The 287,658-nt window shown below is 49.3% G+C and overlaps 3 protein-coding genes across 6 annotated transcripts; 1 reads left to right on the top strand and 2 right to left on the bottom strand.

The window, feature by feature from the left end:
• Positions 1–70,053: 70,053 nt before the first annotated feature.
• On the bottom strand, positions 70,054–197,665 carry CFDP1 (craniofacial development protein 1). Of its 3 annotated transcripts, none has more exons than XM_073307049.2 (7): positions 196,068–197,665; positions 189,026–189,134; positions 187,756–187,996; positions 183,930–184,048; positions 149,406–149,516; positions 85,332–85,490; positions 70,054–70,932 (listed from the first exon to the last, which is right to left on the bottom strand). In XM_073307049.2, the coding sequence occupies exons 1-7, from the start codon at positions 196,120–196,122 to the stop codon at positions 70,842–70,844; spliced, it is 885 nt and encodes a 294-aa protein (XP_073163150.1). In that variant the 5' UTR covers positions 196,123–197,665; the 3' UTR covers positions 70,054–70,841. The 3 variants fall into 3 exon arrangements, with proteins under 3 accessions (XP_073163150.1, XP_073163149.1, XP_073163151.1); XM_073307048.2 differs by lacking the exon at positions 196,068–197,665 and adding an exon at positions 195,856–196,045; XM_073307050.2 differs by lacking the exons at positions 85,332–85,490; positions 196,068–197,665 and adding an exon at positions 195,856–196,048.
• On the top strand, positions 196,654–211,928 carry TMEM170A (transmembrane protein 170A). 2 transcript variants are annotated; one of them, XM_073307051.2, is made up of 3 exons: positions 196,654–197,709; positions 205,240–205,410; positions 207,382–211,928. In XM_073307051.2, the coding sequence occupies exons 1-3, from the start codon at positions 197,595–197,597 to the stop codon at positions 207,510–207,512; spliced, it is 417 nt and encodes a 138-aa protein (XP_073163152.1). In that variant the 5' UTR covers positions 196,654–197,594; the 3' UTR covers positions 207,513–211,928. The 2 variants fall into 2 exon arrangements, with proteins under 2 accessions (XP_073163152.1, XP_073163153.1); XM_073307052.2 differs by having other exon boundaries at positions 196,660–197,709; positions 205,240–205,341.
• Positions 211,929–259,143: 47,215 nt separating this feature from the next.
• Positions 259,144–273,199, bottom strand: LOC140896492 (C-signal). The gene is made up of 6 exons (XM_073308418.1): positions 273,053–273,199; positions 270,052–270,103; positions 267,852–268,039; positions 266,117–266,278; positions 260,523–260,645; positions 259,144–259,257 (listed from the first exon to the last, which is right to left on the bottom strand). The coding sequence occupies exons 1-6, from the start codon at positions 273,197–273,199 to the stop codon at positions 259,144–259,146; spliced, it is 786 nt and encodes a 261-aa protein (XP_073164519.1).
• Positions 273,200–287,658: the final 14,459 nt, after the last annotated feature.

The following is a 287,658-nucleotide window of genomic DNA, read 5'->3' as shown; positions in this document are numbered from 1 at the left end:
TGCAGGAGTGGGCAGTACCTGATGCTGAAAAGAGAAGGCGACTAGTAGAGTGCCTCAGGGGGCCAGCCCTAGATGTGATTCGCACCCTGAAGCTCAGTAACCCTGGGGTCAAGGTAAAGGACTGCCTAGAGGCCCTTGATCATGCCTTCGGGAGAACCGAGGGCTCAGAGGATGTTTATTGCAAGTTCCTCAATGCCAGGCAACAAAAGGGAGAGAAAGTTTCTGCCTACATACAGAGGTTGGAGAAATTATTACAGAGAGCCATCATGAGGGGAGCAGTAGCGGTTGAGCAAATGGACCGGTCTAGATTGGCTCAGATTGTGAGGGGAATTCAATATCAGAACCCAATCCTTCTCCACCTTCGATTAAGGGAGCGCCAAGACAATCCACCGGGTTACTCTCGACTGATAAAAGAGGTCCGAGAGGAGGAAGAGAGGCAGGCAGCTGGTGAGGTTTGGGAGGTTCAGCCACCCCAGGCAACTGCCACAACATCCATACGAGCGCCCAAGGCGCTGATGGTGAATCCTCAAGAGGAACTTACCCAACGAGTGCAGGTCCTGACACAGAAAGTGGCTGAACTAGAGAATACTATCGATTCAGCAAAGACTTCAGCGTACAAGGAACCCCCTGTTACCACGGTCCAGAAGACTACATTTAGAACCTCTGCCCCACCCCGGCAACACGGGAAAGGGCAATCCTTCTTCTGCTACCGGTGTGGCCAGGATGGGCACATTGCTGCCAGGTGTCAGAATGCAGAGAATCCCCCGCTAGTATACCAAAAGCTGAGGACCACCTGGGGAAAGTCGGGAAACGGCCCCAGGGCCTGGGAAGGGAGCCGCCTAGGCCTGCAGGGTTTGGAGGCTCCCCTGCGAAGAACCATGCCACCCGAATCCCACCAGGATTGATAGGACCTCGAGCTGAGGTCACTGTAAAGGTTGAAGGGACAGAATGTAGAGCAGTGCTTGACACGGGATCCCAAGTGACTATCATATTCCAGTCTTTCTACCAGCAGATGCTTATGCATCTGCCTATACAGCCCTTGACAGGGCTTGGCCTGTGTGGTCTCAGCATGGATGAATACCCGTATCAGGGGTATGTCATTGTACACCTGGAATTCCCAGAAGAGATCGCTGGGGTAAGACAGGAGGTGGACACTGCAGCTTTAATATGCCCTGACCCTAAAGGTGTCTCTGATGTGTCCGTGCTGATAGGGACCAACTCCAGCCTCTTTAAGGTACTTGCAGATTACTGCAGACAGCGAGCAGGGGACCAATACCTGAATACCTTGGTGATACACACACATTGTGCTGCAGCCTACAGAAAAATTGAGGACGCAAAAAGAGTGATGCCTGATTTGCCGGTGGGAGCACTGAGGTACGCAGGCCCGGTCCCCTTAGTGGTGCCTGCAATGACAGAAAAGGAGGTGATTGTCATGAATACCTGCCTGAAAGGCAATAAGAGAACATTAGCAGTGGTAGAGCAGCCAACTGAGGGAGAGCTCCCTGAAGGAGTGCTGGTTCTTAGTGGAGTCATAACCCTACCTGCTGAAGCCCAGGAAGAGGTGACTATACTGATTGCTAATGGAACAAGTCGTGATATTTTTGTGAGGCGAGGACAAAAGATAGCAGACCTCTTTGAACCCGAGTCAATTGTAACCCCCCAGTGTGAAACGCAAGTTCCGACGATAGACCCAGCAAAGTTTGACTTTGGAGATTCACCAGTGTCCGAGGAGTGGAAAGATCGCCTGAGGAAGAAACTTTGTGAAAGATCCAAGGTGTTCTCACTGCATGAGTGGGATGTGGGATGTGCAAAAGGAGTAGAACACAATATCAGACTACATGACTCTCGACCTTTTAGGGAGAGATCTAGGAAGATTGCTCTCTCTGAGATGGAAGATGTGCGACATCATCTTCAGGAGCTGGCTGCGAATGGCATCATTACAGAGTCCCGCAGCCCATACGCCTCACCCATTGTGGTAGTCCGTAAAAAGAATGGGAAAATCCAGATGTGTATTGACTACCGCACCCTAAACAGCCGTACTGTGGTCGACCAGTACACTATGCCTCGAGTGCAAGATGCCTTAGACTGTCTGCTGGGAAGCCAGTGGTTCTCTGTGTTGGATCTTCGAAGTGGGTACTACCAGATCCCTCTGGGAGAAGAAGATAAGGAGAAGACCGCCTTCATCTGCCCATTAGGGTTTTATCAGTTCGAACGCATGCCCCAAGGGATTTCTGGAGCACCTGCCACCTTTCAACGTCTCATGGAGAGAGTTGTGGGAGACATGAATTTACTGCAAGTGTTAGTTTATTTGGATGACCTGATTGTGTTTGGAAGAACCTTAGAGGAGCATGAAGAAAGACTTCTTAAAGTGCTTGATAGGTTGGAGGATTATGGTCTGAAGCTTTCAATTGACAAATGCCAGTTCTGCAGAACCTCAGTGAAGTATGTGGGTCACATCGTATCCCAAGAGGGTGTGAGTACTGATCCTGATAAAATAGAAGCACTCACTACATGGCCACGTCCAAGTAACTATAGAGAACTCAAGACCTTTCTTGGATTTAGTGGCTACTACCGCAGGTTTGTGAAAAACTATGCTACGATTGTAAAGCCTCTGAATGATCTTACCAGGGGACATCAGTCCAGCAAGAACAAATCTAAGACCAGGAATAAGGGGAGGTTCCCAAAGCCTCCTGTGCAGAGAAACTATGGCCCCTTTGCACCATTTGGGCCACGGTGGGATGAGAGATGTGAAAGGGCTTTTCGAGAAATCATTACTTGCCTAACTCATGCTCCAGTCCTAGTTTTTGCTGACCCGAGCAAACCATTTATCCTGCATACTGATGCCAGTTTGGAGGGTCTGGGAGCAGTCCTGTACCAGGAAGTGGAAGGCAAATGTAAACCTGTAGCCTTTGCCAGCCGAGGATTGTCTGATAGTGAAACTCGTTATCCCACCCACAAGCTGGAATTCTTGGCCTTGAAATGGGCCATCACTGAGAAATTTCGAGACTACTTGTATGGTGCTCAGTTCCAGGTGTGGACAGACAACAATCCACTGACTTATGTGTTAACAAGTGCTAAGCTGGATGCTACAGGGCAGAGATGGGTGGCCGCCTTGGCTAGCTATGAGTTTAGCATTCAGTACCGATCAGGGAGAAGCAATGTAGATGCAGATGCATTGTCCAGGCGTCCGCAGGCTCTAGAAGTTGCTGTGATACCCACAGATGGAGTGAGAGCTATTTGCAGTGTGAGTCGTCGAGAGCCAGAGGCCTGTGAGAGCCTTCAGGGATGTATTGCAGAAGCTTTGGGCCTGCCCCCTGAATGCATGCCTTCTGCCTCAGTGAACTATATTGCATTGGACCAATCTCCTTTGCCCATGCTCAATGCGGCTGACTGGCAAGAAGCCCAGCGGCAAGATATTGACATTCGTGATACACTACTTGCCAAAAGGGAGGGGCGAAGCCCAGCTGCGGTTGTCCCACCTAACCCGGAGGGTAAACTACTATTGAGAGAATGGACCAAATTAAAACTGATTCAGGGAGTGCTACACCGAATGACCACCGACCCTTTACAAAAATAACGAGCCCAACTAGTACTGCCAAAAGAGTACAGAGCCCTGGCCATGAGGGCCCTGCATGATGACTTTGGGCATTTAGGGATGGAGAGGACCCTGGAACTTATTCGTAGTAGGTTCTATTGGCCCCGAATGGCTGAAGATGTTCGCAGGAAATGTGAGACTTGTGCTCGATGTGTTCAAAGGAAAACTCTGCCCACGAGGGCTGCATATCTCAAGAACATCACCAGCAACAAACCTTTGGAGTTGGTATGCATTGATCTCTTGTCTGTAGAGGTAGACAAGAGGAATGTTGGGAACATTCTAGTAGTGACTGACCATTTTACACGGTATGCACAGGCATATCCCACACGTGATCAGAGGGCCACCACCGTCGCTCGAGTATTGTGGGACAAATATTTCTCAGTCTATGGATTCCCGGCTCGGATACACTCTGATCAGGGGCGGGATTTTGAGAGTCACCTTCTGAAGGAGGTGCTGAAGATAGCAGGAATTAAAAAGTCTAGGACAACGCCTTATCACCCCCAAGGTGATCCCCAGCCAGAGAGGTTCAACCGAACCCTATTAGATATGTTGGGAACTTTGCGACCAGAGCAGAAGGCAACCTGGAGCCAGCATGTCGCATTTCTGGTGCATGCCTACAATGCCACAAAGAACGATGCTACGGGAGTCACCCCATATCTTTTGATGTTTGGGCGAGAACCAAGATTACCCATAGACTTGTGCTTTGGTGTATCAGAGGATGGAGATAGCTATGAAACTCATCAGCAATACGTATCCCGACTAAGAGAAAGGCTGCAGGATGATTATCACTTGGCTACCGCTGCGGCTCGGAAGAACGCAGACCGCAACAAACATCGATATGATGCTAGAGTGCGATCGCAGGAGCTCCAGCCGGGGGACAGAGTCCTGCTGCGAAATTTGGGTATCGCTGGCAAACACAAGATAGCTGACAGATGGAAGGCAATACCTTACCTGGTGATGGAAAAGCTGGGAGATCTGCCGGTCTACAAGATCAAACCTGAAGACAGTCCAGGGCAAATAAAGACGGTGCATAGAAACCTTTTGCTCCCTGTGGGGGAATTGGTAAGCACCCCTTATGAGATGGGCCATGACAGGGCAGCCGGGCAGAACAGAAGTGCTAGACCCAAAGCTGCCATCCAACACAGACAGTGAGCCTCCTGCAGCTAACTTACCCCTATTCTGCACATCTGAGAGTGAGTCTGAGGAGGAAGACACAACCCTGGTGTATCCTGGGATGGAGACAAGATTTCAGTCTCGACCAGCTGAACCAAATGAGAGTTCTCCCTTTTCCACCCTAAAACCCATAGCGGAATTATTTAGGCCCCTTTCTGACACCCCTGTGCCGCTGATGAGACCCCCGTGTGATGACACACACAGGTTATTGGCCAGTGGAGACACTCAGGTAGAGGATGTCCTGGGCACCTTGGACCCTCCCGCGTTAGAACTAGGAGTGCAGGGGCCTACGCCAGTAGCCAAGAGACCCTCAAAGGAAGCCTCTCCATCCATCAATCAAGAGGACGTTCCCCTTACCTCGGCAACAGAGATTCTCAATAGACGAGACAGGGTGATAAGACCAGTAAAACGGTTAACTTATGATGCACCTGGGGTGACTAGTGAGGAGCCAATACATTTAGCACACAGGATTGTGGAAGCCAAAGTGGGCTTTCTGAGGCCTTTTGGAGGAAATCAATGAGTTGGTATAAAGGGAGTATGATTTGTCGGGACGCCAAATTCTCGGCTGGGGGGAGGATGTAAGCAGAGACAGGGTGGGCTCCACCCTGACATCTGGTGGTGAGGTATGGCAAGTTGTGGAAAAGAACTTCAGGGGCCGATCTCATTTGCATAGGCACACCCACCCCGCCTAGAATGAGGCCATAACTGCCCAAATCGTCACTTTGGCTGCTGTGGGATCCCCAGTGTCTCTGTTATTGGGGCGGGAAGAATAAATTGTTAGTACCCTGATTATGGGAACTGTACTTGGAACTGTACTTGGCCTTTTTGTTATGATGGAGGACTCACCATCAACTGAGTAGCACTCACTAGGCAAGGGACATGGGTTCCAAAACTCTGTGAATTGAGAGAGATTTGAGACAGGTATTAGTGCCTGGTGGTGTAGGCCCCTTTGTGAGGGTCTGAAGCACCAATTGCACCTCTGTCTCTCTCCACTGTGGAATGTCTGAGCTAATTTTGGGTCTATTAAGAGTTTTGTTACAGGTACTGTGCTGAATTCACTTCAGCCTTATAGTGCACCAGCACTAAGGCTACCACTACTATGAGCTGAAATCACTGAGCACTGTGTCAAGTAGTGGGGAGCCGGAAGATCTAGTGTGCAGTGGAGCCGGTCGTGAGACAGCGGTGTGTTCGTGAGACGGCGAGCTGAGCGGAGCCGGTCGTGAGACAGCGGTGTGTTCGTGAGACGGCGAGCTGAGCGGAGCCGGTCGTGAGACAGCGGTGTGTTCGTGAGACGGCGAGCTGAGCGGAGCCGGTCGTGAGACAGCGGTGTGTTCGTGAGACGGCGAGCTGAGTGGAGCCGGTCGTGAGACAGCGGTGTGTTCGTGAGACGGCGAGCTGAGTGGAGCCGGTCGTGAGACAGCGGTGTGTTCGTGAGACGGCGAGCTGTCCGGAGCCGGTCGTGAGACAGCGGTGTGTTCGTGAGACGGCGAGCTGTCCGGAGCCGGTCGTGAGACAGCGGTGTGTTCGTGAGACGGCGAGCTGAGCGGAGCCGGTCGTGAGACAGCGGTGTGTTCGTGAGACGGCGAGCTGAGCGGAGCCGGTCGTGAGACAGCGGTGTGTTCGTGAGACAGCGAGCTGAGCGGAGCCGGTCGTGAGACGGTGAGCTGTGCAGAGCGGAGCCGGTCGTGGTGGAGCGGAGCAGAGCCCTGTGGGGCAGTCAGCTTCAGGACACGTAAGGTGCCCCTTACCTCTTTCCCCCACACCCAGGCACATTTTAGCCAGATTGGGGAGTAACACTCTGCAGGTGAACTTTTGAACTCCGGGGCTGGACTTTTTTTGGACTTTGGGTGATTTGTGGATTGCTGGACTCAAGAGACGTTTGGGTTCTGGGACTCAAGAGCCTGAGGGAAAGGATGTGGCCCAATTTTTCTGGGGTGGGTCAGTGTTCATGGTTTGGTTCATGAACACTAGTTGTGGTGTTTCCCCAATTTAATGCTGATGTTGTTTGCCTCATGTTATTAAAGATTCTCTACTACACCAAGACTCTGTGCTTGCGAGAGGGGAAGTATTGCCTCCTTGAGGCGCCCAGGGGGTGTGTAAGATTTTCCCAGGTCACTGGGTGGGGGCTCGAGCCAGTTTTGCATTTGCTTTAATGAGAGGGAACCCCTGTGTACTGAACCCGGCCCTTGCGGCTATCAACTTGGCCTGGCAGAAGGGTTACATTACAATGCACAAGTGGGTCCATACTGGGTCCCCACTCCCACCCAGCCAGCGCTATAGGAAGAGCAGAGGGATCATATCCCCTGAAACCTGCGTGTGACACCCCCCAAGGTTGACATGCACAATAGAGTCTGACTGAGCCATTCCCTCCCTTTGAAGTCACTCTAATCCCCTCCCTCCTTCTATAAGACCTGTATTGACACACTCCCTGAGCAAGCACTCCTGGCCCAAGCCCCTGATAGTTTATGTCCATTTCAAGTGAGTTGTTTATCTAGGGACTTCTTTCAGCTGAACAAACAAGCCATTGACAGCTGTCAGTTTACTCTGCCTTCTGCATTGCCTAGGATTCCATTTAACACCTTCCTTGGTGTTCCCCGATTTACATGTGGGCATAGCCTAATTTCATGGGGGCATAGCCTAATTCAATTGTGTAATGGAGGTACAGCCCTCGGGTTTGCAGAACAGGAAAGACACACAGCAGGAATCATAAAACACAGCTACCGTAGCTGGAAGGGCAGTGCACATTCATGCTCAATTAGATCCATGCAATGCATTGATCTGAGGCTGCAGCCAGTGTAGTTGGAGCTGAAGGCATGTAGTTCAGGGGCTAAGAGACAAGTGAAAAAAAAACCTTGGCAAGTCAGTCCAACTCTGTGCTCAGATTCCCCTCTCACTCCTTGCCTAGTTAGATTGTGAGCTCTCCAGGGCAGGGATTGTCTCTCACTATGTATATGTCCAGGGCTAGCGCCCTGGCGCCCTGATCTCAGTCAGGGCCTTAGGTGAGAATGGAATAAACAATAAATTATACAAACTTGTTTGTACAATGTTGTGGGTCGAAATCTATTCAAGTAGGTTAGAGCCACTCAGGACATTGAAAGTGATGGCTCCCAGGAAGGTCACCAACTCAGCCATGCTGCACGTACACACCTTAGGCCATGAAGCAGAAATGCCTAGTTCTTCAGCCATGGATCTCAAAGAGCTGAGCAAAGGAGGTTAGTGGGGGAAACTGAGGCACATGTGGTGATTTGCCCAAGGTCAGCCAGCAGGTCAGGAATTGAACCCAGCTTTCCTGAATTACCAGCTTTGCCCCATCCATTAGGCCATGCTGCCTCAGCTAGAACATCCTCTTGTGCAACATACTTCCTGGGTGCAAGGGCCAGGCACAGTTCCCACAGGAATCAGAGAAGAGTGCACTGGCCCAGGGGGCACAGGAAGCTGAAGGCAATCTGGTCTGCCAGATCACACATCCCCTGGTTGGGGACAAATTACAATTGTGCCTAGCTCAGCGAAAATGCCGATTGTTTACCAGGGAAGAGGCCAGTTGGGGGAGCAGGTTGGGTGGGGTGGAGCTGTGCTGGGCAGGGGCTGCTGGCTGGTCCAGGCCATGCGCTCTTGCTTTGGTAACTTTTAGTCCTCTGCCTGGTTCACTAGGAATTTCTCATTGGCTGCATTCTCGTACATATTTTACAGCTAATGGGCCAGATACCCTGCTGGGCCAGATACCCCACTGGGGTAAATTGCTGTAGCTTCACTGTCCCCAGGTGAGCTAAGCTGGACGATTAGCTGCCCTTCCATGCCTGGAGTGTCCATACCAGGATGTCGGGAGATCCAGTGTGGTGACAATCGGCAGCACAGACTGAGCACGAGGGTGTGGGAGACAGCCAGAGACCCACAGGGCGGTCCGTGTCCAGCAGGCCCAGGAAAGGATCCGCTTGTCCTGTCTGTTTCCTTCCCCCCGGGGACACTGCGCTGTGTCTCCATACACACTGCAGGGCAATGCTGGGTAACAGGGCGCCCATAACTGTGTCTGCTCGCCGATCCTCAAATGCAACTGGTGCAGAATTGCTCCTCAAGACAAAGTGAACCATGTAGCAAGATGGATGGAAAGAAGGCGGGGGGTGGGGGGGTGGAATCTGTAGCTCCACAAACACATTGGAGAGAAAACAGGGCTCTTGTGAGCAAAGCACAGGGAGAGAAGGGCAATGAGATAGACGTGTTCTGCTTAGCTGACTGCTTCAATATCCCTCACGTTGCAAACAGGTTGCTTCGTGCAGGCAGGATTTCTGCTCTCTCTGGACAACGGGCTCCTGGAGAGGACACAGTCCTCATCTGCGGGAGGTGGCTGCAGAAGCAGATGCTGCAAAAGCCCATATGATGCAACCCCTGGCCCACTGAGCTTGTTAATCCGAGGCACCCAGGCATTGTCCAGTTGAGAGTCACACTGGCAGCTGGAACCCATGGACTGTAACCTTCCTTGTGTTATTTGGAGCCACTCTCCTTGACACAGCCATGCGGCTTGCAAGAACTACACATGCTCCCCCAGTGTGGCCTGTGGGGGAGCACTGCATCTTGGGACTTGTAGTCCCCTTGGGCCACATCTTTAGAGTAAAGAGATTTGGTTGCTGCAGGCCACTTTCAGCCTGCGTGCTCAAAGCACAGTCAGCCCTTTATAAGCTCATAGCCCAGCACAGCGCTCTGGCAGCTGCTGGCTGGGTTCCCATGAAGATCTCTCACCCTCAGAGTACATTACGTAGCCACAAGCCATTGCAGAGAAATCACAAGCCATGGCATGACGCCCCATGGGGAGATTCCATCAGGCTGTCATCACTCCAGCTCCCTCGTGATGATCAAACTCCAGGGTCATTGCAGGTGTTTGACATGTTCCTCACTCCACATTTGCTTCTTACTCCAAAGGCCCTTGTTTCCCTGCCTAAATTCTCAGCGGCTCCCCCCTACCCAGCTCAACCCTGCTCCCCTAAAGAGGAACGGTCCTTCTGTGCAGATCAGGTGTCCCGGTACTCTGAGTTAGAACCAGACAAGGACGTATCTACCGCCCCAAGGACGCTTCCGAAGAAGGAAAGCGTCACAGCCTAGTGGGACGGGGTCCTTTGCCCAGTTCTGGCACCAACTCACTGAGTGACCTTGGGCAAATTGCTTCCCCACCCTATGCCTCAGTTTCCTTCTCTGTAAAGTGAGGAGAATTCTTACCCAGCTTCGCAAAGTGCACTGAGCCCTCGGGATGAGAGGAGCCGTAGCTGGTCTCATGCACACCCTTAACAGTTCATAGAGATGCCACTAACGCCACATCATAAGGGTGGCAGGGGTGGGGGGAGAAGGTGGGAAATTTGAGGCTAAACCAAATCTGCCCAAATGACGGCCTTTTTGCTGCTTCGACTAGAGCCCTGAACTCACATTTGATGCACAGACTGAGGCTGTTCTTACAGCAGAGCAGCGCGGCCCATGGAACTCCAGGTCCCAGCAGCCAGTGCTCCCCAGTGACCTGGGTGGCCGTGGACTTGGGGCTGTGACTCTCCTGCTGGCTACTGTGGAGGAGAGCGATCCAGAGGCTGCAATCGCTACGAAGCCGTGCTGGCGGGGAGCTGCCCTCCCTGTACTGCACGGGTAAGTGGCTCCCATGCCAAGCTCAGTGAGGTGGCTTTCGCCATGTGGCTCTGAATGAGGGGTGCAGAGAGTGGGAGTGAAAGGGAAGAGCTCCCGCCCTGAGAAGAGGCTCTGCGCCCGGATCCCCCAGTGACGACCCTATGCTTGTGCCTGCCCCGATACCTCGCTGATTGCACCCGAGAGAACGGAGCAGGGCTCCATGGCTGGGGCGGCATCTCGCCAGCTAACGACCTGGCACACTCCACCACAGCTCCTCCTGGGGGATCCCCAGCTGCCCCAGCCTCGAAGCAAGCACAGCACACTCCTTGCTCGGGCCTGGCCTATGAGGAGAGCAGGGCTGATCCTATGGCCCCATCATCCAGCTTTTCCCAGCCCTGCCTGCTAAGCCAGCCCCTCCATAGCTCGCTGATCATTCTTGTCGCTCTTCTCTGGGCTGCCGGGCAACGCGGTGCGGAGAAACGGACGCAATCTCCAGAGAGCCCTGGGGGCAGGGGCTCCAGAATCAGACGTCTTTCCATATGTAGGGCAAACTTGCAGCATCAGCCTTTTTCGCAGCAGCAGCATCATGTCTAATTTACTCTCCACTCTCCCCCCAAACGTCTCTTTCAGCATCAGTGTGCTGCAGATCGCTCCCCGCCAGCTGCTTTTCCCCGCCAGAAGCTGAATTGTAGTTTATCTTTTCCTGCCCTCCTTTGTAATCTCCCTTCGTGTTACTTTCCTGGCCTCAATACTGAGCTCCTCCCAGCTAAGAGGAAGAAATCAACACACACAGCCCAAGAGTCTCCAACGGGAGAGGGTGGGGAAGGGGCAGAGGAAAGGCTGTAGGAGGGAAAACACCTATGATTTCCTAGGCGCCTTGTCAGTATCTGCGCTGCTAATTTTTCCTGTGGGGGGAGGGAGAGATCACACCCAAAAGCAAAATTTACAGCTAATTGAGAGGGCCAGACAAACTAATGAGCCCGTGTGAAACGAAGGCGGGTTTCTCTTGCCAAGTGTTTGTCATCCCGGGTAAATAAATCCCAGGAAAGCCTGTATTTCTCACTCAGGCATGGAATATTTACACCAATAACCGGCTTCGTGCTGCTTGCTTCCTGTGATGTATCTGTAAGACCCAATCTATAAACGTGAGCATGTTCGTTTTCCCAGGTGCCAATAAATCGTGGCAGCATCTTGCTCGGGGGCTCACGGGCTGCATTAATCACAGCTATTGATAGAGCCGGGGCCGGCTGTACCAGGGACGCGCTCAGGGCACACATGCTGGAGAAGCAGCTGCACAACAAATACGCCTCTGTGAGGCTGGCTCCCAAGGGTAGCACGGTCCAGTGGTTACAGCAGGACGCCAGGGTTCTGGGCCTGGCTTTGCTGCAGGACCTTGGGCAAGTAATTTGACCTGTTTTCCCCTCACAGCCGCTCTTCTGAGCGTTGTGGGGCAGAGATGGCCTCTTGCTGTGCATCAGAACAGCACCTAGCACGGCAGGGCCCAGAGCCCAATTGACTTAGACAGACTGAGGTTCGTGTGCTTAGCAGCTGACGCCGTCTCTCTCCCGTGGCTGGGCCGGCCTGGTTTTGGCCCAACTGTAGCAGACGGGGCTGTGAAATGTGAATACATGCAGGGAGCAGATGTGCTCGGCAGGAAGGGCCATTTCATGTTGTTTTCTAGAGCAGACTCACCCAGTGGTTCTCTATAGCCAGGTTCCCATCACGCAACGTACCTCAGCCCGCTCTCTCCAAGCTCTGGAGTATGTCAGTCCTTCCAGCCCCTGGACGCGAGGCCCTGCCTGCAGCCTAGGTTTGCCACCTTGAGCGGTGCTCCGGGTCTCTATGGGATGACTCGCCATAAGTCAAGGAGATTAGGGCAGGGGCAGGGGCAGGGCTCTCATCGACCTTTTGATTTATGTCTGACAGCTGTGACATTTCCTGTTTTCCCCTCACCCACTCTGCGTCCATCCAAAGGAGATCAAAGCAGGGGGCACAGACCTGGCGCTGCTGCCCGCTTTCAGCCTGACTCACCGGCCAGGTGTGTCAGGGGGGCAGGAAACAGGCTGGCTGCCAAGGGCATGCCGAAGGCGCCGACAAAGCATTCGCATTCACCCCGTCCCTCTCTTGCATCACAGCCACCGTCCTTTCTGCTGCCACAGCTTCACAGTCCCTGCTGTTAACACAAGCAGTGGCTTGTCTGCCACCCCGTGCTGTCCATCCCCAGAAATGGTCGTGGCTGCCACCCCAGAGAAACCCCTTTACTGCCACCCTGCACCCTCCCCAGCTCAGTGACACAGCAACAGATCCCACCCACCCCCAGCTTCGGAGAGCAGTGGGAGGACTAGGCTAACTGGCAGGGATAGGCTGCCTCTCAGGACCCCTCAACTCCAAAGCCAGTGATCAAACGGTCCCCGCCCCATCCTGCCCCTCCCTCTGGGTCTGTATCCAAGGGGAAAGCGTGTCTACACAGACCGGTGCCTGCAATCGGGGAGGCGTGTCCTCTCAGAAACCAGCCAGTGGCCTCGGGCATGGCCTGAAGCAAAGAGGCACTTCACCAGTCCCAGAGACAAATTGTACCCAGCTGACCGGTGGGGTCTCTCTGAGCTGGGCCACAGCAGCCCCAAGGTGGAAGGGAGCGGGGCACCGCTGCCAGCCACAGGCTGTGTGTGCTCTCGCCTGTCTCCTCTGTCCGCCAGCCCAGGGCCAAAGCTTCGTGAGGTGTGAGTATTTCAGCTCCACTAAAGCAGTGACTGATGGATGGCTCTGTACATTAGCTGCCAAGGCTCCCCCGGCTCTGGGGGGCTTTCCAAAGCGGGGTTTGCAGCACAGGGTTTAAGAAGTGCTAGAAATCCGCTGGCGATTCCAGCCCATAGATCCTAAGGCCAGATGGGACTGTCGTAATCATCTAGTCTAACCCTCTGCACGGCTGTGGCCAGAGAATGGTGTATCTTGTTGTCAGGCTACAGCCGCTCTTCCTGCAAGACACCTGGCATTGACCGAAAGCCTCCAAGAGCTGGCAAAGCCAGTATGGTCCCCAGGCTCCATGGGACTGCTTAGAGGGAAGGGGAATACTGGATTGCGTGTAATCCCTGGGAAGTGGCTACCAGGATGAGCCTACAGGCCAAAGCCCAGGCGGATTTGTCCCCAGTAGATCCCCACGGTGTCAGAGGCCCAACATCTCTACTCAATAAACCGCCCAGAGTTGCTAAATGGGCAGTTGCTCAGATCTGCGATAATGTCCCACTCACTGAAGGTAGGGTGGCTGGGTGCCCGTCTGATCTACTGACCAAACACTCAATGACCCGCTCCTGCGCGTCGGGGAGGCGCTGGGTCATCACTCATGCCCCCATTCAGCTGGGATCGCCTCCTACCTGTGTCAGGCTGCTGCAGTTCCCAGCCCTGGCTCCATGGGCGAGTCCCTCCTGACCTGGGCGAGGGGGTGGGAGGGGAAAAGCAGCGAGTATTGTGGGGAGTGGACGGGGTGGGGCCTCAGGGGAAGAGGTGGGCCTCGGGGGAAAGGGCTGGGCAGGGGAGGTTTTCGGCACTCCTGCTGGAGTGTCCAGATTTTAAATGGTACCAAGCTGGCAACCCCCCTGTAGGAGGTGCTCTCAGGAGTTCATCGAATGCTCATTCTGCTCCCAAGCAGGGCTGTTTATTGGCCAGGGCCAGTCAGTGCAGGGCCAGGCTTTCAGGAGAGCTCGTGGCCAGACTTCATCAGCCCCCACCCATCAGGGCCAGCTCGGCTCCGAGGCAGAGTCTCTCCCCACCCGGAGCCCCTTTGAAAAGTCAGCCACTTGTTCTGAATAGGAGCCAAGCCCCCCTCGCTGAGATGCAACCAGTGGTGGCTCGGGGGTGGGGTGCAATGGGAACCCCCCCGGGCGCAGTGGGGGAGATTCAGGCTATGCCTCACAGTGGCAAGCAGGGTCTTTCCAACATCCTCAAGCACAGGCCAGGCCAGCTGGGGTTTCCGAGCCACGTGCCTGTTCCCTGGTACCAGACAGCTGGAGCACCCCTTTGTGGCAATGTCTGCGCCGGGGCAAATGCTCACCTGCCGCATCACCTCTCACCCCCCTCTGCACCGGGGTCCCCGCTCCTCTTTCTGCTCAGCCACAGAGGCTGGCAGCACGGTAATGTGGGCCAAGGGGCTGGACTTCAGAGGCTGCTGGCTCTCAAAGGGCTCCCTGTATCTTGGACGAGGCTCGGTCACCGTTGGAATTCGAGGGGACCTTTGAAGGTGCCGTCTTGTTGGCTGAGGCCATTCATCCTCCCACAGCAGCTTTTGTTACAGCAGCGACCCCGCCCCAGTTTGGGCCCTGAGCGTGTTGACAGACGGAGCACAAATGCGGGTCTATGTCTCGACTCACATCCGCGACTCCCAGGGCTTCCTTTAATGGCTGTGCCTCAGCCATCACACGCAGAGGATGGTGGCATTGAGAACAGAGAGAACGCTTCCCCCTGTGAACCGCCGGCTGACCGAAGACTGGGGCAGCTGATAAGTAGGGCCCTACCAAAGTCACAGCTGTGAAAAATGCATCATGGACTGTGAAATCTGATCTCTCCAGGTGACAGCTGGGCTTTTGTGTGCTTTTACCATGTACTACATAGATTTCATGGGGGAGACCAGCATTTCTCAAACTGGGGGTCCTGACCCAAAAGGGAGTTGCAGGGGAGTTGCAAGGTTATTTTAGGGGGGTGGTGGTATTGCCACCCTTACTTTTGCGCTGCCTTCGTATCTGGGCGGCTGGAGAGCAGCAGCTGTTGGCCAGGCACCCAGCTCTGAAGGCAGTGGCCTGCCAGCAGCAGCGCAGAAGTAAGGGTGGCAATGTCATACCCTGCCACCCTTCTGCGCTGCTGCGAGTGGCGGCTCTGCCTTCATATCTGGCAGCAGCAGCAGTGCAGAAGTCAGGGTGGACATACTGCGATCCCCCTACAATAACCTTGTGACTCCACCCCGCAACTTGTTTTTGGGTCAGGACCCCTACAGTTGCAACACCATGAAATTTCAGATTTAAATATCCGAAATCATGAAATTTACGATTTTTAAAACCCTAGGACCGTGAAATTGACCAAAATGGACCCTGAATTTTGTAGGACCCTACTTATAAGCATCAATTTCAACTGCTCAGCTGAGCTTGAGAGTTAAAGTCAATAAAACACCACGGCTTTCACAGCGTCCTCTGGGCGCCGCCAGCTGGTGACTGGGCTCTCGGTCTGAGTCGGAGCCAGCCATTGATGTCAACGGGCACACTAGAAACTTCTCAGTTTGATTAGAGATGGACAGACAAGCAGACCCCCCTGGCAGGAATCCCTAACCCCACTAGAAACTATTGGCAACATTCAATGCAAATCAAAGTGCGGCCAGGGCCCCCCATTTCTGTGGATTTCATTCCTAGAGCGTCGAGCACAGCCAGCTCTTAGGGTCGGGGACACAGGCTGGAATTGCAGAAAAGCTCCGTTTGGGAGGATTAAAATGCACACTTAATGTACAGCGTGACTGAGAATCATGCTGCTGGCTTCTCAAGGCTTCTCAAGGCACAGGCTCTCCCAGCCTCCCAGCCATGCATGAGTTTATCTTTGAAAACTCGTGGTGAACGGGGGAAGTCCCGGATGACTGGAAAAAGGCTAATGTAGTGCCAATCTTTAAAAAAGGGAAGAAGGAGGATCCTGGGAACTACAGGCCAGTCAGCCTCACCTCAGTCCCCGGAAAAATCATGGAGCAGGTCCTTAAAGAATCAATCCTGAAGCACTTACATGAGAGGAAAGTGATCAGGAACAGTCAGCATGGATTCACCAAGGGAAGGTCATGCCTGACTAATCTAATCGCCTTCTATGATGAGATTACTGGTTCTGTGGATGAAGGGAAAGCAGTGGATGTATTGTATCTTGACTTTAGCAAAGCTTTTGACACGGTCTCCCACAGTATTCTTGTCTGCAAGTTAAAGAAGTATGGGCTGGATGAATGCACTATAAGGTGGATAGAAAGCTGGCTAGATTGTCGGGCTCAACGGGTAGTGATCAATGGCTCCATGTCTAGTTGGCAGCCGGTGTCAAGTGGAGTGCCCCAGGGGTTGGTCCTGGGGCCGGTTTTGTTCAATATCTTCATAAATGATCTGGAGGATGGTGTGGATTGCACTCTCAGCAAATTTGCGGATGATACTAAACTGGGAGGAGTGGTAGACATGCTGGAGGGCAGGGATAGGATACAGAGGGACCTAGACAAATTGGAGGATTGGGCCAAAAGAAATCTGATGAGGTTCAATAAGGATAAGTGCAGGGTCCTGCACTTAGGACGGAAGAACCCAATGCACAGCTACAGACTAGGGACCGAATGGCTAGGCAGCAGTTCTGCGGAAAAGGACCTAGGGGTGACAGTGGACAAGAAGCTGGATATGAGTCAGCAGTGTGCCCTTGTTGCCAAGAAGGCCAATGGCATTTTGGGATGTATAAGTAGGGGCATAGCGAGCAGATCGAGGGACGTGATCGTTCCCCTCTATTCGACATTGGTGAGGCCTCATCTGGAGTACTGTGTCCAGTTTTGGGCCCCACACTACAAGAAGGATGTGGATAAATTGGAGAGAGTCCAGCGAAGGGCAACAAAAATGATTAGGGGTCTAGAACACATGACTTATGAGGAGAGGCTGAGGGAACTGGGATTGTTTAGTCTGCGGAAGAGAAGAATGAGGGGGGATTTGATAGCTGCTTTCAACTACCTGAGAGGTGGTTCCAGAGAGGATGGTTCTAGACTATTCTCAGTGGTGGAAGAGGACAGGACAAGGAGTAATGGTCTCAAGTTGCAGTGGGGGAGGTTTAGATTGGATATTAGGAAAAACTTTTTCACTAGGAGGGTGGTGAAACACTGGAATGCGTTGCCTAGGGAGGTGGTGGAATCTCCTTCCTTAGAAGTTTTTAAGGTCAGGCTTGACAAAGCCCCGGCTGGGATGATTTAATTGGGTATGGGTCCTGCTTTTGAGCAGGGGGTTGGACTAGATGACCTCCTGAGGTCCCTTCCAACCCTGATATTCTATGATTCTATGATTCTATGCAAGGCAAGGGCCATAGCTTTCAGGTGTGCTTAAAATGTAGTTCACCGACATGTCTATTCTTTGAGCAGCAGGAGCGTATGTCCCAGCCCCACCGATACTGGCATCCTAAAGTGGCCCATACTCTCAAGTGCCTAAAACCAACCTCAGCCAGGAGCTGTAGCAATGAGACCCAGCACACGTACAACCTATGTAATAACACTGCATTGCACAGGAGAAACTGACAAGGAGTCAGCAGTGTGATGCAGTTGAGAAAAAGGCAAATATCGTTCTGGGGACTATTAACAAGAGTGTTGTATGTGAGACATGAGAGGTCACTGTCCTGCTCTACCTGACACTGGGGAGGCCCCAGCTGGAGTCCTGTGTCCAGTTCTGGGCACTGCACTTCCGGAACAATGTGGGCAAATTGGAGAGTCCAGAAGAGAGCAACAAAAATGAGACAAGGTTTAGAAAACCTGTCCTGTGAGGAAAGGTTAAAAACTTGGGCATGTTTAGTCTGGAGAAAAGAAGACAGAAGGGCAACCTGATAACAGTCTTCAAACTTGTTAAGGGCTGTTACAGAGAATGATGATCAGTGGTTCTTCCTGGCCACTGAAGGCAGGACAAGAGGTAATGGGCTTAAGCTGCAAGGGAGATGTAGGTCAGATACTACGAGAAGTTTTCTAACTCTCAGGATAGCTAAGCTCTGGACCAGGCTCCCAAGGGATGTTGTGGAATCCCCATTGCTGGAGGTTTAAGGACAGATTGGACAAGCCCCTGTCAGGGCTGGTCTAGGTTTCTTGGTCCTAGGTCAGTGTAGGAGACTGGACTAGATGATCTAGTGAAGTCCCTTCCAGCCCCACATTTCTATGATTCTCTGATGATCTGTGGCCCTGATCTGTGGCCCTTCGTCTAAGGCTTTTAGAGTGCTAACACCCATCTCTGCACAAACCAGAGAGCGACCTGTCAAAGGACAGACAGCAGGTTCGTGGCAGAGTGGTGAGCAGCAGTCAGGTCATAGAATCATAGAATATCAGGGTTGGAAGGGACCTCAGGAGGTCATCTAGTCCAACCCCCTGCTCAAAGCAGGACCAATCCCCAACTAAATCATCCCAGCCAGGGCTTTGTCAAGCCGGGCCTTAAAAACCTCTAAGGAAGGAGATTCCACCACCTCCCTAGGTAACGCATTCCAGTGTTTCACCACCCTCCTAGTGAAAACGTTTTTCCTAATATCCAACCTAGACCTCCCCCACTGCAACTTGAGACCATTACTCCTCGTTCTGTCATCTGCCACCACTGAGAACAGACGAGCTCCATCCGTTTTGGACCCCCCTTCAGGTAATTGAAGGCTGCTATCAAATCACCCCTCTTCTCTTCTGAAGACTAAATAACCCCAGTTCCCTCAGCCTCTCCTCACAAGTCATGAGCCCCAGCCCCCTAATAATTTTCGTTGCGCTCCGCTGGACTCTCTCCAATTTGTCCACATCCCTTTTGTAGTGGGGGGACCAAAACTGGACACAGTACTCCAGTCTGTGGCCTCACCTGTGTCGAAAAGAGGGGAATAATCACTTCTCTCGATCTGCTGGCAATGCTCCTACAAATGCAGCCCAATATGCCGTTGGCCTTCTTGGCAGCAAGGGCACACTGCTGACTCCTATCCAGCTTCTCGTCCACTGTCACCCCCAGGTCCTTTGCTGCAGAACTGCTGCTTAGCCAGTCGGTCCCTAGTTTGTAGCGGTGCATGGGATTCTTCTGTCCTAAGTGCAGGACTCTGCACTTGTCCTTGTTGAACTTCATCAGATTTCTTTTGGCCCAATCCTCCAATTTGTCTAGGGCCCTCTGTATCCTATCCCTACCCTCCAGCGTATCTACCACTCCTCCCAGTTTAGTATCATCCGCAAATTTGCTGAGAGTGCAATCCACACGATCCTCCAGATCATTTATGAAGATATTGAACAAAACCGGCCCCAGGACCGACCCCTGGAGCACTCCGCTTGATACCAGCTGCCAACTAGACATCAAGCCATTGATCACCTTTGATCACCATTGATCACCGTTCTACCCACCTTATAGTCCATTCATCTAATCCATACTTTTTTAACTTGCTGGCAAGAATACTGTGGGAGACCGTATCAAAAGCTTTGCTAAAGCCAAGATAGATCATATCCACCGCTTTCCCCATATCCACAGAGCCAGTTATCTCATCACAGAAAACAATCAGGTTGGTCAGGCATGACTTGCCCTTGGTGAACCATGTTGACTGTTCCTGATCACCTTCCTCTCCTCCAAGTGCTTCAAAATGGATTCCTTGAGGACCTGCTCCATGATTTTGCAGGGGACTGAAGTGAGGCTGATTGGTCTCCCACTGCACAGCTCTAGCCAGTAGGGTCCAGACTGCAAGGGCTCACCCCGCCCCACCCCCCAACTGGAGCCAGCTTTTGCACAGGCTCAGCTGCTATTTAAGCCCTTAAGTAAGGGGCAGCTTTGCAAAAGGACTCAGTGCTGACATGCTGAGCTCTTTTGGAACCCTGGCTGTGAACCACTCTGCCATGTGCCCAGACAGGAGGTGGCTCAAACCAAGCACCTACCTTGCCCAGTGCTGGCAGGAGCAGGAAGTCACTGCCGGCTGCCCATAACCCTTCCTGCACAGTGCTGGAGCCGGCAGGAGTCCAGAGACTCTTCTCTTTCTTGATCTGTCCAGGGGTGTGCAGTGGAATGTTGTCAACTCTACCCTGATTGCCCTTTTTCAGGCCCTCCAGTCAACCTCCCTCCAGGAGATGGAGCCCCATAAGCAGCAGCTAAATATAATAGAGAGATATGGAGGGTGTATTTGTTTTCCCCCCGCTGTGCTAATTCTGCATTGTAAGAGTGAGCCCAAATAACAAATCAATTAAAGAGAAATCAACTAATCAGCGCTATAAACTTGGGGGGGGTGGTGGTGGTTAGCATCAAATTACGTGAATGATATTGCACTGCCCAGAAGTGGAAGGATGCCGTGGACTGGGAGATCTTGGTTTGATTTGCTCTTCTACAGACTGGGGACAAGCCATTTAACCTCTGTATACCTCAATCTCCCCGCTGCACAATGAGGGTAAGAACATTGTCTGTCCTGTCTACTGAGAGGGAGCTTTTTAAGGCAGGGACCACTAGACGTACGTATAGCACCTGGCACAGTGGGGCCCTGACTATGGTAGGGGCTCTAGCCACAGCTACCCGAGCCACCACCACCACCACCGCTAGAACAGCCTCCGTTTATATTGTATCAAATCTTTGGCCACACAGGACTTCATGCTTGTCCCTGTTTTGCATCTTGTAGTCACTTGGAACTTCCTAGCTCCAGCAACACAGACCATTACCGCTCGAGCTAACAGAGAATCTCCACGAGGTATTAGCAATATAAGGCCTATGACACACAGTGGAGTAGTTCGGCGTCTATCCAGTAGAGGGCTTTGTGGCACATACACGGCCAGCATATTGTGCTGCAGAGTATGACGGCACTCCAACAGGAGCACGGCTAATGGAGCATGCAGGGGTTGGGCTCCATGACTCTCCTTAATGTCATCCAACAGCTCAGAGTTGTAACCCGTCAGCAGCACTCAGCTAGCCAGTGGCCTTGTGCTGCTGGGCTGGCTGTAGCAGCCCTCTTTGTCCTGTGTAATTGCTTAAAGATGGTACAGGGCAGTATCCAGACAGCACCTGGGTACAACACAGCCACCGACAAATCCACCACGTAGAAAGCAATCTCCCGACGCCCAGAGCAGAAATAGGATTACATGGGATTGAGTCCCCTGGCAATGAACGGACAAAATAAATCCTATAAGGCAGTATGGGATTTATTAGGCTGGAAATAATAAGGGTATTTCTCTTGACTGGTAGCATCACAGGACCCAACAGGGACACCACAAGGTTTTACCCTGGTAGGTTTCCATGGCACTGGATGCTCTTTCATCACATAAGACTAACTGAGGCAGAATTGGGGGAAGGAACCTAGAAGCTTTTGCATGAGATTAAAAGCAGGCCTGGCCCTTTAAGGTTTACTAGGATTCAGTCTGACTAAGTGGTGCATTGCTCACAAACTCCCCTGAGGGCAGGGGCTGGTGGGGTTTTCAAATGTCAGTGTATAGGATTTGGCCTGGTTTTCCCCCCTCCCTCCATGTGTTTGCAGCCTTCATAGGAGACCCTGAAGCGAGCTCATTCTGCCCTTTCCTGTAGATTCCCAGCTCTCATGGCACTTTCCTAGAGGGAGAGTCGTGGATTGGAAGCCCCCAGTCCTGTCTCACTCCCCTGCCGCAGTGAAAACGGAGCTCTCAGGTCCAAGGCCAGGCATATGCTGTGGGTGAGCATTACAGCTGTGTACTTGGAGCCTAATGAAGGCTTGAAAAATCCATCTGCCAGCTCATCACTGGTGAGTGGGAAGCTTCTCCTGGTGAGGGGAGGGGTTGTCAGGGACCAGGATATGGGCAGTCCTGCCGAGTGGTCATAGCCAGAAGCAGAAGTCAGGAATCAGAGCCAAGGGTCAGAGCCAGGTTATCTGGAGAGAGGCAAGGCCGGGGCAAGATTGGAGCCAGGACAGGAGCAAGGCTGGGAACAAGCAGGCTTGGGAGCTAATGCAGCCACAGGCAGATGCTTTGAGCAGCCACTGAACTGCTGTGGGGTGTAAGAACAAGTCCACTAGCTTCCTCAGCCAATCAGGCAGGGCGTTCCGCCAGTTGGGCTGGCTGTGCTCATTAGGCTGCCCGCAGACCTAAGGGCCTTATTCCTGACACGGGTCTGAGCCAGCACTGTCCTACGCCGGTTGAAATACCATCATGGCTGTTATTATTCCAGGGCACCCCAAAGCAATTGCATCTTTTACCATTGCTCATTATTTATCCATCCTCTCAAGAACCCTGGCATGAGCAGATGAAGGAGGCAGCAAATACCCGGATGGATTTTATTCCTTCATGCCCTGCTCTTGCATTTCTTTATTATTGTGAAAATTCTAGATTGTTCGGCAGCTCTGCCAGGCATTCGGTAGGTTAAAAAGATCGTCGCCATTACACGAGTGTGTTGAATTTGGCCCTTTGCGAGCCTTGTTTTCTGTCACTTCTGGGCTCTTCTTTCTTCACAGCCTCTCCGTGTGCACAAAGACAGGTTCTGTGCGGCTCCATACGTGATCCCCAAACCCAGTGCTGTATCAAGGGCATGGACCCTGCTTGTCCCCCGTGACTGTGTAATCCAGGAAGTAAGGGCCTGGCTTTGGAAACAGGCTCTAATCCCAGCCAAGGACTGGTGCGGAGATCTCCAGGAAGACTCTGAGCCTCAGGGAAATCCATTAAAAGAGCGGGTAAAACTTTCCCTAGAACCCAGAATTCACCCCTGCTCTGTAATGTGCAAAGAGCTTTGAGGTTCATAGATGGAGGGTGTGAGGTACCAGTGGTATTAACTGACAGGTCACATGTGACACTGATCCACTAGCCCAATGCGTCCGTGGTGAAACCTCAGCCCTCCAGGCAGATGAGCCAAGTTCTGCTCTCTGTCTGTAGCTAACAGAGGAGACTTTCCCCATTGGGTTTGCTTCCTCATCCGGCTGCTGTTTGTGCTCACACAGCTTTCCTGCTAACTCCAATCAGTCTGCCAGGAAACAGACTCTGTTTCTGACTCGGGCAGTCCCGGGAGAGGAGAGCGAGAGAGGAAACACATGGGCCGCAGAGATCACCGGCAGCACTGGATTTGGAAAATGAACCTGTCTCCCCCGTCCCTCCCTGCACAGGCTGTTTTGCCAGGTGGCATCTGGGGCTCTTGAGTCATTTCCAACGAAGCACCAAAACACGAGCTGCAGGAAACACTCCTCTGTTGTCCGAGGCAGGGGATGGCCAGGGGTTTGCTGATTGCAGAGCTGGCCTCGGGCCCTGGTGCAGCCTGGGGCTCCGGCCCCCCAATGGAGCGCTCAGAGACTATGGTGACGGCAGCCCAGGCCAGCAGGGGCAGGGTCACACAGGTGGGGGCGGGCCCACACCGTTCCCGGGGGGCCAGAGTGCCTGGTGTCCGGGGTGCAGCAGTCGCCACCCTAACTGGGGGAGCTGGTGGCATAGGCGCTGACTTATTTTTTTCCTGGTGGCTGCTCCACCCCAGCTCTGCCCGAGGCCCCGCTCCTGTCCCCGAGTCCCTGCCCTTGCTCCGCCCCTTCCCAGCCCTGCTCTACCCCCTCCCCAAAGGCTCCCCACTGGCTGCTCTCCGCCCTCCAGCGAGCGCCTGCTGCCGGCCCCAAACAGCTGATCAGCAGCCCCGCCAAACAGCTATGGCTGGTGGGTGCTAAGCATTGTGTGGGCGCCTGAGCCCCGGAGCATCCACAGAGTCGGCGCCTATGGCTGGTGGGGAGCTGAAGGCCAGGACTGAGGGGCATTGGCAGAGCTGTGCAGGGAGCCCAGGAGTGAGACAGCACGGGCACAGCGGGTATGTCTAACGTGCCTCCCGATTGCAGTGCAGACATATTACACATTCAGTAGCTTTCCTCCAGTCAGCATTATCTAACATTACACATAGCCAGTTATCCATGTACCAAATTTTCATACTTCGTTTTTCATTCAGTGTTATTATAAACAGTTAACATTCCATCAACATTCAACTAACACATAGTCCTTAGTGTCTATCATTCAGCCATTTTCCTCCTATTTTCGTATACATGTATCCATGGCTCATCCTAGATTAATCCTCAATATATCCTTGATATTTATTTGAATAGGAAAGTTAGAAGGGTTACCATGCCCTTCATGGCAGCATGTTTTTATCTTTTTCAGACATGGGTTTTCAGGGGACTTTTTCTCCAAGCTTAGTGTCCACACCATCAGGCTAGTAAACTGTTAATCAGTATCACTGTCAGTAATTGGGCTAGTTGCATTCTGGTGCTTTATTCTGGTGCTTCATTATCAGGGCCTAAGTAGTTAATTGGTCCCCAACACCACTTTAGAAAATGTTGCTCTAAACATCTGGCCTAAGACCGCAGCTAGAGATAGTGCCCATGCCAGACATTCCAGGGGCCCAGTCCTGTGCTAATACCGCGTAGTGCTTGGGGCATGAAAACTCCACGCAGGTCCTACCCGGAGGACGAACCCTCCTAGCCAGAAGGTGACATGAGAATGAGGAGGCCCCCAGCACTGAAGTCCAGAGACAGCACCCGAGTGGGAGGCCACCTGCCTCCCATGCCCCCACGAGCATCACATGATGTGAAGGGGACCCAGCTTGGAGGCTCCATCTTTGGGCTCTGGTGGGCAGTGTCAGGCACCTGATCAGCTCGAAGGTCACTACTAGCTGGCAGAAGGGAAAAGGAGCCCTGTGTCAGTTCTTCCAGATCTGGAGACTTTTGTGCGCTGTGAAGAGAGTCTAGCTAACTTTCCCACTACTTTTTTGGGGTGTCCCCCCTCAGATCACTCCACGGCTGCTGCTCACAGCTTTCCCAAGCAGCAGGAGAATGACATTAACACCATTCTTGACAGGGCATTGCTCACAGTGGTCTGAGTAACAGCCGTGAAACTGACCAGAGTCTTGTTAATGTCTCTCCAGGGCTGCTTGGCAAAGCACTGGGACCCAGCAGAGGCATGGAGCTGTCTCTCCACAGACTCAGGCAGATGGCACTGGATTGGTTCACAGCCAGAAGAGCTAGAGGAAGCAAACCCTATGGGGAAAGTCTCCTCTGTTAGCTACAGACAGAGAGCAGAACTTGGCTCATCTGCCTGGAGGGCTGAGGTTTCATCACGGACGCATTGGGCTAGTGGATCAGTGTCACATGTGACCTGTCAGTTAATACCACTGGTACCTCACACCCTCCATCTATAAACCTCAAAGCTCTTTGCACATTACAGAGCAGGGGTGAATTCTGGGTTCTAGGGAAAGTTTTACCCGCTCTTTTAATGGATTTCCCTGAGGCTCAGAGTCTTCCTGGAGATCTCCGCACCAGTCCTTGGCTGGGATTAGAGCCTGTTTCCAAAGCCAGGCCCTTACTTCCTGGATTACACAGTCACGGGGGACAAGCAGGGTCCATGCCCTTGATACAGCACTGGGTTTGGGGATCACGTATGGAGCCGCACAGAACCTGTCTTTGTGCACACGGAGAGGCTGTGAAGAAAGAAGAGCCCAGAAGTGACAGAAAACAAGGCTCGCAAAGGGCCAAATTCAACACACTCGTGTAATGGCGACGATCTTTTTAACCTACCGAATGCCTGGCAGAGCTGCCGAACAATCTAGAATTTTCACAATAATAAAGAAATGCGAGAGCAGGGCATGAAGGAATAAAATCCATCCGGGTATTTGCTGCCTCCTTCATCTGCTCATGCCAGGGTTCTTGAGAGGATGGATATATAATGAGCAATGGTAAAAGATGCAATTGCTTTGGGGTGCCCTGGAATAATAACAGCCATGATGGTATTTCAACAGGCGTAGGACAGTGCTGGCCAGGCCAGGAACTTGCCCTGGAACAATCAGCTCCTAAGGCAGCATCCCATTTTCTACTTAGTCACAAACTGCCTGGGGGACCTTGGACCCAGATCCCCAAATGTACTTTGGCATCTAACTCCTGCGGATTTCAACAGGAATTAGGCACCTTGCTACCTCTGAGGATCTAGGCCTGGGGTGCCCTGTGACTCAGATCCCCATCTGTACAATGGGCGCGCCCCCCTGCCCCCGGCACTCACATACCACCACAACAGCGGCACCATAGATGGGGGAGAGCGCCAGAGCTGGGTTGACACCAGGCTAAGCCTCACTTGCTCTTGCTTTGTGGGGGTGTTTGGAGTTTTAAGAGTCACCCCTAAAGCAATGGATCCTGGGCAGCAAATTTGTCAGGGGCTCCAGGCTGGCCCTGATCCTGCCTGCATGCAGTTCTTCGCAGGACTGGGTCCTTGGCCTTTTCCTTGTCTATGAACCACATTTCACCCTCGTCCTTCAGACTGTTTGGGTGCAGTGTCATTCAGTGGTTAGAGCTGGAGGGGTCTGACTCGCAGCATAGCCAGCAAGCCACGGCCACTTCTCTAATACCAGTCTGAATCTTACTGACACCAATGCAATTCCATTCACTGCAGAGGAGTTAATCCTGAGATACGTCAGTGTGAGACGAGAATCAGTTTTCCCATCTGAGCGGGATGACATTTCCCCACCTGCTGGCTGGGGGGGCTGTGTGGACTGAGCCCTTTGTCAATGGAGCGTGCTAGGCAACTCAGCGCTGTTATTATTTCACACCTAGCTATTTCTCGGGGGGCCTGTTTCTGAAGCACCGCATGACCGACTCTGGTGGACACGGAGGGAGCGATGCTGGATTTGACTTGCACAAGATCAGCCAAAGGAGCAAGCATGGCACAGGCAAGGCCTAGCCCACCAGCATAAGGGTAAGTGCTGAGCCCTGCCAGGGGCAGACGATGAGTCTCAATCCGCAGGCCCAGGATTTACAGACTCCCCGGGCCACTGGAGTGTGGAAAGCCTGGGGCAGGAGCCTCAAGGTGCTGCCAAGCTCCTTTGGGTGGCTCAGGGAGGGTTAGTGGGCTCAGAGGAAATGGGGCCCAGGGGAGCGGGAGGGGGAGTTGATAAAATGGAGGGAGGAAAGAAATCCTCAGTGCTCCATCGGCGGTGGGAGAATCCTCCCAGCAAAGCAACACAGAATCCACTGGCTCGTACCCCTCTCATTTCTTTCATTCCCACCCACAGAAACCTGCTTCCCCATCACAGTCGTGACAAGAACAGCCCAGGGCGTTCACTGGCTCTGTGGAGTCAGCCCCAGAGTGCCGAGGGCATGGATGGGATGCCCTGGAATGGGGGAACGCTCCTGTAACGCCCGGTACTGACAGAGCCACACCAGGGTCTCAGCACCCAGGGCTGGCCCTAGATGGGATGGCGCCCCAGGCGAAGAGCATCTTTGGTGCCCCGCTCCATTGGTGTATCTTTTGAATACCTTGTTTTTTCACTGGAGCCCCTTTCATGACTTTGAGGCATGATTTCTCCCTGTCCTGTAAGACAATAAATGTGCATGATAGGCTTGGTATATCTGTGTTTATTCATGCCATGAACGATCAGTGTCGGCAGAGTTGAGGATCGCCGGGCATAAAGCAGGATGTGATGTATCAATCTGTGGCGTGCAGTTTTTCTCACTGCTGTTTCGGTCATCGTGCGAGGCTGATTCTCCTGTATCGCGTCTCTCTTTTCCACATGAGCCACAGCCTTCTTTCTCATCCCTCTCCTTCCCACCGCCAGGAAAACTGGATGATTCTCCATCACTTTCCTCACATTTCCATTCCATCAGGGAAACCTGCTAATTCTTTAGTAACAGGGCTTCCAGTGTTTACCCTTTGCTCCTCAATTTCATCTGCACTGGAACCATCGCTACTGCCTAAAGCCCGGGCTATGTAGTTCTGTTTCAGAGATTTCCCCATCAAATCTTCCCCTTGCTGCAAGCTAGATTGCAGTTGAGCTTTTTATACTGAGCTCCTCAAGGCTTCTTCAGGAGCCTTGTTTATTTTCTATGGGGGGAAAATGGACATTATTAGGGAGAGCAAAAGTCTGTGTTCCACAGTCTTAGAAAGTCATCAGATATTACGTGTGAAGCATGGCCAAAGAAGTAACAGAACTTTCTTTTATATTGTTGTGTAGACAGGGGTTCAATAGATATCTCTGGCGTCTCATTAAATATGTCCTTTGTTAGTCGCTGCTTACACTCTTCAAGTCTTAAAACACAAGTACGCTTACACAATACAAAAAAGGTTCACAATATTGCAGCTGGGCTCTCACTTCATTCTTATATCTCACTGACTGCCTGGTGACACCCAGCCCCTTATATAGGCCTGAGGGCCTGGCAGACAACATTCTAGGAGGTTTGAGGAAAACGTAGTTCTCACAAAGTCTGGAAGATCACGAGATTCTACAAAGGCCCAGAACATTCTAGGAGGTTAGCGGAAAATGAGTCCCCACATGGAATACTAGAAACATGTTTCTTCAGACATTCGATTTTCCCCTGTGTTGCTAACAACAAAAACAGCCCCCCGAGCCCAGCGGCCCCCACCCAAGCTCAGCACCTCAGGCAATTGCCTGGATCACCTGCCCCTAAATCCATACCTTTCAGTACCCCAGTGAGGAGGGGATCGTCCCCCATTGACAGCTGGGAAGCCCAGGCATGGAGCAGGGAGGTGGCTTGCCAGAGGTCAGACAGTCAGGCTATGGCAGAGCTGTGTCTCCTGACTCCCAGTCCTGACCCTACCACCAGCCCATGCTCTCTTCCCATTCATAGATCTACTATCTACCCCATCTACCTCTCTCTCCGTCTGGTCAGCCTTACGGACAATCACTGCTCTTTTTGCAGCAAACAACATGAAGGCAAGGGACAGGTGGGGCATAAATGTGTGGATGGAAAAGTAAGATGGCCACATAACAGCCCATGCATTATGCTTTTCCAGTATGATGGGTAAACATCCTCCCCCTACAAAGCCAAAAAATGGGGGAATGTAGAGGAAGAGAGACTGAGACACAAGCCCTTGTATCAGAGGCTTGGTATGAGGCAGGACCTGCTCACAGAATCTGGCAAGAACAGGGCTGATATTGCAGAAATATACATTTCTAAGAAGTTCTAGGCACAGAGTACTTACGCAAACACATCCTGATATCAAGTGGTACCAGAACATTCTGATATCAAGGATGGTACAAAAACATTTCCCGAGGATAACAGGAACACACTGACCCCTCCTAAAAGATAAGGTCAGGACGACAGTACATAATAGAGATGTTTTGATCAAACCAACATGTACAAGGTGGTGGGTAATAACAAGCCATGTCAGGGAACAGTAACTAACTATGTCAGAGTTAGTTATAAAATGGAGTCTCAGAGGGAGTATCTGTCCAGCCAAGGGGGAATGGAAAGTCCCGACATTCACTGAGCTGCGTCCATTGTTATGGGCATACATGTCTTAGTATCCTTGTAGAGTCTGCCAGGTGCTATTACTGTGCTTCATAGACAATAAACCTAGCCTGGTGCCTTCGTACCTTAACAGATCTTGCGGTCATTGGGCGGCTTGCTCGAGGTCTGCTGTGCCAGCTATCTGTGCAGAGCTGGGGCAGCACACAGGGAGAACACACACATGCAGACGAACATCTAATCACACAGCCTAATGCCCTGTTTGCAACCAGTGGTGGATTAGTCACTGGGCTGATGGGGCCCTGGACAACTGGGGGGCCCGGGAAAAAATCCATATCTGGGCAGCAGAAGCCTGGAGCCCCGGCCGCCAAGCAGGTGGAGGAAGCCCATGCAACTCCTGACCCCCCATCCCCAGCAGAGCTGCAGGACAGGGGAAGCCCCCACACTCCTCCATCCCTGGCAGAAGCCATGCGGTAGCAGGGGAAGCCCCCGTGCCCGACCCCACACTACAGCAGAAGTGACGGGCGGGCGAGGTGGGAAAAGAGCCAGCACCCCAACCCCGGTCCCTCGCAGAAGCACAGGGTGTGGCAGGGGAAGGCCAAGCATCCGGACCCACGCTGGGGCCCTGGGACTGGAGGAGTTCTCACTCGCTGCTGTGGCCCCAGGGTTGTGGTAGGGGGACTAAGCTTCTCCGGTCTTGGGGCAACAGCCAGGACTCGGGGGGCAGAACAGAGCAAAGGGGTTGTGGGGCCAGAGTAGGGGGGGCAGAATGGGGCAGGACCGTGGATAGAAAAGGGTCAGGGCCACAAGAAAAGGGGCAGAATGGGGTAGGCCCATGGGGGGGTCTCAGGCGGAAGGGACGGAACAGGGGTGAGACTGTGGCTGGAAGAGCTGGGGATGGGGTGGGACCACAGGCAGAAGGGGTGGAACAGGAGTGGGATCGCAGGCGGAAAGGCAGAACTGGGGTGAGACTGCAGGTGGAAGGGGCGGAAAGGGGGTGGGACGGCAGAAGGAAGGAGCGGAATGGGAGTGGGATCACAGGCGGAAGGGGTGGAACAGGAGTGGGATCGCAGGCGGAAAGGCAGAACTGGGGTGAGACCGCAGGTGGAAGGGGCGGAAAGGGGGTGGGACGGCAGAAGGAAGGAGCGGAATGGGAGTGGGATCACAGGCGGAAGGGGTGGGGAGGGGGTGGGACCGCAGGCAGAAGGGGCGGAACGAGGGTGGGACTGCAGGTGGAAGGGATGGAATGGGGGTGGGACCTCAGGCAGAAAGCGTGGGGAGGGGGTGGGATCGCAGGCGGAAGGGGTGGAACGGGGATGGGACTGCAGGCGGAAGGGGGGTGGGACCGCAGACAGAAAGCGTGGGGTGGGGCACCTCACTTGCTCTGGCCCAAGGCCCCAGGAAATCCGCCTCTGTTTGAATCACTGGTGTACGTCCCTGCTTAGCTGTCTACGCAGGCCCTGGGAGCTTGCTTTGAGGGATAACTCACTTGCCTATGGGCAGTTGACACTGTGCCCTGTGACAGGCATCACCTTGAGTCCCAGCTGCTCTGGGGTAGCCTGATTCCTGGGCAGTGCCTTGCAAGCCTCCCCAAACCCTGTGGTGCAATGCAGCAAGTCATGTCACCCCACTTGTTACAACCTGCTGCGGCTCATCAGGAATACATTGCTGGGGCAGCCCTCCATTAACCTCTCTCCACACTGACAACTGGCCATTTATTCCCACTCTTTGCTACCTATCGCTAAACCTATTTTAAATGCATGACAGGGCATTACCTCTTAGTCTATACCAGGTTCTCTTGTCAGGAACATTATCAAAAAGCTGTGAACAGTCTCCATAAATTAATGGAACCCAGCAGTTCCCCTGCAGTTGCATGGGTTAACTCGTTCTTGGAACGTTCCTGGCTTACGGCTCATCTTCACTAAAGTGATGCTGTTTGTCACTGTCTCATCACACTCAGCTAGGCGAGGAGGCTAGCTGCCTTCAATTATTTTCTGCAGTACTTTTCCATGCTACTGAAGTCAGCTGGATAACCCTTGGGATAACCTCTAGCAACTGTTTTACAGGTAGGGTGATATTGGCCCCTGTCCAGTCCTAAGCTGTGTGAAGTGGTTATTTATTAGCATTACTGTGACTTGCCCTGCACCACTTGTCCAATCACTGATACAGCTGGTAACAGAACCCAGACACCTCCTCCTCTAACCACTAGTTCATACTCCCTCCACTCATTAACTTGACTTATGCAAAATTATCCATAAGCACAGCCATTCTGGGTCAGACCAATGGTCCTGTCTTCTAACAGTGGCTAATGGCAGGTGCTTCAGAGGGAATGAACAGAACAAGGCAACTTATCGAGTGATCCATCTTCTGTCGTCCAGTTCCAGCATCTGGCAGTCAGAGGTTTAGGGACACCCAGATCATGGGGTTGTGTCCCAGAGCATCTCAGCTAATAGCCATTGCTGGACCTATCCTCCATGAATGTCTCATTCTGCTTTGAACCCAGTTATACTTTTGGCCTTCACAGCATCCCCTGGCAATGAGTTCCACAGGTTGACTGTGCACTGTGTGAAGAAATACTTCCTTTTGTTTGTTTTAAACCCGCTGCCTGTTAATTTCATTGGGTGACCCCTGCTTCTTGTGTTATGAGAAGGGGAGAGTAACATTTCCTTATTCACGTTCTCCACATCAGTTATGGTTTTATAGACCTCTAGCACAGCCCCCTACTTAGGCGTCTCTTTTCCAAGTCTCCGTCTTTTTCCTCTCTCCTCATATGGAAGCAGAAGAAGAGAAGGGGACTAGCAGTCAGGACTCCTGGATTCTAGGCCTTGCTGTGGTAGTTGGAGAAGAGGGATGGCACTCTGGACTCCTGGGTTCTATGTGTGGCTGTATTTGCCATGTGACCTTGGTGGAGTTGTTCCCCCCCGCCGCCAGGTATAATGCTTCCTGCACCTGGGAGGGGGCTTGGAGGCTTAACTAGCACCTGCAAAGAGCTTCAGGTCCTGGCACAGGCACAGTATGGATGTTAGCGGTGCTGTAGGCAGGAGGATGAAATAAGAGACCCCTCATGGCTTATCACAGGGAAAGGAGGAAGCTTGGCCTCTGAGCCCAACAGCTGGAAGTCTGGGCCACGACTCTCTCCATGACTTCACTCCCTGGTGCTGCCAGTTGCAGTGCATAACACAAAGAGAGGATGCCACCCCAGCCTTCTCCTTGTGCCCAGCAGCCAGCACTTCTCATGGGACATGTCCTTGCCACACAGGGAGGGAAGCTCCGATATATCTGCCACTCACTAGGGGCAGAGAGAGGGGGCCCTCCACTGAATTGTGTGCCCTGAATTCCTGGCCAAAGTTGGAAGATCGGAAGCTCACATACAAATGACAACGGTTGAGGACATTAACGCCATGTCAAGGAAAATATTATCCAACATAAGTGGCTGAAAGAGATAAGATCCTCGGATTGATATCAAAGCACAGTGGATGTTATTTTCCAGGATCATGAGATTGCGAACAGGACACACCGCAGGAATGAAAATCAATAGTGGTGGGACCATAGCCACTCTGTAGGTTGTGTCAGGCCCAGGATCTAACATCTGCCTGCACGTCAGAATGTGACATTGTAAGGCTACTGATACTCTTCGGATTTGACACATTGGCCCGAGCCCTTACAAAGGGCCCCATAAGCGTCCTGGCCTGGTATGATTACCACGGTGACAGAGCTTTGTGGCTCTATTTCAAAGAATACAAGGGAAGGGGCTGGCTAATCTCTTGCTGTGGCATTGTCCTTCATACCAATGTGCGACGGAATCCATTGAAAGGTCAGTGTATTGCCTCCTTCTCCGATCCTCCAAGCCAGCTTCTGAACTGCATTGGTGATGGTGTTCTGGTTTCTTTGAAAGGGACTGAGGATCAGCACCTGTGAGTCAGCAAACACCACTCCTGCCTCTCTTCCTGCTGTTTACTTCTTACAGTGTGTTGACATAGTTTTCATTCAGCGATATGATTCGAGCTGATCTACCCTGAACAAATGCTTTTCCTGTACTCTGTTAGGCCACTGGATGAAGCCCCCACAACCACCATTCCAGAAGAATTTGTCTGAGGAACCATCAGTGTACACATCAATCTGTTTGTCTTGTGACTGATACTGTTGGATGGTCTTTTCTGAAATTTTCCTTAGAGTAGTCAAGTTTTGTGCTCCTTCAAGCAAGGTTCCTAAAGGGAGAGGTGTTTACTAAAGTAAATAGGTTCATATGGAGGAACTACTGGACATATAAGCTTCTTCATCTACTTTACCCTCCTAACATCAAGGAATCATAGAATATTAGGGTTGGAAGAGACCTCAAAACCAGAGGCCACTAAAATCATGAGTTGCTTTGGAAAGTCTTGCCCTAAAGTCATGCAATCTTTCATGGCAAGGATCAGACTCCTACAGGAAACAAGATCATGCCAGTCACAAGAGGACACAAAAACAAATGGTCAGTGGGATGCTCTTCCCCCTTTTACAACTGGGATCCTGTACCTGGAAGCATCAACGCCGCTCAACCACCATAAAGCTTGTAGATTTCTGTTGCAGGGCTTGACTGAACCAGCCGTAACAAAACAAAGCCTGATTTCATCTCCTCAGCAGTAATCAATGCAGCAGGCACATCCGCCTACCGCCCTCCTCCAGCATAGCCAGCAGCACCTGGAGCGCTTCATTCACATGCAGAGATGATTCTATAGAAATAGGCTGTCGGTGACATTAACAATCTGATAGCAAACCCCAGTCAGGGCAGAGACAGCATCTCTAATGACCATGCTAGCTCTGCTAAAGCAATCCCACTCGACACTGCAATTAATTCCAAAGGTCAGGAAGGAGGAAATGAATAGCACAGAGCTATTAGTCCAATTGCACCTGCCCTGACAGTGGCTAGTTTCCACCAGGCCCTCTCATTTCATCCTGGACTCATCTTGAAAAACTCCATCTACTAAGTGGCTCTGCACCAATTTTCCACTGTATCCAATCCCATTATTACTCCTGAACTCTGAACCGATTCCCTAAAACAGCATTGGCTCATTCAGCAGTTTGCACCAGAGGAGAGAAGATGGATTGCCAACATGACTGAATATTATTCGACACTGGTGAGGCCTCATCTGGAGTACTGTAGCCAGTTTTGGGTCCCACACTACAAGAAGGATGTGGAAAAATTGGAAAGAGTCCAGCGGAGGTCAACAAAAATGATGAGGGGACTGGAACACATGACTTATGAGGAGAGGCTGAGGAAACTGGGGATGTTTAGTCTGCAGAAGAGAAGAATGAGGGGGGATTTGATAGCTGCTTTCAACTACCTGAAAGGGGGTTCCAAAGAGGATGGCTCTAGACTGTTCTCAGTGGTAGCAGATGACAGAACAAGGAGTAATGGTCTCAAGTTGCAGTGGGGGAGGTTTAGGTTAGATATTAGGAAAAACTTTTTCACTAGGAGGGTGGTGAAACACTGGAATGTGTTACCTAGGGAGGTGGTGGAATCTCCTTCCTTAGAAGTTTTTAAGGTCAGGCTTGACAAAGCCCTGGCTGGGATGATTTAGTTGGGGATTGGTCCTGCTTTGAGCAGGGGGTTGGACTAGATGACCTCCCGAGGTCCCTTCCAACCCTGATATTCTATGATTCTGTGATCCTATAGAACCAAAACAGTGCAATGGTCCTGATTCTTTTCTCCCTCAGAGTGGTGTAAGGCTGGAGAAATTCCACAGCCAGTGAATTTACAGCAGGTGAAAGTGTAACAGGAGGAGAAACTCCACCAAGGTAAACCAGCATAAATAAGAAGAGACCCAATCCCAGTGTTAGGGCTAAGCACCACACGTACACTGCACCACTTAAAATCAGTTCCTGAACCCAGTTAGTTAAAATCAGTGCAGCCCTCTGTGCGTGGATGCTCTGAAACTGGGGTAAAAGTGGCCAGTACTAACTTAGTTTAATTCATTTGGCTACTGAATGTTACCATTGATATCGGCCCCTCTCAGACTGAATTCAGAGTGTTTACACATAGGGGTTGCCCTGATCTCACTAAATGAGTTTAGTTAAAATGGTGCCATGTGTGGGTGTAGACTGGGCCTTCAAATGCAGAAATCTCTGACTATGGTTTCAGCACCACCCCCACCCGAACCCTGGATACAGCTCCTCATTAGACGTCACATAAACAGGAAGGCTCTGATTGTCAAAGGTATTTTGGTGCCCTAAATCAATTAGAGTTTTCTTTTTTGGCATCTAGCAGGGTCCAATGCTTGGCAAATAGTATCTGTGTAAGTAAGTATGTGAGATCGCCTGACCAATGGGTGTCCTGCAGGGCTTGGGCACACAGAGGTTGCAAGTTCTATCTCCAGGCCAGTGGAGTTTTCACAGCCAGGAGCTCAGATTGGAAGCACTTTGCTCCACAGCTGTTCCAAGCTGTTCCAAGCACTGACGGTTTGTGCCACTGGGAACCCCACGGTGCTGGACTCAACTGCCCGTCAGTGCTTATGCAAGAGGAGAGCACTGGAGCACCGGTCTCACGGTACAGCCGCGCTTCAGTTTCAGGGCCTAAAGAGATGGCACGCTCCAGACATGTCACCCGGGGAGGATAGCAGAGCAGACAACCACGCTGAGTTGTGCCCTTCAGAGCTGTTACAACCAGCGCCAATGAGCCTCCCAAGCTGGGGTAGTGGCTTTGCCACTCGGAAATGCAGCTGGGCCCTTCTGTACACAGGCACGGTGCTTAGGGTACCTGGAGCACTGCACTGATTGGCTAACACCTCTGGGACGCTGGAAGTGCTTGAACTGGCTAAGGCCACAGACCTATTTTCCATGATAACCAAGGGAGTGATACAGCGAAGGGCCCACTCCAAAACCTGGCTGGCCTGTCAGCACCACTTGGAATGGCAGGGAGGCATTTTGTGCACAGTGACAGGATTTGGAAACACAGCCAGCCTCATCAATATTCACGTGCTCCCGAGTAACTCTGTAGCGCCCCTCTGAGGACTTGTTCACAGGCCTCTGACCATCTGTCTGGGGCCTGTGGGGAGATCTCACCGGTGTTCCCGGCATTGAGTGGTTTTTGCTTTCAATGGGCTTCAAAACTGTTCACCTGGCAACCCTCAGCGTGAACCTAGTGTAGTGGGGCAGTCACTCCGCTCCGGCTCAGAAAGGGTTAAAAGCCAGCCCTTGGGGACGGCTGGGGCTGAGAGCCAATAAGAAAAGGCTGGGAGGCAGCCAATCAGGGCCAGGCTGGGCCCTATTAAAGGGCTGTGAGCTGGAAGCTGGGTCAGTCTCTCTCTAGCTTTGGAGAGAGATGGGCCTGGCTGCCTGATGGAGCAAAAAAAAAAAAAAAAAAAAAAAAAAAAAAAGGGGGGGGGGGGGGCGGCTGCAGGAAAAGGCAGCAGGTCCAAACCCCCCTCTTACCAATGATGAGTGGCCATTACACTGTAGTCTGCCTCAGTGAACAGGGGCTAGATCAGAGGTGGGTAAACTACAGCCTGTGGGCCACATCTGGCTCGTGGGACTGTCTTGCCTGGCCCCTGAGCTCCTGGCTGGGGAGGCTAGCCCCTGGCCCCTCCCCTGCTGTCCCCCCTTCCGTGCAGCTTGCGCCTGCCTACCTCCCAGGCTTTCCAATAAGTCTGTCCTGATGCTCGGAGCAGCATGGTAAGGGGGTGGGAGTGGGGGGGGTTACTTAAGGGGTGGGAGGTCCTGGGTGGTAGTCAAGGGGAGGTCAGGAGGCAGGGAGGGTTGAATAGGGGTGGGGTCCTGGGGAGGTGTTTAGGGGTGGGGGATCCTGGTGGGGGTGGTCAGGGGACAAGGAGTGGGGGGGTTGGATGGGTTGGGGATTCTGAGGGGGGCAGTCGGGGGCAGGAAGTGAGAGGGGGTGGATGAGACCTCCCTACCTGGCCCTCCCAATGCAATCCCAATGTGGCCCTTGGGAGATGATGACTGGCGGGAGCCACTGAGGTAAGGTGGGCTTAGAGGGTTGGGGGTTCCCCTGGGAGGTGAGACCCAGAGAGTGGGGGTCCTGTTGGGACCAGAACCCTAGGGTAAGGGGCACCAGGGTCTGGGAGGGACATGGGGGCCTGAGGCAGGTGAGCGGCCAGCAGAGGGTGCTCCAAGCTGGAAGTGAGCTAATTCCCAGGGCAACCAGCAGGAGGCGCTGCACCAGTGAGTCTCACTTCACTACATCTAGCATGAGATCTCCGAGCATGAAATCCAGCTGCCTTCAGCTTTCTGGTGCACCCTGTGCTGGGGACGGGAGGGGACAAAAGCCAGGGAGAACTTCTGAAAAGTGTCCAAGCCAAGCATGCTCGTAAGGAGCGGACATGGTGGCAGAGGAGAGAAGCAGCTGTGGCCGCCACCTAACCAGGAGAAATTGCAGAATAAAAGGAGGAGTTTTGGAGGGGCTAAAACTTGGAGGTGTCAATATCAGGCTTACACACTGTCTCACAGCCTTCAGTATGGCACTATGCCGTGGTTAATAGACTCATGCCAAGCCAGATACACTCAGCCAGTACTGTCTGCATCCAGCCCTGCAATGCTGGCTGAGCTAGAGGAGATCCTGGACAACGACAGTCCACCTTGAGTTAAAGGCAGACAGGGATGGAGAATCTCCCACAAGTTTTGCTAAGTGTTAATTACTCTCACTGTTACAAAAGTGCACCTTATTTTGAGGCTGAATTGGTCTAGCTCCACCTTCCAGGGCACCAGAATGGGGGTGGGACCCGGAGGTCATTGCTCACCCTTATGGCTGGTTAAAAAGTGATGGGGCCATGGGGGGAGGGGTGGAGAGGAGTGAGCAGGGGGTGAGGGTCTGGGGAGGGGAAGAGGCAGTGGGAGAGGTAAGGCCTTGGGGAGAAGGGGAGGTATAAGAGGCGGGGCCATGGTTCTGGCATGTGTGGCCCCCCCGCTTTTAGGGCACGTCCACTGCTCCAGCACTGGACACCCATACACAGCTTTAAAAACCACATCCAAGTCTGCCAAGTTATGGGTGAGCTGCCGTCAGCGAGGTACACACAGCTACCAGCCTAGCAGCATTTGCGGCATCAGTCTGCAGGTCCCTCCAGCTTTACAATCTCTTCTTCCACAACTGGGAGTGCTCCTGAGATCAGTCAAGTAAGTTATGCTGCCCCCCTTCGCTCATTTCAAAGGGAAACTGCTCACCTTTGTCCAGGAGCAGGCTTCCCCGGAAACTGGCATTTGATTCAGTTCTGAAGCTCTCGGCACTGCAAACCTGGAGCCAGCAGCTTATTTGGGGTCATGGAAACTAAAATGAATGAGCAAACAAAAAAGAAACCTTTAGTGGGTAAGGAAATAACCCAGCCAGTGTTGTTTTGGGAGCAGTGAGCTTTGGGCATAGAGCAGCGTTTTGGAAACCACTCTGGTTTCCCCACACATGTTAAAGCTATTTCAAAAGATTTTCTGTGTGATCCAAAAACGAAACAGCCACACAGGTGAGCCCCCAGGAGCGCTGCTTTAGGGCGAAGGGAACAAAGCAAGGGCTGGACTGGGAAACAAAAGGATCTGATTTCAACATTTAACCCAACACAAGTACACCTTGGGCACAGGCCCTGACTTTCTGCACCACCCCTGCTCTGTCCCAAGGCTCAGCCCCCACTCTTCCCTATCTGAGGCCCCGCCCCTTCCCACCCCTGCTCCACCCCTCCCCGAGGCTACACTCATGCTCTGCCTCTTCCTACGCTGGCTTCACCCTCACCCTGACCACACCCTACCCTTGCTCCACCTCTCCCCGCCCACTGCCGAACAGCCGATTGGCAGGTGACTGGTGGGTGCTGAGCAGCCACTGTTTTTCTCTGGTGTGTGTGCCCACCCTGGAGCACCCACGGAATCGGCGTCTGTGCACCTGGGTTATTTGTCGACAACAGAGTTTGCAGCGAAGGAAAATGAAACCGATTTGGTGGAAATCATAATCCTCATCCACTAACATCAATGGGACGTACGCAGGGGAGTAAAGCAGGCAAGAGTAGGTATCTCCTTTCAGCTCGGTCACACTAATATTTTGCTATTCCCTACTCCAAAATTTTTTTAAACGATCAAGCTACAGATTTGTACCAACTGGAAACCAGGCGTTGCCAACATAAGCTCCAATTCGAAGAGCTTTTAGCGTACTGATCCGGTGCTGCTCTGATGGCCTTGAAGCTTCCTGCAGGTGTCACAACAGCTCCTTTGGTATGCTGCCAACCCAAGTAGCTCAGAGCACCCTCTGTCCATTACAGGAGCAGCCTGGGTCAGGCAGGCTCATGGACCAAGTAGCTGCTACGTACTGTGCAGTAACCTGCATGGAACTTGGAGGGAGGAGCCCAGGTTGCAGGAGGGAAGCATTTGGAGGAAAATCCCAGTAGCCAGTCCACGTGCACATGGCTTAGGGTTGCCAGCTGTCTAGGTTTTCCCAGGATCGTCTCTGTTTTGAGGAAGCTGATCTGGGAAATGTGTCATGGTGCTCAGGGAACAGTGGCAACTGTTCTACAGCCTCAGAATCATCCTGGGTTTCGCACATTGCAGATCACAACAGCTGTAAGCGCACAGCACTGCCTGAACCCCTATTTGTAACCTGAACTTGGGCTTCCCTCACTCCTGTGGCTGCCTGAACATGACACGTGCTAGGGAGAAACGAGCACAAAGGAGAAACATGCAAGACAGCTCCTTGTAACCATGCAACAGAGACTTCAGGCCTGAGTCTCGATGCACTGATCCAGATCCACACTTCCCCAGGTTAGGGGAGTCTGGATCCAGGGTGTGACGGTCCTCCCATAAGACTTTATAGAAATATGCTTATGAATGTAAATATGACCTAACTGGAATATGTTTTATGCTAGATATGCCATGTAACCTATCTGTGCAAAGGTTATGTTCTTCTGCATACATTCATACAAATAGGGTGAATACATCATTCTTGTATCTGAAACTTGAAATATAACTGAGGGCCTATTGTAATTATGCAAAGTGGGGTGGTTTGGAATCTTGATGCCTCCCATTAACCAGGAGAATTGACTGTAGATGGCTCTGTTTACTTGCAAGCCTTCCTGTGAGTCAGGCCAGGAAGAATGAAGGCTTGGGGCAGGGGTGGGCAAACTTTTTGGCCCAAGGGCCACATCGGGGTTGCGAAACTGTATGGAGGGCGAGGTAGGGAGGCTGTGCCTCCGCAAACAGCCTGGCCCCCGTCCCCTCCCACTTCCCCCCCCCCCCCCCGCTCCTTGTCCCCTGACCGCCCCCTCCTGGGACTCTCCACCCCTAACCGCCCCCCCGGGACCCCACCCCCTATCCAACCCCCCCCGCTCCCTGTCTCCTAACCCCCCCCCAACCTCCGCCCCATCCAACTGCCCCCGGACTACCCCTCGGGACCTCCTGCCCCTTAACCAACCTCCCCACCCCCTTACCATGCCTTTCAGAGTGGCAGAACAGGCTTATTAGAAAGCCTGGGAGGTGGGCGGGTGCAAGCCGTGCTGCTCATGCAGCTGCGGGGAAGGGGGAAGAGCGGGGGTGGGGCCTGGGGGCTAGCCTCCCTGGCCAGGAACTCAGGGGCCGGGCAGGATGGTCCCACGGGCCGGATGTGGCCCATGGGCCATAGTTTGCCCACCTCTGGCTTGGGGTCTCACAGGACATGTGACCATGTCACCTGGTACTGGAATCCATCTTAAACCTGGGGCTTTTCCATTTAGAAGGAGGGGTGGGGACCCAAAGAGACAAAAGGTTCCCGCCTTGTGCCAAAGCTATATAAGGGGGTGGAACAAAACAAAGGGGGCTGCAGTCATGATAAATCCCCTAGCTACCGCCTGAGCTGGAACAAGGACTGTACCAGGGGAAAGGATGGGGCCCAGACTAGAAGGAGGCTAGTCTGTCAAAGACGCTTATTGGAACATCTCTGAGGATGAGATTTACCTGCATTTAGTTTCCTACTGTATTAGGCCTAGACGTGCATATTTTGTTTGGTAATTTACTTTGTTCTGTCTGTTATTACTTGGAACCACTTAAATCCTACTTTTTGTATTTAATAAAATCACTTTTTACTTATTAATTAACCCAGAGCAAGTATTAATTCCTGGGGGAGTAAACAGCTGTGCATATCTCTCTATCAGTGTTATAGAGGGTGAACAATTTGAGTTTACCCTGTATAAGCTTCATACAGAGTAAAATGGATTTATTTGGGGTTTGGACCCCATTGGGGTATCTGAGTGCTGGAGACAGGAGCATTTCTTAAGCTGTTTTCAGTTAAGCCTGCAGCTTGTGTGGGACATGGTTCAGACTTCGATCTGTGTTTGCAGCAGGCAAGTGTGTCTAGCTCAAACAAGGCAAGGGACTGAAGTCCCAAGCTCACAGGGAAAACGGGCTCAGAGATAGTCTAGGCACATCAGGTGGCAGCCCAAAGGAGCTTCTGTGATCCAAACTTTCACATAGGGATTTAGTTCAGCTCATCATAGATGGGAGCCAAGTCACAAAGGGCTTGATCCTGCAGCGGGGCCGAGTGCCACCCAAGAGGTGTCTCCCACTGAAGTGAATGGGATCTGAAATGCCCAGCACCTTGCAGGATTGGGCCAAAAGTTTGGATCTGGATTCACATTCAGTCCAGGGTTTTGGTCTGGGCAGCAGCATCCAGGTAAGCTGTCCCAGTGCCATACCCCGTGCTGCGAGGGCGATCTCCATAGCAAAGGAGGACAGAGGCAGCAACAGAAGGGCTCGGAACCAGCAGCGGCATCTTTTAATCCTGTTTTCTGGTGACATAATTGCTCCTTTCACATTGAGTCTATGTGGGGCGACATGGAAAAATTTGAGATAGTTACTGAAACTCCCAGGTGCGGCTGATGAGAATGAATCAAGGGAACTGCTTCTAGCTTATGCTCTGCTAGGGAGTTAAGTGACACCCATCCAGTAATTTATCACACAGTCTGTACTGAGCAACATTCCACTTGAAATCTCTTCTCTCAGACTCTTGCCTCCTTCTGTTTGGCGGGTGCCAATTGGCAGCAGCAGCCCATTTCTCGCAGGGGAGCTGGAATAAGCAGGCTGGTTTTGATGAAACAAGAACAATCCGTTATCAATGCACTTAGCCAGGGTCTGAAGGCGAGGAAAGTGCTTTGAACACCACTGGTGTTTACAAAGGGCAATAAAAGGCGTTGTGCCAGATTTCTAAAGGCATATAAGCATTGCTGTATTCTGTGTTGCAATGCTGAACTAATTTAAGAGACTAAATCTAATTTTCAAACATTATTTAGGTTCCGAGGAGCAGGGCCGTCCTTACCCATACGCAAAGCATGCAGCTGCAGAGGGCACCAGAAAATTTGGGGCTACGTGCTGCTCCAGCTCCGGCTCCGGCTCTTGCCCAGGGCCCCTGCCCTTGCTCTGCCCCAGCCCTGCCCCTTCCCTGCCCCGCCCCGCCCCCCCCCCCCCACGCCCCTGAGGAGTGCAGCAGGGCCGGGCCTGCACTCACCCGTAGCGGGAGTGCAGTAATCCAGCCCCAGCCATGCCACTGGTGAGTGTTGGGGGGTGCTTCCCCCAGCCCCCCAAGCCAGTCCCTCCTCCCCCGCGGAGGCCTGCCCCCCCACAGAGGCCTGTGACCAGCCCCCCACTTCTCCCATGCAGAGGCCTGGGGCCCCACATGCACCCCCTGGGGGGGGGCTGCATAGGGCCCCAGAACAGCTAGGGATGGCCCTGCCTAGGAGCCAAAATCCCACCGATACAAGCTGCTAAATGCCTAAATCCCTTCAGAGGCTTCTAAATCAGTTAGGTGTTGCAATGCCAAAATACCTTCAAAAATCTGGGCCATTGTCAATTTTCCAGGCACATTGGTGAACTCTAGGCCTTCATGGCAGCCACTTTGCTATACACGGCTCAGAGCGACAGGAGCCTCAGGCCGAGAGATGAGCAGCGATATGCCTCTGTTGTATTAACTGAGATAGAATATATGGGTCCCAAAAGACACGGTTGTCAACGTGACCTTGAAACTGTCTGACATTAAACAATTCCAGGGTTTGGCATCTGAGACCTCAGCTGACAGAGTACCATGGCCAACACACTATTAAAAATCCTTTGTAACCTTTCATTAAAAATACAGAAAAGAAGGAAAACCAGTGAAAGCCTTTGCAACGTAAAGTATTAAGTGAGGCTTTCATTTAAACACCATCCCTTGTTCCCTTTTTCTGAGGAGTGATTTTGAACAGACAAGTCCCTGGGTTTGACAGTCTCTTAGATGATATCGAAGATGGTAATAACAGTCATTTTGGAGGGAAACGAGAACTTAGCTGAGATAGGTCAGAGCTGTTCTTAAAGTCCAATCCTGTTTCCTAGCAGACAAAACAAGCCAAACAGGCGCAAAGGGAGAGGAAAGAACAACAAAGAGAGAAAAATGCAGCTTCTGTCTCTGGTGTCAACTCATTTGCAGCCTGGCTGCTGGAGCAACGCAGGCCCAGCCCATGAGCTGATCAGCCATGCCAAGACCTGGCAAATGTGTACCAGAGCCTTCTGGGCACAGGCATACAGCAGTGTTGCCTGGCTAAGCCAGACTCTGGTTAGACAGAAAGACAAAGGAGAGGGGTAGGAAAGGAAAGAAATAAGGTGGGGAAGGAAAAGGAGACATGGAGCAGGGGAGACACAGCTTTAGATTTAGCCAAAGATGGTGGGGATGATGACAGCTAGGTCCCCTGTCTCTGGCCTGGTCAGGACATCTCTCAGGATTAGGATGAAGAAGGCACAGCTGTGTCACGTTGGACCCTGGGATCCCAAGGGGGTGGTAGGACTCGCTCCTTCCCCACCATTCAGTCAGCCAGTGTCACAGTAGCCAGCTTCCCTCCTGCCCCCCCACCCCAAAGTCTTTTCTGAGGCTCTCAAAAGGGGAGCAATGGGTGGATTAGCCCATCTTTTCCCTTGTTTCATCAACAAATTAGACCTAATTTCCGACACGCCAGTTTTGGTCCATTGATTTCTGGTCCCACACTTCTCTTGCTTACCAGACGTGATCTGAACCCAGTCCTTGAATTATCTGAGGAGGCCTTTTCGTTTGAACTGAGTCCGGCTCCCTTTTGCACCCTTGTCCAACCTACACTGACTATTCTAGGCTATTGTGCCACGTCATAAGCTTTCATGTTTCACAGCTTAAATCATCTGTATGATGATGTATAAGTAGGGGCATAGCGAGCAGATCGAGGGATGTGATTGTTCCCCTCTATTCGACATTGGTGAGGCCTCATCTGGAGTACTGTGTCCAGTTTTGGGCCCCACACTACAAGAAGGATGTGGAAAAATTGGAGAGAGTCCAGCGAAGGGCAACAAAAATGATTCGGGGTCTAGAACACATGACTTATGAGGAGAGGCTGAGGGAGCTGGGATTGTTTAGCCTGCAGAAGAGAAGAATGAGGGGGGATTTGATAGCTGCTTTCAACTACCTGAAAGGGGGTTCCAAAGAGGATGGCTCTAGACTGTTCTCAATGGTAGCAGATGACAGAACGAGGAGTAATGGTCTCAAGTTGCAGTGGGGGAGGTTTAGATTGGATATTAGGAAAAACTTTTTCACTATGAGGGTGGTGAAACACTGGAATGAGTTACCTAGGGAGGTGGTAGAATCTCCTTCCTTAGAGGTTTTTTAAGGTCAGGCTTGACAAAGCCCTGGCTGGGATGATTTAACTGGGAATTGGTCCTGCTTCGAGCAGGGGGTTGGACTAGATGACCTTCTGGAGTCCCTTCCAACCCTGATATTCTATGATTCTATGATTCTATGATCTGTGTCACACTCCTCTGAAATGAGAGTTGCTATGCATTTCCCAGGAAGTGCAGGATCACCAATAAGACAAGAAAGGAATTTCCAAGGATAAGAGAATTATAGAATCATAGAATATCGGGGTTGGAAGAGACCTCAGGAGGTCATCTAGTCCAACCCGCTGCTCAAAGCAGGTCCAACACCAACTAAATCATCCCAGCCAGGGCTTTGTCAAGAGAGATCAGGAGGAAGCTGTTTGCTCCATGCCTTTGCTGAGGATGTTACGTTCATTTTCTCCAGGCAGGTGCAGAACTTTGGGTCAATGTTCACAAGCGGGACAGAGGCTGATTGGGGTCAGTATCCCTTGGCTTAGCTGACCTGCCTAAAAACCAAGCTGCTGTCCTCAGGGCAGGACTTCACACCACAAGGATCAGAACAAAAATGGCAACTCCAGGGGAGCCAACAAACCATCCTTGTGCCTGGGGGTAACTCGTTCAGGCAGGATGCGGCCAGGAGTGTGGACTTGTCACTCTGCTGCGGCATTGGCTCAGCTGGAGAGTGTCTAGGTGAGATTAATATGAACAAGAAGGTCACTGCACACAAATCAATCCTACAAGAAATGGAAGCTTGACAAAGCCCGGGCTGCGATGATTTAGTTGGGGATTGATCCTGCTTTGAGCAGGGAGTTGGACTAGATGACCTCCTGAGGTCCCTTCCAACCCTGATATTCTATGAGTCTATGAGGCGAGAGGTTAAAGGTCTGGAAAATGCAACCTTGGGCACTGAATATGTAACAACAGTGCTGCTCAGAGAGAACAAAGTGCTACAGAGCAGGGCAGAGGGAAGGGGAGGAAGGCGGGGGGGCCTGAATCCAGCCTCCTCCAAGGGTCAGAACCTGGCAGTGCCAGGCTACTTTTCCATCTGGCTGACAGGATTCATGGCATTGACTTTGCACAAGGCTTTCCCTTGTTCGGTAGATCCCTGCGCTGCGCGGGATGGGCCTAGATGCACTCCACCAGAACAGAGTACCTAGTATGGCACCAAGCTGAGCCCCTCAGGAGCTGGCACCGGCATCACTTTGGAAACCCGACTGTGTTACTTGGGCGCCAGGCTGTGTGTGGCTTACACCTGTGGGAACCACTTCGGCTCTTGCCACTTTTATTCCAAAATCGGAGGGTTTAAGGCTTTTTACACTTTGACATGTGAGGTTGGCACTTTGTAGTTATAAACCGTTAACTTTAACTTTTTGGATCTCAACGGCTGCTACTGTTAAATACTTATTGGCTGACACCCCCCGCCCCCATAATCTCCTGGAAGAGTGAAAATTTAAGTAGATAAAAATGGAAACAAAAATGCTCAAAACCCAGAATTTTGTACACCTGTGACAATTTAGTTTGATAAAAAAGGGCTTAATATAAACATTGATATTTTCAGTAAAAACTATCAAAAGAAGTGAATTCTGCAGAGCCAGTGTTTGGTCCCCACAGGCCTGGCCCCTGGGTGACTGTTCCCTGTGCTCTCCCTCCCCAACTCAAGATTCCCCTGCCATGTGGCCATGGGGGGAAACTACAGAGTGGAACCAGCCAGAGTCTCTGGCCAGGAGAGGCAGAATCAGCCAGAGCAGGGACTGCTGCACATTCAGGAGCTGTCTACTGTTTTGATTGGATTTTCTTTGCCCTGTGCTGATTGGCTGTTTGCGCCAACCCTGCTCTTTGCTCCCGCTTCCTCCCAGCTCTGTCTACACTGGAGCTGGCTCAACCTAGTGCACTACACCTAGCAGTGTCGCTGCGGCAACGCAAGCAGGGGCTAGCTGCCAGACCGTGTACCTCAGACCTCAGGCAGGATTGTACTCAGAGCAACTAGACCCTCCCACTGTGGCTACACTCAATCAGAGCTGGCACAGGTAAGAATAGAACATAAGAACGGCCACACTGGGTCAGACCAAAGGTCCATCCAGCCCAGTATCCTGTCTACTGACTGTGGCCAATGCCAGGTGCCCCAGAGGGAGTGAACCTAACAGGTAATGATCTAGTGATCTCTCTCCTGCCATCCATCTCCACCGTCTGACAAACACAGGCTACGGACACCATTCCTTGCCCATCCTGGCTAATAGCCATTAATGAACTTAACCTCCATGAATTTATCCAGCTCTCTTTTAAACCCTGTTATAGTCCTAGCCTTCACAACCTCCTCAGGCAAGGAGTTCCACAGGTTGACTGTGCGCTGTGTGAAGAAGAACTTCCTTTTATTTGTTTTAAACCTGCTGCTAATTTCATCTGGTGGCCCCTAGTTCTTATATTATGGGAACAAGTAAATAACTTTCCCTTATTCACTTTCTCCACACCACTCATGATTTTATAGACCTCTATCATAGCCCCCCCAGGCTCCTCTTTTCCAAGCTGAAAAGTCCTAGCCTCTTTAATCTCTCCTCATATGGGACCCATTCCAAACCCCTAATCATTTTAGTTGCCCTTTTCTGAACCTTTGCTGATGCCAGTCTATCTTTTTTGAGATGAGGAGACCACATCTGTACACAGTATTCAAGGTGGGCATACCATGGATTTATATAAGGGCAATAAGATATTCTCCGTCTTATTCTCTATCCCTTTTTTAATGATTCCTAACATCCTGCTAGCTTTTTTGACTGCCGCTGCACACTGCGTGGACGTCTTCAGAGAACTAGCCACAATGACTCCAAGATCTCTTTCCTGATTAGTTGCAGCTAAATTAGCCCCCATCAGATTGCATGTATAGTTGGGGTTATTTTTTCCAATGTGCATTACTTTACATTTATCCACATTAAATTTCATTTGCCATTTTGTTGCCCAATCACTTAGTTTTGTGAGATCTTTTTGAAGTTCTTCACAGTCTGCTTTGATCTTAACTATCTTGAGCAGTTTAGTATCATCTGCAGACTTTGCCACCTCCCTGTTTACCCCTTTCTCCAGATCATTTATGAATAAGTTGAATAGAATTGCTCCTAGGACTGACCCTTGGGGAACACCACTCGTTACCCCTCTCCATTCTGAAAATTTACCCTGTCTTTTAACCACTTCTCAATCCATGAAAGGATCTTCCCTCCAGCTGGGAACTGCAGCTTCAGTGTAGATGCAGCCAGTCTCTTCAGCTTTGCTCCACCCCATATCCCTTTTCTCCCCTGCCCTGTCCCTTCCTCCTTCCCATTTCACTGATCCCCTCCTAGCTAACCCCCTTCCCCACCCAGAAAAACCGTGGCACTAACGCAATATTTGTTGCCCTCTCATTGTTCGCTCTGCTGGTGTGTTCTACCCTTCCCCCACCCTACGTCTGTCTCCCCAATATTTGGACGCCTGATAGGATTGGTTACTTTTTATTACTGTAACATGGGTCTCTGAGCATGAATCCAGGGATAATGAGGGTGGCAGGGCCAGATCTGCAGCTGGCTGAAATCAGCAGAGCCCCATGGATGTCACTTCACTCAATTGACTTCCTTGGAGCGACAGCAGCTGAAGAGCCAGCCTGTAGGTTTCTTGAGCTGAGGATCAGTGCATCTGCAAGAAGCTGAACCCCCCTTTTCTTTGAAAAGGCGTAGCGCTTTGTTACACCCTGCCAGCTGAGACCAGCCGGTGTGTCATAAACAGCTGAAAATAAAAAGCAGGGTCTGGGAATGCCCTGAGAGAAGAAGCTCCCGCAGAAGACGGAGCATCAGAAAACGCTCCGTTTGATTAACTAAAGGGCTGGCGTGCGTGGGGAGCTTTTACAGGCCTGCAGCTGCATGTTGCAGTGGTGATCAAAGCTGCTCCAGGCTGTAAGACAATTTGCCAAAGTGCAGTCAGGAAGGTGTGCAAGCACACAAATACACACACGCACAAACATACACTCATGCACAAACCAGAAAATGCTTAAGGCTGGAAAAGAAGGAAGAGATGGACGCTTCCTGGCTGCCAATTCAAATCAATGCCAAGTACCCGGGGCCTGCAGATCAGTCCAACCTCTGCAGGTGTCTATAGCAAGAGAGAGCTGGAGAAGGATGTAATAAGGGCAAGGAGATTACTTCAGTGACCTTCAGGGCTGCCTCACTAACACGGCAACCTCTGCTGAGCAGGCGAGCCTGGGGATTCTCTGGAAAGGGAAGCCACCTGGAAAGGTGCCCTGCAAAGGAGGGGAGCCATTGCACTGCTGCCCATCTTTGGAGCTGTTTGATGCACGGTACAGAGAGTCTCTCTTGCTTAGTGCAGGCACAACCATCCCAGGCATGTGCGTGCCTAAGGGAAAGGGCAACTCTGCACTGCAACGGCCCCCTCTTATCCTGCGCGCCTGCTCCCTGTTAGTAGCAGAGTTGGAGCTGATTAGTTTGCTGATGGAGATACATCCTCCTGCTTGGTTTCAGAGTAGCAGCCGTGTTAGTCTGTATTCGCAAAAAGAACAGGAGTACTTGTGGCACCTTAGAGACTAACCAATTTATTCGAGCGTTAAGCTTTCGTGAGCTACAGCTCGCTTCATCGGATGCATACTGTGGAAAGTGTAGAAGATCTATTTATATACACACAAAGCATGAAAAAATACCTCCCCCCACCCCACTCTCCTGCTGGTAATAGCTTATCTAAAGCGATCACTCTCCTTACAATGTGTATGATAATCAAGTTGGGCCATTTCCAGCACAAATCCAGGGTTTAACAAGAACGTCTGGGGGGGGGGGGGTAGGAAAAAACAAGGGGAAATAGGCTACCTTGCATAATGGCTTAGCCACTCCCAGTCTCTATTCAAGCCTAAGTTAATTGTATCCAGTTTGCAAATGAATTCCAATTCAGCAGTTTCTCACTGGAGTCTGGATTTGAAGTTTTTTTGTTGTAAAATAGCGACTTTCATGTCTGTAATCGCGTGACCAGAGAGATTGAAGTGTTCTCCGGCTGGTTTATGAATGTTATAATTCTTGACATCTGAATTGTTCCATTTATTCTTTTACGTAGAGACTGTCCAGTTTGACTAATGTACATGGCAGAGGGGCATTGCTGGCACATGATGGCATATATCACATTGGTGGATGTGCAGGTGAACGAGCCTCTGATAGTGTGGCTGATGTTATTAGGCCCCGTGATGGTGTCCCCTGAATAGATATGTGGGCACAGTTGGCAACGGGCTTTGTTGCAAGGATAAGTTCCTGGGTTAGTGGTTCTGTTGTGTGGTATGTGGTTGCTGGTGAGTATTCGCTTCAGGTTGGGGGGCTGTCTGTAGGCAAGGACTGGCCTGTCTCCCAAGATTTGTGAGAGTGTTGGGTCATCCTTCAGGATAGGTTGTAGATCCTTAATAATGCGTTGGAGGGGTTTTAGTTGGGGGCTGAAGGTGACGGCTAGTGGCATTCTGTTATTTTCTTTGTTAGGCCTGTCCTGTAGTAGGTGACTTCTGGGAACTCTTCTGGCTCTATCAATCTGTTTCTTCACTTCCGCAGGTGGATATTGTAGTTGTAAGAATGCTTGATAGAGATCTTGTAGGTGTTTGTCTCTGTCTGAGGGGTTGGAGCAAATGCGGTTGTATCGCAGAGCTTGGCTGTAGATGATGGATTGTGTGATGTGGTCAGGGTGAAAGCTGGAGGCATGTAGGTAGGAATAGCGGTCAGTAGGTTTCCGGTATAGGGTGGTGTTTATGTGACCATTGTTTATTAGCACTGTAGTGTCCAGGAAGTGGATCTCTTGTGTGGACTGGACCAGGCTGAGGTTGATGGTGGGATGGAAATTGTTGAAATCATGGTGGAATTTCTCAAGGGCTTCTTTTCCATGGGTCCAGATGATGAAGATGTCATTCCACACAAAGATGGACTACAAGCCATCAAGAACACTATCCCCGATAATGTCACGGCTAACCTGGTGGCTGAACTTTGTGACTTTGTCCTTACCCATAACTATTTTACATTTGGGGACAATGTATACCTTCAGATCAGTGGCACTGCTATGGGTACCCGCATGGCCCCACAGTATGCCAACATTTTTATGGCTGACTTAGAACAACGCTTCCTCAGCTCTCGTCCCCTAACGCCCCTACTCTACTTGCGCTATATTGATGACATCTTCATGTAGCTGTAGCTCACGAAAGCTCATGCTCAAATAAATTGGTTAGTCTCTAAGGTGCCACAAGTCCTCCTTTTCTTTTTGCGAATACAGACTAACACGGCTGTTACTCTGAAAGCTGTCATTAGTTCTGTTGCTATTTTAGGGAGACGAGTGTGATCTAGTGGTTAGAGCAGTGGGTTGGGGCCAGGAGTCCTGGGTTCCAGTCCTGCTCCTGTGAGGGGAGTGTTGCCTAGTGGTTGTTTCATTCACAACGTGCAAAGTCGGTTGCAGTTTAAGTCAAATTGATGAAGCCCTGTGCACTGCTCTGTCCACACGGCTGAGTTGCTTCTAGCCCAATTCCCTGCGTTCTCTGTTCCACTGGTGTCCCCTTCATAACTGTGTCTCCAGGGAGCGTTGGCCTCTGACTCCAGCTCCACTGTTCAGGATGCAGTTTTTAAAGCTGGGGACCAGAAGCAGGACTCCAGGAAAGGACTATGGTCAAGTGGTTAAAGTATAGGGTTGGGAGCCAGTGTTTTTGGCTACAGGCCGGTCAGCCTCACCTCACCTCACCTCAGTCCCCGGAAAAATCATGGAGCATGTCCTCAATTCTGAAGCACTTAGATGAGAGGAAAATGATCAGGAACAGTCAGCATGGATTCACCAAGGGAAAGTCATGCCTGACTAATCTAATTGCCTTCTATGATGAGATAACTGGTTCTGTGGATGAAAGCAGTGGACGTGTTATTCGTCGACTTTAGCAAAGCTTTTGATACAGTCTCCCACAGTATTCTTGTCAGCAAGTTAAAGAAGTATGGGCTGGATGGATGCACTACAAGGTGGGTAGAAAGTTGGCTAGATTGTCGGGCTCAACGGGTAGTGATCACTATAAGAAGGATGTGGACAAATTGGAGAGGGTCCAGTGAAGGGCAACAAAAATGATTAGGGGACTGGAACACATGAGTTATGAGGAGAGTCTGAGGGAACTGGGATTGTTTAGTCTACAGAAAAGAAGAATGAGGGGGGATTTGATAGCTGCTTTCAACTACCTGAAAGGTGGATCCAAAGAGGATGGATCTAGACTATTCTCAGTGGTAGAAGAGGACAGGACAAGGAGTAATGGTCTCAAGTTGCAGTGGGGGAGATTTAGGTTGGATATTAGGAAAAACTTTTTCACTAGGAGGGTGGTGAAACAGTGGAATGCGTTACCTAGGGAGGTGGTGGAATCTCCTTCCTTTGAAGTTTTTAAGGTCAGGCTTGACAAAGCCCTGGCTGGGATGATTTAGTTGGGATTGGTCCTGCTCTGGGCAAGGGGTTGGACTAGATGGCCTCCAGAGGTCCCTTCCAACTCTGTTATTCTATGATTCTATGAAACCGTTCTAAGTACATGCCCGTGCTCACGGCTCTGTTAAGGACCTGCCAACTGATATCCCGAGTGGGCCCCAGGACCAGGGTGGCATATATGTTTCCTTGGTGTGGTCTGGAAATGAACTGGCTGCAAATCATGCGGCCAGCTCATGGTGAAGGGGTGGCGGGGGGTGGGGGGCAGTCAGGTCCACGGGGCAGGGGCTCAATGAAAAGGTCTGGAGGCCCTGGGGTGGAGGGTGGGCGGGGGGTGCCCTCTTGCAGGACCTGGTTGAGGTAAGCCCGAGCAGTGGGCGGTAAAGTGGCCCTCGCCTCCTGAAGTACGCGCCATGGAGTACGTGGCCTAGAGAGCCCCACGCACCGAGCGAGTGTCAGGGGATCCAGCCAGTCTCCCCAGTCGTAGTCCAGGAGGTCTCCGACTCTGGTGACTTCTGCCAGGACCAACCTCTGGTGCACCAAGCAGGACTCTACCACCTGCACACGGAGCTGGGGTTGTGTAGCAGGGGCTCTGTGAGGAGATCTGCCCCCTCAGTGGCTGCCATGGACCTGGTCACTGAGAACAGTTTCCAGGTCCGGAGGAGGTCCTGGTTGAAGACCGGCAGCCCAGAGAGGTCTCACGGAAGACCTCTCTGATAGAGATAAAGGAGCTGCCAGTCATACTGGAGCCCTTTGAAGTGGCGCAGGAAGGCGTGCACCAGTACGCTCCATGCCGGACTACCTGCACCATAAAGGAGCCTCTGCAGGCCCTGCCCTCCCTCCTCCAGGGGCAGGTGGAAATCCCCTGCAGAGACCCAGTACAGTCCTGGCCAGAAGAACTCCAGAATTGATGTCCGGAGGTTGGCCAGGAAGCCCGGGGCCAGGACCAGGGTGTTGAGCCCGTACCAGAGCATGTACAGGACTAGCCAACTGAGCACCAGTGCCCTCCCTCAGAGGGAGAGGAACCACAATAATCCTGTCCATCTCCAGAGCCGCTCTGTCACCCTGCCCTGTAAACCATAGAATATAAGGGTTGGAAGGGACCTTAGGAGGTCATCTAGTCCAACCCCCTGCTCAAAGCAGGACCAATTCCCAATTTTTGCCCCAGATCCCTAAATGGCCCCCTCAAGGATTGAACTCACAACCCTGGGTTTAGCAGGCCAATGCTCAAACAACTGAGCTATCCCTCCCCCCACCACTGAGCTATCCCTCCCCCCGTGCCAGTTCTCTGGCAGAGATGGATGTGTGGCAGAAAGGTAGATGCCAAGATAGAGCAGCAGACCCGCGCTCCACTGGATGGTCTGAACCGTGGGTGGGAGGGCGCTTGCCTGCCACCCATCCCAACCACCAGGCCAGAGCTCTTGACCCAGGTGTCCTAGGCAGAGGAGGCTGCTAAGTAGATGGCCTGGCATGCCTCCACCCTCACCAACTTGCCCGGGTCCTGGGCCACGAGGAGCACGTCGTCAGCATATGCCGACAGGACCAGCTGCAGCTCCGGCTCTCGCAGCACCAACTCCGTCAACCTCTGACTGAGGAGACAGAGGAAGGGCTCGATCACCAGAGCATACAGCTGGCCTGAGAGGGGGCATCCCTGCCGTACTCCCCGGCCAAAGCTGACCAGTTCGGTCAGGGTCCAGTTGAGCCTGACCAGACACTCTGCAGAGATGTACAGCACCTGGAGAAAGCCCACAAACTGGGGTCAGAAGCCTAATGCTCGCAGAGTGCCCAGGAAATACCCGTGGTCCATCCTGTCAAATGCCTTCTCCTGATCCAGAGACAGGAGGGCGAATGACAGACCATCCCTACACCCACGCTCCAGGAGATCCTGGACCAGATACAGGTTATCAAAGATGATACGGCCGGGATGGTATAGGTCTGGTCTGGGTGGACCACGTCCGCCAGCACGGACCCCAGCTGCAGCAAGATGGCCTTCGCTATGACTTTGTAGTCCGTGCTGAGGAGAGAGACGGGACACCAATTCCGTAAGTCGTGGAGGTCCCCCTTCTTCGGCAATAAGGCAAGAACGCTCACCTGCATGAGAGAGAGAGGACCCCGCTTTGAAAGGACTTGGCCCAGACGGTGACTAGGTCCGGGCTGAGGATGTCCCAGAATACGGGATATCCACGGTCAGCCCGTCCATGCCCGGAGATTTATTGGTGGGCATGCGGCAGAGGGCTTCCAAGAACTCGGCCAGAGTGAGAGGCAGCTCTAGCCGGTCTTGGTTGCCCGTGCTGACCGTCAGGAGTCTGTCCCAGAGCACTCTGCAAGCGTTAGGCCTTTTCTCCCCGGATCCGACCGATCCTGTGTAGAAGGCCCTGGTCCTCTCGCACATCTCCACCGGATCCGTGAGGGGGGTACAGTCCTCTGCCAGGAAGCAGGTGATGTGCTTTTTGGCCCCCCTCCTTTTCTCCAGGGCATAGAAGAAGCGGGAACCACGATCCATCTCCCAAAGGAGGCGGATGTGAGATCGAATGAAGGCTTCCTGGGCCTGATAGTCCTCGAGGGCTCCTCCCACTTCTCCTGGCATGCTCCTCAGAGGAATGGATCCTCAGGGCTGCTGGCCAGATACCTCTCCAGCTCTAAAACCTCCCATTCCAACTGCCCTATTGCCACATCCCTCTGTCGGCTGGCACCCCGGGTGTAGTCACGGCAGAAGAGCCGGGCGCGCACAATCCCCAGGTCCCACCACTGCCGCGCCAAGGGAAAGGCATGCCGCTGCCCTCGCCAGGCCAGCCAGAACTCCCTGAAGGATGCCACGAAGCCCACATCCTCCAACAAGCTGTTATTAAAGTGCCAATAGGCCGGCACCAGCCTCTCTGCGCAGAGGCCGTCATGGTCACTAAATGGTGATCCGAAAACAGGGCTGGCCAGATGCTGGAGGAGTGGGCCTGTGAAAGATGGAAGCATGACAGGTAGATGCGGTCCAACTGGGATGGCGCGACAGATGGGCCTCCACCTGGACAAAGGTGAACGTTGAGACATCATCTGAGTGGTGATCGCACCAGACGTCCACCAGGGAGTGGTGTTCAACTATCTCCCGGAGGACATCCGCGGCAGCCAGGCACTGCTCGGTCCCTGAGCGGTCCTGCTTCTCAAGGGTGGCGTTAAAGTCCCCACCCAGGACCAGGCATTCGTGAGGATCCAAAGTGCTGAGGAAGGCGGACGCCTGCTGATAGAAATGGAGCCGATCCTGGCCCAATGTCGGGGCATAGACATTAACGAGGTTGACCACGAGCCCCTCCATATGGACCCAGAGGTGCAGCGGGTGACCCGGCACAGCCTCGGTGCCACCAGAACCTCGGGCCATAGGTTGGAGGAGAACAGGGTCGCCACTCCCAGCTGTACAAAGTATGAGATGGTGAAAGTAGTCCCTGTCCCCCCACTCCAGACGCCAGCTATCTTCGGCATCCTGATCCGTATGGGTCTCCTGCAGGAAAACTACACAGTACCCTCCTTCCCAAAGGAAGGAGAGCACCTGGCAACTGCGGAGACCTATCCTACAGCCCAGGGTGTTTAATGTTGCAAAGATGATGGATGCCATGAGGAGGGCTCGGGGGGATCCTCGCTGGCAGGGACGCTCACGGCACCCATTGGGCTGCACAGCAAACCCTGACCTACCCCGAAAGTAAGCAAGAAGTCACGGAAGCCGCGGGCCTGATGGTAAGCTGCAGTGCCCTGCTTCCCGGTCCTTTTACCCTCCCCCATGAGGGCCTTCATGGCCCGGAAGATTTGACGAAAATCCCCCCATCGCTGGAGAGTGAGCTGCACCTTATTGCGGGAGCCACGGACGTCTTTGAGAAACTCTCACAGCTCTTCCCGCAGCGTAGGCGGGGGCAGGGACATTGGCCCCCGGCTGTCCTCCGGTGGGGCCCCTGGCACAGCCCCGTGGCCCACTGAGACGGGCAGGCAAGGGGCGGACCCCCGAAGTGGCGCCCAAAGGGCGGGCGCCACATGGCCCGCCTCAGACCCCAGCTCAGTAGGGGGCGGCAGAGGGAAGATAGCAGCCCCTAGTGGTTCGGGACAGGGAAACATGAAGGCTGCTCCCTGGGGGTCATCTGCTGGAAAGGGGAAGGAAACAACCCCAGGGGTGGCAATAGCATCACGGGAGTTGGAGGGGATAGGGATGGGGCCGGCATCAGGGACAGGGCTGGGGTCAGGAGTAGGGGCAGGGAGAGGGGCAGAGGTGAGATCCTGGGCCCCAGTAGCTGCACCGCTGTGGGGTGGCACCTCTCAGTCGGGCTCAGGGGTCTGGGGAGTGGGAAGGGGGCCCTCAGTGATGCTGGGCTCAGGCTCCATGGCAGGTGTGGCAGCCACGGCATCAGGAGGTGGGTAATCTTCAGTGGGGCCCTTGTCTGGGAAGGAGGTCGGTTGCCCTGCACCAACGAGGGATGCCCCTCAATAGGCTCGGCGGGCCACCAGCGGGGTGCCACCTGTGGCTGGGATGGTGGAAGAGTCCAGGGGACCTTCGGAGGCAGGAGCAGAAGCAGCGGTTACGGGGAGGGAGCACAGGGAAAGGGGGACCGGGGTGAGGTCACTCATATCCAGGCCCACTGGCAGAGGGTTGTCCTCCCCCTGGGTGACTGGGGTCAGACCCAGGGCCTCGATCTCCTCACAGATGGAGGGGAGATCACCTCCCACCACCCCAGGGCCCTCCCCGCCAGCGCCCGAAGCTGTCTCCTCGGGGCTCGCTGGGGCCTTAGGTATCAAAGGGGCAGGGGGGACTCCATCGGGGCCTCCGTGAGAAGGGACTCCAGTGGAGGGCCAGTGCTCCCCTCCGGTGCTGCCACATCTTCCCCAGCTGGCACCGGTGGATGGAAAACACACCTGTGGGCAAGGCAGAAGGCTCAGTGTCGGTGCCCCCTTCCTGGTTTTCCGGGGGGCCTCCGCATCGGATGGGAGGAGCGGAGCTCGAACCTTCCGCTTGTCCCGCTTCCCCTGCACTAGGGCCCAGGCCTCCATGGCATCATCTGGGGGCTGGCTAACAGGGGTCGGGTCGGGGGTGGGGCGATGGCTCAGGGACTCGGGGGGGATAACAGTGGGACAGCACGAGGGAGGGAAGATTCCTCCTAGGGCGGGCCCTCTCCCATGCCCGGCGGTGTCCCTGCCCCACCCTCCTCCACAGGCCCCGCCAGATTGCAATCAGTGGGGGCAGGGCTCTCCCGCTCATCTGGGCGTAGTGGGGGAGCTGCCCCTTGGGCCCGAGCGGGAGCAGTGGTGGACTGGGAAGGAGGAGGGGTGGCTCTGGCACCGGGCAGCCAGGGGCACCAGCGATGAGGGGGCCAGTGCCCTGCCGGGCCTCGGGGGTCCCTGACGTTCCTCCTTGCCGAGCCAAGGGGCAGTCCCTCCGGACATGCCCCATCGCCCGGCAGAGGTAGCACTGGGCCCCCCCATGGAGTAATGCACCCGGTAATGGCCCCCCGGTAGGGGACCAGGAAGGACCCCTCGAGCGCCTCTCTGCCATGCGCCACCGGCGGCAGTTGAAGCTGCACCTGCCGGCAGAACGAGAGGTCGTGATGGAGGGCGGGGTCCTTGCAGCCCAAAGGGAGAGGGCAGATAATGGAGATGGTTTCCCCAGAGTAGAGAGGGTGGGTAGCAGGGCGGCATTGGGGACGGTCAGAGGTCAGGACCACTCAGACGCCCAGGTCCTCCAGCAGCTCCAGGGGGATGAACACCCTGCCACCACCAGGCCCTTCTCCACCACCTCCTGGGCGGCAGCCTCGGATGCGAAGAAGAAGACGACCTTCCCGTACATTTTGGAGGCTGCCACAATGGCCGTGGGCCCCACCACCCTCGCCAACGCCCGCACGTAGGTCTCCATGTGGGGCGAGGCGGGCACCAGATGCCGTGATTCCTGGTCAAGGTCGGGAAGGGGCCCCGGCCGCTATAGCTGGTCGCGGAGGCGGTGGGTGGGAGAGATGACGGAGCGGCAGGCGGGGGGGCTGCTGCCACCTGGGTGTACCCCCTGGGGGCCGTGGGAGGGGCACCTGTAGAGCTGGTGGAGGGAGCAATAGGGAGGGACGCTGCGGCCAGTGGTGGGGCCGCGGCAGCCCCTGCCATGGAGGGCCTAGTCTTCTTGGTGGGGCTCTTACCCTTTTTTTTTACCCTGGCCCTTCCCGCCAGCTGGGGTCTCCCAGAGTCAGAGGGGGGAGGGACGTGGAGCAGCAGAGGTCACTCCAGAGGGGACGATAGCAGGTGGGTCAGCAGCGGAGGTTGAGGTAGAGGCTAGGGAGGGTGTTGGGGGGGGCAGGCGGGGGAGGGGCGGCGGGGTCTGCCCAAGAGGTCCCACTCACCCTGTCTTCTGCCATAATGAGCGGGGAGGAAGGGGAAGGAGGGGAAAACGCCAGAGAGAGGAGGGGAAAGGGGAGGCAGGTCGACCACTCCTCCCCACCAGGCTGCAGGCAGGGGAGGAGGGCGCCACAAGGGAGGGCTGGTTGGGGGGGGCTATCAAGGACTTGCAGGGGGTTCAGTCAGCGACTCAGGATGGGATTCCGGCTCCTCTAGCTGCACTAGGGGAGGGAAGGTTATAATAACATGAGGGGGGGTGCAGGGATACCGGGATCAGCTAAAACAGGAGGGGGGGCACAAGTACATGGGAGGGGGCATGGGCGTATGAGGGGAGGGGCTAATCAGGGCCAGGGGGCTGCAGGGGGAGTGGAACAACCAGGCTGGGAGCGGGGCAGAGGAACCAAGGGGCTAGCTTCAGGGCTGGGGCTGGACAAACAAAAGCTGCAGTGGGAGAAGGGTGGCGCAGGCAAACAAACTGGGGCTAGAGAGAGATTGGGGCAGAAAAGGGGGGGAATTAAGGGCCACAAGGGGAGAGGGGGAGACTGCTGCAATGATGGGGGGGCAGTCCAATGGGGGCACATGCGCCCATGTGCACTTGCAGAGGAAGTCAATGTTTGGGCTGGCTGCTGCAGGCCCCAAGGGTGGAAACAGGCAAGGCAAGCCAGGCAAGCAGCTGAGTCTCAGGGGCAGGAGCTTGAGGCAGATAGTAAGCAGCCTGTGGAGGGGGCAACAGTGGTGGTGGGGGTTGGGGGGACACAGATAGACCAGGGGGCAGGCTCCACGCCACACTCACTATGTCCCCACAAACAGTCCAAATCCCCACCACAAGAGCACAGTTCGAAAGCAACTCAGTCCTTGATGGCCCCCTCCACAGTGTCTGCAGAGTCTCTGTGCACTTCCCCAACAGCAGAAGGTCCTCTTCCTCTTCTCCCTCCTCGAGGCTCCAGCAGCTCCTGGAGGTGATCAGGCAGGAAGGACCCCCCACAGGCCGGAGTGGTGTCCACAGCAGTAGTAACAGATGGGGCTGGAGCAGGGGTCCCTCACTCCCCTCCTCTAGGGCACACGCCAGCAGCCCCCCAAGAGGCTGCAGCAAGAACAACAGCAACCAAGGGTTGGGGGCTGGGGTGGGGTGTCCAGTAGTCAGCCAGCAGTCAGGCAGTAGAGGGGGGCGGTCTGGCCCAACTAGGGGGGAGTAGCAGGAGCAGCCCCTTCCTCTGCACCAGAGTGGAAGGCAGGGAGATCAACCGCAGAAGGAGCAGGTCCCTGGATAGCCAAACAAAGGCTATTCCAGGCCAATCAAACCACCTGACACGATTTAACCAGTTAAGGTCGTTAGGCTAATGCTGGCACCTGACCTCAATTAACTGGCAAAGGGTCAGTTAAGGCCATTAGGCTAATAGAGACAGCTGGAACCAATTAAGGTCCTACTCATACTGCTTAAAAGCTCTCCTTTCCAGCCTTCTCTTGAGAGAAGCCTTGATGAAGGGAGCTGGAGGAGAGGGAGCATTGCTGAATCCTGAGGGACGGGTGACGCTGGGAAAAGGGGACCACAGGGAAGTAGCCCAGGGATCTAAGCAGCGTCAGTGGTGAAGGGAAAAGCTGCCAACAGGGTCCCTGGGCTGGAGCCCAGAGTAGAGGGCGGGCCTGGGTCCCCTCTCCCCCATGTTCCACAGACGGGGCAGGCTCTAGGCACCAGCAAAACAAGCAGGCGCTTGGGGTGGTACGTTCTAGGGGTGGCTCTCCGGCGCTGGCCAGGTCACCCCTAGGAATGTGCCCCTGCAGCCTCCCCACCGCCTGCTGCCGCTGGCTCCCCCCTCCCCTGGCTTGCTGTTTGGTGTGCAGCGAGCTTGGGAGGGAGGGGGAGAAGCGGAGGGGCGGCGTGTTCAGGGGAGCGGGCGGAGCAGAGGTGAGCTAGGGCAGGGGGTTGTGGGGGGAGCCACAGGAAGCAATGGGGGGGAATGCGGCATGCCCAGGGGAGGAGGTGGGGCCAGCGATTTGGGGAAGGGGTTGGGAAGGGGCAGAGTTGGGGCAGAGCCGGCGGGAAGCACGAGAAAAAAGCTGGGGCGGCCAAAAATTTTTTTTGCTTGTGGTGGCAAAAACCCTAGAGTCGGCCCTGTCTAGAGAGATCCCCTTGAGAGGGGAAGCAGACTTTGGTCCAGGCAGGAGGCTACTGAGCTCTAAGGAGCAACAGAGACTGTGGGTATTACACCTTCCAGACTGGCCTGTGACGAATAAGCTTAATAAGCTGTGATCTTTGCTGCCATATTGGGAAATGGAGGTCATATTGGGGGTCTTGGTGAGCTTCTGAGGCCACTGAATCCACCTGGAAGCGCGGGACCCACCAATACAGGCTTGGAGCTTTGTCACAATATAAAAAGATGGGGTCTAAATTAACTATTACCACTCAAGAAAGAGATCTTGGAGTCACTGTGAATAGTTCTCTGAAAATATCCACTCCCTGTGCAGCGGCAGTCAAAAAAGCAAACCGAATCCTGGGAATAATTAAGAAAGGGAGAGATAATAGGACAGAAAATATCATGTTGCCTCTATAAATCCATGATACGCCCACATCTTGAATACTGCGTGCAGATGTGGTCGCCCCACCTCAAAAAAGATATACTGGAAAAGGTTCAGAAAAGGGCAACAAAAATTATTAGGGGTATAGAACGGCTTCCGTATGAGGAGAGATTAATAAAACTGGGACTTTTCAGCTTGGAAAAGAGATAGCTAAGGAGAGACTGCTACAGACTAGGGACCGAAGGGTTAGGCAGCCGTTCTGCAGAAAAGGACCTAGGGGTGACAGTGGATGAGAAGCTGGATATGAGTCAGGCTCCTTGCTGGCTTAGCTGAAAAAGCACCTGGACCCTCTCATCCTGCGCCCTCTTCAGGGGTACACTGGCTTTGTGGGGGACAACAAACTGAGCCCCCTGCTGCCTCACCAGTGGGTGCTCTCCCTTCCCCAGACACTTGTGCACATGGGCACTGAGAGGGCTCCTAGGTGTTTCCTGCTGGCCTTACAGAGTCCTTGAGGTCTAGAGGCTATCAAGGCTTCCCCCACATGGTCCTGCCAGGGTGGGGGAGGGGAATCAGCTCCTCTGGGCTGCCATGGTCCGTGGAGATGGGGACAGTTGGGCCCTGGCCTGAGACCAGTCGCTCTAAGCAGGCGTGGCCAACCTGAGCCTGAGAAGGAGCTAAAATTTACCAATGTACATTGTCAGAAGAGCCACAGTAATACGTCAGCAGCTCCCCTCCCCACCCTGCTCCCAGTGCCTCCTGCCCACTGGCAGCCCTGCCAATCAGCGCCTCCCCGCACCTCCCGATCAGCTGTTTCGTGGTGTGCAGGAGGTTCAGAGGGGGAGGAGCGAGGGCATAGCAGGCTCAGTGGAGGGTGCGGGAAGGAGTGGAGTGGGGGCAGGATCTGTGGCAGAGCCAGGGGTTGAGCAGTGAGCACCCCCCGGCACATTGGAAAGTTGGCGCCCATAGATCCAGCCTCGGAATCGGTGCTTATACAAGGAGCCGCATATTAACTTCTCAAGAGCCACATGTGGCTCTGGCCACCCCTAACCTAGGCTGTGGGCTCTTTGGTGGCAGCATGGCCTGAGATCAATCAACAGGACAAGGGAGGCAGTGAGGTCTGACCTGCCAGGGCAATTTCTGCAGCGTCTCCAGAGCAGTTTACAAAGCAGAAGGCCAGGAGCTTGTGCATGCCTGGGAGACAAGAGAACTGGGTGGACTGAATGAGGCAGGGCTCCGAAGAGGAGTGTGCCCAAGCTCCAGCAGGGCTGGCCTAGAAGTGGCTAACATGGGTGTCTTTTCAGCAATGAGCAGCGCCTTTATCCCTTTTGACAGGGTTACTGGCCGAGTGCACTGGGGGAAGCAGGAGATGTGTTGTATCTTCACGTTAGTACGGCTTTTGGCAAGTCCCACATGACATTCTCACAAGGAAACACGGTCCAGAGGAAATGACTATAACTGTACTATACACAACTGATTGAAAGACTGTACTCAGAGTAGTTATCAATGGTTCGCTGTCAAATGGGGAGAGAATATCTGGTGAGGTCCTGCAGCGGTCTGTCCTGGGTCTGGTACTAGTCAACATGTTCATTAATAACTTAGATAACGGAGTGGAGAGAGTGCTTATCAAATTTGCGGATGACACCACACTGGGAGGGGTCACCAGCACTTTGGACGATGGGATTAGAATTCAAAATTGCCTTGACAAATTGAAGAATTGGTCTGAAATCACCAAGATGAAATTCAATAGAGGCAAGTTCAAAGTACTGCACTTAAAGGGAAAAATCTAATGCACAAGTACACCATAGGGAATAACTGGGGAGGCAGCAGAACTGCTGCAAAAGCTCGGGGGGGCGGGGGGGTCTAGTGGTTCACAAATGAAATATGAGATGTGAGGCATCCGCGAAAAAGGCTCCTATCCTTCTAGGGTGTATAAACAAGTGTGTTGTATGTAAGGCACAGGAGGGGAGTGTCCCACTCAGCACTGGGGAGGCTTCAGAAGAGCACTATGTCCATTTCTGAGTGTCAGGAGTTAGGGAAGATGTGGACAAATTGGAAAGAGTCCAGAAGAAAACAAAAATGATCAAAGATGTAGAGACCCTAATCTGTGAGGAAAGGTTAAAACTTGGGCATGTCTACTCTGGAGAAAAGGGGACTGAGGGGGTGAGTCTTCAAATAAGGATCATTCTAAAAAGGATGGGGATCAATTGCTCTGTGTCCACTGCAGGCAGGACAAGCTGTAATGGGCTTAATCTACAGCAAGAGCGATTCAGGTTAGGTGTTAGGAAAACCCTTTCGAACTCTCAGGGCAGTTATGCTCTGGACCAGCCTTCCCAGGGAGCTTGTAGAATCCCCATTGCTGGAGGTTTTTAAGAACAGGTGGGAAAACATCAGGGCTGGTTTAGGTTGTACTTGGCCCTGCTTCAGCTCAGGGTCTGGACTTGATGACCTCTTGAGGTCCCTTCTAGCCCTACGTTTCTGTGTTTACCTCTGCTGCCCTGCTCTTCCAAAGCCAGAGAGCCCAAGTGAGAGCCTAGGAAGTGCTGCAAAGCCATTTCCCTACAGCTCTGAGCCACTATCTGGCCTGAACGAGATGCTTTTCCTCCCTGTACTCCCTGAAGTGGCACTATGACGCTCTGTACCTCAGGAGAACACCCTGCACCCCCATGTTCATTCTTATGTGTGGGATCCAATGCAAAGTTTGTCATGTCGGGTGTCTTCGGAAGGCTCACGATGCACTGAGCATTGTTGTTATAGTAATGTTATAGGTTGTAATTTCATGTATATAGTTGAGGCTGAAAATGTGTCCTCATGGCTTAAAACAAACCCAGACAAAAACTCTCCAAGAGCAGAGGGGAAGTTCACACCTCATCAGGGCATGTATGGGACAAACCCAGCCCAGCCTCACAGGAACAAAGGATACTGGCCTAGGCAGCAACAAAGGATCAGTTGGACTCTCGAGTGAGTCATCCCCCTTCCCCCCTTCCCTTGATCAGTTTGGGACTACGATGAGATAATGCTCACCTGACCCTGAAGGGGTGGGGGGGGGAGGCAAAGCCAAGTGGGAAGAAAGAACATGATAAAAGGAAGAGACATTTGCCATGCTTTTCCTCTCTTTTCCACCTCCATCTACAGACACCACCACCAAGTGACAAGCACTGATCAAAGGGGAGAGCCTGGCTGAAGGGCAACCAGCCAGCCTGTGGTGAGAAGCATCTAAGTTCATAAGGGCAATGAAAGTGTTAAGATCAACTTAGAATGCGTTTTGGTTTTATTTCATTTGACCAAATCTGACTTCTTGTGCTTTGACTTATAAACACTTAAAATCTCTTTGTAGTTAATAAATCTGTCTGTTCTACCTGAAGCAGTTCGTTTGGTTTGAAGCGTGTCAGAGACTCCCCTTGAGATAACAAGCCTGGTACATATCAATTTCTTTCTTAAATTGATGAACTCATATAAGCTTGCAGCGTCCAGCAGGCATAACTGGACATTGCAAGACGCAGGTTCCTAGGATTGTGTCTGGCAGCAGCTGGCCCTCTATTCGACATTGGTGAGGCCTCATCTGGAGTACTGCGTCCAGTTTTGGGCCCCACACTACAAGAAGGATGTGGAAAAATTGGAGAGAGTCCAGCGAAGGGCAACAAAAATGATTAGGGGTCTGGAACACATGACTTATGAGGAGAGGCTGAGGGAACTGGGATTGTTTAGTCTGCAGAAGAGAAGAAGGAGGGGGGATTTGATAGCTGCTTTCAACTACCTGAGAGGTGGTTCCAAAGAGGATGGTTCTAGACTATTCATCTCAGTAGTAGAAGATGACAGGACAAGGAGTAATGGTCTCAAGTTGCAGTGGGGGAGATTTAGGTTGGATATTAGGAAAAACTTTTTTACTAGGAGGGTGGTGAAACAGTGGAATGCGTTACCTAGGGAGGTGGTGGAATCTCCTTCCTTAGAAGTTTTTAAGGTCAGGCTTGACAAAGCCCTGGCTGGGATGATTTAATTGGGGATTGGACCTGCTTTGAGCAGGGGGTCGGACTAGATGACCTCCTGAGGTCCCTTCCAACCCTGATATTCTATGATTCTATGATTCTAAACCACCTGCGACAGCGAAGATGCAAATGGATGACCACTCTCTTGCCGGCTGCCAGAGAAGCTGCCGGTGCCTGAGACACTGAAGATGCAGCCAATGTGATATGACGTGAAAAAAGCTAATGCGGTCTTGGGATGCATCAGGCGAGGTATTTCGAGTAGAGATAAGGAGGTGTTAGTACCCTTATACAAGGCACTGGTGAAACCTCATCTGGAATATTGTGTGCAGGTCTGGTCTCCCATGTTTAAGAAAGATGAATTCAAACTGGAACAGGTACAGAGAAGAGCTACTAGGATGATTCGAGGAATAGAAAACCTGTCTTATGAAAAAAGAAAAGGAGTAGTTGTGGCACCTTAGAGACTAACCAATTTATTTGAGCATGAGCTTTCGTGAGCTACAGCTCACTTCATCGGATGCTGTAGCTCACGAAAGCTTATGCTCAAATAAATTGGTTAGTCTCTAAGGTGCCACAAGTCCTCCTTTTCTTTTTGTGAATACAGACTAACACGGCTGTTACTCTGAAACTTTGTCTTATGAAAGGAGACTCAAAGAGCTAAGCTTGTTTAGCCTAACCAAAAGAAGGTTGAGGGGAGATATGATTGCTCTCTCTAAATATATCACAGGGATAAATACCATGGAGGGAGAATTATTTAAGCTCAGTACCAATGTGGACACAAGGACAAATGGATATAAACTGGCCATTGGGACGTTTAGACTTGAAATTAGATGAAGGTTTCTAACCATCAGAGGAGTGAAGTTCTGGAACAAACTACCAAGGGAAGCAGTGGGGGAAAAAGACCTATGTGGCTTCAAGACTAAGCTTGATAAGTTTATGGAAGGGATGATATGATGGGATCAATTAATTACCAAAATTAGATTATCTTCAACTATTAGCGGTAGATATGCCCAATGGCCTGTGATGGGACGTTAGATGGGGTGGGAGCTGAGCTACTACAGAGAATTCTTTCCTGGGTGGTGGCTGGTGAATCTTGCCCATATGCTCAGAGTTCAGCTGATATCCATATTTGGGGTCGGGAAGGAATTTTCCTCCAGGGCAGATTGGAAGAGGCCCTGGGGGTTTTTCACCTTCCTCTGCAGCATGGGGCATGTGTCACTTGCTGGAGGATTCTCTGCACCTCAAAATCTTTAAACCACGATTTGAGGACTTCAGTAGCTCAGACATAGGTTAGAGGTTTGTTACAGGAGTGGGTGGGTGAAATTTCTGTGGCCTGCATTGTGCAGGAGGTCAGACTAGACTATCCTAATGGTCCCTTCTGACCTTAAAGTCTGTGATTCTATGTGACAACCTTATTAGGATTTGACGAAGGCAGATCACAAATGTGTTCTGAATCTGCTGGGAACTAGACCCTGAAAGATGAGATAGTTGAAATGAGCAGCTCTGGGCTTGGCTGTTCAGGGCTGCAAGGCCAGACTTAGGACTGTTTTTGACTCTCTCTCTCCATCCCTCCTTTTAGGGACAGTGAGGACTAGTGGTGCAAGCACAGGCTGGGAGGAGCCCAGTACTCCTTTGTTCTAACCTCACCTCTGGCACTTAGTTGGTGTGTGGCCTTGCACAAATCATGTAACTACTTTGTGACTCAGTTTCCCCAAATTGGCCTAATACTACTTAGCGAGCTGCCTCACATGGGGTTATTAGACAGCAAATGCTCATCAGTGCTTTGAAAACAGACCGTGTTAAAGGAGTGCTAAGCATTAGTCATAGGGACGCATCAGAGCCAGATTGCTGAGGCATAATTTTGCACATGACCCACTTATGCATATGCAACCGCCAACTCTGGCCAAAGCCAGGCAACCTTCTTTGCTGCTGGCAGCATCCCAGATCCTTCAGCAGGGCCCATCAGCCTGAAAGGGCTGCTCTCCTTCAGTTCAAGTAGCTGTTACCTGTTTGGCTAGGAGACAGTCTCTGTCCACATCTCAGCAGAGACCGATTTCCCTCTTTTCAGGTGAAAACTAAGATCCCGAGGGCTGTTCTCATGCTCCCAGCACAGGAGCCAGCCCTGTACTGTAGTCCCAGTATACACATGCCCCCTTCCCCCCAGAGATATGGAATATGGCCAGAATTTCAGCAGTGAGTATATACCACTCCCAGGGACAGGTTTTCACACCCACACCCAATGTCCTTGTGATAAATTGCAGCACCATAGGATTATACCACTCCCAGGGGCACGTTTTCGTGCATGCACGCACATGCACACACACTAAATTGCAGCACCATAGAATAAATGGTCAAGTCTCTTTGGCCCTCTCTGCTCACTGATTCCCCACGCATGGTCTGGGGGTATGTCTACCCTAGAAACGCTACAGTGGCACAGCTGCAGCTTATATGCTCCCTACAGCAATGGAAGAGGCTCCTCCCTCACTCTAGTCCATCCACCTCTCCGAGTGGTGGGAGCTAGGCTGATGGATGGAATGCTTCCGTCGACCCAGCACTGTCTACACTAGGGCTCAAGTCAGCTTAACTACGTCTCTCAGGGGTGTAAAATTTTTACATCCCTACATGACGCAGCTGGGTCAATGTACGTTTTAAGTGTCGATCAGCCCTTAGCCTAATGTCCCACACCTCGGAGCAGCTTCAAACTGCTGCTTTGGAAATAAAATAGCCTGCCACAAACATTCCCTCCTCCTCTTTCCCGCAGAATTCCCCACCCCTCAAAGGACAGTGGCTGCAGAAGAGCTGACATTCAATCTGGGGACGGTGATAGCTTTGCCAGACCTCAAAATGTCATGGCATTCGAGTCTCTGAATTCTCCCCTCTGCGGGACCAGAACCAGGAGTTCTCCAGGACTGGAAAAGCAGGGAGCCTTCAGATTTGGCAACAGGCCCAGTACAAACTGAGGGCCAGAGATAGGAGGTCATGGAATTTGCAGGAGAGAGGGGGTTCCGTTTAGAAGGTTTTATGGTTCCCTCTGTGTGTCATAAAGGTTTCTGGCCTTACAGACGGCAGGCCAGAAAAAATAATCCCAAGAACAAGTCTGACAACTCTACGCAGCATTGCCATCCATGCAGTTTTTCGGTATCTGCTGGCAGGTGGGATATCGGGGGCAGGGCTGTGTGACGTGGTATCAAGGTGTTACTGGCTCTCTTTTGGGATGGCTTGCCCTGCCTATGGCCCCCTGATCACCACACACCATCCCAACCTGCATTCCTGGAGGCAGGATCTGGGAAAGCACTGGCCAAGCCTTGCTCCCCCTGACTCTGGGGGAGGGGAGTTAGGCCAACACAGAGTGCTTTTGAAAACTCCTCCCTCCGTATGCACGGCCTCTGCAAGGACCACAGGACACAATGCATTTGTTACACTCCTTTGATGGCTTCTCCTGAGCTGTGCTCCTTGATCCAGCTCTGATCTCCTTCAAAGAGCTACTGGTTTGACTTCCAACAAAGGGAGTGGAGCAGGATAATTGGTCAGAAATATTTGCTGCTTTTCCAATTTTCCCCTCCCAAACAAATCAGGACTGAAGCAAATCCCACTCTGCAGCATTGATCTCAGCGGTGATCAGCTCTACAAATGAGTGAATGCTTTCTACCACTGGAGAGGAGCTCAGACTCTCTGCCCCTTTCAAATGGTCAAATGCTTTTGCCTCCACCACCGGCAAACCAGGGCATTGGCCCCTCGCAGCACCAGCTCTTATAGCCCGAGCTATGATTTAGAGATCATTTGTAGAACTTTATTCATTACTTTGTTCTTCCTCTCTCAACACCGGTGCAGTTAAACTTGGGGAACCAAGAAGCTTGAGTTACAGGGGTGTGAAAATAGCACCCCAAACTCTCCAGCCCATTTACAGAAAAATTATATGGCGTAAGCAACATCCGTGATGGTGCAGGATGCTATAGAGTCTTTATCGGCACAAACCCAGGGTGGCTGCATTACTGAGGGGCATAAAGTCAGGAGTGAGCTATGGGAGCCATTCATAACGACTGCGGATCAAATGATTATGCCATAAGACAACATAGTCTGTATAGGACTTGTATGAAACAGGAAAGAGAGCCTAGAAATCTAGCAGAGGTACTTCGCTGGGCCCCCTTATGCAGCAGCTGAGCACCTCACACCTCCCTGTGAGGTAGGGCAGTGCTGTCATTGCTATTCTTCAGATGGGAAACCGGGGCACAGAGAGACTAAGGGTATGTCTACACAGGGCTCTGTCATGGGTTTAAGCACAAGCCACACCTTCCATCCACACACAAATCTGTCTGACTGGGGTCAGCAAGCAGCAGGACCAGCACTAGGGGGCTGGGTCTGCACCCACACCCTGCTGTGACTCAGGTCCAAGCCCTGTCATTTTGAAGTGTGGACACAGCTCAAGCCACACATCTGAGTCACAAGGTCTGCGCAGTACAGACACGTTAGCACAGCTGAGAGACCCAGGGCCAGCAACTGTAAACCCAGGTTTACAGTGCAGTGTGGATGCACATGCTCAGACTTGGAAACACTGAGTCCAGAAGTCCTGGGTTTACAATGCAGTGTAGCTGAACCCTCAGTGACTTACTCTAGGGCACACAGGAAGGCTGTAGCAGAGCAGAGAACTGAACCCAGGTCCCCTGAACCCTAGATTAGCACTGTAACCGCTGAGCTGTCCTTCCCCTCAATATTAGAGTCCCATGTGTGCAGACAGCATGCCACTAATCTTATGGCTGAGGCACTGCAGTGGGACCCAGCAGACCTGGGTTCACCCCAGACTCCTTGTTGCACCTTTCACCAGCTCCCCACCTCTGAAATGGTGTCTGTCTCATCTGCTTCGATTGTAAGCTGCTTGGGGCAAGGACTGTGTCTCCCTAAGCGTATGGAGTGCCCAGCATGGGACAGAAATGATGAGACACATGCCAAACACACGACAGCGCAGGGATTGAATCCTTTATTAGTATGACCGACTGGACGCGAGCCTTCCCCCACCTGCTGCTGCTCTCACCTTCCTGGGGAGACTGAATGGAAACCAGACAGAGGGAGGTTTTCTTGTATAAAAAAAAATAAAATCACAAGAACACCCAGACCGGTCAGAGTCGTGTGGAGGAAGGCCCAGCACGGAGGGACTGGGACCTAGCTGGGTCCACAGGAAGAGTGGAGCGAAGGGCTACAACCCGAATTCCACAGCCCAGAGCACCCTCGAAGAGAGGCTTTGACAGCAAAACTGCTGGGGCATCAGCAGGAGTCCAGTTTGTGCTCCGCGCGTGGGGTGAACCTTGATCCCCTCGTCCACTTTCCCAGGCTGCTGGGCGCTGGTGCCCCGAGACAACCCACAGGCAGGGCAAGGCCTTGTCTTTAGGCAGGAAGCGGCCAGCTCCAGCAGCCCATGCGTGCTCCGTCTGATTGCTCCCACTGTCAGCAGCGTAAGGGGCTGGGAGATGGACACTGCCCATGGCTTTCGTGGGGACTGGCGCTCAGAGAGTTCCCATTAGGATCATGCCAGTAGAGATATGCTACTGCCATCGGCTAGGCAATACACCCCCAAAGTGCCCCCACCTGCTGACAAACCCCCTCCCTGCCTTTACAGTAAAAGGAAAAACCCCACAGGATATACAGGTTGAGTCTTGGAAAGAAAAACTGTTTCTGCATTTTGTTTTCAGCAGCTGCCAGCTGCCGGCCGGTTCTTGGATACAGAGGGAGGAGCAAGACGCCCAGTCTCATGGCTTTGTCTTGCTCAGTCTGATGTCACGCTCGATTTCAAACTGCCTGTGATCCACACGTTCCAGAAACGCTTTCCTGTCGATGTACCTGCAGGAGAGAGGGAGGCCAAGAGAAGCAGGGTCAGCACAGACTTGCCCTGGAGGGACGCCAGGCTTGGAGCCTGCAATGTGGAATGCTGCCTTGACTGAAAGGTTCTGGGAGCATTCCAGAGCAACTCTCACATGTCCCCAAGTGGCCAAAGCGAACAGCTGGGGGCGAGCAGTATACGCTACATGACAAACCCTCCTGTCTATGTCTTTACCCAGCCTCCATTACTGAGCACCTCGCAATCTCTCCCGGACTTCCCTCACCCCCCTGCCCCTCCCGGAATGCAGGGCAGGGCTGTTCTCCCCATTGTACAGAGGGAGAACTCAAGCACAGCCAGACGAAGTGACTTGCCTAAGGTTGCCCAGGCAATCTGCAGCTGAGCAGGTAACAGACCCCACACCCCACTCCCCCTCCAGATTATTTCCCCATCTCCCGAAGCTCTCACAGAAGTGCCTGAGAACACTGCTGGGCAGAGAGACAATGTCTGCAAAGCACTTTGCCGTTTGTTAATGAGCTGCGGCTGTATTATAATACACTCTGCCACAAACGGTACTACAGCGAGCCTGGGGGCTGCGCTACTCATTAGCCTATCGCTGGAGCGAAGCGGGAGCTGTAATTGACTCATCACGCTCATTTGCCTTTTGTTCCACTGTGGAACGCGCTCAGCACGAGGCCACTGCACTCAGCATGGGGATGCCACGACAAGCCCAAGCCCCAGGGCCACAGAGGAGTGGGTTTGCTTGGGTCCTCTCACATTGCCCCCCTGGATAGGCCTGGCCCACATAGCGGGCAGAGTGCTCACCACCTGCAGAAAGCCAAGCTCCAAAGCCACGGCGAAGGTTGCAGCCGAGCCAGCCACAGGGCAGTGCGGGAATAAATATCCCAAGGCTCTGCCCGGTTTAGAAGCTATTGGCTGGCTGAGCTGGCTCTGTCAGTCTTCTTCCCAGGGCAGCTGGCCAGCAAGCAGAGCGGCACAGCTGGCATCCTGGGTGGCAGTGAAGGCAGGGACTGAAGGGCTACAGAGGCTGAGCCCTAGGATGGTCCCGCCAGGACAGGAGGTAGCTCGTTGGCAGAGGGCTGGGAAGCTCACTCTGCTGCTGCCCTGGCTGTGCGTACTTTCACGCTGCAGGGATACTTGGCTGGCAGCCCCCTTTCGCAAGCACTCAAGTTGCGATAACAGATTTCTCTTCCCTCTTGCAGTGACTGGGCAGCATCAGACCTTCCCACTCAGAAGGTTCGGTGAGCAGCTTCCTCCAAGCGCAGTGCTATCTGGCCTGCCAGCAAGCCTGCACATTCAGGGACGTGTCTTTGCCCCTTCCAGCCCTGCCCCAAAGACAGAAGTGCTGTGCTGCATCTGGGGCTATCCTACATGGGTCTTCACCCTGATGACAGACACAGGTCAGCTCTGGGTAAATGTTGCCGAGGGGTAGTGGCCCAGCATGCTAGTCCTGGTCTCTCCCCTGGGGGGACCTGCCTGCAGAACCCGCTTCACTTCACAAATCCCAGTAGTTGGGTTGCCTCTCCCAAGTTCCTGTTTCTCACCAGTCACAAGCTGCCACTCAGCTAGATCCTCCTCACAGTGTCTGCTTAGCCAAGGCCTGTCCCAGCAGAGGCAGGGGCTGCGAGTCAGAGGTGAGATGCGTGGCATAGCTCACTGGGTGGGGGTGGCCACCCATGCTAGGTGCTGCAGACTATGAACGGGGGTGCACTGCAATGGAGTGTGGGAAATCTTGAAAAGAGCCCCCGGGCACTGTCCCCACCCTATGCCAATGGCACTAGCCCTTTGCTTCCGAGAGAACAAACTTCCAATCACAGCAAACAATTCTGCGGGCCGAAGCTGGGAGGGCTCAGAGCAAAGGGAACCCAGGGACACCCAAGAGTGAGCCATTCTGCCATGACAGAGCTTAACTGCTCCTGGGCTGGGCTCTCCCCTGCTAAAGAGCGAGGTCAGAGGGCCTTGTGGATCAAGTGCCTGCGAATGCCTGCGAATGCTCCAGTAGGCAGGAAGAATGGCGCAGCAGCAGCACCAGTGAGAACTTCTGCTGAGTCAGGCTGGCCCTGGGGCAAGGGGCAGGAATGGTACCAGCCAAGGGGTTAGCCAGACGACATGGCCCAGAGCTGAGCAAGTCACGGGGAGCAGGCCCAGTGCAATTCTAGGAGCTTGTTGGACTCTCCCCTGACTGCTGCCCATGGCTCTGGCAGGCACCCTCTCACCTGAGAGCTGAACAGCAGTCACCGAGTGGACCAGCCATGGCTTGTGAAGGAGGTCCACGGGGCCCAAGAGTTATCTGGCTGCGAACAGAAACTAGAGGCACTTCTAGACCAAACACCCACACTGGCGCCCACACCCCAACACAGGAAAGCCTGGGGGTCAGCGTGGCATACTGGCATCTGTACTGAGACACCTGGATGAGGGGCCACATTTACAGAGGCAGCTCAGTGGGCTTCACCTCCCCTAAACTACCTCTGGAAAATCAGCTCTATCCAGGTGCCTAACTTGAGGGCCCCGTGCCTGGAAATTCTGGTGGCCGTGAGGTCTTCTGGCTTAGACATGAACAAACTACCCCTCCCAACCTCACTGTGAGGTGGGGTTTGGGTTACCCCTTGCTGCCATGCGGTAATGGATATAGAGCAAGGTCCCGCAAGAGTGGGGATTCACACTCAGAGCATCCTGGTTCCTGGTCATGTACCCAGCCAGCTCCACTTCCTGTGATGTGCAACCCCCCCTTAGGGGGAACGTGCCAGTCCACAACAAAGCATTTGGTCTGCCTGCCTTGGCAGCTCAACAAGAGGCATCGGCTGGGCTTGTTCAAATCTGCGTTCTCCACCAGGCTTCTCGCTCTTATCTGCATCTCCTTCCCCTCCTCTAACGTACGTGGGAAATGACCAGGCACGAGGCTGGGACTCGACAGATCTGAGCCTCTGCCACAGGCTCCTGGCATGGCCTTTGGTGAGTGCCAGGCTAGCCAGGGTGGTGGCTGAGACAGGCCCTGGGACAGGTCCAGGAGGGGGCAGTCTGACAGAACAACAGGCAGCTGGAAATTCTCCCGTCACGGCAGTTCTGTCGAGCAGACTGGAGTGGCTGCTTTTATTAGGAGTGTAGAGACCTGCCTTAGGGTCACCTGCTTAGGTGGTGGACTGGCTGGACCCTGGTTGACTGGCATGGCCTATCTCACCCCAGGGAGCTACTGAGGCCCAGGCTCCTAACTCCTGTGACTCGGTTCCCCATCGGCACAACGGGGCAAACCCTGTTGCCTTTCTCCCTGGCTTTCTCGGCTGGCCTGGTTAGTTGTAAGCCTAGCTGTGGATCCAGCCTGGCATATCTGAACACCTCCCAGCCAGTAACGGATGAGAGGCAGGGCAGCACTAGCCCCATTCACAGCTAGGGAGGCCCAGGTGGCCTTGCCCCAGGTTACAGAGAGGCAGTAGCTGAACTGGGCACTGAACCCAGGTCTCCCGCTCCAGTGCTCTACCTCAACAACTCGTTTGTTCCAGAACCTTACGCGGACACTAGACCAAGGGGGTCCCCATCTCGTCAGGGGCCTTGCTGTAATAAAATAAAGCATAACAAAATGCAGAGCACAAAGGATGCTGGAAGCTTTTCCCCTCCCCAGACTGATGAAACTGCTCACCTGCAGCATGGGAGGTTTGCTGGAGATTATCTTCTAGCTTATTCACTCTGCCCTGGGGCTGTGGGGAGAAGCTCAGGAGAGCTCCAGAGAACATGGCTGCAGAGGCACTGAGGCCGCATGAGCCTGGGGTTTTGTAGAAAGCTTCGGGCAACAGGAAAGTGACAGCGGCAGTTTGCGCATGTCACTAGGAGCCCTTGGAAGTCCGGCCTTCACATCTAGGAGCATTTCATTGTGTTTTTAATAGAATCATAGAATATCAGGGTTGGAAGGGACCTCAGGAGGTCATCTAGTCCAACCCCCTGCTCAAAAGCAGGACCCATCCCCAGTTAAATCATCCCAGCCAGGGCTTTGTCAAGCCTGACCTTAAAAACTTCTAAGGAAGGAGATTCCACCACCTCCCTAGGCAACGCATTCCAGTGTTTCACCACCCTCCTAGTGAAAAAGTTTTTCCTAATCTCCAACCTAAACCTCCCCCACTGCAACTTGAGACCATTACTCCTTGTCCTGTCCTCTTCCACCACTGAGAATAGTCTAGAACCATCCTCTCTGGAACCACCTCTCAGGTAGTTGAAAGCAGCTATCAAATTCCCCCTCATTCTTCTCTTCCGCAGACTAAACAATCCCAGTTCCCTCAGCCTCTCCTCATAAGTCATGTGTTCTAGACCCCTAATCAGTTTTGTTGCCCTTCGCTGGACTCTTTCCAATTTATCCACATCCTTCTTGTAGTGTGGGGCCCAAAACTGGACACAGTACTCCAGATGAGGCCTCACCAATGTCCAATAGAGGGGGACGATCACGTCCCTCAATCTGCTCGCTATGCCCCTACTTATACATCCCAAAATGCCATTGGCCTTCTTGGCAACAAGGGCACACTGCTGACTCATATCCAGCTTCTCGTCCACTGTCACCCCTAGGTCCTTTTCCGCAGAACTGCTGCCGAGCCATTCGGTCCCTAGTCTGTAGCGGTGCATTGGGTTCTTCCGTCCTAAGTGCAGGACTCTGCACTTGTCCTTGAACCTCATCAGATTTCTTTTGGCCCAATCCTCCAATTTGTCTAGGGCCTTCTGTATCCTATCCCTACCCTCCAGTGTATCTACCTCTCCTCCCAGTTTAGTGTCATCTGCAAACTTGCTGAGGGTGCAATCCACACCATCCTCCAGATCATTTATGAAGATATTGAACAAAACTGGCCCCAGGACCGACCCCTGGGGCACTCCACTTGACACCAGCTGCCAACTAGACATGGTACCAATACTGGGGTACCAATGAAAAACAGCTCCAAGGGAAATGTGGGAATGCCTATTTGTTACATTTCACAAACACCGGCCTGGCTGCGGGCCAGGACAGTGCTGGCACCAGCCTCAGAGATCCTTGAGGATTCACCCCTCTTGGGACGGGGAGCTTTTGGGTTGTTCAGCATCCAGCCCTCTACTCAGCGGAGATGTGTGAATGGCAGCAGCCCCATCCTGCCCATGAGCGATGATGCCAGGCTGCTCCTGGCAAGGGGCTAGATTTAGGGGTGATGAATGGTGGTGTAAATGATATCCAATGGCAGTGGGTCACAACAAGGGCACAGGAAATGAAGTAATACAATCTGCACTGACAGAGGAAGCATGGGCTTTGGTTAAGGCACTGCACTAAAGAGATGCGAGTTCAACCTTTGCTTTCTCTGTGTCTCAGTTTCCCATCTCCACACTGGGAATAACAGCACCTCCCTTCCTCGCAGAGTTGTGAGGAGGAGAAATCCGTTGGTGCTTGTGGGGCTGACAGCACTGACCTCCTTTGCAAAGCACTTTGAGATCCGCTGGTGAACAGTGCTCGATAAAAGCTAGTGGTTATTAATTATTCCTGGGAGGAGCTTGGATACTGCGATGTCGAGGGGCACAGGAAAGAATCCGGCATTTCGAGAGAGAGTAAAACCAGGGTCACTTAGAGTGGGGAGGAGACAGAGTTAGGGGTGTGGCTTCATCTGACCCCTGCTGCTTTTCTGATTGGGTTTGATCACAGTGCTCCTGAGACTCTCATCTCTCTGGTAACCTTCAGGCAGCCGTGGGAATGGTTCAGGTATGTCTACATAGCTGATGGCAGGTGCTAATCAGAGCATGGCGTTGATTTCGCACGCACTTACCCATCAGCCTGCTTACAGTCCAGGCATGTAGGGATTAAAGAACCAGCACCAGGAACAGAATGATGCCATCCCTCCTGAATGTAGAACAGCTCCGGTCTTCTGTCGTTATCAGATCCCAAATGTAGCTTGTGGAAGTAACTTCTTACAAGAACCACAATGAAGGCATGTCATTTTGTGCCACAAAAGCTATGTCTACAGAGCAGCAGGGAGGGGTAATTCCCAGCGTGGGTAGATAGATGTGCTAGCTCTCCCCGGGCTAGCCCCTAAAAACAGCAGTGTGGCCACAGGGCTAGCTGCTTCAGTACAACCCCATTCAAGATCCTAGGCACATACTCGGGCAGCTAGCTAAATCCAAAGCAGCCTGTGAGGAGTCACAAAGGGAGTTCGCTAAACTGAGTGATGAGCAATAAAATGGCAGATGAAATTCAATGTTGATAAAGGCAAAGTAATGCACACTGGAAAACATAATCCCAACTATACATATAAAATGATGGAGTCTAAATTAGCTGTTATCACTCAAGAAAGAGATCTTGGCGTCATTGTGGATAGTTCTCTGAAAACATCCACTCAGTGTGTAGTGGCAGTCAAAAAAGCGAACAGAATGTTAGGAGCTGTTAGAAAAGGGATAGATAAGACAGAAAATATCACATTGCCTCTATATAATCCATGGTATGCCCACATCTTGAATACTGTGTGTGGTTCTAGTCACCCTATCTCAAAAAAGATATATCGGAATTGGAAAAGATTCAGAGAAGGGCAACAGAAATGATTAGGGGTATGGAACAGCTTCCATATGAGGAGAGATTAATAAGACTGGGACTTTTCAGCTTGGAAAAGAGACGACTAAGGGGGGATATGATTGAGGTCTATAAAATCATGACTGGTGTAGAGAAAGTGAACAAGGAAGTGTTATTTATTCTTTCACACAACATAAGAACTAAGGGCCACCAAATGAAATTAATAGGCAGCAAGTTTAAAACAATGAAAGGAAGTATTTCTTCACACAACGCACAGTCACCCTGTGGAACTCTTTGCCAGAGGATGCTGTGAAGGCCAAGACTATAACAGGGTTCAACAAAGAACTAGATAAGTTCATGGAGGATAGATCCATCAATGCTATTAGCCAGGATGGGCAGGCATGGCGTCCCTAGCCTCTGTTTGCTAGAAGCTGGGAATGGGCGACAGGGAATGGATCACTTGATGATTTCCTGTTCTGTTCACTCCCTCTGGGGCACCTGGCACTGGCCACTGGCGGCAGACAGGGCACTGGGCTGGATGGACCCTTGGTCTGACCCCGTCTGGCCACTCTGATGTTAGTTGAAGCCCCTGCTTGTGTCGCTGCAGCCACACTGCTGTTTTTAGGCGCTTGCTGGAGCAGTGCCAGTCTACCCAGGGCGGAATGACACCTTCCAGCTGCCATGTGGACATGCGCAAAAGCGAGGCCCTAAGAGGGGGCCTCTATCCTGGGAAGGGACTGGTGAAATTACCCCACAGATCTGTCCCTGCCTCACAAGAGCCAAGGTAAGGCTACATCTCCAGTGCAACCCCCCCGTGGCAGCAAGTCTCAGAGCTTGGGTCAACTGACTCTGGTATGTCAGGCTCATGCTACTGGGTTAAAACAGCAGTGTAGATGTTCCCGCACAGACTAGGGCCTGGGTTCTGAAACCTGGCGAGGGGAGGTGGGCATCAGAGCCCGAGCAGAAATGGCTACACAGTGATTTTTAGCCCACCAGCTCGAGACTATCAGTTGGGGTGGGGTGGAGGTTTGCAGTGTAGATGTTCCCGGAGCTGGAATCATAGAAGATTAGGGTTGGAAGAGACCTCAGGAGGTCATCTAGTCCAACCCCCTCCTCAAGGTCAGCTCCCAGACTACTGCACTGGGCAGCACAGCATGGGGAGGAGGTGACCAGTACTCTGTGCAGAAAGAAATGGTTTTGGACTATTTAGAAAAGCTGGACGAGCACAAGCCCATGGGGCCGGATGCACTGCATCTGAGAGTGCTAAAGGAGTTGCTGGATGTGATTGCAGAGCCATTGTCCATTATCTTGGAAAACTCATGGCGATCGGGGGAAGTCCTGGATGACTGGAAAAAGGCTAATGTAGTGCCCATCTTTCAAAAAGGGAAGAAGGAGCATCCTGGGAACTACAGGCCAGTCAGCCTCACCTCAGTCCCTGGAAAAATCATGGAGCGGGCTTTCAAGGAATCAATTCTGAAGCACTTAGAGAAGAGGAAAGTGATCAGGAACAGTCAGCATGGATTCACCAAGGGCAAGTCATGCCTGACTAATATAATTGCCTTCTATGATGAGATAACTGCCTCTGTGGATGAGGGGAAAGCGGTGGACGTGTTGTTCCTTGACTTTAGCAAAGCTTTTGACACTGTCTCCCACAGTATTCTTGCCAGCAAGTTCAAGAAGTATGGGCTGGATGAATGGACGATAAGGTGGATAGAAAGTTGGCTAGATTGTCGGGCTCAACGGGTAGTGATCAATGGCTCCATGTCTAGTTGGCAGCCGGTATTAAGTGAAGTGCCCCAAGGGTCGGTCCTGGGGCCGGTTTTGTTCAATATCTTCATAAATGATCTGGAGGATGGTGTGGATTGCATCCTCAGCAAGTTTGCAGATGCAACTAAACTGGGAGAAGAGGTAGATACGCTGGAGGGTAGGGATAGGATACAGAGGGACCTAGACAAATTGAAGGATTGGGCCAAAAGAAATCTGATGAGGTTCAACAAGGACAAGTGCAGAGTCCTGCACTTAGGACGGAAGAACCCAATGCACCGCTACAGACTAGGGACTGAATGGCTAGGCAGCAGTTCGGCAGAAAAGGACCTAGGGGTTACAGTGGACGAGAAGCTGGATATGAATCAACAGTGTGCCTTTGTTGCCAAGGCCAATGGCATTTTGGGATATATAAGTAGGGGCACAGCGAGCAGATCGAGGGATGTGATCGTCCCCCTCTATTCGACATTGGTGAGGCCTCATCTGGAGTACTGTGTCCAGTTTTGGGCCCCACACTACAAGAAGGATGTGGAAAAATTGGAAAGAGTCCAGCGAAGGGCAACAAAAATGATTAGGGGACTGGAACACATGACTTATGAGGAGAGGCTGAGGGAACTGAGATTGTTTAGTCTACGGAAGAGAAGAATGAGGGGGGATTTGATAGCTGCTTTCAACTACCTGAAAGGGGGTTCCAAAGAGGATGGCTCTAGACTGTTCTCAGTGGAAGCAGATGACAGAACAAGGAGTAATGGTCTCAAGTTGCAGTGGGGGAGGTTTAGGTTGGATATTAGGAAAACATTTTTCACTAGGAGGGTGGTGAAACACAGGAATACGTTACCTAGGGAGGTGGTGGAATCTCCTTCCTTAGATATTTTTAAGGTCAGGCTTGACAAAGCCCTGGCTGGGATGATTTAGTTGGGGATTGGTCCTGCTTTGAGCAGGGGGTTGGACTAGATGACCTCCTGAGGTCCCTTCCAACTCTGATATTCTATGATTCTGTGAAAGTAGGACCAACCCCAACTAAATCATCCCAGCCAGGGCTTTGACAAGCTGGGCCTTAAAAACCTACCCGTTGAGCCTGACAATCTAGCCAGCTTTCTATTCACCTTATAGTCCATTCATCCAGCCCATACTTCCTTAACTTGCTGGCAAGAATACTGTGGGAGACCATATCAAAAGCTTTGCTAAAGTCAAGATCGATCACATCCACCACTTTCCCCATATCCACAGAGCCAGTTATCTCATCAGAGAAGGCAATCAGGTTGGTCAGGCATGACTTGCCCTTGGTGAATCCATGCTGACTGTTCCTGATCACACTCCTCTCCTCCAAGTGCTTCAAAATGGTTTCCTTGAGGACCTGGTCCATGATTTTTGCAGGGACTTAGGTGAGGCTGACTGGTCTGTAGTTCCCTGGGTTCTCCTTCCCTTTTTTAAAGATGGGCACTATATTTGCCTTTTTCCAATCGTCCAGGACCTCCCCCGATCACCACATGTTTTCAAAGATAATGGCCAATGGCTCTGCAATCACATCAGCCAATTTCCCCTCAGCACCCTCGGATGCATTAGATCTGGAACCATGACTTGTGCACGTCCAGCTTTTCTAAATAGTCCTTAACCTGTTCTTTCACCACTGAGGGCTGTTCACCTCCTTCCCATACTGTGTTGCCCAGGACAGCAGTGTGGGAGCTGACCTTGTCTGTGAAGACTGAGGAAAAAAAAGAATTGAATACTTCAGCTTTTTCCACATCATCTGTCACTAGGTTGCTTCCCCCATTCAGTGAGGGTCCCACACTTTCCCTGACCTTATTCTTGTTGCTAACATACCTGTAGAAACCCTTCTTGTTACCCTTCACATCCCTTGCTAGCTGCAACTCCAGTTGTGTTTTGGCCTTCCTGATTACACCCCTGCATGCTCGAGCAATATTTTGATACTCCTCCCTAGTCATCTGTCCAAGTTTCCACATCTTGTAAGCTTCCTTTTTGTGTTAAAGCTCACTGAAGATTTCACTGTGAAGCCAAGCTGGTCACTGCCATATTTGCTATTCTTTCTGCACACCGGAATGGTTTGTTCCTGCGCCCTCAATAAGGCTTCTTTAAAAACCAGCCAGCTCTCCTGGACTCCTTTCCCCCTCATATTGGCCTATTCCTTCTTGTGCAGCAGCAGGATTGATTAGGACAGTCTAAACAATTTCACCCGTGCACACCTAATGAAAGCTAGGGGGCTGTGCACGGGTCACTCAGTGCAGCAGCAGGTCCGAGAACCCTTTGGGCAGAGTTAGCCCACCCTGACTCCGATTCCGGGCTGAGTTTGCACGGCTGGCAACAAGGACAAAAAAAAAAAAGAAAAAAAAAGCCAACGTGTTGCCTGTAAACGGAGCATGTCTGATCTGGAGTCCCTGAGAGATGAACATGGAACCCCACAAACCCATTTGTCCACAGCCGCTTTTCAGAGTATATGCATGCAAAACAAGAAACTACTGGAACGAACAGCTCCCAGCCTGCCACAGTGCAAGTTGGACAAAGACCTCAGAACAGGAATTCAATGAGAAATAGCACTGGAAACTCACAACGACATGGAATTACTCATGCTAGGGAAGGGTTGTTTTTTTAAAAAATAACCTACATTGCCCAATTCATTATTTGCTATAAATAACCTGCAATAATGGAAGTGGGGTAACCATGAGCTATCTCAGATAAAGGCACATTTGCTGTAAAAGAAGTCTGCTAATGAGGAGAGCTGATAGTTCCCTTTGGGAAGATTTTATTGGCACTCTGGGTCCCCTGCCAGGCACTTGCAATCACACAGTGTGACAGCCCCAGGTTTGCCTGGGACACGGAGAGGAGGAGAGATCTAGTGCAGATCCCCTGCTGAGGTTGCCCTACATAACGTGGCACAGTTAAGAAGCTGTGCCACATGTTCAAGTTTATAAAATATGGCAGAGTGACAGATTTACAGCAAAAAGGATGTCTCCTCCCCTGCTCCGTCTCAATGTCTCCTTTTCAAAAGCAGGACGGGCCCTGAGGATCTGACAGAATCTGGGTTGCACACAAACCCACCTTCCATGGCTGATGAAAAATAAACCCGCGGATTGAAAATTGATGACGAGGGGAGGAAAGAGACAATGGCAGGTTAGACGTAGCCGGAGGGTACCACTTGTCCCCTTTAGCTTTGGGATTACAGCAGGCCAGGCTGCGGAGGGCAGAATGAACTGTGTTATGAAAGGAAGGAAACTGCAATTCCATCACTCAGCCAGAACAAGAGTGCTGATGGAGCAACTTCTAACAACTTGAGAAAGCAAGCAAAGGCCCAAGGAGCTGCCCTGAGATGTGAACGGTGACTTTGGCAAGTTTTTTTTTTTTTTAAAGGAAGAATTTCTTCCCCCGGCCATAAGACATACGATTACTATTTCTATAGCGTCTCGGGTTTGCCTGGTGCTTAACAATCTGGGCCTTGACTTGCCATGGGTGACTGAATGCTTTCCTAATCAGGTGGAACCCATCTTCAGTTACACAGCGAGATCTGCAGAGCCTGCCCGTGTGACAAATAGCAGCAGAAATATTAGTAAAAGACATGTGAAGCATGGTTCATCAGCGCCAGGCAGGCACCAGGTACAGACACCATTCCTCATCCTAATAGTTCTTGTCCGGATTTTTATAATGAGCTGTGTCAATTACTATCCACTGAATTGTGGACAAAGGTCACTTGACAAATATCTGAGGGGAGGGAGAGGATAGTAAAAGAAAAAGTGGCTCATAGAAAGTGGCCGGATCGCAAAAGCAGCCAATGACAGTGGTGTTTGTGTGATCTTGTGATGCCAGGCTGACAGCTGCAGTTTCACCCCCTTCTCACCCCCATCATTTACTAGTAGCTTTGGCTCACTTATGTGCTTGGAATCCCTGCCTTTCTGCCTTGGAGGTGGATGTGATTAAAGGTGAGCTGGGTCATCTGGTGACCCCCTGATGTTACGCATTTGACTAGTATTGATTTTTTTAAAAGAAGAGTCTCGTGTTTTCATGGCACCATGTTTCTCTTCTGTGTAATGACAAAGCCACCGGCTGATAGCTCAGTGGACCTGAGATCTGCTTGAGCAGTTAATAAGCAAGGCTAGTCAAGCTTGCAGATACTCTTAAAGATACTACTCTGATTCGCTCATCGTTCCTATGCACTGATCTCTTCTCCAGTCTTTAAAGACTACTGCAGCCATGCCACTGGAGAGGTTTGCCAGCGGTGAGTGAAGTCCATGGATATTCGTTGCCCCTGTACATGGGCCAGAACAAGAAATCAGAACTTTCCAAGGAAGCGGGACATTTTCAGTTTGTAACTTCAATGCAGATGTAATCAGGACCAAGCAATTAAAGAGGCTGAAGGATCTTCATGATTTCCGGTAAGATTCTGTGTCCCCATGCTGCTAAACTAGTGTGTTTAACGCAATGGCTCTGAAGCAGCAGGCGCCCTGTTCAGCCCAGGTGTAAGCAGGTGCAGGGTCACTGCAGTCAATGGAGCTGAGCTGCACCCCACACACCAAGGATGCATTTCGACGTAAGAAGAGTGTCTAAGGGCTGGTAGAAGGTTCCAGAGCCTTTCATTTGATGCCATTGGTTTGAATACAGCCCAGATCAATAGCAGCCTAAAGCCCTGATGGCTGCCCAGTTGTCCGTGTGAAATGAATTCTCAGGTGGGTTGTTAGTCCAGCTCCTGGTAAAAAAGTGTCCACCGCTTGGACACCACCATTTTAAGCAGCTGGCGCCACCAGAGGCAGCTACAGAGAACTCAAAGGCTGACGGGCAATGGAGATTCAACTCCCCTCTGAATCCTTCTGAAGGCAAGACCCTGCAAAGCCAAGGAAGGGACGTTGGTGGGACACTGTATGTAGGAAGCTGGCACTGCTCGTCATCTACCCATTCTGGGGAGCAGAGCCCATCAGAGAGCAGAGGGCTCTGGCACAGCCTTGCTTGCAGACATCTGTCACTCCTGGTGATGCTGACATATGCCATCTGAACTGTAAGCCTTCCTCAGAGGGGCTTTTCCCCAGAGGAGAAGTCCAGCTCTGTGCACTAATGGAGTTCGATGTGTTGAGATGTTTTGTCAGGTCTTGCACAAAAGCCCCTTCCCCATCCTGCTCTCACATCACCAGAGCCTGATAAATGAGCATCTTAATCTGGAGGGCCAGATCCACAGCTGGTGTAACTCAATGCAGCTCCTTTGACTTGCTCTGGCTTGATGGAGTGCCACCGACCCACCCACCCCCACCCTGCTCTATTGGCACCCACCTGTCTATGCTGGAGAGGCCAACAGGGCAGATCTAATAGGATGAGTGGTATGTTAGAGGCCAGGCAGCAAAGAGAAAAGACAAGGGTAATAAAATATCCATTTGAAACAGAAAATCAGATTTGTGGAGCCCTGAGACTGCAAGGTCTCCTGCAGGCAAAGCATAAGAACAGCTTAGCATAGGTTACATTTTATGAGCAGTCCACTAAGCTGGGGAGATTTTCCCATAGTCTAGAGAAGCACTTGTGGTAGGGAAGCCACGTCTGATCTTATTTCCCTTCCCCATGGCGTGCATTATGAACTGTTTTATCTACAACACCGCTACTTACTTTTATGACATTAACTGCACTGGACTGAGCACTGCTAGACACACACAATCAATACCCAACGCTCTCATAAACAGCAATGTGCTCTGACAGCTGTTCTGTATTTGTATGCGTCTGTACTGAAGAGGAGGAAAGCCTGAGGAGCCTGTATGGTGCCCCTGGGTGACGTTAAAAAGGGAAAAAAATGTGCTTATGAAAGTGGGATATCTTAGGGCAAGCTGTACAGGGGGCCACCATCTTTTGTCAGTAGATTGCTGGACTGGCTACTCAAAGAACCTGGTCAAGCTGCATTTGCCACCCTATCAGGAGCAGTCCATAAGGGTGGGCCTGAAAATCCTACTGATGTCTTAGGGGACTGTGGGAGTGCTCAGGACAGCCAGACATTCTTCAACAGTCTATCCCCAGGACCCTTAGAGAGAGATCAATTGCTGGGCTCGCAACAGCCGCCTAGTGCTTTGGGGTTTGGTCACTTCTCTGCAGGAAGTTATGGGTTTCCTGGGTGCTTGGCAGACCCTGACTGCTACTAAATAAAGCCAGTCTTACCCTTCTTTCCCTCGGTTGTGGATGGCCAGATCCTCCCCGATCCCCTCCTCCTCCTTGAAGTTCTCCCAGTCCAGTTTGGATTTCTCTAGCGTGCTCATCTTTTGCTTTTTGGAGCCAATCTTTCCCAGGAGGCTGCTTATGCCACTTGGCCTCTTCACCCTGATAGAGACGACGAAGCAGACACTCATTATTTACTGGGAGAAGACATCATTACCACCTCAAATGAAAACAGAGATGAGAAATGCTGTGTGTGAACCAGGTGGTCATGGCTAAGGAGAACGGTTTCTTTTGCTCAGATCAACCCCTGCGCCAGAGACACTCCAGCCAACAAGCCACATTTCCTTGGAGCCTCTCATCCCATGCATGGGCAGAAGCTCTTTGAGGTGAAAAGATTCTGTGTTTGCCTTGCAAGCTCACAATGCGCTGCGAACAGCGGGGCGGGAAGAGGGAAAGGGGCATGGCTCCATACCCTGCTTTAAGGGTCTAACGGTATCAGCCACTGCTTCAGGAGACCAATACACAACCTGGGGCAGACACAGAGCTTAAGGGTCCCCTTCTAATACATGAATAAACGAAACAGCAGGGTCTTCTGGTTTGTGAGGAGACGGGGAGAGAGAAAAGCATGGAGACTGGGATGCCCTTTGAGGCTTCCACAGCAGCGGCACTCACAGTGGCATGAATCATATCAGCCATAGCCACCTCTGCAGTGAAGTGAGGAGGCTGCTTGCCATATAAGTATAAGAAACGGGAAGCATGATATAACTAGGAAGGAGCAGCTGGCCAGTTCCCTGTAAACCAGTGATCTCCTCCTGCATGCCTCCTTGTGGCCTCGTAGCAGCCCTGCAAGTGGTCCCTCACCTCAGTTTCCTTTTGAGACCCCAATAAGTCCATGGAAGCAGATCTAGGCCATCAACAATACATAGTGCAGACAGTCCCAAAGTATAATCCATATCACCCCTGTGCAAGCAGTCCTTGCTCTCACCATACCCCAGGGTTTTCCATCACAGCTAGGCTCCCTATGCATCCTATTCCACCCCAGCCCTTCCTTCTAGGGTGCAACCGCACTTTCCCCTGCAGGAACTCCTGCAGCCTCTCCGCTGGGAGAGCATCTTTACCAGGGAACAGAGTAACAGCCGTGTTAGTCTGTATTCGCAAAAAGAAAAGGAGTACTTTTGGCACCTTAGAGACTAACCAATTTATTTGAGCATAAGCTTTCGTGAGCTACAGCTCACTTCATCGGATGCTGATGTAGCTCACGAAAGCTTATGCTCAAATAAATTGGTTAGTCTCTAAGATGCCACAAGTATTCCTTTTCTTTTTACCAGGGAAGCATCCCTCTGCCCCCAACCCTCTCACGGTTACTCTGGGCCAGCTCTCCAACAAGGAGACATCAGCCGGTGAGCTCCTCTGCTGCTCCCCCTTCCTTCAGCCCTCTCTGGGTCCCTCCAGCTCAGAGCCAGCCAGCATCTACCTCTGCTGCTGCTCCAGTCCTGGCTCTCTGGCTTGAGGACATCAGCCAGCAAGCCATCTTGTCTCTCTGGTAGCTCTCATCCCCTGCCTGCCCTTTTTATAACCCCCCAGGTGCTGCCTTGCCCTCTTAATTGGCCCAACTTTTCTGTTGAATCCACTTTAGGAGAGATCTTTGTGCTGCTGCATCCTCAGCAATTTGGAAAAGCCCATCAAGCCCTAGCAAGTCTTTAAAAGCACGGCATTGCCCTGGCAAAGAGAGCCAATGGGGAATTACACTCTGCGTCAGAACACAGAGCAATCCTTCCTGCTCATCTGAGACATGATTGGCCAAGGCAGGTTGGTTCACTGGACGGCTGTGGAAGGGGGAGATTTCGAGGACTTGGGTGAAGGCAGGTGAATCTATGTTATGAAGCATGGAGCCGCAGTGGTTTTGTTAAAGTCCCGTTATAATTATAGACCTGTTTTCCATGTGTTTTTCACCAGCTCCCTCCCAGCACAAGACCTTTCCAGCCACACACGAAGTGTTTTGGGGGGCTACCCCTTCTCCTTCCCAAGTGCAGAGGGAGCACAAGATAAAACAAAGGACTTGGGAAGCAGCACAGGTGTGTACAACTTCACCCTAGACCAATGCAGCTCTAGCCTACAGCCTCCTTCATAACTCTGAAAGTCCCTCCACCATGGGCCATCTCCCAGCTCACCAGGACTTTCCTACAAGCACCTAATGGAGCACACCAGCATGGGATGTTGTTGAGCCACATTCAGTTCAGGCCCTAGGGTGGGGCTTTGATACCAAGGTGATGGGCACCTTACATCCCCCACAAAGCACTCCCAGACTCCTCTCCACCTCCTGCAGCAGAGAGAATACTGTATCCCTCCCTAGCACCTTCAGTCAAAGATGTCCAGGCGTGACTAGACAGTCGCGGTGTACGTCTCCCAGACCCACTGTGATGGAGGGTTTTCTCCTGTTTTCACACAGGGCAGAACTGACACCCAGAGAGATTCACTGATTTTCTCAAGGTCACCAAGGGAACCTGTGCCAGAGCCAGGCACAGAACCTCCCCCTGGCCCTGTGCTGTTCTGTACCCACAAGAGCCTCTGGAAGTTAGTTTACCTGGAGATTTACTGGTAAAAACGCTGGTTTGGAACTGCACTCTAAACCTTTGGGGAAGGTATGGGCCAAGTCCCCATTTTTAAAGAGAAAACACTTCAATCAAGTAATTCTGGGGGTCAGTTTTGTAATGGTCTAGGTAGCGAGAGAGCTGAAACAAGCAGGAGCACAGCGCTGCCCAGGTACAAGAGAGGACATCCCACCCTCAGTTCCCGGTTTGCTGCACAATTCAAGCCCTCCGAGAAGACCCATTTACCTCGCTGTTGCATGGGATGGTAGACACAAGACTCTTGGGGAAACGCAAGGGCTCAAGGGCTTTGCAGAGTCCCAACCACAAGAAAACTCAACCCCAAACTGCCAGATTAACCCCTTTCCTGCTGGCTGCTTGTGGAGAGGAAGGAAGCTTTGGGGGCATCCCATATTGATGGTCTATACAGGGACATTGGCGATCAAAAGCGAAGGGGAGCAACGGGATGGCACTTTGCTCAACATCACAGCTACATCAGGCGGCACCGCAGAGGCTGTGTGTATTATCAGACCTTAGACCTGCTGCTACGCTCCTCTCTAGCCCTCCGCTGAATTAGTGTCTGCAATGTTATTCCCTCGCAGTGCAGTCGAGGAAGCTGCACTCCTGGCCTCCACCCACCACAGCGCTTGCCAATGGCACCGACCAGTTTAATGAAGTGCAGTCACTTGCCTTTCCTCCCACCCAGCTTTGACAGAGCAGGCTTGTCCCAGTAATTGCTACAGAGCGCAGTCACCTCTGCAGAAGTCTGGGCAAAGAGGGGCTCTGTCCCCTGGCTCTCCCACAGGTGCAGATATGCCAGGCGATGGCAGAGCCAGGCTGCCTGGGATTAGCGGAACAAGCAGGAAATCCCTAAATGTGGGGGGAAAAGGTGGGTGAGGCGAGGAACAGCATCATTTTGCAAGGAGAAGGGCGCAGAGGGGTTAAGAAATAGAAATATTTGTGCCTAGCAGGGGCTGCTGTGAAGCTGAATAGTTTCCTTAACTGCAGGAAATGGTTCTCATTAGACCCCAACCACAGCTGGGCAAGCTATGCAGCCAGTAAATACTTTCTCTGTCCTAGATGGAAGATGCTTACCCAATGCATTGCAGACCAGCAAGCCCACCCCCTACTGTCCCAGGACAATGCGCCTGCATGTGAGAGGCAGTCTTAACACCACCACAAAGAGAGAAGTTGTGTAGAAATCCTCAGTTCTGGCTCGCAGCCTAGAAGCCAGCACCGGTTCTTGGTCGGCGACGTCTCTGAATCTGCCTCTTACAAACGGAGCGCTGGGGCCTCGGTCACCCTAGGGACAGAGCATGAGTGGGGCATTACTCACCACAGGGCAGCCGCTCCCCGCACAGCAATGTGGGACGGCTGGGTTACCCTCTCAGAGAAAAGCCCTGTTTTCCCAGTCCTGGGCTAGGAACTTTCTGAAATGAACCAGGCTGGGATCGCTCCAGCTTGGACAGTGACTAATCACAAAGGCAATGGCAGGCTGAGCTCAGCTGGACGCAAAGGGCTCTGCGATTCATTCACAGTGCAGGTTGCGAGTAACAATGCCACTCATGATGCAACATCCCAGTGCTACCCGCAGCGATGGCTGACACAGATCATTGGCACGGAGGACACACTGATTGCTGATTGGGTTTAATAAAATAAACTCCCCATTTCATCTCCCACTCCCCTTGGCTTCCCCGCTCAGGCTCACCTGCCGCCTGGTCCTCTCCTCTCCTGGATTCTTGCCTGATGGTGGGTCCAGTGCTATCAGCAGCTCCAGGCTTCTCTTTCATGGCCACTCCGGCTGGTGGCTGGCCGTTCTACTCCCACAGGTGGCTCAAGGTACCAATATCTGAGAGCAGCTTCCATAGCCTTTTCTCCTCGTCTGTGTGGCAGAGGATCCTTGTGCGGGGAGGGCCTGGATTTTGGTAGGTGGGCGTCTCAGTGGGCTTCCAGGTGAGGTGGGTGATACTACTGAGGACTGGCTCTTTGCTTGGTGAAGGGGTGAAAGAGAAGGATGGGGAGGCCATCAGCTGGTTTTTGTATTGATTGTAGTTTTAATTCTCTTCCCAGGCACTGACAGCCTCAGTTTAGGTGGATTTTTATGTATTTAAGTCTAATTAAATAAATTTTCTAGTTCAGATTAGCAGTGCCCCAGCCTCACCACCTGGGGGCTGAGCCGTGGCCTGTGTGAAAGAGCGAAGTCTCCATGCCGGTCTAGCTTTGCTAAATTCTCCTTGAGCAGAGGGCAGGGTGGAAGGGCCACACGAGGGCTCTTTCCTCTTACCCAGAATGGAGGCCCAGGGAGCCCCTGGATGGAACAGTGTGGAGCTGTGTGCACTGCCACTGCCCAGCCTGTGCCCTCTGGCTGGGCAGACAAAGGTACTCGGTCTCCAGACCTGCCATCCAGCACCTTTGCCCAGCCCTGAATTCCCCCAAGAGCTGCAGCCACTGAAATGGATTGTTTGATCATATGCTTGGGAAGCGGTGGGGTCGGGATCGTTTTATCCTGTCACGCCTTTCTGGAAAGGACCGGCTCTAGAGTCCCATTCACGCTGCTGGGGGCATGGGAGGGGGAGGGCAGCGGCTCCAGGCCAACGTTCAAGAGTTTCCCTTAAATTTATTAAATGTCTAAGTCCCATCACCAAGAGTTGGCGACTGCTTCCCACGCGCCACTGCCCGACTTATACTAACGTACCAGCTTTGTCTGTAGGAACGTCACAGGACCCTCTGCCAGCTTTCCCTAAAGAGGGTGAGAGACATGTTATTACAACAGACATGGGGGCTCTCTCGCAGCTCAGCTGGCCTGGCCTGTGTTTTTCGAGCTGAAGCCCATCTTCCAGTGGGGGGGTTGGGATTTCCAGGGAGTGTGTCCATTTCTTGCAGCTCAGGGATTTGGTTACACCATCAGACTTCAAGAGGAAACGTGTGCTCACCATCAGATGATGGGAGTAGATACAAATGGCTCCTACCAAGCAGGTCAGTGAGTTGAGAAGCTCTCAGGAAAGCAGGACAGGGATTTTGAGGCCCTGAAACACGAGTCACATTGGCTTTCTAAAAACAACCTAGAGCGAGAGTTAGGAGCGTCTTTGTGCTCCCTGGAAGCTGAAAGAAAGGGAGTATGAATGGACACACTCATTGTCCTTGGTGTAAGCACAAAACATGCTGGGAATCTTGCGACAGCTTGTCAGGGCATCACCTGCCAAAGCAATTTCTTCAGGTGTGCTGAGCACAGCCCCAGTGAACAATGCAGTGGGGAGGCGGCAGCAGTTACTTCCTGCCTGGGAGGGTTGTGTGTGAGGGGAAATGACACTTCATACAGTAGCTATATTTCTTCAGTCAAGAGGCAGCCAGGCAGCTCTGTAGAGGAGGCAGAGGAAGCACTGGAAAGGGAGCTGTCACCTTTAAAGGGAAAACCAAGTTGTCTTGGATTTGCTTCTCCTCTGCTCCCAAGCCTCCAGGGTAGTGGGCTGAGTCTGTCTGCTCTCACAGCACCAAATCATCATCCTCAGAGCATCAATTCGGCTTTCTGATAGGCAGCACAGGTGCAAGGGAACAGTTATCCAGCAGCCTGGTTCTCACCTCCTTTGCCTGCATGGCTCTCCACAGAAACCCCTCCAGATTCACCACTCCGCTTACGAAACAAAAAATCTATGTACCCTGGAGAGCCACCTCTCCTACCTCCCAGAGCCACACTGCCACCCCCTCCCACTAGAACCAGACACTTTCCTTTCCTCCCTCCCGATTAAAGCCCTCCCAGAGCCAATCACTTCGGCACCCACCAGAGTGCTCCCTATAGCCATACAGCCAGCCACTACAACACCTGCCACCCCCGCAATTCAATAAGTGCCTCCAGGAGCTCCCTGCACCCTCCCTGTGCCAGGCACCTTCCCTTGGCAGTGCACAGGGCACACTTCGGCTCAGCTCCCCCACTGGTACAAAGAGACGTAGCTTCATTAAAGCCAACTGGTGGCAATGAAGATAGGCTGATTTTCACCAGCTGAGGATCTGGCCTCTCACATTCTGCACTTAGGATGGAAGAATCCCATGCACCGCTACAGGCTGGGGACCGACTGGCTAAGCAGCAGTTCTGCAGAAAAGGACCTAGGGGTGACAGTGGATGAGAAGCTGGATATGAGTCAGCAGTGTGCCCTTATTGCCAAGAAGGCCAATGGCATATTGGGCTGTATTAGTAGGAGCATTGCCAGCAGACTGAGGGAAGTGATTATTCCCCTCTATTCGGCACTGGTGAGGCCACATCTGGAGTACTGAGTCCAGTTTTGGGGTCCCCCACTACAGAAAGGATATGGACAAATTGGAGAGAGTCCAACAGAGGGCAACGAAAATGATCAGGGGGCTGGGACACATGACTTATGAGGAGAGGCTGAGGGAACTGGGTTTGTTTAGTATGCGGAAGAGAAGAGTGAGGGGAGATTTGATAGCTGCCTTCAACTATCTGAAGGGGGGTTCCAAAGAGGATGGAGCTCGGCTCTTCTCAGTGGTGGCAGATGACAGAACAAGGAGCAATGATCTCAAGTTGCAGTGGGGGAGGTCTAGGTTGGATATTAGGAAACACTATTTCACTAGAAGGGTGGTGAAGCACTGGAATGCGTTACCTAGGGAGGTGGTGGAATCTCCATCCTTAGATGTTTTTAAGGCCCAGCTTGACAAAGCCCTGGCTGGGATGATTTAGTTGGGGTGGGTCCTGCTTTGAGCAGGGAGTTGGACTAGATGACCTCCTGAGGTCTCTTCCAACCCTAATCTTCTATGATCAAATCCTGCCCCGCACAATGCTGGCACAAGTGACAGCAAATGTTCCTTTGCTCTTCCCAGACCAGTTCAAGCTCCGATGTGCCCCATAGCAGCAAGGGTGCAGCAGAAAGGTGCCAGGCCACCGTGGCAAAGCACTGGCTTCTACCGCTCTGTGAGCTGCCTTGTAGCAGTCTCCCCCACCAACAGGTGCAAAGAGTCCTTCTCTGCCGGGATGGCAAATCGCCACGCGCTGCCTTGGTGATGTATCAAGCCCATCAGGTGCAGCTCTAGATTGTGTTCCCAGACCAAAGTGATAAGCGCGTTGTACATGTGCTAACCCAGAGGCTCATAGAGACAGACGAAACTGGCTGGCATTTCTTTTCCCTGCTTGGCATTGTTTCCCAAACTGGCAATGGCTGGGGGCGGGAGGAGGGGTTAGCACGTTCTCCGACCAGCAGGTGTTTAAAAAGCCCCAAACCCAACCAACGTGCTCTTATGCTGTGGGTGGAGATGGAACACTTCAGAGGGAAATTGAGATAAAAGGGAGAGGGTGGATGCAGTTACATAGTTGGAAGGTTTTAAACAGGTTTATTTTGGAACCCAGACTGTAGGATGAAGGGGACGCCGGCCAAGCATGGCAGCAAGGAAAGGGTCGGTCAGGGCAGCGTAGTGAGAGGAAAACCCTGCCAGGTCAGATATCTGTGCCTTTCCACACACTCTGCTTGCCCAGGTGGGAGCAGCTGTCGAGTGTTTATACCCTGACAGCGCCGCCAGATCAAGTCAAGGAACATGCTCAGAACCCAGTGGGTGCAATTCTGTGCCTGTAATCCCACCAACAGAGTAACTTTACTTCTACTTTGCATAATGACAGGTTTCAGAGTAACAGCCGTGTTAGTCTGTATTCGCAAAAAGAAAAGGAGGACTTGTGGCACCTTAGAGACTAACCAATTTATTTGAGCATGAGCTTTCGTGAGCTACAGATCCGATGAAGTGAGCTGTAGCTCACGAAAGCTCATGCTCAAATAAATTGGTTAGTCTCTAAGGTGCCACAAGTACTCCTTTTCTTTTTACTTCTACTGAAAGTCCAGTGGGGTGTCTGGTAACTGATGTGGTTAGCATTTCCCATTGACAAGCCTGCCTTGCCAGCAGGACAGTGCCCTCCAAAGCAGCATGGTGGAGCACTGGCTCTAGAGGGAAGACTGCCACCTAGTGACTCATCAGCTCCTCCTGCAGTCCCAGTGCACTCCTCGGAGGTCTTTCACGCAAGAGCTGACCTGACCTGCTTAGCTTAGGGGATAATCCGGGATCACAGCACAAGGCGGGATAGCTGCGGGCCAAAATGAATGTTTAAGTCAGAGAGCTATTGGGGCAAGAGAGGCCATAACCTCCCCGAAGTGTGGGGAAGTCCCCCGCACCAATTAAGGAAAAGGGGAGACATCTGATTTGCCTTGCCGCCCAGGTGTGTCGTGTCTGCACACCCACACATTTGCATTCAGCTCCATTACTTTAATAGCCCCCCTGTCTATTAGCAGCCTTCTACTTTTATGGCATCAGCCATGAAGGGCTCATCTACCACCCCTCCCGCAAGCCAATCACCGACGGCACCTTTTGATCCCACAGAAAAGTGCTTCGGGTGATGCACAATCACCTGAACAATTCAACAGCAGCGGCAAAGGCTAAGCAGCACTTGAAAAACAGTCACATATTTGGGCGCAGGTGTTTTTAGAAACACCTGTAACATAATTTGCTTGCCTGATTACTGAGATCCCAGACAGTCAACTGGTCATTTGAGTGTGCCGTTATCTCAAGGGGGGGGGCATCACTCTAAACACCTGGGCTCAGAGCCTCAGTTGACTTCAGAGGATCAGCACTGACTTACTGAAGATCTGGCCTTTGCACACTAAGAATTCAAGAGAAAAAGGAATTTACATTGCTTCTGTCACAGTTCAAGGCAACCTCTATTGCTCCCCTCATGGTACAGCATGGTCCCGGCTTCTCAGCTGTCACCTCTCTAGGGCAGAGACCCACGTCTCTCTCCCTCCTGAATGGGGTTTTTCCAGGCTGCGCAGTTCCCTGCCTACACTGTGAGCTCCGCAGCAAGCTAGACAACCTTCTGCTGTCTGTGCTTTTTTTTCTCCTCAGAGGCTACAAACAGGACAATTGCCCAGAGTTACAAGTTACCACACAGCTCTTTCTAAAGCAAGCACATTTATTTGTCAGCACTGCATAGAAAACACATTTAAAACAGTAAAAGAACCTACACACATGCTAATAAACTCACTAGAGATCATCCCAACTCCAACAAAGGCAGATGAACAGTCCTTCCAACCCCACCATGGGATTTTTCTGTGATTGCAAGTTCATAACAGCTTTTAGAACAAACACACCCATTCATAGATTAGCCTTTCCTTCATACAGTGGGGTGCAATCAGCGAGACAATGTTTCTTTCCTCAGGCATAGCTTCAAAAGTTTGAGTCCAGGTGAGAATTTGCATTTGCCTCCCCCCAGGTATTTTCTAGGAAACCCACTTACCATGGTTTGTCTTGAAAGTTCCTTCTCATCTGGCACATTGTTTAAAAGCATGTTTTGAAGCTCACAATACTTCCTAAGGTTTCCAGTGCCCACATCTCTCCCCTAGAGGAGTTATACACAATCCCACAATAACACATGAACTTTGCATTTAGAATACAATGGACTCCAAAGCTATTTAAACTTAATTCATTTGCATCTCCCAAAGACACTGCAGGAAATTGCTGGATGTGTCTTAGCTGAGAGACACTTACTTCTGACTACTGCAACCACAGCCATGCTACTCCCCATGCAAGTCCTGGCTCCATCAAAATAAGTAGCAAACCTCCCACTGAATTTAGCCCAATGGGAGCCTTGCTATTTACTTCAACAGGAGAAGAAATTGCCTCCTTTCCCCCTGATCTACTAATGATACCAGCCTCGGTGAGTTCTGTGTGAGGCATTGGAGCCTATCTCCACGCTGCGCCCCCACACATGCTCACCCCATCAGAACCACCTGCCACTACCACGACACACTCAAGATGGGAGCTGGCCAAGACAACTTCCTCGTAGGTCATTTATTTGATAGGTCTGTGTGGTTTGTTTTTAAGATGGAGATATTGAAAAGTACAGGGCAGTTCTGACTTTTGATGGGACTTGGGCACTGAACTGCCCTGTGCTCTTGAAAACGTCCTCTTACATCTACTGTGCTATGCACACACTGATAATTAACTGTACAGTCTTGTTACTGTTCTCTCTTCCTCCCTGCCCCACTCCCATCCCCCATTTTATCTCTCTTCCATCATGTAATTTACTAGACTGAAAACCCTTTGAGCCAGGGACTTATTTTAAGCATCTTCATGCTGCCAGGCTCACTTTTCGGCACTCAATGAATAAAAAAGGTTACATTTCATTTTTTTTAAGACTATAATAGGCAACGTGCTAGGTGCTGTGCAGGCATATGGGAAAACATGGCTGCTGTGCTCCAAAGAGGTTGCAACTGAAAAGGACAAAAAAGAGCAGGACATGGATGCAGTGTCCAAGCCTAGCGATCGGAGCAAAGTGGGTAAAAATTGAAGATTTTTTTAAAGTATTTTTTTAATTTGAATTGGATTTTTTTATTTTGTTATTTCAATTAGAATCAGTTTTTCTTTTTTAAAATAAACCTGTTTAAAATGAAATCTGAATTTAATAAAAAAACGTTAAGACCTAAACTTATTATAATTCGGTTGTATATCTGAAACAGTGTTTTGATCAGAGATGTTTATGTATTCAAAACATTTAAGGTTGTTATATTTCATAAAAACAAATTGTATATGCTGTTTTGTGTATTTCTTTAAATTCCAGTTACCATCCTTATGCAGCTTGACACAAACCATGAGCAAAAAGTTAATTATCTAGTAAATAAGCAATATCTCATTCACCATTTTCTAACGTGCTAAAAATGCACAATTAACAAGAATCTGAAAATATTAAGTTATATCATGTGACGAAGCGGAAATGTTCTTAATGTTTTCTCCGAATACTGTGTGGGTGCCTCAGTTTCCCCTATGCCTTTCTTAAGTATGTAGGTGGTGGGATAAGGGTGTGTGATTGTTGCAGAGCAGTAGGCAGACGTGATGCTGTCTGTACAGAGAATGGCTGACACCTTGTCTCCTGGCAACCGATGGCCTGGGCCCCTCCCCTGCAAAGGTGCCAACTGAAGGCATTGGAGAACAAAGAGATCAGGTGGCCTCCTGGCCCGGGAAAGAAACAAAGGCCAGAGGAGGGGCTGGAGGGTGCTTCAGTTTAGAGCTGGCTGGGGAAATGGAGGGAGGCCCAGAACCGGGGTCTGGGCTCCCTACCCCCCTAGATGAACCTGACTGAGGGGTCCTGTTCCCTGTACCTACAAGCTCTGTTTTAGACCATGTTCTTGTTATCTAATAAACCGTCTGTTTTACTGGCTGGCTGAGAGTCACGTCTGACTGCAGAGTTGAGGTGCAGGGCCCTCTGGCTTCCCCAGGAGCCCTGCCTGTGAGGACTCGCTGTAGGAAGCGCACAGTGTGAGAAGAGGATGCTGAATACTCCGAGGTTCAGACCCAGGAAGGTCGAAGCTGTGTAAACTTCTTGCCCTGGAGACAGTATGCTCAGAGAGAGGGGGCATGCTCCCCCAGAGTCCTGACTGGCTTCGTATGGAGTAGTTCCAAAGCATCGCCCGGTGACTCCGTGACATATCATTACCTAAATAAGTCGACATAGTTATAGTGAACTCGCCGAGGAAGCAAACAGATGTACCAAATATAGCGTAAAAGCTCTACTTACTTGTAAATCAACATGTTTTAATGAGAGTGCACACCTTTCTTTAGAAAAAAACTGACGCACAAACGGAAAAGTTGATTTAAAAAATTGATGATTTAAATTGCCTTGATTTAAATCAATCCACCCTGGCATAGGGACTGAATGGCACATACCGTGGAAATGCCAGGAGGGATTCTGGGTATGAGATATGTACAATTCTATTTTATATGTGTATGTCTTTGTACAGAGCTTTGCATAATGGGGTCCAACCTGGTCGAGGCCATGAGGGGCTACTGCAATATGCTGAACAGTGGTGACAGACTCAGGCATACAAACCCATCTCCCCAGACGTGTCACTTATCGAATGAATGCTCCTCTCCAAATGAATAATGATGGTAACAAACATGAATGTGCAATGCTGAAACCCTAGTGGATTACCAGACTCAGAGAAAGGAACGTTTGCATAACCATCAAAACCACACAGACTTTTCCCCTTGGGTTAAATCTCACCAGGGCTCTTAAAAGAAGTACAAAAGTAGCAGTCTAACCAGTGATTAGTACAGAGGACTGGGAATCAATATCTCCCCACCCCTCCTTCCCACACCCTGGAACCTGTCACCTCTGCGAGGAAGAGAGTTTAGATCGTTCACCATCATTACAATAATAAAAGGGGCTGCCAGAAGGTGGCTGTGACGGGCGTACTGCTACACCTGGAGAGCCCAGTGGCCAGGCTTCGGACATGATGACATGTGGGCTTCATCAGCACAGAGACCCAAGGAAGGACATGACAAGCCAAGCGCAAGGCTATCATTGACATGGTGAGGACTGCTCGAGGCAGTGGCAGAGCTTGCTAGTGGCACAGTCAGAGCTGGATGTATTTTTGTCTAAGTCAAGTTAGCAGGGAATAAAGATTTGTTACAGGAAGACAAAATGTCATTCCAACTTCCTGGTGGTAGCGATTGACAGAAGGTCAGATTGCCACGCTAAGATTCAGACTTGTATTTTATTGCTATATTTATATATTAATCCAGTGCAGGGGATTTACATGGTACTTTTCAAGATATACAATGCACCCTAGCTATTCCATAGTGCTTTTCTCCTGTGATCTCAAAACACTTCACCAAGGGGGATAAACAGCATGATCCCCATTGACATGATGGGGAAACTGAGGCAGAGGGGTTTTTCATTAGTAGATCTCAAAGTGCTTTAAAAAGGAGGTCAGCATCATCACCCTCAATTTACAGATGGGGAAAACGGAGGCAGAGAGCAGCAACATGACTTGCCAACGGTCACATATAAAGCAAATGGCAGAGATCCCTGTTCTCACTCCCAGTCCAGTGATCCCTATGAGCGCAGACGACCGTTCAAGCTTTATAAACGCTTTACAAAAGTCCCCCTCCATCTTTGATTTGCCTTTCGGAAGCACGGTTCTGGAAAGCTATGTGGCAAACACATAGCTCAAACTACAGCCATAGTTGGGGGTGGGAAGGCATTTTCCCCAGATCAGATTGGCAGAGACCTGGGGGATTTTCGCCTTCCTCTGCAGCATGGGACACAGGCCACTTGCTGGGTTGAACTACAGTAAATTATGGATTCTCTGCAACTAGAAGCCTTTGAATCATGATTTGAAGACTTCAGCAACTCAGCCAGAGGTTAGGGGGCCTATTACATGAGCGGGTGGGTGAGGTCCTGTGGCCTGCAATGTGAAGGAGGTCAGAGTAGATGATCATGATGGTCCCTTCTGACCTTAAAGTCTGTGAGCCTCTGACCTGCAAGTTTCCTTTCTCAGCAGGAAAACCTCATCAGGGAATGGATGGGAGTTTCCTGCCCAGCTCAGAATGTTTTGGGAAGAGACTGCTGCTATGGAGAGCACACTTCCTGCCGACGGGACGAAGGAAAATATTTCCCTGGAGCCTTTTAAAAATAGTTGCTAAGGGCTTGTCTACACGGTCAAAGTGCCCCAGCACAGTTAAAGCCTTGTGTGGACACAGTTAAAGTGGCAAGAAGGTGCTCCCAGCGGTGTAGGGGAATAAGTTATCCTGGTCACAGGCCCCTTTATACCAGTATAACTACATCCACACTAGGGGCACCATACTGGTATCATTATGTTGGTGCAAAATCACCCCCACCTTTAGGCTTTGTCTACACTGCCCCTTTACAGAGCTGAAACTTTCTCGCTCAGGGGTGTGAAAAAACACTCCCCTGAGCGATGCACATTTCAGTGCTGTAAAGTGGCAGTGTAGACAGGGCTGGTAGCTATGCCTCTTGTGGGGGTGGGTTTTACAACGCTGGGAGAGCTGCTGTGACTACACAGCCACATAAAAGTGTTGCCGCAGCAGTGCTTTAACATTGGTAGGGAAGACAAAAACTGCACATAGCCCAGGGCCAACTCTGGCTCTTTAACAGGATGGTGCGTGAGGCTGCTATAACCTACGTTCTCACTGCAAAGTAGGCAGGTGGCCAGCTGGGCCAAAGAGAAACCCAGCTCAAGCCTGGGAAAGAGATTTTCCTGTGTGGATGAAAGAGGGGATAAGGGGCAACAGCTAGCAAACGAATTCACAGAGCAGCCCAGCTTCATACGCTGCTAAGAACGATGGGATACCCCATCAGTTATCAATCCCAGCCCACGAGCTAGTCCAGAGACACTGTGGATGTGGTTACATGGATCTGGCCCAGGTAGGGCTTGCAGTGGGGACACCCCGGGCTAGGTTAGCCCAGGCTAACTCTGCAGTGAAGACATACTTTGATTGGCAGAGATTTCTACAACAGACACAGCAGGCAAGCTAACTGCATTATAACGATTGTGCATGCACATCAATGGGGGTTTAAGTGAAGCAGCCCTGGCTTTTGATACTGTGAGGACAGCAATGATTCCAACCCACTACTAACCACCTATTCCTCCTCTCACACCTGACCACGGGTTCTAGAATCTGCCCTGTACACACCGCTGCACCCCTTTAAAACTAAATCAGTGAAACATCACACCTTTACTTGTATCAACGCAACTTCTGGGTGGACACCAGCCACTTTAAATAAAAGGGAAATAAATAATCCTCTGATTTATTATGTTATATGCACAGATGGGGTGAGATGGGGTGAGATGCACAGATTGGTGTACCCAAACCTTTATATTTTTGTGATGTATTTAAAACATTTATAAAAATAAACTGTGAAAAAAACAACCCTCTAAATTAATGGCACATGTCAAATAGAAGTGCTGAATTTCATTGCTTTCACCATTCGTGGGATAATTTCACCATCAAGGTGTTTTTCTTCCTTTTAGTCTATAAACTCTGTGGGTTGGTCAACCCACCAGTTTTGTACTGATTTAACTATACCAGTTTAGAAAACGGATACAGTTAGATCAGACCCCCAATATGGATGTATGAAGGTGCTTGCATTGGCATATTAAGACAATAAGCTATCTGTGTAAGCACCTTCAGATTGCTATAACTTTGTCCATGCTAGTGGGTGTTCTGAATTAACTAGATCTGTTTCTAAACTAACATAGTTAAATCAGTACAAACACTTGTGTTTACACAATGGGTCAGATAACTGGTATTCTTATATGGCTGTCCATGTAAGACTGGCATACCAATAGCAGATAGAAAAAAAGGACAGATTCAGTGGTATTTTGTTGCCTGTAAAGCTGAGCGAATCATCAATTTTTTGGTAAGGGGGCAGGGAAACCGAAATATTAAAAAAAATTTTTTTTTGTTCAGTTTGAGCTGTAATTGCATTGTTTGGGTTTTTTTTCCTTCACTGTAATGTAATCCTTGCACACTCAAAATTTCATTGTAGGTTGAACAAATGTTTTATTTGACCCAAAAAACCAATAAATCAATCATTGTGTTTCATTTCCAGGTGTCTGTTTCCCTTTGTTTGGGTTTTTAATATAAATCTAGATTTTTATAAATCTATAAATATAAATCAAGAGGACACATTTTGAAATGAAAAGTCAACATGTTTTATTTTGAAATGGTCAAAACACACCCCCTCAACTTTAAAAACAAATCATTTTTTGAGCTGAAACCATTTGCCAAATTCCCAAATTTCTGTGCCCCACAAAATGCATTTTTGGAAATTTTATTATTTGCTGAAAAAACCTCCCCTGGCTCTAATTACACGGTCCAATCTGGCATATATACCACAAGGTAGCAGTGGACTCTGTTAGTGTTTTAGCTAAATTCAGCTCACTAACATTGGTGACAATTTTGAGTAACATCCTTCAGTGACGTCTATAGCTAGGCATGGAAATAAACGAGAATTGACTTTCAAAGCTACTAAGCGCTCAGCTCCTGCAGACCAATGGAGTTTGGTCAAATGTTTAAAATCAAACCACCAGCCACCACAGCTCTAGGCTGAGATTAAGCCTGGAACAGAATTTACTGAAAAGGAATTTGCCTGAGAAAGGTAGGAGCAGCTGTAATCATCTGCACAAAATTACTCCACTGTGCTACCTTAAAAACATCTATATTCCTTCCTCCCATACTATTCAGATTTTAATTGCTAATTGAGTTTATTAAAAAAAAAAAATTGCTGGCGCACAGAACAGAAATTCCTCCTCTCTTTTCATGGAGGCAAACTCCATCCCCTTTTGTTTAATAGCAGCTCCTTTGTTTAGAATTCCAGTTCTAAGCAGCCTTGAAGTATTCTGGGAATGGCTTGGTTACGATATCCCCTCCAGACTGATGCCTTGACTCATTTCTAGCCAGCCGAGAAGCTGCTTCAAATCGCGTATAAAAAGTAACGGTAATGGAATTGTTCCAAGACTAAAGGGATTTCAAAGTGAGTGACTTTGGATGATACAGCAACTGGTGCAATTCCCATACTGGTTTTTTTAGCCCTATGTGCCTTGCGGTAGTATAACTGCATGGAGCGTGTAACATCCTACTCAGCCGATCCTGAGAACATGCCCTGCGCTCATCTTCCAGCAAACGGGTGCCAGGCTTCATCAGTGTGCCCACGTAAAATGACAGAGGTGGTCTGATAGATGCCTGAGCTTCAATTTTGACCAGCTTCCCACTGTGTCAGTTTAATGCCGTACTCTGATCAAAACGAGGCAAGAGAGCCAAGATGGGGGCAGGGCAGAAAGGGATTGAAAGACCAATGCATCTGACAGGCTTGTAAATGTTCAGATTCAAAACAAAACATGCTGCTTCCCATCAGCAGATGTTTGCAAAGTCCAGCAAAAAAAGAAGAGAGAACTAGAAGAGAAAGACTGCCCAGAATTAAAGCAGGCCTCTCCAGCCTAGCACAACTGTATCTTTACAACAAGAAACAAGTGAGGGTTTCTTGAAACCCAGTGGATCAATTGCTTTGCCATTCCATGGAAAGACAAATCGTGCAGACTGCGCACAATCTAGTATCAGCGAGTGGTGAGCTTGCGCTGGCAGCATGTGGGACTTTGGGGGCTGATAAACATTTGTACGTTGCTACATGCAGACATGAAACCTGAATTGGGAGTCAAAAATGCTTAACTGTTTTGGGGGTGGGGAGCACATCACCACTGCAGGCATGAGAATTTCATTTCTTTTTACAAGACGGTTCCATTCAAAGATTAAGAAATTGACAAATTGGACACACCCTAATATTTGAGGGGTGGACGTACGCAGGAAAAGCCCTAAAGCTCCAAAAAGGTATAAAACAACACAGTCCAACTCAAATGAAAGAAAGAAGTCAGGGCTAGCTACTGAAAGCGTCTTATAGGAGAAAGGGTTCAGCGGGGCCAAACTTCCAGCTCCTTGCTAGCTGCAGTGCTATCAACTTTCTTATTTGATCACAAGCCTCATGATACCTGGTATTCTTATGGAAGCCCCAGCTCCTGGAGTCATGTGATTAGGAGAAACTCTAGGCTTGCATTTGTTTTTGAAAGTGAATTTCTAAGCTTCATGGTTGTGGAGAAAGGTCTTGTTTTCAAGCCTCAGTGCTCCCCAAAGGCTCCCAAACCAGAAAGCAGAGAAAAAAGCCCCATTTTTTTAAAAAAAAGTATAGAATCATAGAATATCAGGGTTGGAAGGAACCTCAGGAGGTCATCTAGTCCAACCCCCTGCTCAAAGCAGAACCAATCCCTAACTAAATCATCCCAGCCAAGGTTTTGTCAAGCCTGATCTTAAAAACTTCAAAGGAAGGAGATTCCACCACCTCCCTAGGTAACCGATTCCAGTGTTTCACCACCCTCTTAGTGAAAAAGTTTTTCCTAATATCCAACCTAGACCTCCCCCACTACAAACTTCAGACCATTACTCCTCATTCTGTCGTGCTACCACTGAGAACAGTCTAGATCCATCCTCTTTGGAACCCCCTTTCAGGTAGTTGAAAACAGCTATCAAATCCCCCCTCATTCTTCTCTTCTGCAGACTAAACAATCTCAGTTCCCTCAGCCTCTCCTCATAAGTCATGTGTTCCAGTCCCCTAATCATTTTTGTTGCTCTCCGCTGGACGCTTTCCAATTTTTTCACATCCTTCTTGTAGTGTGGGGCCCAAAACTGGACAAACTACTCCAGATGAGGCCTCACCAATGTCGAATAGAGGGGAATGATCACGTCCCTCGATCTGCTGGCAATGCCCCTACTTATACAGCCCAAAATGCCATTGGCCTTCTTGGCAACAAGGGCACACTGTTGACTCAAATCCAGCTTCTCGTCCACTGTAACCCCTAGGTCCTTTTCTGCAGAACTACTGCCAAGCCATTCGGTCCCTAGTCTGTGGCAGTGCAGGGGATTCTTCCGTCCTAAGTGCAGGACTCTGCGCTTGTCCTTGTTGAACCACATCAGATTTCTTTTGGCCCAATCCTCTAATTTGTCTAGGTTCCTCTGTATCCTATCCCTACCCTCCAGCATATCTACCACTCCTCCCAGTTTAGTGTCATCTGCAAACTTGCTGAGGGTGCAATCCACGCCATCCTCCAGATCATTAATGAAGATACTGAACAAAGCCAGCCCCAGCACCGACAGTTGGGGCACTCCGCTTGATACCAGCTGCCAACTAGACATGGAGCCATTGATCACTACCTGTTGAGCCTGACAATCTAGCCAGCTTTCTATCCACTTTGACAAAGTTCCTGCTTTACCTTGGTGGGTCTTGCACTTATTGGCGGATTTGCTCGCCTTGGAGCTTCAAGGCAGCCCTCAGCTTGGCCATTTTTCTGAACCCACAGTCCAGGTCGACTCCTCCTGTGTCTGACCAGGAGTTGGGAGGACTGGGGGGGAACCCGGGCCTGCCCTCTACTCCGGGTTCCAGCCCAGGGCCCTGTGGCATGCAGCTGTCTAGAGTGCCCCCTGGAACAGCTGTGCGACAGCTACAACTCCCTGGGCTACTTCCCCATGGCCTCCTCCCAACACCTTCTTTATCCTCACCACAGGACCTTCCTCCTGGTGTCTGATAATGCTTGTACACCTCAGTCCTCCAACAGTCCGCGTTCTCACCCTCAGCTCCTAGCGCCTCTTGCTCCCTGCTCCTCACACGCACACCACAAATTGACGAGAGCTCCTTTTTAAAACCCAGGTGCCCTGATTAGCCTGCCTTAATTGATTCTAGCAGCTTCTTGATTGGCTGCAGGTGTTCTAATCAGCCTGTCTTAATTGTCTCCAGAAGGTTCCTGATCGTTCTGGAACATTCCCTGTTACCTTACGCAGGGAAAAGGGACCTACTTAGCCTGGGGCTAATATATCTACTTTCTATTACACTAGAAAGTATTACATTCTATTACATTTCTATTGCACTCTCAGCAAATTTGCGGATGATACTAAACTGGGAGGAGTGGTAGATACGCTGGAGGGGAGGGATAGGATACAGAAGGACCTAGACAAATTGGAGGATTGGGCCAAAAGAAATCTGATGAGGTTCAATAAGGATAAGTGCAGGGTCCTGCACTTAGGACGGAAGAACCCAATGCACAGCTACAGACTACGGACCGAATGGCTAGGCAGCAGTTCTGCGGAAAAGGACCTAGGGGTGACAGTGGACGAGAAGCTCAATATGAGTCAGCAGTGTGCCCTTGTTGCCAAGAAGGCCAATGGCATTTTAGGATGTATAAGTAGGGGCATAGCGAGCAGATCGAGGGACGTGATCGTTCCCCTCTATTCGACATTGGTGAGGCCTCATCTGGAGTACTGTGTCCAGTTTTGGGCCCCACACTTCAAGAAGGATGTGGATAAATTGGAGAGAGTCCAGCGAAGGGCAACAAAAATGATTAGGGGTCTAGAACACATGAGTTATGAGGAGAGGCTGAGGGAGCTGGGATTGTTTAGCCTGCAGAAGAGAAGAATGAGGGGGGATTTGATAGCTGCTTTCAACTACCTGAAAGGGGGTTCCAAAGAGGATGGCTCTAGACTGTTCTCAATGGTAGCAGATGACAGAACGAGGAGTAATGGTCTCAAGTTGCAGTGGGGGAGGTTTAGATTGGATATTAGGAAAAACTTTTTCACTAAGAGGGTGGTGAAACACTGGAATGCGTTACCTAGGGAGGTGGTAGAATCTCCTTCCTTAGAGGTTTCTAAGGTCAGGCTTGACAAAGCCCTGGCTGGGATGATTTAACTGGGAATTGGTCCTGCTTCGAGCAGGGGGTTGGACTAGATGACCTTCTGGGGTCCCTTCCAACCCTGATATTCTATGATTCTATGATTCTATTACTCTCCTATAGCCATCTGGCCCGACCCTGTCACACCACCTTATAGTCCATTCATCCAGCCCATACTTCTTTAACTTGCTGGCAAGAATACTGTGGGAGACTATGTCAAAAGCTTTGCTAAAGTCAAGGAATAACACGTCCACTGCTTTCCCCTCATCCACAGAGCCAGTTATTTCGTCATAGAAGGCAATTAGATTAGACAGGCATGACTTGCCCTTGGTGAATCCATGCTGACTGTTCCTGATCACTTTCCTCTCCTCTAAGGACTTCAGAATTGATTCCTTGAGGACCTGCTCCATGATTTCTCTAGGGACTGAGGTGAGGCTGACTGGCCTGTAGTTCCCCGGGGTCTCCTTCCTCCCTTTTTTTAAAGATGGGCACTACATTAGCCTTTTTCCAGTCATAGAATCATAGAATAACAAAGTTGGAAGGGACCTCTGGAGGCCATCTAGTCCAACCCCCTGACCAGAGCAGGACCAATCCCAACTAAATCATCCCAGCCAGGGCTTTGTCCGGGACTTCCCCCGATAGCCATGAGTTTTCAAAGATAATGGCCAATGGCTCTGCAATCACATCCGCCAACTCCTTTAGCACTCTCAGATGCAGCGCATTCGGCCCCATGGACTTGTGCTCGTCCAGCTTTTCTAAATAGACCCGAACCACTTCTTTCTCCACAGAGGGCTGGTCACCTCCTCCCCATGCTGTGCTGCCTAGTGCAGTAGTCTGGGAGCCGACCTTGTTTATGAAGACAGAGGCAAAAAAAGCATTGAGTACATTAGCTTTTTCCACATCCTCTGTCACTAGGTTGCCTCCCTCATTCAGTAAGGGGCCCACACTTTCCTTGACTTTCTTCTTGTTGCTAACATACCTGAAGAAACCCTTCTTGTTACTCTTAACATCTCTTGCTAGTAGTAATTTTAAGGCAAATCTCATGAATTTTTCAGGAGTTGACTCATGGTTTCTGAATGCTCAGGGTGTGCAGTCCTGGAAGTGGGTCTGTTCTCCTCCCTGGCTCGACAGCAGCTGTTCAGAAGTGTGTGTCCCTGCAGAGACCAACTGCATTGGGAATGTATTTATCGTAATTCCTCAGAGGAAGAAGATGGAAAGAACTGAGATTTCCTTTGCCATCTGGAGGGATAGAAGTGCAGAGCTTCCATTCCCTCACTCCCCAACAGCCAGGAAATGGCAGGCAGAAAAGGCACCAGGAATTGGCTTTTTCTTCTCCCTTTCAGCAACCAGAGGCAGCTTCCCAGTTCCCAGAGGCTGATATGGAAGACGGAGCCACAAACATGGTGTAGGGAGAGCAATCTGGTAAGGCTCCCAGCACTGTCCAATTGCCACCGAGCCAGGGATGGCAAGAAGCGGAGCCTCTCGTGAGGGCGGTGCCCTGGAACCACTGGCAAGTGTCTCACAGCTTTTTGTACTCTAGTGAGTGTGATGCCAGGCTTCACATCTAAGCGATCTACCAGCTAGAGTGGATAGAAAATGGCCACCATCTGACAGGGAGATGGAGATAGCGCTGCTCTTGAACTGGAGCCCCTGTCACAAAACCATCCACCATGCTTGGGCACTCAGGAGACCAAGGGTCAACTCCCAGTTCTCCCACAAACAGCCTGTGAGAGTGTGGGCAAGGTCCCGTTGGAATCAATGAGAGTTAGGTGCCTAAATAGCTTGGAGGATCTGGGTTCAGTCTCACTGCAGCGAATCTTTTAGCTCCTGTAGAAATCAGTGAGGCAGGGCTGAATGCCTTGGGCACACACCCTGCCATGGGGTTGTCACAGTCACACAACAAAACTTGTATCAGAAGTGCACATTTTCAATGGTGAATGTAATTTACCAGAGGAACAGCTTCGCAAGGAATGGGACGGAGCCCCCTCAAGTCCTTCAGTGGAGTTCGGACATTTCTTTTGAAAACACACACAAGTTCAACACAATATATCGCACTCGCTCCAGGAATCCCTGGGTGAAATGCTACAGCCTGCGCTATGCAGTAGCCCAGACCATATGGCCCTAACAACCCCTTATGGCTTCACATCCCTGACCCACCCCCTAGTGGTAGGCTCAGCAGGGTGTACGTCATGACAAAGTGGGCACTAGAGACTGAACTCCTCTTAGCCTCTGGAGGTGACTTCTGAGATTCAGACAAACTATTCCTGCTTGCACTGTGCCTGCTCTGTCGAGAGACAGAAAAGTTTAGAGTTCAGAGCTGTCAATCCTGCTCCATTCCTGAAGGATCACTTAAAAATAGAGGCTCCCTTCAAATGGAAAGGGGAAAGAAAAAAGCAGCGGGACAGCACTTGAGATTCGACAGGCAGCAGAATCGGGCATGGGTTTGAAACTCCCCAGGAGCTTGACTTTTCAGTGGGCCATTTTGTCCTCCCTGGGTCGGAGCCTGACTATGCAGAAAGGGAGGTGAGAGTGGACGATAGCAAAGCAGCGTGCATGGCTCGCAGCACTCTTCCTCCCAACAAAGCAGTGAACAGTTCCCACAGGAGACAGTTGGGAGCCAGGCTCTGCCACTGGATGGAATGAACTCTGCTATTGTTACATAAATAGGGGAAGACCGAGTTAGATGTTGGGATCCGAAAGCTTTGGGCATTGCAGGTAAGTGTTTGCAACTGATGTGTACATGGCTCTAGTGGCCTTAAGAGGAAGAGTAACCTGAGGCTAGGGCGAGCCAACATGTCACTTGAGGTACCTCGTCTGAGCCTAACTTGTCTCAATAACTGTCTAGATGGGAGTGCAGGATTTTCCACACCAGCTCACACCAATGCTCCATCTAGGACAGCCACCGGGCTTTAGAATCAGCAAATTCACTGCTTCAGAGGGGGATGAGGTAGGGAGAAATCAGCCCATCAGACACCCAATCAGCTCTGGAATGCTGTACATGGAAGTAATGTTCCCTCTGAACTTTACAGGTGATCAGATGGGTGCTCTGAAATAGGAGATCTGATCATTAGTGACACTGATTTCTTCTTGCTAGGCCAAACATCCCAGCATGAAGACAGTTTTAACCCCAATAGAACTGCGTCTCTATTCTTACCTTTAGCAGAGCTCGTACCTCAGAAACCTCACCAGTGTAAATTCAAAGCTTGCTCCCTTTTGATTCCCATAACAGCCTCAGCTCCCTGCAGTTTCTATGATCTGACCCAAGCCTCGCATACAGTCTGGTGGTCTTCCCCTGATTTGACAGTTTAAATAATCCCCCATTCCCCTTAAGTCTCTCCATTTTCACTCCCCTCTCGTTAAAGTGGAGCCTGTCTCCTCACCACAGGTCCTCTGGTGCCCCAACATCAACTTCACTTCAGAACAGTCCCCTTACGACTGGATAGTAAGTCACAGACTGGCTCTCACAGCACACCCAGATCCAGCTGTCCAGGCTCCTACTGACTGAATCCTTCGTCACCACATCCGGCCTCTCTTAATTCCTGGAGAGTATTCCCTGGCATGTCAGCAATGAACAGGAATCCTATCCACAAAGCAGCTGAGCTTCTCCTCTCCTTCTGGGCTCTGTTGGTGATGATTGCATCTAAGGGTGAGGCCACCCTACTCTCCTGATGAACCGCCTTCTGATATCCTGAAAGCTGCTCATCATAGAGTTTCCAGAAGGCCTTGCGCTACATGTGTATTTACAAAAGCGTCCTCTCCTGCTCCAGCTGAGAGCTTGGGATGCTGTCCAACAGACAATGATTTCTAAAAACACACCACAGCACACCTGGAAAAACCACCCTCCTGCCAATTAACACTTCAAACTTATTCCAAGGGACTCATATAAGCAAAGAGCAGGGAGAGGAAAGGACAGTTATGAAGCTAATCTTGCTTATTCTAAAACAAACACCTTACTGAAGATTCCTTCAGTGCCTTTTAAAAGTGGGGAGAGGAGGACAGATGGCTTCACTTCACCAGTCTTAGCCTGGAGATGCTCTGCTCCTAGAGTCTCCACCTGACTGCATCTGGATCTCACCTGCACCTTGATGGATGCAGTCAATATCATATTAGATGTTAGACACTAGTTATCTCTTCTTTGCCTGAACTGCTGCTGGCCTTCTAATTCCATCAGTTTCCTCTAGTTCCCTTCAGGAGCTAAACTCAGGGCTATGGCAATATGTGCTTGGTTAGCGGGCAGAGAACCAGCCACCCACCATTTTGCACTTGGTGTAAAACTCCTACCTCTACAGGAGACTCTACTATAGCTTTCCTTCCACTCTCAACCCAAACCTCACATGGGAAAAAGCCCTACTCACAACAGCTGTAGGGCCTTGCAAAGTGAAGACACATATCAATGTCAGCAGATGAGGAACTGGCACAATGGTAGAAGGCCCAAACTCATGATAATGGACGGCAGACACCGCCATGGTCCAAAACAAGAGTTGGGTTGAGCCAGTATTTGGTAGGATGCTATTCTGCTACCTCCCAGCTGGCATGGTCAGTTTCTGCAGAATCTAAGCTTTTTAAAATGGTTCTTTTAATCTCTGCTGGTGCAAAGAGCCTTCCAAATGTGGCCCTACTGCAGCACTGTCACAGGTGGAGCTCACTTTATTCGTCTCAGGATGTTGATATTTATATTGTCATTGGGTTTCAGTGTTAACCGCTTCCTTTTACCACAGCAGCTACTGTGGGCTCGTGGTTAGATCTTGGGTTTATATGTGGAGCGTAAGTAGATACGTATTTCCTATGCCCCCAGTGATAATTGTCTGGAGCAGAAAGGCGCCCAGGGACAGTTTCTCTGTGTGGCCTACACCAGCTCCTTGAACTTCTCAGAGGAGCAGCAGGTTCTGTTCCAGGATTCTCTGCTCGCTGTCTCCTTCCACAACCCGGATTGTGAATCTTTGACGTGCACAGTTTTCTCATTTGTTGTCCCCTGCATTCAGTTGATCCCTATGTTCTTTTTTTGGCCTTTCACCTCTGAAGAGGAAGGGGGCCTTCAGGCTACCTAGAACAGAGGGATCAAATAAGCTGGAGCAGGAAGGAGAAATCTAATAGAAAGAAGAAAGGCTGTATGTAAGGGAGCAGTATGACTGCTCAGAGCTCCGGTATGAAACTGTAGAAAAACCTGAGTGTCTCTGGATTAAGTTTAGAAGTGTGTGCAACAAGAGTGATGTAGTGGTGGGAGTCTGCTATAGACCACCGGACCAGGGGGATGAGGTAGATGAGGCTTTCTTCTGGCAGCTCACGGAAGCTACTAGATCGCATGCCCTGATTCTCATGGGTGACTTTAATTTTCCTGATATCTGCTGGGAGAGCAATACAGCGGTGCATAGACAATCCAGGAAGTTTTTGGAAAGCGTAGGGGACAATTTCCTGCCGCAAGTGCTAGAGGAGCCAACTAGGGGGGGCGCTTTTCTTGACCTGCTGCTCACAAACCGGGTAGAATTAGTGGGGGAAGCAAAAGTGGATGGGAATCTGGGAGGCAGTGACCATGAGTTGGTTGAGTTCAGGATCCTGACGCAGGGAAGAAAGGTAAGCAGCAGGATACGGACCCTGGACTTCAGGAAAGCAGACTTCGACTCCCTCAGGGAACGGATGGCCAGGATCCCCTGGGGGACTAACTTGAAGGGGAAAGGAGTCCAGGAGAGCTGGCTGTATTTCAAGGAATCCCTGTTGAGGTTACAGGGACAAACCATCCCGATGAGTCGAAAGAATAGTAAATATGGCAGGCGACCAGCTTGGCTTAATGGTGAAATCCTAGCGGATCTTAAACATAAAAAAGAAGCTTACAAGAAGTGTAAGGTTGGACATATGACCAGGGAAGAGTATAAAAATATTGCTCGGGCATGTAGGAATGATATCAGGAGGGCCAAATCGCACCTGGAGCTGCAGCTAGCGAGAGATGTCAAGAGTAACAAGAAGGGTTTCTTCAGGTATGTTGGCAACAAGAAGAAAGCCAAGGAAAGTGTGGGCCCCTTACTGAATGAGGGAGGCAACCTAGTGACAGAGGATGTGGAAAAAGCTAATGTACTCAATGCTTTTATTGCCTCTGTCCTCACTAACAAGGTCAGCTCCCAGACTGCTGCGCTGGGCATCACAAAATGGGGAAGAGATGGCCAGCCCTCTGTGGAGATAGACGTGGTTAGGGACTATTTAGAAAAGCTGGACGTGCACAAGTCCATGGGGCCGGACGAGTTGCATCCGAGAGTGCTGAAGGAATTGGTGGCTGTGATTGCAGAGCCATTGGCCATTATCTTTGAAAACTCGTGGCGAACCGGGGAAGTCCCGGATGACTGGAAAAAGGCTAATGTAGTGCCAATCTTTAAAAAAGGGAAGGAGGAGGATCCTGGGAACTACAGGCCAGTCAGCCTCACCTCAGTCCCTGGAAAAATCATGGAGCAGGTCCTCAAAGAATCAATCCTGAAGCACTTGCATGAGAGGAAAGTGATCAGGAACAGCCAGCATGGATTCACCAAGGGAAGGTCATGCCTGACTAATCTAATCGCCTTTTATGATGAGATTACTGGTTCTGTGGATGAAGGGAAAGCAGTGGATGTATTGTTTCTTGACTTTAGCAAAGCTTTTGACACGGTCTCCCACAGTATTCTTGTCAGCAAGTTAAGGAAGTATGGGCTGGATGAATGCACTATAAGGTGGGTACAAAGCTGGCTAGATTGTCGGGCTCAACGGGTAGTGATCAATGGCTCCATATCTAGTTGGCAGCCGGTATCAAGTGGAGTGCCCCAAGGGTCGGTCCTGGGGCCGGTTTTGTTCAATATCTTCATAAATGATCTGGAGGATGGTGTGGATTGCACTCTCAGCAAATTTGCAGATGATACTAAACTGGGAGGAGTGGTAGATACGCTGGAGGGGAGGGATAGGATACAGAAGGACCTAGACAAATTGGAGGATTGGGCCAAAAGAAATCTGATGAGGTTCAAGGGATAGCTCAGTGGTTTGAGCATTGGCTTGCTAAAGCCAGAGTTGTGAGTTCAATCCTTGAGGGGGCCATTTAAGAAATTGGGGGCAAAAATTGGGGATTGGTCCTGCTTTGAGCAGGGGGTTGGACTAGATGACCTCCTGAGGTCCCTTCCAACCCTGATATTCTATGATTCTATGAAGGATAAGTGCAGGGTCCTGCACTTAGGATGGAAGAATCCAATGCACCGCTACAGACTAGGGACCGAATGACTAGGCAGCAGTTCTGCGGAAAAGGACCTAGGGGTGACAGTGGACGAGAAGCTGGATATGAGTCAGCAGTGTGCCCTTGTTGCCAAGAAGGCCAATGGCATTTTGGGATGTATAAGTAGGGGCATAGCGAGCAGATCGAGGGACGTGATCGTTCCCCTCTATTCGACATTGGTGAGGCCTCATCTGGAGTACTGTGTCCAGTTTTGGGCCCCACACTACAAGAAGGATGTGGATAAATTGGAGAGAGTCCAGTGAAGGGCAACAAAAATGATTAGGGGTCTGGAACACATGACCTATGAGGAGAGGCTGAGGGAACTGGGATTGTTTAGCCTGCAGAAGAGAAGAATGAGGGGGGATTTGATAGCTGCTTTCTACTACCTGAAAGGGGGTTCCAAAGAGGATGGCTCTAGACTGTTCTCAATGGTAGCAGATGACAGAACGAGGAGTAATGGTCTCAAGTTGCAGTGGGGGAGGTTTAGGTTGGAGATTAGGAAAAACTTTTTCACTAAGAGGGTGGTGAAACACTGGAATGCGTTACCTAGGGAGGTGGTAGAATCTCCTTCCTTAGAGGTTTTTAAGGTCAGGCTTGACAAAGCCCTGGCTGGGACGATTTAACTGGGAATTGGTCCTGCTTCGAGCAGGGGGTTGGACTAGATGACCTTCTGGGGTCCCTTCCAACCCTGAGATTCTATGATTCTACGATAAGAGAAGCTGTGGGTTGGATTTTGAGGTTTGGGACAGAAACCAAGCACAAGCTGGAGATCATTCATTACTCACATCCTTACCCTGCTGTTTGTTGTTATTTAAAATTGTGTTGCTTCAGAAAGCTCTGTGGAAACAGAGATCTCATTTCATGAAGCCTCAGTTAAACAGTTGGACTCCAGCACATTTAGGTACAACACAACAGGCTGTGCTATTCTTCAAGGCAGAATAACCTGACAAGCTTGTGCAATTAGCATTGAACTAGATATTTTATGCGCTATATATTTCTCCTCCAACCACTATTCTAAAGCTGCTACCGTTTTTAATTTGTTTATTAAAACTACTGTAGCCAGAATTTAAGCCACTTGACACAATTCATTGCAAATCAGTGGTCCCCAAACTGTGGGGCGCACCCCTCTAGGGCGGCGCAAAGAAATGTTCGGGAGGGGGAAGAAGCATGCGCAGCAGGCTGTGTCCAGCCCCCACGGAGGGCGGGAAGGGAACACCATCCAGCCCCACTCTGCCCCTAGCTCCACTCCAGCTCCGTCCCTAGCCCTAGCTGCAGGTCCAGCCCCAGCCACCAGCTCCACTCTGCTCCTGGCCACGGCCTCTGGCCCCGGCTCCTGACCATGGCTCCCAGGGGACCGGGAGGAGGGGGAACAAAAATGTTTGGGGACCACTGCTGTAAATCAATGACTAATATTTGAAAGGAACAGAGATCATGGGGGGATGGGAAACCTGTTTGTGATTTACAAAATTATTATTGGGTTGGGCATTTGTTAAAGCCAGGTGCTCTGTGTTAGCCACAGATTCTCTCCTCCCTTGTCCAGCAGTAATATTATTGATAAAAAAGCCATCTGCTCCTGCAGTATCTACCCTAGAGCAACGAAACAATCACGGTGTGTGCCTCTTTCACCACTTCCATCCTGCTGCTTCAATCATTATGACACTGGTTTCTACCACGATGCGTATCAGACAACTGTAGAAAGCTGGAAGGAATCTGACCAATCTGTCCCTTCCCCACACACCCTGCCGAGGATTCGCCCAGCCTCCCATGACAAGGGGCATAGGCTCACACGGCATTCCTCACATGGGCACTCCCAGCTGACAGTGCTGCGCAGATGGCAGCTGGACTGAAGGGAACAGATCCAGTTACTTCTTACCCTGGGATCCGGGTGGGGAAGGATTAAATATGCCTCGTTTTCTCAGTCAATCCTAAATTTTGTCCAGTAACCCGTGGGTGGGCACTGCAGTTACAATGCTGGTGCCTGAGTAGGTGTGGACAGCATTCCCTTTGGAGTCAGTCAGTGCTCGTCCTTGAAATGGGCAGAAGGGGTCCTTGTTCAGTAACGGGAATCCTCTCAAGAGCTGAGCATGCCACCTCCAAAACCCTGCCAGCTGCAGGAGCAGGAGACTGGAAGCTGCTTCTGCAGAGTACACACTGGGCTAGCTTGGTACACAGTCTGTTTTTATAACACAAATGAAACACAAATGAAATGCTTTGGGGCTCAGATTTCAGAACTGTGTAATCCAGAGGTAGGCAAACTTTTTGGCCCAAGGGCCACATCGGGAAACAGAAATTGTATGGCGGGCCATGAATGTTCACAAAATTGGGGTGAGGGTATGGGCTCTGGGGTGGGACTGCGGATGAGGAGTTTGAGGTGTAGGAGGGTGCTCTGGGCTGGGAGGGAGGGGTTTGGAGGGTGGGGGAGGAGATCAGGGCTGGGGCAGGGGTGCGGGAAGGGGTGCAGGCTCTGGCTGGGAGTGCGGGCTCTGGGGTGGGGCTAGGGATGAGAGGTTTGGGGTGCAGGAGGGTGCTCTGAGCTGGGATCGAGGGGTTTGGAGAGCAGGAGGGGGATCAAGGTTGGGGCATGGGGAGAGGCTCAGGGGGTGCAGGCTCCGAGCGGCGCTTACCTTGAGCAGCTCCCGGAAGCAGTGGCATGTCCTTTCTCTGGCTCCTACACAGAGGCGCGGCCAGGTGGCTCTGTACGCCGCCCTTTCCACAGGCACCGCCTCTGCAGCTCCCATTGGAGCGCGTAGGAGCCAGAGCACGGCCATGCCATGGCTTCTGGGAGCCGCATGGTGCGGCCTCGACCCAGTGCACTGACCGGAGCGCCGAAGTGGGTGGTGTGGCCTGGCCCCCGACCGAGCTGGAGCGCCAGAGAGGGGCCGAGCCACATGGTCTGGCCCTCGACCAGGCGCCCTGGCCAGAGCGGGGCCAAGCTGCTGGTGCAGCCCCTGACCCAGTGCTCTGGCCGGAGCAGGGCCTAGCCACATGGTGTGGTTTGTGGGCTGGCATAAAACCGCCCACGGGCCGTAGTTTGCCCATCCCTGGTGTAACCACTGCTACAGAGGATCATTTGCATGCACAGTCATTGCAGGTGCACGTCAAAATGGACAGCTGGGCATCTAATTGGTCACTTGAATGTGCAACTGAGTGTGGACAATTCTGAAAATCTGGACCTCGCTGCGTTATTTACCCAAAACTCCAGCCTGAAATTACCCTGCTTTTAGGACTCACTTCATGATTAAAGAGTGGCCCTTTGTCTGGAATGTTACTGTTTTAGAAATAAAAGCACAAAGGTTTTGTTTTGTAACCCAAATCGTAGGCTGCTTAATAATCAGCAGAGCAGCCAGTCAAAGCCTTCCAGTCATTAGACAGATTATATTTAAGAGTCATGTGTACAGCTGAGCATGGAGAGCTGTTCCTTAAAGGATTCAAATTGCAAGACAGCGCACCTCAGCAAGCAATCTCATTTAACAGACAATTAGCAGAGACATGCCCCTCAGAGCTAAAGTTCACTGAAGAAAAAAATGCAAAGGCATCGGTTTTCCCCGCTTTGGCTATTAAATCAAGACAGCTGATCCTAGTCTAGCCCAGCACTAATTGGAGAGATGGGGGGAGGGTGGAGAGCATGTGTGTATGTGTGAGAGACACAGAGAGAGAGTGCCAGCAGTTTTATTCCAATCCACAGTATAAAAATCAGCACAGTAATCTTCCTGATAATACACAATTCTGCTGACAATAGAAAGGAACTAGATAAATTATGGAACCAAAAGACAAAGCAACTTATTAAATACAAAGCACTCAACTCTTTAAGAGACCAGAACACTAAATTAACATTGGGCCAATTAAAATCGTCCCAACAGCAATCCCCATGAAGAGTTTACTACCTGAAACCTATATGCAGTCTCTGTGACAAGGAAACAAGTAACTCATGGCAGATTAGTACAGAGCTCGTTCATTAGCCTCAGCCAGATTACAGGCCAGGGGAGGGGAAGGCTACCTATGCAGCCCCATGCTAATAATGAGCAATACAAGACAGAGCATATCCCCGAGTTTTATAAGTACAGAATGCTAGTGTAACCAAGAGCACGTGGGCATCTCCTCCAGTACTGCCAACCCCAAGTGTTCAAAAATCGTGAGTCAGGCTCCCAGAAAGTCATGAGTTTGGCTTAAAAGATAATACATTTGGGTTCTTTTTATTTGCTTTCTGATTTCTGTGCCTTTACGATGCACTTGGGTCTCATTTTCCAGCTTTTCTCTGCAACCATGAGAGCTAGAAACCTGCTTTTTGTTTTTTCATGAAAACTGGGATTCTTGTTTGCCTTCCAGAGCTGGGGCTTTAAGAAAAAAAATTACCCAACTTTTTGAGACTTGGCAACATTGCTCCGGTTAGATTTTGTATCATTCCTCTCTTGAAATTCAATAGGGTACTGGATGGCTCCAGGGATCTGTAATGAGGTACAGAAGTTATTAATTTGAGCTCGTTGGTTAGAATCCAGACCAGCTATTACCTTAGGGCAGCTGTTTGGTCACCTACATTAAAAAGTTTGGTGGAAAGATATCGCCATGAAACACACGGTCATAACTGGCACCTTTCTGGCAGCCCTAGCAGAGAGGCCAAGAATTATGCAGACCACGGAGTCCGAGTTACCTTTTTGTCCTGAGAAGTGGATGTCCCCATGTCAGGATTGTGGCACACTGGAGGAGGTGGTGTGCAGAGGAAGTTGATTCTGTGGTTAAACAGAAGCGATGTTACACTGGCACTTTTGATCAGTACCAAAGACATGGTATGAAAACTGGATAGCAGCGGGTACAAGAAAAGGAGAAAACTGGGCAGCCAGTCACCACTAGGGTGTATGACGATGGGATGTGACAGTCAAGCTGGGCTCTTTCTGGGTTGTGCATCACCACCACAGATAAAGTGTATGCAGGCCAGATACTGTCCTCAGCAGCACCCATGTGACTCAACTGTCTCAAGAGGGCTGTACAAGAATAAATCAGAACTTGGCTAAATCTGGTGAGTAAAAACGGAACTCTCTGACCCATAGCTGCGTTGGCTTTACAGGCCTGACAAAAGTAACACAAACAAATCAAAGCAGTAAAAAACCTGCACAGATCTGACTCGACACACTACAGGGAACAGAGCTGCAGAGTAAGACTGTGCATTTAGAGTTGCCTTTCAGAGGTGAACCAGCTTTTAATCAAGCAACAGGAAAAGGTTTGACAGAAGTAAAGCTGACAGTCTCTTCTACCCAACTATTCGCCCCAAGGCATAGCTTGGAAGTGAGATCCTTACATTATGGGCAGAAAACAAGACTTCCGTTTTCTTTCCTCTCAGCAGGAAGACAGTTGAGCATTTTCTGGGTGGTCCTTGCTTAAAGTTGGCAGATGCTGCTGCACTGAATGCCTCTGAGAAACGTTGTAAAGGAGAAACGCAGGCTGTGTCAATTTGATAGTTAGTAACCAGTTAGGTAAAAAAACAAATACGCCTACTATTTCTTATCTGATCCGCCCCCTGCAAAATGATTGAGGCCGAGCGTTTCCTTGCCTGGATGCTACTGGCTTCCTGACTGCATGGTGACCAAGAAAAAGGTGAGATGTCTTAAAAGAGTAAAAGATTATTTGAAAAAGTAGATGGGACTGAAGATGGCAGGAAGGATGAAAGCAGGTGCTGCAGGAAGAAGAGCAGCAGGACTCCTCCCACTATGTTAACAGGTGAGCTACTAAGGCCAACAGATCCTAATCATGGATCCCCATACCGGTACTCTAGGCTCATCATCACTCCAGCCATGGATCACTGTGCCAGGGTTGTACAAACACAAGCAGATCTTGCCCCAAAGAGCTTGCAATCTATGTTAAATGTTGAGCTGTGCTAGGCCTCACCTCCTTCCCATTCATTCATGCTAACACTAGACAAAATGGAACATGGCTGCCTCAGTCCTGTAGCCATGAACAGGAGGATAGAGAACAATAAGTGAATCAGAGAGGGCAGCCACTGGCTGGTATGCTGGGACAATAGCCCTAAACACAGAAACTCTGGGCTAAGCCGTTGTGAATAAGCTGGGAGGAGGGAGAATGCATTTGCTCTTTTGCAGGAAATTCTGTGATTCTGAATTTTATCATCTGACTTTGAAATTTCCTGCAAAACAAAATTCCAAAAACATTTTTGGTTTGTGTCGATTGAAACATTTTGTCCCAATCTTGACCATTGGAAACCCTTTTTCATGTAAAAAGAATTTTGTTCCGAAACAAAAAAGCAAAATGTGCCATTCCAAAAATGGTGAAATTGGATGATTTGACATTACTGAAATGCTTTGGGGGTTTTTTGAGGGGGGAGGGTGTCCAAATCAGTATATTTCAAAACATTTTGATTTCAACTAAAAAAGCATTTTCCAAGGAAAAAACCATTTCACCAAAATGTTTTTCTACCAGCTCTAATTGTAATTATCCTGCACAGGAACTGAAATAACTCACTCAACTAAAGGTCTGCTCTTCTCTTGCACCTTTCAACAGAGGAGCTCCAGTGTGAAGGAACTCAGCCTCACCACATCCTTATGAGGTAGACCTCCTGGGGAGCCATGGGACAGGGAGGTTAAGTGACATGTAAGATCATAGAGCAAAGTCAGGGATGGAGCTGAGATGGAACCTATAGGAGCTGGTTCGCAGTTCGCTTCTGAAACCACCTCCTTCCCTTTCCTTGTATCTGCTGCTATTTGAGGCACTGAGGCTATGACAAGTGGATGGATAAAAAGATGAAAGGGAATTGGTTTTTCTTTAAGAATTGGATGGCTGGACATGCTGTCGGTGTGCCAGTACATGTAAAGAGCAGCACTGAGATGCCCCAAATGGACTTCGCGTCTAAGTCTCTTTGGCTATGCGAGGGAAAGTGGGTGAAAGCCAGAGGAACCCCAAAGGTTAAACAGAGTTGGACAGGTAAGTGAAGGAGGTTTCAGATACAGGGCTTTACAATGTCTTGATTTCTGAAAGTGGGATTTTGGGCTAAAGCTTCCCTGGCCCCCTTCAATAACCTGCCCTCTTTATAGAGAGGCAGGAGGCAGACCAGCAGGCCGAAAATCAGCTGTGGAAATAAGCCATTTGGCATCTGATGCAGACTGCTCCCCAGACCTGGTGGCAGCCAAAACCAGTAACCTCTCCACTGACTGTCAAACCAACCAAGAATCCTCCTCCCACACCCACAAAATAAGGCTCTGTTACTCCACACACACACAACCAACCCTCCTCACATCCCTATCACTCCACCAGCATGGGGATGAATGATTGGCACGAAGATGTTAAATATTGTTCCAGACTCCCCTGTAAAAGAATATGTGGGAACTGCTAGTACCCTCCTCTTGAGCACACACTGGTATGAATGCAATCGGCGTGCCATTCCCCATTGCTACCACGGCAACCGTTGCAAAGACAGCGTCATTGTGTATACCACGTGTCATGCTTAGAGAGGACATGCAAAGGGTTTTTTTTTTTAAACTGGGGTTTTGTGCCCTTTTCATGGATAAAGGCAATTGAAAAGACATTAATTCCCCCTCCCAAAATAATTCCCCCCCATTTCTTTCTTAGAAATACTAAGAACGTTGAGTCTAGTCCTGCTTAATTTTGCTGGAGAACTTCTTGGAGGTCTCAGGGATCTTTATCACCTTAACTGAAGGTTGGAGGGTTGCATCTGTAAAAAAGATGCCCTTTTTCCAAAATGTTTATTAGTTGTTGAGGCTAACTGCCCAAACCTGATCAGAAGCAGCGTTTTAAGCAGCACTCTCAGTGACTCAGCTTTCACCCTTTTGAGCTCTGCCAATGTCATTTCCTTAATACTGCAGTCCCTCGCCAATCTCGCAAGGCGTACAAGAACTGAATTTCTGATATGATCCACAAGAAGGAATTTTTTTTATAAAGCTTTCCAGCTTCCTCTATGCCTTGTGCAAGAGGCAGCCCAAAAAGATAAGCATCCCCCTTTTAAGGTCACCTTGGAAGCATGCAGAATACAGCATACTTAATCCCATATATGCCCCTGCTTGCTTTAGTATCATTTAATTTACCACGAGAATGAACTACAGTATAGGTAGTCCTTTCCTATTCACTTTTAAGAAGTCAGGGACGGAAGGGAGGAAAAGAATAAAGACCATGAGATCCACTATTCTCTTCCTCCACAGGTTTGGACAGAGGAAAAGAAAACAGGACATTTGATATTTAAATTCTAGACCTTTTGAATGCAAAAAAAAAAAAAAAAAAAAAAATTCCTGGAGAAGTTCAAGCAAGGGAAACGTCTTTTCAGCAATGTTGGAATAAGAGTTAGATCAGAGCTTTAATTTATGCAGGCAGGAAATAGCTGAGGCCGAGAGTTATTTAATTTTATTGTTAATATTCTAGATAGAGGTTAATTGCTTTGCCTACTGTTCATCTGCCTTGAAGTGAGAATTAAAAGCAATGAATAGACTGACAGGTTATCTAGCTGGGCTCTCTCTTCCATTTAAAGGCCCTTTTCCCTCAGTTCTTATAGCAAAATTCTGAATGAGAAGAGAATTATTTCGCCCAAGATGATCCAAGAGAGACTAGTGATTTTCGATGCCTCGGTTTTATGGTGCTGAAGTTGAGGCACCTAAAAGGCCTGGTTCTCTCTCACCCACAGAAAACTAAGCCCCTTTAAGATGTCTTAAAAGTTAGCCACTGAAACCCTTTTGAAAATCTTGGGCTTAATATTTATATGACAGTAATATCCAGAGCCTCCAGTCAGGACTGGGAACCCACTGTGCTAGCCGCTATACATACAATACCTAAGAGGTATCGCTAGATTTTTCCAAAGATGGATTAGTATGGTGGGCTGCCTCCTCTATCTTTTTCATAGCTAAGATTTTCTCTCTTTCAGACAGAGTAGCTTCTGTGAGAAACGAGAGCTCTTTCATGAGCTCAGCTGGCTGTGTTAACTAGTTTCTAGGCACAATGATGCCAGATGTTCCCTTGAAGAGAGAGAATGAAATTTTCTATATTTCTAAAAACAAACTTCATTTTATTTTATTTTTTTTGAAAGAAGGAATTTGTTGAAAGGTGCTAAGTGCTTCCCACTGACCAAGCACTTGTTAAAAGCCAGGACATAAGACTGAACAAGCAAGCTGGAAGAATGCTTTCTTGATTTAAAGACTGCAAAGGATGGTGAATCCACCGTGTCCTGTAATAAATGGTTAAGAACCCTCAGTGTTAAAATTCGCTCCTTATTTCTAGCCTGAATTTATCTAGCTTCAGCTTCCAGATGGATGTAGTTATGCCTTTGTTGATAGATTAAAGAGCCCTCTACTACCAAAAATTTTCTCCCTACATAGGAACATGTGGGCCATCAAGTCACCTCTTAGGGCTTTTCTATATAAACACATGGCAGATTTTCACCCCAGCTTGCTGCAAACTACGCGTTAGTATAGACAAGCCCTTATGTGAACCTTTATAATCTGAAAGCCCTTGTCCACATTGTAACAGAATCAGGGGATCTAATGACAACATGGTTACACTCTGTAGCGCAGATGAGAACTGTGTCTATGTCACAAGACTAAACCCTTGGCTGTAAGGCTGCAGCGGCTGTCTTCATGGCAATTAACTTAGGCTCTTACTTGGGCGTTGTCCCAACCCCTCTCCTGTCCAACACAACCCTCTCACCCATGGTCAGTGGTACATTCAACCTGGCTGGCTGGCTTAGCTAAGCTAATGCTTTAGCTGAATCCCAAGTGAGGCTTTCAGTTGGGCTGGTAAACCACCCACTTTGTAACAAGAGTGCAGGCTAAACCACTTGAGTGCTGGCAGTCCTCCAGTGCTGTCCCACAATTCCCCTGTGTGCACAGAAGGGCAGACAAGTTCTCCCGCAATTCATTGGGAAATAATGAGAGTGGACCACCTTACTGAAACACAAGAACCCTGGGGCATGCCCCCCAAAGTCCTAGCAACACACATGGGGGCGTGTGGCACCAGTAAAGATACTGTAAGGGCAGGTAGGGCCTTGCCTTGTGCACAGCCGGGCTAGGCCAACCTGGATGCCAACCACCCACGATAACTCTGCCGTGAAGACGTACCCTCAGGTTTGAGCCCAAACCATCCTTCTGTCCACACACAAATCAGTCTGACTCGGGTCAGCAAGCACTCAGGACTCAGGTCCTAGGACCAGGCTAGGGGAGTGGAGCAGAGCTCAAGTCCCACAGACACTCTAGGCCTAGCCCTGTCATTCTGCAGCGTGGACACAGTTCAAGCCACAGCTCCAAGTCAGGAGGTCTGCCTAGTGCAGTATGGATGTGAGTCCTGGGTCCCATAAACCCAGGGATACACCAGTGTGGATGCTCAAATGCAGGCTTGGAAACACCGAGTCCACAAGCCCAGGTTCCCACAGATACAGGCTCAGTGTAGACACAGTCTGGTTATGGAATCACCCAGAAGCCTCAGCTGCCAGGGAGACCTAACATCACAGGCTGCCAGTTGTCAGACTTCTGACATCTTTTTGCACGCGGCTCAAAGTGCTGGTTTGTCCTGCAAAGCTCTGGATGGGCTGAAATCTTATAATTTGAGAAGTTGCTTTGGGGGGAGGGATAGCTCAGTGGTTTGAGCATTGGCCTGCTAAACCCAGGGTTGTAAGTTCAATCCTTGAGGGGGCCATTTAGGGAACTGGGGCAAAAATTGGGGATTGGTCCTGCTTTGAGCAGGGGTTTGGACTAGATGACCTCCTGAGGTCCCTTCCAACCCTGTTATTCTATGATTCTCTTCTCAGGCTCTGTCTGGTGCAATGAGTAAAACCAGTAGAGATGTTCTTGCTGCCAGTCCCCAAGAGGAAACTCCAGGATTGGCAGCATAGTGTTTGCAGCAGAGAATTCTCTCCTGCAGCGCCTGTTCCCTCTGGCACCTCACTGGTGCGGGGGGTCTTAGGATGCAGTGCAAGGCAGATGTTGTATAGCAATGTGGCGCTCCCTGCATGCTGACAATGGAGTTTTTGTGCGGTAAAATAGCGAGGTCTGTCCACCTTGCCTGGAGGGCCATCAGGGAACAGGGGGCGTTGGATGGGGCAGGAGTCCTAGGGGAGGGGGGCCGTCAGGGGGCAAGAAGCAAGGGGGGGCGGAGGCACAACTTCCCCTAACTGGCCCTCCATACAATTTCCGAAACCCAATGTGGCCCTCAGGCCAAAACGTTTGCCTGCCCCTGCTCTAGACAGCATGCTGCCTTGCAGAAGATTAAGGCTTCATGTAATTTATTTTTCTCCGGTATGATGGGCTAAGTAAAAGCACTTTCCTGTGTTAGGCTATAACTTATTTCTAACATGTGCATGTATATAAATCAAGATGACCATGCAAACACACAGAGATCAAACAGGAGCACTCACTCACTCTTATTTTCCATCAACAGATGTGCTGGGGGCATTTTCCAATGAAGAGAGAAGATGACCTTTCCTGGGTGTGCTCAGTCTGGAACAGCAGGGAGCCCTGTATGCTGAGGCAGTCTGGAGAGCCACTGAAGTGCTTGCATAGGCTGCTTTGTAAGGGCTTGTCTACACTGGCACTTTACAGGGCTGCAACTTTCTCGCTCAGGAGTGTAAAAACCCACATGCCCCACAGCGCAGCGAGTTGCGGCGCTGTAAAGTGCCAGTGTAAACAGTGACCCAGCGCTGGGAGCTGTTCTTTAGCACGCTTTAGCGTTGCCAGAGTAGGCTGGCCCTAAGCCTTTAGCATCCAGAAATGTTGTGCTCCTGAAAGCTAGAACAATCAAGAGCTATTACCCTGTCACAAAGCACTGCTAAGTTTCTTTACATAATTAAGATTCTCTCTGTAAATACCCTAGGCGATAAAGACAAAAAGAAATCAAGTTAAAGGGCTGAGGAGTGGCAGCTACTAAAATAGGCCACTGATTTTGTTACAACAGCAGTATTTTTGGCAGCAACATTTTAAACCCAACCTCACGTTCTAGGAACAGCACAAGTGGACTAACTGGAAAGGATTGCTGAGTCAGCTCTTTCTCTGGGCTTCACAATGTGCTCTGTGTTTTCCACCAGGCTACAATCATAGCTGGGGAGAAATGGAGAAAGAGAGGGAATAAATCCACCAACTTTGGAGAAATCAGAATGGAACTTTGCAAAGAGCAGGTTAGAGCTGGAAAAAACCTCTGGGTTTGATGAAAAGCTGGAGAAAGCAAAATCAAAATATATGAGTGTGTGACAACCCTCAATGTTACCAGTAGCAGCAGCAAGAAAGAACTGACCACTGAAATGCTTTACTGGAACATATACAGCCTACTTCTTTAAAGTGTGAATCTCTATGCAACTTTAACTAAGTAGTTGTTACTCATGTCTCCATAATACAAACACATTCTATAAGTTACACACACAGATGTTGACCAATATATGCTAGGACCCTACCAAATTCATAGTCCATTTTGGTCAATTTCTTGGTCATAGGACTTTAAAAATAATAAATGTCATGATTTCAGCTATTTCAATCTGAAGTTTCATGGTGCTGTAATTTTAGGGGTCCTGATAAAGGAGTTGTGGGGAGAATTGCAGGGTTATTGAACCGGGGGGGGGGAGGGGGGAGTTGCGGTCCTGCTACCCTTATTTCTGTGCCGCTGCTGACGGCAGTGCTGCCTTCAGAGCTGGGAAGCTGGGGAGCGGCGTCTGCTGGCCGGGAGCCCAGCTCTGAAGGCAGCGCCGCCGCCAGCAGCAGCGCGGAAGTAAGGGTGGCCTGGTACGGTGGCGTTACTTCTGCACTGCTGCCTGCAGAGCTGGGCCCTCGGTCAGCAGCCGCCGCCATCAGACTGCCAAGCTCTGAAGGCAGCAGCGCAGAAGTAAGGGTGGAATGATACTTCTGTGCTGCTGCTGGCGGGGCACTGCCTGCAGAGCTGGGTGCCTGGCCAGCAGCTGCCGCTCTCCAGCAGCCCAGATCTGAAGGCAGCGCAGAAGTAAGGGTGGCAATACTGCCTCCCCCGCCCACCCCCGAAAATAACCCTGTGAGCTCCATACAACTCCATTTTGGGTCAGGATGGGCTGGATTTTAGTGATGTGTAAAGAGATGGGTAACTTGCACAACCAACATATTATAATACTAGCTGAAACGTGTAACTTTGGGAACGTACCTTCTATGTAAGGTGAATGCAACATTGCTGCATGAGACGGCTTTCCGGAGACTGGTATCGTATAGAACCTTTTCCCTGTACTATATTATCATTGGCTTAGAGCAATAAACCATGGTTATTTGGCCTCTTGAATATATTTCATAATGAATCAAAGTGTGGTCAAGCAACTGACCAACACAGAGCAGGCATTTCAAGACGAACCAGGTAGTACAAAAACTGCACACACCCCTGAGACTACTCTGGGAACAGTATCATTTTAAAGGTTTTCACGCAGGGCCTTTACTTTTAAATAAAGGACTCCACAGAGAAAGCCACTTTCTCCATCAGTCGCTCAGGAAATGAATCACTGGGCTTCGGTTCAGAAGTCTACCAACTCGCATCAGCCCTTCAAATCTCGCTTTGAGAAGCACTAGCTGATGCTGACATTTTATTCTTGCCGACAAATATGAAAACTAAATAAAAAGGAATGAAAAGGCCGATAATTTTCAGTGCTCATCTGTGCAGTTTGGTTTTATTTACTGCACTAGGGGATGCACATCAGTTCATCCAGAAGACTTTAAGCTTGGTTTTCTTGTATGCTTCTGGATCAATGTCCTAACAGATAAAGCTCAAGACAGGGTATTAGTTGGTGTGCTACAGGCTGCCACATCACACAAGGGAACAGGACAACCACCTCCTTACACACCTATCTAAAATGTGCTGGAAAAACAAGCGACATGATCACGGGGGGCTTCAATTTGAGTGACATATGCTGGAAGTCTCACGCTGCCAGTAGTAAAACATGTTTGGAATTTCTAAACATTCTATAATATAATAGGACAATTTCCTAACTAAGGCCTGGTCTACACTGGGCTGGGGGGGGGGGGGGGGAATCAATCTAAGATACGCAACTTCAGCTACGAGAATAGCGTAGCTGAAGTCGACGTATCTTAGATCGACTTCGAATCACTTACTTCACGTCCTCGCGGCATGGGATCAACAGCCGCCGCTCCCCCGTCGACTCCGCTTCCGCCTCTTGCCCTGGTAGAGTTCCAGAGTCGACAGCAGAGTGATCGGGGATCGATTTATCGCGTCTACACTAGACGTGATAAATTGATCCCCGATAGATCGATCACTACCCGCCAATCCAGCAGGTAGTGTAGACGTGGCCTCAGAAAGTGTTGCAACCAACATGGGGGAATTCTGTATTAGATCAAGTCTTGACAGATAAAGAGGAACTGATCGTAGAACTAAAAATGAATGGTAGCTTAGATAACCAGTAAATATATATATATATATTTGGTGCTTTGAAAAGGTTAATTTCACACAGCTGAAAACAATTATGAGCCAAATCAGCTGGCAGAAAGAATTTAAATCAGAAAAATGTGAACAGAAAAATATGAATGATAATTGGCAATTGTTTACGAACAGTTTTCTAGATGCCCCAAAAGCCACAATCGAGAAAGAAGGCCATACTGGATAAAATCTGACCAGGTTTAGAGAGGAAATGAAGGCAACTGTAAAAAATTTTTATGTTTATAAAACAAATGGAAGAAAGGGGAAATTGATAGTAATGAATATAAATCAAAATCCAGGAACTGTAGAAAACTGATAAAGGAAGCAAAGGGACACAAAGGGACCTATGGCTAGCACAGGGTAGGGAAACAGGAGAGTTTTTTAAGCATATTAGGAATAAAAATAATCCTGATAAATGTATTGGACCATTACTAGATGGAAATGGTAGAATTACCCATAATAATGCAGAAAAGGAAAAAGTGTTCAATAAATATTTCTCTTCTATATTTGGGGAAAAAACAGATGATGTATTCTCATCATATGGTTATGAAAACTCTCTTTCCATTCCACTACTATCTCTGGAGGATATTAAACAGCTGCTCCTAAAGTTAGACATTTTAAAATCAGCAGGTTCAGAGAACTTGCACCCAAGAGTTTTAAAATAGCTGGCTGACGATATCGCAAGACTGTTAATGTTGATTTTCAATAAGTCTTGGAACAATGGGGAAATCCCAGAAGACCGGAAGAAAGCTAATGTTGTATCAATATTTAAAAAGGGCAAATAGAATGACCCAGGTAATTACAGGTCTGTCAGTTTGACATTGATCCCAGGAAGGATAATGAAGCAGCTGATATGGGAATTAAAGGAGAATAATATAATTAATGCAAATCAACATGGGTTTATGAAAAATAGATCCTATCACACTTACTTGATATCTTTTCTGCTGATGAGTCTAAAAGTTTGATCGATGAAGGTAATAGTGTTGATATCTACTTAGATGTCTGTAAGGCATTTAACTTGGTACCACAAAAGATTCTGATTAAAAAACTAGAACATATTAACATGGCACATTAATTGGATTAAAAACTGGCTAACTGATAGGCCTCAAAATGTTATTGTAAATGGGGAATCATTATCACGCAGGTATGTTTCTAGTGGGGTTCGGGGGTTGTCATAAATATAAAGGGAAGGGTAAACCCCTTTAAAATCCCTCCTGGCCAGAGAAAAAAATCCTCTCACCTGTAAAGGGTTAAGAAGCTAAAGGTAACCTCACTGGCACCTTACCAACATGACCAATGAGGAGACAAGATACTTTCAAAAGCTGGGAGGAGGGAGAGAAACAAAGGGTCTGGTCTGTCTGTCTATATGCTGCTTTGCCGGGGATAGACCAGGAATGGAGTCTTAGAACTTTTAGTAAGTAATCTAGCTAGGTATGCATTAGATTATGATTTCTTTAAATGGCTGAGAAAAGAATTGTGCTGAATAGAATAACTATTTCTATCTTTTTTGTAACTTAAGGTTTTGCCTAGAGGGATTCTCTATGTTTTGAATCTAATTACCCTGTAAGGTATCTACCATCCGGATGTACTCAATGCTTTTTTTGCCTCTGTTTTCACTAACAAGGTCAGCTCCCAAACTGCTGCGCTGGGCATCACAAAATGGGGAAGAGATGGCCAGCCCTCTGTGGAGATAGAGGTGGTTAGGGACTATTTAGAAAAGCTGGACGCGCACAAGTCCATGGGGCCGGACGAGTTGCATCCGAGAGTGCTGAAGGAATTGGCGGCTGTGATTGCAGAGCCATTGGCTATTATCTTTAAAAACTCGTGGCGAACCGGGGAAGTCCCGGATGACTGGAAAAAGGCTAATGTAGTGCCAATCTTTAAAAAAGGGAAGAAGGAGGATCCTGGGAACTACAGGCCAGTCAGCCTCACCTCAGTCCCTGGAAAAATCATGGAGCAGGTCCTCAAAGAATCAATCCTGAAGCACTTGCATGAGAGGAAAGTGATCAGGAACAGCCAGCATGGATTCACCAAGGGAAGGTCATGCCTGACTAATCTAATCGCCTTTTATGATGAGATTACTGGTTCTGTGGATGAAGGGAAAGCAGTGGATGTATTGTTTCTTGACTTTAGCAAAGCTTTTGACACGGTCTCCCACAGTATTCTTGTCAGCAAGTTAAGGAAGTATGGGCTGGATGAATGCTCTATAAGGTGGGTAGAAAGCTGGCTAGATTGTCGGGCTCAACAGGTAGTGATCAATGGCTCCATGTCCAGTTGGCAGCCGGTGTCAAGTGGAGTGCCCCAGGGGTCGGTCCTGGGGCCGGTTTTGTTCAATATCTTCATAAATGATCTGGAGGATGGTGTGGATTGCACTCTCAGCAAATTTGCGGATGATACTAAACTGGGAGGAGTGGTAGATACGCTGGAGGGCAGGGATAGGATACAGAAGGACCTAGACAAATTGGAGGATTGGGCCAAAAGAAATCTGATGAGGTTCAATAAGGATAAGTGCAGGGTCCTGCACTTAGGACAGAAGAACCCAATGCACAGCTACAGACTAGGGACCGAATGGCTAGGCAGCAGTTCTGCGGAAAAGGACCTAGGGGTGACAGTGGACGAGAAGCTGGATATGAGTCAGCAGTGTGCCCTTGTTGCCAAGAAGGTCAATGGCATTTTGGGATGTATAAGTAGGGGCATAGCGAGCAGATCGAGGGACGTGATTGTTCCCCTCTATTCGACATTGGTGAGGCCTCATCTGGAGTACTGTGTCCAGTTTTGGGCCCCACACTACAAGAAGGATGTGGATAAATTGGAGAGAGTCCAGCGAAGGGCAACAAAAATGATTAGGAGTCTGGAACACATGACTTATGAGGAGAGGCTGAGGGAGTTGGGATTGTTTAGCCTGCAGAAGAGAAGAATGAGGGGGGATTTGATAGCTGCTTTCAACTACCTGAAAGGGGGTTCCAAAGAGGATGGCTCTAGACTGTTCTCAATGGTAGCAGATGACAGAACGAGGAGTAATGGTCTCAAGTTGCAGTGGGGGAGGTTTAGATTGGAGATTAGGAAAAACTTTTTCACTAAGAGGGTGGTGAAACACTGGAATGCATTACCTAGGGAGGTGGTGGAATCTCCTTCCTTAGAGGTTTTTAAGGTCAGGCTTGACAAAGCCCTGGCTGGGATGATTTAACTGGGAATTGGTCCTGCTTCGAGCAGGGGGTTGGACTAGATGACCTTCTGGGGTCCCTTCCAACCCTGATATTCTATGATTTTACAGAGGTGATTTCTATTTACTTCTATTTCTATTCAAAGTCTTCTTGTAAGAAAACTGAATGCTTTTTCATTGTTCTCAGATCCAAGGGTTTGGGTCTGTGGTCACCTATGCAAATTGGTGAGGCTTTTTATCCAACATTTCCCAGGAAAGGGGGGTGTAAGTGTTGGGAGGATTGTTCATTGTTCTTAAGATCCAAGGGTCTGGGTCTGTGGTCACCTAGGCAAATTGATGAGGCTTTTTACTAAACCTTGTCCAGGAAGTGGGGTGCAAGGTTTTGGGAAGTATTTTGGGGGGAAAGACGTTTCCAAACAGCTCTTCCCCAGTAACCAGTATTTGTCTGGTGGTGGTAGCAGCCAATCCAAGGACAAAGGGTGCAATATTTTGTACCTTGGGGAAGTTTTGACCTAAGCTGGTAAAGATAAGCTTAGGAGGTTTTTCATGCAGGTCCCCACATCTGTACCCTAGCGTTCAGAGTGGGGAAGGAACCGTGACAGGGGTGATCTGTTCTTGGCCCTACACTATTTAATATTTTTATCAAGACGTGGAAGAAAACATAAGATTGTCACTGGCAATCTTAAAACTGGTAAAGTTTTCAGATGACACAAAAATTGGGGGAGTGGTAAATAATGAAGAGGACAGGTCACTGATTCAGTAAATTGGCGCAAGCAAACGTGTGTTTTAATGGGGTAAATGTAAATGTGTACATCTGGGAACAAAGATGGTAGGCCATACTTACAGGATGCGGGACTCTATCCTGGGAAACAGTGATTCTGAAAAAGATATGGGGATCTTGGTGGATAATCAGCTGAACATGCAACAATGTTGTCAAAGGGCTAATGCAATCCTGGCATGCATAAACAGAGGAATCTCAGGTAGGAGTAGAGAAGTTATTTTACCTCAGTATTTGGCACTGGTGTGACAATCTTTGGAATACTGTGTCCAGTTCTGGTGCCCAAAATTCAAGAAGGATGTTGAAAAATTGGAGAGGGGTCAGAGAAGACCAATGAGAATGATTAAAGGTTTAGAATATCAGCCCTATAGCGGTAGACTCAAGGAATTTAATCTATTTTAACAAAGAGAAGGGTAAGGGGTAACTTGATTATAGTCTATAAATACCTACATGGAAAACAACTATTTAACAATGGGCTCTTCAATCTAGCAGGGAAAGATAACACGATCCAATGGCTAGAGGTTGAAGCTAGACAAATTCAGACTGGAAATAAGAAATACATTTTTGAGAGAGAGAGAAATTAACCATTGGAACAATGTACCAAAGGTTGTGGTGGATTTTCCATCACTGGCAATTTTTAAATCAAGATAGGATGTTCTTTTAAAAGATCTCCTTTAGGCGTTATTTTGGGGCAGTTCTCTGGCTTTTGTTATACAGGAGGTCAGACTAGATGATCACAATGGTCCTTCTGGCTTTCAAATCTATGAACTTATTACTTTTTTAAATGGTTGGTTACATATTGTGGAACACCAGATTTCCCATGGATCCTGGGTGCGCAGCACAACCATCAGCCTGATCATAGAATCCGAGAATATAGAATATCGAGGTTGGAAGGGACCTCAGGAGGTCATCTAGTCCCACCCCCTGCTCAAAGCAGGACCAATCCCCAACTCAATCAGAATGCCCCAGTGCACATGAAGCATTATGCTACTCTGGACTGACTGCACCCCCAACCCCGCTTTGTGTTTTACCAACACTTCATGTTCAGAACCCTTTATTTCTGCACACTCTGTGTTTCTAGAATTGTCTCATAACACTGTATGTGCATGTGACCAACAGATGTGCACTTAAGGTGCGTACGAGATATCTACTCACATAACAGCATGACAGCTGATCCTTGCTACAACCCTGCCCTTCACGTAGGAGGAGGGACTAGATGAATCACTCCGGAGTTCACCCCTCCACACTCAAGATGAGATGTGTCACAGAAGAGCAGCCACTGTTCATCCTCAAACACAGAGATAGTGATTTGGAGAGAAAGTTAAACAGAGAGAAACAAAGCAACAGGCCTTTATGAATGACACTCATATAGATACAAACAGGTGACATGTGAATAAAACCTACCAGAGCAAAGCTCAAGCAGTGGGCAGTGTCCTAGGAAACCCCTGCTGTATTTATATCCCCTCCTCCACTTCGTTCTCTTAGATATAAATGGATCCAGTTTTTGACAAAAGACATAACAAGAACCAATGGTGGGTTCTTTGAACCAGCGGGTCAAACGTCATATCACTGCAGGCATCCCAAGTCTGGGCAGGCATCCCTGGCTCTACCCCCAAGATAATGCCATGGGCTGGTGCTTAGAGCTTGGACTCTGCTCCCGGGGGGGGAGAGTGGGGGGTAAGCACAGCTCCCCATTTAAAAATATCATTTTTTGGTTGCATCTCAAAAAGCTCCAGAAATCAAATGGCAGCCCCGGGGCCCTGTGTGTGTTTGGGAAAGGCAGGGTGCTTGTCCTGAGGCAGCATTACTGGCCATTTAAAACAACTTCAGACTGAGACGTTTAAAACCCAGCATAGCCAACGAGAGGGAATGTGCCAAAACTACAGTCAAGTCACTCAGGCAGCGACCTAGCTTCAAACGTGGCTTGGAACCATTTAACGTGGCTTAGGACCATTCAGACCAGCTGGCTAGAGAGCGTCCGAGCTGCTTCAGGTACCCTTCCAAGCACAGACAGGGCCTAACCCTGAGCTTGCTGGCAACCTCTGACCAGCAGGGCTGCTGAGCTCCCAGGAATCCAGAGAACACTTGAGGCCAGGCTCTGCTTCGCACTCTGCAGAGCTGCCCACCATCAAGACCTACTTTGACTACAGAACAGCACACTGAGAGGTTTTTTCCTAAATGGTACTTGGCTGTGAAATACGATGCAAACCCATAAATTCTAAATATATGGGCACCCTAAAAGAATAAGCTTTCCACACTGGCCTGATAAGCATTCACTGTAAAGCCATCAATCTGGCTCACATTGCGAGGGCTACAGTTAATGGCTCTCCCCTGTAGTAAAATTACACACAACACAAGCCACATAAAACAAGTGGAAACCTTAGTTGGCAATCGTTGCTGCCCTGCAACGACAGCCTGTGGCTGCTGCACTGGGGGAAATCGCACAGCAAACAGTTTTTACAAGCACCGAACCCTACTGAGAGTTGCTTCAGAGTTTCTGGGGAATCTGTGGTCTCATCTCAGGCTTTTTGCATTAGCTGGCTCTTGAGACAGAAAATTAGGAGACTGAATATTTGTAGTGGCTGATCTCTCACCATCCCACTCTCCTGACTGTTAGAAATCTAAGAGAGTGAAACCCCTAGAACAAGAGTGGCACTTGCACAAGCAATAAACACATTTCTGTTTGGGTTTTTAAACCCAAGGCGCCTCACTCTATGCTAGCCCTCTAAATGGGAGCAGAGCACAATTTGGATTTAGGTTCACAATCCAGTCAGCATCATCTTGTTGGCTCCTTATGGAACAGTTCAGATAGAATCTCACGCCCAAGCAGGACATTCCGTTTGTTTATAGCCATTTGGAGGGTGCTCTACACCATGGCATTGCTTGCTGGAACGTGCAGTGGCCTAGAATAACCCACCGATCACTACGCTACTAGGATATTGGAAACTGTGCACATTTCCATCCCAGACAGGAGTTATTCGTGAACAGGAGTGGGTGGAAGAAGAGTCTGGGATCTAGCCAAATAGATATGTTATGCTGGAGGTTGGGTGGCTCCCGGCAAGCGTGTCTCATCTGCAGGCAGTCAGAGGTCGCTGAAACTGATGGATATGTTAGCTGGCTTCCACTCACCTTAAATGTGGGAACAATTAAATGTCCCTTTGTTTAGTGAGAGCTAAAACAATGGAAGCCACTGCCCAAAGACTAGACTAAATGAAAACACAGTGTCTGGGGACTGATTTTGTTGCAGCTGTCTGTGTGGATGAAAAAGAAACCAAGAGCAGACGGAGAGAGTAACAGAAAGCCAAGAGAAATCAGCCTGAAAACAGGAGAGAGCAAGCAAAGCTCTGGCAGTGAGGCCCTGAGACAGCTTTTGGGGTAGAGCTGGAAAGGCAGGCTTGGAGTTGTGGACAAGGAAACTGTTTCCTGTTGCTTGATCCTACTGTATCCAGAGAACCAGGACTTTGTGTATGTTCTTTATAAATAAACTGGACTGCCTCAGAGACGACAGTCAATTTCTCCTCCTAGTGGAGCACCCACCTGGCCTCATATGCTGGGTAACCATCTGGGCCAAGAGGGGCAATAGCATCTTTGTGCAATATCCTGGGTCCCTTCTCTCCAAACTTCCTCAGTGCTTTGGAACAATCAAAGAAGAGAATCCATCCCAGGCTTTATATTGAACCCCATACCAGTTAGGATGAGATTTCAAGGGACCCAAGTCAATGCTCTGTGGATACCCACGTGTTGCAGACGCAATCATTAAAGCGTACAGAGCAGCAAGGTATCACAGCTGATTTCAGGAACTCCAAGTTAACCTGGGATACAAGCCTACATTTGAAAACAACCATGCCGTCCCATTAAGAAGACAGAACACTCCTTAAAACAGCAGCACAGTCCCAACCCAGAGCTTGTCCAGTGCTCGGGAAGTGGACACTTTTTACAGGAGCGGCAATAGAGAGATTTGTTTGCATTGAAAGAGAAGGATGAGGACAGACTGCTCCACAGCATTATTTGCTGCCTAAGATCGAGAAGCTCATGGTAATATTCTGCTATCCCGCTGGAGGTTTAGGAAGACAGCCAGGCAGATAAACTACTCATTCCTCCAGGAGCAGAAAGAGATCCTATTCCCTGCCCTACAATCCAGCCTGGACCTATAGAGAACCACCACACATCCTGATTGCACAGCGCTGGCCATGTGCAACTTCCCCTTTAAAGAATTCTCCAGAGTGCTCAAATGCAACAGCAATGTAACAGGAGAGAGAGGAAACAGAAAGCGGCGCTGGGCAACTCGGCTTGGCCTTTAGAGAAGGCCCAAAACGCCTGACCTATTTTTTTACAAATCTATTTGCAGAGTCCATGTAATTCTCTAGAAGCAGCTTGGTTTCCAACACAAATGCTCCAGCGCTCTTTTGACTGGGGAGAGCAAGGGAGAGCGAGTGTGTATGTGTGGAAAATCTCCCACAATGCAATGGCCAGGCACTCATGGCCAGGCCTTCCAATAAAGCACCATGCATGTGTCAGGGAGGGAAGAGAACAGGGATCTGTTCCAGCTTTCCATAGGGTTAGTCCAAAAGTAATGGGGAGGGAGAAGGGAAAAATACCATCACGGCGCTGTCTTAAAGCAACTGCAACTCAAAAAAGCAGAAGGGCCTAGATTGTACTATCCATTGACAACAGGCAGTGGAGGGATCTGACGCCCAGTCTAGTGCATCAAGCAGCAGATGGAAACCAAGGCACCGTGATTTGTATTACAGCAGCAACTAGAGGCCCTAACAGAGAGCAGGCCCCCAGATTGCTAGGTGCTGTACATACTGAGAAGCAGTCATTGCCCTGAAGGGCTTGCACTTCAAATAAACAGAGCGGACATAGGGTGGCAGGATGGTATATACTGTAGGTTCTGCTTATTAGCAACTCCTCGGTTGCCAGCAGAAAGTTGATATTAAGCGGAAGTCAGGCCTGCGAGGCAGCAGCAGCTGGAGGATGAAGTGTGAGGACATGCCTTCCTCAGGTGCAGCCCTGCAAACCCGCCTCTGGCCAGGGCTGCAGAGAGGATAGGCACTGCAGGCCTGTGCTGAGGCTTTCTACGGGGAGTGTGGGCGCGGGGGCTGCACCTCTCCATGCACTCTCGAGGAATCGGGGCTCAGCACGTCCCAGTGCTTCCTTCTCTTCGAGTGGTCCCCTGGCAGGACGCAGCCCAGAAACTGCTGGGAGAGGTACCATGCAGCTCTGGCTTCTGGGCTGCAGCCCCTCTTGCCTCTATTGCCCTGCCCACAGCCTTCCCTGCCCTTATCTCCTGTGTGGAGCCTGTGTGCAGCCAAGTTTCTGGGGCTGCAGCCCCAGATGGCAGCATTGGCAGGGGCTGAGAACCTGCAGCCAGGTTTTCAGGGCTGCGGCCAGAGGAGGTACGTCCCAGCCCATCTGCCCTGGCTGCAGCCCTACAAACCGGCCTGCAGGGGATGCTCCACACGTCCCAGTGCTCCCCTCCCTGGTTGCAGCCTCGCAAACCTGCCTGCAGGTGGGGCCTTTCTTCCACAAAAGATGTTGCCAATATCCGAATTCCATTAACATTGAAGTCAATGGGCCAGGATTGGTGCCCGGCAAAACGATGTTAATATCCAGGCTACTATTAAGCAGAATCTACTCTAGTCGGGCAGGAGTTTAGCACTGTACAGATGGGGAACTGAGACACAGGGATTAAGTGACCAGTCCACGGTTATCCAGGCAGTCTGTGGCAACGCTGAGAACTGACCCAGATCTCCTGAGGCCCAATCCAGTCCCCAAACCACACGATCCATACAGAGCTCCCCTATGCACTAGATGCTCTATCAGATCGCCTTGAACAGCTGTTCCAGACGCTGCACCGAGACGGTTGCATGATGTAAAGATGGTCATGCTTCATGCCAGCCATCATGCAATCAAGCAATAGGATTGGTTTAAAAAGCACCCCTTTCACACCTCTCCCAAACCCATTTAATACCCTTCTCTTTCAAGAGCTCACACCTCCGCCTCCTTGAAAAGCTTCTCCGAGTAAACAGCAGTGGCAGGGACAGAGTTCCTTAAACGCCGGAAAGGTTAGCCTGCCTCTAGCCAGAAGGGGGGAAATTAAAGCTTTTGGCAGAATTCCCACTGGCTTTGCATTAGGAAATCCATGAGCTGAAATCTACAGCAGCCTTTTCTTTTTCATTTTTAACCCCTTCATTGCTGCCAAATGTGCTCCAAATAGCTTCCGAAGTATTACAGCTGATTACCCATCGGAACACAAGTACCATGGCATGCTGCATACCACACCCCTAGCAGCATGGTATGGTGGAAAAGCTCCCCTCCAATCAGAGAGAGCTTCCTGTTTGGGAGCCCCCTCGGCTATAGGAATAGAAGGACAAATTTACTTTGCCTTTTTACACTCTGTACAGGCCTGGGGTCTCCCATCAGCCTTCCTGTAGCTGTTGGGAAAAGGGAAACCATTCACATTATTAAACTGAACCAGGGCCTGGTCCCTTGGCCATTTCATATATGAACATAAGAATGGCCATACAGGGTCAGACCAAAGGTCCATCCAGCCCAGTATCCTGTCTGCCAACAGTGGCCAATGCCAGGTGCCCCAGAGGGAATGAACCTAACAGGTTCACCTCTCTCTTGCCATCCATCTCCATCTCTCTTGCCATCCATCTGACAAACAGAGGTGAGGGACACCATTCCTTAACCTCAATGAATTTATCCAGCTCTCTTTTAAACCCTGTTATAGTCCTGGCCTTCACAACCTCTTCAGGCAAGGAGTTCCACAGGTTGACTGTGCGCTGTGTGAAGAACTTCCTTTTATTTGTTTTAAACCTGCTGCCCATTCATTTCATTTGGTGGCCCCTAGTTCTTATATTATGGGAACAAGTATATAACTTTTCCTTATTCTCTTTCTCCACACCACTCATGATTTTATAGACCTCTATCATATTCCCCCCCCTTAGTCTCCTCTTTTCCAAGCTGAAAAGTCCTAGCCTCTTTAATCTCTCCTCATATGGGACCCGTTCCAACTCCCTAATCATTTTAATTGCCCTTTTCTGAACCTTTTCTAATGCCAGTATATCTTTTTTGAGATGAGGGGACCACATCTGTACGCAGTATTCAAGATGTGGACGTACCATGGATTTATATAAAGGCAATAAGATATTCTCCATCTTATTCTCTATCCCTTTTTTAACGATTCCTAACATCCCGTTTGCTTTTTTGACTGCTGCTGCGCACTGCGTGGACGCCTTCAGAGAACTATCCACGATGACTCCAAGATCTCTGAAATCACTGATTTCAATCTACCACAGGCCAGCAGTCAAGAAAGATTGGAAGCATCAGACAGCTGCTTGGAGGCTTATGTGAAGCTTGCTGGGGAGTCTCAGTCTCGGGGTCCATGCCATACACATCACGAACCGAACAGGCTCTTCAGCAGAGGTGCTCCGAGATAAATGAGAGACCGAATTCCCCGCTGAGTTCTAGCTGCAGGCCCCTCCAGATCAGGACTGAGGCATGCTGGCAGGGGGAAGCTTGCGCCCAGGCTGTACTTGTTACCTGGCTCAACAGAGGGGCTGTTAATATGGCAACTATCCTCAGCAGTAAATCTGCTTCAACAAGCAGAGCGTCAGCAATTCCAGACGCTCGGCAACAGACCTGATGGGCTGAGACCCCAAAGCGCTGGGAAGAGTTTGAAAGTGCTCACTCAGCCGGATGGGAAATAAATCCCCCTGTGGTTTGGCAGAGCCGATCAGCACAGGGCGCTGGACATGTTCCAGGTGGCTTATCTCTAACACCCTGACTCTCGTATAATTCTAGAACGGGGTGGGCAAACTACGGCCCACAGACTGGATCTGGCCCCTCAGGGCTTTGGATCCGGCCCGCAAGATTGCCCCCCATGGTGCCGCAGGCCCTGCACCACTCTCAGAAGCGGCTGGCACCACGTTTCCGGGGCCACGGTGGGGGGGGGGGGGGGGGAAGAGGGCTCCAGGCACTTCCCCCTGCAGCTCCCATTGGCCAGGAATGGGGAACCGCAGCCAATGGGAGCTTTGGGGGAGGTACCTGGAGGCATGGCAAGGGCAGCGCGTAGAGCCCTGTGCCCCACCCTCCAACAGGGGCCACGCAGGGTCTTGGTCCTGCCCTGGCCCCGGTGCGCACCGCTGCCACCCCAGAGACTCTTTAGGTAAGCAGCGCTGGGCTGGTGCCTAAACCCCTCCTGCCCCCCAACTTCCTACCCTAAGCCACCTGCCTGCACCTTGCACCCCTCCTGCACCCCAACCCTCTGCCCTGCATAAAATTTCCCCACCCAGATGTGGCCCTCAGTCCAAAAAGTTTGCCCAGCCATGTTCTAGAACATGAAGGTTCTGAGAAAGCTGAGAAAACTTAGTGCAATGCTTCTGGAGGTAGGGGTGTGGGGGAGGGAGTGAAAACGCTGGAGTATTTCACGGAAGCTCTGGACTGGCAACATCCTGTTTCATCCTAAAGCCAGGCCAAGGAGAGCTCAAGTGAGACCCAGCCATTCTAATGATCCTCACGGCTGCAAACGAGAAGAGGAAATCCCCATGGTTAAAGGCAGATACAAACTCACTCACTAGCTCATTCTTAGGCTTTTTCTGAAACGGAGAAGAACAGTTGCACAGACTGCTGCCAAGTTAAGTGGTTATAGTTCTTAGGCATTAACTGCTGTCCCTTCTAAAGCCCTAACCAGGTTCCCCCCCAAGATCTGCAACCACATTTCAAACATGTTCATCCCAGAAGGAAGAAGTCAGCACTTGTAGCCAACAAGTTTCACAACTCAATCCAAGAAGCCGACTTCATTCAAAATGCCACCCGAGCCAACCCGATCAGTTCCATTTTCTAAACTTGTAGCCAGCAGGAGAGAGTAAAACCTTGGATGCAAAACAATCGTGTAGAGAACAAGCCGACTTGACAGTGTCACCTAGCCAGTGCTCTCTATGCCAGGCTATCTACAGCCGAACGGGGAAGAGAAGGAATTCAAGACAAAGGCCATTTGGTGGAATGCTAGATATGCTGCAGTCAGGGATGTCCCTTTATCACACTATGGTGCAGCTTCTCCCTTTCTTATCCCAGTTTATATTCTGAGAGGGAGGACACGATTGATGTGGCTTCCTGTTGCCTGAAAGGCTCCCAGATGTTAACTGGAGGAAAGCAGAATGTAAAACATTGTCTTCCTGTGAAGGAAATATGCATCATGTCCATAAGGAAAGAGGCACTACAAAAGCAGAACAGACTGCATCCCAACCTTGGTGGAGAGACCCTAAGCCAGAGGTGGGCAAACTACAGCCCGCAGGACCGTCCTGCCTGGCCCCTGAGCTCCCGGCTGGGGAGGTTAGCCCCCAGCCTCTCCCCTGCTGTCCCTCCTCCCCCGCAGCCACGCAGGCAGCGCAGCTTGTGTCTGCCCACCTCCCAGGATTTCCAATAAGCCTGTCCTGCTGCTCTGAGCGGCATGGTAAGCGGGCAGGGGGAGGTTGGATAAGGGGCAGGAAGTCCTGGGGGGTAGTCAGGGGGCAGTTGGATGGGGCAGAGGTTCGGGGCGGGGGCGGTCAGGAGAGAGGGAGCAGGGGTGTGTGGATAGGGGGTGGGGTCCTGGGGGGACAGTTAGGGACGGGGGTCCTGGGAGGTGGCAGTCAGGGGACAAGGAGTGGGGTGGGGGGTTGGATGGGGCAGGGGGCCTGTCAGGTGGCGGGGGTGTGGATAGGGGTCAGGGCAGTCAGGGGACGGGGGGGGGTCAGGCATTTGCAGAGGCACAACCTTCCCTACCAGCCCTCCATACCGTTTCGCAATCCCAACGTGGTCCTCCGGCCAAAAAGTTTGACCGCCCCTGCCCTAAGCCATGTCAGTTTGAAACAAAGGAACTATTAGCACCCAGCTGCCAGTCCTGTGCTTTAGCCATTAGGCAATGCTTTCCCTCACTTCCCGTTCCAATACAACGCCCAGCATGAGAAGATACAGGGGGCTCCCTCTGCATGTTTGCAAATGGTCCAGAATAAGAATACAGCCAGCTCCATTAGCAGTTGGTTTCCATAACCGATCTCAGAGAGAGAGAAATGCACGTGACACAGGAGATGAAAGTAGAGGAGAGCAGGCTTCTCAGAACCCCTGCTGCCTGGAGGGAAAACTGCCCCCCAACTTTCATCAGAGAACTATCAAAGGACCCAGTTTGGAGCGGGTTGTTTGTATTTTATAAGACAGATGCTTTAGAGAGTTTAAGTCCTCAAATAGCTGAGATTCCATTCTGCTGAGCTTAGACAAGACTAGGAAAAGAAACAGCTGATCCCAGTTAGTTCGACCTGGGGAATGTGCTCAGCCAGATCAAGGCAAAGAAATACGAGGCACAGAGCAACCTGGGCTCTGCTAAGCCAAGAAGCCTCCAAAGCAAAGTTAACCCTCACCACACACACTTGCGAAAGCGGCAGCAGGGCAGAGCACCAGGGGGCCTGATTCTCATCTCACCCTGCTGTGACTCAGGCATCACTCCATCCAAGTGGGTGGAGTTTTACCCATTCTGCAAGTGGGCAAGGGAGAGAAGAATGAGGATCTGTGAGCTCCCTCTTGGAGGAAGATGTTTGCTGCATTCTTTGCTTTGAGCCCAATGTATCAAACACAAAAGAAGGGAAGCAAGAGAGCTCTCCAAACTCAGAGACTCCCCTCCCCCAGTTTTCCCGCAGTCCTGAGAAAATGCTTAATGACAATCCCACAGTAGGAACTGGGGGGTGGGAGGAGGAGATCCTGAACAATAACCTGGTCCAGTTAGTAGAGTCTCAGCTAGGGCCCAATCCTGTGCAGTGCTAGCAGACTCAGCTCCCAGTGACTTCAACAGGAGGATGCTCAAGGGGTCAAGCTGCTTGGAATGCCCTAAACAGGATTATAAGACAGCTACACCCTTGTTTAGAAAAGCTGATGACATCCATTCTTCCCCAGCCTTTAAACGCTGCTCCTTCCGTGGCAATTAATCTCAATGTAATAAACAAACAAAAGTGTAACATTAAAAAAAACAATAGCCCTGATGGATCAAAGAGGAGTCAGTCAAGAAATTAATAGTCAGCAGAAACTAACAAGGAATAATTAGAAAGTGCCCAGGGAGATGCAAAGAAATAACAATGACGATAATAAAAACAGACCAGAGACCTGTATAGAGCTCGCTCCATTGGAAAAGCCAATGCCACACTGAATATAGTGAATCTTCCAGACCCAAGTGGAATTAATAAGAAATATGTAAAAACTAGCTGTGGGGCACAAGTCGCACCCTGGCAGCCTCACCTCATTATGAGAAGAAAAATATATGTCCTGGACTATTTGCCTCCAGACAGCTGGCACCGGTGCAAGGAGCCAGGATTTCTCAGCCTAGCTGTGTGTATACTGCCCCCTAGAGCATGGTCGGGGCACAGGCAAGGTTCTTGAAAATGTTAGTGAGGACTCAGCGGTGCAATTACACAGCGCACTATTAAAAAGAAAATCAAGTCCAAGCAAGCATGAGCTCTGTGTCCTTTGTGCCACTGTGATGGTTACAGGCAGACCGTTTTTTCACTCCTCACCGGTAGATGAAGCTGCTGTGAAATCAGCAAAGTGTTCCAGGCACACCGTAGCATGTGGTAGCCATGAGGGACAGCATTCTTTGCTGCTCCAGTTTTAACGGTGTAGTAGCATTGGCCTGCCTTAGCCAACATCCACTCCGAAAATGGACAATCCTGTCACCCCTCCAGTGCTCAAACTGCTGCACGTCCTCTGCAGCAGACTGGCAGACACCAAAATCCTGGGACTCTTCTACTGAGGCACCCCAGGCTCAGATGCTAAAATGCTCCATTAAGACCAGAGGAATTATCTCTGAGCGATGAGGAGGGTTGGGTCCAATTAGCTCCAACCAGGATCTAAAGCAGGCTGGAGGCATCTCTAGGCAGAGGAGTCCTGGAAAGAAACCTTAGGAACAGCCCCGCTTAGGGAGCAAGTTTAGCTGAGATTTATGGGGGTTGGGATGCAGCCCAGTCACATCCTCCCAGAAAGAGTCTCAAAACTGCTCCTCCCACTACCTTTAAGGCTGAGGAGGAAACAAGGCCCGGAAGCGCTTCTGCTGGGATGCGGCCACATGACCCAGTGGAAGGCAGGGGAGTCAGGAAAGATCACACCTGCCTATATGGAGGTGAGGAGGAAGATACAAGAAAGTGTCGGGGCACAGATATTAGGGGATGATCTTTTCCAGTCTTTCGCTGAACTCCCTTGGTTTGAAGTCAATGCTATTCACATGCAGTGTGATTCCAGCAGCCTGTGTGGAGGTTCCTCCTTCATTTTATGTCCTCATCTTGCATACTGAAGGGCTTTTTTAAGAGCATGGAGTACTCATGCTGTAGACCACGAAGGCTCTACTGTGTCACCAAAGACTACTAGGGACAGGCTAAACATGCATGTTATTGACTAGACAGACTGTAATGGCTTCCCAGTGTGAGCTCAGATGCACAGCTGTAAGAAATACTGCAGGAAAAACAATGTGGCTTTTTGGCATGGCACTTTATGGCTGAGAGCCCTTGCCCAATTTTAGTGATGGCAAATACATGGAAGGTCTGGAAGGCCTTCTTAATGCTAGCTGACACTTGTGGCAGTGACCGTAAATCCTAACAAACTAGCACTGCCATGGTACTGCAACCAGGTAAGTGGTGTAAAGTGGTAGTCTGAAACCTTGCCAGCTAACCGCTAACGAACATCACCGGGGGCATCCATACAGTTGTCTGTAATCGTAGTTCAGAAGCCAGGGCATCATTGTGGGACAACTCTAATGCATCAGGACTGCAATAAGGAAGAGGCTGGGAAGCACCAGATCTATGGGAACCAAAGAGCAGGGCTCCCAAGGACTCACCTTGTCAACAAACCCTGCTGAGGGAACAGGGTTGGTTGCCTTTTATTCCTGGCTTTAATTAAAGCCAAGTGTTTAGTTTGCTCCTCTCCAGAACTGCTCCCTCCCCACCCACAGTAAACCATTGCTTTTTATAGCACATCTGGCGTGGATGTCAAGCGTGCCAGAAATACACTTTCAGCCCCAAGTGTCCCTTCCCCAGGACCAGTTAGTTACCAGGGCTTGCTAACGTGGAGATGAGAACAGGATGTTTGATTTTGCTACCATTGCTTTCCTGGATTACTTCAAGCTGTTTAGATAAAGGAAAATAAATAAATATGGGGCAGGCTGGCTGCATGCAGAATCAAAACAAACTGCTTGCAGGCTGAGGGAGGAAAAGCCTACAGAGAATCCACTCTTCATTATTAGAACTGTATCTTACATTTCAGGGGTCTAAAGGTACAATCCAGTCAAAGAGCAGGTCATTTCACAACCGACACATGCTCCTCTTTGGGCTCATTGATCAGTTACTCTTACAATTACAGTTACTCTGAAGGCTCCAACCACAGCACAACTTTAATTACTGAGGATCTGTATTTCAGTAGCTTCTAGAGACACGAGTCAATATCAGGGCCCCACTGTGCTAGGTGATGTAATACACAGGTGGCAGACAGTCCCTGCCCCAAAGAGCTCACAGTGTGCTAAACAGACCAGACAAAGGGCCGTGTTATCATCTTCAACCAGACGGCTCCTTCTCTCACACATAGAGCTGTCATGTCAGAGCAGTCTGGAGATCCTCACTTCAGAAACATGGAGTCACTGCCCAGACTCTGTCTGGGCACTGAGTGCATTTTCTTAATGTAAAGGTGCCTTATTCTGGCTTAAAGACACAAATCAGGCCGGTTAGTTATTTTCTTACCTGAAAGTATATTGGCTGGTTTCCAAACTGGGAGCAGAATTCTCTGAAGCATGTTTACCTTTGTGCTTAAAGGAAAGAGTCCCAATGGATGGTCGGAGCAAACGCACCAGGATGGATTATCCCCAGTGACATGTACAAAGAAAATCACGTACAGCAAAAGTCTACCAGGAAGCCTGCTTAGGGCAGCAGGATATTAGGATATTAGAGCAGTCCACACTGGACCTGTAAGAGGCTTGCATAGACCGCCTTTGCAACAGTCTAGTGCCCTTTGATTTTTTCCGACTTGAGCTCGTTCCAAACACTGAACTAAACAAAGCCCCATAAAATTACGTATTTGCCATCATGACAGTATGCTGTAGGGTTTAGAGTGTTTGGGGGCATACACACCAGCAAAGGGGATGTCAGAAGTGCTTTTGGCTGTGTCAAGTCATTAGGCTGTGCCACAAACTGCTGGTCTGCAGCTAAATTTTACTCTACAATGCCAGACCATGCATGACATGCCTCCCCTTGCTGGCATGCCACCCAACTCGTCAACCTCGGCTTACGTTTTCAGCAGGCTGTTTCTGGTCTTTTCGCTCAACTGGGCGGGGGTCTAGTGATGGGCAACTGGCCCCATTTCATTCACTCGAGAAGCAGGAAGTTTTAAAGGAGTGCCCTCATTACTCACTCAATATATTTGGGTGGGGTGCTAAAACTTCTGGGGGCACATCCCATGATTCTTTGCACTCCAGTAAACTGAGTCACACTACACATTATTGCAAAGTGTATTGTGAGAGAACTTGTCTGTCCTTTCTTGGCACTCAGAGGGAACTGTGGGGAGGCAGTGCAGGAGGTGCTAATCTGTACCCACACTGCACACTGCTTATGTTAACAGCTGACAAGTTGTGCTCACTTGAGCCCTGTATCTCCTGACAGGCAGCCAACTCGAGTTCAAAGCACCCACATTCCAGTGACGGGTGCATGTGTATGGACAGGATTCGAGTTAGAGGCAACCCTTAACCCGAGTTAACTTTGTCGTGAAGACTGCCCTACATCACAAGCATGCTATTCCATGATTCTGTCACAAGTGACAATACTAACCTTATATACACATTCATTTCTCTAAGGACCAGACTCATCCAAGGAGCATTACAAGTCCTCATAGTGGTCTATGTTTACATTTCCCCAAATTAGCTAATGGGCAAGACAATATTCAGATGGATAATTTCAGAGTGATGATCCAGCTGCAGATGCTGAAGAACTCAAGCTCTACTAGTTAATATTGGAATTAACTCACACCAAGAAACTGTCCTTTTAAACCTGCTTTAAGCGGATAGAAATAACAATGTAGTGGTTTTCATTCTACCCACATTCCAATCAAACTCATTTTAGGTCTCTTCAAACACAAAGAATCATAGAATCATAGAATATCAGGGTTGGAAGGGACCTCAGAAGGTCATCTAGTCCAACCCCCTGCTCAAAGCAGGACCAAACACCCCAACTAAATCATCCCAGCCAGGGCTTTGTCAAGCCTGACCTTAAAAACCTCAAAGGAAGGTTCCACCACCTCCCTATGTAACGCATTCCAGTGCCTCACCACCCTCCTAGTGAAAAAGTTTTTCCTAATATCCAATCTAAACCTCCCCCACTGCAACTTGAGACCATTACTCCTTGTTCTGTCATCAGCTACCACTGAGAACAGTCTAGAGCCATCCTCTTTGGAACCCCCTTTCAGGTAGTTGAAAGCAGCTATCAAATCCCCCCTCATTCTTCTCTTCTGCAGACTAAACAATCCCAGTTCCCTCAGCCTCTTCTCATAAGTCCCCTAATCATTTTTGTTGCCCTCCACTGGACTCTCTCCAATTTTTCCACATCCTTCTTGTAGTGTGGGGCCCAAAACTGGACACAGTACTCCAGATGAGGCCTCACCAATGTCGAATAGAGGGGAATGATCACCTCCCTCAATCTGCTGGTAATGCCTCTACTTTTACAGCCCAAAATGCCATTGGCCTTCTTGGCAACAAGGGCACACTGTTGACTCATATCCAACTTCTCGTCCACTGTAACCCCTAGGTCCTTTCCTGCAGAACTGCTGCCTAGCCATTTGGTCTCTAGTCCGTAGCAGTGCATGGGATTCTTCCGTCCTAAGTGCAAGACTCTGCACTTGCCTTTGTTGAACCTCATCATATTTCTTTTGGCCCAATCCTCTAATTTCCTCTGTATCCTATCCCTACCCTCCAGCGTATCTACTACTCCTCCCAGTTTAGTGTCTTGCTGAGGGTGCAGTCCACACCATCCTCCAGATCATTAGTGAAGATATTGAACAAAACCAGCCCCAGGAATGACCCTTGGGACACTCCGCTTGATACTGGCTGCCAACTAGACATGGAGCCATTGATCACTACCCATTGAGCCCGACAATCTAGCCAACTTTCTATCCACCTTATCGTCCATTCATCCAGCCCATACTTCTTTAACTTGCTGGCAAGAATACTATGGGAGACTGTGTCAAAAGCTTTGCTAAAGTCAAGGAATAACACATCCACTGCTTTTCCCACATCCACAGAGCCAGTTATCTTGTCATAGAAGGCAATTAGATTAGTCAGGCATGACTTGCCCTTGGTGAATCCATGCTGACTGTTCCTGATCACTTTCCTCTCCTCTAAGTGCTTCACAATTGATTCCTTGAGGACCTGCTCCATGATTTTTTCAGGGACTGAGGTGAGGCTGACTGGCCTGTAGTTCCCAGGATCCTCCTCCTTCCCTTTTTGAAAGATGGGCCCTACATTAGCCTTTTTCCAGTCATCTGGGACCTCCTCCGATCACCATGAATTTTCAAACATAATGGTCAATGGCTCTGCCATCACATCCACCAACTCCTTTAGCACCCTCGGATGCAGCGCATGCGGCCCCATGGACTTGTGCTCGTCCAGCTTTTCTAAATAGTCCCGAACCACTTCTTTCTCCACAGAGGGCTGGTCACCTCCTCCCCATGTTGTGCTGCCCAGTGCAGTGGTCTGGGAGCTGACCTTGTTCATGAAGACAGATGCAAAAAAAGCATTGAGTACATAAGCTTTTTCCACATCCTCTGTCACGAGGTTGCCTCCCTCATTCAGTAAGGGGCCCACACTTTCCTTGACTTTCTTCTTGTTGCTAACATACCTGAAGAAACCCTTCTTGTTACTCATAACATCTCTTGCTAGCTGCAACTCCAAGTGTGATTTGGCCTTCATGATTTCACTCCTGTATGCCCGAGCAATATTTTTATACTCATCCCTAGTCATTTGTCCAATCTTCCACTTCTTGTAAGCTTCTTTTTTGTCTTTAAGATCAGCAAGGATTTCACTGTTAAGCCAAGCTGGTCGCCTGCCATATTTACTATTCTTTCTACACATTGGGATGGTTCGTTCCTGTAACCTCAATAAGGATTCTTTAAAATACAGCCAGCTCTCCTGGAATCCTTTCCCGCCCATGTTATTCTCCCAGGGGATCCTGCCCATCAGTTCCCTGAGGGAATCAAAGCCTGTTTTTCTGAAGTCCAGGGTCCGTATTCTACTGCTCTCCTTTCTTCCTTGTGTCAGGATCCTGAACTCATCCATCTCATGGTCACTGCCTCCCAGGTTCCCATCCACTTTTGCTAAGAGATGGCTTAGGTCTAGAAAAAAATCCCCAATAGAACATGGACGCATTTCTTTTGTGCCCTAGCTAGGGAAGAAGGTTGTCCTGAGTTTTTCAAGTCATTCATAAGGACATGCGTCACAGATCCATGGAGTGTATCTGACAGTTCCTTCAGACCTTTAATGAGAGCTGGGCTCATCCCAGAGTTCGCCGCTTGAGCAGAATCAACGCTCAGAGTAACATTCTAGCTCAGCCAGGTGAGGGGTCCAGAACAAAAAGATCAGTAATAGAAATATCACTGTTGGGACAAGATGGTGTAACAACAGAATTAGAGCCTGATCCTGAGAACTACTGAGTCCTGGGAGTTGTGCATACTCAGCGCCTCTCAGAATCAGGCCTCCAGCACTCAGTCCTGCTCCCACTGAAGTTGATACAAAGCTTCCTTTGACTTTAACAGCATAGGGTTGGGCCTTACTCACTAAGTGGGGCTCCCTCCTCCCCACAAACTCAGGCACCCCCTAGATGTAAAACACATGCACTCACCCAGAGACTGTCGGAAGGGAAGCAGGAGCCGCTGGCTGCACTTTCTCCTTCTCTTGCTGCTTCAGAAAGGATTTGGCTTCTTTTGAGGCAGCATCTACTTCTTTAGTCACTCTGTGGCACAGGAGAGACAAAGCCACGTGTCAAAGCAGAGACTCACATAGAATGGGAATCAGAGATGCAGCAAGGGAGCACAAGAAATATCGGTATCAAAGGCGATCCTAGACCACATGCATTGTATTAATTCCTCTTCTATTAACCACTGCAGGTGGAATCAGCATGTCTTGTTGAGATCCCATTCCAGTTGCAAACCATCTGTGTTCATGTCACAATGAAATGATAGCGAATTAGAGCTAACAGGGCTTTAAAAATTAACAGAAATGTTTATTCATTCAAACAGGCCCATCTCACCGGAAGCTACTGAATACCTCAAATGGATCACTGGAGGCAAGTCTGGTTTTTAATTGGGTGCTTGATTGCCTCATTTTCTGGTCTTCTGTAATAGCATCTCTCCCACCCACACTTCTCCCAACAATGGACTGGGCTGGCGACTACCCCCGTGACTGATGCTGGAGCAGGGAACATGTCTATAGAGACCATGCTCCGACTTAATGCTGAAAGCAGAAATTTGTGACAATTTTCTAGCTGCTATTTTTGTTTCACGCCTAGGGGATACAAAACATTGAACTTTTTTTTTAATAAGTCAGTATTGCATCTGCTATGGAGAATACAAATATTAGAAAGAAAATATCCAGAAAACCACTTTATAATGAATCATTCAAAATATCCAGCTACTTTAGCCTCCTCGTTTTTGCTGCCTGCCCCTAGCGATGTGTGTTTCAGGCACTCAGCTATTCCTAATGAGATTGTCCTGGTTTGTCAAACTAAAAGCCTCACTCCCTTAAACAAAACTTAAAGCCTCTCACAACCTACTTGCAGTTCAGCCTCCACAGCCTGAAAACACCCTAAAGGAAGTGGTGTGCCTCCATGCAGCCAATCACTGCTCCCTTTGTACAGCCTCAGCGCCACCCACCACCAAACCTCACCTCCATTCATTCCGTTTGCTGGATCTGCCAGCTGAGCAGACTCATTTTTAGGTCAACACAAATGCTGGTTCTTCTCCAAAAGTGACTGTGTAAAAATCTCTTCCTGTGATTCCTAAGACCTGCTCCCTGGGAAAATCCAGACCCACTGCTGCTAACCTTTTATTCCTCAGAACCCTGCTGAGCCAACGCAGCTACGAAGAGCAAGCTGGAGCCAATTAGGTCCTGTAGAGGTGTGGCTAACCCACTCCTAAAATAGAAGGGGTTAAAAGCAGCCCTGGAGAGGGCAGTGGCTGGGGATGGCTGACTGGGGAAGCAGCCACAGCTGGGCCACGTCCCAGTCAGGCCCCAGCTGGCCTGTATGAAAAGGCTGGGAGCCAGAGGCCCCAAGAGTCTCTTTCCAGGCTGGGAGAGAGCAGGGCCTGGCTGCCTGCCTGACAAGGTACTGAGGGTGGTGCTGTGCTGGGGAAGGAGCAGGCTGAGAGGGGGCGCTCCAGGCTGGCAACTCCCCAGGCTGTAGGGCCTGGTCCAAGGCCCATAGAGGTACTGGGAGGCAGAGGAAGGCAACAGGTCCGAACCCCCTTGCCTACGATGAGTGGCCTTTATACGGCAGTCTGCCCCAGAGAGCGGGGGCTTGATGATGACTGGCAGTAGCCCAGACTGAGGCAAGGTGGGGATAGTGGGTTGGGGGTTCCCCAGGAAGGGGAGACCCAGAGGCAGAGTGTGGGGTTACGGCCAGGGGGCAGAACCCCAGAGAAAGGGGCACCGGGGTCTGTGAGGGACACGGGGGCCAGAGCTGTGCGGATCACCGGCCTGCGGACGGCGCTCCACGTTGGAAAGAGCTAAGTCCTGGATGACCAGCAGGAGATGCTGCTGGGTGAGTCCGGCTCCTTTACAGGTCCCTACATGGGACATGAAACAATTGCTGACTATAGACTCAGACCTGAAGGTTATTGTGATCATCTAGCCTGACCTGTGAATCGCAGGCCACAGAACCTCACCCACATACTCCTGTAATAGATCCATAAGCTCCAGCTGAGTTACTGACATCCTCAAATCTTGATTTAAAAACTGCAAGTTACAGAGAATCCACTCTAGTTCAAATCAGCAAGTGACCCTGCCCCACGCTGCAAAGGAAGGTGAAAACCCCCCAGGGTCCCTGCCAATCTGATCTGGGGGAAAATTCCTTCCCAACCCCAAATATGGCGATCAGTTAGATCCTGAGCATGTCAACAAGAACCATCAGCTAGACACCCGGGAAATAATTTTCTGTAGTAACTCAGAGCCCTTCCCACCCAATGTCCCATCTCTGGCTGCTGGGGATATTTGCTACTAGCAGTTGCAGACTGCTTACAATGCCATGCGGCCCATCTCATCATGCCATCCCCTCCATAAACTTATCAGTCTTAAAACAAGCTAGGTTTTTTGTCCCCACTGCTCCCCTTGGGAGGCTGTTCTGGAACCTCACTCCTATGATGGTTTGATACTTTCATCTAATTTCAAGCCTAAAACTGTTAATGGCCATTTCCACGTTATAGATATTTGTTCTTGTGCCCATATTGGCCCTTAACTTAAATAACTCCTCTCTCTCTCTGGTGTTTATGCCTCTGATGTATTTATAGAGAGCAATCACATCTCCCTTCAGCCATTGTTTGGTTAGGCTAAATCAGCCAAGCTTTTTGAGTCTCCTCTAATAAGGTAGGTTTTCTTTTCCTCGGATCATCCTAGTAGCCCTTCTTTGCACATGTTCCGATTTGAGTTCACCTTTCTTAAACACGGGAGCCCAGAACTGCACACAGTATTCCAAGTGAGGTCTCACCAGTGCCTTGTATAATATCAGCACTTCCCTGTCTCTACTGGAAATACCTCGCCTGATGCATCCTAGGACTGCGCATCACACTGATGTCTCATAGTCATCCTGTGATCAACTCATACACCCAGATCTTTCTCTCTCTCTGTCACTTCCAACTGATATGTTCCCAGCTTATAACAAAAATTCTTGTTGTTAGTCCCTAAGTGCATTCCCTTGCACTATTAAATTTCATCTCATATCTATTATTCCAGTTTTCAAGGTCCTCCAGATCTTCTCGGATGATATTCTGATCCTCCTCCATATTGGCAAGCCTTCAACTTTGCATAATCCCAAACCTTATTAGCACTTTTAGTCCCACTTTTCATGCCAAGGTCATTTATGAAAATGTTAAATAAGACTGATCCCAAGACTGATCCCTGAAGAACTCCACTAATAAACTCCCTCCAGCCTGAGAGTTCCCCTTTCAGTATGACCCGTTGTAGTCTCCCCTTTAACCTATGTTCCAATCAGTTACACCAGAGCACATCAAAGGAATGCAATGAGGTTACACAGGGGTCACTGAGATCAGAATCTTGCCTACAGACTCGTTTATTACAGTTGATGTGCAAGAAGAAAACCCAGCCTAACTCTCAGATCCTTGGATAAGTTTCCAAGGCTGGCAGTGAGAAAAATGCTTCAGACTTGTTGACTTAGAGACATTGACAAGGGAACAGATGAGGAATTCCCACAGTGCTGTTTATAAAGAGTCAACATTCAGCAAAAACAGCACCTTAAGGCCAGCAGGAAGTGATAAGGTGAGGGGATGAAGGAAAAAGACCTTCATCTTCCTCCCTGCAGCCCAAATACGGAGGGAAAGGAATGTTGAAAAGTAAATTAACATCTGTGCTAATTGATTCTTGCCCCAGCCTTGTTCATTCAGTGCAGAAAGGAGGAATTAGCTTCATTTAGCTTTGCCACCTGCATTTCCAATGGGCAGCAGTCATGTGGACTGAAGCCGTTTCAAAGCAAGGAATATTTACAAGTGTTTGCAGATCAGATTGAAAGGGGAAAAATTAATTCAGGAAGAAACAAAAATCCTTGTTACAGCAGCGTTACAATTTAGAACATCCAGAGCGCGCTACCCATGCACAGCCCTCAGAGCTAATGCTCACGTCGTGCCGTATTTATATACCAATGGTTATTGTACTTTTCATTAATTTCATCAGACAGAATAAACTCATTGCCTTTATGCAGCAATTAGCTGGAACTCCCCAAGGAGCCCTATCAGCGGTGAATGCCGGGCTTAGATTAAAACCATTGCAGTGTCTATTTTAAAATGCACCAGCTTGAGGAAGCGGCTCAATTCCCCTCACTGCTGTGCAGCAAAATCGGTTCTTGTGCATTTTGCACAAAGGTGACAGCTCATGGAGATGCTCTCCTGGCTGTTATCACCCCCGCACGTGCTTTCACCCAGTCCTGAAGCTTGCCTCCAAGGCATAAAGACAGTGACAAACAGCCATGAGAAACATCAAAGCAACCCAAGGGATACAGGAGTTCAACAGACATGGAACGGAATTCTATGGCTCTAGGCCCCCTGTTCTCCAGCCTGCCCCGGAGAGCTTTCTGCTGGGGATCCAAACTAGCTGTTCAACTCCAGCAAATTTTTGGCACTTGATAGCCTTGGCCTGGGAGAGACAGCAAAGAGGGAGCAGCAGTCTGGGAATAAAGCAAGGGTTACAGGAGGAAAATTGGAACTGGGAGCATGCCACTATTAACTCTGTATGCTCCGATCAAGAATAACGGCCCATAAGCTCTTTGGAGCAGGGACAGCATCCCTGACAATTTATTTGTACATCTAGCATAATGAGACGCTGATCCTGATTGGCCCCCATTACTCTGGTATCTGAGCACCTCACAATCTTTACTGGATTTATCCTCATCTGCACCCGTGAGGCAGGGCAACCCTATTACCCCATTATACAGATGAGGAATGGAGACACAGAGAGACTAAGTGACTTTCCCAAGGTCACCCAGCAACAGAAGAGGGAAGTGAACCCAGGTCTCCCAAGTCCTAGGTTAGTGTACCTAATAATAGCAGTGATTGCATGGGAGCGTACGGTGGTTTTGCATAGATCCTCTCCTACTGGTGCTGCCTTCAAAGACACACAATTGGGAAACAGCTCATAATATTCTGCATTTCTGGAGCTCTTTGCCTCAGGCAGTGCTCCAGCATTTAACCTCACAACCCCACTGTGCTCTTGGTAAGTCTGATGCCCACTTCGCTGCTGAGCGAACTGCAGTGCACAGTACGTGCCCAAGGTCACAGAGCCAGGAACAGCACCCAGGAGTCCTGGCTCCCTCTGCTCTGATCACACCACAAGACACCATTGCCCCAGATTATTAGGAAAGAAACTGGCCAAAGAACATTATGAAGTTTAAGATTCCCAAGAAAATACCTGACTAGATTTGCTCATGTACAATGTGACAAAGACCATACAGCAGAGATGCCCAGTGAGCACAGTCACATTAGCTGAGCTTCCACAGTTCATCCCCACCTAGTGCTGAATCTGGCAAAGCCACGGCTAGGTCCCTCAACGCGAAGGCAGGATCAGTACCAAGGAGGCCCTCTGCACTTCAGTGGGAGGAGACAGGCTTGCTTCACACCTCGGCTTAGAGCAACAGCAGAGGTGGCTGGATGTACAACAAAGCACTTTGTCTGCAATAATTTACCATTCCCTTTGGCCTGTCAACAGCTGCTCTGAATTTATTTTTAAAAAATCATTAGCCATCGCAGCACCAAGATACAGATGCGGTGCACAGCCTGTTTTGCCAGCGCCACACAGCTGGGGACGGAGACAAGCATCAGAAAACGAATTAAAATTAAGATAATTATCTTCGAAGATAAGTCCATCACAAGAGAGCTATACTGCCTCATAAAACGACACAAAAGCAACTCAGCAGCAATTTATGGCTGGGCCGATGCCAGCAGTGACTTTGCATCATTCCAATGTAACTGACAAACGAAAGAATATTAAAAGGCTTTAATGGGCACCAGCTCAGAGCATGTACATTTCATCTGTCCTCAGATCCCTGGCCAGGCGAAAGTAATAATGGAGGCCAGGTTTTCAAGAGACAATAGCTCACCATGTGCTAACCTAGGCACTCCCTGCTCTACAGTGACAGAACTGGGAGCTGCTACTCCATCTGGAAGAAATCACAGTCATTACTAAAGAAAATTACAAGACCTTTTGCTACTAAATACTTGGTAAGTAACTATGTGCCTGGCTGTTTACCAGGATCCTATTCACACTTTCTTACCCAGGAATAAACATGAAAATAAATATATTGTCAACATTAAAATAAGTACAGATGTGTCTCACTCACTCAGGTACCCTGTAATTTGCACACACAAATCTGCTGCCTCTCCTCATTTCTCCATAGAGATTTAATACAGTAGCCGAGTGTTGCAATGAATCTCCTTGGGCTTGTACAAAATATAATAATACAGAAAATTGTTGTTTGTATGGCACTAGCATAAGGAAAGGCAGTGTTCCCTAGGAGATACAGCAATGGACTGGACTCAGGAGACCTGGCTTCTATTCCTGACTGCCACCGGCAGGCTGGGGACCTTATGCCAGTCACTTCCCCACTCTGTGCCTCAGTTTCCACACCTTTAAATTGGAGACGATGCTACTGACCTCCTTTGTAAAGCGGTATGAGATCTACTGATGAAAGGTCCTAAATAAGAGCTAGGTATTATTAGTGCCTGGAAACCCCGACACGGGGCACAAGACAGCTGCTTCCCCAAAGACCTTACATTCTAAGTACAGTACTAACGATAACAGTAAGGGTGTCTAACATTTACAAACGACATATGAGATCGAGTGAATATGTGAAAACTAACCTAAGTCACCTTTGTCAAACAAACACATAAAGCACATTTTGCAGTGCAGTGACCTTGCTTTTGAGATGTTAAATTGTGAAACCCAGCACTTCACAAGTCTTCCAGTCATTAGTGAAGGTCTGACTACAGGGCCTGAAAAAGTTTAAGGACATTCTCCTCCTATCTGGCTAGTAGTTCTTTTGATCCAGCTTTATAAATAATATTTTATTCATAGATCTTAAAGCACTTCACAAGGAGGCCATATTACATGTGGGGAAAATTAAGGCAAAGAAGAGGAAAGCAACTTGCCTACGGTCATAAGACAGGTGAGGTGCAGAGCTTAGAATAGAGCCCAGGACTACGGACCACATTGCCTCACACAACTTCACCGTGAACAGACAATACAAATACAATTTCCCTTAACGCAGCACCTCCTGTTTTTACCTGGAGCCTCATGCAGGCAGACAAGCAACCTTACCACCCCACTCTGCGTCCCCAAACTCAAAACCTAAAACCAGTATTCTAACAACGATTTCTTTATGCTTTCCACAGATCTGGTCTGGTCTACACAGAGATTTTGTACCACCATAGTTATGCGGATACATTTTCTAACATGGATGCAGTTATACTGGTATAAATGTGCTTATTCTACTGCACCCACATTAAGGCAACTTTACCGCTCGAACTGTAGTGCTATAGTTAAAGTGGTACATCGTGTGTGCGTAGACAAGGCCTTAGAGTTACTGTACAGTATGCTTTCACTGCACAGTTAACCCAGGTGGATCAGCACCCAGGTTGGCCTAGCCTGGGTATGAGCAGCCACACTCCAGAACCTCACTGATGCTTCACTCACCCATGTGTACTGGGGGTGTATCCCAGGGTTCTATGTCGAGATGCTCTATAATTCTTTCCCAGTCAACTGCGTCAATTGTGGGAGAACCTGTCTGCCCTTCAGGGGGAATTGTGGGAAAGCAGTGGAACTATCAGAACTCAAGTGGTTTAGCTGAATCCTCGCTACAAAGTGGGTGGGTCCCAGCTAGGGTGACCAGATGACCCGATTTTATAGGGACAGTCCTGATATTTGGGGCTTTGTCTTATATAGGTCCCTATTACCTCCCACCCCCTGTCCTGATTTTTCACACTTGCTACCTGGTCACCCTAGTCCCAGCCCAAGTTAAAGTATAGCCTGGGTTCTAACCGATACTCCCAGCAAGGTCAGCTAACCTAGGGTTAAAGCATCTCTAAACCCAGGTGTAACAAGGAGGCTGCTACCTTAGCACCCACTTGTGGCCAGGGGTGCCTCTGTAGTGTCCTGCCTCCTGTTTCCCTTTCTTCAGGGCTCCTTAAACCAGCTCCACACTGTCTCTCTGCCAATTGCAGCCCTTCTTGGGGTCTGGTTTCTCCATCAAGTTAACAAAGTTCTCAAAAACCAAACACAAAACCAAAATCTTCCACCCAGCCTTAAGCTGGGCACTGCCCCACCTCCGCAAGGTCTGAGCAGCTGGGGAAGATGCAAAGCCTGGCTTGCCTTCCTTACCTTCTCCCAAAGGAAAACAAAATGTTCAGTTGGGTGTTCTTCCCCAGCCCCATCTCCCTTCTTCAGGGACAACCGCAGGAGACCCTCTCTCCCCGCAGCTCCCCTTTAGCTCTCATCTCACTGAACTCCCTCACCCTTTACAGCCCCGTGCAGCCCTGCCTCGTTAACTGACTCCTTTGGGAGCACCTGCTCTGGTAGAGGGGCACTGGACCTATTTCAATCACAGGGGATCAGCCACCTCGTGACACCATGTAAAGGTTGGTGTGTGTGGACACAAGGGGGGCTTGGGCTAATACCTGGATCAGAGCTAGGTTAACTGCAGTGAAGACATACCCATTCCTCATCTGAGGAAGTGAGCTGTAGCTCACGAAAGCTTATGCTCTAATAAATTGGTTAGTCTCTAAGGTGCCACAAGTCCTCCTTTTCTTTTTGCGAATACAGACTAACACGGCTGTTACTCTGAAACCTGACATACCCATAGTTACCCATAGTTGTTGAGCAGCTGTAAAAAAGAAAAAGACCCCCTACCACCATCATTTCCCATGCCAAGGAGCCCTTGCCTCCGCAAACGAACTGGGAAATGGGAGTAGAAGATTTTCAAATATAAATCCGGGTTTCAGAGCTATCTGCTCGTGACAACAACCCTCTTAGCAACAGCAGCAACTAAGCCGATACAGCCTAGTTTCAATATTGCTTTTATAACGTTGAGTCAGTTTGGATAAAACATTGAACTTAATCTATTAAACCCTGAAGCTTAGTACTTGAATTCAATAGGAGAGAGGGGCTATAACATACTAGCTCTTCTCTGGTCCATATTCTGGCTTCAGGCACAAGTGAAACAAGTTTTGTGCTCTCCGCCTGGTCCTGGATAGATACTGGACCACATCCCACACCTTGTTACACAATCTGACCTTCTGCCCCTGGGACACAGAGAGCCAGAAATGCAGAATGCTGCAGGTCAGGACTCAGGGGCTTTGGCAATCATATGAAGCTCAGTACTGGAACAGCAAGGGGGTCCCTATTGAGCAGAGCCGTGTGTGTGAGAGAAAGAAAGGCACAGAACAGGTGTCCAGCACTAGAAAGGGAGGATAACATCAGGCCAGGAGAGAAGCACATGGGCAAAGCTCCATGAAGAGAGCATGCAGAGGATCTCTGCACTGCGCCTGGGTTATGACCAGCCCAGCCCTTATGCTACTGGGCTCCAAATTTGCACACAAGCCTTTCCCGACGCAGCTCAGCACAACAACGCTGGCGACACTGGCCAATGCAGCTTGAGAATTGCGGCTAATGCAGCTGCCAATGCATTAGCCAATGCAGCTAATGAGAATTGCGGAAGAAGTATTAGGATTGTCATAGAATATCAGGGTTGGAAGGGACCTCAGGAGGTCATCTAGTCCAACCCCCTGCTCAAAGCAGGACCAATCCCCAATTAAATCATCCCAGCCAGGGCTTTGTCAAGCCTGACCTTAAAAACTTCTAAGGAAGGAGATTCTACCACCTCCCTAGGTAACGCATTCCAGTGTTTCACCACCCTCCTAGTGAAAAAGTTTTTCCTAATCTCCAGCCTAAACCTCCCCCACTGCAACTTGAGACCATTACTCCTTGTCCTGTCCTCTGCTACCACTGAGAATAGTCTAGAACCATCCTCTCTGGAACCACCTCTCAGGTAGTTGAAAGCAGCTATCAAATCCTCCCTCCTTCTTCTCTTCCACAGACTAAACAATCCCAGTTCCCTCAGCCTCTCCTCATAGGTCATGTGTTCCAGACCCCTAATCATTTTTGTTGCCCTTCACTGGACTCTCTCCAATTTATCCACATCCTTCTTGTAGTGTGGGGCCCAAAACTGGACACAGTACTCCAGATGAGGCCTCACCAATGTCGAATAGAGGGGGACGATCACGTCCCTCGATCTGCTCGCTATGCCCCATCTTATACATCCCAAAATGCCATTAGCCTTCTTGGCAACAAGGGCACACTGCTGACTCATATCCAGCTTCTCGTCCACTGTCACCCCTAGGTCCTTTTCCGCAGAACTGCTGCCTAGCCATTCGGCCCTAGTCTGTAGCGGTGCATTGGGTTCTTCAGTCCTAAGTGCAGGACCCTGCACTTATTCTTATTGAACCTTATCAGATTTCCTTTGGCCCAATCCTCCAATTTGTCTAGGTCCCTCTGTATCCTATCCCTGCCCTCCAGCGTGTCTACCACTCCTCCTAGTTTAGTACCATCCGCAAATTTGCTGAGAGTGCAATCCACACCATCCTCCAGATCATTTATGAAGATATTGAACAAAACCAGCCCCAGGACAGACCCCTGGGGCACTCCACTTGACACCGGCTGCCAACTAGACATGGAGCCATTGATCACCACCCGTTGAGCCCGACAATCTAGCCAACTTTCTACCCACCTTCTAGTGCATTCATCCAGCCCATACTTCTTTAACTTGCTGACAAGTGGCAGGTGACCCCTGAATCACCAATCTCACGTTTCTGGAAACTCCAGGCAACTCCCACCCCCCTTGTTTATATGGCTGAGAACATTCCCGCCCTCCTTCCCGTTTTCTCACTCCCCATGTTCCTCAAACTCCAGCCTCAGGCGTTTCCTTCCATTCCTGCCTGAGGTTGCACTGCAATGGGAGTCTGCTTCTATCCCACTGACAGTAACAGCCTTGCATAGGCAGCTGGCCTATCCCGTCAGCACAGGAAGGCCTGAGTCCCTGGCCAGAGTCTGCTTCAGGCCCTCATCTCAGAGCTCAGCCTTTTTCCTTCCACATAAACCTAGTGCAGTGCATCAAGCAACCTGGCCTCCTAAACCAAGGCCCCCTTGCAGGGGCCGCTCAATTCCCTACAGATTTCCACTCCACAGGCCACTTGCCTGAGAGTCATCCACAAACTGGGCTCTGTCCTCCCCGGCCGGAGCTTCCAGCCAGAGGAACCCTGCTCCCAAATGTTCTGTACCAGTCCCCCTACAGGAAGTCCCCCTGCTCCATGGCCTGCCACAGGAGCAGAGCCAACCCACTCCCTGTAGCTCTCCCCACTGCAGGAGCCTTCCTGCTCCTCCACCCCCAACTGGCCTATAGTGCAGCTTTTATAATCACCTGATCCCTAGCTACCTCTCAGCTGAGACTGATCAGCTAACCAGTCACAGGTGAGGCTGGGCCCCAACTCCCCTTAAAGGGCCAGGTCCCAGGGATACCTCCCTAGCACCCATCAGACTCCCTGACCCTTCAAATCCCAGAGCTTCTCCCTCTGGACCACCTGCCAAGGCTCCTCACAAACAAAGCAATCATATACTACTGGGTTACTAGGGGACAGATTTTCAAAAGAGTTCAGCACCATGGGTTCTGAGCTGTTTGGAAAATCTGATCTCTGTCAGACTTGGGGCAGCTGGGTGCTTTTTAGAAAATCTGGCCTCCTTTCTCAGTCTCCATGTAACTCAGCCACTTCTCCCCTACCTGTCTGACACAGAGCAGCCTTGTGCTTACGTGCAGAGATTAATCTTCAGTGATCCAGCCTGTGGGTCTTTTGTACCAACCACTCTATAGGAAAACAAGTGGCACGGATTTGCTTAGGAGTAAATAATTCCCAAACCACGTTCTAACTCATAAACCTTTAGGACAACTGTCACCTTGAGGGTTGCTTTTCAGAATCCCATTTTCTTCTGAACAGACAAGATCTAGCTGTTGAGGCAGATGAAATGTAAGGACTACATTATTTTCATAGAATCGTAGGACTGGAAGGGACCTCGAGAGGTCATCTAGTCCAGTCCCCTGCACTCATGGCAGACTAAGTATTATCTAGACCGGGGTAGTCAATAGGTGGACTGCAGGCCAAATCCGGACCACCAGATTCTTTTGAATGGAACGCAAAATCTTTTTATGTACTTTTTATTATCATTTTTTAAATTATTATTATTATTTTCTCTGGCGTCTGGATCTTGACTATACCTTGACCAAGTAAGTTAGACAGTGACAAAAAATAATTGACTACCCCCGATCTAAACCATCCCTGACAGGTGTTTATCTAACCTGCTCTTGAAAATCTCCAATGATTCCACAACCTCCCTGGCCAATTTATTCCAGTGCTTAACCACCCTGACATTTAGGTTTCAGAGTAGCAGCCGTGTTAGTCTGTATTCGCAAAAAGAAAAGGAGGACTTGTGGCACCTTAGAGACTAACCAATTTATTTGAGCATAAGCTTTCGTGAGCTACAGCTCACTTCATCGGAGGCATGCAGTGGAAAATACAGTGGGGAGATTTATATACACAGAGAACATGAAACAATGGGTGTTACCATACAGACTGTAACGATCGTGATCAGGAAAGGTGAGCTAATACCAGCAGGAGAGCGGGGGAGGGCGGGAGAGAAAACCTTTTGTAGTGATAATCACGGTGGGCCATTTCCAGCAGTTAACAGGAACTGTGGAAATAGTTTTACTTTGTGTAATGACCCATCCACTCCCAGTCTCTATTCAAGCCTAAGTTAATTCCCAGAGCAGTGCGCAGCGGGCAGGCAGGAGGCCACCGTAGGCTGTGTCTACACTGCCACCTTTCAGCACTAAAACTTTAGTCATTCAGGGGTGTCAAAAAACACCCCCCAGAGCGACAAACGTTTTGGCGCTGAAAAGTGCCGGTACAGACAGCGCTTTATTACCGGGAACCGCGCTCCTGGCAATAAGCTGCCACCCCTCATTCGGGATAGTTATTTTTATCGCTGGGAGAGCTCTCCCCGGCTTGACTACGCTGGCTACATCACAGCGTTGCCGCGGCCACGCCGTAACGTGGGCAGTCCCGCTGCACTGCCAGTGGTGAAGGCAGCGGCTGGGGGCCCTTTGGCCCTTTTAAATTGCCCAGGGGCAGCAGCAGGGGCCAGGAGACACGCGGGGGTGGCCGGCAGAGGAGAGACCCGGCCCCAAACATTGGTGGAGCTGGGCCCCTGGGCCCTGAATATTCATGGAGCCTGGGCACCCCTGGCCCCAACCTTTAGTTGGTTCCTTAGCCAAGCTGGGTGGATGCAGTTAGCTCTTGTAGATTTTCTTTGTAAGTCAGTGCAATATGGTGCTCTCATCTTGTAACCTGGATTTGAAAGGGAGTACAATAAAAGCCACAGATTGATCAATACTCTGCTAGTCTCTCTGATTCTTCCTGTACAGCAGATTTACTTTCATTATGGGAAACACCCCTCACCCGAGGGAGGGGTCTCCTGGGTCCAAAAGACCACATGCTAAAACTGCACCTTAAAACTACCAATGTCGAGACAAAGATGGTGAATGCTATGGTAACAGATGCTACATACTATAACCAGAGAGAAAAATATCACCCAAGGGAGAACAGACTAGGCCTGGTTTTGTTTGTAAGGGGTTAATGACAGAGTGACAAGTCCAGCTTCCCTTTCCCAAGTCTCTTGTGGAGGAGAGGAAAGTGATCAGGAACAGTCAGCATGGATTCACCAAGGGCAAGTCATGCCTGACTAATATAATTGCCTTCTATGATGAGATAACTGCCTCTGTGGATGAGGGGAAAGCAGTGGACGTGTTGTTCCTTGACTTTAGCAAAGCTTTCAACACGGTCTCCCACAGTATTCTTGCCAGCAAGTTAAAGAAGTATGGGCTGGATGAATGGACAATAAGGTGGACAGAAAGCTGGCTAGATTGTCGGGCTCAACGGGTAGTGATCAATGGCTCCATGTCTAGTTGGCAGCTGGTATCAAGTGGAGTTCCCCAAGGGTCGGTCCTGGGGCCGGTTTTGTTCAATATCTTCATAAATGATCTGGAAGATGGTGTGGATTGCCTCCTCGGCAAGTTTGCAGATGACACTAAACTGGGAGGAGAGGTAAATACTCAGGAGGGTAGGGATAGGATACAGAGGGACCTAGACAAATTGGAGGATTGGGCCAAAAGAAATCTGATGAGGTTCAACAAGGACAAGTGCAGAGTCCTGCACTTAGGACAGAAGAACCCAATGCACTGCTACAGACTAGGGACCGAATGGCTCGGCAGCTGTTCTGCAGAAAAGGACCTACGGGTTACAGTGGACGAGAAGCTGGATATGAGTCAACAGTGTGCCCTTGTTGCCAAGAAGGCTAATGGCATTTTGGGATGTATAAGTAGGGGCATTGCCAGCAGACTGAGGGACATGATCGTCCCCCTCTATTTGACATTGGTGAGGCCTCATCTGGAGTATTGTGTCCAGTTTTGGGCCCCACACTACAAGAAGGATGTGGAAAATTGGAAAGAGTCCAGCGGAGGGCAACAAAAATGATTAGGGGACTGAAACACATGACTTATGAGGAGAGGCTGAGGGAACTGGGGATGTTTAGTCTACGGAAGAGAAGAATGAGGGGGGATTTGATAGCTGCTTTCAACTACCTGAGAGGTGGTTCCAAAGAGGATGGCTCTAGACTGTTCTCAGTGGTAGCAGGTGACAGAACAAGGAGTAATGGTCTCAAGTTGCAGTGGGGGAGATTTAGGTTGGATATTAGGAAAAGCTTTTTCACTAGGAGGGTGGTGAAACACTGGAATGTGTTACCTAGGGAGGTGGTGGAATCTCCTTCCTTAGAAGTTTTTAAGGTCAGGCTTGACAAAGCCCTGGCTGGGATGATTTAATTGGGGATTGGTCCTGCTTTGAGCAGGGGGTTGGACTAGATGACCTCCTGAGGTCCCTTTCAACCCTGATATTCTATGATTCTAGGAAACACAATGGTCCTCCGGGCTTCAATGTCTGGCAGTTACTAAAATGTCATAAGCTGTTCTTTGTCCTGGGTGGAAATCCATAGGCTGCAAAGCTGGCTCTATCAGCATCTATTCAGACATCAAAAGTACTTGTCTAAGCCCATAGCCGTCAGGAATGAGGAGGTGGTTTGGAGACAAGGGGAACACAGCAAAAAAGTTAGAGCAAGCTTGGCTCGGAAGCCTTTGGAATAAAACCATAAAAGAGGCTCTTGGTCCCTCTGTGTATAACCCAACCACAAAAGAGCAGCTTTGAAACATGGACAGCTAGCTCAATTCCTTATGCTTTGAGATCCATCGATACCAGGCATGTTTCTTTACAGACAAGCTAAGTCCAAGTGGTTACGCTATCAACTGATACTACCAAGGAAACACCGATTCAAAAAACAAAACCCTTCCTCCACCTGCGACCCAACTATGTTGTCCAACTGTAGCAGGGTGGATACCCGCTCTGGCTCTGACAGGGCTGAGGCCAGCCCAGGGAGAGGGCTGGGGCTGTGGGGAAAAGCCCAGCCAGATTCAGGGAGAAGCTGCAGCTGTGGCCAGCTCAATCAGGCCCAGCTGGCCCCTATAAAAGGCTGTGAGCCAGGAGCCCAGTCAGTCTCTCTCTGCCTGTAGCGGGAGAAGGGCCTGGCTGCAAGGTGCCGAGCAGGACACCTAGATTGGAGCAGGGCTGGGGGAGGGGCTGGGGGCTCGGGCCTGGAAAGCCCCAGTCTGCCAGCCTGACTACAGGTTGAATAGGTGCAGGGTTGCAAAGGGGCAGCCCACGGGCAGGCGGAGGCAGCAGGTCCAAAAACCCTTGCCTGTGATGAGTGGCATATACAGTGCAGTCTGACGCCAAGGGCTTAAGTGGGGACTGGCAGTAGCCCAAACTGAGGTGAGGTGGGGTGGGGTTAGAGGGTGGGGGTTCCCCTAGGTGGGGAGACCCAGAACCCGACAGTATGGGGGTACTGCCGGGGGGGAGCACCGGGTCCTGGGAGGGACACGGGGGCTGGCAGTAAGGTGGATCTCCAGGGCTGGACGAGCTAATTCCCAATGACTACCAGCAGGAGATGCCACAGGGGTGAGTCCAAACGTTTACACCAACCCTGCCCCTTTTCTGAGTTTGAGGCACAAACCACAACAGATCAACTAAATCTTGGAAGCTACTGTCCTCTTCTAAGATCTAATGCACAAGAAGAATATTTTGCATGTGCTTTGCCAGCATTGTGCTGTTCAATCCCCCAGGAAGCAAGTCGTGTTGTCTTTGTTTTCCAGATGCGGAAACTGATGCACAGAAGAGCTGAAGTTATGCCATCACTGCCTGCTGCAAGGTTCTTACACTTTCCTCTCAAACATCTGGTACTGGCCACTGTTGTAGGGATAAGATCCTCAGCCAGATGGACCCTGATCTGATTCAGTCTGGATCAGACTTAGCCAGGTGATCCGCAGGAGACAGGGAAAAAAAACTCAGATTTCCTGACTATTCGTCTTGTACTTTAGCTGGGGTGCTGCCGTGGTCCTGAGTTTGGTATAAATACCTCCATAGCCACAGGAGGAGATTCCCTCTCTACTACACTGAAGATGCTTTTCAAACCCCCCACCACCACCTACAATATTCCAGTGCTGACTGAAGACAAGGCACCAGCAGCAAATAAAAACAAGCCACCAGAAAGTAACTGAAAGGGGAGAGATGAGGAGTAGAGTTCATCATCAAGTTCACTGTGCATGGTCATGGTGATGGGAGCCCTCAAAATACCCAACACAGGTTGGAAAGATCCAGCTGACAATTCTGAAGATGCTTTGAGACTCCCTCCTTGAGGGTTACACACACACACATGAGATCTTTCATTTTCCTCACACTGGTTAGTTACTGGCTTTGGTGATTTGGCAAACCGTTTGCACGAATGTATGAATTCTGGGTGATATTATGAAAGGTTACTAGGAAAAGTAAGAAAGAATTGAGGGGAGTCAAGGCGGCGCCACCTCATATAGCCAGGCGAAAGGCTATGGCCGCTAGGTGTGAACGCTGCCTCCTATGCGTATTGCTAGGCAAAATTCTCTAGCTCCGGTGCACAAAATTCTCTAGCTCTAAGTGGAATATACGGCTGCATCTACTCGCAGAAGAAGCGCCAGTGAACCCCATGCATAATGTATAGGAGAATAACTGATGCCTACACTTAATGACATCAGCTTTGGTCAATAGTTGTCAATTATTAGCTAAAATCAGACCCAACCCTCCTCCCCAGGGAAATCTCCTTATTTGTCTATATTCCCTGAAGTTTCAGAAAGGTTATCCAAACTTGCCAGGAAACCCTTTCAGAAGCTTTATGCATCTCCTCAGAGGTATCATACTTTCACTTACTGAGTTCCAAAATCAATAGCTGCTTTTGAAATGGGAAAAAGCCAATATAAACTGCACAAGTCTGAGGTATCCTCTGACCTCTAAGAGCAATAACATTGCAAGGTCAGACACAGCACAGAACCGCTGCTGCTGACACGTCATAATGCCACGATCAGTGGGTTAGGCATTAGCTGCAGCAAAGCTGTTAGTCATTTTTTTCTTTTAAAGAGCAATACCAATACCGAAGGCATTCATTCCTGGAACCTACTTGGGGTTGGCTTCATTCCCAGGATGGCTTTAGTAAGGACCCACAATTTCTGAGAGAGAACAGTCTCTTACTATCTAGGCCAAATTTTTGGAAGTGCTATAGAAAAAGAGCTCCCAGCTTTGGGGATGCTATGGGGAGCAGTGGGGGTAAGTGACATATCACTGAACAACAGCTCTGATAGAGCAGGCTCCAAAGGAAATACTATTTAGCTTCGCTCTGCAGGAAGGATGGGAGCTGTGGATCCCAAAGAGACTGAGGATCAGGGCATTCCAAGTGGGGAGATCCTTAGGGCTTTTGTGAGGAATGTAGAGACCAACCCCAGGAAACACAAACAACAAGGAAGTGACTAGAATAGGCTCTTCCAGATCCCCTTCACCAGGTTAGAGGATCTGGGATTAAAACAGACACAAGTCAGACCAATCTTCTCCCATCCAAAGCATCCTTAGTCACCCTGATGGTCCTCAGAGCTTACCCTACTCAAAGCTTGGCCAAGCAGACCCAGGACTTCAATCCCAATGGAAATCCATAGAGGTTCATGACCCTGCTTTTAGCAGCACTTCACTCAATGCTACGGTGAGGAGCACAGTATAAATATCAGGATGGGTATCTCTCTCCGCCCCCTGCCCCCACTTCCCACTGCCCCCATGCAGCTTTATTTCAAGGTTTTCACACAGACCATTGTGATCATCTAGTCTGACCTCCTCTATAGCACAGGGCATAGAACTTTCTCCACAATAATTCCTAGAGCAGATCTTTTAGCAAAACATGACTGAAAAATTGTCAGTGATGGAGAATCCACCATGGCCCTTGGTAAATTGTTCCAATGGTTAATTACCCTTCTTTCCAGTAAACAGCAGATCTCCATCTATCAGAGCTGTATGTAGCTGTCTCCATACATCTCTTGCCATCCACCTTGAGGGAATAACTAGGACAATTCAGGGCATTCCAAACTCCTGCCAATTCAAAAGGAAGCCAAGGGGTTTGGTTTCCAGAGGGTGACCCTTGCCTGGTTATGCACTGGGCTGCTATTAAATTGCTCAGATCAGTCCCATGAAGCAGGTTTAATAATTAAATGGTCCACTTTTGCAGGTAGGCCTTGTAAAGCCCTGGGTCCTACAACCTTTTCTGTATAAAGTGACAGGAATCAGAGACTTTTGGACACAAAGAACAATTCTGTTAGCACTTACTTGCCCCATCATTCACTGATGCTGCAAAAGCTTTACAGAAAAAACCCAATCTGCATGAAGATCAGCAATACACATCAGCCTTGTGCGCCTTATCTACAGCATCAGCAACTGAAGGAAAGACATCAAAGCTCTGATCCCCACTTCTGAATGGCATCAAAGGACACTGTCCTTCTCTTCTATTCATCCCTGCACAATACCTTGGGAATGACACACTGCGTCAAGACTCTCACCAACATCTCTGGCAAGAATTCTGAATGCTCTCTCAACTTCTCCCTACTAATAGCCTGGATTTCCAGAGGAGCGTCAGAAGCCTGACTGGTATGGCAAGAAGAGAATCAACAAAATCATGTGTTCTAGCCGCAGCCTATCCTGACAGGTTTAGGAGATGCATCTGGCTGAGCTACACTGTGAGTGACCATAGAGTTGGAGGGCATCTGGCTGAGCTATATTGAGTGACCACTGAGTCGGACGGCAGGACACTGGGGATGGGGAAAACACTCTAAATCCTGAAAGTCACTGCTGTAAATCCCTACTTTAAAAAAAAAATAGTTTCATTTTATAGCTCATGCTTGGCATTTCCCAACTCTTCCCTATAGTTGCTGGTAGAAGATAGGGGTTCAGCATGCTGTCCTGACAGACTAAGGCTAGGTCTACACTTGTGGCAGCGTGTAGAGGGCCAGCTAGAATGGGTATAAACAGAAGTGTAGATGATGTGAGACGGCTTAGGCGAGTCAAGTGCTCCACAAATCCAGTTATATACCTTGCAGCGCTCTCTGCACACCAAGGAGCACCTCTCATGTCTACACTGCTATCTTTTAGCAGTGTAGCTCCCCACTACCAGAACCTTTCACTGCAGCAAGGAAAGGCTCTGGTGGGGGGGAAGGTGGGGGGAAAGTCTCCAGCAGCCAGGAGGGAAGATTCCCTGCTGCCAGCGCCTTTCCTTGCTGCAGTGAAAGGAGCTTCAGAGCCTTTTACCACAGCGTGTAGCTACATGTATAGTTCTGTACGCTACATGCCACCCTAAGTGTCGGGATAGCCTAACGGAACCAAGAGGCAGAATTCCATCCTATGGACTGTGGCAGGGGGAGAAGAAATACCCTTGGGCTCTCTCTTCACTCAGCCACCTAGCCTGGGAGGCAGAAGGGATACCACCCTATCCCAGCACAGCAGAAGTGAAACTGCCGTTACCAAGAGGGAAGGCAGAGCTGAGCAGGGATGTGGTTTACTGCATGGTGGCAACTAAAGAACCACGCAGGGAGCAGGGAAGGTGCTTTCTAGAGGGCAGCTCTTGACAGCAAGCTAAGAGCTCTCATAGGCCAGATCCACTGTTCTGCAGCTGCTCCCTTTTGGGGAACGGCTGAAAGCGGGAAGGATGAGGAGAGGAGGGCAGGAGCCCAGCAAGAGCAGCTGTGAGCAGATGAATGGCTCACCCCTGCACTGGGAGGAGCTGAAGATAATCTATTCTAGCTGCCAAGCCCACAGAAGATGCAGGATAAAGACCAGAAAGAATTCAAGCAGCTTTGAGCGATTGTCATGTCCTGTATCAGAACGCGAGCTCTACTGCTGTTTAGGTCAGACCTACCACCAAGGGGGAATAAATCTATCCTGCAGCAGTTGTGCACAGCTCTCCTAAGCAGCCTAATCAGGAAATGGGTGAAAAGTTAACAGCCTTGAGCAAGGTTGGAGCTAACCAGCAACACATCCAAGGGCTTAGCCACACACCTGTCCATAATCATCTTCACTAGTCAATGTGATTATGCATAAGTCCCATGGTTTGCTGAGCTGCTTCTAGTTCCCCATCTCGGTAAGGGTCAAATACATTGGGCTTAATGCTGGACTTCTGCAGACACAATTCCCAGCGTCAACCTCAAGCCTGCACACAAGGGGCCTGCAGCATCAGGCTCAATGTGTGGTTTTATCAGAACAGGTAAACCCTGAATGGTTCAGATCCTCAGTCCCACTATCCCCCAGGCTTTGCTTTCCCTACCACAAGTCATGGCCAAATCTGACTTCCTTCACCCTCCAAAAGAACCCTCACCCATCTCTAGGGACCCCAATCCAAGAGTAACATCCCTGCACTATTTCGTTATGGTGGACTAAAAGCTGTTAAGCCGTGAGCTACCCATTCAGTGACTAAATTCATGTGTACGACTGAAAGTTACGAAGACATTTATAAACAGTTCTGATTGGAAATCAGCCTCTTTTACTTACCAAGTCCTAAGTTCAGGATTCGATATTTCACCTGGCACAGGTGACAATCCCAAACTCAGGAATTATTTTAAAGTTAAGTTCACAGATCTATTTGGTCACTGATCAGAACTCCTAGGCAGTTTTTAAAAAGCTTTGTATTTCACCTTTAAGACATAAATGCCTCCGTCTGACCCTTCTTCCTCCCTGAATTCCTACCTTAATAAAAATACCACTGGCCCCATTGAGAGGTGCAACCCCAGCTCTGTACTCCTCCTTGATGCAAAGAACTGACTGCATCCAGCCATGTTACATATGGTCCGGGGAACATGAGGTCCAGGTGCTGACACTGGTTTGCTGGGTGACCTTGAACCATGTCACTTAACCTCTCTCTGCCTCAGTTTCCACATCTATAAAAATAGGAATTACACTCCTTTAGAAAGTGCTTTAACATAGTTAGATGGAAAGTTCTGTAGAAATGCTAAGCATTTTTTCCTTTTGCATTTGCAAAACCTCCTGTCTGAAAGGGTTTTAAACACACCAGGGAGCCCGTTACCCATGCTTCTATTATACATCCACACATGTGATATTTTAATAAACTCAACAAAGGGACAATGTCAAAAAGCAGACTCCATATGACTGGTTTTCCTGACGCTGGGAGCAAAGAATCTGCACCAGCAGGTGTTTTTTTCAGCTGTTTAATTAACAGGACAGCTCTTTTGGTGAAAGAGCCAGCAGGGTCAGCTTGTCCACTGCCCTAGATCATTGGTTCTCAACCTTTGTGGGCTCAGGACCCAGTTGTAAATGTTTATGGCCTGTCCTGACCCAGTAAATAGTCTGGGGGTGGAGGCCCTGGAGTGGTTTCGGTCAGATCCTGCCTCCTGGGGGGATTGGATCCTGTCCAGCACTCACCCCACAGTGGCAGCTCCTATGCTGTGGTCTTGGCTCTCCACTCTGGGCGTTGCAACCTCAGAGGTTGCAGCGCTAAAGTTTGGCCCCAACCCTCCTGATTGGACCGAATTTGTGTGAATGGAGTTGTGACCTGGCTCGTGGAGTTGCAGGGCTACTCACTCAACTTTGGCCTACCCGGACTGCTGTCATCATGACAGCTGGGCCAAACCTGAGTGGTGCTGGGAACCCAGAGGTTGCAGTGCCTGGAGCACGGAGGTGAGCCCAAGCAGCTCTGTGGGAGCTGCCACACAACCCTTTGAAACATTCCGGCAACCCAATTTTGGGTCCCAACCCACAGGCTGAGAAACGCTGCCCTAGACATTACAGTGGACATTCTAGCATGGGGCTTAAAAACAGCGGTAAGCTTTAATGAGCAGCCCAGCAGCCAGGGCAAAGCACTGAGGAAGTGCTTTCAGAAACATCCTGAATTAATCAGCAAATGTGCAGCTCAGGAACATCTAAGGAAGATTGTAGAGCCCCTCCTTAAATGGTGATCTTGAGTCAGTACTGCTCCACATCTGAGCCATCTTCTGTTGTCAACTAAGTGATTCTTCAAATATTTTCTCAGATAAGAAACCACTGTCCCCATTTCCACCCAGCCAAGGGCTGCAGTAAAACTGCAGCTGCAATGGGCCTCATTTCCAGAGCTCTATGGTCCTGGATTCCTGATGCAGCAGTGCCAGCAAAGCTTCCAGCATCCCTGCCGCTGCAGCTGAGCGGTCAGAAAGTAAAGGCACAAGTTGGGCAAGCTCCCTACACATGCATCCCTGCCAGGAGTGGGTTAGATCTGAGCTTTGGGAAAAAAATAAATGCACCTCCTCACTGTGTGTCCAAATGAAAGTGTCTTTGATTCCAAACTTGGGACAAACTCAGTCATATGAAGTTTTTCCAAAGAGCCTCTGTCATAAATATAAAGGGAAGGGTAACAACCTTTATGTGTGCAGTAACATAAAATCCCTCCTGGCCAGAGGTACAGAATCATTTACCTGTAAGGGGTTAATCAGTGTCAAGGATCCTTCCCCACTGTGAACTCTAGGGTACAGTTGTGGGGACCCGCATGAAAGACCCCCTAAGCTTATTTCTACCAGCTTAGGTTAAAACTTCCCCAAGGCACAAAGTCTTTGCCCTGGGATTAAGTAAAATGCTGCCACCACCAAGTGTTTTAGACAAAGAACAGGGAAAGGACCACTTGGAGTCCTATTCCCCCAAAATATTCCCCCAAGCTCTATACCCCCTTTCCTGGGGAAGGCTTGATAATAATATCCTCACCAATTGGTACAGGTGAACACAGACCCAAACCCTTGGATCTTAAGAACAAGAAAAATCAATCAGGTTCTTAAAAGAAGAATTTTATTTAAAGAAAAGGTAAAACAATCACCTCTGTAAAATCAGGATGGTAAATACTTTACAGGGTAATCCGATTCAAAACATAGAGAATCCCTCTAGGCAAAACCTTAAGTTACAAAAAGACACAAAAACAGAAATATACATTCCCTCCAGCACAGCGAATTTTACAAGCCATTAAACAAAGAAAACCTAACGGATTTTCTAGCTAAATTACTTACTAACTTTACAGGAGTTGGAGAACTTGCATCCTTGATCTGTTCCCGGCAAAGGCATCACACAGGTAGACAGGAACCCTTTGTCTCCCCGCCCCCTCCAGATTTGAAAGTATCTTGTCCCCTCATTGGTCATTTTGGGTCAGGTGCCAGCGAGGTTATCTTAGCTTCTTAACCCTTTACAGATGAAAGGGTTTTGCCTCTGGCCAGGAAGGATTTTATAGCACAGTATACAGAAAGGTGGTTACCCTTCCCTTTATATTTATGAATATAACAGTTCAATTAACCTAGTTGGCACCTGACCAGAAGAACCAATGGGAAAAGAAGATACTTTCAAGTCAGGGGGAGGGGGTTTGTTTGTGCTCTCTTTTTTATGGTTCCCTCTTGGGACAGAGAGAGAGATCAAGCAGGTAAACCAGCTCCTAAAAGATCCTGAAATAATACATCTAAAATTACAGAAATTGTAAGTAATAGCAAGGAAATGCATTAGATTATCTTTTGTTTTAGCTTGTGAATTTTCCCTATGCTAAGAGGTAATTTTATTCCTGTTTTGTAACTGGGAAGCAGAGTCAGACAGGAATCCTCTGTGTTTTAAATCTTTTTATTTACCCTGTAAAGTTATCTTCCATCCTGATTTTGCCGGTGCGATTCTTTTTCTTTTTTTTTTTTTTAAATAAAATTCTTCTTTTAAGAAGCTGATTGGTTTTCAGTGTCCTAAAAACCAGGGATTTGGTCTGTGCTCACTTTGTTAACCTATTGGTTGGTATATTATTCTCAAGCCTCCCTAGGAAAAGGGGTGAAAGGGCTTGGGGGGGATAGGGCTCCAAGTGGCCCCTCCCTGAATGTTTGTTTAAATCACTTGGTGATGGCAGCAATACCGTCCAAGGACAAGGAAAGGAATTTGTGCCTTGGGGAAGTTTTTAACCTAAGCTGGTGGAATATAAGATTAGGAAGTCTTTCCTGCAGGTCCCCACATCTATACCCCAGAGTCCAGAGTTGTGAGGGAACCCTGACAGCTTCTCTGATGGAGCCATCTGCCAAGGAGGATGAGTCCCTTGGGGTAAGGGTGGGAAGAGAACTACTCAAGGGGCAATACAAATGGATTCTAATTGCATTCCACAAAGTCAACAGTGAGCACCTCCGCGAAGGTAGGAAGAGGAATCAACTGCAGGGAACACATTGCTTAAATCTGGCCCTTGTGGTTCAGAGACCCGGGCACTCATCACAAGGAAGGGGCAGCCTTGGGCAGCACTGAGCACTTTGTCCTGCCTGTTCTGGAATTCCTCTGGATCCAGCAGGCACCACTCCTTGCTGAGGGTACAGTGACTGCTGCTGTTTATAACCTTGCATGGAGCCACCTGGTGCATGGAATGAAGCGGGGTAGCTGCCCACTGCAATGACTGGGGACCTGCAGGATACTCATTTGTTCTTTTGATTGGCTTGTCTCGTGTGGGTGCGCATTCATGGGCAGCTGAATGTGGGTGTCCACTGGGGAGCTAAGGGAGGCAGTTGTTTCGATAGCCCATATGCGTGCACTATTTAAAACAAATGCGTGACTGGGAACAGGATGAGGAGTGGTGGCGGTAGTGGGGAGCCTGGAGAAGTTAAGGAGGCTGCGTGGCTGAAACTCAAAGGGATAGAGCCAAGGGTCTAGAAAGCTGGTCTCCAAAGCCTAGGCAGGTCAATCCAGATCATGTCTCTAGTTGCATGGATGTCACCTCTACTGAAGGTACTTTTACAGCCCTTATCACCATATTGTGAGGTGCTCACAGACTCTTTCAATACAGTTACCCTCCTGCCCTTGTAAGATAGGGAAGTGCCCTGCCCACTAGACAATCCTTCCTCTCTGTAATTAATGTCCTCTGAAATGAACTCTCAGATTAGTTCCCTGTTTCTGATCATTATTAGAACTGGCTTCTGTTCTGACCCCCCCCCCCCACCCCCCCCGGCCTGGATTCTAACCTGGCCCGTGACACATTGCAGTGATAGCGTGGATCCATGGGCCAGCTCCAGTCACACTAGGTCAGTTTCATTGCGATTCTGGATGAGGATCAGCTCTCTTTCAGCTGGAGATTGGTTTCTGCACCCAGTGCCCAGCAGTAATTGACAGAAAGGACAAGAGCCGCAGAAGTTGGGGCAGCCAAACAGAACACAAGCATCCCGATAGTCCAATTACAGATAAAAGCCCCTGGCATCAGAGAACTGCTGCTTATTAATGCAGCCGCATGCCTTGCATCATGAGGCAAGTTCATAAGCAGAGCGCTTCAAAAGGGCTTCCATCCACCCAGTACGAGATGACACTGAACTTTCATTGAGAGGTAAACAGGATTTGCGAATTGCTCCCACTGTCCATGATTTACAGTTCTCTGTGAGACAATTGCCCGCTACTCTGTGCCTATTACACACAAAAGGGATATGAAAAGCTGACAATGAGCAGCAGAGAGTGTGTCAGAACAAGGGAATAGGTGCCAAGGAGAAATGGAAATCAGGTATCGAGGAATGATCATAATAATTCCAAGACTGAGACGCTTCAGCTCTGAATGCAATAGGTAAACTATTAATTTAGAAAACAGAGTAGGCCATAAACTTGGTCCTTTATTTATTAGCTTACTAAGAAGCTTCTCTAAACTAGCAAGGGTGATCCAACAGCAGACTTAGTCTAATTAGATTAATTAATCTAATATAGAAAAGGGTAGTTTCTCCTGGGCCTGGGATCATGGAAAATCCTACATGACACAATGAGCTGGACATAGAGGTGCCTTCCCCACCCCAACCCCTAGGAAGCTTGGGGTGATTATGTATTAAACACCTTGTGTTGCAGATTAGATGCGTTTTCTCTGTATCTGTATAAGAATAAAACTAAATGGTTTCCTAGGAAGTAAGAGTTTCAAGAAAAGACCATTGAGATCTGTACCTCAAAACTATCCAGGCTTGAATCATAGAATATCAGGGTTGGAAGGGACCTCAGGAGGTCATCTAGTCCAACCTCCTGCTCAAAGCAGGGCCAATCCCCAATTAAATCATCCCAGCCAGGGCTTTGTGAAGCCTGACCGTAAAAACTTCTAAGGAAGGAGATTCTACCACCTCCCTAGGTAACGCATTCCAGTGTTTCACCACCCTCCTAGTGAAAAAGTTTTTCCTAATCTCCAACCTAAACCTCCCCCACTGCAACATTACTCCTTGTCCTGTCCTCTTCTACCACTGAGAATAGTCTAGAACCATCCTCTCTGGAACCACCTCTCAGGTAGTTGAAAGCAGCTATCAAATCCCCCCTCATTCTTCTCTTCTGCAGACTAAACAATCCCAGTTCCCTCCGCCTCTCCTCATAAGTCATGTGTTCCAGACCCCTAATCATTTTTGTTGCCCTTCACTGGACTCTCTCCAATTTATCCACATCCTTCTTGTAGTGTGGGGCCCAAAACTGGACAAACTACTCCAGATGAGGCCTCACCAATATCGAATAGAGGGGGACGATCACGTCGCTCAATCTGCTAGCTATGCCCCTACTTATACATCCCAAAATGCCATTGACCTTCTTGGCAACAAGGGCACTGCTGACTCATATCCAGCTTCTCGTCCACTGTCACCCCTAAGTCCTTTTCCGCAGAACTGCTGCCTAGCCATTCGGTCCCTAGTCTGTAGCTGTGCATTGGGTTCTTCCGTCCTAAGTGCAGGACCCTGCACTTATCCTTATTGAACCTCATCAGATTTCTTTTGGCCCAATCCTCCAATTTGTCTAGGTCCCTCTGTATCCTATCCCTGCCCTCCAGCGTATCTACCACTCCTCCCAGTTTAGTATCATCCGCAAATTTGCTGAGAGTGCAATCCACACCATCCTCCAGATCATTTATGAAGATATTGAACAAAACCGGCCCCAGGACCGACCCCGGGGCACTCCACTTGACACCGGCTGCCAACTAGACATGGAGCCATTGATCACTACCCGTTGAGCCCGACAATCTAGCCAACTTTCTACACACCTTATAGTGCATTCATCCAGCCCATACTTCTTTAACTTGCTGACAAGAATTCTGTGGGAGACCGTGTTGAAAGCTTTGCTAAAGTCAAGAAACAATACATCCACTGCTTTCCCTTCATCCACAGAACCAGTAATCTCATCATAGAAGGCGATTAGATTAGTCAGGCATGACTTTCCCTTGGTGAATCCATGCTGACTGTTCCTGATCACTTTCCTCTCATGTAAGTGCTTCAGGATTGATTCTTTGAGGACCCTCCTTGATCTAAATCTAAATCTTGATCTAAATTCTATAGCTTTCAAAAAGGAACCATTCCCAAAATGCAGCCTCAGCCCACTTAGAATGCAGCATAACAGACACTTTCTCCCAGGAAGAAAAATCCAGTGTTTGGTTTTCAGGCCCTTTCTATAAGCTATCATTGTGCACAAACAACATCATTTTCCTTTAAAGAAAATAACGCCCCCAGCTCCCCAACCTAGCACTGTTCAGATGGGTGTTCACAGGGGTGGTTCTCAAGCCATGGTTCATAGAATCTTTACTGGCAGCCTGCAGAATAGCATGTTTTGAGATGCAAGTAGCTGGGGGATTGAGGTGTCAATTACTCTGATGCCAGAATGGCTGGAGCTTCAGGCATGGTTATTCATAAAAACAGGGACAGGAGACTAGAAAGATGTTCCAAGGAGCTAAGAATCAGCTGCATGCCACTGTAACATCGCCACAAGCTATGGATGGCATCGCCCTGCTGGTCTATCTCGAGCCACCCTGAGTTTTGGGGACTTGTTGATACAGGGCTTGCTTTAAACAATATAAGTTAAGGTAACCTTGGTGGTTTGCAGGATTACACCAAGATTACACCAAATCCCCAGATTTGATTTATTCTAGAAAGAAGTCACAGTTTAATTAGTAACTGAACTCATTTCACCGACAGACCCCCTGGAGATAAGCCCATTGCTGAAGCGTGGGAGGCTGCCAGAAAAGCAGTACCTGCACGAAAAAGAGGTCTTAAATTAATGTAGGGCATTCGGCATGTAATATTAAAAAACTGTAGCTGGAATGAGTGGATATTGATGTTTAAAGCCCTGAGCTCAGTTTTTGAGCACCCTTGCTAAATTCTATTCCCCCAGGGCATGTCACTCCTTTTGACAGGCAGGAATAAAAGAATCCCTGCCCAATCCCTCCTCCTCCCCCAAATTATTATCAACATGGTGAGGGAGGGAAGTGAAAATTTTCACATCCATTTTGCAAGACCTAGCTATTGTGGTAATTGGCACCCTCCAAATGCACAAGAAAGATTTAGGGAGAGATCTCATGCCTGGAGACCCTACAACACCCTTGTCTCCCTCACAGTGCTCTCCTGCCGTTCAGCAAGATGCTCTTTTCTGAGGGACAAGAGAAAAAAATTAAGGCTAGGATTGTCAAAAGAGAACAAGTTCACATAATTCTGCCAGGCTCCTTTGACAATCCCTGCTTTAAAGGCATTAATGCTTAAGCACTCTTCCACCCATGGAATACTTGTGTTCTTAAGAAAACCTACAAGGTACATTTGCCTATTAATCAAAGTCCTCCTTTAAACTATACGCTTATCATACCCACCTATATGCACAAGAGACTTGAATCAGCAATAGCAACTGCAGATCCACACCCCACAGATTTCAGAAAAATTCAGTAATAGTTTCTTGGTGAGCAAACCTCTTATACCTCTAATTAGGCTGTATCCTGAATACGAGACCTTTGTGTGATGTGAAGGGAGGAAAGATTACTTTGGTAACTGAGCGGGAACATGGCTCTGCAATGATTCGTTTGGCTGAGAAGCTGCTTTATCCAAGTAGCAGCGTGGGTTTTTTAACTGGCAACCTGCAGTGCCATTGATTAGTCTCTTTTCATTTAAGAGCACAACTGCATCTAAACTTCTATTTCTCATATGTGCAGGTAAGAAATAAGCACGTATCATAGAATATCGGGGTTGGAAGAGACCTCAGTATGTCATTTAGTCCAATCCCCTGCTCAAAGCAGGACCAACACCAACTAAGTCATCCCAGCCAAGGCTTTGTCAAGCCAGGCCTTAAAAACCTCTAAGGATGGAGATTCCACCACCTCCCTAGGTAATGCATTCCAGTGCTTCACCACCCTCCTAGTGAAATAGTGTTTTCTAATATCCAACCTAGACCTCCTCCATTGCAACCTGAGACCATTGCTCCTTGTTCTGTCATCTGCCACCACTGAGAAGAGCCAAGCTCCATCCTCTTTGGAACCCCCCTTCAGGTAATTGAAGGCTGCTATCAAATCACCCCTCACTCTTCTCTTCTGAAGACTAAATAACCCCAGTTCCCTCAGCCTCTCCTCACAAGTCATGTGCCCCAGCCCCCTAATCATTTTCATTGCCCTCCGCTGGACTCTCTCCAATTTGTCCACATCCCTTCTGTAGTGGGGGGACCAAAATTGGACACAATATTCCAGGTGTGGCCTCACCAGTGGTGATAGAGGGGAACGATCACGTCCCTCGATTTGCTGGCAATGCTCCTACTAATACAGCCCAATATGCCATTGGCGTTCTTGGCAATAAGGGCACACTGCTGACTCATATCCAGCTGCTCATCCACTGTAATCCCAGGTCCTTTTCTGCAGAACTGCTGCTTAGCCCGTCGGCCCCCAGCCTGTAGCGGTGCATGGAATTCTTCCTTCCTAAGTGCAGAACTCTGCACTGGTCATTGTTGAACCTCATCAGATTTCTTTTGGCCCAATCCTCCAATTTGTCTAGGTCATTCTGGACCCTATTCCTACCCTCCATTGTATCTACCTCTCCCCTCAGCTTAGTGTCATCTGTGAATTTGCTGAGGGTGCAATTCATCCCATCATCCAGATCATTAATAAAGATGTTGAACAAAACCAGCCCCAGGACCAAGTGGCACTCCGCTTGATACCAGCTGCCAAGTAGACACTGAGCCATTCATCACTACCCATTGAGCCAGACAACCTGGCCAGCTTTCTACCCACCTTATAGTCCATTCATCCAATCCATACTTTTTAAACTTGCTGGCAAGAATACTGTAGAAGACCGTATCAAAAGCTTTGCTAAAGTCAAGATATATGCAAAGGCTCAAGTCTTAAAACAGTCCTGGCGAGAAGCAATGGAACCTAGCATTTAGAGTAGAGGACTGGGAGTCAGGGCACCTAGGTTCTCTTTGTGACTCTGCAACAGATGCTTTTGGGAAAGTCCCCTGCCCACCCTCCAGAGGGTAGGTCAGTATCTCCATTTTATACACAGGAAAAGTGAGGCACCGCAATTGGGAGGCTTACCTCATTTTTATGAATAGCACTTTGAGATTCTCCAACAGAAGGTGCTACCTTCAGAAAATACAAGGTATCTATTATTTCAACAGTACTAATTCCATTGAGAAATAGGTCCAAGTTACGTGACCGGCTCACTGTCTTTACATATTGCTCATCACCCATAATTAAAAGCAATGTCACTGGGAGCAGTTTATCTATGTTTCCCCCTCCCTTCTTGGATAACACTGGGGTGTTATTGCTTGGGTTTGTCTCCCCCTGGTGGAGAATTCAATTCCATACGTTTTAATTTTTCATGAGGTTAGAAATCAGCATTTTGTCTTATTACGCAGAGTGACGATTCTGTTCTGTTGCCAACATCATTATCTTTACCAGGCCATAATCCAGCCAGCCATTATGCAAGTTTCACCAACCCAGGGTAGCCAATGCTCCTCAATACTAACTTCGGGCATTGCTAACATGCTTCTCACTGTGGCACCTAAGCATTCAAAATAAGGAGTAAGCGTCATCATCGTTGTCCCACTATGACCAAATGCCCTGCACTTCCTGACACATCATCCTACAAGGTGGCTGAATTCCATGGGGAAGGGGCTGGCAAGCCATTTGCCAGCATCCCTCATTGCGGGAAGGCCTAAGCAAAGTATCGAGTTTATCCTTGTGCTCTGAAGATGGCCAACGACTAAGCTCCACAGAAGGATGTTCCATCACTGTGCACGGAGAAGCCTGCCTCCACTACCATTATCCCCGTCCTCATTAATGCTTTAGATCAGGAATGGGCAAACTTTTTGGCCCAAGGGCCACATCAGGGTTGCGAAACGGTATGGAGGGCCGGGTAGGGAAGGCTGTGCCTCCGCAAACAGCCTGGCCCTCGCCCCCTATCCGTCCTCTCCCACTTCCTGCCCCCCAGACTGCCCCCCTCAGAACCCCTGACCCATCCAATCCCCCCTGCTCCTTGTCCCCTAACCACCCTCCCCGGGACCCCACCCCGTATCCAACCCCCCCGCTACCTGTCCCCTGACCCGTATCCACACCCCCCGCCCCTGAGAGGCCCCCAGATCCATCCAACCCCCCCCGCCCCACTCCTTGTCCCCTGACCACCCACTCCTGGGACCCCCATCCTTATCCAACCCCCACCTGCTCCCTATCCCCTCCTCCCAGGACCCCCCCAGGACCCCACCCCCGTCCAACCCCCCCTGCTCCCTGTCTCCTGGTTTCTGCTCCCCCAAACCTCCTCCCCAACCAACCACCCCTTGACTACCCCCTGGGACCTCCTGCCCCTTATCCAACCCATGCCCCCTTACCATGCAGCTCAGAGTGACAGGACAGGCTTATTGGAAAGCCTGGGAGGTGGGCAGGCACAAGCCGTGCTGCCCGCGCGGCTGCAAGAAAGGAGGGACAGCGGAGGAGGGGCCGGGGGCTAGCCTCCCTGGCTGGGAGCTCAGGGGCCAGGCAGGACGCTCCCGCGGGCCGGATGTGGCCCGTGGGCCGTAGTTTGCCCACCTCTGCTTTAGATAATGGCATAGAGAGCAAACTTACAAAGTCTGTGGACAATACCAAGCTGGGAGGGGTTGCAAGTGCTTTGAAGGATAGGATTAAAATTCAAAATGATCTGGACAAACTGGAGAAATGGTCTGAAGTAAACGGGATGAAATTCAAATAAGGACAAATGCAAAGTACTCTACTTAGGAAGGAACAATCAGTTGCACACATACAAAATGAGAAATGACTGCCTAGGAAGGAGTACTGCAGAATGGAGTACCACAGAGTACTGGGGGTTGTAGTGGATCACAAGCAAAACGTGCGTCAAACAGTGTCACACTGTTCCACCAAAAAAAAAAAAAAAATAGTGAACATCCTTCTGGGATATATTAGCAGGAGTGTTGTAAGCAAGACATGAGAAGTAATTCTTCTGCTTTACTCTGCGCTGATTAGGCCTCAGCTGGAGTATTGTTTCCAGTTGTGGGCACCACATTTCAGGAAAGATGTGGACAGACTGGAAAGAGTCCAGAAAAGAGCAACAAAAATGATTAAAGGTCTAGAAAACATGACCTGTGAGGGACGATTGAAAAGAGTGGGCTTATTTAGTCTGGAGAAGAGAAGACTGAGAAGGGACAAGATAAGAGTTTTCAAGTACATAAAAGGTTGATACAAGGAGGAGGGCGAAAACCTGTTCTCGTTAACCTCTGAGGACAGGACAACAAGCAATGGGCTTAAATTGCAGCACCAGGGCAGTTTAGGTTGGATATTAGGAAAAACTTCCTAATTATCAGGGTAGTTAAGCACTGGAATAAACTGACGAGGGAGGTTGTGGAATCTCCATTATTGAAAATTTTTAAGAGCAGGTTAGACAATCACTTGTCAGGGACGGTCTAGATAATACTTAGTGCTGCCATGAGCGCAGGTGATTGGACTAGAAGATCTCGAGGCCCCTTCCAGTTTTATGATTCTATGAGCTTTGTCCTAAGCTCCCTCAACTGCAGCCTACTTGCTGATCCCAGCACTCTCACAGAGATGTGAAAGGAGACACAGTCCAAGAGATAGTCAGGCCTTTGCTCATGGAAGGCTTTGAAGAGAACCAGCTCCTCAAAGCACACCCAGTGTAAAACAACCCATTAGTCCAGCCCTAAGTCTGTCAGCTTTATAAGGGGGTTGGCTAGCAGCAAGGTGCTACTACCCCTGTGTCTTGTCTTTAACAAGACTTCATGTGTCACCTGATCCCCCTCTCTCTCACAGATCTTGGGAGACAGACCAGTCCTCGCTTGCAGACAGCCCCCCAACCTGAAGCAAATACTCACCAGCAACCACACACCAAAAACACTAACCCAGGAACCTATCTTTGCAACAAAACCCAATGCCAACTCTGTCCATATATTTATTAAAGTGACACCATCATATGACCTAATCACATTAGCCATGCCATCAGGGGCTCGTTCACCTGCATGTCTACCAATGTGCTATATGCCATCATGTGCCAGCAATGCCCCTCTGCCATATACTTTGGCCAAACCGGACAGTCTCTACGCAAAAGAATAAATGGACACAAATCTGACATCAGGAATCATATCATTCAAAAACCGGTAGGAGAACACTTCAAGCTCTCTGGACACTCAGTAACAGACTTAAAGGTGGCAATTTTGCAACAGAAAAGCTTCAAAAACAAACTCCAACAAGAAACTGCTGAGCTTGAATTAATATGCAAACTAGATACTATTAACTTGGGTTTGAACAGAGACTGGGAGTGGCTGGGTCATTACACATAATGAATCTATTTCCTCATGTTAAGTATCCTCACACCTTCTTGCCAACTGTCTAAATGGGCCATCTTGATTATCACTACAAAAATTTTTTTCTCCTGCTGATATAGCTCATCTTAATTAATTAGCCTTACTCCACCTTTTCATATTCTCTGTATGTGTGTATATATCTATATCTATCTATCTATCTATATATCTTCTTACTATATGTTCCATTCTATGCATCTGATGAAGTGAGCTGTAGCCCACGAAAGCTTATGCTCAAATAAAGTTGTTAGTCTCTAAGGTGCCACAAGTCCTCCTGTTCTTTTTGCGGAGACAGACTAACACGGCTGCTAATCTGAAATTAGAGCCACAGTGGACTGCAGTACAATTTGCATTACAAGAGTTGTCCATGGTCAGTTATGGAACTAGAACTGCACAGTGAGAACAGAAGGAGCATCTAGCACTGTTCTGCACCACCAACATTTTAGCAGGAAGACAGATGTTCTAGCCACTCATTTTCCAAAGGCAACATACAATAACTTGGACATACCAGCTCAAGGCAAACTCACCTGACCTCTTCACCTGCAAAATCAAACACTTTGGTGATTGTCACTTTTGCCATGTCTTTTGGCTTCTCTGTCTCTTTTGCTTCTTCCTGGAGTTTGCTCGAACTCTTCTCCGCTGTAGTCTGAGAAACACAGCAATAACAAATCAAAGAAACTGAATCCTGCAGTGAGACCACCTAATTATGTCAAGTGGCCTATGGACCACCCCATCAGTCAGGTGGCACTGGCTTTACAGCTCAGATCCTGACTCCACTGGTCACTATCGAAGAGCAAGTCACCCACAATAACGGCAAAGGAGACTAGTGGCTCAGCTGCCAGATTTAAATTCGCCACTTGGATTCTAACCCTCATTGCAGGGCCAGGATTGGAACCTCAAACTTTTCTGCACACCCAGCAGAAAAGCCCAAAGAATCCCAGGGCTGTCTTTTATGGGACCGAATGCAAAAACTAGCATCAGTATAAAGTTCAGAAAGTAGGCAAGCATCTGGAAATTCCAAATTAAGCTTTCTACTACCAAATTACACTCACCTGTCCCATAACCTTTCATCAACTAAAAGCAATGTACTAAAGTTTGCTTTTAAACAGGAAAAACAAAGAGAAAATACATCTATACAAAATGGTTACTTTCCTGTTGCAGTAGAGCTCTTGAGAATTTTCTGATGACTGATTTCTCATCCTTATATAAACACTGGTTTTTGCATTTAATTGCCTTAGCTAATTATTATAATTCATTTTAAAGAAGTCGCCAGATTGTTAGCTACCAGGTAGTGGGTCAGCTTCTGGTCAGGCACTTCCCCCTAGTCAGGAACAACTGCAATTTACAATGGTGCACACAAATGACAACTGCAAACTTTTCAAGCACACCTGTAAAACTTTGTTTTCTATCCACTGTACACGTGCCATACATTTAAAAGCAGACATGACTTTAAGAAATCCTAAATCAAGATTTCCCAAATCTAGCCCAGGCTCTACACTGAGAATTAACTGCATGCGGAACTTTCAAAGTCCAGCCATTATTTAGCAATGAGCCTGCAAAAAAGCAGCGATCAGAATAGTGTATTTTTTTTTTCACCATCTTATTTTTAAAACAATCCTGAATGTAAGAGACTCAAATGTTCAACAGGCACTACTTTACCTTTGGGGGGAGGCCAAGCATGAAGATTTCAACCCAACTGGAGATTTTTTTTCTAAAAGTTATGAGCAAATGAAAACGAAGGATTATACAACTGAAGCCATTTTGCAGCCTTCAGATGCAGCTGTATTCTGAAGGGTGGCTCTGTATAAATGGCCTTGTGGGGATCAGTGTTTAGTGTCTCTCAATGACTCCAGCGCACGTATACTCAAGTTTACAAATGTTTTTTCTAGTTGCCAGCCCTGTACACTCACACTGTGATCTGAGAGTCAATCTGGGTTCCTTCCTCTCACTCACCACCACTTCTACTTAAGGTTCTGGGGGCAAACTGTGCCCTCACTGACTCCTGTTCATTCCTATTGTCTTCAAGTACATGAAAAAGTGACATTAGGAAAATAATGTATTTTAGGATTTTTGTATTGCAATTTAGCAGCTGAAAGCCAGGTGGAGCTAGCTCCATGTGACCAGCTACCAGGAAGTGCCAAACCACTTGGATTAGTCAATTTCATTACGTTAATATTAGTTCTAGTTAGTTTCACATTCAGGTTCTTGTGCTGAAATGTTTACACAAAGTATATCCTGACCAAAGGATCCAAGATCAATGGACTTTATAATGTCAGACTTCTGCCATGGAGAGGACAGTTGGGTCGGAGACTACACAACCAAGCAGTTTACGTTAAAAAGCACCACCCTGAAGAAAGGCAGCAGGGAGATTGTGATGGTGCCCCATGAAAATATGCTTATGAATATATATATATATATATATATGAATGACATAACTGGAATATGTTTTATGCTACATATGCCCTGTAACATATCTATGTAAAGGTTATGATCTACTGAATCTATTAATCCTATTTGTATGCATGTATCATTTTTGTATTCGACGTTATGAATACTGGCTTGATTTCTAGGCAGCCTTAGTAGAGCATTTATTTGGTCAGCTTCTTGAGAAAGGAATGTGCAAATTAGGTACCCAATCAAGAAACACTTAAAGGGCAATGAATCTTGTAAGGCTCCAATCCACATAAGAAGTCTACCTGAGGACGTTCAAGGAAGCATGTGAACCATGGCTGCCACCTATAAGTTCTGAATCAAGCATGGACAGGTGACTTGCCCACGTGACTCCAAAACTCCATCTTGGAGCTGAACTTTGCATAGCCTCTCCACCCCCAAGGATACCTGAAAGAAACTGGAACAAAGGACAATAGCTACAGGGGGTGTGAGTGATTGCTGGACCCAGACTAGAAGGAGTATAGTCTGTAAAAGGAAGCTTACTGGAATTCCTCTAAGGGTGAGGTTTCTACCTGTATTCAGGGTTCTTACTGTATTAGACATAGACTTGCGTGTTCTATTTTATTTTGCTTGGTAATTCACTTTGTTCTGTTACTACTTGGAATCACTTAAATCCTACTTTCTGTATTTAATAAAATCACTTTTTACTTATTAATTAAGCCAGAGTATATATTAATACCTGGGGGGGGGTGCAAACAGCTGCGTATATCTCTCTATCAGTGTTACAGAGGGCAAACAATTTATGAGTTTACCCTGTATAAGCTTTATACAGGGTAAAACAGATTTATTTGGGGTTTGGACCCCACTGGGAGTTGGGCATCTGAGTGTCAAAGACAGGAACATTTCTTAAGCTGTTTTCAGTTAAGTCTGCAGCTTTGGGGCACATGGTTCAGACCCTGGGTCTGTGCTGGAGCAGACTGGTGTGTCTGGCTCAACAAGACAGGGTGCTGGAGTCCCAAACTGACAGGGAAAGCAGGGGCAGAAGTATTCTTGGCACATCAGGTGGCAGCCCCAGGGGTTTCCGTGATCCAACCCGTCACAGAGATGAGATCCCCTTTCATTCAGAGTGACAATCCAAACATGTGGCATCTTCAGGACACCCTAGATTGCAGGGGGAAGTGAAGGATATTGGTATGTTTTACACCCAGGGCCAGCTCCAGGCACCAACTTTCCAAGCAGATGCTTGGGGCGGCATTGAGAGTGGGGCAGCAGTCTGTGTCCCGCGGCAGCTTTTGGACGCTCTTCGGGGGAGAGGGGAGGGGAGGGGGCGGCAATTCAGTGGCAGCTCTGCCGCTCTTGCGGCAGCGGCAATTTGGCACCAACTGCTTGAGGAGGCAAAATTTGTAGAGCCGCCCCTGTTTACACCCCGTATTTCCCCTCCTCCTATCTTCCTTTTTTGAAATGCACACATAACCAAAGAGGAACAGTGCTGCACTAGAAGTATTCATGCAAATTACACTTGCCATTTGCAGCTGTGTGCAGCCCACGGTAGAGGGAGTCAACCTGCCCAACATTTAACAGGAACCGGACAAGCCATTGGCAGCTGGCAGCTCCAGTTCCCCTCCTTCCCATGCTGGACCAGACCGTCCCATCCCACCACCATACTGAAGGGTTTAGCCAGGACTTCACCACTCTTAGCCAGTGCAACAGGCTAGATGGAGCGTCCATGCCAAAGCCAGTGAGGAGATAGGCCTTGTACCTTGTGACAAGAGCTCAACCCCATTTCTGACACCCATGCCTTACAAGGCCACATTCGGGATAGGAGGAATCCATTGTTTTGCTGTTCAACCCAACACTCAATACTAACTACAACTATTCATCACCATCTGCAGATTTTAACCCTCTGGATTCTTTCCCCCACTCAATATAATAAAAACTGCCCCAGCCAGGTTTCTCCATTACCTTATTAGTCTGTGGACTGGTCAGCTGAGCAGCAGCCGGTGCTTTAGATTTCTGCCCCACATCACTGAGGAAACTGGCCCACAGAGCATCCTCTTTCTTCTTTTTCTCCTCCTCCTCCGCTCTGCTTCCTTTCACCTGCCTTAGACTGTCGGCCTCCTCTTTTTCCTCACTGTCACTTTGTTGATCCTTTGATTCCTCTCTTTCCCCTGGCACTAACAAGAGGCCTCCTCTCTCCCTTTTCCTGGGAACAGATGACAACAGAAATGCTGAGATAGGGCAAAGCCTCACCAGTAGAAACATGAGCATGGGTGAAGTGACTTAACGATTCTGTATTTACAGACTGCTGGATTCTCACCATGAGGCTTCCATTTACCTTCAAGGGGAGACACTGAGCCAGAACCCCACACCGGTCAGAAAGTTGAAGGGCAAGGTTCAAAGAATCTCTTTAAATGCTCCATTATATGGCAAAAGCCGATGCTACAAAGGCTGGAAAACTTGGGTAAGGAAGTTAGCATTCTAGAGCAGTGGTTCTCAACCATGCGTACCCCTGGGAGTATGCAGAAGTCTTCCAGGGAGTATATCAACTCATCTAGAGATTTGCCTAGTTTTACAGCAGGCTACATAAAAAGCACTAGTGAAGTCAGTACTAACTAAAATTTCATACAATGACCTATTTACACTGCTCTCTATACAATACACTAAAATGTAAGTACAATATTTATACTCCAACTGATTTCTTTTATAATTATATGGCGAAAATGAGAAAGTCAGCAATTTTTCAGTAATAGTATCATGTGACACTTTTGTATTTTTATGTCTGATTTTGTAAGCAAGTAGTTTTTAAGTGAGGTGAAACTTGAGGTACAGAAGATAAATCAGCGTCCTGAAAGGGGTACAGTAGTCTGGAAACGTTGAGAGCCACTGTTCTAGAGGAAAGAGCCTGGACCTGGAAGTCAGGAACTGGGCTCTATTCCTGGCTCTGACACTGACTTCCAGCACGGCCTAGGGCGAATCATCTAACCTCTGTCTCTACATCTGTCTGAAGAACAGAGATAATGCTCTTTTAGAATCTTCCCTTATAAGTTTGGCACTTTTTGTACTGTCTTTGCAGGTAACCTTTAATACTAACCAAAGAGCAAAGCTTAAACTACACCGCATTTTCATAACTGAAGTAAGGGAGGGCGACTGCAGCTGATCCCAGTGGCTTAGCAGTGAAGCCACTGACAGACCAGTTATGATCCCATTAAGGTGGGATGGATTTGGCATTTACCTGCACACAGTGCCTTTGGAACTTTTTTTGCCTTTTTCTTTGTATGGTTTCTCCTCATCCTCGTCTTCCTTGACCAACTCGCTCACATCATCTTCACTGTACTCCTCACCTGGAACCACACAGCAGCAGGACCCACAATCACCCAAGAAACAAAGGAAAACAAAGACGATTCTGCTCTTGCCACAGGAAAAAATGATTTCAAACAACCCATTTGCCAAAATTAGAATCATAAGTATATGGCACATCCAAGTCTTGCCAGTGGAACCTTCTCCTTGGCCTGCTCACTGAAAGCATGCTGGTGAAACAAGCTATAGGCATACTGTGTTCAAAGGCTTCCTTAGAAGTCAGGCTTCAGAGGGAAGTGCTCATGCCACTTGTTTGTCTTAACCTGTTAGGACTTGTCTTTTAGACTCTAACATTTACTATGTTTGCACAGCACCTAGCATAATTGGGCCTCAGCGTAGTTGGCCTATGTGATAATCAATGTCCAGACACACCAAGGTGAGAACAGAAAGTTTAAATCCAAAATATAAGCCATTAAACCGACTGTTTGCATACTTCGTCATCATATTATATAAATACATCAAGTAAGATCTCTTATGAGAGTTTGGAAAGTTCTAACCTAATAGTCATTATTAGATACGTAACAGACCATTGTGATTAATTTATATATTTATGTATATAGAAAACTGGACTCATAAGCTTCAGCTGCAAATCACAGCAAAGTGGTGTAGCAGTCAAGCAGGGAGGAGCACCTCCCAAACAAGTTGTTTACATTAAACCACTGCAAAAACCCATTCATTATCCAGCCCAGGAAAAGACAATGATGGACCATTTGAGTTAATGGAAAGACAATGAGACATCCCCAGGTATCATGTCAAGAGGGAATTTCCCCAGTCTGAATAACCATGAGTCAATCATAATCTAAAGGCATGTCTACACTACAAAATTAAGTTGATCTAATTTACATTGGCATACAGCTGCTGCAGTAATTACATCTGCTGTGTGTGCCCACACTTTCCTCATTGTGTTGGTGGTGTATGTCAATTGTACTGTCACAGTATGGGGCACTGTGGGATGGCTTCTGAAAGCCAGTAACAGTCGATGTAAGCAACACAGTGTCTGCACCGACACTGTGTCAACCTAACTACACCAACCTTGACTCTAAATCGCTGGAGGAGTTAAGTCAGTGGTGTGGGGCAGTTATGTCGGTGGGAGTAAAATTTTAGTGTAGACACTTCCAGAGTTAGGTTGATGTAAACTGCCTTTGTTGACCTAACTCTGTAGTGTAGACCAGACCCAGGAGAATTAAACAAAGGAAAAAGCCTTTTAAAAAGAGGCTTGGAAGGGAGGCTGATCATCTAGAAACTGAGGCACAGCTTCTCAACGGGAAGCTACCCATGAACCCGAGATCCCCCCTACAGCTTAGTGGGAGCGCCAGAAAGCTATTAAAAGACAATAAGTAACTTGTATTAGACAAGGGATTCTATACAATAGAAAAGTATAAAGCCTGAGGGTTGCATCTATATGTTTATTTTCTTTATAACTTGTGCATGTTTGCTTTCCCTTACTAGTTCATCTTGGAGTCTGTAGGTTTTCTACTCAATAAACTTTGACTCCCTCAGGGAACTGATGGGCAGGATCCCCTGAGAGAATAACATGAGGGGAAAGGAGTCCTGGAGAGCTGGCTGTATTTTAAAGAATCCTTATTGAGGTTGCAGGAACACACCATCCCGATGTGTAGAAAGAATAGTAAATATGGCAGGCGACCAGCTTGACTTCACAGTGAAATCCTTGCTGATCTTAAATACAAAAAAGAAGCTTACAAGAAGTGGAAGATTGGACAAATGACCAAGGAAAAGTATAAAAATATTGCTCAGGCATGCAGGAGTGAAATCAGGAAGGCCAAATCACACCTGGAGTTGCAGCTAGCAAGGGATGTTAAGAGTAACAAGAAGGGTTTCTTCAGGTATGTTGGCAACAAGAAGAAAGCCAAGGAAAGTGTGGGCCCCTTACTGAATGAGGGAGGCAACTTTGTGACAGAGGATGTGGAAAAAGCTTATGTACTCAATGCTTTTTTTGCCTCTGTCTTCACGAACAAGGTCAGCTCCAAGACTACTGCACTGGGCAGCACAGCATGGGGAGGAGGTGACCAGCCCTCTGTGGAGAAAGAAATGGTTCGGGACTATTTAGAAAAGCTGGACGAGCACAAGTCCATGGGGCCGCATGCGCTGCATCCGAGGGTGCTAAAGGAGTTGGCGGATGTGACTGCAGAGCCATTGGCCATTATGTTTGAAAACTCATGGCAATCGGAGGAGGTGGAATGACTGGAAAGAGGCTAATGTAGGGCCCATCTTTAAAAAAGGGAAGGAGGAGGATCTGGGGAACTACAGGCCAGTCAGCCTCACCTCAGTCCCTGGAAAAATCATGGAGCAGGTCCTCAAGGAATCAGTTCTGAAGCCCTTAGAAGAGAGGAAAGTGATCAGGAACAGTCAGCATGGATCCACCAAGGGCAAGTCATGCCCAATTAACCTAATTGCCTTCTATGATGAGATAACTGGCTCTGTGAATGAGGGGAAAGCAAGTGGACGTGTTATTCCTTGACTTTAGCAAAGCTTTTGATACGGTCTCCCAAAGTATTCTTGTCAGCAAGTTAAAGAAATATGGGCTGGATGAATGGACTCTAAGGTGGATAGAAAGCTGGCTAGATTGTCGGGCTCAAAGGGTAGCGATCAATGGCTCCATGTCTAGTTGGCAGCCGGTATCAAGCAGAGTGCCCCAAGGGTCAGTCCTGGAGCCGATTTTGTTCAAAATCTTCATTAATGATCTAGAGGATGGTGTGGATTGCACCCTCAGCAAGTCTGCAGATGACACTAAACTGGGAGGAGTGGTAGATACGCTGGAGGGTAGGGATAGGATACAGCGGGACCTAGACAAATTAGAGGACTGAGCCAAAAGAAATCTGATGAGGTTCAACAAGGACAAGTGCAGAGTCCTGCACTTAGGACGGAAGAATCCCATGCACTGCTACAGACTAGGGACCGAGTGGCTAGGCAGCAGTTCTGCAGAAAAGGACCTAGGGATTACAGTGGACAAGACGCTGGATATGAGTCAGCAGTGTGCCCTTGTTATCAAGAAGGCTAATGGCATTTTGGACTGTATAAGTAGGAGCACTGCAAGCAGATCGAGGGACATGATCATTCCCCTCTATTCGACATTGGTGAGGCCTCATCTGGAGTACTATGTCCAGTTTTGGGCCCCACACTACAAGAAGGATGTGGATAAATTGGAATGAGTCCAGCAGAGGGCAACAAAAATGATTAGGGGACTGGAACACATGACTTATGAGGAGAGGCTGAGGGAACTGGGATTATTTAGTCTGCAGAAGAGAAGAATGAGGGGGGATTTGATAGCTGCTTTCAACTACCTGAAAGGGGGTTCCAAAGAGGATGGATCTAGACTGTTCTCAGTGGTAGCAGATGACAGAATGAAGAGTAATGGTCTCAAGTTGCAGTGGGGGAGGTTTAGGTTGGATATTAGGAAAAACCTTTTCACTAGGAGGGTGGTGAAGCACTGGAATGGGTTACCTAGAGGTGGTGGAATCTCCTTCCTTAGAGGTTTTTAAGGTCAGGCTTCACAAAGCCCTGGCTGGGATGATTTAGTTGGCGATTGGTCCTGCTTTAAGCAGGGGGTTGGACTAGATGACCTCCTGAGGTCCCTTCCAACCCTGATATTCTATGATTCTATAAACTTTTGGTTTTAATTTTATCCCATGCAGGTTCTGGTGTGCAAACTGTGTGAAGCATATACACCAAAATGAACTGATAACTAGAGGGCTGGTTTCACACCTTCAGAACTGGTGAACCACAGGAGAATGGTCTGAGTATCTGGTAATTAAGAACTCTTGGAAGATGGATTTGGGGAGACTCCAAGCTGTTGGGGTCACCCTGCCAGAAGTAACAAGATTGGTGAGGACCAAGGTGAGACCATATGCTTAAAGTCAGGGATCTGAACCACAGCCGCACGGCACCAAGGCATCTCCAAGTTACAGGGCAGGGGGTGACAGACATCTCATCCAGATGGACAATCCCTAAAAAATCAGCTTATTTGGTGCTACCACAGTATAAATGCTGATGCACATGGAGACTAGTTCACCTTGGAGTTGCAGGTGATGCTCTGCACGCTGTCTGCAGATCTCATTATTGGTGTACACCCTCACTCGGCACAATCGGAGCTTTTGTTTTTAAAAAAGTAAGTTTCTAGCCACTATGGTTGCCAAGAAATCCTTCCGGATGCGAACCAAGTGTAATGATGCAGTGATACCTGCCTGAGTCCGCAGAGAAGACTACCTCTACTGGTGCTCAGAGCTTCCTTGGGCAACTGCAGAATGAAACTGATTCATAGAGGCTATTCAGAATGCCCTGGGCAACAGTGAAAACTGACTAGAAACAAGCCAATTTCACTCTGCAGCTGCTCCGAAGAGTTATGACCAGCAGCAAAGAGGTGCTGAAGGCAATAACTGGAGGTCTAAAAAATCTGAGGCTGGCCAAGAACAGAGCAACAGAATAACACCCTTTGCAGCAGCCAGGAGTCCATCTGGCCCTCCTCGGCTAGCAGAAAGCGCTCTGGGCCGCGGTTTGGGATTGTGGCAGGTCTCATGTAGCTACTTGAACACAACGAGCTACTGGCCTCCTTTATAAAGCTCTCCGGGATCTACCCACAAGAAGGCCTGGATAAGAGCTAAGTTATTGTTATTACTCCAGCAAAAGCTGCCCTCGGGGCCCCCAGTACAGCCCCCACAGCCTCCCAATGCGCCCCCTACTCTCCTCCCTCTGCCATCACAGCCCCCAATGCCCCAGCGCAGCCCCCCATGCCCCTCCCTCTGCCATCACAGCCCCCAAGGCCCCAGCGCACCCCCCCACGCCCCTCCCTCTGCCATCATAGGCCCCAATGCCCCTCCCCTCCAGCGCAGCCCCCCCACCCCTCCCTCTGCCATCACAGCCCCCAATGCCCCAGCGCACCCCCCACGCCCCTCCCTCTGCCATCATAGCCCCCAATGCCCCTCCCCTCCAGCGCAGCCCCCCCACCCCTCCCTCTGCCATCGCAGCCCCCAATGCCCCAGCGCAGCCCCCCCACCCCTTCCACTGCCATTGCAGCCCCCAATGCCCCAGCGCAGCCCCCCACGCCCTTCCCTCTGCCATCACAGCCCCAATGCCCCAGCGCAGGCCCCCACGCCCCTCCCTCTGCCATCACAGCCCCCAATGCCCCAGCGAAGCCCCCCACGCCCCTCCCTCTGCCATCATAGCCCCCAATGCCCCTCCCCTCCAGCGCAGCCCCCCACGCCTCCCTCTGCCATCACAGCCCCAATGCCCCAGCGCAGCCCCCCACACCCCTCCCTCTGCCATCACAGCCCCCAATGCCCCAGTGCAGGCCCCCACGCCCCTCCCTCTGCCATCACAGCCCCTAATGCCCCAGCGCAGCCCCCCACACCCCTCCCTCTGCCATCATAGCCCCCAATGCCCCTCCCCTCCAGCGCAGCCCCCCCACCCCTCCCTCTGCCATCACAGCCCCCAATGCCCCAGTGCACCCCCCACGCCCCTCCCTCTGCCATCATAGCCCCCAATGCCCCTCCCCTCCAGCGCAGCCCCCCCACCCCTCCCTCTGCCATCGCAGCCCCAATGCCCCAGCGCAGCCCCCCACGCCCCTCCCTCTGCCATCGCAGCCCCCAATGCCCCAGCGCAGCCCCCCCACCCCTTCCACTGCCATCGCAGCCCCCAATGCCCCAGCGCAGCCCCCCACGCCCTTCCCTCTGCCATCACAGCCCCAATGCCCCAGCGCAGGCCCCCACGCCCCTCCCTCTGCCATCACAGCCCCCAATGCCCCAGGGAAACCCCCCACGCCCCTCCCTCTGCCATCATAGCCCCCAATGCCCCTCCCCTCCAGCGCAGCCCCCCCAGCCCTCCCTCTGCCATCACAGCCCCAATGCCCCAGCACAGCCCCCCACGCCCCTCCCTCTGCCATCACAGCCCCCAATGCCCCAGTGCAGCCCCCCACGCCCCTCCCTCTGCCATCGCAGCCCCCAATGCCCCTCCCCTCCAGCGCAGCCCCCCCACCCCTTCCTCTGCCATCGCATCCCCAATGCCCCTCCCCTCCAGCGCAGCCCCCCACGCCCCTCCCTCTGCCATCATAGCCCCCAATGCCCCTCCCGCGCAGCCCCCCCAGCCCTCCCTCTGCCATCACAGCCCCCAATGCCCCAGTGCAGCCCCCCACGCCCCTCCCTCTGCCATCACAGCCCCAATGCCCCAGCGCAGCCCCCCACACCCCTCCCTCTGCCATCATAGCCCCCAATGCCCCTCCCCTCCAGCGCAGCCCCCCACGCCTCCCTCTGCCATCACAGCCCCAATGCCCCAGCGCAGCCCCCCACACCCCTCCCTCTGCCATCATAGCCCCCAATGCCCCTCCCCTCCAGCGCAGCCCCCCACGCCTCCCTCTGCCATCACAGCCCCAATGCCCCAGCGCAGCCCCCCACGCCCCTCCCTCTGCCATCACAGCCCCCAATGCCCCAGTGCAGCCCCCCACACCCCTCCCTCTGCCATCATAGCCCCCAATGCCCCTCCCCTCCAGCGCAGCCCCCCCACCCCTCCCTCTGCCATCACAGCCCCAATGCCCCAGCGCAGCCCCCCACGCCCCTCCCTCTGCCATCACAGCCCCCTATGCCCCAGCGCAGCCCCCCACACCCCTCCCTCTGCCATCATAGCCCCCAATGCCCCTCCCCCACCAGTGCAGCTCCCCAAAGCCGGGGCGCTGTGCGCGGAGGCTCCCCGCCCCACCTGAGGGCACATAGTCCTCGTCTTCGGCGGAGGAATACTCCTCCGAGGCCGACATGCTGTCGGCCGGCGCCGCCGGTTCCAAGCTAGCCACTCAGCACCAGAGAGACGTGACAACGCAGGCTAGAGCGCCCTCCGCGATTCGCGCCCGAGCTACAGACTCAAGGGGGATCGGCTAGAGCGCCCGCCGGTGCTCGCGGCCGTGGGAGACGTACCATAGAGCCACGCACCGGAATGCTTAGAGCGCCCTCTTGCGCTTGGGGGCACCATAGAGCTGGGGGGCTAGAGCGTCTCGAGGGGCACTTGGAGGGACGGAACACCCGGCGGTAGCGGGATGCGGAAGTGGCTTTTCCGCTGGGCGGCGCTCTGTCCGAAAGAAGCGCCGGGCGGCTGCTGGGACCAATCCGTCGAGCATGCGTCGCGCCGGCCGCCCTGCCCCCGTCGGTGCCGTACATCTGTGAGGGCTGCAGTTCCTCGGGGCTCGTCACCCTGACCGCTCTGCGCTTTCCTGTGAGCCGGACGCCTGGGTTCTGTGCCCAGCTCCGGGAAGGGGGTGGGGTCCGGTGGATTAAAGCAGGTGGCCGTGAGCCGGACGCCTGGGTTCTGTGCCCAGCTCCGGGAAGGGGGTGGGGTCCGGTGGATTAAAGCAGGTGGCCGTGAGCCGGACGCCTGGGTTCTGTGCCCAGCTCCGGGAAGGGGGTGGGGTCCGGTGGATTAAAGCAGGTGGCCGTGAGCCGGACGCCTGGGTTCTGTGCCCAGCTCCGGGAAGGGGGTGGGGTCCGGTGGATTAAAGCAGGTGGCCGTGAGCCGGACGCCTGGGTTCTGTGCCCAGCTCCGGGAAGGGGGTGGGGTCCGGTGGATTAAAGCAGGTGGCCGTGAGCCGGACGCCTGGGTTCTGTGCCCAGCTCTGTCGCTGTCTTCTTCAGAGGCTATGGGCAGGTGACTTTGCCTCTCCGCTCCTGTTTCCTTTGGGAATAATGACACTGGCCCACCTTGCTAGAGGGGCCTGAGGTTGAATTAGCCACTGTCTGTGCAGTTGCCGCTCGGCAAGAGCCGCACCATTCAGACAGTCTGTTTCCAAGCCGTGATTGTACAAATGCTCGTAGGCTGATAACACACACAGGGCCCCGCGCCAACCAGCTCTACTGCTCCCTTTATTGCCTTAAAAATAGGTGGCCAGTTAATTACCTGCCCTACCCTCCTTCCCGGGCACCACTTGGGCTCCGGCTTTGGGAGCGAAGTCACTGTGCAGGGGTGGCCAGGCCTTGCGCTGAGAGGAGCAGTGAGCCCGCTCCCCCCCGCTATCCGCTCACGTCTGCAGCGGAGGGAGGCGGCGGTCGAAGCTGGAGGACCCGCGGGGGCCGGGACTGCGGACAGTGCCTGCAGCCTGAGGCCCCGGCACGTGCAGGACCGGCTCGGGGGCGCTGCCAGCCAGCGGGGCGGGGATCGGGGACTTCTGAGCGCACAGAGCTGGTGCGGCGCCCTCCGCCCGCAGGGGGCGCACTTGCGCTTGCGAGAGTGTCAGGGCGGGAGGCGTAGCCGAGCGGCGTCCCACCCCGCTAGGCACCGTGGGGTAATGGGCAGAGGCTCTTGTCTGTCATGGGGAGAGGCGGGACCCGACCGGCGATCCGCGGTGCGATTGGCGCACAGAGCCGTCCGTTCCGCCGGGGCGGGCTGACGAATTCCGGGAGGCCCTCTCAGGTGAGGCGCCGAGGCTGCTCCCGGCCCTTAATGGCGGCGGAATGGAGAGCAGCGAGCCGGGCGCGGGCGGGCTCCTGCAGCAGATCCTGAGCCTGCGCCTTGTGCCGCGGGTGGACAATGGCACCCTGTTCACCACCCCGCTGGTCAGCTTCCCAGGTACCGGGCTGGCCCCGCCCCGCCCGCCCTTTCCGGGACCCCGACGCCCTTCCGCGTCCCCTCCGGGACCCGGCTCCCGGCCCCGCCCCTTTCCGGGACCCCGACGCCCTTCCGCGTCCCCTCCGGGACCCGGCTCCCGGCCCCGCCCCTTTCCGGGACCCCGACGCCCTTCCGCGTCCCCTCCGGGACCCGGCTCCCGGCCCCGCCCCTTTCCGGGACCCCGACGCCCTTCCGCGTCCCCTCCGGGACCCGGCTCCCGGCCCCGCCCCTTTCCGGGACCCCGACGCCCTTCCGCGTCCCCTCCGGGACCCGGCTCCCGGCCCCGCCCCTTTCCGGGACCCCGACGCCCTTCCGCGTCCCCTCCGGGACCCGGCTCCCGGCCCCGCCCCTTTCCGGGACCCCGACGCCCTTCCGCGTCCCCTCCGGGACCCGGCTCCCGGCCCCGCCCCTTTCCGGGACCCCGACGCCCTTCCGCGTCCCCTCCGGGACCCGGCTCCCGGCCCCGCCCCTTTCCGGGACCCCGACCCGGTCCATTCTCCGGCCCCATCCTTCGGGACCGCAGACCCGCCCCCGCTTCATTTTCTGAGCCCGTCCCTGGGGGCCCTGAGCTCGCCCCAAGTTCCGGGAAGCCGGCCGGCCGCCGCCGCTCCCGCCCCGTCCGTTCTCCGGCGCCGGCCCCGGCCCCGCCTTTCAGGACAGCCTCCAGCTGCGCCCACGTCCGCCCCTTCTCCCCCGGGACCGATTCCGCCGCCCCCCCTTCATCAGTCTGTGTGTTCTGGTCACATTCTCTGTCTGAACTGAGCAGTGCCAGGCCCTGGAATCACAGTTTTCAGTGCTTGGCTCCAAGCCCCCCTGCCGTCTGTCCTTTAAGAAAGGGTGACCAGAACTGAGCAAATCTAACTGTGGCGGTGCTGAAACCATCAGCTAGAGCCTGCCCACAGGGCTCCTACCCTTGAGATCACTGATTAGGTGATGGCCACACTGGGAATCTTTTGTAAAAATGCCCTATAAGTAGGTAAGGTTAGAGAACAGAATTGTGGTGTCTCTCCTAGAAAGAAGCTCATCAAATGGGTTTGCATTGCCCCTAGATTCAAGCGAAACCCTGCCAGGCCTTCAGCAAGTTTTGAAACATGGTAAATGCCTGGGAAGCAGGTGTGAGAAATGGTGGCTAAGTGTTCTTGGTGACAGTAATAGGTCAAGTGCAATCAGGCAGTGACTCCAACCTTTAAAATCAATTGATTGATTGTGTCCCACATGCACCAGCCAACAAAACCATGCTTCTATTTTAAAAGCTGTAGGTAAAAACTGCTCCCCCCCCCCCGTCTAAATGAATGTGGGTACAAATAGGGGTCACTTGAATCAAAAGCTATTAGCCAGGATGGGCAGGGATGGTGTCCCTAGCCTCTGTTTGCGAGAAGCTGGGAGTAGGGGACAGGGGATGGATCACTTGATGATTACCTGTTCTGTTCATTCCCTCTGGGGCACCAGGCATTGGCCACTGTCAGAAGACAAAAAGAAAAGGAGTACTTGTGGCACCTTAGAGACTAACCAATTTATTTGAGCATGAGCTTTCCTGAGCTACAGCTCACTTCATGGTATGCATACTATGGAAACTGCAGCAGACTTTATATATACACAGAGGCTATATATATATCAGAGGCTCGTTCACCTGCACATCCAGCAATGTGATATGTGCCAGCAATGCCCCTCTGCCATGTACATTGGTCAAACTGGACAGTCTCTACGTAAAAGAATAAATGGACACAAATCAGATGTCAAGAATTATAACATTCGTAAACCAGTCGGAGAACACTTCAATCTCTCTGGTCACGCAATCACAGACATGAAGGTCGCTATCTTAAAACAAAAAAACTTCAAATCCAGACTCCAGTGAGAAACTGCTGAATTAGAATTCATTTGCAAATTGGATACTATTAATTTAGGCTTAAATAGAGACTGGGAGTGGCTAAGTCATTATGCAAGGTAGCCTATTTCCTCTTTTTTTTTCCTACCCCCCCCCCAAGTTCTGGTTTAACTTGGATTTAAACTTGGAGAGTGGTCAGTTTGGATGAGCTATTACCAGCAGGAGAGTGAGTTTGTGTGTGTATGGGGGTGGGGGGTGGGGATGTGAGAGAACCTGGATTTGTGCTGGAAATGGCCCACCTTAATTATCATGCACATTGTAGGGAGAATGGTCACTTTGGATGAGCTATTACCAGCAGGATAATGAGTTTGTGTGTGTGGTTTTTGGGAGGGGGGTGAGGGGGTGAGAGAACCTGGATTTGTGCAGGAAATGGCCCAACTTGATTATCATGCACATTGTGTAAAGAGTTGTCACTTTGGATGGGCTATCACCAGCAGGAGAGTGAATTTGTGTGTGGGGGGGTGGAGGGTGAGAAAACCTGGATTTGTGCTGGAAATGGCCCAACCTAATGATCACTTTAGATAAGCTATTACCAGCAGGACAGTGGGGTGGGAGGAGGTATTGTTTCATATTCTCTGTGTATATATAAAGTCTGCTGCAGTTTCCACGGTATGCATCCGATGAAGTGAGCTGTAGCTCACGAAAGCTCATGCTCAAATAAATTGGTTAGTCTCTAAGGTGCCACAAGTACTCCTTTTCTTTTTGCGAATACAGACTAACACGGCTGTTACTCTGAAACCTGTCAGAAGACAGGATACTGGGCTAGATGGACCTTTGATCTGGCCCAATATGGCCATTCTTATGTGCTTAATCCTCTTTATTATTGGTCCCCTGTATGGATGGATATCTTTGGCAGTACAGTTGCTTCTCCAGTTTTCATGACATTTGACACTCCATATAGAGAATGGCATTTAAAATAAAGGGACAAGTTTACAGTGTGAGCAAAAACAGGCTGCAGACTTACAGTGTACGTACAATATCACAGTCTGATACATACAGTCTGTGTGTAGTTTGGAGCTTTGGAGTGAAGCCTTTTCTGATTATTACAGTATTGCTAGTTGAAGCAAGTGTAAAAAGGGGCTGCTCTTTGGTTAATTGTTGAGAGGCTAGACGCAAGGGTAGCTTTGCTTGCATTAAAAACTACTAGGAATCTCATTACAGGTTTGGTATCACTTCAGTCACAAATGCAGGTTGTGTTTTACTGAACTTCGTTTCGTTCTAGAGAGCAGTGAGAGGGAACTCGATTTTGTTTACTCAGTAGGAAGGCTTTTCTAACAGCGATCTCACTGGGGAATTTAAAAAAAAAAGTCCTTGGCTATTTCTCTAACTTCTACACTTGAGACCTCGTTCGCTGCAGTATTTAAGCTGCTTTTCTACTGTGGTGCTATATTTAAATATTATATGTCTCAAGATTCAAAGATCAGAAGGGACTGTTGTGATCCTCTAGTTTAACCTCTTGTATAACACAGGCCAGAGAACACCCCCCAAATAATTCCTAGAGCAGATTTTTTTAGAAGAATATTTAATTTTGATTTAAGAATTCCGTATTATTCTGAGTGCAGAATATAGAAGTGGCAAGCTTGTTTGATTAGTAAACAAAACAAGGAGTTACAAGTAATGCATTTTGTTTGAACCAACTCTATTAAAATCGGTAAGCTGTTACGACTCCAACTGCATTAAATAATGCATTAACAAAGCAATAGATGCATCGCTGTAGTGGCAAATTCAATTCAGAGGTACAATTGATAACTTTTTTTTGAGGGAGAGTTAATTAATTTGTAGTGCTTTTGTTATTTTAAAAAGATTAAGCAAGACTTGAAAGTGCATATCCATACAGAGCTTGGTATTGTAATACAATAATAAGTAATAAGACAAAGGAGAAGTACAGCAGGAGTTCCTCATTTCAAAGGATGTTTACAATAGCAACAGTGGTTCTCAAAGATCATCATTTTAGTCCTCTGGCAGAGCTATCAGGACGCCAGTCCCTACACTCAAAAAAAAAAAAGTTTCCAGAATCTGTGGTATTAACACTTGTCACATTACAAGATTTTAAATTTCTTGCTTGGTTAACCTGAAATAACTTCTGCAGAAGTAGTGCAGGAGTCCTTGTCAGCAAGCTTACAAGTTGAGTTCTATTTCATCATGGGAAGAAAAACTCAGTCAGTTTTTCTGCCAACTTAATTTAACTGCTTCCTAATGATGCTTGAATCCAAGCTGTTGTCCTGGAGAGAGAGCTGCTTCTGAAGTACTACACTTACACAAGAGTAAAAAGTTGCCTTCTGTTTCTAGGCATCCTTATTGCTCAGGTTCAGAGGCAGCTATTATCTAGAAGAACAGGTGCAGAGCAGGTTTCAGAGTAGCAGCCGTGTTAGTCTGTATGTGCAAAAAGAAAAGGAGTACTTGTGACACCTTAGAGACTAACAAATTTATTTGAGCATAAGGTTTTGTGAGCTACAGCTCACTTCATCAGAGCAATAGTTGTCAAAGGATCAAAACAAATTGCAAGTAATAGCATAGATTGCATATTTATACCTGCCTCTGGAAATTTCCACTACGTGCATCTGACGAAGTGGGTATTCACCCACGAAAGCTTATGCTCCAATACCTCTGTTAGTCTATAAGGTGCCACAGGACTCTTTGCTGCTTTTGTACATTTCTTTATTACTGTACTCTGCTGTTTGACTCAAGGATGTGGTTTTCAAACAGCCCATTAGTGTTGGAAATCCAAGCTGTTAACTAATTTTCCAGCAGAAATCTAGCAGATAAATAACACAGGATCTTTATGCCATGGCACTTAGGTTTTTTTTTTCCTCTCGGGATCAGTACTAGAATTTTTTTTAAATACTCAAATAAGATTTTAAGGGTGCCCTAGCACCAAAACTTGCTTCCATGTTGACTGTCTGGGTGAATCCATCTCCTATTTAGTCAGTTTACAAATACAACTTTTCCTTAATTGCCAGTCCTGCAAACTCAGCTGGGGATATGCAGGTCAAGATGGCTTCTATCTGGCTTGTGCATCATCACTAGGGCCCTAAATAATTCAGTCCATTTTGGTCAATTTCATGGTCATAGGATTTTAAAGTCATAAATTTCATGATTTCAGCTATTTAATTCTGATATTTCACAGTGGGGTCCTGACACAAAAAGGAGTTTGCAGGGGGAACAAGGTTATTGTAGGGCATGTTGCAGTACTCCTTCCCTTACTTCTACACTGCTGTTGGTTGTGACACTGCCTTCAGAGCTGAGCAGCTGGAGAGCGGTGGCTGCTGTCCGGGAGCCCAGCTCTGAAGGCAGAACCGCCGCCAGCAGCAGCACAGAAGTAAGGATGGCCTGGTCTGGTATTGCCACCTTTACTTCTGCAGAGCTGGGCCCTCAGTCAGCAGGCGCCGCGCTCTGACCGCCCAGCTCTGAAGGCAGCAGCACATAAGAAGGGGTGGCATGGTATGGTATTGCTATCCTTATTTCTGCGCTGCTGCTGGCGGGGCGTTGCCTTCAGAGCTGGGTGCCTGGCCAATAGCTGCCACTCTCCAGTTGCCCAGCTGTGAAGGCAGCACAGAAATAAGGGTGGCAATACCGTGAGCCCCCTAAAATAACCTTGTAACCCCCTTGCAACTTCCTTTTGGGTCAGGGACCACAACTTGAGAAAAACTGGCCTCCCCTGTGAACTCTGTATAGTATGGGGTAACAGCAAACAAAAGACCAGATTTTGCAGTCCGTGACACATTTTTCATGGCCATGAATTTTGTAGGGCCCTAATCATCACCAATAACAAAAGCAACAGGTCACATCCTGCCTGCAAGGGTAGCTCTAGCCCTTGTCCTGAATGGGGTTGCATGAGTGTAAATGAGGGCAGAATTTGGCCCTGCAGTTGTTCCACTCTGCACCAGCCAGCATAGAATCCAGCAGTAGTTGTGTTGACTCATTGGAGTAAAAAGCAGTCAATCATGTTATTGTCACAAAACTGAGCAAGTCTGACTATACTGTGGGGAGCAATTTTCCTGCTAAGGAGGTGCTACCATTCTTATTCAGTGTCACTTTCAAGCTAGATCATGGTGTGCAATGCATAGTCGTATCCCTTGGCCATGCTAAAGAAATTGCTCTCTTGATCTCTTCCTTACCTTCCCCCAACTCCACTAAGAAGGCTCATTTTCTGACAGCGATGCAGACCAGTGCAGTATTCTGTCTAGTTACTGCTTTTTCAGGTTCCTATTCCAAAACAATTCGGTGTTCCTTTGATCTCCCTCCAGCATGGAATAAGTTTTGGTAGCATGAAGAGATTCAGAGAAGTGTGCCTGTATCTTGGCTGCTATAATAAACAAATGATCAGATTGTAGATGCTCAAGGGATTATTACAGGGCCGTTTACACTTGTGATACATCAATTCCAAAACTACAATGTAACTTTCAAATTGTTCTGAAGTTAGGGCAGGCATTTGTAATGGCCGAATGTCGTCTTAGCATTGCCATTCCCAAATCCGAGCAAACTTCTGTAGCTGCGTGTAGTGAGGTCACAGCTTGGTCCCTTACATCATGGACACTCTTAGGGTACATGGTCTATATCTTGTTTCCTCTTAAACTCTTTAGAGCAGGAACTTTGTCATCCTGTGTGTTTGTACAGCACCTAGCACAGTGGGAGCCCAATCCTGATAGAAGCCTGTTAGGGTTCCCTCCCCATTTTGAACTTTAAGGTACAGATGTGGGGACCCGCATGAAAGACCCCCTAAGCTTATTTTTACCAGCTGAGGTTAAAAACTTTTTTAAGGCACAAATTCTTTTTTCCCCCCCTTGGGTGGGTACTGCTGCTACCACCAAGTGAGTTAGACAAAGATTTAGGAAAAGGACCACTTGGAGTTTGTTTCCTAAAATATTTCCCCAAGCCTCTTTACCCCCTTTTTTGGGGAGGCTTGAGAATAATACACCAACCAAATAGGGAAACCAGATTTTTAAAAAACAGAACTTTATTATAAAGGGAAAAAAAGTAAAAGAAGCACCTTGGTAAAGTTAGGATGGAAGGTAACTTTACAGGGTAATCAGATTTAAAACTAAGCCCTGGCTGGGATGATTTAATTGGGGATTGGTCCTGCTTTTGAGCAGGGGGTTGGACTAGATGACCTCCTGAGGTCCCTTCCAACCCTGATATTCTATGATTCTAAAACACAGAGGATTTTCCTTTAGGCAAAACTTTAAAGTTACCCAAAAAAAAAACAAAAAACCCCAGGGATAAACCTCCCTTTTAGCACAGGGAAAACTTACAAGCTAAAACAAAAGATAATTTAATGCATTTTTTGCTATTACTTACTATTTTTGTAACATTATTTTAGTAGGAGCTGGATTACTTGCTTGGTCTTTTCTTTTGTCTCCCGAGAGAACACCCGCAGAGCCCAGAACAAACCCTTCCAGATTTGAAACTATTTTCTTTCCCCATTGATCCTTCTGGTCGGGTGCCTACTAGGTTAATTGAACTGGTTAACCCTTTATAGGTAAGGGAGGGATATTATGCTACCCTTAGCTGTATATTTATGACAGAGCCTTTGGTAGCGGCTGTTGTGTTCAGGTAGACGGTGAAGTGTCCTGCCTGAGTCAACTCTCTTTCTCCTTGCCTTGCAGAAATGTGGTATGGTGTATTCCTGTGGGCACTGGTGTCCTCTCTCTTTTTCCACATCCCTGCGGGATTACTGGCGCTCTTCACCCTCAGACATCACAAATATGGTAGGTTCATGTCTGTAAGCATCCTGTTGATGGGCATCGTGGGACCAATTTCTGCTGGAATCTTAACAAGTATGTTAGACTTTCCAAAGTACTCATTTGACTGATGGGTGTCTCTTGGTGAGAGTTCACTTCAGATGCTTGCTGAAGTGGGATGCTATTTCTTCCCCATGAGAAAGGAACTAACATCTCAAAGTAAGGGTCCTGCCCCATGTGCTTTAAGTTAGACCTTCCCATACAGTTTCTTAATGCTCTCTTTTTCTAGTGTCTTTCACAGAGGATTTCAAAACAGGCTCAAATGGAGAACAATTAACATTGAGCCGGAAGATAAATGTGGAATCTAACTGTGGCACGTCTAGTCACTTTTTCAGACTTGAAATATATTTAAAATATTTTACAGTGATCTGTATGACAGGTTTCAGAGTAGCAGCCGTGTTAGTCTGTATCCGCAAAAAGAACAGGAGTAGTTGTGGCACTTTAGAGACTAACAAATTTATTAGAGCATAAGCTTTTGTGGGCTACAGCCCACTTCATCGGATGCATAGAATGAACATATAGTAAGAAGATTTAGATATACATACATACAGAGAAGGTGAAAGTTGCCATACAAACTGTAAGAAGCTAATTAATTAAGATGAGCTGCTATTAGCAGGAGAAAAAAACTTTTGCAGTGATAAACAAGATGGCTCATTTAGACACTTCACAAGAAGGTGTGAGGATACTTAACATAGGGAAATAGATTCAATATGTGTAATGACCAGCCACTCCCAGTGATCTGTTTTAGAGTAGCAACTGTGTTAGTCTGTATCCTCAAAAAGAAAAGGAGTACTTGTGGCACCTTAGAGACTAACCAATTTATTTGAGCATAAGCTTTTATGAGCTACAGCTATTTGAGCTATTTATTTATGCTCAAATAAATTTCTTAGTCTCTAAGGTGCCACAAGTCCTCCTCCTTTTCTTTTTCCCAGTGATCTGTATGTTTGCCTGAAACTGAACAAAGGATTCTGAGTCATGGGCACAAAAGATTCTGGTCTACGGTGTCCCACAACTCATTGAATAAACAGTTTATCTAAAGAAGCCCCATACAATACGCCATTCAATGAGGCATTAGCAAGGTTTTATTATTATCCCATTTTACTTCTGGACTGTGATTGGTATCACATTGCAATGAACGTGTAATGTGCTACTGCTGTCCTTCATAGGATCCAGTCCCGCATTCTCTCTCTGTCTGCCGTATTCCCACCTTGTACTGGGAGTATATGTCTGTCTCAAATAAAATGTTTTGCATTTTCCCCAGTGAAATCCCTTCCATTGCCCCAGGTCCTTCTGTAGTATCCAGTCTCCTCTCCTGTCGGAACCTCTCTCTACTTTCCTTAACTTGTGAGGATGGTAAACAATGCATCCGGCACATGTGTATATGTATACCACCTATAGTAAAACCTGCCAACAGTGATCACCTATAGGATAATAAAATCGCAGTACCTCCATGTTAATTGTGGTGTTGTGACAGTCTGATAGGGTGGCTGGGAAACTAAACCCTCCTTTGGTGGCTGTTAAGTGTGGACAGGGCTGTTCCATAGTTAAAACTACATTAAAAGAATGCTGACATGTCTCGCTAAGAACTCTGTGCTGTTGTAGGCATTAATGAAGTGAACAGTTGGAGAAGAAAATGTTGAAATCAAGACTCTAGTCTTAACTGCTGAATAAAGAGAGCAATTCTTTCCAACTACTTAGTTTTTAAAATGTACTTCAGGTGTTTGATTTAAACAGATGTCTGGTTAATGACTGGAGACTTTACAAAGACCAGGCAAAATTTTGTTTATATTGCTTTTTGCAAGCACAGTTATTTGCTAGCATGATTATTTTCTTTTATTTAGATGTAAAACTCCAATGTATTCAGTGGTTTGGACATCTAAATAACCAAAGCTGAACATACAAAAATAGACCAGACTGTGAGATTGGCCCTTGCTGTCCATTCCTGTGTATGACTAAAAGTTTCTATCTCAAACTTGCCATAGCACATTAACGCTCTTTTCTTATCAGGTGCAGCTATTGCTGGAGTTTACAGAGCTGCTGCAAAACAAATGATCCCCTTCGAAGCACTTACTCTAGGTGTGGGGCAAACGTTCTGTGTGATGGTGGTTTCCTTCTCACGGATTTTAGCAACTCTATAGCATTCCTCTGGAGACTTGAGTCTGAAGATCAAATCGGGAGGGGAGAAGATTTCGACTGCGTGGCAGAGGTAGTCCATGAATATGGCAATTTTTCAAGCTCTGGGCAGAAAACAGCATGAGACGAAGATCCTGGACATACCTGGAAGGTGTTATGTGTCTGGTTTTCTAAAGGCCTGGTTCTGTCGCTGATTTGGTAGCAGAATGATTTAAACTAGGGAAGAGATCTAATCTGAGGGGTTATGCACTCCAGATGAAGTTCCTCAACACAATGTTGGTTTGTTTAAACTTGGCTTCTCTAAAGTACACAAGCAGGCACAGTAAAAAAGCTTGTCTTGATTTTCTTGTAGCACAGCTGTGTCCATGCTTCCCTGGAAAATAAGGGGTTAAATATTTCACAGATGCTACTGCAAGCATTATCATCTTCAAACCAGAATATACTGTTTGATCAGTCTTCAGTCTGTTGTAGACTTGGTTGAAACTGAAGCTAATTTATTAACATTTATTTTGTTACATTTTGGTAACATTAAGTGCCAAGGTTTTTGGGGGGGGAGAAGTCATAGGATGGGGGGGGAGGGCCGGCCTCTGGGGTTAGTAGCGTTTAGTATAATGTTGCAAACAATGAACTGTTGTAGCAACAGAAAGAATCTACAATGTGACATAGAGAGGTTCTGCTGTAGAAATGTTACTACTGAGTGACCTGGCAGGTACAGAGTTCAGTGAATGCTTTGACCTCTTGCTACTTTACGCTTTGTGATGAACCTTTTAAAACACTTTTTAAAGATGTGAAATGCAGTTTTTATGAACTATATTAATTGGCCTTCCCCCCCCACCTTTCTAATGATAATTGTTGGGTTTAGTGGGGGGAGCAGCAAAAGGAAACCTCATTTTAGATACTTAGAAATGGAAATTACAGTGAAATTACCAGCCACCATATACCTTCTGTTAAGGAGGCAAATTCTGGTGAATGACCACTACCCCAGCAACAAGTAGTTGTAAATCATGTATGTATCCCTCTTGATCTCCATGCCTTGAAAAAGCCTGACTTTGATTAAGCTTTTGTTAGTTCTCCCTTTAAGTACTTAAAGTCTTAACATGTTTACAGTGGCATGAAGGTAATTCAAGTTTTAATTTGATGTTATACTAATCAGAGGTCCAGAGATTTAGAATTCTGCATCTGGCTTCCATGAGTCACAGCATGTGCCAGCTGTGTGTCTTAATGGGCCACTTGCACATCCTCCATTCTAAATATCTGGGCCTAACCATCTCTGAGATGTCTCTGAAGATTGGATGCGTCTTGGGGGAGTCCAAGAAAGTGCCTGGGTGATTTGCCCTTCCTTCAGTGACTAGTACTTCCAGGAAACATGATCTCTTCTGTCCTTTCTTTGTTTGTTTTTTAAGAAAAGGATTTTAAACTTCTTTCACTCTCTGCCCTTTTGACAGAAGGCACTTGTGCAGTAAGGGCCCTTGTACAGCCATGTGCTTTCTTTGTTCTCTAGGGCCTGGGGACTAACCCTAAGCATTCCTTTAAGGCTATGTAGCCATCTGCAGCTTCCCCGCTGTTTGTCATGGTGCCGAGGGCAATGTATTTGCATTTCCAGATCCACTTGCTACAAAGGAAGCATCAGATGTGTCCATTAGTAGGACATCTGCTCCTCAGGAGACACTTTTAAAAATCGTTGATTTTTTTTTTTTACTGAACTTGTTTTTAATTATTTTATTGGCAAACCAGATTGCCTTTTACATCTAAATTCCTGCTTCCTTTTACAATAACACCCATCACTTCCTCCTTACGTAATGCCATCTACCATAAACAGCCAGAAGAGAGGTATTGCACTTTTTGCAGCATAAAGAAATTGTCCTAGCATAATAGTCTTCTATTGCCCATCAACAGTTATCTGGAGAGGCAGTTTATTGTGATGAGGCTTTCCTAGAATCGGTCTAATGCTGACTGGTCTAGTTTTAATAAAAAAAAAAAATACAAGCTGTGGGATAATCTGAGAGAGGCTTTCATGTGAATGCCTAATCTTTAGGTGGCAAAGCTTCAAATTAAATGTAACTGCTGTTGTAACACACTGAACACCAAGTAACTTGTACTAAGCACTGGGAATTCTAAATGTATCCTACATGTGTTATGCTGCATGGACAGGGCTGTCATTATTACCCTTGTATCTATCTCTCCTAGTGGCTCAGGCTTGGTTATTTTAGCCACCTCAGACTCCTTTCCAAGAGTCTGAAAGGAGGAAAAGCAGTCTAAAATGAGCTATGTAAAAGTCACCTTGTATCCTGTCCTCTTTCCCATTTATCTCCAATATCTGCACAGCATAGCCCATGTCCTAAACGCAGCTTGCTTTGCAGATGATCCTGAATTTTGTTGGGTACAAAATTCCTTTGTCTATAAAAGTCTTGTGCCATGGGGCTATTGTCAGATACACTCAATATCTTAGAATCTTTTCTTTATGGGGGCCACTAGAAACTGGCATTCCAGACATTTGCAGTGACCCCTGTGCTTGTGTTCCCACCCCGTGTTTGAATTCCCTCAAGAGCAAGGATCATACCCCATGGGAGAGCTTAGCAGAAAAGGCTTCATAATATTCTGACATGAAAGAGCTGAGAATCTGCAGGTCTCTCATGAGGACAATCCAGAGGGATAAATGAAGCTGGAGAGCAGGTGCCCTCACCTATACAGTCAGTTTTGTTGAACCAGCAGTCCCCAAATCCAGAGGGTTTGTTGTCCTGCTGGTTTGTTGTCCTGCTGCTGACTCTTCCTGTAGGGATGTGAAGGAAGCAGTGGTGGGAGGCGGGAGCTGGTGCCAAAAAGTTCTCCTAAAAGATCTCTCAGCTCACAGGTAGCGCACTGCTGCTTTCCATTGCCACTCACTAGCAGAGGGCATCTTTGTGCTTTTGACCATTAATTGCTGTGGTTTGAACTTGAATGAAACAAACTCATAATTATGAGCTAGAACAAATATGAAGATAAAATGGCTTAGAGCAGTGGCTCTCAAACTTTTTTACTGGTGACCCCTTTCACATAGCAAGTCTCTGAGTGCGACCCCCCCTTATAAATTAAAAACACTTTTTTTATATATATATTTAACACCATAATAAATGCAGGAGGCAAAGCAGGGTTTGGGGTGGAGGTTGACAGCTCGCAATCCCCCATGTAATAACCTCGTGACCCCCTGAGGCGTCCTGACCCCCAGTTTGAGAATCCCTGGCTTAGAGCAACTGGAAGACCTAGAAGCTGCTCTATTTTCTACCTATTTAATTTCCTTAACTACCATTTATCTGTTCACCTTAAAGAGTGTGAATATGCATCTTCAGTAGGCATTGAGTGTTGAATGATTTGTTATCTGTAGTGTTTATCTGAATTTGCCCAGGTCCAGTGAATTTTTCAGGGAGCGGTCTTGTAAAGGTGACCAATCAGGTCTTATCAAATACTGAGTCACAGGGGCAAGGCTGTTCATATTATTTTAGTGATAGGGGAAACTTCATGAGTGCTCTGCTATCTTCAGTGTTCTCTGGTCTTATTGTCCACGCTCTGTTAAAATGCAGAAGGCTACAGAGGAGACATCCTTCTCTCTCCTTTCCCATGCAATAAACCAAACCCAAAAGAAGAGCTTTTGTGCTGGTGTAACAAATCCATTATTAAAAGCAACGTCTGTCTTCCACCCCCACCATCAAATGTGCTTGCTCAGTTCCTTAATGTCCTTTTAAACTTTAATTAAGCAAGTAGAAGCTCACAGTTAATCTTCAGCTGGTATGAATGGATGTAGTGTCACTGAAATAAATAGGGCTATGCTAGTTTACAAAAACGGAGGATCTGGCCCTCAGCCTGTACATAAAAATATTTACTGGGAGGGAGGGAGGGACTGAATCTTAAGAGCCAGTGAAGACACTGTAATAACAGTTCATGCCTAGAAGGTAGCTCTTTGTCACCAACTTTTTATCACAAGTCTGTGCAGCTGTTGCATGGGGCTGTTAAAATGACACAGGCTTGTTTGGGTGCAGTGCAATTCCCACTGCATCATGGGGCAAAATGACCACAACTAGCAAAGAACTTGTAGAAAAATGTGAAAGCATAGGTTCTGTTGCCTGACTGTTGAAGGTGCATTTCACCCTAGTCCAGAGAGCCTGATCAAAGGCTTAAGTGAAGCAAAAAGCCTGTCAAGAGGCCTTCTGCACTGGAGTCATTTTATGCCTGGAGCAGAGGTTCATGGTCCTGCTGTTCATGTGTGTGCACATACTGTGTGCTGGTTTGAACCAAATCAGCCTCCCTCTCTATCGCACTCACTGCTACAGCCAATATGAACAAATTTTGTATAACAGAAAACAATGTAAAAGTAAATTCTATTTTTCTACTGACACTTCTAATGCTGGTGCAGCTGTTTACCAATAAACTCTGATGATCGCTGTGAAGCAGACCTGTGTACATCCTCTTTGTAGAGCAGTGGGAGGGTGGATAGTGGTGCTTCATATTCAACTGTTTTCTGCTGCTTTGTCTTAATGAGCTAATATAGATAGAGCATTAGGTGAATTTCCTCCTAAAAGTCCAATTTGTTGTCTATGGAAATCCACACTATCTTCCCCGTGCCTGGAGTCTGTTGTTTCAGTCAGCTCAGCTGGATCGTGCACAGTTAATTTAGTGTCTATAACTGCTATTGTAATACTTTGTTTTTCATCAGAGGCTCTCCAAATGCTACACAGGGGTCAGGAAGCATGGGGGGGGCAACGGGGACTGAGACTAAGTGATGTGCCCAAGGGCCCACGAGGTCAATGGCAGAGTTGTCTCCCCTCTAACTACTAGGCAATAATTTCCCTTAAAAGAAATGTCCTCCTTGTGTCCTGAACCCATAACCTGAAAGGCTTCTTTGTAGGACTGAGGAGAGAGACTCAGTAACAACGCTAGTTCAGACAGAGATGTTTATTCATGAGATGCAGATGGGTGCTAGGATGTCCTGTGTACGCTGCTGGTGAAATCATTCCTGTAGGCCAGGCTCTCATCATGGCACAGTTCTTCCTGTCCAGTCCACAACGATCCCATGGTGTTTCTCGGAGAGGGTGGAGAGCACTTTCAGAATTCCCTGCACACTGTCCTCCACCGTCCTCTCTGCCTGCTGCAAGCACACAAAAGGGGGAGAATGAAACTCCACTTATGTTTGAAGCACCCGCCCCAGGAAAGTGGGTTCCTGGCCTTGATGGCAGTTGGCCCACACCTTCCTGTGCTCGCTGCTTCCTTCCAGGAACACAGCTAGCAAATCCAGGCTGTTGCTGTGGGGCGGGGCCAATAGTCACCTTTCTGGAAGGAAAGGGGAGCATAGATCTTGTGAAGCTGTGTGTGGGAAGGTGGAAATAGGGACTGGAGGAGAAGCAGCAGCAGCTGCTGGACCTCCCAAAGTTGGAAGCTGATCAAGTTCTCATGGCCAGGCAGAGGCACAAATAAGAACAAGGGTTGAAGGGGGGAGAAATATTGGGGAGTGGGGGACAAAAGGACATGGAGACACAGATGAGGCAGGACGGGGGATGCAGCTGGAGCACATGGGACCCAAGGCCATAGGTGAGATGCAGATAGGGACACTGGAAGATTGGGGGAGGTGGGGAGAGGAATGACTGGAGAGGGAGGAAGATTAACCCCATCATACTTCCAGAAGACACAAACCACATCCTCACTTATTCCCTATCCATCTGCAAGAGTGTGGATTTGCACCAGAGGGGGAAATCACAGTGGTCTTGTGCCCTGATGATCCTGGGGCCTACCAGTGAAGTGACTACAAATGCTGGTTTTACTGAGACACTCCCAGCTTTCACAGTGTCCTGCAGCCCCGCGAACGTCTCAGGACTCCAGAAACGTCCTGGCTTCTCACTTCATTCATCAAACAGTGTTTATTTTACAACTGCAAAATGTTTACTCAAAAGAGGGGCATTTACTCTGTGTTTAGCAGGAGCAAACAGTGCAGTGGGTGCAGGAAGTGTTCAGTGCCAGCAGTGGCTGGAGTGCAGAGAAAAGCCAATGAGCGGAGATGTTATCAGAGCTGTTCATGTGAGCAGCACATGGCCAAGGGGGTTTGATCTGGATCATAATAAATGTCTGAGTCTATCCAGCTTTTTCCTCAAGCAAACTTTTCTTGGTATCAGCAGCAAAGCAAAGCACCACTCTGGTCTGAGAAATGGAAAGAGATGGCAATGAATGATTTGTGTCTTGCTTCTGGTACCTGGATGCCTATATGAACCTTGGACTAAATTCTCTTCTTTGCTACACAACTGCCACTCTATTAACATCACGGTGGTGGCACAGGTGTAACTAAGGCAAGATTGGGTCCCTTTGACTTAGAACAGAGATGAGTGAACTTCTAGATCTCTTCAGCTGCTTTTCTTCCCTGGAAACCGAAGTAGAAGCTACAAATTCTCAGTTGAAGCCCTGTGACAGGCAGACTCTTACCTGGGTCACCAACATTGGTCCCACAACATTGATTTTATACATGTCCAACATATTTGCAGGAGTGGCTGGCTCCAGGGTGTTCTCTGGCATAACACCAGCTTTATTAGCAAATTCAGGCCAGATCCTCCTAGATGGGTCTCAGCTTTCTTTGCAACGGCCTGGATGCTTGCAGGGTATGTAGCTTCTGGAGAGAGTGATGATGGGATTTATTATGAGCATGGGTTGGTTTCATTCCTGATACTGTGTGAAATAAATATGGCTGAGGTTATGGTGGTTTGTGCTGAAGAGAGAGAGATGTCCTCCCTTACCAGATGAGCTCTCGGGAGATACTTGTAGAGCTGTGGCTGGTTCCTTCAAGCTATGAATAGATCACATACAAAAAACTGCATACCAAGAAAGTTAATTAGGTTACAAAGTCAAGCCCTCAGAAGGAAGATTTGCAGCTTTACAATTGTCTGCACAACCTTAATTCTGTTCCTTGGCCCATCCAGCTGTGCACTGAAGGAGGCATGCAGCCTGTGGAAAAAAGAATATGTGGTCATGTAATTAAGAACTGTATCTTGATGCAGTAGGTTGCACAAGCAATCTTAATTCTGGCAATTCCTAACTTTGAGGACCTTGATTTTTCAATCTAATTAACATTCTTTTAATGTAGATTTTCATCTGTCATTTCCTGGGTGGGGGTGTTGGGGAATGAAAAAGCTAAAAAGAAACTCTGTTAGTTGCACCTGTCACCACCCCACTTCATCCATCATGAATACAGCTTTGAATTGTGAATGCTACAGCACAGACTTCTACCACTTGTCTACAAAACTAAATACATTTGCTAGCAGCAGGAGAAGGTTGTTATACTGGAAGGGGATGAGTTGGTGTCATCACATTCAGGGAAGCCTGGGTTGCTTTCTCTCCCCCCACACGCCTGAAAGTGAGGGGCTCTTGCCACACGTGGTGTCCCCAGAGAGGGAGCTGCACTGGTGCTGTGTATCAGATCAGAGGGATGGTCAGACAGGGAGCCCAGCTGGCTCCCTTCTATCCCCTCCCCACTTCGCCCTGCTACAGCAGCTCAGGCATCTCCTGGTCATTTGGCTGTGAACCCCCACAGAGGGGAGATTTGGGGGGCTGACTCTGAAGAGGGAATTCCACCCCCGAATGCCCTGGCTGATAGCCACAAGACGTGAGTGGAAGCAGGGAACAGATTCCAGGAGTCCGACTGGGGCTGGGACATGCCACTAATGGGCAGTTCCATGGTGATTCCAGGAGCTGCAGTCAGCTGTGTCCCTTTGATCAGCAGAGGGGAGAAGCAGAGAACATGTGCTGGGCTGGTCGTAAGGGGAGAGATATAACAGGCTTGGTTTTGTCCCAAATGCTCCATTCTTTCACCAGGTGTCACTTTTGTGCCGGCAAAGGGTGCCATGGAATTTGCTAACTCACTGGTGCAGCTGGCGGTTTGCCCTGCCCATTGCCCACAGCCTGGCTCAGCCATGGTACAAAGTCAGCTTTCAGTGATAACAGACAAGCCTGGACCTAGCACCATCTCTGGGCTGCTTAACTCTCAGGCTTGGTACAATCAGGAGGAGTTTACCTTTGCTGCCTAAGCGCAAAGCCAGATTCAGGTGGGATCACTTACTCTGGAGGGCTTTGTGTTTGCTACTGCAGAAGTAACAGCTGCTGACAGCAGGGATCAGCACTGGGAGTGGCTGAACTGGGCTGGGCTCTGACTCAGATGTAAGTGGAAGAAAGAAAAACTGTGCTGGCCCAGGTCAGATATTTTTGGAGGAGGGGGACAGTTGCAGGTTTGGATGCAAGATAAGAAAGAAAAGGAATACTTGTGGCAAGATAAGAAAGGTTCCCCTGTGAAGAGAACAGAAGAGAGAAGGGTTGGAGCGAATCTGTGCAGTGGCCACACGGGGGTGTCACAGCACAGCACCTGGGCGTGCTCAGATGCACAGCCAGTAGTTTGAACTGCTGCGCCGTGTAGACATAGAACCACAAAGGGCCAGTTTCTCTGCTGGTGGAAATTGGTTGGCGTAAAAGCTCAACAGAGCTGGGCAAAAGGACTGTGAAGGAGAGTTAGAATGTAGGGCATTTGCAAGGCATTTGGAGAGAATATACCTAGCAGCAGTATCACAAGGTTCGGATGCTTTTAAGGCAAATATTTGGAAGCTAAAAGATATTGCATTATGGAACCACCAAAATATGGTCAAAACTTAGGGGAAAACATTTACAAAAAATTCAGTTTCCCCCCCATTTTTTTCAGGGTTTGAAGTAATCTTCCATTTTAAAAAATTTCATTACTTTTTCAAAAATGTTAAATTTCCTTTTTTTTCCTATCTATTTCTCTGTTTTCTCTCCCCTTCCCAGCCCCTTCTTTCCTCTTTCTCAGAAGATGCAATAAAAATGACTAATATCCAGGGTTTTTTCGTTTGTTTGTTTTCTCCCACTCTGTAACTTTTCAAAACTTCTCTAACTTTGGAAAAGTTTGCAACAGGAAAAAGCGAACTGTAGGATTCTGGATCTTTTCAAAATGCCCTCATCTTTTAAAGGATTCCAGAGTGATAAAGTCTCAGCGTTTCCTTCTTCCACTGTAACTTTTCCAAAGTTGAAAAAAGCGGAAAAGGGAAAAAAGAGAGAAAAGAAAATTGGACACCGCCCTCCCCCCCCCCCCCATCCAATCTATTCATTTAGTAGGGGGGAAATTAGAGCAAGGGGAAAACTTAAATATGAAATTTCCAACATGTGGGGGTTTTCAAAAACTGAAAGGAAAAATTTCATTTTCTTTCAAAATTTCCTATCAAAAATGACATTTTATTGTGAAAAGTTTGGTTTCCTAGGAATCCCCCACCCCTTTTTTGTTGTTGTTGGGAATATACAAATTCTGACTCCTCAGAGCGTGCCTCAGCAAGACTAAAGCCCACTGCCTTGGAACACTGATTCTGCTGTTACACACGTGTGATCCTCTTCATTTGAATGGGGTCACATGAGGGTAAGTGAGAGCCCACGTTGACCCTGGGTCTGGAAGTTAGTGATGCCTGGGAGCTCCAATCTGAACGTCACCCAAATTTGCACAGGCTCCTTAGAGCACCTCCCTGCGGGTTGTGCAGCGGTTGGTACCTGATCCCAGTTTGCCAGGGTGCTGCAGAATACCACAATAAACAGATATGTCCTTGGGGAGTGATGTGGAATGAGTCAGTATTTTGGACTTTAATGGGGGTGAGTTAATAAAACAACAGGGATTAAGGCTACAGAATCCTGGCCATGGGAGCCAGAGTTGCTTAAGAGCAGAGGGTGGGGGAGCAGCATCTGAGTGGCAGGGTCTGGAGGTGCTGGGATTGGCAGAGGACAGAATGTCTCTGGGGTGTGAGGAGTCATGAGAGCAGATTGGCAGTAGCATGTACCCACTCTGCACAAGGCTGTGAGGAGTCATGAGAGCAGATTGGCAGTAGCATGTACCCACTCTGCACAAGGCGCAGGGCAGTGGAAAATCAGGCCCAACGTAGAGTTGGGTAAAAGTGGAGTCAGCCCAAATCTGACCTTCTGTTGCAACAGGCGAGGTTCCCAGATTTAACAGAACCAGGGTTTCTGGGGTGGAAGGGAATATACAACTGCAGGCATTGTGGAAGACAGGGCTAGGCTGCCCTACATGCCCTTCGCTGCCCCATAGCCCCATGTGCAGGGTGCATGCTGGGGTGTGTGGAGGAGCCAGAGGTGAGCTGGGGGAGAAGGAGCAAGCAGCAGCACTGTCATCCATCAGGCAGTGCAGGAGGCCTGCTGGCTGCCTATGTTGCTGCATGGGCTGGTTCATCCCTGGACTAGGAGGGTACAAATGTGGCATAAAACCATCTTCCCCCACCCCTGCCCCCTTCAGTAGATCTGTGAGGTTTATATTAGTCCACAGCAAAAAACAGCACCCTGCACCTCCGGCCTTGTCTAGGTATGAGAGGTCAGTCAACTGAATTGTCCTCTAGTGAGTAGGAAATGCCTTTGCACCCACACACAAATCTAGTGCAATCGGTGTTTCACTGGCCATCAGTCATGTCAGTGTCTCCAATAGTTTGCAGGGGTCACCTTCAGCTGATACTAGCTCAATCAGCAGAGTTCACGTGAACACATCTCCCTATCAAGATAATGCTATTGATGCAAATAGCGCCCCCACTGCACACCGTGTACCAGTCATGGCAGAAGTAGCCTGTCTGGTCACCTTTGTGCACCCTACTGCGGAGGGGTTATCTTGCCTGGAAGCCCCTTACCCATACGAACAGCCAAGGCAGAGCTCACTTGCAAGTCATTTTCCAAGTGAAAAGAAAAGGAGTACTTGTGGCACCTTAGAGACTAACCAATTTATTTGAGCATAAGCTTTCGTGAGCTCACGAAAGCTCATGCTCAAATAAATTGGTCATGCTCAAATAAATTGGTTAGTCTCTAAGGTGCCACAAGTACTCCTTTTCTTTTTGCGAATACAGACTAACACGGCTGTTACTCTGAAATTTTCCAAGTGAGCTCCTTCTCAACTCCACCTAGACCTAGAGAGTGACACCTGCTGTGGACAGAGCACCGGACTGCGACTCAGGAGATGTGGGTTCTATCCCCAGCTCTGCCACTGGCCTGCTGTGTGAACTTGTGCCCCTCTCTGTGCCTCAGTTTCCTCCACTGTAACAGGGAGACAGATCTTGACCCGCCTTTATAAAGCCCTTTGAGATCCACTAATGAGAAAAGCTAGCTGTCACAGAGTCACCAGGCAATGCTCTGGAACTACTCCCTATGAAGTCCGTCAGAACTCTGGGGGAGCCTCCTCTCTTTGAGCATACTGTCGTCAAGGCAAGAAGCTTACACAGCTTCAACCTTCCTGGGTTTGACCTCAGAGCATTCAGCCTCCCCTTCCACACCGTGTGCTTTCCTCAGCGAGTCCACCCGGGCAGGGCTCCAGAGGAAGCCAAAGGGCACGGCACACCAACTCCACAGTCAGCAGTGACTCAGCCAGCTGGTAAAACAGAAGGTTTATTAGTTGAGAGGTACACAGCACAGAACAGAACTTGTTAGCACAGAAATCAGTGACTCTTAGCCAAGTCCATCTTGGGGAGTCCTGGGCCTGACGCCCTGGACTCTCCTTCTTCCAGTGCCCCACAGCAGAGTGCCCCGACCTCTGTCCTTCCCCGCTTTGCTCCTCCGCCTGCTCTTTGTCCTGCTTCCTGGGCAAAAAGTGTCACCTGATCACATCCCCCTCCTGGGTCTCAAGTTACAAAAGGCACTGGCCATAGCCTATGTGCAAATAACAGGGCAGAGGGCCTCAGCAAAAATCTCACACCCAATCCCCACCACCGAAGCGTTGGTGCAGCACACAGGGAAACAGGTCCACACAGTATTAGTACAGGACAGTAAGACTCACGTGCAACATGACAAGATGAATAAACCTCATTCGTCACACTAACGACTGTCATGCATGTCTCTGGGGTGAGGAGAACACGTAGTCCTGGCAGGGCACCTGCTGCAGGAAAGCCAAAGCCATCCCCACAGTGTCTGAGCAGCTCCCTACTGTGGACATTGCATAGCAGAGCTGGTGGAGGGGAAGGACCTCAGAAATGTGTCTACAGTAACCAAAATCCACTGTGGCAGGCTGGGTGTGACCCGCACGACACAGATCCATTCCACATAGAACCGGTCCAGCTTCTCAGCCAAGATCCCAACACATGAGCTCTGGGAGGACAGATCTGCTGTCAAAGGGAGGATGACCTTACCCCCGTCCTAGCTCAGGACTTGGTCCCATCCAGCCAGGCGTTGTTTCTGGACACAGGTATGGAGGCCCCAGTGGTGCAAGTAGGGTGATCCGGTCCAGTCCGCCGTTCCAGTAAGCTATTTATAGCTGGTACGGTGTACTGGAAAGGCACAGGAAGAGCAGAACGTGGGGCTGCCCTCCTTCGGCATGGCTGTACCGCCCACAGGCCTTCCATGCAGCTGTGTACCTTCGTCTCCTGTTCAGAGTCTGTACAGCAGCCCCAGCAGAGGACAGGCCTGGGGGTGGTACAGCCGTGCCGGAGGAGCTGCCAGCATGGGACCGCCTGGTGGCCTTACATTCTGCTCCTTTTGCTGCTTCGGTTCCCAGGAGAGCCCTAAACTACAGGGCTCTCCTGGGAACCACAGTGGCAAATGGAGCAGAACATGCAACTCCTCCGGCACGGCTGTACCGCCTCCAGCCCTTCCACGCAGCTGCATGCCTGCGTCTCCTGGCCGGGGTCTATACAGCAGCCACGCTGGAGGACAGGGCTGGGGGTGGGGCTGGGCTGGAGGAGGTACAGCTGCGCCAGAGGATCTGTCGGCATGGGGAGGGGAGGGAGAGAGTGCGGGGCCTGGGCTGGGGTCGGGGTGGGGTCACGTGAGGAGTCATGGGGGGCGGGGGTCACGTGTCACCTCCTTTTAGCTGGTGCAGCATACCGGTAAGAAATAAATTCTACTTGCACCACTGGGAGACCCCAGGGGTTGGGTTCATTTTTTCAGAGGCTGAGTGCTAGGGTGGCCTTTCCTGCTCAGGTATGTTCCTTTGGGGCAGGGTGAGGGTCTTTAATATTTACACAGCAAGCGTAGAAGAAAGTTGGGATCACTGGAACTTTTGTTTTCTCTACAATCCATGGTCCTGCCTGTCCGATCCTCTGCCAAGAACCCTCCTCCCACTGCTGGGTTTGTTTGGTTTGTTTCTGTAGATTTCTAGGGTGTGCCTGCCGGTGGGATTAATCCCAACTCCCTAAGTGTATGGGAAGGCTCTGAGTCCAGTGACCTTTGGGTGAAGCCCAGTAGTTCTCCAGTTGCATCTAGACTATGAACCGCCGACAGTACTTGGAGTGACAGCCTGTCAGAGAAAGCTGAAATAGGAACGCTCTAAAAAGTCCTCATTCCTGAGCCAATTACTCCTCTCCCAGCCACCCCCTCACCTCAGAGAAGAGAAAACCCTGACAGCTTCCTTCTACACTCCCTGCACATCAGCCACCCTCCGAGACCAGGATGCTGGGGGACCAGCTGGGGAAGCGATTTCCAAAGCTGGGGATCCCCCACTGAAGATTCTCTGATCCCAGGGCCAGCCTTTTTAAGAGAGAGGCTCTCCAGCTCCGGTGTCTCTGATGGCCCCAGCTGCAGAAATAGGGCACGCAGAGAGGGTTTCTCCAGCTGGCAGGGCACAGATCACTTAGGACTTCAGGGGTTAAATAAATTAATAGTTAAATCACTTTAAACGTCCCTGAATGTTGGTGACTGGGAGTTTTCAGCTGCAGGAGAAAGTAGCTCTTCAGCATAAGACAATAGTTTGCATTTATGTAGCCCTTTTATCTAATGATTGCAAAGTGCTTTAGCCATGATAGGTGTCAGAGGGTTTCCCTTGATCCTCTCCCCTGGTTCTTGTCACACAGACAGAAAGCAGAAGACCAGAAGTCTGAAGTGCAGGCAATGCAATGTTTATTGGGGTTAGTTCCAAGCAAACATATTCATAGCTCTAAACACCGGCAGAGTCTATTTCCTAGTGTTCCATTCCCAGCTCTGATGCTGCAGAGCGATTACCCCGTGTCCCCCTTCCCAGCTCTGACGCCACAGAGCCTTGCCTGTGTCTCTGTTCCCCCTTCCCTAGTCCCTATTCCCCCTTCCCTATGCCCACCTCCTCCTTCTTAGCAGGCGCAAATATACCTGCAGAGCACACTCCTACTCACACCCCTTACAACTTATGGTCATGTTCCATTTTGGAGGGTTGTGAGTTGGGGTCTTTGTCCCACCTTTTTTGTACCGCATGGGAGGCGTAAGGAGTGAGGTTGTGCTCTGGCCAAGGCCAGGCCTTTCTTTGGCTTTTAGTGTTTCTTATGCCTCCCCCCATTCCCCCTTGCCCCTCCTAACTAGTTGCTTGACCTTGCCTTGAGATAAGAAGTTAAGGAAGTCTTCAAGTGTTCACTCATATATTATATTCCCACCATGCCCAGTAACACTTTAGCTCTATCCCTTATGTTTTTTAATTGTACTAAAAGCCCCATTTGGTTGTGGACAATGCAACACACAGTGTCTTTTGTTCTTTGTTTACACATATTAGTAAAAATGTATATATATCCAAAACCAAACAGGCAAGCAGAGCTCAAAGTACTATCTCAGGCAAAACTACAGGTCTGGAGCCTACATTTACACTAATACTCCTAACAATAGGTAATTAGTCCTCAGAATTCCCCTTGGAGATACCGAAGGTCAAGTTTGTATAAGTAGGGGCACAGCGAGCAGATCGAGGGACGTGATCATTCCCCTCTATTCGACATTGGTGAGGCCTCATCTGGAGTACTGTGTCCCGTTTTGGGCCCCACACTTCAAGAAGGATGTGGATAAATTGGAGAGAGTCCAGCGAAGGGCAACAAAAATGATTAGGGGTCTGGAACACATGACTTATGAGGAGAGGCTGAGGGAGCTGGGATTGTTTAGTCTGCAGAAGAGAAGAATGAGGGGGGATTTGATAGCTGCTTTCAACTACCTGAAAGGGGGTTCCAAAGAGGATGGCTCTAGACTGTTCTCAATGGTAGCAGATGACAGAACGAGGAGTAATGGTCTCAAGTTGCAGTGGGGGAGGTTTAGATTGGATATTAGGAAAAACTTTTTCACTAAGAGGGTGGTGAAACACTGGAATGCGTTATCTAGGGAGGTGGTAGAATCTCCTTCCTTAGAGGTTTTTAAGGTCAGGCTTGACAAAGCCCTGGCTGGGATGATTTAACTGGGAATTGGTCCTGCTTCGAGCAGGGGGTTGGACTAGATGACCTTCAGGGGTCCCTTCCAACCCTGATATTCTATGATTCTATGAAGTCTAAATGTGAAAGTATTCCTAGTTTTACTGGTATAGTTATAGCACTATAGCCCCCGGGTGGGTGCACTCATTCTGGAATAAGCCTGGCTTTTTCTGGGTTAGCCCAAACCCCTTCTCCAGCAACACAGGTTAAACTGAAAAAGCCACTCTCCTACAAGATTTAGAGTGTCCACACTGTAACTATAACTGTATCGGTTTAAACTCAGGTTATTCTAGTATAACTCTCCTACATAGACAATCCTTAAATGTTATTGCCATCTTACAGAGGGCAAAGAAAGGCAGGAGAGAATGAGTAACCTTGCCCCAGGCCCCACAGAACCCAGGAGTCCTGACTCCCAGTGAGGTGCTCTAAGCGCTTGAGGGCAGTGGCTTTATGGAACCCAAATGCAAATATCAAAGGTTTGGCTTTCAAGAAGTGCCAAACACATCAGCTGCCAGTCCAAAGCTCCTGTGAACTCTCTGATGTCTCCCCTCCCTACCAGTCCCACCTGGGAAAGGCCTTTGGAATGCCCTAACCCACAACCCCTAGCGAGCTCTCCGCATCCAGTCACCTCCCCACTCCTCCCCCTCTTCAAACAGCTCAGCCCCTGTTCCCCAATACTCTGCCAGCTGTGGAGATAAGAATGCAGGGGTACCAAGCTCTGGGAGCAGGGTGGGAGGGCTCAGCTGAACCTGAACTAAGGTTCCAGTTTGGGCATGGGTGAAGTTTTTTCTCAGGGTTTTCTCAGACGACTGGGTCATCTCTAAGGTTTGATTGGACTGCTCTATAGCATCAGCTGGGACTGGGAGCATGGTTTGTGTCTGACTAGAACAACAAGAGGGAGGGGATTTATTGCTGGTCACCCCCCTTGTGGAAGGCTGAATCTAGGTCTGGGCCAGTCTTTCAGGGTTTGGCTCACGATGAATTTGCGAATGGAGCACTGCAGGCTGGGTTTGAATGAAACCCTGTGGACTCAGCTGGAGGTTTCAGTTCACTGAACTCTACGGGAAGCCCTGTAAGACCCCAGGGGTCTAGATCCCAGGCCAGCAGCGCTGCCAGCATCTCCAGGTTGCCACATCTTGTGCTCCATGGCCTACTGTGAACAGACCATAGGAAGTCCTGCCTCAGAGGTCTGGCAGGCAGCAGCCTAACCTATATAAAGAGTCCAGACAACACTGTGGGTCTTCTGTAGCTGCCAAGACCATTTCTGCTCCTTGCTTCTGAACTCCTCCTAGCTTTGACCTTAGCTTGACTTGAACTTTACCTCCTGACCCGGACCCTGGAATCTGATTCGGACTCTGATCTTTGATATCAAACAGAGCCTGGAACCTGACTATAAATTCCTCTACCACTCCCAGCCACGGGTTTGCCCCTCCTCTGATCCATGGTCATGACTGTCCTTGTTGGAATCCTGACATGCTTCATGGCTGGGAGACCCCGGACTTTGCACTGGTTCAGTGTGGGAATCACCAAATGAAATTCCACAGACCTGGGTTCTGCAGGAAGTCAGGCTAGAGGATCATAATGATCCCTTTTGGCCTTACCTTCAGAATCTATGCCTCATGGGAGTGCAGGAGGCAGTCATGGGAGGGGCATGGATGGAGTCTGTCCAGAGTTGGCAGGATGAAGCCATTTAAACAGCCTTAGCCCACATCTATAAATTTATGAAGAACTTGGTCAGAGCCGACACATCAATCCCAAAGCAAAGCCTGAGAGTGTCAGGTTCAAAGTGAATCTCTTGCCCAGCATGCAGGATTCCAGTATCAGTCTCACAAATGCCATATGAAGAGAGAAAAGGTAACGCTGTCAATTAATCACAATTAACTCTAGCTCTTAACTCAAAACAAATTAACCTGATTAAAAAAATTAATCAGGATTAATTGCCGTTTTAATCGCACTGTTCAACAATAATAGAATATCACTTGACAGTTATCATCAATATTTTTGGATGTTTTTCTACATTTTCAAATATGGTGGAATGGTAGTGGAAGCATGAAGGGGCCTACAAATGCTTAGCATATCTGGCACAAAAATACCTTGCAACACTGGCTACAACAGTGCCATGTGAACGAACGCCTGTTCTCACTTTCAGGTGACCCTGTAAATAAAAAGTGGACAGCATTAGCTCGTAAATGTAAACAAACTTGTGTGTCTTAGTGAACAAGAAGTAGGACTGAGTGGATTTGTAGGCTCTATGCTATGGCCATGAGGCAGGCGGGTGGCCTGGGCGAGGTGAGGACCTCCTGTCCCAGCCTGAGGCAGCAGTGCTTTCTCATCCCCTTTTCCCGCCCAGAGCAGCAGGCAGCTGCTGCGGGAACACACGGGGGAGGCTCTGGGGACGCTGGGCAGCTTGGCGTGGCTGGCAGGGGAAAGAGATGAGGCTCCCTACTCGGACTGCTGTTGGCCCCCGTGGCTTTGCCCTCGGTCAGCTGAGGCGGGCCAGGCTGCGGATGTGACTCAGGCTTGAGCAGCATGGCCGTGCTTCCCTGGCGAGGCATGAAGGAAGCCAAGACCTTTGCACAGTCAATGGGGAAGTTGGTGGGGAAGCAAACTTACAGCTGCAGTGGCTCATCTGTTTCTCCCTTCCCACTTGGGCAGAGCCAGGATGGGAGCCATACGGGTCCTGCTGAAGGTTTTTTTGGTGGGTTTGAGGATTTAGCTCAAGTCCCTGGCGTGGCTGCTCGCACAGGGGTTTTTGTGGCGCAGCCCCCCACACTCCTCCTGCCACCAGGTCGACCCACTGAAGCGGAGAGGAACGGCTTTGAGGCATCAAAATGAGGACTTCAAGGAGGATGCCCTCAGCACCGTCCCTGGGTAACTGAAACCACTATCCTTTTACTTAACAGCAAAATGCACTGACCTATTGCGCCACAGAGACATCCAAGCTCTGCTCCTCTCCCAGGGTTGCTGCCTAGCAGCCTGTGCCACTTCCAGCACAAGAGGTGGCAAGGCGCTAACCTGGAGCCAGGGAGAATGGGTGCTAGACAGAAACAATTGGTAGAGTGGCACAGCAAAAGCGTGCTGGGTCCATAACCCAGAGGTCAGTGGATCGAAACCATCCTCTGCTAGCTTTGGGCCTTCTTCTTTTTACTCTGGGCCTTAAAGTGAGGCAGCGGCAAGCAGAATGCCAAGAGCCTAGGCCCTGAGGCAGCAGACAGCTGAGGACCTGGCCTGCCTGGGAGCTCCCTGGCTCCTCTGGCTGCCTGGGCTGAAGGCAAGAGGCAGGCCTGCGCAAAGTGAGGGCCTCCTGTCCCGGCCTGAGGCAGCAGTGCTTCCTCGCCCCTTTTCCCACCCACACTGGCAGGCAGCTGTGATGAGGGAGCACATGAGGGAGGCTCTCAAGATGCTAGGCAGCTCTGTGTGGCTGTCAGGGGAAAGAGCCGAGACTCCCAACTCGAACTGCCGTTGGCCTGCGTAGCTCTGTGCTCCGGCAGCCAGGGTGGGCCAGGCTGCAGGCTTGGGCAGCATGGCTGCGCTTCCCTGGCGAGGCATGAAGCAAGCCAAGACCTTTACACAACCAATGGGGAAGATGGTGGGGAGGCAGGCTGGGTGCCAAACCAAAGCAGCCAGCAGAGTGGTGCAGTGTTAGAGTGTTGGGCCCATAACCCAGAGGTGGATTGATGGAAACCATTCTTCAGTAGCCCCGGGCTTGCTTCTTTTGACTCTGGGCCTTCAAGCGAGGTGGTGGTCAGCAGAGAGCCAAGAGCCTAGGCCAGGGGTGGCCAAACTTACTGACCCTCCTAGCCGCATACGACAATCTTCAGAAGTTCAAGAGCCAGGGCACAGCTACCAGGGCTCATGGCTTCAGCCTTACGGGGAGAGGGGATCTTGGGGATTTAGCTCTGTAGGAAGTGCTTGCCAGGGCTTGGAGCTGAAGCCCAGCTCCTGCTGAAGGCCTGAGCCTGGGCAGGCATGCCCCATAGGACTGAAGTTCTGAGACCCCTGTCTCTGCTTGGCAGAAGCCATTGGCGACATATGGGGGGAGGGGAGGAGGGCATGGGATCACCTGTCTCCCTGAGATTTTTGCTGGCCCCGCTTGGTCACATGGTGCTGCCAGACCCCATCCCTGCATGGCAGCTGCTGGAGCCAGCAATCTGGGAGTTGCTGCTGTTGTAGTGGTAGAATTTTATGTTTGTATTTTATATAATTTAGAATAAAGAATAATAATGTAGCCAGTATTAAATGTATTGGTGTATGATTTGATCATATCCTGCCAGCCACCCTTTTTGAATAGCAGAAAGGAATGGCCTAATGGGCCATTGGTAAAAATGCATCAGCCAGAATCTGTATCTGAGCTGATTTCAAGGCAGTAACAGACCCTTTAGGGTCACCACTTTGTTGTAGGTTTAGCATTTTAAAATAAGTAAAAAAAATGCAATGATTGTTTTCTCTTGCATTGCAATTTGATGTTCCCGTTCAAATGCTCTCTGTAAATCAATTCTGTGTTCTGTGTGAATGAGGAATGTGTGTGTTAAGAAATAAGTATGAAGGCCATCACCGAACCAAATGTTCTAGGGAGGAACCAAGGACAGATGCGAGGGCACCAGAAAATTACAACACGCCCCTATTGAAATGTCAGAAGAGGGCAGATTAACAACTCTAAAAATGAGACAGGCACCTATGAATGGGGACAATATAGCTGAGATCAAAACCAGCATGGAGTAACTCCCTAAAAAATTTAATAAAAAAACAAAATAAAAAATTAGAAGGACAATTTAAGAAAACAAAACACTCATCAAATGACAATTGATTACAGCATGACGTTGCAAAACTCATTGGTCCCAATAAAGGAAAAATAACTATATAAACAGGGTGCCTTGCCATGAAACTTTGAGTTTGTCCTGCCAAGTCTTCCCCGGAACATCATGTCGTGACCGACAGAACCCGGCTCCTCCCTACCCATGATCAACCTAGCTGGCCACTAGATTGATCTGGACTCTGGATTGGTAACTATAACATTGACTGGCAGGACAGTGTGTATGTGTGTATAATTAAATGCATATGCTCTTCTTGACCTGCTGCTCACAAACCGAGAAGAATTAGTAGGGGAAGCTAAAGTGGATGGGAACATGGGAGGCAGTGACCATGAGATGGTCGAGTTCAGGATCCTGACACAGGGAAGAAAGGAGAGCAGCAGAATAAGGACCCTGGACTTCAGAAAAGCAGACTTTGACTCCCTCAGGGAACTGATGGGCAGGATCCCCTGGGAGAATAACATGAGAGGGAAAGGAGTCCAGGAGAGCTGGCTGTATTTTAAAGAATCCTTATTGAGGTTACAGGGACAAACCATCCCAAGGTGTAGAAAGAATAGTAAATATGGCAGGCAACCAGCTTGGCTTAACAGTGAAATCCTTGCTGATCTTAAAGACAAAAAAGAAGCTTACAAGAAGTGGAATATTGGACAAAACACTAGGGATGAGTATAAAAATATTGCTTGGGCTTAAAGGAGTGAAATCAGGAAGGCCAAATCACACCTGGAGTTGCAGCTAGCAAGAGATGTTAAGAGTAACAAGAAGGGTTTCTTCAGGTATGTTAGCAACAAGAAGGTGGTCAGGGAAAGTGTGGGCTCCTTACTGAATGAGGGAGGCAACCTTGTGACAGAGGATGTGGAAAAAGCTTATGTACTCAATGCTTTTTTTGCCTCTGTCTTCACGAACAAGGTCAGCTCCCAGACTACTGCACTGGGCAGCACAGCATGGGGAGGAGGTGACCAGCCCCCTGTGGAGAAAGAAGTGGTTCGGGACTATTTAGAAAAGCTGGACGAGCACAAGTCCATGGGGCCGGATGCGCTGCATCCGAGAGTGCTAAAGGAGTTGGCGGATGTGATTGCACAGCCATTGGCCATTATCTTTGAAAACTCATGGCGATCGGGGGAAGTCCCGGAAGATTGGAAAAAGGCTAATGTAGTGCCCATCTTTAAAAAAGGAAAGAAGGATGATCCTGGGAACTACAGGCCGGTCAGCCTCACCTCAGTCCCTGAAAAAATCATGGAGCAGGTCCTCAAGGAATCAATTGTGAAGCACTTAGAGGAGAGGAAAGTAATCAGGAACAGTTAGCATGCATTCACCAAGGGAAAGTCATGCCTGACTAATCTAATTGCCTTCTATGATGAGATAACTGGTTCTGTGGATGAGGGGAAAGCAGTGGACGTGTTATTCCTCGACTTTAGCAAACCTTTTGACACAGTCTCCCACAGTATTCTTGTCAGAAAGTTAAAGAAGTATGGGCTGGATGGATGCACTATAAGGTGGGTAGAAAGTTGGCTAGATGGTCGGGCTCAACGGGTAGTGATCAATGGCACCATGTCTAGTTGGCAGCCAGTATCTAGCGGAGTGCCCCAGGGGTCGGTCCTGGGGCCGGTTTTGTTCAATAACTTCATTAACGATTTGGAGGATGGTGTGGATTGCACCCTCAGCAAGTTTGCAGATGACATTAAACTGGGAGGAGTGGTAGATACGCTGGAGGGTAGGGATAGGATACAGAGGGACCTAGACAAATTGGAGGATTGGGCCAAAAGAAATCTGATGAGGTTCAAAAAGGACAAGTGCAGAGTCCTGCACTTAGGACGGAAGAATCCAATGCTCCGCTACAGACTAGCGACTGAATGGCTAGGCAGCAGTTCTACAGAGAAGGACCTAGGGGCGACAGCAGACGAGAAGCTGGATATGAGTCAACTGTGTGCCCTTGTTGCCAAGAAGGCCAATGGCATTTTGGGGTGTATAAGTAGGGGGCATTGCCAGCAGATCGAGGGATGTGATCGTTCCCCTCTATTTGACATTGGTGAGGCCTCATCTGGAGTACTGTGTCCAGTTTTGGGCCTCACACTACAAGAAGGATGTGGCGAAATTGGAGAGAGTCCAGCGAAGGGCAACAAAAATGATGAGGGGTCTAGAACACATGAGTTATGAGGAGAGGCTGAGGGAACTGGGATTGTTTAGTCTACGGAAGAGAAGAATGAGGGGGGATTTGATAGCTGCTTTTAACTACCTGAAAGGTGGATCCAAAGAGGGTGGATCTAGACTATTCTCAGTGATAGCAGATGACAGGACAAGGAGTAATGGTCTCAAGTTGCAGTGGGGGAGATTTAGGTTGGATATTAGGAAAACCTTTTTCACTAGGAGGGTGGTGAAACACTGGAATGCGTTACCTAGGGAGGTGGTGGAATCTCCTTCCTTAGAAGTTTTTAAGATCAGGCTTGACAAAGCCCTGGCTGGGATGATTTAGTTGGGATTGGTCCTGCTCTGGGCAGGGGGTTGGACTAGATGGCCTCCAGAGGTCCCTTCCAACTCTGTTATTCTATGATTCTAGGAGCCACAGCAGGGGAGAAGGCACACACAGCACCCCCCAGCACCCACCACGCGGGTGTTGAGGGAGATTCCTGGACCTGAGAGGGGTCCTAGGAGCACATGCAGTGACAGTGGTAGGAGTGAGTGTGCTGCTGGGGTGGCGGGAAAGGAGGGCTCCTCCCCCAGAGCTCACTGCTGCCAGCAGGGAAAGGGCTGGGGGGAGTCCTCCTCTCTGGCCCCTGTCCCAGAGCAGCCTGCCTGCACCCCAAACTCATCCCCAGCCCTGCCCCACCCCAGAGCCCACACCCCGAGCCAGAGCTTTCACCCCCACACCACACCCTCTACCCTCGCCCTGAGCCCCTCCCACACCCCAAATCCCTCATCCGCAGTCCCTGCCAGAGCCCTCATTCCCCCACACTCTAATCCTCTGCCCCAGCCCTGAGCCTCTCTAACCCCCCAAGACCCCCAGACAGAGCCCTCACCCCCTACACCCCTACTCTTGCCCTGAGCCCCTCCCATACCCCAAAACCCTTATCTGCAGCCACAGCCCTCACCCCTGCACCCCCTCCCTCTGCACCTTCTCCCATCCCCAAGCTCCCTCCCAGAACCTGCACTGCCTCCCTCGCACCTTCTCCCATCCCCAAACTCCCTCCCAGAACCTGCACTGCCTCCCTCCGCACCTTCTCCCATCCCCAAACTCCCTCCCAGAGCCTGTACCCTGCTCCCCAATCCCCTGCCCCAGCCTAGGGCCTGCATCCCAGACCTCCTCCCCCATCCAAACTCCCTCCCAGAGCCTTGGGCAGGTGCTGGGCGGAGTTTGGAGGGGTGGAGTTTGGGCAGGGGTGGGTTCTGGGCACCACCAAAATCTCTACAAACCTGCCACCTCTGCTCAAGACTGAACTAAACAAGCAAACCAACATGAGCTGCTGATTGGATGAATTCTACATCTGAACGCATGACCCTACCACCCAAATATGAGCTGGTTACTCACAAATCGAAATGTTAGAGAACAATATCTAGTTTCCTCCCAGCCCACCACTCTGTAATAACTCCCTAATAACATGAGTCTGACAACATGAAAAACAAAGAGGAAGGCTCAAGGCAGAGGGATGCTTCAGAGCGTAATTTAACTTCACACATAAATAAAAAGATATTCTTTATGTAGTGAAGACTCAGGAAGAGCTCACTTGGGTTTCCCTAGCAAAATGTTGAACTTCTATTGAGGAAAGGAAAGAAGATTCCAAAGAGCTGAGAGAGCAGAGCAGCCATTCTTATCTCACCACCTGGGAAATCAGCAGTCTCTGGCTTAGGAGCTCTGATAATGCTCTGCTACACAGTTCTGGCTCCAGAATTAGGCTACGTCTACACTACAAATGGAGATGTAATTGTACTGCTGGGAGGCATACCTGTGCTAGCTTTAATCTTGCCAGCGTGGGTAACAACAGCAGTTCTAGTGTTGCTGTGTCTTCACTACAGGGTTTCCCCGTGCAAGTTAAATTAAGGTTGATGTGAGCATGTATACACAAGCTGCTACCACACCTCAATTTGCAGCATAGACAGACTTACCTCCTCATTTATTTTCATGGAAGCAGCAGGGTCGTGCTTCCAGAGACTGCCCTGGTTTTATGCTTAAACTAAGGGTATGTCTACACTACAAAATTAGGTCGAATTTATAGAAGTCAATTTTTTAGAAATCGATTTTATACAGTCAATTGTGTGTGTCCCCACTTAAGACCATTAAGACGGCGGAGTGCGTCCACAGTATCGAGGCTAGTGTCAACTTCCGGAGCATTGCACTGTGAGTAGCTATCCCACAGATCCCACAGTCTCCGCCGCCCCTTGGAATTCTGGGTTGAGATCCCAATGCCTGATGGGACAAAAACATTGTCGCGGGTGGTTCTGAGTACATGTCATCCCACCCCTCCTTCCCTCCCTCCTTCCGTGAAAGCAACAGCAGACAATCGTTTCGCGCCTTTTTTCCTGGGTTACCCATGCAGACGCCATACCACGGCAAGCATGAAGCCCGCTCAGCTCACCGTCACCGTACATCTTCTGGCTGCTGGCAGACGTGGGACTGCATTGCTACACAGCTGCAGCTCATTGCCCTGGGGCAGCAGATGGTGCAGTACGACTGGTAGCCGTTGTCGTCGTTGTCATCTCCTGGGTGCTCTTGGCTGACCTTGTGAGGTTGGTCAGGGGCTCCTGGGCAGACATGGGTGCTCTTGGCAGACCTCGGTGTGGTCTGTCAGGCGCTCTTGGACATAAATGGGAGTGACTCCAGGTCATTCTCTTCTTAAGTTTCGTCTCATGGAGATTCAGTCTGCCTGGAAACGATGACAGCTACAGTCGTACTGCACCATCTGCTGGCAAGCACCCAGGAGGCGACGATGGCTAGCAGTCGTACTGCACCGTCTGCTGCCAGCCTACCCCTTGCTCCCCCCTCCCTCCCTCCATGAAAGCAACGGCTGACAATAGTTTCGCGCCTTTTTCTGTGCGGGCGCCATACTGCTGTCAGCATCATCATCCACCTGCCGCTTCTGCTGCCACTCTGCTCTCCTGCAGATGCCATACCACAGCAAGCATGGAGCCCGCTCAGATCACCGTGGCAGTTATGAGTGTTATAAACACCACGCGCGTTATCCAGCAGTATATGCAGAGTCAGAACCTGCAAAAGAAGGCGAGGGGGTGACGGCAGCGTGGTGACGAAAGTGATGAGGACAAGGACACAGACTTCTCTCAAAGTACAAGCCCTGGCAATTTGGACCTCATGGTGGTAATGGGGCAGGTTCATGCCATGGAACGCCGATTCTAGATCCGGGAAACAAGCACAGACTGGTGGGACCGCATAGGGTTGCGGGTCTGGGACGATTCCCAGTGGCTGCAAAACTTTCGCATGCGTAAGGGCACTTTCATGGAACTTTGTGACTTGCTTTCCCCTGCCCTGAAGCAGAAGAATACCAAGATGAGAGCAGCCCGCATAGTTCACAAACGAGTGGCGATAGCCCTGTGGAAGCTTGCAACGCCATGTCTAGTTGGCAGCCGGTGTCAAGTGGAGTGCCCCAGGGGTCGGTCCTGGGGCCGGTTTTGTTCAATATCTTCATAAATGATCTGGAGGATGGTGTGGATTGCACTCTCAGTAAATTTGCGGATGATACTAAACTGGGAGGAGTGGTAGATACGCTGGAGGGCAGGGATAGGATACAGAGGGACCTAGACAAATTGGAGGATTGGGCCAAAAGAAATCTGATGAGGTTCAATAAGGATAAGTGCAGGGTCCTGCACTTAGGACGGAAGAACCCAATGCACAGCTACAGACTACGGACCGAATGGCTAGGCAGCAGTTCTGCGGAAAAGGACCTAGGGGTGACAGTGGACGAGAAACTGGATATGAGTCAGCAGTGGGCCCTTGTTGCCAAGAAGGCCAATGGCATTTTGGGATGTATAAGTAGGGGCATAGCGAGCAGATCGAGGGATGTGATTGTCCCCCTCTATTCGACATTGGTGAGGCCTCATCTGGAGTACTGTGTCCAGTTTTGGGCCCCACACTACAAGAAGGATGTGGATAAATTGGAAAGAGTCCAGCGAAGGGCAACAAAAATGATTAGGGGTCTGGAACACATGACTTACGAGGAGAGGCTGAGGGAATTGGGATTGTTTAGTCTGCGGAAGAGAAGAATGGGGGGGGGGATTTGATAGCTGCTTTCAACTACCTGAGAGGTGGTTCCAGAGAGGATGGTTCTAGACTATTCTCAGTGGTAGAAGAGGACAGGACAAGGAGTAATGGTCTCAAGTTGCAGTGGGGGAGGTTTAGGTTGGATATTAGGAAAAACTTTTTCACTAGGAGGGTGGTGAAACACTGGAATGCGTTGCCTAGGGAGGTAATGGAATCTCCTTCCTTAGAAGTTTTTTAGGTCAGGCTTGACAAAGCCCTGGCTGGGATGATTTAATTGGGGATTGGTCCTGCTTTGAGCAGGGGGTTGGACTAGATGATCTCCTGAGGTCCCTTCCAACCCTGATATTCTATGATTCTATGATTGTGAACGCCAGACAGCTACCAGTCAGTCAGGAATCAATTTGAAGTGGGCAAATATAGTGTGTCGGCTGCTGTGCTGCAAGTAGCCAATGCAATCACTGAGCTGCTGCTATCAAGGGTAGGGACTCTGGGAAATGTGCAGGTCATACTGGATGGCTTTGCTGCAATGGGATTCCCTAACTGTGGTGGGGCGATAGACGGAACCCATATCCCTATCTTGGCACCGGAGCACCAAGGCAGCAAGTACATAAACCGAAAGGGGTATTTTTCAATGGTGCTGCAATCACTGGTGGATCACAAGGGATGTTTCACCAACATCAACATGGGATGGTCGGGAAAGGTTCATGATGCTCGCATCTTCAGGAACTCTGGTCTGTTTCAACAGCTGCAGCAAGGGACTTTCTTCCCAGACCAGAAAATAACCATTGGGGATGTTGAAATGCCTATAGTTATCCTTGGGGACCCAGCCTACCCCTTGCTCCCATGGCTCATGAAGCCGTACACTGGCAGCCTGGACAGAAGCCAGGAGCTGTTCAACTACAGGCTGAGCAGGTGCAGAATGGTGGTAGAATGTGCATTTGGACATTTAAAAGCGCGCTGGCGCAGTTTACTGACTCGGTTAGACCTCAGCGAAAACGATATTCCCATTGTTATTACTGCTTGCTGTGCGCTCCACAATATCTGTGAGAGTAAGGGGGAAGATGTTTATGGCAGGGTGGGAGGTTGAGGCAAATCGCCTGGCCAATGATTACATGCAGCCAGACACCAGGGCGGTTAGAAGAGCACAGGAGGGCGTGGTACGCATCAGAGAAGCTTTGAAAACCAGTTTCATGACTGGCCAAGCTACGGTGTGAAAGTTCTGTTTGTTTCTCCTTGATGAAAACCCTCCCTCTTGGTTCACTACTTCCCTGTAAGCCAACTGCCCTCTCCTCCCCTCTTCAATCACAGCTTGCAGAGGCAATAAAGTCATTGTTGTTTCAAATTCATGCATTCTTTATTAATTCATCACACAAATAGGGGGATAACTGCCAAGGTAGCCCGGGAGGGGGAGGAGGGAAGCACTGGGTCAGGTGGGGAAAGAGGGAAGGACAAGGCCACACTGCACTTTAAAACTTATTGAATGCCAGCTTTCTGTTGCTTGGGCAGTGCTCTGGGGTGGAGTGCTTGGGTGCCCGGAGGCCCTCCCACCGCATTCTTGGGCGTCTGGGTGAGGAGGCTATGGAACTTGGGGAGGAGGGCGGTTGGTTACACAGGGGCTGCAGTGGCGGTCTGTGCTCCTGCTGCCTTTTCTGCACCTCAACCATACGCCGGAGCATATCAGTTTGATCCTCCAGTAGCCTCAGCATTGCCTCCTGCCTTCTGTCAGCAAGCTGATGCCACCTATCATCTTCAACCCACCACCTGTCCTCGTGTTCATATTGTGCTTTCCTGGACTCTAACATTGTCTGCCTCCACGCATTCTGCTGGGTTCTTTCAGTGTGGGAAGACTGCATGAGCTCAGAGAACATTTAATCGTGAGTGCGTTTTTTTCGCCTTCTAATCTTCACTAGCCTCTGGGACGGAGATGATAGCGTGAGCGTTGAAACATTTGCAGCTGCAGGAGGGAAAAAAGGGAGTAGTAGTAGTTAAAAAGACACATTTTAGAGAACAATGGGTAGACTCTTGCTGTTAGACTCATGGTGAACCTTGCTGTTAACATTACATAGCACATGTGCTTTTGGTACAAGGTGGCATTTTGCCTCTTATATTGAGGGTCTGCCAGTTTGGTGTGAGAGATCACACACGCAGGGCTAGGCTACAGAATTCGGCTTGCAGGCAGCCATGGTAAGCCACAGTCTTTTGGCTTCTTTAATCTTCATAACATGTGGGAATGATTTCAAACAGCAGCGCCCTCATTTCCCATACCAAGCAGCCGTTGGTTTGGCCATTTAAAATGGGTTGGCAATGTAAAAGGAGGGGCTGCAGTTTTCGGGTTAATGTGTAGCACAAACCCAACTAAACCCGCCCCACGCACACCCAGTTCTCTGGGATGATCACTTCACCCCTCCCTGCACTGTGTGGATAACAGCAGAGAATATTTCTTTTCAGCCACAGGCACACAGCCCAGCAGGAACGGCCACCTCTGAATGTCCCCTTAATAAAATTACCCTATTTCAACCAGGTGACCATGAGGAGTGACCATCCAGGAGAGCTTTATGGAGATGTCCCTGGAGGATTTCCACTCCATCCCCAGACATATTAACAGATTTTTCCAGTAGCTGTACTGGCCACGAATGCATCCCAAGTCTTCAGGGCAAATTAATCATTAAACACGCTTGCTTTTAAACCATGTATTATATTTACAAAGGTACACTCACCAGAGGTCCCTTCTCTGCCTGGCGGGTCCGGGAGCCTGCCTTGCATGGGTTTGGGGGGTACTAGCTCCAGGTCCAGGGTGAGAAACAGTTCCTGGCTCTCAGGGAAAACGGTTTCTCTGTTTGCTTGCTGTGCGCTATCTTCAACCTTCTCCTCCTCATCATCATCTTCCTCGTTCCCAAAATGCGCATCCCTGTTGTGTGATAATCCATTGACGGAGTCAAAGCACAGGGGTGGAGTAGTGGTGGCTGCACCCCTAGAATGGCAAGCAGCTCATCATAGAAACAGCATGTTTGGGGCTCTGACTCCGAGTGCCGTTTGCCTCTCTGGTTTTTGGTAGGTTTGCCTGAGCTCCTTAAGTTTCGCGCAGCACTGCTGTGGGTCCCTGTTATAGCCTCTGTCCTTCATGCCCTTGGAGATTTTTTCAAATGTTTGGCATTTCGTCTTTTGGAATGGAGTTCTGATAGCATGGATTCGTCTCCCCATACAGTGATCAGATCCCGTACCTCCATGCTGGAGCTCTTTTGCGATTCTGGGACTCCATCATGGTCACCTCTGCTGATGAGATCTGCACTCACCTGCAGCTTGCCACACTGGCCAAACAGGAAATGAGATTCAAAAGTTCACGGGCCCTTTCCTGTCTACCTGGCCAGTGCATCTGAGTTGAGAGTGCTGTCCAGAGCGGTCACAATGGAGCACTCAGGGATAGCTCCTGGAGGCCAATACCACACAACCCCAAATTCGACCTGGCAAGGTCGATTTCAGCACTAATCCCCTCGTCGGGGGAGGAATACAGAAATTGATTTTAAGAGCCCTTTAAGTAAAAAAAAATGGCTTCATCGTGTGGGTGGGTGAAGGGTTAAATCAATCTAACACTGCTAAATTCGACCTAAACTCGTAGTGTAGACCAGGGCTAAGAGCATTTCTAGCTGGATTTTTGTATGGCCTATAATGAGACTCCTTAAAAGATCAAACATAGCAGTAGCAGCCTTGTTAGTCTAGGCTACTCATGATCTCTGTGAAACAGGTTTGTGGTCTCAGGCTAGTATCTAGTAGACAAGAGGCTAAATGCTCAGCTGGTGTAAGTCACTGTAGCTCAGCTGACTTCAGTGGCACTGTAGCTGTTTACACTTACTGAGGATCTGGTAGTAGATATTCACATCCCCAAAGCCCATGGTCCTAACCAATCTTTGATTGGCAGCCTCAGGTGAGAGGGGCCAAAGGCAGATGGGGGCAAGCGCTGAGGTATCCTCTCATCTCCAGAGGTGGCACCAGCAGCTCCAGCATGGAGCATGTTTGCCGTGGAGGGACGCGAGAGGGGAGGTAGGGCCAGTGTGGCTGCTGCCAATGCCCGGCTCTTTCTGTAGGCAGAACTTCAGCCCTCAGGGCAGCCAGTGGGGCTCCCGTCCCAGCCTGTAATTCTAACAGGATCCAAGCCATTCACCTCATCACTAGTTGTGTCTGTTTTCACCCAGCCAGGGCAGGGGGTGGCAAACAGAATCCCATCTTCTTTGTAATCAAAAGCCTGGCACCTGGTGAGACTGTTCAGAGCAGCCTGCAGGCAAGAGCAGAGACAGCAGCTTGTGAGGAAAGGGGCTCTCCCCTAGTGGAAATTAAACCTAGATCCCACAGCACTGACAGATGGGGCGGTGGGAGTGGGAATGCATAGTTCTGCCGAGGCAGTGCCCAGCATCCTTGGCCCCCTAGAATTTCCAGCTGAGACCAGGCTCCTTTCTGCTCACATTAGCATGGATGGTGAGCACGCACGGTCAGAAATTAGCAATGCAGCTGGCTTGTGGGGACCAGATGAGGTATGATGGGGCATGACTGCAGGGCAGGGAGCGGTTTGCAGGCAGTTTGGGGGCTTTTGATGTCTGAGCTGGTGGCGGCCTGGTGCTCAGACAGAGGATGAGGGTAAGGTATAGGAGCAGGGTAATACCACAAAGCCTCCTGTTGGGGGAGCCGTAGATCAGCATGGCAATGGGGACCAAGGGAGGCCTCTCTCCAACCAAGCTGATGACATAGTAATGGGGGATGTCCAAGCAGCAGTATCAGTTTAGAATAAAGGTACAGAGGATGTTGACTAAGGCAAGCTTGACAGCTGAGCACACCCAGAGTGCAGAAGCCTCTGGCCATAACCCCTATGATGAGGGCAGCACAGGAGCTGGCTATGCTAGCTCTCCATAACCACGGAATTCCCACTTGCAGGGATCTCCCAGCTTTCGACCCCTTTGCACTTCACCACTGGTGCAGCACTAAGGTCACAGGAGGAAATCGGGGCCCCCACGCTTTCATTCAGTCTCTGCAAGGCGCAGCCCACAATGGCCCATATCTTGCTGCCTTGGTCACTGACATGGGCCCAGTCAAGTTTGTGTTATGCACAGTGAGCACGTCTTTGGGATTTGCAGAGTCCACCATTGTGTGGTCTCCAGTGCCTGCACTGTTGATGAGCAGATTCGGCCCAGAGCCTTTCAGATGGTCCCCAACGTTCTTTGCAGCTGCCTTGATACTTGCTTGATCAGTAACTTCTAAAAACAAGATAACATGGTGTTTCAGCGAGATGGGATGGTCTTGTGGTCACCTGGGCCTCAGGAGAGCTGGGTTCTGTTCTAAACATTAGTGCTGTCAATGGCTCACCTTGATTATCATGCACATTGGAGGGAGAGTGGTCACTTTGGATAAGCTATTACCAGCAGGAGAGTGAGTTTGTGTGTGTGTGTTTTGGGGGGGGAGGGTGAGAAAACCTGGATTTGTGCTGGAAATGGCCCACCTTGATTTTCATACACATTGTAAAGAGAGTGGTCACTTTGGATGGGCTATTACCAGCAGGAGAGTGAGTTTGTGTGTGTGGGGGGGGGGCGGAGGGTGAGAAAACCTGGATTTGTGCTGGAAATGGCCCAACTTGATTATCATACACATTGTAAGGAGAGTGATCACTTTAGATAAGCTATTACTAGCAGGAGAGTGGGGTGGGAGGGGGTATTGTTTCATGGTCTCTGTGTATATAATGTCTTCTGGAGTTTCCACAGTATGCATCCGATGAAGTGAGCTGTAGCTCACGAAAGCTTATGCTCGAATAAATTGGTTAGTCTCTAAGGTGCCACAAGTCCTCCTTTTCTTTTTGCTGTCAATTAATTGCAGTTAATTAATTAAGTAGATTTAAAAAAATAGTTATGATTAATCACAGTTACAATCGCACTGTTAAACAACAGAATACCAATTAAAATGTATTATAAATATTTTTGCAAGTTTTTCTACATTTTCATATCTATTGATATCAGTTATAGCACAGAATACAAATGTACAGAGCTCACTATATAATAATATTTTTTATTACAAATATTTGCACTTTAAAAAGATAAACAAAAGAAATAGTATTTTTCAAATCACTTCATACTAGTACTGTAGTTCAAGCCACACACTAAGTGCAACTTACAAATCTCTAATTTTTTAAAAAAATAACTGCACTGAAAACCAAAACAATTTAAAACTACTAAAGGTCATCATGACCTTGTGGGCAAATGGACCTTCAGCTACGAGCCATGCAGGCAAATTGATAAGGCAAATAAAACAAAATGCTTTTAGGGATTTACCCTGAACACAGCCCCAACATTCCGCTTTTAGCCTGCGACAACCCCAAAGCCCAAACTTCTTGTCTGCACGTTTTTACACTGAGAACAGATGTTTTCATCCATGGTGACCTGCAATTGTTCAATGCATTTCCTAGTCATTTTGCTGGAATGAGTGTTGCACATTATATCCAGATGAAGAAAGGAGCATGGAAACTGGAGAGAGACCTTGAATTTCAAAGCAAATAATAGGAACCAGAAGTAGAAAAGATCAGATTTTCAAGATATTGTTTGTAGTGGGAGATTATGCAAAAATGACATACCCAGAGGCACCAGCACAAGGTTTGGAAGTTTTGCAGCAAGATTCTTAATTTCCTGGAAACAGAAACATTTTAAAAAACTGTTAGAAATATAAGGCTAAAGACTGGGCTGCTGAGGAGCTTATAATGGCATTTGCAGCCGTAATGATCAAACTGGTATAAATATGATCAAAAATTTTGAACTAATTCTGGAAGTAACACTGAAAAGCACTGAGGAGGCCTGATACAGCTTCAAAGCAATGAGCATTGTATATCCATGCTGGCTTTTATTGTGTTCCCAGCCTCTATCTACTTCTCTGGCCCCATCACCATCATGTCTGAGCACTTCATGATCTGTCATGTATTTATCCTCACAACGCACTTGTGAGGTTTGGAAGTTGTCAAGGCACATTCCCACTCTGGCACTTAGAATGCAGAAGGTGGGAGCCTGCAAGGATTTAAAAAATTAATATTGGTCACTCCAGGCTTGTATTAAACTCCCAAGATTACAGGTTTTCTCTGACCTTGGAGGGGTAGATGCTGCCACCACGCAAGTGCAAAAACCCCTTTGAGAACCCAGGAAGGTGCACTTGGGAATTCCTTCCTGTGGGGTAATCTCAAGCCATTTCATCCCCCTCCGGGGAAGAGCTGAGAAAGAAAACAGCTAATTAAACAACATATGCACAAAAATCCAATCCTGTTCTTAAAAAAGGTAAATTTTATTAGAAACAAAAAGAAAGAAAATATATCTGGAACTTAGGTTTTTTGCTCTATTTAAAAAAAAATTACAAGGATTAAACATCAAGAATCGCTCTCTTCAGGTCCAGCTTAAAGGTTACAAGCAAAACAAAAGTACCTGGGGTTAGCACAGAGGAGTCCACAAGCCATAAAGAAATAAAAAAGAGATAAACCTCATCGTGTCTTCCTAGACATTCCCTGACCTACTTACATATCTGGGGTTTCAAATGAGTAGTTTCTAGGTGTGATCTGATGATTTTTCATACCTGGCCCAAAGCTTTTCACAGCATCGCTGCTCTGTCCCCACTCTCTGGACAACCACAAGAGACAGACAAAGGGGAAGTTGTTTTCCCAATTTTTAAAAGTTCTAGCCTTCCCATTGGCTTTCTTGGTCAGGTGCCCACTCCCTTCCTTTTATCTATGTAGGGAGACTTTTTAACCCTTTACAGGTAAAACAAGTAGAGAATAACTACTAAGAGCGATTTTATAGCTAACTGGCCGTCTGGGTGTCCATAAAAGGGAGCTACCCCCCCTTTCATTTATCACATGCCCCCCAAATCCCAGACGGTGCTGGCCAGCCTGGTTCACGTCGGGTCCACACCAGCTGGGATTTTTTTCTGGAGGTTTAGGAAACAGAGTTAATAAGTTACAAACACCTCTAATTTTACTACTAATTACATGAAGAACTACACAGTATTTTTCATATTTTAAGTACTACAATGACTTAGAATACAGGGACATAATCACGCAGCTGATTCTGGGAAACCTTCCTGGGATTCAGAGTACCAGCCGTGTTAGTCTGTATCCACAAAAAGAAAAGGAGTACTTGTGGCACCTTAGAGACTAACAAATTTATTTGAGCGTAAAGCTTTCGTGAGCTACAGCTCATTTCATCGGATGCATTCAGTGGAAAATACAGTGGGGATATTTATATACCCAGAGAACATGAAACAATGGGTGTTACCATACACACTCTAACGAGAATGCATCCAATGAAGTGAGCTGTAGCTCACAAAAGCTTATGCTCAAATAAATTTGTTAGTCTCTAAGGTGCCACAAGTACTCCTTTTCTTTTTGCGAATACAGACTAACACGGCTGCTACTCTGAAAACTGTAACGAGAGTGATCAGGTAAGGTGAGCTATTACCAGCAGGAGAGCGGGGTGGGGGAGAAAACCTTTTGTAGTGATAATCAAGGTGGACCATTTCCAGCAGTTGACAAGAACATCTGAGGAACAGTGGGGGGAGGAGGGCGGGTGTGTGAAATAAACATGGGGAAATAGTTTCACTTTGTGTAATGACCCATCCACTCCCAGTCTTTATTCAAGACTAAATTAATTGTATCCAGTTTGCAAATTAATTCCAATTCAGCAGTCTCTCGTTGGAGTCTGTTTTTGAAGTTTTTTTGTTGAAGAATTGCCACTTTTAGGTCTGTAATCAAGTGACCAAAGAGATTGAAGTGTTCTCCGACTGGTTTTTGAATGTTATAATTCTTGACGTCTGATTTGTGTCCATTTATTCTTTTACCTAGAGACTGTCCAGTTTGGCCAAGGTACATGGCAGAGGGGCATCGCTGGCACATGATGGCATATATCACATTGGTAGATGTGCAGGTGAACGAGCCTCTGATAGTGTGGCTGATGTGACTAGGCCCAATGATGGTGTCCCCTGAACAGATATGTGGACACAGTTGGCAACGGGCTTTGTTGCAAGGATAGGTTCCTGGGTTAGTGGTTCTGTTGTGTAGTGTGTGGTTGCTGGTGAGTATTTGCTTCAGGTTGGGGGGCTGTCTGTAAGCAAGGAATGGCCTGTCTCCCAAGATCTGTAAGAGTGATGGGTTGTCCTTCAGGATAGGTTGTAGATCCTTGATGATGCATTGGAGAGGTTTTAGTTGGGGGCTGAAGGTGATGACTAGTGGCATTCTGTTATTTTCTTTGTTGGGATCTGTCCTGTAGTAGGTAACTTCTGGGTACTCTTCTGGCTCTGTCAATCTGTTTCTTCACTTCCGGAGGTGGGTATTGTATTTGTAAGAATCCTTGATAGAGATCTTGTAGGTGTTTGTCTGTGTCTGAGGGGTTAGAGCAAATGCGGTTGTATCGTAGAGCTTGGCTGTAGACAATGAAGGTCCTGAAGGTTGAAACAACAGACTGCACTTCTACATAGAGTGCTTCCGCCGACGTGCACGGGCTGAAATTGTGGAAAAGCAGCATCACTTGCCCCATTACCTCAGCCGTGCAGAACACAATGCCATCCACAGCCTCAGAAACAACTCTGACATCATAATCAAAAAGGCTGACAAAGGAGGTGCTGTCATCATCATGAATAGGTCAGAATAAGAACAACAGGCTGCTAGGCAGCTCTCCCACACCACTTTCTACAAGCCATTACCCTCTGATCCCACTGAGGGTTACCAAAAGAAACTACAGCATTTGCTCAAGAAACTACCTGAAAAAGCACAAGAACAAATCCGCACCAGACACACCCCTGGAACCCCGACCTGGGGTATTCTATCTGCTACACAAGATCCATAAACCTGGAAATCCTGGATGCCCCATCATCTCAGGCATTGGCACCCTGACAGCAGGATTGTCTGGTTATGTAGACTCCCTCCTCAGGCCCTACGCTACCAGCACTCCCAGCTATCTTCGAGACACCACTGACTTCCTGAGGACACCACTTCGAGACACTTCCTGAGGAAACTACAATCCATCAGTGATCTTCCTGAAAACACCATCCTGGCCACTATGGATGTAGAAGCCCTCTACACCAACATTACACACAAAGATGGACTACAAGCCATCAGGAATAGTATCCCCGATAATGTAAAAAAATCAAAATCCTAAAAAAAAAAAAAAAAAAAGCCCCTGCCACTTTTGTCTCGAGGCAAATGGGTAGAACACTCCCCCTATTTACTTTTAGGGAAAAAAAAAACTTCTGGTTTACCAAGACTGTGAATTTCCCTGTAGGAGATTAAGTACCCTGCCTCCAGGCAAAGAAAACCTGCAATTCACAAAGATAATCCCCTTTTGTCTCTGTTCTGGTCCCAAAGCAGAGAAAAAACAAGCTGCTTTCCAGCAGCTCCAAAGGAAAAAGAATTTCCTTTTTAAAATCTGTATTTCTAGTTCAAAAAATCTCAAATTGATCTCAAAATGATTTAGGGTTAATCACACCACTCTGCCACCATGTCAAGGTTCCTCCCCCACTCTGAACTCTAGGGTACAGATGTGGGGACCTGCATGAAAAGAAAACTTCCTAAGCTTACTTTTACCAACTTAGGTTAAAACTTCCCCAAGGTACAAATTAATTTTATCCTTTGTCCTTGGAATATCCACTGCCACCACCAAACTCTAACTGGGTTTACTGGGAAATGTAGTTTGGACACGTCTTCCCCCCCAAAATCCTCCCAACCCTTGCACCCCACTTCCTGGGAAAGGTTTGGTAAAAATCCTCACCAATTTGCATAGGTGACCACAGACCCAAACCCTTGGATCTGAGAACGATGAAAAAGCATTCAGTTTTCTTACAAGAAGACTTTTAATAGAAATAGAAGTAAAGGAATCACCTCTGTAAAATCAGGATGGTAGATACCTTACAGGGTAATTAGATTCAAAACATAGAGAATGTCTCTAGGCAAAACCTTAAGTTACAAAAAAGACACACAGACAGAAATAGTCATTCTATTCAGCACAATTCTTTTCTCAGCCATTTAAAGAAATCATAATCTAACATATACCTAGCTAGATTACTTACTAAAGTTCTAAGACTCCATTCCTGGTCTATCCCCGGCAAAGGCAGCATATAGACAGACACAGACATTTGTCTTTGTTTCTCTCCCTCCTCCCAGCTTTTGAAAGTATCTTGTCTCCTCATTGGTCATTTTGGTCAGGTGCCAGCGAGGTTACCTTTAGCTTCTTAACCCTTTACAGGTGAGAGGATTTTTCCTCTGGCCAGGAGGGATTTTAAAGGGGTTTACCCTTCCCTTTATATTTATGACAGGACCCATGGAAAAGAAGCCCTTGAGGAATTCCACCATGATTTCAACAATTTCCATCTAACCATCAACCTCAGCCTGGACCAGTCCACACAAGAGATCCACTTCCTGGACACTATGGTGCTAAGAAGCGATGGTCACACAAACACCACCCTATACCAGAAACCTACTGACCGCTATTCTTACCTACATGCTTCCAGCTTTCACCCAGATCACACCACATGATCCATTGTCTACAGCCAAGCTCTACGATACAACCGCATTTGCTCCAACCCCTCAGACAGAGACAAACACCTACAAGATCTCTATCAAGCATTCTTACAACTACAATACCCACCTGCTGAAGTGAAGGAACAGATTGACAGAGCCAGAAGAGTACCCAGAAGTCACCTACTACAGGACAGGCCCAACAAAGAAAATAACAGAATGCCACTAGCCATCACCTTCAACCCCCAACTAAAACCTCTCCAACGCATCATCAAGGATCTACAACCTATCCTGAAGGACAACCCATCACTCTCACAGATCTTGGGAGACAGGCCAGTCTTTGCTTACAGACAGCCCCCCAACCTGAAGCAAATACTCACCAGCAACCACACACTACACAACAGAACCACTAACCCAGGAACCTATCCTTGCAACAAAGCCCGTTGCCAACTGTGTCCACATATCTATTCAGGGGACACCATCACAGGGCCTAATAACATCAGCCACACGATCAGAGGCTCGTTCACCTGCACATCCACCAATGTGATATATGCCATCATGTGCCAGCAATGCCCCTCTGCCATGTACATTGGTCAAGCTGGACAGTCTCTATTGTGACAAAGCTCTGTCCTTGCCTCCATGGGTCCCACATTTTCTGGTGGATTTCGCTAGCCTCAGAGGCTCACTGTGACCCTCCACATAACCCTTCTTCTCTAGAGACAAGGGTCACAGTCTACTGAGCCATTTTCATCATAAGCCAGCAAGGGAGGTGAGGAGAAGTTATCCTTCCTTGCACAGTCTCTGTTGTCTCCCAGTCTCAGTGATTAATCAAGGGGGAGCCCAGGCCCACCCTCTACTCCAGGCTCCAGCCCAGGGACCCTAATTGTATCAGCTGTGGTAGCTGACCTTTTAGAAACATAACATGTACAATTCCCTGGGCTACTTCCCCCACAGCAGCCCTCACTTCCTCAAGCTCCACTTCACCCTTACCTCAGGGCCTCCTTCCTTGTGCCTGATATGGTGTGTACTACTCAGCCTTTCCAACAGCGCAACTTCCTCCCACAGCTCCTGACATCCACACCCACCTGACTGACTGGGAGGATTTTAATTAGTTTCAGCTAGCCCCTGATTGGCTTCAGGTGTCCCAATCAACATAGCATTCTCCTTGCCTTCTGGAAAGTTCTTAATTGGCCCCAGGTGTCTTAATTGACCTGGAGTAGCTTCCATTTCACTTAACCTGGTACCAGGGATTTGTTTAGCCTGCAGCTAATATATCTATCTCTCACTACTTTTCTATAGCCATCCGCTATATTCTATGATTCTATGATTCTATGATTCTAGGGAGAGACACCGGAACAGTCCTGTCCATCTCCGCAGCCGCTCACCCACCCTGGCCTCCAAATCCTGCCAGTTCTCCGGTGGAGAAGAATGAGTGGAGGATAGATAAATGCCAAGATAGAGCAGTGAACTCATGCTCCACCGGATGGCCTGAAGAGCAGGTGGGAGGGAGCTCGCCTGCCACCCATCCCCGACCACCAGGCCAGAGCTCTTGACCCAGTTGACCCGGGGGGAGGAGGCCGCCGAGTACACGGTCTGGCAAGCCTCCACCTGCACCAAGTTGCCTGGGTCCTGGACCACAAGGAGCATGTTGTCGGCGTACACCAACAGGACCAGCCGCAGCTCTGGCTCTCAAAGCACCAACTCCATCAACCTCCGGCGGAGGAGACAGAGGAAGGGCTCGATCACCAGAGCATACAGCAGGCCTGAGAGGGGGCACCCCTGCTGTACTCCCCGCCCAAAGCTGACCGGCTCGGTCATGGTCCAGTTGAGCCTGACCAGACACTCTGCAGAAGCGTACAGCACCTGGAGAAAACCCACAAACTGAGATCCAAAGCCTAATGCTCACAGGCTGCCCAGGAGATACCCGTGGTCCACCCTGTTGAATGCCTTCTCCTGATCCAGGGACAGGAGGGCGAACGACAGACCATTCCTAGACCAAAGCTCCAAGAGATCCTGGACCAGATACAGATTATGAAAGACGGTATTGCACGGGACAGTGTAGGTCTGGTCTGGGTGTATCACGTCCTCCAGCACGGACCTCAGCCACAGTGAGATGGCCTTTGCTACAGTTTTGTAGTCCGTGCTGAGGAGTGAGACTGGACGTCAGTTCCGTAAGTCACAGAGGTCCCACTTCTTCAGCAATAACGCGAGCGCGGCTCGCCTGAACGAGAGAGAGAGGACCCTGCTTTGCAAAGACTCGGCCCAGACGGTGAACAGGTCTGGGCCGAGGACGTCCCAGAACATGCGGTAGAACTCCACGGTCAGCCCATCCATGCCCGGAGATTTATTGGTGGGCAAGCAGCGGAGGGCTTCCGAGAACTCGGCCAGAGAGAGAGGCAGCTCTAGTCTGTCCCGGTCACCCGCGCCCGGTACACCAGCTTTTGTACACTGAGCAGATTTCCCAGACACCCTATCTGAGGGAAATCTGCTCAGTGTACAAAAGCTGGTGTATGTCCTCTCCACATTGAGGGAGGGGTGGATTGGGTAATAAACTGACACTGGTCAGGCTTCTGACCAGGGAAAGACGGGACAGCTCTAGGGTGCAAGGCTGGGGAACTGGAGGAATTGGCTGGAGCCTGTCTATTGTTAGTTCATGAGCGGCTAGGAGAAGCATTCATGTAACTCAGCTGGGTGTGTCCCTGCCTGTGGATGGCTGTGTGAGTGCAGGATCTGGAGGGATTTGCAGCTGGTCACAGCATTGCAGTGTGAAAGTGAGTCCAGGCTGGTAAGCCAGAGGGCTCAGCGGTACCTCAGTTCCAGGTTGCACCCCAGGGAACCTGTCACAGGTGATCTAACATAAACCTCATGGATCTACTGAAGGGGGCAGGGGTGGGGGAAGGTGGTTTTATGTACTGGACTGCATTATAGAGACTTCTGGCCATTTAGAATGGGCATCTACCACTACCAAGAACATGCTTCCTTCAAGTGGGCCAGCGAAGTCAACGTGAATACGTTGCCATGGGTTTTTAGGCCAGTTCAAGGGGTGTAGGGATGCCCACTGGGGTGCATTCGTCACACCCTGACATGACATACAAGCTCTTGCCTTCTCTTTCAATAGCACTGTTCAATCCAGGGCACCAAAAATACCTTTGTGCAATTTCCTTCATGTGCACAATTCCACAGTGACCGGAATGTAGCTGTTCTAACATAGAATCATAGAATCATAGAATATCAGGGTTGGAAGGGACCTCAGGAGGTCATCTAGTCCAACCCCCTGCTCAAAGCAGGACCAATCCCCAATTAAATCATCCCAGCCAGGGCTTTGTCAAGCCTGACCTTAAAAACTTCTAAGGAAGGAGATTCTACCACCTCCCTAGGTAACGCATTCCAGTGTTTCACCACCTTCCTAGTGAAAAAGTTTTTCCTAATATCCAACCTAAACCTCCCCCACTGCAACTTGAGACCATTACTCCTTGTCCTGTCATCTTCTACCACTGAGAATAGTCTAGAACCATCCTCTCTGGAACCACCTCTCAGGTAGTTGAAAGCAGCTATCAAATCATAGAATCATAGAATCATAGAATATCAGGGTTAGAAGGGACCCCAGAAGGTCATCTAGTCCAACCCCCTGCTCAAAGCAGGACCAATTCCCAGTTAAATCATCCCAGCCAGGGCTTTGTCAAGCCTGACCTTAAAAACCTCTAAGGAAGGAGATTCTACCACCTCCCTAGGTAACGCATTCCAGTGTTTCACCACCCTCTTAGTGAAAAAGTTTTTCCTAATATCCAATCTAAACCTCCCCCACTGCAACCTCCCCCACTGCATCCCCCCTCATTCTTCTCTTCTGCAGACTAAACAATCCCAGTTCCCTCAGCCTCTCCTCATAAGTCATGTGTTCCAGACCCCTAATCATCTTTGTTGCCCTTCGCTGGACTCTCTCCAATTTTTCCACATCCTTCTTGTAATGTGGGGCCCAAAACTGGACACAGTACTCCAGATGAGGCCTCACCAGTATCGAATAGAGGGGAACAATCATGTCCCTCGATCTGCTGGCAATGCCCCTACTTATACATCTCAAAATGCCACTGGTCTTCTTGGCAACAAGGGCACACTGTTGACTCATATCCAGCTTCTCGTCCACTGTCACCCCTAGGTCCTTTTCCGCAGAACTGCTGCCTAGCCATTCGGTCCGTAGTCTGTAGCGGTGCATTGGATTCTTCCGTCCTTAGTGCAGGACCCTGCACTTATCCTTGTTGAACCTCATCAGATTTCTTTTGACCCAATCCTCCAATTTGTCTAGGTCCCTCTGTATCCTATCCCCACCTGCCACTGTATCTACCACTCCTCCTAGTTTAGTATCATCTGCAAATTTGCTGAGAGTGCAATCCACACCATCCTCCAGACCATTTATGAAGATATTGAACAAAACCGGCCCCAGGACCGACCCTTGGGGCACTCCACTTGATACCAGCTGCCATCTAGACATGGAGCCATTGATCACTACCCGTTGAGCCCGACAATCTAGCCAAGTCACGATGGGACTCTCTTCAGAGCTCGCCGCCATCTTACCCCCAACTCCGAGCATCACCCCACTCCTGCTCTCAGGAGCACTGGTTGCGCCCCACAGCACTTCCTGGCAGCCCCAAAAAGCAAGAAAGCAGGCTTTCTAGTCAGATCACTTATTCTGAACTAATCAGCAACGAAAGGACCAACTGAATTTTTTCGGAACCTCAAGTTCCTTGGGGAACAGAGTCTCTCCAGCCTTAAAAATCCGACCCTTTACAGCTGACATAGCATAACCATCTGTGATCTCAGTGGTGGTGGGATAATAACGAGTCTCCCCCACAACAAACAACCAGATTGGATCAATAACTCCGTCTTCCTGGACATGTAGGTAACAAGGTCAGGTGAGACCAGAGAGGTTCGTCAAGATTTGCCATGCATCACCAGGTCCATAACTTGGGACGATACTGGGTCAACGCAAGTTGCCTTCTTTACCTGAGTAACTGTGGTGGGTATACGCTCTATCAGTTCAAAGTAAAAGATTTCTTTCTGGGCAATATCTTGATGTTTGACTGGCAAAGGCAAACTTGAGAGGCCATCCGCATTGCCGTGCAGAGTGGCTTTCCATTATTTGATTTCATATGTTTGCGCAGAAAGCAACAATGCCCAGCGTTGCATACGACTAGCAGCTAATGGGGAAATGCCTGTGTGGGGTCCAAAAATTGAAGTCAGAGGTCGATGGTCTGTGAGAAGAGTAAATGTCCAGCCAAACAGGTACTGATGAAATGTCCAAATTCCGAAAAAGATTCCCAATGCCTCACGTTCGAGTTGGGCACAGTTAGTTTCTGCTTTGCTTAGAGCAGGGGTTCTCAAACTGGGGGTTGGGACCCTTCAGGGGGTCATGAGGCTATAATATGGGGGGTCGCGAGCTGTCAGTCTCCACCCCAAACCCCGCTTTGCCTCCAGCATTTATAATGGTGTTCAATATATTAAAAAGTGTTTTTAATTTATAAGAGGGGGTTGCACTCAGAGGCTTGCTATGTGAAAGGGGTCACAAGTACAAAAATTTGAGAGCCCCTGTCTTAGGTCGCTCTTCTCCCAAAGGCATAATCTGTGACACGGCCGCTGCTACTCCATAAGGGGAGACATCACAGGCCAACTGTAGAGGTAAGGATGGATCAAAGTGCGTCAGAACTTCAGAATTTAGCAATGCACCCTTAGCTGTGTTAAATGCAACATTACAGGCTTCAGTTCACTTCCAGGCCTTGTTCTGCCCAAGGAGTTCGTGAACTGGTTTTAGCAGTGTGGCTGACTGCGAGATGAACTTTCCACAGTAGTTCAATAGTCCTAGAAACGATTGAAGCTGGCTAACATTTCGAGGAGGGGGAGCCTCCACAATAGCCTTAATTTTTGCAAGGGCCTTACAAAGACCCGTAGCATCAATGATGTGTCCCAAATATTCAACAGAGGGCTGGAAGAATTCACACTTGTCTTTATGGACTTGTAGGCCATACTCTTCCAGTCTTTGTAGGGTAGCCTCTAAATTCTTTAGGTTATCCTCATTCCTTCCAATGACCAGGATGTTGTCCAGATAGCACTGGACTCCTGGCAAGCCACACAAGTTCTGGTCCATAGCCTTCTGGAACAGGGCGGGAGCAGACGTTAGTCCGAAGGGTAGGCGACAGTATCAATAAAGCCCTTTATGCATCACAATAGTCCACAGCTCTTGGGACTTTTTATCGACATGCATCTGTAAATACGCTTGACTCAGATCAATCGTACTGAACTTTTGTCCCCCAGTCAGGCCCGCAAAGAGGTCATCGATGTGGGGAAGCGGATATTACTCTGCACACAACACTGGGCTGACAGTGACTTTAAAATCTCCGCATCTCCTGAAGGAGCCATCTTTCTTCACTATTGGAATGATAGGAGTTGTCCATAGGCTATGGGTAACTGGTATTAGGACTCCATTTGTGATCACGGGCTCCAGGTCCACTTCAACTTTCAGCCTGATGGCATATGGCACACTTCTGGCTTTCAGATATTTTGGTTGACTGTCAGGTATAATGTTCAATGTCACAGTGATTCCCTTCATACTTCCCAGATCCTCTCCAAAAACAACAGTATGTTTCCTTCGTACAGTGGTCAGACCGGTTTCTTCTTTAGTCATTAGGTGCACTTCTGCCCAGTTCAGCTGGATCTTCCTAAGCCAAGACCTACCCATTAAGGCTGGGTAATTACCTCTCACCACAAACAGTGGCAATTTAGCAACCAGTCCATTGAGCTCCACCTTAACATCAGTTGTGCCCAACAAAGGCACAGCTTCTCCCGTGTATGTCTTCAGAATAGTTTTCATTGCCTGAAGCGGAAGATGCTCTAGCTTTTCTTTATACACAGCCTCAGACCAGCGAGGCAGCTGCACCGGTGTCCAGCTCCATGCGTATCTGTTTGCCGTCCAAAAACGGGGTTACCTAGTGTTCATGTGAGCCCATTGCCAAAGACAAAATGTGCAGTGGCTCTTCTTCTTATGACATGGTGTCCCCTTGGTCATCCTGGGTCTGCTCCAGGGTGTGCGGATTTCCCTTTCTGGTCGGTGTTACAAATTATACCTGAGAGGACACGCACACAACTGCTGCGAATTATACCTGGTAGGTCACACACAGTTTGAATCTAGGCTGAGGCACATAAACAAAGTCCACAACTGCAGAGTTCCCAAAAGATACTAAGTTTATTACGCTCGAGCGTGGTGCCCCCCTGCTAGCCGGGGGGGACCCTGAATACAGATTATACAAAGGTTATATACTTTTTAGCAAAGCATGTTGCCCTCGTGCATCGGAAACCTTAGCCAATAAACAAACCCTTTTCTTATCTACCACCTATCCCTGCTTGGTGCATTCCTCATGCTAAACTAGTATGTTACTTACACAGCATGGTCCTAAAGCCATGCATCAGTAACTTTTATTATCAGGATGGGAGGCCTCACATCAAAGGCTAGGAGATAGGGAGTTTAGGGGCTGACAAAGAACAGATACTGGGAGTCAAGGCAGGCTGGAGACAAGGAGGAGGATTTTCACAGGAATGCAGTAGCTAAGGAACACGCCTCCTGGTGCATGATGTGCTTGTTTTTGGACGATGGTGGGCCCCAAACCAAAATGGAGTCACGTGCTAACTTTTCCTTAACATCAGCCAGACCACAGGTCTCTTTTTCTTTTGTTTACAGGCACACTCAGCGTGTCCCTTTTTGCCCCAGTGTCGACACACCAGGTCCTGACACCAGCATTCCAATGCCTGGTGACCCGGCCCACCACAGCGGTAACATTCCTGACTCTGCACAGTTTTGTGGGTAGGTTCTTGTGACACCTTATGCACCCTAGGGGATGCACTGATGGATTGCGCCTTCTTTGTAGCCAGTTCCACAGAGACCACAAAATCAACAGCCTTCTGGAGGTAAGCTGAGCCTCTGTTGATTGGCGCTTCTGTGTAGATTCACTGTGCAGGCCACGCATTAACCTGTCACGTGGGGCGTCATTTAACATCTCCTTAAATTACAGTAAATTCTGCAAGCCTTTTCAAAGTTGCTACCAATTCTACAGCTGTTCCATCTTCTTTTTGGTTTCTTTTTGTGGGACAGTTCACTGGTTGAGCATTGGCCTCCTAAACCCAGGGTTGTGAGTTCAATCCTTGAGGGAGCTATTTAGGGATCTGCGGCAAAAATTGGGGATTGGTCCTGCTTTGAGCAGGGGGTTGGACTAGATGACCTCCTAAGGTCCCTTCCAACCCTGATATTCTATGATTCTATATCTTTCAGGAATTACCAGTGGTTTTGGAGAAAAATGGGACCCAAGGATTTCCACAATGTCACGGTAAGATTTGGTCTCAGGCTTACCAGGGTATAGTAAGTTGCATAGCAGGGAGTAGGTCTTAGCCCCTACAACACTTAAGAATATTGGCACTTTCTTCTCTTCTGTAATGTCATTTGCAATAACAAAAAGCTCAAAATGCTCAGTATATATGTGCCATTGCACTATTGTCTCCTCAAAAGGTTCCTGCTGCCCCATAAGTGTAGCCATGGGTTTAGTTTCAGTTTGCACAGTCAGTGCAAACAAGCCTGTTCTCACCCCCTTCCAATAGCAAAAAGGTGGTGGTGGTTTTTTTTGTATTGTGACTTCTACTTCCTTCTCTTGCTGGTGCAACACACAGATTTCGGCAGGTTTCCTTCCCGATCACCAAGTGGTTTAAGCATGCTTTCAGTGGGTGTTTGGCATGCCAAGGCGCAGGCTGGCCAGGTGTCTTTGTGGCTGTCTGCTGGCCAGGCATAGGCATGGTCCTCCCCTCCTCTTGCCCCGCCCTCAGGTTCTCTTGGCTTTTAGGCCTTCCCTTGCAGCTGTCAGCACCAGCCGCCTCTGCTCTAGGTGCCCAGAGGAGGAATGGTGTGCTGGGCTCCAGCCTGGGACTCTTCCTCCCTCCTGCCTTTCCCTGACTATGAAGTCTGGCCCTGGTCTGGCCCTGGCACTTCTTTCTTTAAGCGCCATGTGGGCAAGAGGAAACATGTGGCAGCAAGCACAAGGGCCAAACTTGTGGACATCAGGTGAAGCAGCGAGAATCCCAACCATCAGATCAAACCACAGGAATCAGTAGCCAGGTTGGGAAGTTCTAGAGCCCCCCAACCCACTGCGGCCCTCCCATCCAAAGACTTGGCTCCAGTAGGCATAAGTCACTCAGCAGGGGGAAAGGACTCACTCTTGCGCAACCAGAGACAGGAGAGGTGAGCACTTTGAGCTCCAGGGCTTTACCACAAGCCAACACACGGTCCCACCAAGATTTGAACTCAAATTGCAGGAGTCAGAGTCCTGAGTGCTGACCATTACATCATGGGACCAGTTTGCACTAGCTTTGCTGGACATCTGTGACCCTCATGGGGATGGCTTGTGTACGGGGACTGTTGGCCCCTTACGCTAAACTTAGTGGGGGGTGGTTTGGTTGGCTGGTTCCCAGTACCAATAGAAGGGCAAGGGTCAATGGGAAATGAGGACCCTGAGACTGACAGTCCCCAGGGACAATGGGGAGAGGCCAAAGCTCCAGGTCAGCCTGACTGACAGGGGAGGCAGTCTCATGAGGGAGTCACCAGCCCAGGGGGGGTTCCATCCTCCATGTGAGCTAGAACTACCTGGGCCAGTGTGGGGCCGAGCTAAGGAGAGAGCAGGAACCCAAGAAGAGCCGGGGAGCGGAGCTGCACAGGTGTAGTTCCAGAAACTGCTACCTGTAGGAATTTGCTACCTATAGCAGTTAGTGATACCTGAGGTTGTTCTTATTTGCTGACTTGTCCTAATTTGCTAAAACTTGACAGTGGCGTGGGATAGAAGCATAAAGTCTTCGGCTTCCAAATGACCCTGTCTGGTGCACGTCTGTATCAATTACCTCTTCATACAGGACTGTAAAAAATAGAGTGAGGTCATTTAAACATCATTTAATTTGCAGCTTCATTTACTGTTCTAACAATGGAGCATCGTGACATTGCTTCTTCTGCCCAAGTGACCTGTGGGTTGGATTTCTTTTAGTGGGATGCGGGACATGCGGAGGATAATTTTAACTCTTAATTTCCTTAGCGTTTTTCCTTCAATATACTTCTATGCTGGTGCGATCTCTGACCATTACAGTTCTATTTTATTTATTACACTAGCACAAGTAAGTACGTCACACAAGTGATATAGTAACCGTAGTGAGTCTATACTGACACAACTTGAGTTAACATAGGCTTGTAGTGTAGACATGGCCGTAGGTCTATGAAATGTTTGGGAGAGGCACCAGGAAAAGTATGAGGGTAGACCAAGATCCATTCAGGTGTTTAGGCTCCAGATTTTGTGAAAGTGGTCTTACTGCACTCTAAAGGCTCAGGAACAAAGAGGCCCATAAGAACAAAATATCATGTCTTTATTAATGTTTCTTGACTTCGGGGTGTATAACTCATGTTTTTAGAATTCTTGTGGTTGTCAAGCCCTCTTGGGGTTGTAGATGTGTGTTCATTATGTTTTGAAGGCCAAAACTATAAATGGGTTCAACAAAGAATTAGATCAGTTCCTCAGGATAGGTTCATCAGGTATTAGCCAAGATAATCAGGGATAGAATCATAGAATCTTAGCAGGACTCTGCACATGTCCTTGCTGAATCTCAGATTTCTTTTGGCCCAATCCTCCAATTTGTCTAGGTCCCTCTGCATCCTATCCCTACCGTCCAGCGTATCTACCACTCCTCCCAGTTTAGTGTCATCTGCAAACTTGCTGAGGGTGCAATCCATGCCATCCTCCAGATCCTTAATGACGATATTGAACAAAAGCGGCAACAGGAGCCACCCTTGGGGCACTCCTCTTGATACCGGCTGCCAACTAGACAGTGTAAGAAAAAGGAGGCCCAGTGCTAGCAGAAGAGGGTCTTGATTAATTGAGCTCTGTGTTATGGGTGCAGCACCTAGAGGCCCTGGCTCCCGGCTAGCGCTTTGCAAGCTCTGGAAGCGGTGCAGGGTGCTGGGCAGCGGCCCTGCCAAACCAGCTGCTGGTAGGTGTCAATGTGGCATCATAGGTCAATGCATTCAGCTGTTAATCGAAAGGAGGGTGGTTTATGCTCCCCCAGGGATGCTGCTGAAGGCATGCTCCTCGTGGGCTCCTCAAGGTCTGCTGGGAGCCATTAAGTCACCCTTTTGCTGCCTCGAAGCCGTCCCTCTTGGACACAGTGACTTCAGCTGGTGGCCTGAAGCTTGCGCTGGATGCAACACAAAAATCCATCTCCCAGCAGCCACACTGGGGGCTCGGGTTTAATCCTCAAGGCTGAGCGAAAACCTTCAGCCAGGCATGTTTTGCTCCCTTCCCGCCTCTGCCCAAGCGGCAAGGGAAAAATGGACAAGAGGTGCAGGCTCTAAGACTTCCTCCCTCTCACTTCCCTTTTGGCTGCGCAAAGCTCTTGGCCTGCCTCATGCCTCATCAGGGAAGCACGGCCATGCTACCCAAGCCTGAGTCACATCCGCAGCCTGGCCCGCCCCGGCTGACAGAGCACAGAGCCGCGCGAGTCAATGGCAGGTTCGTCAGCTCTTTCCCCTTTCAGCCATACAGAGCTGCCTAGCAACACAAGAGCCTCCCTCGTGCGCTCCTGCAGCAGCTGCCTGCCGGTGTGGGTGGGAAAATGGGATGAGGAAGCCTCAGGACAGGACACAGAAAGCATACAGGGGGTGGAAGATGGGAGGGATCAGCAAGGAAAGCTACCTTTTTGAGGTCAGAACATGTAGGGATAAAGTGAGAAAGGCTAAAAGTCAAGTAGAGTTGGACCTTGCAAAGGGAATTAAAACCAATAGCAAAAGGTTCTATAGCCATATAAATAAGAAGAAAACAAAGAAAGAAGACGTGGGACCGCTAAGCACTGAGGTTGGAGTGGAGGTTAAGGATAATCTAGGCATGGCCCAATATCTAAACAAATACTTTGCCTCAGTCTTTAATGAGGCTAATGAGGATCTTAGGGATAATGGTAGCATGACAAATGGGAATGAGTATATGGAAGTAGATATTACCATATCTGAGGTAGAAGCAAAACTCGAACAGCTTAATGGGACTAAATTGGGGGGCCCAGATAATCTTCATCCAAGAATATTAAAGGAATCGGCACATGAAATTGCAAGCCCATTAGCAAGAATTTTTAATGAATCTGTAAATTCAGAGGTTGTATCATGTGATTGGAGAATTGCGAACATAGTTCCTGTTTTTAAGAAAGGAAAAAAATGTGATCCGGGTAACTACAGGCCTGTTAGTTTGACATCTGTAGTATGCAAGGTCTTGGAAAAAATTTTGAAGGAGAAAGTAGTTAAGGACATTGAGGTCAATGGTAAATGGGACAAAATACAACATGGTTTTACAACAGGTAGATTGTGCCAAACCAACCTGATCTCCTTCTTTGAGAAAGTAACAGATTTTTTAGACAAAAGGAAACGCAGTGGATCTAATTTACCTAGATTTCAGAAGGCGTTTGATACCGTGCCACATGGGGAATTATTAGTTAAATTGGAAAAGATGGGGATCAATATGAAAATTGAAAGGTGGAGAAGGAACTGGTTAACAGGGAGACTACAGTGGGTCCTACTGAAAGGTGAACTGTCAGGCTGGAGGGAGGTTACCAGTGGAGTTCCTCAGGGATCGGTTTTGGGACCAGTCTTATTTAACCTTTTTATTACTGACCTCGGCACAAAAAGTGGGACTGTGCTAATAAAGTTTGCGGATGATACAAAGCTGGGAGGTATTGCCAATTTAGAGAAGGACTGGGATATCATACTGGATGACCTTGTAAACTGGAGTAATAGTAATAGGATGAAATTTAATAGTGAGAAGTGTAAGATCATTCATTTAGGGATTAATAACAAGAATTTTAGTTATAACCTGGGGACGCATCAATTAGAAGTAACAGAGGAGGAGAAGGACCTTGGAGTATTGGTTGACCACAGGATGACTATGGACCACCAATGTGATATGGCCATGAAAAAAGCTAATGCGGTCTTGGGATGCATCAGGTGAAGTATTTCCAGTGGAAAAAAAAAGCCACTGGGCTTTTCCACATGCCACAGGGACAGGAGCTCGGATGGACAAAATGAACCTATCGCCCAGCTCTCAGCAGATGGAGACCCTCAGTTCATCGTACTAGTAAAGAGATTGGGCTCTGGGCCTCAGTGCAGCAGCATTTTCTTATCGTGACCCCAAATGGGCAGCCCTTTCTTTCTGCCCTCTGTTCCAGCTGCCAATGTACAGCTGCTTCCTCCTCTGAGCTTGGCTCAGGACTGCCTGGCTGGGGTGTGCTGCATCTTGTCCCTGGTATAGTGCTTGGAAATGTATAGTGATGTCACTGAGCTGGGGGAGGCCTTGGCCAGAACCAATCCAATGAGTGTCAGCCCTTGGAGCAGTGGGGAGAGTGGCAGGGTCCAGAGCTGCAGGAGTTGGCCCCAGGAGGGCAGCAGACTGTGCAGCAGCCCAGTGGGGGACCCAGCCAACACGGAAGTGTGGCGAGCAAACTGCAGTGTTCGTAGGGGTGGTGGATTTTGGTGGGGTGGCCAGTGTTGAATGGAAGTGAGAAAGCTGGCATAGTGTGTATGGTGGGGAGGGCAGCTGGGGCAGGCTCTCCCCCAGCCAATGGAACTGCGGCAGGTGTGCTGCAGGCGGGGCCCTCTGCACTGCTGGCACTAAGTGAAGGATTTGCCCATTTAAAGTAGTTCTCTTCCTTGGTTTGTGTCCCATTGCTGTCTCCTGCCCCCATGGCACCACTGAGAAGAGACTCAACACAGGCTCTGATTCAGGGGGTGATTTTTATTCATCCATATTTATGACAGTTGCACAGAGAGGTGCCAGAGTGCTCAGCAGAGGCTGCTCCTTGATTCTTTCACACCTCCACGCTGGGTTCTCACCAGGGCAGGGTGTTTCCTTCCCAGCTCATCAGGATGCCATGGTGTTTCTCAGAGAGGTCACAAATCACCTTCATGAGCCCGCTCACGCTCTCGTCCACCGTCAGGTCTGCCTGCAACATTCATGCCAGAGTGTGAGACAGAATACAACTGCACTTTCCTCTCCAAGCACTGAGTATCCAGGGCTGGCTGGGGGTTCTCAACCTCTTCCATATAGTGACCCCATGTTCCAACAGAAAGAAATCCAGGGTATCTGGCCATCTAGCAAGGAAGGCAGTTGTGACCCTCTGAAACCGGGTTGGATCCCACTTGCCTGAAGGGGGTCTGAGAACTACTGGCCTAAAGAATCTTCTTTTGCATATAAAACTAGTGCACTCAATCAAGTGTCCCTTCCCCCTAACCTGGAGTCTTCTGTGGGGGCCTGTCTAGCCCCTAAAGGTTTCCATTCAACAGGCCACTTACCACACCCTGCTCCCAGCAGTGATTCACCTTGACGAGGGGGCTTCCCACCAGTCTCCGTGCTCCTGGCAGCTTTCTACCCCAACTGAGCCTCTTGCTGGCTTTTCTAATCACCTGGTCCCTAGCTGATCAGTCTCAGCTGCGGAGTAACTGATCTGCCACGGGTGAGGCGGCACCCAACTCCCCTTAAAGAGCCAGCCACCCTGCGACACCATGGTTAACATTTCCCAAATCCTAGTGGCTATACAGACAGGGGGAGCTCTGGACTTACATAGAAATGGAATGAGTATATCATTGGAAAACACTGATTTCAAGACTGAGGATGGCTCAGAGGCTGCATCTACACAAACCCATTTTGGGACATGCACCATTGCACTAGGACCAGTTCAGCTTCCCCAGTGCTAGCAAAGGTGAGCGCACCAGCATGCGCTGCCAATTGGCCTTTTTAGCTTCCTGTTCTCTAACCCCGCGCAGAGCAGGCCTGTATATACTACAGCCATAGAAACAGCAGCAGCTGGGATACACTGGCCCTCATGCTGTTGTTGCTTAGCTCTGGTGGAGATGCGCTGGTCCTGTATTTCCTAACTATCACTGGGGTTGATGAGGCTCAGTAGTGTGTGCTGCAGAAGGCTTTCTCCACAGCCCGCTCTGTAGCATCAGAAGCCTGTTTTTGCTGAAAGTCCTTCATTTTATTTCATGAATGATGTGGCCTGAAGGCTGGTGGATCCTCTGTGAATGTTCCATTTTTCTCCTGAGCAAATGATTTAATTATGGCTGTATTAAATATCTGGCGCAAGTTCGTTTTCCCTGCCAACACACATATCACAGTAGAGGCAGCAGAAGAATCTCTGAGTAAAAGGAAATGCTGGTGCAACCCCACCTTTCCCCAGACCATCTCTCTGCTGAGAGCCATCGCTACCTGCACGTTAGGTTGAAAGTTTCCCAGCTCGGTTTTCACCCAGCCCGGGTGCAGCGCAGTGCACAGGATCCCATCTTGCTTGTATCCCATCGACTGGCACTTTGTGAGCATGTTCAGCGCCGCCTGGAGGCGAAGCACATGGTGAGCGAAAGCAGAGCCACAGCACCCCCCAGGCACAACCCACCAAGCCCGGCTCATTTGCACGTGTGGGACGCTGCATCTGGGACTGATGAACATTCACTGCCTGACTAGCCAGGAACTGAGGGATTCAGCTGGGGGGGGGGGAAGTGCTGCAGTGGCAGGGGGAAGAAGATCCTGGGGCAAGGGAAAGGCAGCAGAGGGAAGAAGAGAGGAAGGAGCCTTCTGTGAAGGAACTGTTGGCCCCTCACTGATACTCAGTGAGGTTTTGTGGTTGGCCATCTCCCAATACCAAAAGAAGGGGGAAGGGCCGATGAGAGATCAGGACCCTGAGACTGACTGACTGAGGCCAAGGCTCCAGCTCAGCCTGATTGACAGGTCAGCCAGGCCACTGAGGGAGTCATGAGGCAGGGGGTCCTATCCTCTATGTGTGCTGGAGCTGCTGGGCCTGAGCGGGGCCAAGCTAAGGAGGGCTGGAATCAGAGATGCGCTGGAGGCAGAGTGGAGCTGGGGCTGGAGCCGTCTGGAGCCAGGTGCAGGGAGCAGCTGGGCAGACGGGGTCCCTGGGCATAGGGCCCAGCACAGGGAGACCCCACCAGTCAAGAGGCCTTGTGGGTCGCACTGGGAGGGGGATCGTAACCACCATGGGGGGTGATGCTGGGGGGAAGGGCCCTGCCACCTAGAACCTGAGGGCATGTGGCAACCGCCAGAGTGCCTGTCTGACCTGCGGCATCCCTGCAGCACAGCCAGGGCCTGTCCAGGGACCTGGGACATGTGAGGAGCAGACTGTGCACTTCCCTTACATTCCAGGCACAGCTGCTTGGGATTTCCCCAAACCACAGAGTGCGGTGAAGGCTTTTCTTTTCACCTTTCCCAGTTTCTGCTTATTTTTAAGGACTTGCTGTTTAATAAATCGTGTTTGCTTTGAACTATATGCGATAATCAGTGGGTCAGGGAAGCGTCTGGAGCAGAAAGGGTACCCCGGAGTGGAGACACTCGAGCCCCATCCTAAGTACGACAACCAGATTGGGAGTCGAGCCCCAAGAATCCTGGGCCCAGCCTTGTCAGGGTTACAAGGACTCTGCCACAGATGAGAGTAGAAAGGGAGTCCCCGAGATCAGGCAGGCCTCTGAAGAGAGTGAGAGCGAGGACTCAGATCCTTTGACTAGCGAATTCCAATGGCATAGTGCATAAGCCAGGAAAGTTCCCCATTTACACTTCGATGGGAGGTGGGTCAGAGCTGGGAGAGAGAGGCCACAGTGGTAAGAGGGGCATTTCCATGGGCGCTTGGAGGGAGTGGAATTCTAGCCGTCTTCAGCAGAGCAGTGGAAATAAAGATCCTTTTGGTCAGTGAAGATTACCCTTGAAGGATCTCACAGTGCTGTACGCACCAGCCATCTGCAGGCACCTGCATTGGGCTGTCCGGGTGCCTAAGTCAGGTGCCTGAGCTTTTGCGTTCACCACTGCATGATGCAGAATTTTGCAGAATTCCCTGTTTCCCTCGCAAAATTGAGGTTGCAGAGCAGTGAGAGGAGCTGGAGCGCTGAACCTGGCTGGGCTGGAGGCTGCATGCTCTGCTTGCTACTCAGTCTCCTGAGGACGGGAGAGGGCCTGGGAGACCCAGCCGGCTCTGGAAAAGATCAAGGAAGGTCAGGACTGCACCACACCACACCCTGGCAGAACAGTAAAGAAGCTGGGAGAATAATGGCTCTGGGGGTGCTGGTGTCTGGGATAGGGAATGCCCCCTGGTTGGGCTCTAGCAGGATGGGGGTATCTGGGCTGGGGTGGTTCCCCACAGCTGGGCTCTGGGGAGATGTGAGTGCAAGTGTCTGGGCTCTGGGGGCCCCACACAGGCCCCTCCAACAGCCCCCAACTGGAACTGGATTGTCATAGGGGTTTCTGTAACTCTCTACTGCTGGGGGAGTCTTTTTTGCTGTTGTCTATATTGTTGACATACTTGTTGACAGGTATTTTGAAATAAATTACAAAAATAATTGAAACTGGAGTGATTATATTGTGTTATTTTCACAAATAAAATGCAGAATTTTGCAGAATTGTAAAATATTTTGTGCAGAATTTTAAAATTTTTGGCATAGACATTTTATGTTTTTGGCGCAGAATTCCCCCAGGAGTAATAGATACTAAGGTCAGAAGGGACCATTATGATCATTTAGTCTGACCTTCTGCACAACGCAGGCCACAGACTCTCACCCACCCACTCCTGTGAAAAACCACTCACGTATGTCTGAGCTATTGAAGTCCTCAAATCATGGTTTAAAGACTTCAAGGAGCAGAGAATCCTCCAGCAAGTGACCCGTGCCGCATGCTACAGAGGAAGGCAAAAAACCTCCAGGGCCTCTTCTAATCTGCCCTGGAGGAAAATTCCTCCCCGACGCCAAATAAGGTGATCAGCTAAACCCTGAGCATATGGGCAAGATTCACCAGCCAGATACCCAGGAAAGAATTTTCTGTAGTAACTCAGATCCCACCCCATCTAACATCCCATCACAGGCCATTGGGCCTATTTACCATGAATAGTTAAAGATCAATTAATTACCAAAATCATGTTATCCCATCATACCATCTCCTCCATAAACTTATCGAGTTTAATCTTAAAGCCAGATAGGTCTTTTGCCCCCACTGCTTCCCTTGGAAGGCTATTCCAAAACTTCACTCCTCTGATGGTTAGAAACCTTCGTCTAATTTCAAGTCTAAACTTCCCAATGACCAGTTTATATCCATTTGTTCTTGTGTCCACATTGGTACTGAGCTTAAATAATTCCTCTCCCTCTCTGGTATTTATCCCTCTGATATAGTTATAGAGAGCAATCATATCTCCCCTCAACCTTTTTTTAGTTAGGCTAAACAAGCCAAGCCCCTTGAGTCTCCTTTCATAAGACAGGTTTTCCATTGCAGGGTTTGCTCAGCACCTTGGGACCCTTCAGGTGAGCAATAGGGTGTCTGAAAAATATTGGTCTTAAAACAAAAGTTGGGCTGTTGGAGAGAGCAGCAGCATGCACATGCAGGAAGAAATTCCAAGAAGATGGCCACGGGACGCGTGGTGAGCCCATGCCCCTTGGGAGCTCAACGCACATGGGCATTTACAAGCTGTGGGGTGGAGGCAATAGGCGATTGTAAGATCAAAAGACTTAGCAGCGTTGGAGCCAAGTGTGGTGGAATTTGTGAGGGCAGCAAACTTCCCAGGGAGAGAGTATGAAGCTTCCAACACCTTTGTAGCGCCACATACATCTTGCTTCAGAAGGAGTCTGGCCAGTATGGTGGATTATATCTGGCCGAGGACGGTTCCTGTTATGCCACCAAGGAAAAGGGGGCAATATTTTACATCCTGTCCCAGAGTGAAATCAATAACTATGCACTCACAGTCAGTGCTTATAGCAGTCTGACAAAAGTGTGTGGGAGGGTTATCATCCCCCCATCTCAATAAAGCAATTAATTCTGCACCCCCCAAGCTTGACATCAGTTCTGTTCCCCATCTCACCACTGCTCCGTCTGCAACCCCTTCATGCCCCTGTCCCAGGACTGGAGCGGGAGAAGGTCCAGGAGTTCTTTTCCCCCCTCTGCCTCTTTCCTCACTGGGTGCTACAGGGAAGGTTATTAATAGAATCATAGAATATCAGGGTTGGAAGGGACCTCAGGAGGTCATCTAGTCCAACCCCCTGCTCAAAGCAGGACCAATCCCCAACTAAATCATCCCAGCCAGGGCTTTATCAAGCCGGGCCTTAAAAACCACTAAGGAAGGAGATTCCACCACCTCCCTAGGTAACCCATTCCCGTGCTCCACCACCCTCCTGGTGAAAAAGTTTTTCCTAATATCCAACCTAAACCTTCCCCACTGCAACTTGAGACCATTACTCCTTGTTCTGTCATCTGCTACCACTGAGAACAGTCTCTTTGGAACCCCCTTTCAGGTCATTGAAAGCAGCTACCAAATCCCCCCTCATTCTTCTCCTCTGCAAACTAAATAATCCCAGTTCCCTCAGCCTCTCCTCACAAGTTATGTGCTCCAGGCCCCTAATAATTTTTGTTGCCCTCCACCGGACTCTTTCCAATTTTTCCACATCCTTCTTGTAGTGCGGGACCCAAAACTGGACACAGTACTCCAGATGAGGCCTCACCAATGCCGAATAGAGGGGAATGATCACATCCCTCGATTGGCTGGCAATGCTCCAACTTAAACAGCCCGAAATGCCTTTAGCCTTCTTGGCAACAAGGGCACACTGTTGACTCATATCCAGCTTCTCGCCCACTGTAACCCCTAGGTGCTTTTCTGCAGAACTGTTGCCTAGCTGCTCCATCCCTAGTCTGTAGTAGTTCATGGGATTCTTCCGTCCTAAGTGCAGGACTCTGCACTTGTCCTTGTTGAACCTCATCAGACTTCTGTTGGCCCAATCCTCTAATTTGTCTAGGTCCCTCTGTATCCTATCCCTAACCTCTAGCATAAATACTGTGATGGGGCAAGGCCAGATGGCTATAGAAAAGTAGTGGGAGATAGATATATTAGCTGCAGGCTAAACAAATCCCTGGTGCCAGGATAAGTGAAATGGCAGCTGCTCCAGGTCAATTGAGACACCTGGGGCCAATTAAGAACTTTCCAGAAGGCAGGGAGAATGCTAGGTTGATTGGGACAGCTGAAGCCAATCAGGGGCTGGCTGAAACTAGTTAAAAGCCTCCCAGGTAGTCAGGCGGGTGTGCATGTCAGGAGCTGTGGGAGGAAGTTGCGCTGTTGGAGAGGCTGAGCAGTACACATCATATCAGGCACAAGGAAGAAGGTCCTGAGGTAAGGGTGATGTGGAGCTTGAGGAAGTGAGGGCTGCTGTGGGGGAAGTAGCCCAAGGAATTGTACATGTCATGTTTCTAAAAGGTCAGCTACCATAGGGTCCCTGGGCTGGAGCCCGGAGTAGAGGGTGGGCCCAGGCTCCCCCCACCCGCCAACCTTTGCCCCCTGATTAATCACTGAGACTAGGAGACAACAGAGACTGTGCAAGGAAGGATAACTTCTCCTCACCTCCCTCGCTGGCTTATGATGAAAGTGGCTCAGTAGACTGTGACCCTTGTCTCCAGAGAGAGAGGGTCACAGTGAGCTCTGAGGCTAGCAAAAATCCGCCAAGAAACACGGGACCCACGGAGGCAAGGACAGAGCTTTGTCACACTACCATTCCTCCCAGTTTAGTGTCATCTGCAAACTTGCTGAGGGTGCAATCCACACCATCTTCCAGATCATTAAAATTAACAGACTTAATTAATTCTGTTATATGGACCAGTCACAAGAGATGGACAAAGACCTACCTTTCCTATTGGGGGTTAAATATGCTCCATTTTGGGCATCGTGGATGTAACTATTTCAGAATGGTCATCACCTTCATTCATTATCTTCAGGCTGAGAAATATGAGATTCAGTGACTACCCCATGACTGGTTAGCCTGGGGGAGCCATACCTTACTGCAGCGGTAGGAGACTACTGGCACGAAGGAGAACGTTTCAGGAGTTTTCTCAATGGATCCCAGAACAGTGGAGATGTTGACAATGGCCGCCTTGCTGCAGCTCATCCCTTTCTGGTTGCTGCCCTGGGCAGCCTTCTTCAGCAAGGGCAGGAATGCCTGGGGAGACACTGGGTCACTTTGTCCTTGATAACAAACTTACCAGTTTCTCAGACCTAAATCTGCCTGCACCTGAGTCCCACTTCCTGGGCTCCCCACAACCGGTTCCCCCCTTTGCTTCTTCCTCCCTCTCCCCATTTCCCACCTGTCTTCATGGCACCCCTTCTGCTAGAACAGCTTCCTAATTAGCTATCCCTGAGTATCTCCGCCTTCAAGCTACTCCTCAACCACCACCTGCTCTGTTCCTTCTACCACCTAGAGTGTCCCTAGAATGCCACTGTCTGTCCTGAACCTGTTTGTGTCTTCAGACTATAAACTCTTTAGAGTGAGAGCTGGATTCTATTCTGCTCTGCATGTTGCCAGCTGTAAAATGCTGGGTCCAATTACAGTGCTGTATAAGCAATAATACTACTAATTGATAAATAATAATAAGCATCTAGATGAGGCTTGCAATGTCTGGATCACCAATGGCATAAAAAGTGGGTGCACTAAATTCTCTTCTCTGTTAGGCCTGTGTCACCCCATTATAGCGAACGGAGTGTGTCAGTGTTACCAGGGCAGCTGCACCTTTGACCGCTTCTCTGGTCTCTGAGAGCCCCCCATCAGGTGTTACACCTCGTGCTGTTACCTCCCCAGGGTGGAATCCTGAGATTCCCCAGCTCTCAGAGCGGGTCTGGTTTGGCACCTGCAAGCAGAGCTGAGCAAAAGTTTTTGACCAAAACTTGTTTTCAGTGAAAAATGCGGATTCAGTGACACCGCAATATTTCACAAATTCACGTCGACTTCACAGACTTGTTCTTTTGGGGAAAGTTTCTGAAAAAATTGAAACATTTTAATTTTTCATTTCAAAATGACATTTTGGTTCAAACTTCCTTTCATTTGCTCTTGAAGAAATCCAAAAATATTTTAAAATGTTCAAAATTGAACTGTTTTGTTTGACCAAATGATGAAGAAGTAATAATAATAATCATCATCATTAGTATTAGTTTTTACTCTGTGATTTGCCAAAAATTATCATTTTGTTCTGATCCAGAATGACTTTTTTTAACTTTTAAAAATTGCCAACAAACCAAGAAATGCATAATTCATGCAGCTGTATCTGCAAGTCTTCCCTTCGGGAAGCAGTGGTGAATACAGTGACCCAAAAGAACCTTCGGAAAAGGAAGGAGAGTTTAACATTTGCAGCAGGAACATGGCAAAGCATAACAGAGAGGGTGTTTAACACAACTGGTCTATGTGCAGGTCTGTATTACCTAAGCATTCAGGGGAAGCCTTAGGAAGGCTCAACTGCTTTGGACCCTTCTGCAAGGTCTGTATCTGTCTGCTCCTCTGAACAGCTCGCTGTGACAACCGCCCCCCGACCTCTGCGTTTGTACACCATGGAACACAACAGAGCTCTGACCCTGATTGGAACCTCTGGGCTTTATCAGAACACAGAAAAATCTATTCTAATGCTAACAAATGGGCCACTTTCTTTTAAAGCAGGGTGGGGTGAAATACTAGATCTCTTCAGCTAATTATCTTGCTTTAAACCAAAAATCCTAAGTATTCTCACCCGAAGGTGGACTCTTACCTGGGTCACTAACAGCGGCCCAACAATGTTTGTGTTATAGACACTTAACATATCTTCAGGAGTGGCTGACTCAAGTGTGCTTGGTAGCATAACGCCAGCATTATTTATCAGCAAATTTAGGCCAGTTCCTCCCAGACGGGCCTCAGCTTTCTTTGCAGCGCTCTTGATGCTCGCTGAGTCTGTAGCTTCTGGAGAGAGAATACAGGACTGGTTATGAGCACGGTTTGGTTCCATTCCTGATACTATATGAAATAAATACAGCCACAGTTCTGGTAGCCTGGTTAAAAGCCCATCTCTAGAGACAGCTGACAGAGAATTCAGTTAATATGTTGAGCAGAGGCCTGGCTCACTCCTAACTCTGATGGATCGTTCACAACCCGCAACCCAATTTTAACCACATCACTGTTAGAATGTGCGCTCCATTCCTGAGGTCACGGCAGGGAGCATAAATCCAGTCAGGGATTTCCTGTTTCAGGCAAAAAGTTCATAAAGTATTTCCAGGCACTTTTAATTGAGAACAAGCCAGCCCAGACCTGTGCCTTCCTGGCAACATCTCTAGGTTACTGAACTGGAGACTTCAGTGCAATAAGAGTTTATTGAGTAGATCTTAAGTGCAAAGTTAGACTCATATAATGCCCCTTACACTTAGATGTGTGGGTTTGGATGCAAACTAAGGAAGGATCTTCTGGAAAGGAAAGGGAAATTTTGGAATGACTGCTTTCATGGCTGCACCTACCCTCATTAACGTTGTACTACGTAACTTGAAGACGCGATGGTGATTTGTGCAGTAGAGAGGTGAAAACGGTGTCTAATGACTCTTTTGGCCAACTTAAAGCTGTTTTATCAAAACTAGCTTGGTGCTAATTTACAAATTTACTCTAAGTTAATGAATGTCAATCATGGACAACCTTAGCTGAGAACTTCCAAGTGTTTTTGTGTTTCAGTTTTATGATACAAATGGTCAAACTTGAGTGCCTAAAGTTAGGCTTCTACAGCCATATTTTGGCACCTGAATATTAGTAGCCTGATCGACCACTGAAAGCCAGTAGTTCATGTCTATTCAGGTGCCTAAATATGGATTTAGGAGCTTAGACTTTATGTCATGTGCTTAAAACACGGGGTTAGGAACCAGGTGATCAGGATCCCAACTCTGCCGTAGACTTCCTGTGTGATCTTGGCCAGAAGTGTCCACTAATTTTGCGTGCCTGTCTTGAGACACCATTGGGCCTGGTTTTCAGAGATGCTGAGAAGTCCGGCTGAAGGCACTGATAGATGCATGTGCTTAGCTCCTTTCATAATCAGGCTCTCAATGACTCTAACTGGCCTCTTTGAAATTCAGACCAATTTAAACCAAAGACATTTTCTCAACTGAATTTGTTAAAACCAGGGTCATAATCTAAAGAAGAATCTGCATGCATGCGAGGGTGAACAACAGACTAAAAACAAAACAAAACACAACAAACCACTTCTGTCTGGGGAATAATTTTGTGAATTTTCAGGCTAAGGGAGATTTATTTTTGAGAAAGTTAGAAGGGAGGGGGAAAAACTGTACTAAGACTGGAATGGATCTGGAAACTGTAATCACCTAATCTCTTCTGAATGATTCCATAACATGTAACCTCATTCAACACCTTGGTATATTGTATGGTCATGTATTAGTAGATGAGTTCTGTTGCTATGACAGCCTCACCCCACCTTAGGGCATGTTGTATAAGGAACATTCAGGCATATTCTACCTATTATTGTCAATCAAGACTGTTCCCGGCGACGCTAGGCTTGGCTGAGATTTAGTTTGTCATCTTCTCTCACTGCAGTTCTCACAAAAGTGAGCATGATCCAGTCCTGCTCCCATGCTGCATTCAGCGGCAGAACAGAACACCTCTTTGATTTAAAGGGAGCAGAACCAGGTTCAGTGTTTGGCACAGATTACCAGACAAGGCAGGCAGCCTCTGTGACTGCGCTTTCTGCATTGTTCAGCGATGAAGAACTACAATCCACTGACACGGGCAGTGTACTAACAAGTTGAGGCCCATTTAGCTGCACTAGTGATTATGATCTAGTCAGGTGCTAGGAAGCTGGAAAAGAATGGACGTGGAAAGGGTCAGAGCAGAGACTGCGAATCAGAAAGCAGCTAAAGGACAGCCGGCCATGCAGTGTCTGCAGCGTGCTGGTTGGCAGGAGAGATGTGCTGAGGACGTACCTAGCTGCAGAATCATAACGTTTGGGTGCTTGGAAGCCAATTTTTTTAATTCCTGGAAGGAAAAAAAGAAGAAGAAGAAGAATTAAAAAAAAAAAAAAAGCATTATGGAACCTAAGTGAAAACACAGGCACAAATGCTGCATCGCCCCGTCAGACAGAGCCCTGGCACCGAGAATACCCACAGCCCTACGGCACAGATTCTGCTGTCACCCACATGCAATCCCATTCATTTGAATGGGGGTATGTGAGTTTAACAGAGAGCAGAAGCTGACCCTGTGGCTGGCCTGGGAACACCAGGGCACTGCTCTGGGTGAAGACCATGGGAACAACCTGGGTCATCATGCAACCAAAAAATCAGAGTGGGTGCATATGAAGTCCCAGCTTCTCCCCTGCCTAGGGCCTTTACCCCATGCTGTTCCCCAACCAGTCTGTCCTTCAGCTGGCTTTCCCTTTCCACACACCTTGCATGTTGTTCACTCCCTTTTTCTGTCTGTCACTCCTCTTCCCCCAACCATCCTCTCTTTTAACCTGCCTCCTGGTTCTTCTTCCTTCCCCATCCCCTCAACCTCTCTCCATCAGTTCTCCTCTTTCCCCCATTCTCCCAACTCTGCCCCAGCCATCACTCACCTGCTACCCCATACCCATCACTCACTCCTGTTGACAGATTTTTCTCTTGTTCCCGTTGCTGGGCAGGGGCCTCCTCTCCAGAGCCCCCAGGAGCAGGCACTGGGGATCAGCTCATGTTTTAGTAATTGCCCTGAGAAACAGCTAAGGAACCTCCCAGATCTCCTGTGGGCTGTTGTGAAGTAGTCAAGGTGCATCTTTTAGCACCAGTGATAAAGTAGCAAGGTAGAAACCGTTTTTGCCCCATTGCTGTCATATGGGGATTGGGGGTCGGGTTGGGGATATCAGCAGAGCTGGGTGAATAATTTTGGCCAAAACTCCTTTGACCAAAGTTGCAGATTTGATAACACCAAAAGAGCTTGTGAATTTGTGTTGGTTTCTAGAGAAACCTGAAAAAATCAAAATGTTTCAATATTTCTGTTTGAAACAACTTTTGTTTGGAAATTTCCTATAATTTTTTTTTAAAAAAAACAAACCTTCCAAACCATTTACAATTGCTCAGAATCAGAATATTTTGTTTCAGATCGAAGCAAACATTTCATTACACCCAAAATAGATTTTTTTTTCGAATTTCTAACATTTTTGTAAAAATTGTTTTTGGTTTGAGCCAAAACAATATTTTTGTTTGTCTGCTTTTTTGGAATTGTCAGCAAACCAAAATATCCATTATTCACCCAGCTCTAGATATCGGTTTCTGGCCTGCCTCTCCATGACAAGCCATGGGCAGATACGGAGAGGCAGGGGGCCATTGGGATCCTCCCTGAAGACAGTTGCTGGAGAGCAGTAGCCATTTAGTATCAATGTTCCCTCTAATTTTTTATGTCCATGTGCAGAATGAATTTTGTTGTGTGCATCGATATGGAGGTGATGTGTGGCAGGGGTGGGGGCCGAGGGGTTCGGAGAGCAGGAGGGGGCTCAGGGCTGGGGCAGAGGGTTGGAGTGTGTGTGTGGGGGTGCGGGCTCCGGCTGCATGTGCGGGATCTGGGTTGGGGCCGGGGATGAGAGGTTTGGGATGTGGGAGGGGCCTCAGGGCTAGGACAGAGGGTTGGGGTGCGGGAGGGTGAGGGCTTGGCTGGGGGTGCGGGCTCTGGGGTGGGGCTGGGGATGAGGGGTTTGGGGTTCAGGGTGTCCCGGGCCTACATTGGGGAGAGAGGACTCCCCCCAGATCTCTCTTGCCCCAGCAGCTCCAGGGCCAGGGGAGAGGTGCCTATCCCCGCTGGGGCAGCTCCTGGGCTGGGGCTATCTTAGAGGGAACTTAGTTTATTACCCTCGCAGGGTATGTCTACACTGCAATTAGACACCTTTGCCTGGCCCATTCCAGCAGACTCAGGCTCGCAGGGCTCAGGCTAAGGGGCTGCTTAATTGCAGTGTGGATGTTCATGCTTTACAGGAGCCCAGATTGTAGGACCCTGAGAGGTGGGAGGGCCCCTAGCTCAGGTTGCAGCACTATAGACATTTGGGCTCGGGCAAGGAGGGCAGAGAGGAAGAAGCATCACAGGGAGAGCTCCCACTATAGGAAGGATTATGGGACAACAGGCAAACCTCACTTCCTCCACAGCGACATCAAGGGTTAATGGGTGGTCCCAGCACTGCTGGGGAAGGAGGGCTGGGGTCTCAGAGGCGGTGAGGTGGTCGGGCAGAGATCATGCACTTTCAGACAAAGTGTTGGATTCAGTCTGAGCATTTATGGAATAGCAGCATCCTTCCCCACGCCAAGCCTGAACATCAGCCAGGTCTGCTTTGGACCCCTGGCATCCAGGCCTATGGATCTGAAACAAATCGGGTACCTGATTGGGCAATGTGCCAGGCTCCCTGCCATCATTACAGGGTAACATATCTGTGATGCTCTAGCTGCGGCTCTGCGAGGAGCCAATACTTTACATGATAATGGGGACAAGTGAGTGATACAACGAGCACGAGAGCTGCGTATAGTTAACGTGCAGCAGCAGAGTTTCATTAGTGTCAAGGGGAGTGGAGGAGCAATGTCGGAGCAGCAATGACTGGGGGTGATCCGTGTGCAGAGGGAGGGCAGAAGCGGACAGAATGTCTGTGTGTGTGTTGGGGGGAGCTAACAGAATGGCAGCACCTCACACCCACTCTGCATAAGGTGCAGGGCAGTGGAGAATCAGGCCCAGTAGTGTTAGGGTTGGGTAAAATTGGGGTCAGTCCAAATCAGGCCTCCTACTGCAACGTGCAAGGTTCCCTGTTTTAGCAGGGCAGGAGGTTTCAGGGGTGGAGGGGAACATTCAGCTGGGAAACCTGTTACAGACTCATTCAGTTCTCATGGGATCTGCCATCTAAACCCGCTTTTATTCCATGCCTTTTGGGGGAACATTTTCTAAAATAAAGTTCAGCTAAGCAAAAAAGCTGCTTCTCACCTGCGCTTGCGCTCCCTCTGGGTCCCGGCAGGTGGCAAAGATCACTTCGGGTGGGTTCGGTTTCCCTATAAAATGCTTGATCAGCTCCAGACCAATTCCTCGATTGGATCCAGTCACCAGGACACTACGGACATGAAACCCTGCCATGGTCTCTTTGCAGCTGCCTCTAGTCTCTGTCTCCGTCTCTTTGCAAGTTCAGTTAAATACGGGCTGTGTCATTTCCCCTGAGCTGATTTCACTCAGTCGAGTCCCCACCTACCTTTTTTTGTTAGTTTAATTGGAGGCATATAGAATCATAGAATATCAGGGTTGGAAGGGACCCCAGAAGGTCATCTAGTCCAACCCCCTGCTCGAAGCAGGACCAATTCCCAGTTAAATCATCCCAGCCAGGGCTTTGTCAAGCCTGACCTTAAAAACCTCTAAGGAAGGAGATTCTACCACCTCCCTAGGTAACGCATTCCAGTGTTTCACCACCCTCTTAGTGAAAAAGTTTTTCCTAATATCCAATCTAAACCTCCCCCACTGCAGCTTGAGACCATTACTCCTCGTTCTGTCATCTGCTACCATTGAGAACAGTCTAGAGCCATCCTCTTTGGAACCCCCTTTCAGGTAGTTGAAAGCAGCTATCAAATCCCCCCTCATTCTTCTCTTCTGCAGGCTAAACAATCCCAGCTCCCTCAGCCTCTCCTCATAAGTCATGTGTTCCAGACCCCTAATCATTTTTGTTGCCCTTCGCTGGACTCTCTCCAATTTATCCACATCCTTCTTGAAGTGTGGGGCCCAAAACTGCACACAGTACTCCAGATGAGGCCTCACCAATGTCGAATAGAGGGGAACGATCACGTCCCTCGATCTGCTCGCTATGCCCCTACTTATACATCCCAAAATGCCATTGGCCTTCTTGGCAACAAGGGCACACTGCTGACTCATATCCAGCTTCTCGTCCACTGTCACCCCTAGGTCCTTTTCTGCAGAACTGCTGCCTAGCCATTCGGTCCCTAGTCTGTAGCTGTGCATTGGGTTCTTCCGTCCTAAGTGCAGGACCCTGCACTTATCCTTATTGAACCTCATCAGATTCCTTTTGGCCCAATCTTCCAATTGGTCTAGGTCCTTCTGTATCCTATCCCTCCCCTCCAGCGTATCTACCACTCCTCCCAGTTTAGTATCATCCGCAAATTTGCTGAGAGTGCAATCCACACCATCCATATGTTTGTTTGAAAAGCTTATGCTATGTTTGAGCAAATGACTCCATTGATGAATATCCAGAATAAACAAGAGCTGAGTCAGTGGATATGAGGGTGAAACACGAGTTTGCTGTCTGAACAGCTGCAAGTCATTGGGTCTGAAAAGCCCTGTTATTTTTCTTATCATTCTTAAGGTCTTAGGCTACCCCAAAGCCTTTTCTTTCATCACTAACTTCTTTGTGGGGTTCTCTCTTGCTTTAGCAGTTGGGTACATAGACACAGGTTCCCTGAAACTGCAGCTCCAGTGTGCTACATAGCTCAGCGGACTTGCACAGATCTAGAAAGGGTAGGAAGGGAAATGGAGCAAAGTTTGTTAAACAAAACAGTGATCAGAAACCTGGAAAGGAGAGTCAGTGCAAAAACTGCCCTAGGGTAGTGTTAACTACAGAAGGGGCTAAAACACAAGAGTCAGATCCATTCTGAGTGTCCCAGAGTACAGGTCATGGCTGTGGTTTGGCCCATCGATAATTGTGATTGAAACGTGTAAAAGTCACGAAGCTCAAAGAGACGGGGTCTGATTCTGCTGTTACTTGTGCAGGTGTAAATTAGGAGCAACTCCATTAGCTTTGGAGAAGTGGCACCAGTTTAAATCTGGCATGGGTCAGAATCCACACCAGGGGTTCCACAGCAGATAGAAAGCTACCCTCTTTGCTCTGCTTTGTGAAGGTTAAAGGGCTTGTGCTGATGAGCAATTGCACATGCCTGATTTGTGGCCTTTCCTGCTCAGTATTAAGCACCAGTGTGCTCCTTGTGGGAGACCTTAATGGATTGCTCAGTGAACATAAGAATGGCCACACTGGGTCAGACCAATGGTCCATCTAGCCCAGTGTCCTGTCTTCCAACAGTGGCCACTGCCAGATGCTTCAGAGGGAATGAACAGAACAGGGTAATTGATCTTGTCATCCAGTCCCAGCTTCTGGCAGTCAGAGGTTTAGGGACACCCAGAGCGTGGGGTTGCATCCCTGACTGTCTGGACTAATAGCCATTGATGGACCAAAGCCCCATGAATTTATCTAATTCCGTTTTTTAATCCAATTATGCTTTTGGCCTTCACAGCATCCCCTGGCAATGAGTTCTACAGGTTGAGTGTGCATTGCATGAAGAATACTTCCTTTTGTTTGTTTTAAACCTGCTCCCTATTAATTTAATTGGGTGACCCCTGGTTCTGGTGTTACATAAAGGGGTAAATAACTCTTCCCTATTCATGTCTCCACACCACTCATGATTTTATAGACCTCTATCATCTCCCCCCTCAGTCATCTCTTTTCTAAGATGAACAGTCCCAGTCTCTCTAATCTCTCCTCATATGGAAGCACTTGTCATTTTTGTTGCCCTTCTCTGTAGCTTTTCCAATTCTAATATAGCTGTTTTTGAGATGGAGCGACCAGAAGCGCATGCAGTACTCAGTGTGGGCATACTAGGGTATAGCAGTATAGTGACAGTCTGAGCTCAGAAGAAAATTGGCTTTGTTAGAACATTCGTTTGTTTTCTCTACAATCCATTGTCCTGCAAGTCAGATCCTTTGCCAAGAATCTGCCACCCACTGCTATGTTTGTTTGGTGTGTTTCTATAGATTCCTAGAGTGTGCCTTTCCGTAGGATTAATCCAGAGGTGGGCAAACTATGGCCCGCGGGCCACATCCGTCCCACGGGACTGTCCTGCCTGGTCCCTGAGTTCCCGGCCTGGGAGGCTAGCCCCCGGCCCCTCCCCCACTGTCCCTCTTCCCCTGCAGCCGCGCGGCTTGCGCCCACCCACCTCCCAGGCTTTCCAATAAGCCTGTTCTGCCGCTCTGATCAGCATGGTAAGGGGGCGGGGGGAAGAGGGGTTGCATAAGGGGGTAGTCAGGGGGAGGTTGGATGGGGCGGAGGTTCTGGAAGGGGGGGGCGGTCAGGAGACAGGGAGCAGGGGGGGTTGGATAGGGGATGGGGTCCCGGGGGGCAATTAATGGCAGGGGGGTCCCAGGAGGGGGCGGTCAGGGGACAAGGAGCAGAGGGGGTTGGATGGGTCGGGGGTTCTGAGGGGGGCAGTCAGGGGGTGCAAAGTGGGAGGGGGCAAATAGGGGGCGGGGGTCAGTCTGTTTGCGGAGGCACAGCCTTCCTTACCCGGCCCTCCATACCATTTTGCAACCCCGATGTAGCCCGGGGGCCAAAAAGTTTGCCCACCCCTGGATTAATCCCAATCCACAAAGTGCATGGGAAGGCTCTAACTGAGTCTAGTGGCCTTTGGATGAAGTCCAATACCTCTTCAGTCACATCTAGACTATGAACCTCCAACAGACAACCTGCCAAAAAGAATTGAAAGAGGATGCCCTAAAAGGCCTCTTGAATCCCAACTTCTTTCCCAGCCACCCACCGCCCCTAGGAGAAGAGCTGAGCAAGCCCTGACAGCTTTCTTCTCAACTCCCTGCACACCTGTCCCATTCCCATTCACAAATCTGGATGCTGATGGACCAGCTGGGGAAACTATGTCCAAAGCTGGGATCTCCCACTGAAGATTCCCTGTCCCCAGCCCCATCCCTTTTAAAACAGGGTGTCTCCAGGACAGGTGTCTCTTATGACCACAACTGCAGCAGTAGGGCATGTGGAGAGAGGGGCTTCTACAGTAGGCAGGGCCCAAATGACTTAAGGCTTTAGGGGTTTATGACACAGAGGCTCCCTGGCGAAGGGTCCCCTGTTCTTTGCAAACAACTCTCTCCTCAGACCTGACAAACTCACTGCTCCAAACACGGATTTTCTTATTTCTCCATAAACAGTGTCATGTAATCTGTCTACAGAAAGCTTGTAACTTGTCAAGATTCATAATCATTGTGAGCTGTATGTAGGGGTAATATCTCAGGAATGATATATTTATATTAAAAGTCTGCTTTCTGGGCTTGGAGTCAAAGTTAGTCACCCAGGGACGATGTGTCTCGGTGACGGCCCATTCAGGCAGGAGGGAGTTGATGTGGACACAGCAGCAAAATGAAGACACATGCACTGAATTGAGCAGCAGGCTGCAACTTATACTGAACTTTAACACGGGGGCGGGGTGCTACCTGCCCATCACCCATACCAGGCATTGAATTGGTTCCAGTGGGGGGTTTACAGGGCTCCTTACCATATTTACCATAATTAGGGCCAGGATTAAAGGGCTCTGTAACACATAACCCATAACATTGGGTAGGCGCTCCTCAGCCTACCCCCCGCCACCCTCCCCCAGGACTCAGCTCTTTGAGTCCTAGCACCCTTCCCGCCCCCCCCCATGAGGGGGACAGAGAGTACAGCTGGGTGGGGACCTTGGCATCACCCAGGTTTGACCTCGGCCCATGAAGGCCACAAGGTCTTATCCTATCACATGAGCCCAAGGCCCATCAGAAGAAGTCCCCTTGTTGGATCACTGAATATCTTGGTGACCTACTTTCCTTCTAGCCCTGTCCATGCAGATTGAGTCTGCTCCCAGCCCTGGCCTGTCAGCAAGAGCAAAAGTGCAATGAGTTGATCCCACTGCATGCCTCTTCTGGATGTGAGATACTTCGGCCCTGAAGCCCAGCTGAGATCCAGCTGCCATCCTGCCTGCCCTCTTGTGGGCCCAATGCACTATGGAGTGCCCACAAATCCACATGGTCCATATGCTCTGGGTAGCTCCTGAAACAAACAGGCGCACTGCATTAGTTACATTTTGGCATTCCCTGCCCTCTTTTCCTCGGTGCAGATGTGAGCACTGTAACACCTTGATTTCTAGTGCCCTATGGCCTGCGCTGCCATGGGCCAAACCCTCTTGCAGCTGCTCCAACCCTGAAAGAATAAGTACCAAATTTAACCGGGTAAAGGCCCCAGTAGTGCAAGGTTTTCCTCAGTAGTGCACTAAATTGGTACCTTGTCACGAAGCTGCCATCGCCGTGTATGAACAGCAGGTCTGGCTGCAGGTCCCGGATTTTTAGTAGGGCTCTTATTGTCTTTACAGGGCACAATCACTCATCTGCGCATTCCTTTCACACCACCTCAGCCCCCTTTTCCTTCTGGTCTGCTTTCAAGTACCTTAAGTGCAAGGACACTGGCTAACCTAGTGAGGAGGGCTTTAAACTAGGTTCACCGGGGGAAGGAGACCAAAGCCCTGAGGTAAGTGGGAAAGCGGGATACCGGGAGGAAGCACAGGCAGGAATGTCTGTGAGGGGAGGGCTCCTGCCTCATACTGGCAATGAGGGGCGATCAACAGGTTATCTCAAGTGCTTATATACAAATGCACAAAGCCTTGGAAACAAGCAGGGAGAACTGGAGGTCCTGGTGATGTCAAGGAACTATGACGTGATCGGAATAACAGAGACTTGGTGGGATAACTCACATGACTGGAGTACTGTCATGGATGGTTATAAACTGTTCAGGAAGGACAGGCAGGGCAGAAAAGGTGGGGGAGTAGCACTGTATGTAAGGGAGCAGTATGACTGCTCAGAGCTCCGGTACGAAACTGCAGAAAAACCTGAGTGTCTCTGGATTAAGTTTAGAAGTGCGTGCAACAAGAGTGATGTAGTGGTGGGAGTCTGCTATAGACCACTGGACCAGGGGGATGAGGTGGATGAGGCTTTCTTCCGGCAGCTCACGGAAGCTACTAGATCGCATGCCCTGATTCTCATGGGTGACTTTAATTTTCCTGATATCTGCTGGGAGAGCAATACAGCGGTGCATAGACAATCCAGGAAGTTTTTGGAAAGCGTAGGGGACAATTTCCTGGCGCAAGTGCTAGAGGAGCCAACTAGGGGGGGCGCTTTTCTTGACCTGCTGCTCACAAACCGGGTAGAATTAGTGGGGGAAGCAAAACTGGATGGGAATCTGGGAGGCAGTGACCATGAGTTGGTTGAGTTCAGGATCCTGACGCAGGGAAGAAAGGTAAGCAGCAGGATACGGACCCTGGACTTCAGGAAAGCAGACTTCGACTCCCTCAGGGAACAGATGGCCAGGATCCCCTGGGGGACTAACTTGAAGGGGAAAGGAGTCCAGGAGAGCTGGCTGTATTTCAAGGAATCCCTGTTGAGGTTACAGGGACAAACCATCCCGATGAGTCGAAAGAATAGTAAATATGGCAGGCGACCAGCTTGGCTTAATGGTGAAATCCTAGCGGATCTTAAACATAAAAAAGAAGCTTACAAGAAGTGGAAGGTTGGACATATGACCAGGGAAGAGTATAAAAATATTGCTCGGGCATGTAGGAATGTTATCAGGAGGGCCAAATCGCACCTGGAGCTGCAGCTAGCGAGAGATGTCAAGAGTAACAAGAAGGGTTTCTTCAGGTATGTTGGCAACAAGAAGAAAGCCAAGGAAAGTGTGGGCCCCTTACTGAATGAGGGAGGCAACCTAGTGACAGAGGATGTGGAAAAAGCTAATGTACTCAATGCTTTTTTTGCCTCTGTTTTCACTAACAAGGTCAGCTCCCAGACTGCTGCGCTGGGCATCACAAAATGCGGAAGAGATGGCCAGCCCTCTGTGGAGATAGAGGCGGTTAGGGACTATTTAGAAAAGCTGGTCGTGCACAAGTCCATGGGGCCGGACGAGTTGCATCCGAGAGTGCTGAAGGAATTGGCGGCTGTGATTGCAGAGCCACTGGCCATTATCTTTGAAAACTCGTGGCAAACCGGGGAAGTCCCGGATGACTGGAAAAAGGCTAATGTAGTGCCAATCTTTAAAAAAGGGAAGAAGGAAGATCCTGGGAACTACAGGCCAGTCAGCCTCACCTCAGTCCCTGGAAAAATCATGGAGCAGGTCCTCAAAGAATCAATCCTGAAGCACTTGCATGAGAGGAAAGTGATCAGGAACAGCCAGCATGGATTCACCAAGGGAAGGTCATGCCTGACTAATCTAATCGCCTTTTATGATGAGATTACTGGTTCTGTGGATGAAGGGAAAGCAGTGGATGTATTGTTTCTTGACTTTAGCAAAGCTTTTGACACGGTCTCCCACAATATTCTTGTCAGCAAGTTAAGGAAGTATGGGCTGGATGAATGCACTACAAGGTGGGTAGAAAGCTGGCTAGATTGTCGGGCTCAACGGGTAGTGATCAATGGCTCCATATCTAGTTGGCAGCCGGTATCAAGTGGAGTACCCCAAGGGTCGGTCCTGGGGCCGGTTTTGTTCAATATCTTCATAAATGGTCTGGAGGATGGTGTGGATTGCACTCTCAGCAAATTTGCGGATGATACTAAACTGGGAGGAGTGGTAGATACGCTGGAGGGGAGGGATAGGATACAGAAAGACCTAGACAAATTGGAGGATTGGGCCAAAAGAAATCTGATGAGGTTCAATAAGGATAAGTGCAGGGTCCTGCACTTAGGACGGAAGAACCCAATGCACAGCTACAGACTAGGGACCGAATGGCTAGGCAGCAGTTCTGCGGAAAAGGACCTAGGGGTGACAGTGGACGAGAAGCTGGATATGAGTCAGCAGTGTGCCCTTGTTGCCAAGAAGGCCAATGGCATTTTGGGATGTATAAGTAGGGGCATAGCGAGCAGATCGAGGGACGTGATCGTTCCCCTCTATTCGACATTGGTGAGGCCTCATCTGGAGTACTGTGTCCAGTTTTGGGCCCCACACTTCAAGAAGGATGTGGATAAATTGGAGAGAGTCCAGCGAAGGGCAACAAAAATGATTAGGGGACTGGAACACATGAGTTATGAGGAGAGGCTGAGGGAGCTGGGATTGTTTAGCCTGCAGAAGAGAAGAATGAGGGGGGATTTGATAGCTGCTTTCAACTACCTGAAAGGGGGTTCCAAAGAGGATGGCTCTAGACTGTTCTCAATGGTAGCAGATGACAGAACGAGGAGTAGATTCTAAAAGCACCAAAGATGGTAACAACAAATACCACCTTAAATAAAATGGCCTCCCTCCCACAGCTGCAGACTGAGCCCTTGATACCTCTGTCAGGGTTTCCAGTGTTATGGGTAACCTGTCATGCCTCTGGTGCCCACCCCCCTCGGGTCGCTTAGGAGCGGGCTTTTTAAAGCCCTGGTCTCCCTGAGTAGCCCCGCCCCCTTGTTAAGCGTTGATGGTGCTAAAAGGCTTAGGGATCACAGCCTCCTTAAGAAGTTCTCAGCTCTCAGCTTTCAGAGTAACAGCCGTGTTAGTCTGTATTCGCAAAAAGAAAAGGAGGACTTGTGGCACCTTAGAGACTAACCAATTTATTTGAGCATGAGCTTTCGTGAGCTACAGCTCACTTCATCGGATGCATACTGTGGAAAGTGTAGAAGATCTTTTGTACACACAAAGCATGAAAAAATACCTCCTCCCACCCCACTCTCCTGCTGGCAATAGCTGCAGGCCGCTACATAGCTATGAAGAAATACATAACTCAGAGTAAATGGAATAAGTGAAATTGCTATAAAGGTTAGGCATGTCTTTCATTAGGGTCTGTCTACCATTTTTTAAAGATGAATGCTAAAGGCATTATGTAGAAAGAAATGAGGAACAGGTGTGAAAGCTTTATTTAATCATATTGTTTTAAGGCACCCAATAAATATCAATGAAACCATCTATGATTTAAAAATTTTTTTTTCAAAATGGCCAACAGCACCAAAAATGCACATATCCAAAAATGAGACCTGGAGGTGAGCCATAAAGCAAAAAGGGGGCGTGGAAACATGACAACACTTACATGAGAAAAGGTATAGAGATACAACTACTCTGGAGGGCCCTAATGGGTAGAAGCTACTCTATTTGCTCTCTCTCTTCTGCCATTTTTCATCTATTTAAGATGATGGAAGCTCCTGCTGGATCAGTTGGATGGTGGGGGGACCCTGCATTCTTGAACACAGATGGTCCACAAGTTGTGGTGTAATCTAAGAAAGGCTTTAATATGAATGCATAGTTTCTAGATAGCCAAGATTCAAACTGTATGTAACTGCTGTTCTGAACACCAGGTAGCTTGTTACTAAACAGTGGAACGTCTAAATGTATCCTACATGTGTTATGCTGCATCCACAGGGCTGCCATTATTATCCCTGCATCCCTCTCTACTGGTGGCTCAGGCATGGGTTATCTTGGCCACTACAGACTCCTTACCAAGAGTCTGAAGGGAAGAAAAGCAGTCTTAAATGAGCTATGTATAGTAACATAAGAACAGCCATACTGGGTCAGACCAGTGATCCATCTAGCCCAGTATCCTGTCTTCTGGCAGTGGCCAATGCCAGGTGCCCAAGGGGACTGAACAGGACATTCATCAAGTGATACATCCCCTGTCACCCATTCCCAGCCTCTGGCAAACAGAGGCTGGGGACACCATCCCTGCCCATCCTGGCTAATAGCCATCAATGGACTGGTCCTCCATGAACTTATCTAGTTCTTTTTTGAACCCTGTTATAGTTTTGGCCTTCACAACATTCTCTGGCAGAGTTCCACAGGTTGACTGTGCATTCTGTGAAGAAATACTTCCTTTTGTTTGTTTTAAACCTGCTGCCTATTAATTTCATTTGGTGACCCCTAGTTCTTGTGTTATGAGAAGGAGTAAATAACACTTCCTTGTTCACTTTCTCCACACCAGTCATGATTTTATAGACCTCTATCATATCCCCCCTTAGTCGTCTCTTTTCCAAGCTGAATAGTCCGGGTCTTATTAATCGCACCTCATTTGGAAGCTGTTCCATACCCCTAATAATTTTTGTTGCCCTTTTGTGAACCTTTTCCAACTCTAATATATCTTTTTTGAGATGGGGCAACTACATCTGCAAGCTGTATTCAAGATGTGAGCGTACCACGGCTTTATATAGAGGCAATATGATATTTTCTGTCATCTTATCTATCCCTTCCCTAATGATTTCCAACATTCTGTTAGCTTTTTTGACTGCCACTGCACATTGAGTGGCTGTTTTCAGAGAACTATGCACAGTGACTCCAAGAGCTCTTTCTTGAGTGGGAACAGCTCATTTAGACCCAATCATTTTATATGTATATTTGGGATTATGTTTTCCAATGTGCATCACTTTGCCTTTATCAACATTGAATTTCATCTGCCATTTTGTTGCCCAGGCACCCAGTTTTGTGGGATTCCTTTGTAACACTTTGCAGTCTGCTTTGGACTTAACTATCTTGTAGCCAGTCCCCTTTCCCACTTATCTCCAATATCTGAACGGCACAGCCCATGTCCAAAACATGACTTGCTTGCATAGTTGATCTTGGAGTTTGTGGGGTACAAAATTCTTTTGTCTAAAAAAGTCACTTGAGCCATGGGGCTTGGGTCAAGTACACTCAATATCTTTTCTTTATGGGGGTTCCTAGAAACTGGCATTCCAGACATCTGTGGTGCCCCCTGTGCTTGTGTTCCCACTCCTGTGTTTGGATTCCCTCATGACCAAGGATCATGCCCTGATGGGAGGGCTTAACAGAAAAGGCACCATGATATCCTGACATGAAAGAGCCGAGAATCTGCAGGTCTCACAGGAGGATAATCCAGAGGGGATACATGAAGCTGGAGAGCAGGTGCCCACAGCTATGCAGCAGGTTTTGTTGAACCAGAAGTCCCCAAATCCAGAGGGATTGGAGAGGAAACTTTATTGTCCTGCTGCTCACTCTTCCTGTAGGGATGTGAAGGAAGCATGTGGGGGTGGGGGGTTGAGGGTGGGGAGATAGGAGATGGAGCCGAAAAGTTATAAAAGAGATCTTGGCTTACAGGTAGCACAGTGCTGCTTTCCATTGCCAGGAAATCTCTATGCTTTTGACTGTTAATAATTGCTGTGGTTTGAACATGAATGAAACAAACTCTTAGTTAAGGGCTAGAACAAACATGAAGATAAAAGGGCTTAGAGCAACTGGAGGAGCTGGAAAACCTATGTTCTGCCTATTTAATCTCTTCAAGTACCATTTTTTGTCTGTTTAGTTTGAATGGTTTGAATATGCATCTTCCGTATGGGTTAGGTGTTGAACGATTGTTATCGGTAGTATTTATCTGAATTTGCTCGGGCACTGAAATTTTCAGGGAGCGGTCTTAGCACATAAAGGTGACCAGTCAGACACATGCCTGATCAAATACTGAGTCCCATGGACAAGGCTGTTCATATCATGTTGGTGATAGAGCACTCGTATAGTTTCCCGCTGTCTTCAGTGTTCTCAGACCTTATTCTCCACACCCTGTTGAAACAGGGGAGACACCATTCTATCGCTCCTCTCCCACATACTAAACCCAACCCAAAAGGAGCAGCTTTGAGCTGACGTAACAAATCCTTTATTAAAAACAATTTCTCTTTCTTGCTCTGTCTTTTCCCTCCTCACCCCCATCAAATCTGCTTACTCAGCTGCTTCTTAATGTCCCTTTAAAGTAACCTAAACCAGTAGAAGACTCTCACAGTTAATCTTCAGCTGGTGCAAATGGGCATAGTGTCATTGAAATGAATCATGCTAAGCTAATTTACACCATCTGAGAATTTGGCCCTCAGCCAGTATATAAAAACATTGGTGGGGGGATGGAGATGGAGGGAGGCGGTGAGAGAGAGAGACGGAACTAATGGACCTAAACTCATGAGCAGCTGAGACCCTGAACGCTTGGCACCTTGCAGAATGCGACTCCATGTTTGCCAAGGCTCCAAGAGGTCTCACTGCCTTCCCTAGTTTTCTTCTGATTAATTTTTAAAAGGTTCCCAAGAGCCAGCAAAGACAGTGCAAGAACAGGTCATGCCTAGGAGAAAGTAGCTCGTTGTCACCAACCTTTCATCACAGGTCTGTGCAGCTGTTGCATGGGGCTGTTAAAATGGCACATGCTTGTTTTGGTGCAGTGCAATTCCCACTGCATCATGGGGCAAAATGACCAAAAACGTGAGAGGACAGGTGCCATCGACTGACTGTTGAAGGTGCATTTCACCCTAGTCCAGAGGGCCTAATCAAAGGCCTAGGTGGAGCCTGGCAAAGAGCCTGGCAAGAGGCCTTCTTGCACTGGAGTTATTTCATGTCTGGAGCAGAATTTCATGGTCCTGCTGTCTATGCATGTGCACATACTGTGTGCTGGTTTGATTCAAATCAGCCTCCCTTTGTATTTCACTAATTACTGGAGTCAATATGAACATATCTTTGTATAACGGACAACAATAATGTAAAGGTACATTTTATTTTTTACCGATGCTTCTAATGCTGGTGTTGCTGTTTACCAATAAACTCCGTAACTATCGCTGAAACAGCCTGTGTACATCCTCTTTGTGGAGGGATAGGAGGGTGGATACTGGTGCTTCACATTCGTGTGTTTCATGTTCCTTTTGTTTCCTTAGTGAGCTAATACTTATAGAGAATTAGACTAATTTCCTTGTTAAAGCCCAATTTCTGTTGTCTTGGAAAATCCACACGACCTACCCCGTGCCTGGAGTCTGTTACTCAAGCAAGCTCAGCTGGATCGTGCACAGTGAACTAGGTGTCTGTAACAGCTATTGTAATACTTTGCTTTTAATATGTCTCATCAGAGGCTCTCCAACCGCTACACAAGGGTCAGGCAGCACTAGGGGAAACTAAAACTAAGTGATGTGCCCAAGGGCACAGCAAGACAGTGGCACAGCTGTCTGCCCTCTAACTACGAGGCAATGCTTTCCTTTAAGGGAGGTGTCCTGAATCCATAACCCAAAAGAGTCCTGTGAGGAGGAAGACTCAATAACAGAGATGTTTATTCATGAGATGCAGATGGGTGCTGGGGTGTCCTGTGTACGCTGCTGCTGAAATCATTCCTGTAGGCCAGGCTCTCACCAGGGCACAGTTCTTCCTGTCCAGTCCACTACGATCCCACTACGATCTCAGAGAAGGTGGAGAGCACCTTCAGAATCCCCCGCACGCTGTTCTCCACCATCAGCTCTGCCTGCAGCATGCACACGAAATGGGGAGAATGAAACTCCACTCATGTTTGAAGCACCCGCCCCAGGGAAGTGGGCTCCCAGCCTCATTGGCAGCTGGCCCACATCTTCCTGCGCTCCCTTCTGGAACACAGCTAGCAAATGCAGGTTGTTGATGGGGGGGAGAGGGGGTTGGGCAGTAGTTGTCTTTCTGGAAAGAATGGGGAGCGCAGACCTTATGAACCTGTGGGGGGGGTGGGGGGGGAATAGGGACTGGAGGAGAAGCTGCTGCTTCCCGAGGTTGGAAGCAGATTACATTCTCCTGTCCAGGTGGAGCCACAAATAAGAACAGCAGCTAGGTGGCGCAGGAATATCGGGGAAGGAAAGGGGGGAACAATAGGACCTGAGGTCGCAGATGGGGTGGGAGGTGAGATGCAGCTGGAGGACATGGGACCCAAGGCCACACGTGGGATAAGATAGAGAGGGTATATCTACCCTGCATTAGAACCCACGGCTGGCTCGTGCCAGCAGACTCAAGCTAAGGGGCTCTGGCTAAGGGGCTATTTAATTGCGGAGTAGACATTCAGGTTTGCGCTAGAGCCCGGGTTCTAGGACCCTGTGAAGTAGGAGGGTCCCAGAGCTTGGGCCCAAATGCCTACACTGCGATTAAACCGCCCCTTAGCCCAAGCCCTGTGAGCCTGAATCAGCTGGCGCGGCCAGCCGTGGGTGTCTAAATTGCAGTGTAGACATACCCAGACAGGGACACTGGAAGATGAGGAGAAAAGTAACAGGAGTGGGAGGAAGATTTAACCCCGTCCTACACAAACAAACAAACAAACAAACAAACAAACAAACCATATCCTCAGGTTGTCCCCCATCCCTCTGCAAGAGTGTGGGTTGGACCAGAGACAGGCCAGAGTGGGAGGTTGGGCACAATGGTCTGATGCCCACATGATCCTGGGGCCTACCAGTGAAGTGACTACAAATGCTGGTTTTACTGAGACACTTTCACAGTGTTCTGCAGCCCCGCGAACGTCTCAGGACTCCAGAAACGTCCTGGCTTCTCACTTCATTCATCAAACCGTGTTTATTTTACAACTGCAAAATGTTTACTCAAAAGAGGGGCGTTTACTCTGTGTTTAGCAGGAGCAAACAGTGCAGTGGGTGCAGGAAGTGTTCAGTGCCAGCAGTGGCTGGAGTGCGGAGAAAAGCCAATGAGCGGAGATGTTATCAGAGCTGTTCATGTGAGCAGCACATGGCCAAGGGGGTTTGATCTGGATCATAATAAATGTCTGAGTCTATCCAACTTTTTCCTCAAGCAAACTTGTCTCGGTAGCAGCAGCAAAGCAATGATACTACAGTGCAATGGTCTGAGCGAATGGCAGTAGATGCAATGAGTGATAGTCCCTAACCCAACCACCATTTCACCTCTCGCTGCTGGGAGATAGAGCTCTGGGCACGTCTCCGGAAAGTCATTAGCTGCTGTACCTTGGCAGTTCCCACCCAACCCGGATCCAGTCTTCCTTGTATCTCACGGACTGGCACCTCGTGAGCATGTTCAGAGCAGTCTGGAGGTGAAGCACGTCCAGAGCAGAGGCAGA

The sequence above is a fragment of the Lepidochelys kempii genome, chromosome 12 (genome assembly GCF_965140285.1).
Source record: "Lepidochelys kempii isolate rLepKem1 chromosome 12, rLepKem1.hap1, whole genome shotgun sequence".
NCBI lineage: Eukaryota > Metazoa > Chordata > Testudines > Cheloniidae > Lepidochelys > Lepidochelys kempii.
The sequence above is the reverse complement of the archived record's forward strand: the minus strand, read 5'-3'. Positions and strand labels throughout refer to the sequence as shown.

Excerpts from the sequence above, each read along its gene's own strand:
- CFDP1 (XM_073307049.2), bottom strand. The coding sequence starts at position 196,122 with ATGGTGCCCCCAAGCGCAAGAGGGCGCTCTAAGCATTCCGGTGCGTGG. Across the intron at positions 149,517-183,929 it reads TTTGCAGGTGAAGAGGTCAG|AGTGACTAAAGAAGTAGATG; the intron begins GTGAGTTTGCCT and ends CCTGTGCCACAG. Across the intron at positions 85,491-149,405 it reads TCCCTTCCGACAGTCTCTGG|GGTGAAGAGGCCAAGTGGCA; the intron begins GTGAGTGCATGT and ends CGTCTCTATCAG.
- TMEM170A (XM_073307051.2), top strand. The coding sequence starts at position 197,595 with ATGGAGAGCAGCGAGCCGGGCGCGGGCGGGCTCCTGCAGCAGATCCTG. Across the intron at positions 197,710-205,239 it reads CCCGCTGGTCAGCTTCCCAG|AAATGTGGTATGGTGTATTC; the intron begins GTACCGGGCTGG and ends CTTGCCTTGCAG. Across the intron at positions 205,411-207,381 it reads TTCTGCTGGAATCTTAACAA|GTGCAGCTATTGCTGGAGTT; the intron begins GTATGTTAGACT and ends TTTTCTTATCAG.
- LOC140896492 (XM_073308418.1), bottom strand. The coding sequence starts at position 273,199 with ATGGCAGGGTTTCATGTCCGTAGTGTCCTGGTGACTGGATCCAATCGA. Across the intron at positions 270,104-273,052 it reads CAGAGGGAGCGCAAGCGCAG|GAATTAAAAAAATTGGCTTC; the intron begins GTGAGAAGCAGC and ends TTTTCCTTCCAG. Across the intron at positions 268,040-270,051 it reads CGTTATGATTCTGCAGCTAG|AAGCTACAGACTCAGCGAGC; the intron begins GTACGTCCTCAG and ends TTCTCTCTCCAG.